Source organism: Carassius auratus, chromosome 25, assembly GCF_003368295.1.
Source record: "Carassius auratus strain Wakin chromosome 25, ASM336829v1, whole genome shotgun sequence".
NCBI classification, from domain to species: Eukaryota; Metazoa; Chordata; class Actinopteri; order Cypriniformes; family Cyprinidae; genus Carassius; species Carassius auratus.
Window position 1 is genome coordinate 12,627,154 of NC_039267.1, and position 288,358 is coordinate 12,915,511.

General features: G+C 38.6%; 7 protein-coding genes across 19 annotated transcripts in view; 3 read left to right on the forward strand and 4 right to left on the reverse strand.

Moving 5' to 3' along the window:
* LOC113043379 (neuropeptide Y receptor type 1-like) overlaps nt 1-7,361 on the reverse strand; it is a 12,932-nt gene extending 5,571 nt beyond the window's left edge. The window contains exon 1 of the mRNA XM_026202712.1: nt 7,151-7,361. The gene's annotated coding sequence lies outside the window, so the exon portion shown is untranslated. The remainder of the gene's footprint in view (nt 1-7,150) is intronic.
* A 47,616-nt stretch (nt 7,362-54,977) lies between these two features.
* On the reverse strand, nt 54,978-59,203 carry LOC113043380 (T-box-containing protein TBX6L-like). 2 transcript variants are annotated; one of them, XM_026202714.1, is made up of 9 exons: nt 58,548-59,203; nt 58,230-58,386; nt 57,963-58,065; nt 57,346-57,510; nt 57,117-57,263; nt 56,854-56,924; nt 56,454-56,539; nt 56,079-56,292; nt 54,978-56,002 (listed from the first exon to the last, which is right to left on the reverse strand). In XM_026202714.1, the coding sequence occupies exons 1-9, from the start codon at nt 58,561-58,563 to the stop codon at nt 55,546-55,548; spliced, it is 1,416 nt and encodes a 471-aa protein (XP_026058499.1). In that variant the 5' UTR covers nt 58,564-59,203; the 3' UTR covers nt 54,978-55,545. The 2 variants fall into 2 exon arrangements, with proteins under 2 accessions (XP_026058499.1, XP_026058500.1); XM_026202715.1 differs by having other exon boundaries at nt 54,978-55,999; nt 58,548-59,191.
* Nucleotides 59,204-68,772: 9,569 nt separating this feature from the next.
* LOC113043381 (calcineurin-binding protein cabin-1) lies at nt 68,773-159,798 on the reverse strand. Of its 9 annotated transcripts, none has more exons than XM_026202723.1 (39): nt 159,747-159,798; nt 158,569-158,613; nt 158,348-158,443; nt 158,093-158,206; nt 157,853-157,987; nt 157,529-157,709; nt 157,203-157,332; nt 156,928-157,077; nt 154,442-154,857; nt 154,151-154,322; nt 153,757-153,887; nt 152,898-153,115; nt 150,412-150,484; nt 150,107-150,294; nt 149,769-149,900; nt 148,299-148,496; nt 146,000-146,242; nt 145,690-145,843; nt 145,488-145,600; nt 144,663-144,815; nt 139,379-139,585; nt 139,147-139,292; nt 138,813-139,074; nt 138,518-138,682; nt 135,316-135,405; nt 134,520-134,704; nt 133,798-133,934; nt 127,982-128,047; nt 125,353-125,529; nt 122,379-122,797; nt 114,798-114,911; nt 103,948-104,111; nt 103,605-103,701; nt 101,751-102,464; nt 88,767-88,841; nt 73,766-74,051; nt 72,164-72,307; nt 71,333-71,517; nt 68,773-71,126 (listed from the first exon to the last, which is right to left on the reverse strand). In XM_026202723.1, exons 2-39 carry the CDS (start codon nt 158,569-158,571, stop codon nt 70,983-70,985), a joined length of 6,777 nt encoding a protein of 2,258 aa, XP_026058508.1. In that variant the 5' UTR covers nt 158,572-158,613; nt 159,747-159,798; the 3' UTR covers nt 68,773-70,982. The 9 variants fall into 9 exon arrangements, with proteins under 9 accessions (XP_026058508.1, XP_026058507.1, XP_026058505.1 ...); XM_026202722.1 differs by having other exon boundaries at nt 127,952-128,047; XM_026202720.1 differs by having other exon boundaries at nt 133,684-133,934.
* A 6,495-nt stretch (nt 159,799-166,293) lies between these two features.
* On the forward strand, nt 166,294-185,774 carry LOC113043384 (guanine nucleotide-binding protein subunit alpha-14-like). The gene is made up of 7 exons (XM_026202729.1): nt 166,294-166,712; nt 171,416-171,600; nt 172,961-173,115; nt 174,094-174,222; nt 175,332-175,461; nt 175,559-175,712; nt 184,520-185,774. The coding sequence occupies exons 1-7, from the start codon at nt 166,592-166,594 to the stop codon at nt 184,708-184,710; spliced, it is 1,065 nt and encodes a 354-aa protein (XP_026058514.1). The 5' UTR covers nt 166,294-166,591; the 3' UTR covers nt 184,711-185,774.
* A 274-nt stretch (nt 185,775-186,048) lies between these two features.
* LOC113043383 (vacuolar protein sorting-associated protein 13A) lies at nt 186,049-235,918 on the reverse strand. 3 transcript variants are annotated; one of them, XM_026202726.1, is made up of 71 exons: nt 235,613-235,712; nt 234,079-234,122; nt 233,898-233,940; nt 233,665-233,760; nt 232,882-232,983; nt 232,685-232,794; nt 232,516-232,575; nt 231,777-231,836; nt 231,605-231,685; nt 231,465-231,522; nt 231,258-231,385; nt 231,056-231,162; nt 230,793-230,964; nt 226,282-226,344; nt 225,958-226,090; nt 225,745-225,839; nt 225,237-225,379; nt 224,774-224,975; nt 224,440-224,554; nt 222,208-222,344; nt 221,041-221,173; nt 220,850-220,967; nt 220,592-220,736; nt 219,948-220,032; nt 219,686-219,855; nt 219,422-219,578; nt 218,815-218,894; nt 218,190-218,249; nt 217,922-218,108; nt 217,726-217,842; nt 217,541-217,644; nt 216,888-217,055; nt 215,953-216,260; nt 215,707-215,854; nt 215,477-215,618; nt 215,103-215,224; nt 214,849-215,018; nt 214,385-214,608; nt 212,743-213,074; nt 212,166-212,519; nt 211,181-211,282; nt 210,948-211,100; nt 210,588-210,846; nt 207,861-208,021; nt 207,521-207,624; nt 206,997-207,282; nt 205,468-205,884; nt 205,270-205,374; nt 204,820-204,966; nt 204,608-204,739; nt 204,398-204,531; nt 202,726-202,852; nt 202,374-202,603; nt 201,565-201,718; nt 200,918-201,064; nt 200,690-200,771; nt 200,487-200,556; nt 200,298-200,412; nt 199,741-199,854; nt 199,480-199,625; nt 195,908-195,989; nt 195,705-195,818; nt 195,102-195,177; nt 194,808-194,971; nt 193,424-193,469; nt 193,202-193,325; nt 192,999-193,113; nt 191,033-191,118; nt 190,299-190,422; nt 189,840-189,914; nt 186,680-186,727 (listed from the first exon to the last, which is right to left on the reverse strand). In XM_026202726.1, the coding sequence occupies exons 1-71, from the start codon at nt 235,710-235,712 to the stop codon at nt 186,680-186,682; spliced, it is 9,612 nt and encodes a 3,203-aa protein (XP_026058511.1). The 3 variants fall into 3 exon arrangements, with proteins under 3 accessions (XP_026058513.1, XP_026058511.1, XP_026058510.1); XM_026202728.1 differs by having other exon boundaries at nt 186,049-186,727; nt 212,743-213,071; nt 214,849-215,224; nt 235,613-235,918; XM_026202725.1 differs by having other exon boundaries at nt 214,849-215,224; nt 235,613-235,918.
* A 3,527-nt stretch (nt 235,919-239,445) lies between these two features.
* On the forward strand, nt 239,446-242,400 carry LOC113043385 (uncharacterized). The gene is made up of 2 exons (XM_026202730.1): nt 239,446-239,590; nt 241,322-242,400. The coding sequence occupies exon 2, from the start codon at nt 241,378-241,380 to the stop codon at nt 242,320-242,322; it is 945 nt and encodes a 314-aa protein (XP_026058515.1). The 5' UTR covers nt 239,446-239,590; nt 241,322-241,377; the 3' UTR covers nt 242,323-242,400.
* Nucleotides 242,401-246,703: 4,303 nt separating this feature from the next.
* LOC113043386 (vacuolar protein sorting-associated protein 13A-like) lies at nt 246,704-281,694 on the forward strand. Of its 2 annotated transcripts, none has more exons than XM_026202732.1 (40): nt 246,704-246,904; nt 252,721-252,764; nt 252,903-252,945; nt 253,083-253,178; nt 260,539-260,640; nt 260,728-260,837; nt 260,947-261,006; nt 262,908-262,967; nt 263,057-263,137; nt 263,220-263,277; nt 263,367-263,494; nt 263,590-263,696; nt 263,788-263,959; nt 264,552-264,614; nt 264,806-264,938; nt 265,057-265,151; nt 265,517-265,659; nt 265,932-266,133; nt 266,367-266,481; nt 266,706-266,842; nt 267,325-267,457; nt 267,531-267,648; nt 267,762-267,906; nt 273,379-273,463; nt 273,556-273,725; nt 273,833-273,989; nt 274,517-274,596; nt 276,108-276,167; nt 276,289-276,475; nt 276,555-276,671; nt 276,753-276,856; nt 277,705-277,821; nt 278,440-278,714; nt 278,813-278,960; nt 279,049-279,190; nt 279,426-279,547; nt 279,659-279,828; nt 280,076-280,299; nt 280,577-280,905; nt 281,162-281,694. In XM_026202732.1, the coding sequence occupies exons 1-40, from the start codon at nt 246,805-246,807 to the stop codon at nt 281,621-281,623; spliced, it is 5,394 nt and encodes a 1,797-aa protein (XP_026058517.1). In that variant the 5' UTR covers nt 246,704-246,804; the 3' UTR covers nt 281,624-281,694. The 2 variants fall into 2 exon arrangements, with proteins under 2 accessions (XP_026058517.1, XP_026058516.1); XM_026202731.1 differs by having other exon boundaries at nt 280,574-280,905; nt 281,162-281,692.
* Nucleotides 281,695-288,358: the final 6,664 nt, after the last annotated feature.

Sequence of the window (288,358 nt, forward strand, 5' to 3'; positions counted from 1 at the left end):
CAAACTAAGTTTATGGCTTTGTTTAAACCTTAATAATAAAAAAAGGTAATAAGATTGTTTATCATTTTTTGGCTTTGTATTTGTGTCACCTGCAGTAGACATTTAAAAGCGCTTTACATCAACACTCTGATATCAGCCTATTAATATATATATATATTAGTTTATGTTAAAAGCAATTTTTATTTGCCCAAACTGGACAAAACAGCTTTAAAGGGGTCACATTATGTGGTTTAAAATTGTCCTTTCTCTATGGAGTGTTACAAGCTCTTGGTGCATAAATAAGATCTGTAAAGTTGCAAAGACTAAATTCTCAAATCCAAAGAGATATTCTTTATCAAAGTTAAGACTGTGCAACTCCCTCCTAAAACACCTTGTTCTAACGCCCCTACATGCCTATGTCACTATGTGGGAGGATAAAAGCCACTGGCCATTCCTCACTCTTTGCAAGGACAGTCTGGCACTTCTGACACATGGCATGTAGGTTTAGATATGTAAAAGATTTGCCACTGATGATATTCAGAGCGACGAGCATTGTCAAAATCGACGCGTTTCAGAAGGGGGGTCATAGAGGAGATGTCACATAAACACATTTCATTACGCCAAATACACCAAATAACATTCTTTTTAGCAACATAATATGACCCCTTTAAAATGGAAACCATAATTTTCCATTAGACCAATAAACATAAGAATTGACTTTTAGTAAATGCCACGGTTGTTTCACTTCAGAGCATCCAATTGTGTATATATTTCTGTATATATAATATATGTTTTGGGCCAATTCTAACTATTAACTAGTATGCATATTACTAGCATATTGACTGTTTATTAGTACTTATGACATGTTAATGCCTTATTATAGATGACTATATATTAAATCCCTTAATCCTCAACTTAACTACCTACTTATTAATAAGCAGCAAAGTAGTTTATTAAGGCAAAATAATTAAACCTTAAAATAAGGTGTGATAAATAGAATAAATATTGATATTAGAATAATAATAGTAGCTTTATAATATCAGCCTTTGCATCCGTTATTAGCCAGAACATAGAAATAACCAACTAAATAATAATAATAACTGGTATTGTATAAAATATCTTAACCCAGTAAACTGACACAGAACTGGAGCAGACTTGCATGAGGTTATACAATGTTGTTATGAAACTGTTAAGGAACTGCAGGCTAAAGTGGCTAAAGCTCAGTGCTGCTTGTACCTCGAAGGCTTCTGGTTTGAACTCCACATCACCATTGTGCCACTGAGTGACACACTTGTTGCACCAAAGGTCTTGTCACTGTATTTGCATAAAAGGCATATATCCATCTCAGGGAAACTCATACTTCTCTGTCAAACAATTTGAGCAGAGAACCTGATAATTAAAGCAGCACTCGCTTGCCCTCCTTCTCTCCATCTGTCTCACAGATTTTCTTCTTCAACTGATGCTTCTTGATTTCTTAAAGCACTCTGACTTTGCAGTAATAGCTACTGAGCCTGCATTTAAACACAGTGGCAGGTGATGAATAACCCAGTAAGGTTTAACAATGGGTGAGAAGCTAATAATGAGCAGAATCCTGCTGCTTTTAACCCATCTCATTTCCTCAAACCCACGTGAGACTTACAGCTCAAATACATTCAGCTACATATAAGAATAAATATATTTGTCCTCTGCCCGTCTCTCTTTTGGCTGAGAAAATAATGAGCCAATCATAGTAAATACATTGCAGTTCATTATTGCATAAGCAATATGAATATTCAAAGCAATTAATAACCTAACCTGTAATTCTGCATTCAAACAGCCAAATGACATTTAACAGCAGACGCCAGATGTAATTATTGCACAAAGCCTGAGAGATTACATAATCACCATGACAATAATGGCTGTGATTGCCATCAATGAATAATTCATTAGATTATGTGCATTTATTTATGTGCAAAATCATTTATAATTGTAAACTGTCATTTTGAAATGGTTGGAGGGTTGTTGTGTTTTTCTTTCTTTTTTAATTGAATCCAGACAAGTAAGGCCGTGTTATGCAAGATTCCTCTCCCTCTGTCGAGTCATGTACCGTTTGGACCCCAAAGCAACTTTTTTGTTGGCTGAGACTATTTATGTGTCCTCTATTCATTGCCTGATTAGAAATGATAGATTACAGTGTGTTTATTCTTAATCACAAAATGAACTATTGAATTATTGTGTTTTAAATTATATGTCACAAAAAATAAGGCAGAACTTAAAAAAGGTCTTCGGTTCCCTTGTATGAAGAAACGACAGTTCTGCATAAAAATAAAAAGGGTACTTATAATGGACATAATATACTTTAAAAAGAATATACTTAAGTGCAGACTGAAAGTAAAGTTTTCAGACACTTTATCACGTTTTTTATAATAAATTTATCCTAAGTTACATTTAAATTAAAATTCAGTTAGATGAACTTTGGAGTGTTATTTTGGATTTAAACACATATTATATGTGATTTCATAATGGTTAAAATGTACTGTGAAATGTACCGATAGTCATTTATGACATATGACATTTTATAAACTAAAATTTAGATTTGTCATTACTTTTGAGACTTATATGTCGTGTTTTTTAAATGTAATTGTGAATACATATTTGTAATTTAGTAAAATTGAAAGTGCTTAAACTTGAAATGTAATATTTAATAACAAACTACAGTTTATATGTGCTTTAGTCTGTTAGTCAACACATCCAAATTAATGTACTTCTTTAAATACGATAAAAGATAATTTATCATAACGATTTGAAATGTACTTTAAAGTAAAATGTTTAATTTGACATTATAACAAAGTGTGCTTTTTTTTTAAAGTGTACTTAAGTGTGTTAAGAAACAGTCATTAAAGTATTTATCTTTAAATTCATTGAATTTTGCATGGTAATATACATGACAGAGATATAACATATACATAAATGAAATAACCTCCATATATAACAATCACCCTGTAGCAGATCTGTACAGGTGGAGCTGGGGAAGGTGAAGGGTTTCTGAAGCCAAGTATTTAAATGTCGAGCCCCGAGCATATTGGCTGCTGATGTAAAAGAAACCAATCAGCTGCACCATGTGAATAATGATGTGATTTAATCAGACTGTGATTACACCAGACAGTGAGGTTTTAGCTCTGACATGGTCACTATAGTCTCTTGTTGCATGGAAATGAGCAGCTTAAAGATTCTTCAAAAATTCACCTTTTGGGTTCCACAGGAATATAACACAAAATAGGGTTGAAACAACATGAGGGTGAATGAATGATTCAGTTTTCATCATTCCCTTTAATAAAAACAACATCAGCACCTTTATGGAGACATTCATCTAAATAGAAACAACTTGCATCAGTGTAATTAATATATATACCAGAAAGTTATTGCAGTTAACTTACAAGTGACAGTAAATCAGTCCCAGAGTCTCAGCCCAGATGTGCCTCATGTACAGCTGATAAATTGTAATGAAACTCATGATTGCCTCCTCAATCCCACATTTCTAACCAGCCCTCTCTAAAGGACACTGATTGTTTTCAATTGGACGCTAGACTCTGCCGATTAATCTCTTAATGGATGAGAGTGTGTTGCAATGAAGCTGAGATGCTCTTTGTCTCAGAGATCTCTGAGACAAAGAGCACACGATGCACCGCTGGTTGCACACAGAGTTTAAAATCTCAGCAACATCCCCACAGAGCTCTCATTTCAGTCTCCATGACTCCTCCATCCTCAAATAGACAACATGGCAGGAAAGATAGTTCTGACCAGCCCAGACGTGCTGATGCCTTCATTCAGGCACCTGTTACATGGAAATAATGTGAGCTTATAATGTTGGCTTTCTACAAAAATATTAAGTAGCACAACTGTTTTCAATATTGATAATAATCAGAATGTTTCTTGAGAAGCAAATCAGCTGAATTTTTAAGAGGTGCTTTGTGAGTTCATGGCAAAATGAAGTAATACTGAAACTCGATGTAGTTGTAATAAGTTACCATAAACAATTGCTTTCTTTCTGAAATGAGATAATATAGTACCTGGAATGTGTTTGGAGACAAAGTGACATTGCCTATTCATTCAGCACTGGAAAACAAGGAGGTTTTGCCATCACTCTGTGACACTTGAGCTTCAGAAACCTGTGCATTAGCATGCATAACGCAAAGCATGCCTATATTTATAACAGAGCTCGCCACGGGCGAACACACCCTGTGATAGCAGGGGGTTTCAAGATGAGCGTTTGCTTTGATAGCTGTCAGATGTGGCACATCCTGCAGTGCTGCAGTCAAATGATGACATCCCATAAACATGCATGTTTTATTAAAGTTAGTGAACAGTGGCATGGTGCGGAGTTTGGCCAGACATTCATTAGTGGTTTTAAAATAAATGATTTGCATTCAAATACAGCGAGCTTTAAACATCTCTCTGTGCATGCTGAGCATTTATTTAGAAGAAAAACAGCAGGAGATTTACTAAACAGTGGGGTTCGAAAACCTTACACCGCTTTAAACATCTGGGATTTTGTCCTTTAGATCCTGGATTAGGTTTAAGACCAATTTGACACAAAGAGAAGTTAACGTGATGAAGAAATATTCTTTTAAAATAATAATAAATAGAACATATATTAAATAATTTCATTGAATACTTAAGTTACATAAGTAAAATGAATAACAAATTGATAAAACATCATAAATACAAAATATATTTATTAAATTAATGCAATATTAAATATTATGTACAACTTTTTAAATTGTATCAGTTTAATCAAATTAATTTAAATGTAATTTATGTATGTATTAATGAATTGTATTTTTTTTTCAAATATCAAATATTATGATCCTCATTAATACAGTGATTTTTTTAAAATTATAAATATGTTTAAAATGTACATAATATTTAATCTGATTACGTTATTGAATTTGTTTCCACTAAAAGTGTTGTGTATTTATTTAAATCAAAATGTATTCATATTTATTTATTTTTATTTATTTTACTTATGTAGTTTTTATTTATTTAATAAAATAATAAAAATATACTAATAAAAAGGTAATAAAAATACTTATTTGCTTTTATACATTTTTTATTTAAAGAAAATTTAACGTAAATGTTATTTATTTCATTTAATCAAATGTTTTTGTTTAATCAAATTTATTTAAATGTACTTTATGCCTTTGTTTATTATAATCAGTTGTTATTATTTAGTGTTTAAATGAGAAGCAAATAAATGTTAAGATTTCTTCTTAAAGACACTTTCTCTCCCGAAGGAAGTTTGTGCTGTGCTCCTTCTCAGATCTTCCTGCGCTATTATAAGGGCAAGAGAAACAAACTAGTTTTAGATCAGAGAGGCAGCCATCAGCTGAATGTGTCAAAGATACTGCGCCTGAACTCTATCAGCCATCTCACTGTCAGACATTTACACCATCTTTAGACATTTTTGCAGAGATAAAGTAGTATAAAAAAGGCTAATAGACCTCATTTTGAGAGTGAAACCCCTACTGCTTCTCCATTCAACCAATACCTATTTTGTCAATCCTCGAGCAATTAATCAGTCAAATTGATGGTAAAATTATCAAAAAGTCAAATTGATGGCTGCATCATATCAAGTCAGACAAACTGTTTAGCAGTAATAAAAAAAACCCTATAAAGAACAGGAAACTAAAACTTAAAATGCAATCAAGAACAAACGCATATGCTATTTTTAGCAATGTTGAGATGACTTATGAATCTGACACTCTGAGACTATAAGATCACAGTAACAGATGTACAACATCAAATGAGAAAATATATCTTGGCATCTGTTTTACTGAAATGTTGTCTGTTAAGGCCTCTAAAAGCAGTATCTGTAGAAATAAGCAAACAATAGAAAATGTTCACTGTGAAACCTTGCTGAAGTTGATCTGACCCCGCTTTCCACACAATCACAACTTACATTTGTTCCTTTTTTGCACTATTTATAACTGCATACCTCTTATGTAACAGGTATCTTTAGTTTTCGTGTCTTTGGCAGGCGATAATGAATAGAATTGAGTGTGAAAATGCAGTGCTTGCTCATTGCCCATTTCTCCAGCGAGTGTAAAGACTGAGTATGAGAATCAAAGCTTTTAATGCATCAGTTATTGCGTCTGTCTTCGATACCTCGGGCTGTTAGGGAGGTGAGAAACAGCTCTGAAGGGAAACACAGCCCAATCATGAAGAGGACAGCTAGCCAGTTATGAATATCAAGCACTCATAAAATTCACATGGTGGAAATGACTTTGAGTATTCACTCGTTGGGGTGTTTTTTTAACAGCCGAGCACTCATGTTAAGAGGCTGGCTCTCACTGAAAGAGCCATTAGCTTGAGATGAAAAGATATTTTCACCATAATAAATGCGAAAGCATGAATAATGGCTATGTGACTGTAGCACATCCTGGTGGATGGAGATTTAGGGTTTCTTTGCTTGCTTGAGTGAAAATGAGGTGAATTAAGCAAATCAAATTCATTTAATCACCACGCTTCGCTAATATCCCTAATATGCATATCTGAAATATGATAAACAAGCATGCATAAATAAATGTTGTGTATTAAAGTTTCAGATTAAATGCTCCAGTACAAGTAACTTCATCTGTCTTGCAACACGCACAAGCACGCACGCACGCACACACTCATGCACGCACACTCATTAAGAAATATCATATGGAACAACACAACAGGGCAATAGAATAGAATAGAATAGAATAGAATAGAATAGAATAGAATAAGAAAACAGCATAACATTTGAATTTTTCTATAGGAATAAAAGAAAAACAACAGAAGAATAGAATTGAACAGAATAGAACAGAACAAAGAAGAATGTATCAGAACGTATAATAGAATAGAATAGAATAGAATAGAATAGAATAGAATAGAATAGCGATGCTTTTTTTAACCATAAGATCACGGACAGAACTGACCAGGGAACAGATTTGATCTGATCTAACCTGAACATCATCGGATTCTCCAACGTCATGTCGATTAATAAAAGTATGTAAGACCTTTTAGCGGCTCTGCATCAGTTAATGAGCGAGGCTGAATTCATAATGACAGGATATATAGATGATTTCATGAAACGAAGACGCGAAGTGTCTCGGTAAATTCCCTTCATTGACACGCATCTGTGAAACTCTGCTCAGGCGCATCTTACCGTGTGTGACAGGCGCGGATCCCGTCTCCGTGACTGTAGCTCGACACGACGCTCTCAGATGTGCTGTTCTCCCCTGGTCAGGAGTAACTGGTGGTTTGAGGAGCTGAGGTTTATCAACCAAACCTGCGGCGCAAGAAGGAGGTCCTTCAGAAACAGAGCGCGCGAGGGTCGCTCGCACATGGTCTCGCGGCTGTCTGACTTCACTCCCTTAATGTTTGGGGTTCCAGAGACCGACATGCAATAAATAATAATAGGTATTAAAAATTACCCTATTGCATTCTTTTCAAGACCTTCTTTTTACACTGCAGCCTTCAGTCACAAATCAAACAGTGTGTAATCCCAGTAAGGAAACTTAAATAAAATAAAATAAAATATTTTGGTCCATATTGACATGATAGCATCACGGAGTCGCTGCAGATTTGTGGGATGCACATCCATGATGTGAATCTCTCGTTCTACCACATCCCAAAGCTGCTCTACTGGATTGAGATCTGGTGACTGTGGAGGCCATTTGAGTAAAGTGAACTTGTTGTCATGTTCAAGAAACCAGTCTGAGATGATTTGAGCTTTGTGGCATGATGCATTATCCTGTGAAAGTAGCCATCAGAAGATGGGTACACTGTAGTCATAAAGGGATGGACATGGACAGAAACAATACTCAGGTAGGCTGTGGCATTTAAACAATGCTCAGTTGTTACTAAGAGGCCCAAAGTATGCAAAGAAAATACTCCCCACACCATTACACCACCATCAGCAGCCTGAACAGTTGAGACAAGGCAGGATGGATCCATGCTCTCATGTTCTTTATGCCAAATTCTGACCCTACCCTCTGAATGTCGCAGCAGAAGCCGAGACTCATCAGACCAGGCAACGTTTTTCCAATCTTCTATTGTCCAATTTTGGTGATCCTGTGTGAATTGTAGCCTTCTGTATTGAAATTTTTTCTGCTGCTGTAGCCCATCTGCTTCAGGGTTCGATGTGTTGTAATGTCTCTGACCTCTGACATTAACCAGGCATTTTTCTCCACACAACTGCTGCTCACTGGATATTTGCTCTTTTTCGGACCATTCTCTGTAAACCCTAGAGATGGTTGTGTGTGAAAATCCCAGTAGATCAGCAGTTTTTGAGACACTCAGACTAGCCCGTCTGGCGCCAACAACCATTCCACGTTCAAAGTCACTTAAATCCCGTTTCTTCCCCATTCGGATGCTCAGTTTTAACTTCAGAAAGTCGTCTTCACCACATCTATATGCCTAAATGCATTGAGTTGCTGCCATGTGATTGGCTGATTATCAATTTGTGTTACCAAGCATTTCAACAGGTGTATCTAATATAAGTGGCCGGTGAGTGTTTGTGTATGTGTGTGTGTGTGTGTGTGTGTGTGTATATATATATATATATATATATATATATATATATATATATATATATATATACATATATATAAATATATATATGTGTATATATATATATATATATATATATATATATATATATATATATATGCATAGATAATTTAGATAATCAACCAAAAAATATAAATTCTGTCTTTTTATACTTCCCTCAAGTTGTTGCAAACCTATATCCATTTCGTTCTTTTGAGAAGCTTGAACAATACTGTATATTTTGAAGAATGTTGGTAACCAATTTTGGTTTGAAACAACATTATGTTGCGTAAATAACTAAAGAATTGAAATTTTGGGTTAACCCCTTTAAAGGGGGCTGAGGTCTCTCAGACAAAAAGGTCAGAATCATAATAACTCTGATACTAATGTTGTTTGAAAGACTGCATCTTGCTCTCCAAATGTTTCAGAAATTTCAAAACCTATTAGTAGTATAAATAAAAATAATAATAAAATAAAAGAATGCATGTATAAATGCTCACAATAATGTAAAACCAATGGCAATATAGTTTGTTTTTGTTTTTGTTTTTGTTTTTGTTTTTGTTTGGGGAAGTCGTGACCCAATGGTTAGAGAGTCGGACTCCCGATTGAAAGGTTGTGAGTTCGAGTCCCGGACCGGCAGGAATTGTGGGTGGGGGGAGTGCATGTTGTCACGGTTTTACGCTGCCTGAAGGAATACGGAGTCGAGGATAAACAGAATAAGGCTTTTAATATATCCAACACAGGGGATATCCGACATGGAGCACAGAGGTAGACACACGTAAGTAGCAAGAGATCACAAGTGAGGAATAGAATAGACACACCTGGGAACTAATTAAACTAAACACGAAAGACAGAAACTGGGTCACTGGGGCAAAAACACTAAATGAGTCCAGGTGTGTGACAGTACTCCCCCCTCCCGGTAGGTGCGTCCTCGCACCGTAGAAACAACAGGGGGGGGCGTGGGTGGGAACTTGGGAGGAGGTTCCGGTGGAGGACGGACTCCCAGGAGGGGGCCAGCAGACAGGGACCACAGAAGGAGGAGCCAGGGAGGAGACGGAGGAAGAAGCCAGGGAGGAGACAGGAGCAGGAGGAGCCAGATGGTCCACCAGAGACCAGCCAGGACGGAGATCCAAGGTGGAGTCGACGGCGGGAGGAGCCATGGTGAAGGAAGGGTCGATGACACCAGGGGGCCGACAGGCGGAGACTGCACCGGTGGGTGAGGAGCCCAAGATGGAGCAGCACAGCCGCAGAGCCAGGGGGACGTCGAGGTTCCGGAGGGCCTAGGTGGAGCAGAAGGCTCAGGCGACCAAGGCGGAGGCGGGGTCCTGGCAGACCGCTGTGGAGCCGGAGCGATCGAGGATGGAGGTGGAACCGGAGGGAAGGAGGAGCCTGACAGAGCCGGAGGGATGGAGTGACGAGGTGGAACCAGAGGAGAGGAGTCCCGAGGCGGCGGATGGTCGACGACTGACCAAGGTGGAGCCGGAGGGACGAGGGAGCCCGGTGGAGCAGGTGGGATGACAGGCCACGGTGGAGACGAGGGAGCTAAGAGCCAAGGCGGAGCCGCTGGGTCGAAGGACCGAGGAGGAGTCCAGGGCTCGGAGGCTGGAGGCGGAGACAGGGCCTTAACACGCCAAGGCGGAGCTGGAGACTGGCAGTCCAGCGGCGAACCACCGCGCCCCGATGGCGCGGACTGAGGGTGAGCTGCGGGACTGACTGGCACCAGCAGGGATGGCGAGGAACTGGCTGGTCTAGGAGGAGGAGAGAGGAGAAGGATGGGAGGAAGGACAGGAGGATCAGGACTGGATGGAACCAGCGAAGGAGTAGAGGGACCAGCAGGTTTGGGAGGAGGCGGGAGAGGGAGGCTGGGAGGGAATACAGGAGACACAGAAGGTTCAGGGCTGGGCGGAACCAGCGGAGACACAGAAGATTCATGGCTGGGCAGAACCAGCGGAGACACAGAAGATTCAGAGCTGGGCGGAACCAGCGGAGACACAGAAGATTCAGAGCTGGGCGGAACCAGCGGAGACACAGAAGATTCAGAGCTGGGCGGAACCAGCGGAGAAACAGAAGATTCAGAGCTGGGCGGAACCAGCGGAGAAACAGAAAATTCAGGGCTGGGCGGAACCAGCGGAGAAACAGAAGATTCAGAGCTGGGCGGAACCAGCGGAGAAACAGAAGATTCAGAGCTGGGCGGAACCAGCGGAGAAACAGAAGATTCAGAGCTGGGCGGAACCAGCGGAGAAACAGAAAATTCAGGGCTGGGCGGAACCAGCGGAGAAACAGAAGATTCAGAGCTGGGCGGAACCAGCGGAGAAACAGAAGATTCAGAGCTGGGCGGAACCAGCGGAGAAACAGAAAATTCAGAGCTGGGCGGAACCAGCGGAGAAACAGGAAACTCAGGGCTGGGCGGAACCAGCGGAGAAACAGGAAACTCAGGGCTGGGCGGAACCAGCGGAGACACAGGAAACTCAGGGCTGGGCGGAACCAGCGGAGAAACAGAAAACTCAGGGCTGGGCGGAACCAGCGGAGAAACAGAAAACTCAGGGCTGGGCGGAACCAGCGGAGAAACAGAAAACTCAGGGCTGGGTGGAACCAGCGGAGAAACAGAAAACTCAGGGCTGGGCGGAACCAGCGGAAATGGAGCAGAGGTAATGACTGGAGGAGGTAGGAGTGGGAGACTGAGAGGGTATACAGGGGAATCAGGGCTGGACGGAACCAGCGGGGAAACAGGAAAATTAGGGATTACCTCCATAGACCAGTCCATCAGATCCAGAACTTGCTCCATATGATCTTCAGAGACTGCATACAGCTCACCCTCAGTCGCAGGAGTGTGGGCAGGGCTTTCCTCCACGCCCTCGATCTCCACGAGGACTCCCACGATGCACGGTGTTGCCGGCTCACACACCTGGTCAGTCGCGCTCTCGAGATCCTGTTCCCTGTCAATGGATTGCTCGGGCTCTGCGGCTGCGGTGGGCTCTGGCTCCGTGTAGCGAGTTGGTGGCTGGCTGGTCTCTGGGTAGGGAGTGGGACTGGCGAGATCCTCTATGGGGCTGAAGGTGAAAGATGAGCCATTTCTCGCCAGAGTCCACTCCACGTATGCGGCGAAATCCTCCCGAGGACCATCTTCGGACGACAACGCTCTGCATTTGGAGTTCAGGCTGGTGTTGTAGAAGGTGCAGAGCGCGCCGTCCGGGTAGCTGGTGGCATTAGCTAATAGGAAAAACTGTCTGGTATGGTCCTCGAGAGAACGTCCTTCCTGCTTCAGCAGGAGGATGAGGAATTCGGGACGATAGAGGGGATCCATAGAACACTACGAAACAAAAAGACTTTGAAAACACAAAAACAAAACGGAGGGAAAAAACACACAGCTTTCTATTTTCTTTTTCTGGTCGGGTCTTCTGTCACGGTTTTACGCTGCCTGAAGGAATACGGAGTCGAGGATAAACAGAATAAGGCTTTTAATATATCCAACACAGGGGATATCCGACATGGAGCACAGAGGTAGACACACGTAAGTAGCAAGAGATCACAAGTGAGGAATAGAATAGACACACCTGGGAACTAATTAAACTAAACACGGAAGACAGAAACTGGGTCACTGGGGCAAAAACACTAAATGAGTCCAGGTGTGTGACACATGTACAGTTCTCTCTCCACCTTCAATACCACGACTTAGGTGCCCTTGAGCAAGGCATCGAACCCCCAACTGCTCCCCGGGCGCCACAGCATAAATGGCTGCCCACTGCTCCGGGTGTGTGTTCACAGTGTGTGTGTGTGTTCACTGCTCTGTGTGTGTGCTCTTCGCATGGGTTAAATGCAGAGCACAAATTCTGAGTATGGGTCAGCATACTTGGCTGAATGTCACATAACCAATAATTATCAATTTTTCAATAATTATTTGATTTGAATTAAATGCTTTGAAAAGTATGTTGATTGAGAGGATTAATCAAACTGACAGTTATGTAACAGATATCAATAATGGGTTCAGTGAAGTGTACTTTAAAAGCACTGTGTGCAAACACAATTTATTTTTTTAATGGGTTGGCTTTAATGGTTGATTTTATGACAGCTAGTCATTTATACTAAGAATAATGGATGGCTTCATACCTGACAAAATGTTTTGCATTTTTCACCACTCAGCCTTGGTGTTTTACAAATTAAAAACACACGATTCCACAACAAGCATATAATGTATAACTGACACCATTCTGGTAAAATACCCAAAGTCCTATAAAGAACCACAATAAGACACAATTAATCTTAAAACATCAAGAAGATGTAACGTTTCTAGAGCCAGTGGCACACTCCCATTAGAGCAGTGTCATTAAGCACACACTGTGTTTTCTGGAACAATCCATACTCTCATAGTGCCTCTTCTTGTTCAAATGTTTAATCTGTTCTGCAGGTTTTATCTGGACCTACCCGGGGCTTCCTGGTGCTCTTGTAATTGACATTTCCAAGTGATCTTGTTTTTCCATTCACAGCACGACTAAGTACTCACACACTGCTCTCTTCAAATCTGTATGCTTCTGTTTTCAGCTCTACCAATGTGAGAGACAGTGACGTTGGTTTGAATGAGTTTGAGGCTGCAGTGTGGATTCATAGGATTCTGAGGTATGTTATCCCTCGATAACAACCAGTAAAAGCTGATAACACTGGCTCATCCGGGTAACCGAAGTTGGCGCTATATGCTTGTTAGGAAATTTTTCTTTGTGGAAGCTTTGCTTTTGGTTAGCTAATAAACTATTGATACTCAAATCATTATTATGTATGCAGTTTTTTAATTATGTCATCCTGGTATAGTGAACTTGCTCTCTCTTGTATCATACAAATGCAGCTGCTGCCATTTTGCACCAAATGTTTTGTATACACTGTAATTGATTACAAACTGGTTTCATCTTAAATCAATATCTTTTATTGTCATAATTATTAATGTTTGGATATGCCATGTATGAATAGTGTCAGGGTTGTTACTTTGGTCTCATTTTCTTGTGTTTTTGTGACAGAGCCCTGACATGTTGTCTGTGTGCCTTGTTTCTTGTTGGAGCATGGTGTTCGGATCATGACACTCACGTCTTGAGTTTCGGTTGTATGTGTCAGGGTTCAAATACTTATGCTCCATGTTCTGTCTTGTTGTGGGAGCATGTCATGAGTTCGCTCTGTCCATACGCTCTTCTGTCCAACACAAAGAAGTTTTTAAGATTTAGACAGATTTGTGAACGATATTTGAGAGAAATACGCCTTTTGTGTACAAAATAGTTCAGCTCATGCAAAAACAAAAGTGTTGCGTTTATAATTTTGTCTAGTGTATGTAAAAGGAATACTGCTGTAAAAAAGCACCTTATTAGTTTAAAGTGTTTGCAAACTAAATGTTATTGAACTTTTGTTCATATAGCAGTACTTTTAAATGAAAAAAGTGCACCATACACTATTTTTGAATGCATTATTAGTGTTGTGCATAACAATGTGATTAATTGCGATTAATCGCAGACAATTATCAATCAAACACGTGAGCTATAAAGTACTGAATTGTGCGGTTAAACTGTTAAATAGCTTTTCACCATTTTCGTGTTCAGGATTTTTCTCAGTGGGTCTGAAATGATGTCTCAATCAATGACACGCTGGAGCCACTAAGCATAGCCCCTCCCCTAACACTATAAGAGGCGTGTTTGACTCGAAGCGGTTCTTAAATGTATGGTTTTGCTCTCTTTTGATAGGTGACACTCCGAGGTTTCTTCTGTTTAGGAACAAACCTCAGAGTGTCATTACTGGTATTGAGTAATAAAACTTTGAACACACTGGAAAAGGACTGTTTCTTAAAATCTTAAAATGGTTTGCATCATTCGAAATAAAAGAATCTCAGCTTTCCAAATATGTGACATTTATTTTATTTGTTTTTGTATTTTGTTTTTTGTTTGTTTGTTTTTTTTTTTAGTTAGGATGTCAAGTTAAACTTCAGAAGCATGCAGTGGAACACTAACATTTACTTAAGTTAACTAAGGAAGTTTATTGTCTGAAACACTGGGGTATTGTGGATGATTTCATAATCAAGGTTCTCTGTCAGTTCATGTTCGAAGGAGAGAAAACATTGAGGACTGTAGAAATGTAGAAGAGTATCTAGCTCAATGTTTGTGTGTTTCTTTCCACAAAGGACTCATCTGTCTAGCAGATCAAACACTGTATCTATGCTAATATGATGCTTAAAAAAAAACATATGGCTCAGAAGTTTGCAATCTATAAATCTGGGCCCACCAGAAGCTTTGCCACTGGTCATTACCCTTAGTTACTACACACTGTCACAGTGTCTGGGTTGTGTTCCCTGGGGTTCCACTAGATGTCCTCCTTTCTCACGGTGTCTGTCACCATATCACTTCCTGTTCCCTTATTTGGTCACCTTCCTCCTTGTTTGAGTAATTGATTGTTCCCCACCTGTCTCCTGTTCCCTCATTATCCTTCTGTGTATTTATACCCGGTCTGTCTGTGTTTCGGAGTCCTTGTATAATGTTACAGTTATTTTATGTCCGTCATCCTTGCCTTGCCTAGTGTTCATGTCTTGTTCATGTTATGTTTTGGATCTTCAGGTTTTGACCCTGCCTGGACTGTTTACCCCTTTGGATTTGCCCTCAAATAAACACCATACCTGCAATTGGATCTCTCTCTCTCTCTGTGTTTCCAGTACACCGATCGTGACACACACAGTCAAGCTGCAACAAGAGCATCCATTCAGGTTGTAGCAATATTTTACAGTTAAGAGAGACAGCAGCTTTTCCATGAGTGGGCGTGGCTTCAGCACAGACAGCAGACACGCACCCAGCATTTGAGAGAAGTGAATACTGCTTTTATTTTTTCTAAATTTTGATGACTTATTTTTTTACTTGCCGGGGTTACTGTGCGATAACAACCAGCTGTATGTGCATTATCCCTTACATAATGCTCTTCTGGGTCAAAGCACAAAGGTTTATTTTGCCAGGAACATGATCCTAGATTAACATCTTTTGTTGTTAAAAAAAAAGTCCTAACCCCAACTTCAACTATCCAAATCAAAGGGAATGATGGCTGATAAGTTGTGAAGTCTCCATAACCCCAGACCAAACCTTGTTATGTAACAGGATTGTTGTTTATGGAACAAAAATAAGTAGATTCTGCTTGGTGAAATCAAGTAATGCCCGGGATGCTCACAGTTCTGGTATCAGTTAATTATCATCAATAAAGATACTGTCACATTAGGCAAAAAAAAAAAAAAAAAAATCCATTACCCGTCAATATAGGGTAGCAGTCTATGAGGCACAGCACAAAAGAAGATACTTTAAAATAGTATTTCCTTGTAATGTGTACTACGTCACAAATAATTGCAAAGAAATTACTTACAAGACATAGAAAAAAAACGTAACAACCTAAAAGTAGATAGTCTGAAGCTGTATTTTCTTGTAAAATATACTATAATAATGTAATAAAACTATTTTTTTTTTATTTATCATTTTTTGTTTTGCAGTGTAATAAATGACTGGATTTTGCCCACAAAAATTTGCATCTTAAAAGTATAATTCACCCAAAAATTCCTATTCCTTTCAGAGGAATACAATCAGTTATATTAAATAATGTCCATCCTAATTCATGCTTGATAATGGGAGTGGATGGATCTGTTATATGCCACTCTCTCATGAACATGTGTATGTCACGGAAGCTAGCGATTCATTTTTATAAAGTTGTAAATATGAATATTTTTCTTACACAAACGCATCACTTTGCTTCAGAAGGCCTTTATTAACACCCCCGAGCCATGTGGACTACTTTTATAATAGATGGGTGCAATTTTTTGGACTTTTGGGCTATGTACCATCCACTTCCATTATGAAGCAATCCATGCTTGGACATGATCTAATATAACTCCAGTTGTATTCATCTGAAAGAAGACTGTCATATACACCTAGGATGGCTTGAGGGTAAGTGTATCATGGGCTATTTTTCGTTTTTGGGTGAACTATCCCTTTAAGACAGTAAGCCATTCCCTTCCTTAATCTTCAATCAATTGAACAGTTATTTTCTGGAACATTCTGAATACTACCGAATACTCTGAAATGAACATATTTTGTTGCTAGGAAGTGTCTGAGATTCATGATTTTGTGATTATTTTTCAAATATTTATCATCTCTTCATTCTGTAGAAACTGATAGTTAATCTTTAAAAAATAGTGGAATTAATTCTTTCTGCCAAAATATTATAAATTTGACTGCTCAGTCAAGGACACTGTATTCTTTTCCCCTGATAACTTATCATTCAGAAGGTGAGCAATTAATGAACTATTTCATTATATACCTTGATGCATGTAACATTTGTCAAAAATAGGTCATTTAGAGCACTTTACGTATAGACACTACAAACAAACTTCCACATTTATCCCTCACAGACATTTGCTGCTTCATTAATGGGGGCTATGTATGAGATGAGGTTTATCCAGAGCTGTCTGCGTGGTGCTGTGGGGGAGTATTCACATGGTCTCCACACTCATCCCACGAAAACGGGATGTTAACATGTGCAACACCTAACACGCATTCTCTCTGTGAGTCAGGCTGGAGCGAGACCATAAGAGCAGCTACAATCTACCTCTCAGGCCAGGACCAAAACTATTGAATATTCTTTTGAAGTGTGTCATATATTTAAATATATTTGTAATTAGTTACACATTTTAATAGTGAAGTTGCAATGTATTATGTTAAAATATAATAACTAACAAAATAAATTTAATATCAAATACCAAAAAACAGGTAAACTGTAATCAAGTACACATGTGCTTTAGAATGTACATCACATCAACACATCAAAATAAGAATACTTCTTTAAAACATGACTAAAGAATATTAAAACAATTATTTGAAATTTAATTTGACTATTACGAAGTGCATTTTTTAAAGTGCATTAAGAAACATGTCATGAAAGACATGAAAAGCCATGAAAGTGTGCTCTTTTATTATTATTATTATTATGAATAATAATAATATTTTATCTGCAAATACTTAATTTATTTTCTTTTTTTAAACTGCTGATAACTTGTAGATGCTGAAAATTGGACCTAGAGAACCTTGTGCCTGTAAAAAAATAAAATGGCAGGCATCCACTCAGAACATCCTAGCAACCACAGAATAACACCCTGGCAACACAATGGCAACAGCTTTTGCTCAGACAGGCACCACTCACATTTTCTTCTGAAAAAAAAAACACCCCAGAGGAAAAAATAGAAGTATAAATTGTGACTGAGTTTTTAGTTATAGTTGTATACAACATTATCTGTCTCCGCTTCTGTCAATTCCAAACTTGAAATGGGAGTTGTATTGGATTATTGGATGAGTTATTTCACCGTTAAGCCATAATTGCAAGCTTCAATTCAATCTGCTCATTCTGCACATAATCAGACAGAGAGAAATGAGAAGAAGCGAGTGTGAGAATGTGTTTGACAGTGTGAGTGTGAGTGTGTGTGGATGTGTGAACGAGAGCAAGTGTGTGTCACTGCGAGGTTTCCTGAAGGTGAGAGGCATGGGTAACACTTTATAATAACTTTCATTAATAAATTATTAACAAACAATATTTAATGCATAATGGATCATTAGTTCATATATATATATATATATATATATATATATATATATATATATATATATATATATATATATATATATATATATATATATATATATATATATATTCACATATCTAGAAACATGAAATAATGTCCTTGTTAATATAATCATGCAAATATTGAAAATCTACAAATAATTGTTTACAGATGTTATACAATGATTAAAAGCTTTTGTTAATGCACAACACCTTTGCTGCTTTTGAGGTGTGATATGAGTAGGGTTAGGCTCAGGTTTGTGGTATGGCTAGGTTTAAGGTTGGGTAAGGGGTCAACAAGTGCACAGGTGTTTGATTACTATAAGGGAACTATATGAGATACAAAGTTGCCAAGATAAGAAGTCATAATTGCACAAAAAATACATTGAAATTGTGAAATATAATGTCAAAATTACAATAAATAGATGATTAAAATAAAGTTTCAGTTTTGAGATACGAAGCATTTATGAGAAATTAAGTTGCAGATACAAAATATAAAATCGCAGTTTTGAGATAGGAATTATGGAAAATAAAGATGCAATAAAGTCGTCAAATAATTTATTGCACTTTTCAAAATACACATTGTTTCAATTGTCGGTGGGGGGTTAAGTGGACTAAATGATTGGCAAAGTCAGAGAGAATAAAGTGAAATAAAGTCCAAGATATTCAGACACAACTTGAGGTATAAAGTCACACATACCAGACACATAGTCATTACTCTGAAATATAAAGTTGCAATTTTGAGATATACAGTGGCAATCAAGAGAAATAAGGTTTCGGTATATGAAGTCATATTTAACTTTATTTATAATGTGTAAAGTATACCTTATTTATATAACCTTGCACTTTAGCCCTGTGAACACAAACACACACATGTGTCTTAAAAACATAATTCTCTGCTTTGGGCAATGAACTCTGTGTGGGATATTTCTTATAATAACAGTTATTACCAGATGCAACCACAAAGAGGGTGGATTGATTCAAAAACAAGTGTTGTGTGGACTAATGCAACCTTCAAATTTATTCAGTAATTTGTACACATCTCACAATATCATAACTTCTATAATCTTGATCAGTGATGTCATGGTTATTTACTCAAAATAAGTTACTTAAAAAAGTGACTATCCAATTTCCAAGTTGAACACACAGACTCGGGAACAGAAGGTTAGATAAAATTTATTAAACAGTTATATATGCAAGTGGGGAAGTAATGCAGGTAGTAATGCACGCAGTGCTCCGGGAGTATCTCAACCGGTTTGTCATTGTGTACATTGTGTACAGCCTTGCAGAAAATCGCATACATGGCAGAACCATCCTAGCCAGGTTAAGACAATTCCAACTCTTCCTGAAGGCCGAAAAAAGCACCTTCTACCAATCCTCAGTGCACTTCCTAGGTTATGTAATAGATAATACGAGAATCCACATGGACGAGGGGAAGATTGAAGCAATCACTTCCTGACCTTTACCATCCATGATCAATGATGCTTCCTAGGCTTCACCAATTTCAACCGTTTCAACCGTCGATTCATCAAAAATTACAATACCATCACCAGTCCCATCACCAAACTCCTACGTGACGAACCCAAGTCTCTGTCCTGGAATCCAGCTGCCACTGAAGCCTTCGCCACTCTGAAGCAAGACTTCACAAAGGCTCCCTTCCTAGTTCACCCAGGCTCAGAACTCCCCTTTGTAGTGGAAGTGGATGCCTCTACAACTGGAGTTGTAGGGGTTCTTTCCAAGCGGCAAAGTTTCCCCTCCTCGACTCCATCCATGCGCCTTCTTCTTCCGGAAGCTCAGCCCAGCGGAAAAGAACTACGACACTGGGAACCGAGAACTGCTGCCAATCAAATTGGCACTAGAAGAATGGTGACACTGGCTAGAGGGCGTGGCTCATCCGTTCATGGTATTTACTGATCATAAAAACCTGCAATACCTTAGAGAAGCAAAATGCCTAATCCCCCGCCAAGCTAGAAGCTAGGGCACTCTTCTTCACAAGGTTCAATTTCAAAATTTCATATAGACCCGCTCCTCGAAACATCAAAGCCGATGCCTTATCCCGAATCCATGCCTCCAAAGAATGTACGGATGAGCCTGAGACCATCATTTCCACTAATTTCTACCCCTATTCAGTTTACTTCCCCGCCAGTCGCCACGGAAGTCCCTCCTGCTGCTCTGCCGGGCTGCCCCCCACAATGTTGGTATGTTCCACTTACACAACGCATTCCACTCATTCAGACCACACATACATCCTTAGACACTGACCACCCTGGGGCTGACTCAACTCTCTTGCTGCTGAAAGACCGCTTCTGGTGGCCCAACATGTCAGGAGAGGTCAGGAGATTCGTTAGAGGGTTTACAGAGTGTTCCATTTCCAAGAGTCCTTGTCGTCTTCCAGTTGACAAAGTACACCCAACTACCCATTCCCAACCATCCCTGGTCACACCTAGGAGTGGACTTTATCACTGACCTACCTCCCACTGATGGTAACACCTGTATCCTGGTAATAGTCGATAGGTTCTCTAAATTCTGCCCCTGATTCCCCTACAGGGTTTACCCACTGCCTTGGAGACAGCAGAGCCACTATTTAACTGGGTGTTTCATCAGTTTGGCCTCCCCGAGGACATTGTGTCGGACCATGGACCCCAATTCATTTACCGGGTATGGAAGGCCTTTTTCTCGCTCCTAGGTGTGACTGTAAGCCTTTCCTCTGGATACCACTCTCAATCCAATGGCCAAACTTGAACGAAAGATACAGGAGGTGGGTCGGTTCCACCAGGACTCCTGGAACCAGTTCCACGGGTCTTACACCATTCCAATGCATACTCTGGTACAAGGCCCCTCTCTTCCCTTGGTCAGGAGACCCTTCCGACGTTCCTGCAGTGGATTACTGGTTCCGGGGAAGGAGAGAGAGTCTGGGACGAGGCTTGCCATCATCTCCAATGGGCAGTGCAAAAACATTAGATGACAGCCGACCTTTGCAGAGCACCCACTCCTACCTTCCAACCCGGACAAAAGGTCTGGCTGTCCACTTGAGACATCAGACTGTGCCTGCCCTGCCAGAAACTCATCAGCCCCTTCACTATCCTGGAACAGATCAATCCAGTCACCTACAAAACTCCAACTCCCTCCTCAGTATATAATTCTTCCCACATTCCATGTTTCATTGTTAAAACTTTTCACCCTCCTGTCTCCACAGAGCCTGACCAGAAAGAGGAACCCCCTCTCCCATTTGTTCTGGATGAAGAATCTATCTACAAGGTCAAGGAGATTCTGGAATCTTGGCTGCATGGTGGCAGACTGGAATATCTGGTTGACTGGAAAGGATATGGCCCCTAGGAGCGCTCATGGGTCCCTATAGATTATAGACAGTTTCATCAAGTGCACGCGCCTAAGTTAACTTCCGGTCTGTGTTGTGTATATCAGGCTGCCTGTGTGCCTTTCAAATGCAGACTGAAGTTGGGCACAGGTGTTTGTGATGTGGGATGTTTTCCATACATTTATTTATTTATTTGTGGAGACTCGCCACGATTTTAAAACTGATCGCTTTTCCAAAAAAGCTTTGTTGAATAAACATGAGCACTTACTGCACATTTAATAATAATTCCTTACATTTATATGTTTAAATTTCAAAGCGAGGCACAGGTGTTTTTATATCGCTGTATTTCAGAAGGAAGACTTGCATGTTATATGTCTGATAAAGCAGCGTGTGAGCGTACCAGTTTTGCTTTGTTTACAGCTATTACTGGGGAAACCTCTATTTATCGTGCTTTATGTATATGCTTTTAATACATCTCCTGCTGGCAAAGAAGAAAGACATTAAGTTTGCTGGATCCACAGAGCACACATTTCTTCTTTGTTATCAAAAAATATCAACTCGGGACTTGGCTGTGGTTATTGATTCTATTTGGAAGGCTACCAGAAGTTAAGTTAGGTCCACAAAAGCGCGCACGCACAGTAACGTTTGTTTATGTTGTTGCCGTTGAAACCGTCTATATTCTTGATCCCACACTCCAAGAGGAATTCCATACAGCACACCTGGATCGTCCAGCTCCTCGGGGCAGAGGAAGACTACCATGTCCTCGGGGTGTTCGGCCCTCGGGAGTGGGCGCTGGAGGAGGGAGTAATGTCACAAGTTGATCATGCTCATCACTCAGCCAATCAGAGCGCACTCTCTCACCTGAGTATGAATCACCAGCACCTGATCACAATTATGTCATCAACTCACCACCACATAAGGAACACACCTCAGTCTACACCTTTGTCCGATCTCGTAGCTTCACAGCTGAACTTTCTCTATCACAAGTTACCTGCTACCATAATCAACTCCTCATACGGATTTACTCAAGGTACATACATTTGCATGTCATCAGCATAAAAATGAAACAACACATTGTACTTATTAAAAATGGAACCCAACAGCAGCATATACAATTAAAATAATATTGGAGCAAGGACAGAGCCTTGAGGAACTCCACAAGTCAACACTGATTTAGAGGATGAGTACCCATCCACACAAACTGTGAAAGTTCTATTATTCAAGTAAGATTTGAAACATTCCAGGACAGAACCACTAATACCCACACAGTGTTCAAGACGGAAAATAAGAATACTGTGTTCTACAGTGTCAATTGCTGCACTTAGGTCCAAAAGCAAAAGTACCACAGAGTTTACAGTATCAACTGATAGCAAGATATCATTTAATACTCTTAAAAGGGCAGACTCAGTACTGTGATGTTTCCTAAAACCCGACTGAAAAGTTTCAAACAAACTATTTGAAACTCAATAACTTATCAATTAATTAAAAACAACTTTCTCCAAAATTGTAGAAATAAAAAGTAGATTATAAACGGGCCTAAAATTTGATAAGTCACATCCAAATTGTGTTTTTTTAAGAGTTGTTTGATTGTTGCACATTTGAAATATTCAGGGACAGTCCCTTCAGAGATACTTGCACTTATTCTAGAAAGGATACACTTTCAAACAGCATCTAAAATCTTAATAAATAAGCGTGTTGGAATAATATCAGTAGAAGATGTAGTTTTAATTGCTTAGTAAGTTCTCGAAGAGAATCTATAGTGATTGGTTTAAATTCACTAAAAGATGAACTACAAGCTATAGTGACTGAGGGTCATAATCTGCAGGAATAATAAACTGTCTGATATCACTTATTTTATTAGAAAAATCTAAGAAAGCTTTCCTAAGCTATAGCAGGTTCGAAGTAAAAATCAACAGATGGATTTATAACAGAATTTATAGTGGAAAAAAGAATCCTGGGTCTATGGCAATTTCTTGATATAATGTCTGAAAAATATTTAGATATATGGACGATTGGGGAAGCATGATGGGAAGCACTGGTCAGCCCACGGGAGGATTTCGCCACACAACCAGGAAATGATTGGGTTGTGCAGCACCAGCCAGGGATGACCCAGAATGATATCCGCCATAGATCATTCCAGGGCTAGGAAATTGATGGACTCAGTATGTAACAGGCCGAGAGTCAGTTGGACTGGTCCAAAACAGACATGCTGCTGATTCAATGGTCTTTCTGTGATTGAGACTATTTGGTAGAAGGTTTCAGTGGTGGCGGTCGGTAGGTGGATCTGGGGGCAGAGGTCCCCCAAGATGAAATTCCCGGCTGACCCAGAGACGATGAGGGCGGTAACTGGAAGAGTGATGTGTGCAGCAGTAAGTTGGGCACTAGTGGTAAGCGGAAAAAGATGTAGACTGAGGTGTGTGCTTATATGTGGTGGTGAGTTGATGACATAACTGTGATCAGGTGCTGGTGATTAATACTCAGGTGAGGGATTGCGCTGTGATTGGCTGAGTGATGACCCTGACCAACTTGTGACACAAAGCCATATGACTTTCATCTGATGAACACAAAAGGAGATCTTTTAATGAATATCCAGTTGGTGAATTCAACTAAAAATAGCTGTAAACAGTGCCTCACTTTAAAGTTTTATATAGCAGGCAAGTGTCGGCAAAAAGTGCATGCGGCCATACTATGAGTACAGTTCAGATCAGTTCGGTTTTATTTAATAATTTTTTTGTGAAGGGAACCTACCAGGATCTGTGAGGGAGGGCCAAACATGAAACAAAGACAACACTATTGACTATTAATCACTATTAACTAGCATGCACATTACTAACATATTGGCTGTTTATTAGTACTTATAAAGCACATATTTGCTTATTCTCCATGACTATATTTTAGATGCCTCAATCCTACCCCATACCTAAACTTAACAACCTCACTATTAATAAGCAGCAAATTAGGAGTTTATTGCCAAAACTCATAGTTAATTGTTAGTTAATAGTGAAAATTGGACTTTAAATAACCAAATGGGTAAACGTTACAACTATTTTTGCTACAAATCAATGTGTTTATGATTATCATATTAAATTGATAGCAAATATACCACTTTGCCTTAACAAGCAGTATAACAGAAGTAACTTAAAATAATTGCTTAAATAACTAGCAGTTGACAATTGAAGATTTCAAATTGAGTTTTACATGGCCACATCTGCTCTGATGTCAAAAGTAAGGTGGATAAGACAGTATTTTAACAAAGAGTAAATTACTTCCTTCACATCTACCCAGACAATGATCTCTCTAAACCCCTTTTTTGGAATTAGGCCATTTAAAAGGGATTTTTCACAGAAACTCTGTGCAAATAGCCAATATAACAAAATAATTAAAAACTGGAAGAAGGGCTTGACGATATGTGACTCAATTTTCTGTATCTTGATTCTGTCGAAGCAATCCCATCCCTGTAAGTACAACTCATTGCATTGGGAAATAGAATGTCACAGTGGGTCATGAACTAGAAGAAGAAGAGGTATGTAAGAAAAAGACTGCAGGAAAAGACAGAAGTGCTAATCCGTTAACCCAACCTTAAAACAAGGATCAATATGGCCCAAATGAAAAGCTGAGGAAATCATTTGAAACTTTTGCACCTACCTTCCACACACATGTACAGTACATGTAATGACATGCATATATTCACACAGTAATGCCCCTCAAACCATTTGATTAGCAATGCAACGGTTTTGAAGGAAGCTGATAATCTGCAGAGCAATATTCCAGACAGACAACATAGAAAACTGCAACCTGAAGCTTTTTTCAGTATATGATGGGAATGTCATTTTACGTGTACAGAAATATTATATTGATATTGTACCTGTAGCAACCCAATAAGCCTAGTTTAAACACATTACACCTCAAAGACCTCTGATCGTGTCATTCAGACTGTTGAACTGAACCCGTTCCCTGTCGGCAAATGAATTGTGACAAGAGCAAGCTGGCTGGTTTCAAAGCCTTCAGGTCACGACATTTCAAGATGTCACACAGAACTGAAGGGTTCATTAAGATTCGTCACTGTGCCCCCGTGGAGGAGGTTTGGGGAAATAATATGACAGCATGTAGTAACTAGTTTTCAAACCGTGATTTCAGGCACATTAATAAGACATGTGTTGCACTTTACAAGAAAGATATGCCAGCTTCACACTGGTGGCACTGACTACCATAAATTAACACAGTGGCTCTGGTTCAAATCCTAGTGAGCTTTATTGCACGATTTCCCTACACAATTACCCTCAAATCTAAGGCAACATACTTAGTGAAATACCTCAGGTTCTACATCAGCACAAAAGTAAGTTACACATGCAGATTCAAAATTAATTCCAATAGTGTTAGATTAACTATATGCTAAGCACTTAACTGCATGTTGCAATAAAATGCAAATATATTATAGTTCAAAATTATACTAAATGTATTTAACTGAACCTAAGAATATTTTTTTACTCACTTAAGCAGGTACATTTTCATATGTAATTTCATAATTACGATACTTCTATTATCTTTGAAATACAGTTTAAGCGTCATTAAGCATTTACGCAAAACTAAAATATACTTTAAATTTATTTCTATTCAAACTTGTCTTGTATTTAAATGCATTAGTATTTAAACACTTGTAGTGATGAAGCTGCATTTTAGTACATTTAAAATATATTATAGCTTTATAATAATTTTACCTCCTGAACAACACCAACAACTAATCAAGTACTCATGTTAGTCAACATATCAGAATAAATTTTTCTTTAAAGCATGACAATAAAAAAATAAAATAATATATAGTATATTTTCTTTAAATATACTTCAGTGGTTTTATTTCAGTAATATAATATCTGCAAGTACAGTTTCTTATATACTTTTAAGATTTGAAGTACACTATAAGTGCACATTCAATACAATTAAGCACACTCCTTTTTCAGAGAGCTGTTATACTGCATTAAGTGATTGTCCTCTCTGCAAAGGATACATGTAATGCCATTTAAGATTTTCGACAAAAGAACGTATCCCACATTTTCAGACAACCTTCATATTTAAAGCACAGCTATAAAGCCTTAAAACGCTGTACAAGTAGACAGATAAGTAGGTTTTGGGACAGAGCTAGGGTTCTTAATGTCTATATCAGGAAAAGGTGGTAGTGAACTCTAGACATTTAGTTAATATAGTTTGCCGATATTACAATGTCCTAGCATTTGCACAAGTATTCTGAAATACACATGATTTATGAGCAGTACTCTGAAATTTAGCACTTTTCCATCTTCCTCTTGTCTTGTCTATAAAATAGGTACAAAAATGGCTCTGCCATCCAATTAGTACAGTACTTATACATAATGAAGTGGGGATCATGGGTAAGAGATCAACAGTGTGAAATGAATACTTCCCTTTTTAAACCCTATTCAGTCTCCTGAAAAGCAAAACTAATAATTACAAGACATAATTACAAGTCTACATATGCCTTTTAACTATAGCCCAGCTAATGAACCTCTATGTTTAGCTTTTGTGTAGAGTTAAATAGATAGCATGGGCGACATTGATTTCATTGTGCACCGGTGACATGGTTAAAACCAGAAGCCTAGCAACCATTATGTTGAAAAAAACAATGTGGTTGCTACTTGCTTCACCTTAGCATCACTATTAGCCTACTATTTAATTTCACTGTCTGATTCAACCCTCACCCTGTGTGCGATTAATATCATCAATCATGTCAGCTTGATCAGCAGATGTGCACCATTACTTTTCTAAGTGATTGGACGTCCAGTTTTCTGACGATGAGAATATTTCAAAACGATGTCAAAGCAGAATCTACCAACCCAGGTTCAATGAAAATATGTGCTTGTGTCGAAGTTTCTACAACAACAATATACGTGCCATATTGCATGTTTTGTGGAGGTTTCATAGTTAAATGTTGACTCACTGATTCAATCTGTGACTGTGGACACTTTGTTATTACATTGTTACAGGCACATATTGCTGCATTTTTGTTACGTTGCTCCAGGTACGTATTGCGGCAGTTAAGAATACAAAACCCAACCCTAAACCTAACTGATATTGTTAACGAAATGAAAAAGTGATATAAAAACACACTCACTGATGCAACCGCGCTATTTTAAGTTATATGCGGTTTGAGTTGTTTCATGATCTACTGGGCTAGGAAAACATGAAGCTGTATATGTGGGGCTAACATTCAAAAGAATCAGTTTTCAAATCTTGCAGCATGTTAAAATTGTTTTGAAGTCATAACTTAGAAATTAGGCTTTCTTAATCAAAACTATACATTATTATAGTGAAAGTTTTTCTGCCTCTAGTGTTCATTTCAGTTTTGCAAAATCAAAGGTAGAAGCATGTACAGTGTTTCCAATAAGCCTGAGTGTTAATCTACTGTCATGTCTCAAGAATCATGCAATATCCATAATTTGTTCCTGAATGAATCAGCGATAAGCCAAGTGCACACTGTATGAAATTTGGCCATCTGGCAGCAAACATGTTCATGCATGAGCTAATGATTTATTAATGTAGTAGAATGAAGCAGGGTGAGGCTGAAAGCGTAGAAGCGAAAATAGGCTGCTGAACGAGCAATGACACATGGCTCGAAAGCAGCAGAGTTTTCATTATGCCACAGTCGACCACTTCCTCTGCTTGGTGGGGAAGGGGTCAGCACTGTTTCATCATACTAGATACATTTGAGTTCTGTTATAATGCTACTCTGTGCGGTCGTCACCTGTCTAATAAAACGCTTAATATATTAAAGCATCTTTGGTGTTTCCATATTTTCTATACAACAACAAAAATCAAGGGGAAATCAAGGGGTTATGACATCATTGGCAGGCGACACAATGACACTATGGACGCAGTCCGTGTCACAAATTAAAAATGCTTATTTCTCTGGATTTAAACATTCTTCGAAACATTTGGGATAATGGATTGTAGCAGGTTGATTGGTCACAATGGTTTTAATCCCACTCACTCTCTCTCCACCAATCAGGACATAACTGCATGCTGTATATGCAGGGGGTTTGCCCTTTTGACATTCCTTAATCTTTTTTTTTTGCCAGAGGCACATTTCTGCTCTGGACTCTTTCGAGGCCATGGTGCAGTCACGGTAATTCGACAGGTAATGCTTTGTGGCTCATTTGTTTGTTATCTATAGGCCTCGTTTGTGTTAGGATGGGCATTACATCGTGAAGTGTCTCACGGTCATAAATCCGATCCTTCCTGCACCGGAACCGGGTTGAGTTTTGTCACTGGTAGGATGGTCAAATCTTTCTCCTCTTTGGATATTTTCCTGACTGAGTGTTTACGTAATTGGACATTTTATTGTAGGCTCAGTGTAGCTGTACTATCGACACTATTGGTGTATTTTTGTGTGTGTGTGTGTGTACGTCAGGATTGTAAATTGCTTCGCTTGCTAAGTTTTGTTGTTGTTTTTTTGAGAAAGTAAAAATGCACAAAGTTCCCTGTGAGGGTTAGGGTTAGGTTTAGGGTTGGTGTAGGGCCATAGAATATACAGTTTGTACAGTATAAAACCATTACGCCTATGGGATGTTCCACAAAAACAAACGTGTGTGTGTGTGTGTGTGTGTGTGTGTGTGTGTATGAGTGTTCACGTGTAACCGAGGAATCCTTCCCTGAGATCCCACACCCCTTTACCCTGTCCCTCCACTGTTAAGGCACCCTATTTTAGGGTGTATGGTTTTTTATACTTGATGTTTTTTTTGTAATTGTATGAATAAAATTGACTTTTATTGAGCTAGTCAAATCCTATTCTCGGGGTGAAATTCCCCGGGTGAAAGTCTTACTAACCACAGTAAGTACGCAAGTTAGCAAAATATATAACACTGTTTTTGTGGTTTTGTGATATTTTAATAAAAAAAAAATGTGCACAGTGTGCTTTTAAATAAATGACATGTTTGTTTCATTTATTTCTAGCTACCCTTATCACCTCGCAATGATTCATCAGACGAGTGAAAGAGAGTGATATTATGTGTGTTTGTACTTGAGTATGATTGGCGTCTGCCTGGGCAGCAGATGTTGAGTGGATGCCGATGCAGAAAACTCATTACACTAGCGGGGAGTGGAGAATATTGTAATTTCCTAACATTCATCCAACTGCAATTACTTACCACATGACTTGTGAGGTTTCTGACTTTTAGATGACACACTGTCAAGCCATGTGTCTTCTTGAAAGACTGTCATTTGTCTGGCCAAGCATAGGGGTAATATAATTGCTGTCACTGTTGGTTTTATACCTGGTTAATTGTAAACTGAATGTCTAATGCAATTTTAAAGAGGGGCTTTAAAAAAAACTTAATTTCCAAAATAAACTCCCTAAACCAGACCAGGGCTGTGTTTCTCGATAACGATTGATCTTATCATTTAAGAGCGTTTTCAACAAGTCATTTTATGAATGTTTGCTATTGTTTCACGTGCGTTTCCCAAAAATAGGAGTTGCTATCCGTTTGTCAAGTGCTCAAATGTCACTTTATAGAAAGGTTCGTAATGGTAGTACACGATCGTTTATCAAAATGTTAACCTAATCCATTCCAGACAATTCAGATATAATAACTATTATATTATATTATATTATATTATATTATATTATATTATATTATATTATATTATATTATATTATTATATTATATTATATTATATTATATTATATTATATTATATTATATTATATTATATTATATTATATTATATTATATTATATTATATTATATTATATTATATTATATTATATTATATTATATTATATTATATTATTATATTATATTATATTATATTATATTATATTATATTATATTATATTATATTATAAAGTATTCCAGAGCATCCGTAGATTTACGATGATTTTCAAGTGCTAAGTTACGATGCTTTTGGGAAACAGAACGTAATATTAAGATCGGTCGTACGATCATTTTTGTGGACTTCTTACAAAGCTTTTGGGAAACGCAGCCAGAGTGGTTTCTGTCACACTGAATCAATGGCAATCCTAATAATAAGCAAAAGCCGAAAAGGCACAGTGAGTATGATGAGCACATTTATGCTTGTTTCAGTCAGAATGAGAGGTCAGGACAGAGATGGCATCATTTGTCAGCTTCATTCACATGTTGTTGGTATTTTTTTTTTTTTTTTTTTTTTTTTTTGATGTGCTCAACAGAATACAGAACATTCTGGAAGTCCTCTAATGACTTGAGCCTGACTTGAGGAGAGAACGGTCCTCGACTCCTTCCCCTCCACACATCAGTTTCCTGAGAGTCTGAATCACTGCAGGACATAAAGGCCACGGCACATTCAGACATGATGGATTCTCTCTCTCTCGTCAGAGTGACGAATGGAGCCAAAAATACCTAATGATTCCACAAAGAATTGCATAAAGCTAACTATTTTTTAAGGCACACAAAAATATGTGTGGTTGGGGCTCGTTTGTCAGTTTTTTTTTTGTCAGCATTATTTAATAGATGCTAAATTACTTTGTTAAATTAAATACATGTTGCATGAAAATGCATATTTGTTTAAAATTGCATTATTTAAAAGCAAAAACAAACATTGCCAAACTATATTATATTATATTATATTATATTATATTATATTATATTATATTATATTATATTATATTATATTATATTATATTATATTATATTATATTATATTATTTATGCTTGACAGATCAGTAGTTCATTAATATGGGCCAATGATGTAATACTGAGATCTATTAAAAATATATATTATAATAATAAATAAACAGATTTCTTTTAAACAAAAATATGATTCATATATATATATATATATATATATATATATATATATATATATATATATATATATATATATATGTATGGATGAATTTATGTAACTATAAAGAGAGAGTTTAGACAGAAATTTTATATTTGTATTTTTATATTTATTTTATTATTATTCTGTTATGTAAATAAATGTTTAATGACTTATTAAATCTTTACCAAAGAAACAGAATGGGACTTTTTCATGGCATAAAATTGATTGACCTATTATGCTCATATTGTAAATAATTGTTTAATATTATCATCCATATTTACTACATAAGCTACATAAACAAAATTCTGTCCAAAAGCACCATCCACAGTTCAGTCCTTTTTGAATAAATCTGCATCCACTGTGATGAATGGATACGCTCCAAAACCACAAGAGCAAGACCTGCATGGGCTAAGAGAGAACAATACTTTATCAAATCACATTTCATTAGGAGAGTGAAAAGTACATCGACTGTCCCATAATTGGCAAGGCAAGGCAAGTTTATTTATATAGCACATTTTGTACACAATGCTAATTCAAAGTGCTTTACATCAAAGAAAGTAAAATAATCATGAAGAAAAAAAAATAATAATAAAACAACAATTTTAAAACTTTTAAAATGATTAAAACGTTTACTTAAAATCAATTTAAAAACAGTTTGAAAATGATTTCATATATAAAAAAAAAAACAGTGAAAATATAGTGCAATCAGTTCGGACATAGCACAGTGCTCATTCAATAAATGCACAACTAAACAGATGAGTTTTGAGTCTAGATTTAAATGTGACTAGTGTTTTAGCACATCTGATTTCTTCTGGAAGCTGATTCCAGCTGCGGGCAGCATAGTAACTAAAGGCAGACTCCCCTTGTTTTGTGTGAACCCTTGGTATTTCTAACTGACTCGATCCTAATGATCTGAGTGCTCTGTTAGGTTTATATTCAGTGAGCATATCTGAAATATATTTCAGTCCTAGGTCATTTAGTGACTTATATACGAGTAAAAGTACTTTAAAATCAATCCTAAATGTAACTGGAAGCCAGTGTAAGGACCTGAGGACTGGTGTGATATGCTCAGATTTTCTGGTTCTAGTCAGAATCCTGGCAGCAGCATTCTGGATGAGCTGCAGCTGTCTAATTGTCTTTTTGGGAAGGCCGGTGAGGAGCCCATTACAATAGTCCACCCTGCTGGTGATAAAGGCATGAACAAGTTTCTCCAAGTCTTGACTGGAAATAAAACATCTAATTCTTGCAATGTTTTTTAAATGATAGTATGCTGATTTAGTTACTGCTTTGACATGAATACTGAAACTCAGACAGGTCTCCAGAATCACACCAAGATTCCTGACTTGATTTTTAGTTGTTTGACCCCTAGAGTCAAGGTATGCATTCACCCTGAACACTTCATCTTTGTTTCCAAATGCAATGACTTCAGTTTTTTCCTTGTTTAACTGAAGAAAGTTCTGGCACATCCAGCTATTAATTTCATCAATGCATTGGCAGAGGGAGTCAATGGGGCTGTAGTCATTTGGAGATACGGCTAGGTAAATCTGGGTATCATCAGCATAGCTGTGTAAGGCAATTTGGTTCTTTCTCATTATTTGACTTAGTGGGAGCATGTACAGGCTAAACAAGAGCGGTGCAAGAATTGACCCTTGTGGGACTCCGCATGTCATGGACGTCCACTTAGACTTATGCTCTCCTAGACTCACATAATAGCCTCTTCCTTCTAAGTATGACCTGAACCATTTGAGTACCATCCCAGAAAGCCCGACCCAGTTTTCCAGTCTCTCTAGTAGTATGTTATGGTCGACAGTCTCAAACGCAGCACTGAGATCTAGCAATACCAGCACCGATATTTTGACAGAGTCACAATTTAAGTTAATATAATTTATTATCTTAATGAGTGCTGTCTCTGTGCTGTGATGCGGTCGAAAGCCAGATTGAAAATTGTCCAGGTATCCATTTGAGTTTAAGTATTTGTTCAGCTGATTAAAAACTAACTTTTCTATAATTTTGCCAATAAAAGGAAGATTAGATATTGGTCTGAAATTGCGTTATCAAGATTGGTCTTTTTCAGGAGGGCCTTAACAACTGATCTCTCTCTCTCTCTCTCTCTCTTTTTCCTCCTGTATTAATCCTTTTTCTTCCTCTCAGAGTCACTTAGTAATGCATGCACATGTTTGCTGAATGTTAAAACGTCTTTGCCCTTCATCATATCCGTACCTTTCTAATGTCCAGACCGCCTCCATTTAAGCACATCAGAGCTGGAGCCAAATTCATTATAGGCATAACTTGATTTACAGCTTAAATGGATGAAATGAAAATCCTGTCATTGATTACTCAACCCCATGTCGTTCCAAACCTGTGCTTGTATTATATAGAAAGAGCAGCATGAACATTCTGTTAAATTTCTCCTTGTGTTTTCCACAGGGGAAAGAAATTCACAGAAGTTTGGAATGATGTGAAAGTGAGTAAATGATGGCAGAACTGCGATTTCTGAAGATCTTCTTCTTGCAGATGTGTTTGGACTGGAATGTGTCTTTACTCTCATAACAACAGGCATGAGAGGACAGAATATAGTGAATGAGTGAATCACTGAATCACTGTTACCAGCACAGTTTTGTGTTTAATATTTATCTTCAATTGTGTCAGTGTGTGTGTATGTGTGTGTGTGTGTGTGTGTGCGTGTGTGTGTGTGTGTGTACATATGTAATTGATCAATACACTTTGTTACCTAGAAATTGGACTGTGGACCTTCTCACCAGGCACAATAAAAAGTTCAACATGGATCTTAAAAAAAAAATAAATAAATAAAAAAAAAAAGGTACTCTTTACCATCACTAAAAGCAATCATTTAGAAATACATCTGGATAGCTTGACTTAATCAGTTGCCCCCAAACTAACTGAATCAAAGATAAATGCAAATCAATGACATAATGAATGAAATATTGACGCTGTAAACATAGAAGGTATATATTGTATATATTAGACTCAGATCTGTTTTTTGTTAAACCTTGTACACACAGATCCATACATACAAATATATGAGAAATTCAGTTCCACAAGCACCATGTAATCATTGCTTTCAGGATGCCATTGTACTGTATGTACACTGAAAAAACAAATAAGTAAAAGCATAAGTATACAGTACATACAGATAAAGTGGACCTACAGTATGTATTCAACTTGATATAAAAGAACTAAGCATAATTACATATAATTACTTTTTATTTTTATTATTATTATTATTATTATTATTATTATTATTGTATCCAATATGTTAAAGGTTCAGTATTGACAGCTACCGGTAATGGTTGAAATTTGTACTGCAGTCCAAATTCAAAATACTAGAAAGAGTTTTTTCTCCCACTTTTTCTTTTTTTTCTTTTTTTTTGCAAGTATGTGAACTTACCTAAAGTATTTTTATGCTTTAGCACAACACCTTTAAGCCAAATAAGATGGAGACGTGTACAGTATAGTAAGAAAGACTCACAGACTGTTAAGCTCACCTTCTCATCTTCAATTAAACTGAGAGACAAAGCCATTTGCCCCTGACCTCACTGTTGAACAGGTCACCCCTGCACTCCATTACTGTGTTTCACAGAAAGGCATCCAACAAGCACTGGGCGAGATGGGCAAAGGACACAATAGCTGGAACAAAATACAGTAAACAACAGTGGAACAAGACCAGAACTAAGTAATGGCCAGAGAAGCAGCTGCTCTGGTACATTATCAGCTACTGACCACATGTTTCCACCAACACTTCACCTCATGAAAGACCAGAACCACGTCAGCTCCACTGTTCATGGTTGAGAAACAGATGCTTTCTTTGCTGTGAGCCAAATTAATAATGAGTGGAATTTACCTCTGCCCTTCTGCTTACCTTGTGTCTCCTAATATAGCTTCTGAAATGCCCTGGCCTTTCTGAAAGAAGGACCACAAAATGTTCTACCTACCCTCAAGTCCAAACTTTCAGCTGGTGAGGGAACGATTGAAAGAGACTGAAAAGACATGACATGACATGACCTGACCAGCAAAACAAAGCCCAAACCACCAGCGCTAGAAGACTGTGATGCATAAACATGACAGATGGATGCTCATGTCTTATTCAGAAGATCCCATTGCATTACAGGAACAAAAAGATGAAATAGTCCATGTACATGTAATTTATGTTTCAATGTTTGTCTTTTTATCTACTCTTCTACTACATCAGCCTATGTTGTGTTTTTGGATGCTGGTGTCCATACTTATCGAAGTCAACATGAAATCAAAATTAACTATGGCCTATTGATTTTATTTCATCAGCACAGTAAGATTAATTTTCCTCTGGACCAGATGTCACTACGTCTCATTTAGGACTAGGTATTATTCATATTAATCTTGTTTTATATTCATATTAATCTCCATTTGAGAGTTCTATTACAAATAATATATACATATTATTATTTTATTTATTTTTTTTTCATAGTGATAGCAATTTATGTCATATAAAGATTTAATTTTATCACCTTTTGTGTATTTTATGTATGTATTTGTTTGTTTGATTTATTGTTTTGTTTACTATTTATTTATTTATCCTGGATATTAAAAGTGCTCATGCATATTTATAAATGGGGAATTTGGACACAGATTCATTTAGATTTGTGTTTTTATTTTAAGAAAAAGGGCAGAAGGCCTACAGTAGGAAGTTATTTTTATTATTTAATAATAATAATTTAATATTTCAGGTATTTTCTAATATAATGTTTCTATTAATTAGTAAATTGATCATATAATAATCCATGTATTAACATTGAATATTGTACATGTAATGACACATTAAAAACAATAACTACAAATAATACTGTTAAATTGAAAGCAAAACTATTAACTTGATATAATGGATTTCAGTGTATTAAGAAATAAAGTGTACTCTCTTTAAGCACACTTCGTTTCATGAATTATTATATTATCTGCAAGTACAGTTTTATTTTAAAAATACACTTTTAATATTTGAAGTGCACTGTGAATGGACATAACAGTAAATGGACATAACATAAATGGCAATAACAGTAAGCAAGCTTCATTTTCACAAGGCCATTGTCAAGCCAGCATTAATTATCATAAAGCAGCATGGAAGTCCTGGTCTAAACTAATCTTTTTGGTATGTCCTGGGGGATGCAGGTTGAACAGGGAGTCAAAGGCCCAGAATCGAGATATTGATTAAATCTTTTGACATTATTCCAATTTAATTAAGAGATTTTCCTGATTCCCCATCAAAGCTCACTCTTGAAAGATGACAACAGTCTTTGTTCCGGTTCAGATGTAGCTTTTCCTGCAAGTAGAGGACAAGTGGAAAATGGCAATTCAGTCCTGTAATATACACAGCCAGTGACTTATCATGGCAGTTTTTGTGGTCGGCACAACTGTCTCTTCATGACTCATTCAGAAGGTCGGGGGAGGAGAAAAAGAGCATAGCATCTTCAATTTATTATTGTGAATGGTGAGAGTTATGGCTCTCTATGAAAGTGCCCAGGGAGACAGAGCGTTAAGCTCTGACAAGTGTTGCTTGTAGCCTTATAGGATTATTCTCTGTGGCTGAGAATTGATCACGCGGCAGTGTATGGTGAGAGGCAAAGACAGAATTGCTCTTGTCAGGGTCAGCCAGCTGTCAAGACCCCATCCAGACCTGATTAATAGAGTCCAGCAGTAAGCCGGCCCGCAGGAGTACCCAGACAACCAGGACCGAGCACCGCAAGGCTACGGCTAAATTCAATAGCGTCTGAGCCACAGGTAAATTGGATCTGCCAACATCTCTGTGCAGTTACAACATGCTAAATTAGACGCTTTTTCTGTGAGAACACGATCCATAGCTCCCAGTGAAATATTTGATCAGACGAGCTTCTGTAAGGAACGGGCTAATTCAGTTCTCAGGGCTGCAAACTCAAGCAGATTGATGAAAACGTTAACCATTTTGAACACTAAGAGCTGAAGATATGTTTATGATGACACACTATGAGATAATAATCTCTGGTGGACTAGAAAAGCTTTAGAATATGTCATGATCCTGGTTCCCTTTCCCCTTTTCCCCTCCCCTCTCTGATGCTTTTTCTTCTCTTCTCTTTGCACTAATCTTTCTTCTCTCGTTAATCTCCTTCAGCTGCTCCTCATTGCGCTACTCTTCGCGCTTGGCTTCCCGCACCTGTTTCCTCTTCTCCTCTGATTAACACTCCTACTTCTTTCCCTTTCCTCCCTACCTGCCTTGCCAGATTATTCCCCTAAATACGCTTAACTGGTATGTCTTGTTCCCTGTCGTTTTGTCCCAGTCTTAGTCCTGTTTGTTCGGGGTGCTGTGTGTGTGAGCCTGGAAGTTTAGCCGCTGCTCGTCTCCTGACCTGCTGATCTCTCCCTCTCTACTGCGAGGTTGCGGAGCTGTCCACCGTACTCAATCCGCCGGGGCGGCCGGTGGCTTTTGCTTTCTCCTTTTGAACAAAGACGAGTTTTGGTTCCAGTTTTGCCCTTTGGGCTTTTTTTCTGTTTGCATTCCCTAATAATCTGAAGCTCCTGAGTTTGAACATTAAAGACAATATTTGCTCCGCGAATTGCTCTCTCTGGTCCTCTTTCCACATGACAGAATAATCTGGCCACTATGGACCCAGCAGGAGAGCATCCGATACAGACGGCCGTCGAGATCCAGGGAGTTATGCTGGGTAAACACGAGGAGGAATTATCGGCCGCCAGACAGGCCGTGGAGACGCTGGCGGCTCAGGTGACGGATCTGGCTAGACAACTCCACCAGTGTAGTCTCAATCCGCCAGCCCTGTCCGGATCCGTTCACTCCACGGAGCCTCGCATTAACAACCCGCCGTGCTATTCCGGTGAGCCCACCCAGTGCCGTTCATTTTTAATCCAATGCGAGGTTGTGTTTTCCCTCCAGCCGTCAACCTATTCTGGGGACAGGGCCAGGATCGCCTACGTTATCTCTCTCCTCTCCGGACGGGCTCGCCAGTGGGGAACGGCAGTCTGGGAGTCAAGGGCTGTGTGTGTCGAGCGTTTTTCCCTCTTCAAGGAGGAGATGATCCGTGTCTTCGACCGGTCTGTCTACGGGGAGGAGGCCTCCCGCCTCTTGTCTTCTCTGCGCCAGGGTAAGCGCTCAGTTACAGACTTTTCTATCGAGTTCCGCACTCTGGCAACCTCCTGTGGCTGGAATGAACCGGCGCTGCTCGCTCGTTTTCTGGAGGGGCTCCACGGGGGTATAAGGGATGAGATATTGTCCAGGGAGGTCCCTACTCGCCTGGATGCACTGATCGACTTGGCCTTACGCATCGAGAAGCGTTTTGACCAGCGCCGCCGCGCTCGGGGTCTGGAGTCCGCCCTACTGGCCCCTCCGCCCGCCGATCCCCTGGCACTTCCCTCCTCTGAACCTGAGGCCATGCAACTGGGCGGCATCCGCATTTCCGCTGCAGAGCGAGAACGAAGAGTGGTCAATCGACTCTGCATGTATTGCGCTTCACCTGCGCATTTTGTCGCCGTGTGTCCGTTAAAAGACAGAGCTCGTCAGTGAGGGGAGGGCTTCTGGCGAGCGCAACCACTCTAGTCTCTCCTCCTAACTCCTGCACCACCTTCTCGATCCATCTTCGCTGGCCTGGCTCCTCTGCCTCCTGCAGGGCTCTGATTGACTCCGGGGCCGAGGGCAATTTCGTGGATGAGTCATGGGCTCGTGCGCAAGGTATTCCCCTGATGGAGTTAGATGCACCCTCTCCCCTATTTGCTCTAGATGGAAGCTCTCTCCCGAGGGTTAACCATGAGACTCCACCCTTAACACTCACTATCTCCGGTAACCACCGTGAGACCATATCCTTTTTAACTTTTCATTCTCCTTATTTCCCGGTAGTTTTAGGGCATCCCTGGCTAGTACTTCATAATCCCCAGATTAACTGGATAAGGGGTACCATCCTCTCTTGGAATGTGTCTTGTCATGTCAACTGTTTAACCTCTGCTATTCCTCCTGTATCCTCTGTCTCTGTGTTTCAGGAAGATCCAGGGGATTTGTCTGGGGTGCCGGAGGAGTATCACGATCTGCGGATGGTTTTCAGTCGTTCGCGGGCCGCTTCTCTCCCCCCTCACCGCCCTTATGACTGTAGCATCGACCTTCTCCCGGGCACTACGCCACCTCGTGGTAGACTGTATTCCCTGTCGAGGCTAGAACGCGAAGCTCTTGAAAAATATCTATCGGAGTCCCTGGACGCAGGTACCATAGTTCCCTCATCCTCTCCCGCGGGCGCCGGGTTCTTCTTCGTTAAGAAGAAGGATGGTTCCTTGCGCCCCTGTATAGACTATCGGGGCCTTAACGAGATAACTATTAAGAACCGTTATCCATTACCCCTCATGTCATCGGCCTTTGAGGTCTTGCAGGGCGCCAAATTCTTCACGAAGTTGGACCTTCGCAACGCCTATCACTTAATTCGCATAAAGGAGGGGGATGAATGGAAGACCGCGTTTAACACGCCCCTTGGGCACTTTGAGTATCGCGTTCTCCCGTTCGGCCTCGTAAACGCCCCCGCGGTTTTTCAGGCGTTGGTAAATGATGTTCTTAGAGACATGCTAAATATATTTGTTTTCGTCTATCTAGATGACATTCTTATCTTCTCGCCCTCCCTCCAGGTGCACGTCCAGCAGGTTCGCCGCGTTCTTCAAAGGCTTCTCGAGAATAGGCTGTTCGTCAAAGCGGAGAAATGCTGCTTTCACGCGCGCTCGGTCACCTTTTTGGGATCGGTTATTTCAGGGGAGGGCATTAGCATGGACCCCGCTAAGGTTAAGGCGGTAATTGACTGGCCAGTTCCTGATTCTCGCGTCGCCTTGCAGCGTTTCTTGGGGTTCGCCAATTTTTACCGCCGCTTCATTTGCAACTACAGTCAGGTCGCCGCGCCCCTAACCGCCCTTACCTCTGTCAAGTCCAGTTTTGAATGGACCGAGTCCGCCCAGCGCGCTTTTGACCGCCTGAAGACCCTTTTCACGTCCGCTCCCATCCTAATGACCCCTGACCCCTCCAAACAGTTCATAGTCGAGGTTGACGCGTCCGAAGTAGGCGTTGGAGCTATACTCTCCCAGCGGTCTGCCTCCGTGGGTCAGATCCACCCCTGCGCTTTTTTCTCGCACCGACTAACTCCCTCCGAGCGTAATTACGACGTGGGTAATCGTGAACTACTCGCTATCCGCCTCGCGCTAAGTGAATGGCGTCAGTGGCTAGAAGGTTCCTGCGTTCCTTTCTTGGTATGGACGGATCACAGGAATCTCGAATATATTCGTTCAGCGAGGAGGTTGAGTGCCCGTCAGGCTCGTTGGGCATTATTTTTCACCCGTTTCGACTTTTCTATTTCCTACCGACCCGGCTCGAAGAACGTCAAGCCTGATGCTCTGTCCCGCCTCTTCGATTCCTCAGAGTGCTCCGAGTCACGCGTTCCCGTTATCCCCGAGGGGCGTGTGATTGGTGCGGCCATCTGGGGAATCGAGAGACTAGTCAAACGAGCTCTTTCTCACTCCGCCACTCCCCGTCGATGCCCCTCTAATCTTCTTTTCGTCCCTGCATCCGTCCGTCCGGCTGTCCTCCAGTGGGCTCATACGTCCAAATTAGCTGCCCATCCCGGCGTTAGGGGCACCCTGGCTTCCATAGGCCAACGGTTCTGGTGGCCCTCCCGCGAACGGGACACTCGTAGTTTTGTAGCCGCCTGCGCGGTGTGCGCACAGACGAAATCTGGTAACTCCCCTCCGGCCGGCCTTCTTAGACCCCTCCCCATTCCCTCACGCCCGTGGTCCCATATCGCCCTTGATTTCATTTCGGGTCTTCCCCCGTCGGCTGGAAATACCGTTATCCTCACTGTCATCGACCGCTTCTCTAAAGCAGCGCATTTTATTCCTTTACCCAAACTCCCCTCCGCCAAGGAGACCGCCCAGACTGTCGTTGAGAATGTTTTTAAGCTACATGGTCTACCTTCTGATGTCGTCTCTGATAGAGGTCCACAATTCGCTTCGCAGTTCTGGAAGGAGTTCTGCCGTTTAATCGGTGCATCCGCTAGCCTCTCGTCCGGTTTCCATCCTCAGACTAATGGTCAGGCCGAACGAGCCAATCAGACCATCGGCCGCATATTACGTAGTCTTGCGTTTCGCAACCCAGCATCATGGTCTGAACAGCTCCCTTGGGCTGAATATGCTCATAATTCGCTCCCGTCCTCGGCCACTGGGCTATCCCCTTTTCAAGCTAGTCTCGGTTATCAGCCACCCCTGTTCTCGTGCAAGGACTCGGAGTCCAACGTCCCGTCGGCTCAGGCGTTCGTTCAGCGCTGTAAGCGTACCTGGAGGAGGGTCAGATCCGCTCTTTGCCGTTTTAGAGACCGGACCCTACGTATCGCTAATCGCCGCCGAGTCAAGAGCCCTAGATATATTTGCGGTCAAAGGGTTTGGCTGTCTACTCTTAACCTGCCCCTCCAGTCGATCTCACGCAAATTGACCCCTCGTTTCGTTGGGCCGTTTCGAGTTTCTAAGATTATTAGTCCTGTCGCGGTCCGCCTCCAACTCCCTCCCAATCTCCGTCGTGTCCATCCTGTTTTTCATGTGTCTTGCATTAAACCGGTTATCCGCGCCCCACCCCGGTCTTCCACCCCCCCCGTTCAGGTTGAGGGATCCCCTGTCTACAGGGTTCGTAGATTATTGGACGTCCGCCGCCGGGGGCGGGGTCGACAGTACCTAGTGGACTGGGAGGGTTATGGTCCCGAGGAGAGAAGTTGGATCCCCTCCCGGGACGTTCTGGACCATTCGCTTATTGATGATTTCCTCCGCTCCCGCCAGGCTTCCCCCTTGGGAGCGCCAGGAGGCGCTCGTTGAGGCGGGGGCACTGTCATGATCCTGGTTCCCTTTCCCCTTTTCCCCTCCCCTCTCTGATGCTTTTTCTTCTCTTCTCTTTGCACTAATCTTTCTTCTCTCGTTAATCTCCTTCAGCTGCTCCTCATTGCGCTACTCTTCGCGCTTGGCTTCCCGCACCTGTTTCCTCTTCTCCTCTGATTAACACTCCTACTTCTTTCCCTTTCCTCCCTACCTGCCTTGCCAGATTATTCCCCTAAATACGCTTAACTGGTATGTCTTGTTCCCTGTCGTTTTGTCCCAGTCTTAGTCCTGTTTGTTCGGGGTGCTGTGTGTGTGAGCCTGGAAGTTTAGCCGCTGCTCGTCTCCTGACCTGCTGATCTCTCCCTCTCTACTGCGAGGTTGCGGAGCTGTCCACCGTACTCAATCCGCCGGGGCGGCCGGTGGCTTTTGCTTTCTCCTTTTGAACAAAGACGAGTTTTGGTTCCAGTTTTGCCCTTTGGGCTTTTTTTCTGTTTGCATTCCCTAATAATCTGAAGCTCCTGAGTTTGAACATTAAAGACAATATTTGCTCCGCGAATTGCTCTCTCTGGTCCTCTTTCCACATGACAGAATAGGGATGAATAGCTTATACTGGAAGTTATGAACAATAATTCTACCCAAATAACTGAAAAATTGTTATGTTTGATGTGTGGTGATCAATGTTTATATATGAATAAAAATATTTAGTTCATCACTGTTACACGTGTGGAGTGCAAAACAAAGCACACGACGAAAGAGTTTAATCAAAGAGCTCTTTAAATAATCCACAGGAGAGAATGGGCACAACCAAACGATAGCAGACTGAAGTAATAGAAACTTAACTGGGACAACTGAAACAGCTGTGGAGCAAATTAGATCAAAAACCATGCAAACAATCAAGGCAGGAGAACGGAAACACAGAAAACTAAACTAAAACAGATCATAACCATAATAATCATATGTTCATCATAAAAAGCAATTGTGTCTTCACATTAGACGTGCATTAAACCATTACTTTTATGATGACTTTATGCACTTTTATAAGCATCAAAGTTTTCATTGTGTGGACTTTTAATGTCAAAGCAATTAAAGTAAACGTATTAAGGAGTAGTTCACCAAAAATGAAACTGTGATGAAGATTAACTCACCCTCATCCATGATGTAGATGAGTTTGCTTCTTCGTCAGAACAGATTTGGAGAAATTATATAACATTACATCACTTGCTCAGCAACGGATCCTCTGCAGTGAATGGGTGCCGTCAGAATGAGAGTCCAAACAGCTGATAAAATGTTGAGTGTTAAAAACACACATTTATTGAAAACATTGAAAGTTTAATGCACAAATGCATAATTCAGGAAGTAACACTAAAAACAGAAAAAGGGATAATCTATGGGATAATCTTTAACACTCTGTGAATATGGGATGCATTAATCAGCAGTGAATTAGGATGCAAGCAGAGAGGAGCTCAGACTGACCTCTAGCAGACCAGGCGGTGGGGATGGAAACACACCAGCTCAGCTGAGAGCTAACTAGAGTCATGGTGTGCAGATCAGCGACTCCCTGGCACACGCTTCCTCTCCGGAGAACACCACGTGACACCGCTCTCCGCTCACACACCTGCTGGACTTATTAGCAAAAGCACAATATTTACTGAGTGAATACCTCATACTCACGTTCACAGCAATAAAACACCAGACATCCCGAAGAGCAAGGGTGAGGGACTCGCTGGCTCGCTAAATGCAATCTTTGAAAACGTCTCTGAACCAAAGAACAAACTTTCCTTAAATGTCCAATTAAAGAGTCGTTCAATGGCTGTTCCAGGTTTTGTAACAATGGTCTCTGTCAGGGACCGAAACATATTCAACCTCACAATGTGATGTATTACTCTGGCAGGTGGCTCAAGGGACAGAGAGCAATGAACCGACAACAATCTGGAAGAAACATTGATCACACAATGGGTGACGGGGAACAACTATTCTTCATTTCCTAGCTGCCATGCCAAGTCACATGCAGACGTTTGTTGGTGGTGGTGGAGGGAAAGCACACACTTTTAAGCATGTCTAGTATCACAGTAACAGTATGGCAATATTGAGACATATATTTCAATTTTTTTTATTTAATAATAAAAAAATGTTGTGGACATCTTTCTTTCCTGGATATTTTAAAACATCACAAACTCTGCGTTGTGGGCAATGTTAAGCCTTCCATTGTGAGAAACAAGTACAGTTTAGCATGCTTTAAAAAAAGATTATTTATTATGGAATAATATGCATTATAAGAATATAGGCTACTATATTATAGTTCAAATTTATATTAAGTGCAATTTGACCCACTTAAAGCTGCGGTAGGGAACTTTTGACGCTCTAGCGGTTAATAAACAGAACTGCTTGCGTCTTGCGGAAGAACATCGTAGCCGGAACTACTTCTCTCTGTTTATGTCTATGAAGAATCACAAAGGTACTGGGTTACTCCGCCGCGGTACCCCAGAAGCAATCTAAAATAGTCTGAATATAAACACTTATTATAGGTGCACCCTAGTGATTCAGGACAAGCTAAAAACACGGTTTGGAAAATGGATTCATGGTGTACTCGCTTATTATATACATTTTTCTACATTTTGAACACAAACAAAGTTACGGACCGCAGCTCTGATTGGTTGTTTCTTACCGGGAGCGATGTATTTCTGCAATGGCAATAGGACCACTGGGAGGAGCCAGAGGAGCTTGATTTGTTCACAGATTATCTGTCTAATATTCTACTGTCAGGACATAATGACAGGTTTCACAAATGTGTAAAAATATATATATTTACAAAAGTTACCTACTGCAGCTTCAAGTAGGATTTCTTTGTATTTTTTTCTTAATAATATCAAAATTACATAATTACTCTTTGAAATATGGTTAAAGTGTAACTGCTGAATGAACTGATAAGCATTTATAGTAAACTAAAATATACTTCAGTGTAATTTCTATTAAACTTCACGTCATACAAATACATTTGTAATAATGACGTTGCAATTTAGTCCATTTTAAATATTCTAACTTTAAACATAATATTGAATAATATAATCGAGATAAAATTATATCTCAAATCCCAGACAAACACTGATTCAACATTGAAGTAATGCTGAAATCAACACTGAATCAATGCTGAAATCTAACATTGGTTTTCATCCCGTTTGCACCCAGAAATAATGTTATTCCAACGATGAAAAATAGATCAAGGCGGACATAAAAATCAATATCTGTTCAACTTAAATCACTTACATGATCTCTGATTAAAAGAGGTCAAAACAGACTCACTCTCAGAGAATCCTGCTGTTCATTAAAGCAAAACTGTTTTAATTCGGTTTTAATGTTGATTCAGTGTCAAATAAATGTACAGCTGTGCTCTATTTTTCATAATTGAAGTAACATTATTTCAGGATGCAAACATGATAAATAAATCAATGTTAAATTTCAGCATTGATTCAGTGTTGATCTGCTATCTGTACTTTAGTCAACACATCAAAATAAGTGTACTTCTTTAAAGCATGGCAGAAGATAATTATTTCTACTTTAAAGTATAACTTTTAATGTAACATGATGAACTGCACTTAAAAATGTAATTAAGTGTTTTTCAAAATTTAGTCATGAATGTATGTTGTTAATTGACTTAGACTTTCACACTAAGATAGCATTTTATATTGGATGAAAATGAGTCCAAATGTAAAGTCTGGCAGGCACATAGATGTATGTAATTGCTGTGGAAATCTATTAGTGCACCTGCATTTACATAACATGTTTGTCTCTTAATCACTTCCCATAAGGCCCTCGGGAAATCCTGGGAAATCCAGAAGCAGTCAAACTTTATTTTGTTTATGAAATAAAACAAAAAGTGATGACCTATGATGTAAGTAGCCAGTGCACAATGAACATGAACAGAGATTCATGAATACTAGATTGTCTCATCCTGTGTTTGTTTAACTCAAGTCTTAAGGTTTTAAAAAGCATTTCACATTAAGTGCTTTTTGAATGGATAAGTAATGCTGTCTCTCTTAATGTTGGGACACTCGAGTGTCTGCACCTCGATCTGTTCCCGTCCTATACCAGACAGTGACGTAACTGCATCTTATCTGCATCACCGCTCCGGCCAAGAGGTCCTGAGACATTAACTGAAGGAGACAGGACGCTGCTCAGCGCAAGTCTCACTCCTCAGAACTGCACACGTACTCAAACAAGAAACAAAAAATACAGTTGTTCGGCAAACCTAGAGAATCATTTCATTCAGTACTGTGACAAGAATTAGTCAAGTAAACATGTAAAACAATGCCAGTTAACTACATGGGATATTTCACTGCAAGATAAACTAAATGGCTTTTCGATTAGTCTATTATTATTACCTTTTCAGAACAAAAATTATTATTTTATTTTATTTTGGTGGAAAGAAAATGTCAATGTTTTTTTTTTATATCAAACTGTGTTAATATCATAATGAAGAAAAACTATTAAAATAACTAAATCTTTAACAAAAGAAGGTATAAAACGGCTTCACTGCTAATTACAAAAAAAAGTTTACAAATAAATAAATAAAAATTGTGTCCACCAAAGCAATGTCAAGTGATGCAACAAATAGATAAATAAATAAATAAATAAATAAATAATCTAACCCATGAACCATATGTCAAGACCAATATATCTTTTGAAATATAAATAAATTGACTTATTTATAACCGTTGTCATAAATAAGTCAAATTATTTTAATTTTTTTCTATATATTGCATATTTATTTTTAGAATCATTAAATGTAAAAGTTTATAAAAATTTATTCATCCAATATTTATACATTTTTTAAACCAACATGAATACACTGAACTAAAAAAACACATTTTTATCATTTAATTTAAAATGATTTTTTTATGATTTTTTTTCTTATTTGTCAAAAGCCCATTTTTACTAAAACCCTTTTGAAATACTTGTTTACTTGAAATAAACAAATTGTAAACTGATTTTTAGATTTCATTCAGTTTTGATCTACAAAAATAAATAAAACTAAAACTAAAATAAAAACAATATATGCAAACAATTACAAAATAAACGACAAAAACTAATAAAATGGTGAACACACAAAAAAAACTAAATTACTAACTTAAAAAAAAAGAAAATATAAAAACTACATCAGAATATGAATAAAAGCTATGAGTCTCTCAGTAATACTAAAATGCTGGTAAGTCTGCATGACACGACTGACCCGTTTAAGTCTTTCTTATCCAGCCACCATCAATAGAAAAGTGATGCATCTATTGTTCTGTTACAGAAATGTGCTCAAAAGGAAAATCTGTGATAAGCAGCCCTTAAAAACAACATTATGCATGATCTGAGAGGTGCTATGAGGGCCAAGAGCAACAACAAAACAACTTCTGCATATAAATCTTTCACCACCACGATTAGCCATGAATAATTAGCATGTGAAAGCAGTTAAGCGACATGCGCTACGTGCTCGAGTCTCCTGCTCCTGCTAAATCCACTCGCAGGATGCATCATCATTTGTTTCTATGAACCTCGCTGCACGGTCTCTACAGGCAAAGCTAATTCAATGAACCAGCAGGTCATTAGCGCAGAGCAGAATAGCACGCTTATCTTAGTAAAAACTCATTACAGCATCTATGTGCAACATGTTGACATCGTTTCCATTTAAAAAGGGCAATTTGACAGATAGAGATGTATGAAATGATTGCATTTTGCAGGTGGTTTGCAATTGTTTGCTGTCATTGCTAATGAAAACAACAGTTGCAGGCATGCTCCACTTGCTAATCTGTGTCCCCCGGTCAACGCCTCATATATTACACCACACTGATACAAGCGCAGGTTTATGAAATGCAGATAAGCCTTATGTGAAAGTGGGGATGTTTAAAGATGATTAACAGCCTAATTAATCATGTGTGGACAAGACATCCTACATGCAGGCTGAACGCTTTCACTAGCGTTTGACAGGCTAGTGTGTGTGAGCTCTGGATATTTGAAGGTAGTATAGTGTTTTTAAATGAGCACACTGAAAAGAAGCCATGTTTGAAGCGAAATGTGTGCGATTCTAGCACAGAGGTCTCCTGAGAGTAAGAAACAGAGGTGCTGCGTTAGCTTCCCCAATTCCTCTTGCACAGGAATAAAAACAGAGTTTGATAGTCAGTGTGAACTGGCATAAATAAGCTGCTGTTTTGTGCTCTGCGCTCATATTCAGTGGATGTACTGGCAGTCAGTGTGATTACAGATTTCACTGGCCTTGCATTTGGCTTCTGTGTTTGATTCTTATTGATTTCAGACCTATGACAAGTGGACATGGGTCATTACAAATGAGCCGGCTGGGGTTTGGGTGATATGAGCAACATGCTACGTTAGATATGAGATGGAAAAAGCACTGAATAATAACATCAGATGCTTGACAGGATTGTCAAAATGCTGCAAGTACACTGTGAAAAGATTTCCTTAAGTTATAAATAAAGAATATTTGGAGTGTATTTTAGAGGAAAGTTCTATTTTCTGCTTCAGAATGTCACGTTTGATTCAGTGTGTTATTACAGTTTCTCTGTCGTCATTTGTGAGATTTAAAGCAATTTCTGAGTGAAAATCATTTCAAAGCAAATCCCATGTCATATTTTTTTTCTTTGAGTTTATTATAAAAGAAAACCGAACAAAACTTCGCTCGGTAACTTTTCTTTTTTATTATTATTTGTCCAGACGGTGACCTTTCCAAAAACACAAAAAACAGAAGTGTTTGAAAAGCCTGGCTGTTCATTGTATTAAGGTCAAAAGGTTTATATTTATTAATTCATACATGTATATACATGTCACTGGGGTGGTACCTTTTTGAAAAGTACTGACACTTCAATTTTAAATATTAATTTGTACCTTTAAGGTACTAATATGCACCATTTGAGGGTAAACAAGTTACAAATGCGAACCTTTTGAAAGAGTTCTGCCCCAGTTAACTTTTTTATGTATGTATTTTGTGCATTGTGTGTATAATGTATTAATTATTTCACTTAAATTAATATTATGTTGGAATATAATTTTAAAAAGCATGGAGGGTAGCTTTAGATATTAGTTTGTTTACTTATAATAAAACCTTTACGAAAACACTTCCCAGCATGCCTGTTGTACGTGTGTTTGTTTAATATTATTGATAAGTAATATCCATAGTATGTCAGGTTTGGTGTACTTTAGCAGACTTCATGACTTCATGAGACTTCAGGTTGAAAAATATCTTACTCGTAGTGAGATGCAGCAAGAAAAAGAGCAATAGCGTCCTCTGCTGGTCATGAGAGATGAAAGCACCATTTATGATATGCTGACCTCTCTGAGATCTTTATAATAAAATAATAGAAAATATATATTTAAAAAAAAAATGCTTTTTATTTGCATTTGTTTCCTTAATCTGAGCGATACATAACTTGTTTACATTCCAAAGTTTGCCACCTGATCACACACACACACACACACACACACACATTTAGATTTGATTCGATTTGAATTGGTCCTCCCTGGACAAAGGTTGTGCAGTTATATTAAATGAATAGGTGAGACTATAATTATTTTTTATTTTTATTTTTTGGTCCCAATAAAAGTCAATAAGTCCTACACAATGCAGATGAATATACACAAATGAAGGGGTCAGATTACAACATTCTCAAAGTGGTTCACTCTCTGTCTGTCTCACACACGCACACGCACACGCACACACACACACGCACACACACACACATACAGGTGCTGGTCATGTAACTAGAATATCATCAAAAAGATGATTTATTTCACTAAATCCATTCAAAAAGTGAAATTTGTATATTATATTCATTCATTACACAAAGACTGATATATTTCAAATGTTTATTTCTTTTAATTTTGATGTGAACTGACAACTAAGGAAAATTAGTACTGTCCAAATTCATTATCTCAGAAAATTAGAATATTGTGAAAAGGTTCAATATTGAAGACACCTGCCACACTTTAAGCAGCTAAATAACACAAAACACCTGCAAAGGCCTTTAAATGGTCTCTCAGTCTAGTTCTGTAGGCTACACAATCATGGGGAAGACTGCTGACTTGACAGATGTCCAAAAGACGGCTATTGACACCTTGCACAAGGAGGACAAAACACAAAAGGTCATTGCAAAAGAGGCGGGCTGTTCACAGAGCTCTGTGTCCAAGCACATTAATAGAGAGGTGAAGGGAAGGAAAGGATATGGTAGAAAAAAGTGTACAAGCAATAGGGAAAACCACACACTGGAGAGGATTGTGAAACAAAACCATTTAAAAATGTGGGGGAGATTCACAAAGAGTGGACTGCAGCTGGAGCCAGTGCTTCAAGAACCACTACACACAGACGCATGCAAGACATGGGTTTCAGCTTCGCAATCCTTGTGTCAAGCCACTCTTGAATGACAGACAGAACCAGAAGTGTCTCGCTTAAAAAAGAACTGGACTGCTGCTGAGTGGTCCACAGTCAGTGATGGTTTGGGGGTGCCATGTCATCTGCTGGTGTTGGTCCACTGTGTTTTCTGAGGTCCAAGTTCAACGCAGCCATAAACCAGGAAGTTTTAGAGCACTTCATGCTTCCTGCTGCTGACCAACTTTATGGAGATGCAGATTTCATTTTCCAACAGGACATGCACCTGGACACGGTGGCAAAGCTACCAGTACCTGACTTAAGGACCATGGTATCCCTGTTCTTAATTGTGTCATTAATAACTTACCCTCATGTCATCCAAACCCGTGAGACCTCTGTTCATCTTCAGAACACAGTTTAAGATATTTTAGATTTAGTCCGAGAGCTTTCAGTCCCTCCATTGAAGCTGTGTGTACGGTATACTGTCCATGTCCAGAAAGGTAAGAAAAACATCATCAAAGTAGTCCATGTGACATCAGAGGGTCAGCTAGAATATTTTGAAACATCGAAAATACATTTCGGTCCAAAAATAGCAAAAACTACGACTTTATTCAGCATTGTCTTCTCTTTCGTGTCTGTTGTGAGAGAGAGTTCAAAACAAAGTAGTTTAGTGATATCCGGTTTGCGAACGAATCATTCGATGTAACCGGATATTTTTGAATTAGTTCACCAAAGCGAATTGAATCATTTTAAACGGTTCGCTTCTCCAATAATCATTAATCCACAGATGACTTAAGATGTTAACTTTTTTAATGTGGCTGACACTTCCTCTGAGTTCAAACAAACCAATATCCCGGAGTAATTCATGCACTCAAACAGTACACTGACTGAACTGCTGTGAAGAGAGAACTGAAGATGAACACCGAGCTGAGCCAGATAACAGACAACAGACTGACTCGTTCACGAGTGAAGAACCATTTCTGTCATAGTTTTTGCTATTTTTGGACCAAAATGTATTTTCGATGCTTCAAACTATTCTAACGGACCCTCTGATGTCACATGGACTACTTTGATGATGTTTTTCTTACCTTTCTGGGCATGGACACCAACTGCACTGTGGTAGTGTGGCAGAAATGTGGGATATCCATATCAAAGTTTATTATATTATTAGTGTAGACATGTAAGTGCAATGGAATAATCACATTTCACCATATAAAACTGAAGTTGTTAAAATTTTTTATACAGATGTTTTTGATAATGAACATAAATGTACATCTCAAGCTACCCTCAAGTGTGCACTAAAAATTAATAAATATTATTATTATTATTGCAGTCTAATCTACAAACTATTGAAGATAGTTCATCAAAGTCAGGTGACACAAACCTGATTCATTAGAACAAGCAGGAACAAGCAGGAACTAAGATTTTATTAAAATTAAGATATTAGTTTATTTTTATAAGTGTTTGTCATGTTCTGACCATAAAGAGTCATTTAAACCCCTTTAGACTTAAAGATTTGAAATGTATCGTGACAATTATCGATATCGACTGCTATGAAAACATTTGTTGTGATGATTTTTTTGTTGTTATTATTATTATTATTATTATTATTATTATTATCATTATTATTATTTTACTGTATTTCTGATCAAATAAAGGCGGCTTTGGTGACCAAAATAGGCTTCTTTAAAAAACATTTTATAAATCTTACCAACATCTCAACTTTTGAAGACTATGTTAGTCAAGTCAGCTGTCAAGTTACTCCAAAGAGAAAAAATTAAATAAATAAAATTACAAAAGTTAGATGAGCTAGTTTAATGTGAACTGTTATTCAAGAGTTCCTCTGGTGTCTTTTGCAATGGAAAAGAAGTTATTCTGTTCAGAATTCCTTTATGTACTCCTTTTTACTGTTTTCTTTTAGTTTTATTTATTTTCTGTCTTTGATATATCAGACGTATCGCTTCTTTAAACCATCAGCTATACATTTCTGATGTGTTTGACCCGTTTGAATTTCATAACAAGGATAACATGAAATCTGAAAATCACTGATTTTCTTATTTTTAATAAAAATTGCCTAGACTAATTATATTTCTTCTAACATTTTGTAAATGCATTACATAATTTTAACTGAATTGTTCCCAGTTTGCAATGTCATGTTCATGAATAATCACACTGACAGTAAAGATCAACAGATTATACTACAGTTGTTAGGGTGACTTTAAAGATTTTGAACATTAACAACAATCAATACAATGAGTCCCCCAAGGAGAGGGACATATTTTTAAAGAAGCAGGAGATTGTGTTTTATATTTGGTATTTGGTAAAAGGTGACGACTGATTTAGTGACAGTACAGAAGCTGTTTTAACTGCCTCTACAGCAGTAACGTGCTTGTCTTTTAAAGTCACCCAGAGGAGCTTTTAAAGCCTCGCTGCAGAGTTAAAATGGAGTTTAAAGGGTTTTTACAACATGAACATTTATGTTCTCTCTCTTTCTCTCGCTCATGCATTCACTTCACTCAGTCAGAAAAACCCTTTCAGCATGTTGTTTGTTTCATTTCCCCTCTCTGATTATAATCATGCATTTCCAGCACATAACAGTCGGGTTTGTATGATGTCAGCCATGCAATATTATTGTAACATTGTAAGTGTAACATTGTGAAGTTATATCATAAAGCAAAAAAAAAAAAAACTATTTTAAAAAGAGTAATTATTATAGAAATAGTAGCTTTACTCTAAAATAATATATTTTAATACAAACTTAATTGCATGATATTTACAATTAAAATTAAAATGTATTAATTCAATACACTATACTATACTATACACAATATACTATACACAATATACTACAGCAATACACTATACTATTAATTTATACATTTTTTAATTATCTTCAAATGTTCATTAAAATTTATCAAATTAGAATTTTGTATATTTAACAAGAAATAAATGCAAAATATGTGATCTAATAAATAAACCTAAATAATCCTACATTTTTTGACATCTTAGATTTAAGACTTTGGATAACCACTATCTAACAGAAATCATGTATGAATGTGAATATTTTCTCAGAAACAAACAGCGAAAACATAACTTTACTATCAATCACAGGGAATTTATGATTCGATTTGCACCCTTTTCAGGCCTAAGACAATTTTTCATACTTAATGAGAGAGAGAGAGAGAGAAAGAGAGAGAGAGAGAGAGAGAGTACCAAACAGCTGCTAAGCTTGCCCAAATGATGCTAAAGAGCTCTGTAATGAATTGAGCTTGGCTAATTCTCCCACTCAGGAAATACAAACACACAAATCCACCTCCCTTTCCCTCTTTACGGCATTCATTAGCCCCTGACATCCGCGACGGCAGCAATCTGTCCGTCTGCATCTGAGTGGTGAAAAGTGCTCTGACATCCCCCAGTTTCACGCCTCTTAAGACTCTTTCATGGGCACAGAGGGGCTATGACATGCTTTGTTATGTAAGATATTACTTTAAGTGTCCCCGATGCAAAATCAAGTACTGTGTGTGTAGACAGACAGAGATGGGTGGGGTTCCAATTAGAGCCAACAAAAAGAGGAAAAAGTGAAAGAAAAACAAAAAGGCAGCCATAGATCTTTTTTTTTTTAAGAATCATTTAAGTGATAGTTGACAGAAATGAACAAACAAAAAGCAAATATATTCATAATTCTACATGAGAAAATACACTAATTTGAATTATTTGTAAGAGAAAATATTGAACATCAAATAACTGCTTGATATTGGTTCAACTGATTTTCACACACACATATATATGGGTCAAAGACGTTAAGATGTCCGCATCAAAAGAAATGTACAAAAGTGATTTTGTGTCCACAGAAAGCACATTAAATGTAAGTAAAATGTCTACTTTTAAGGTTTCAAATAAGTTTTTGGAGGATAAAATGTCAACTTTTGGTTGAAAGAATGTTACATTGTCATTCTGTGTAACATAATATTTATGCAAAAATTCTAAACAACATGCTTATTCTGACATGTACATATTAAAACATCTAAAAGAATAATGGAGCTTACTAAATTTTATTGTGTTTTAAATTAGTACAAACTTCTTACTGACAAATGGGCAAAACCTAGCAGAGTGGCAAATGTTGAAAATGTTAAATTACAACTCATTAATATTTGGGGTGAAAGTAATTCGTTTTTGAATATGTCATAAATTGATTTTTGTTATAAATATGCCTGACAAGATTGTTACACGGAATGACATTTTACTGGGTGTCTACTGTAAATCAGGGGAAAATGTATGATATTTATTTTTTGCTCAGAAAAACAAAAACAAAATTGCAATTAAATCAAACAGAAAACTTTTAGCATTTTTTTGGGGGGGGGGGGGGGACTACAACAGTTTAAAGCAGTATTACACTTTTTTATGCTTAAACACTTTTTTGTCTTTGAACCACATACATGTTTATTAGCTGTTTTTTTCCTTCTTTAGAAAAAAAAAGACCATAACCACATCTTTTTCATGATATTTACTGACCATTCTGAATTTCAGACATACAACATTGCCATTTCCAAAGAGCATTTTACACCACACAATTATTTCTTTCTCCTTTTTTTAACAAAAAAATAATATTAAGTAGCAGCAAAAGCGAACACATAATAAATAGACATTTTAACAACAAAGCCGAGAAAAACAGTTCATTCCTGGTCCCCACACGCAGACATGAGTTTTCAAGTCAAAATATATCAAAAGTCTAAAGAACAGCATTTCCAGATGCGTTTAATGTGGCACAAGTGACAAGCACGTTGTCTTTTCTCACAACGGAAAGAAAACAAAGACCCTCAGATCAGCAGACAGACTTTTCTTCAGTTAAACTGAAGCAGGTTTTTTTTATTTTGTATTTGCATCAAGTTGACTCACAAACAACATCCTAGTTAGAGCCACTTGATTATTACATTGGCTCAGTGTTCTAGTGTGTTCTGGTGCTCGCAGGTACAGGGCGACGTGTGTCATCATCTGGCTCCGGGCGTGAAGATCCAGATCTCATCGTGCAAGACTTTAGAAAGCGTCCCGTCTCGCACTCACCAGCACGAGTAAGAGAACAGAGGGTATTGGCTCCAGTCCCCTACATTTCCGTGGTGATAGCCGTGATGGACGGCCTGGGCGCTGTATTCGGTGGGGAGGTGGTGATGGGGAGGTGGAGGAGGGGGGTATTGTGTGGACGCTGCCCCGCTCCACTGTCCCAGAGACTGTTCTGTGCTGTAGGGCGTGTAGAGAGGATGGTGGCCCAGCACACCTGGCTTGGCCTGGGCTATGGCCATGTTCAGCACCCCGGTGTAGTCCTGGTGCCCCGCGGAGGGATGTGGTGGGCAGGGAGGCAGAGCCAACTCAGGGGCGGAGGGCTTGCTGGAGGCGTCTTGATCGGGCACGGTGGCAACATCCGGCACACGGGACTCAAAGCTGGAGCGGCTCCCACATCCACTGCTGCCAACACTGGACGAGGCCGGCGAGGGGGACTTACCGTACTCGTGAAATCTGCTGAAAGATTCAGAATTTAACACTGGGACATTGACAAGTGGCTTAATAAGTCGTGTTTGAGGTCAGTAGCCTGTACCTGTAAGGCTGGTATGTGTTCTGTCCCGGCACCAGCTGTTCGGAGCTGTACAAGTCTCGAGGGTCCGAGCTTAGAGGGGACTCGGCACGGACAGCACGGCCATTGTCCCGGTCGCCTGCACCCTCCCATGGGGAGTAGCGCTCGGCCTTCATCTCTGACTCCTTACGGCCCAGATGTTCATCGTCCAGACCCTCGCATGAGGACCGCTGGATATCTGAGGAGATCAATTACAAATACAACAACTATTTGAGATGAGTTTTTATAAACCATCAGTCCTCGCCGCTAGTCCTCGCCGCTAGTCCTCGCCGCTAGTTAATGGCTCAAAAGCCAACAAAACCTAAACATACAGAAACGTGTAAAATTAAAGACCATTACCTTGTGGGCTTTCATGATCTGAGTCTTTGGACAAGTTGATCTTCTTTACAACTCTCTCAGGATCAGCAAGACTTCTGTTTGCTCGTCTGGAAAAAAAAAACCTTGTTAAGCCGATTAACAAATGTACACAAATTTACTAAACTTATTGGAAATTTTAAATAATAAAAAGTAATTTTGTGTATTTTCTTTAAATTTTTTCTAGAAGTTATAAAAGTCTCTTAGCAACTGTTCATTATTTTATATATATATTAATATATAGTGTATAATTATAGTGTTCCTGTAGTTCAATTGGTAGAGCACTGCGTTATCAAGCGCAATGTTGGGGTTTCGATTCCCCGGGAGCGATTCCAACTGGTAATGAAAATAATAATAAAAAATAAAAAAGTCAAGAAAATCTTACCTTTTAGAGTTTGTGCACTCATCTCTGAATCCTTTGGCAAAGGGGTTGTGGTCGATTTTCAGCTTTGTGATCTGTGTGAAATAATGTAACCAGTCTCAGTTCTAATTGATGCTCATAAAAACATTCCACCATCTGATTAACCTTAAAATATGTGCATAAGAACACATTATAAGAACCGACAACCATATAGAACAAGGGATTTTCAGAACAGTGGCCAATCTTTGTCCTTTTTTTCCCTTCCGCTGATTGTATTATTCTCTAACCTTTGTGTTCTGGTATGCAGTGACAGCAGTGAATGAGGTCTCGGGGAAGGTAAAGGTTTGGAAGACGCTCCAGCGCACACTGTACAGATCATCAGCCTGAACGATATGGAAACGCGGATGGTAGCGGTGCATGGAGTGAAGGATTATCTGAATCGCATGGAGACACATACATTAAAATCACAGTCAAATTACTGGTAAACAAATGTAAGAATCAGATTTGGGTGCTTACATGTCCATGCTGGTCCAGGGCATTGTTGGTAAGCTTGAGTTTGAGGAAAGACACAGACTGTTTCATCCAGTGGCTGCCGGGCGCTGGAGAATCAGGGTGAAGGTACGTCCTGTAGGGCAACTGAGGTTCAGCCTTACCAGCCACCTCCCACTTGTCCTTGTTCCACTACAGAAAAAGAAGCATTTCATTAAATACCTGAAGACAAAATAGTGAACTGGAGCTTCTAGAGTGGCCATGACATAAGGTGCTGGGGTGTGAGAGTGTGTGTGAACGAGAGTGTGTGTTGGGGTAAAACCCCCCATTGGGATCTGTAAAAACAGGAAGAGTTGGGGCTCTTTGAAGTTGAGGAGCGCAGCCAGTGGTGAGAACGTTCTGGGGGAGACATGTGACAACGTCCCCCCAACGCTTCGACCATTCATGACTGATTCCCAATTCAACAGCTCTTCGTTTCAATAGGACACTAACGGTCTCGACCAGACTGGTCTAATCCTGCGACCAGAGCATTCAAATGGATAAGACTTTAATGTTTGCAATCACTGCACTGAGAGTCAGTTTGTGATCTATAGACATTTTAGTGGTTAACTGCATTAAAGACCAGATGAGTTTTAGGTTCTAACCTTATATCGGAGACCATCCTCTGGCACCATGTCCACCAGTAAGATGTACTTTGCATATGGCACCAATCCAGACAAGCTGATTTTGCAGTGTGGAAACATCCTCCTGTAACATATGCATACAAAAGTCAAGTTTAGCTCTATGTCTTTTTTGTAAGAATTGAGGTATTTGGACATACGTTAAGGTCAGTTCTCTAAGAGTTTAGTTGATCTAAAACTTGAGTCAACAGTTTAGGCTTAAGTTTTAGTCAAAGGGCTCCTGAGACAGACCTGCCAGGTTTGGTTATGATCATCTCGGTGCCGATCTCATGGAAGGATCTCCACAGCTCGGGATCCTCCAGAGTCATTCGGATGTTGCCGTGGTGATAGGAATCCCCGGCTCCGGCCATGGAAGGTGGAGGAGGGAGACTGAAATTGTGCTTGAGGTCTGAGGAAAGATGGAATATTTCAGATTTCCTGTCAATGGCGTCCAATGGGAGACTCTTGGAATTTCATTCAGTTGTGCATAAAGAGTTAAGCCTGTGTGTAATTGGTGCACAAGAAGAGTAAGAGCTCTTCAGGTGCATTAGGGTCAAATCAAGTACTCACCTCTGATAGCCTGCATTATTTAGGCTTCTCATAAGATGCCCTCCAAGAGAAAATGAGATGAACAAAAAGAAAAGATCAGAACGGGTAATATCTAGATGTTTCGTTTAAAAACACAAGTTCTCCAGAAGAACTCAACGGGCTTGAGTTAATTCCAATGTTAAGTCCAAGGATGAAGGAGTTCAGTGTGTTGTGTCTGTGTGTTGCTTCTGCCACAGATACAGAGGGGGTGTCCCACACCTTTAAGTGGGCTCTAGATGTGGGGCGGGGCTTGGACCCCCATTCCCAGCCTTTGAAGTGACACAGTGATGAGTCAATGTCATGATCTCATTGGCCGATGGGCAGAATCAAAGAGAGTTAGCAGAGCCTTGATAGAGTCCCAACAGGAAGGGGACAAGCAGAGGAAACATGTCTTTATGAACTGCTAAAGGACTTTAAAACAAATACGTACAGACCCAGAGAATACAGGACGGCAAATCAAGCACAAGATTCAATTCATTAATCCAGTTAATGTGAGGGAGAGCAAAGACTTCACCTAATTGACAGCATTGACCCCTTCCCACAAACATAATCTGACACACTCAGCGCTCATGTCTGCTAATTCACACACACATATCCACTAATTCTCACTGATGCTACAGACACCAGGTCCTGATTTTTACAACCAGGTCAGACCATGGCAAATAATTTGAAATGCAACTGGCTTTGTCACTAGAGTATGAGTTTCTTCTGAACTTTTCCTTTTCATATGTTCTAATCACATTGAATTTCAATGGATATGCTTACACAACTTTAGACCGTGGGTTGAACGCATCTGCAGTGTAAATCTAAATCTTAAATCATGAAGAAACTAAAAAAGTTTCACACAGATCCATCTTAACCTTCATTGCCTTTAGGTTTGGTTATGGTGGTCTTTAGTCAACAGTTGTTTAACAGGCGTTTTGAGGAAAATATTGACATACAGTCTTAAAAACTAAAGCTTATTAATGGTTGTTTGAAGCCTTAAGGAACACTCTTCTTATCAAGAATTAGTATTTGCGGTTCAAAGTGGCTATAAGGTTCTTTAGAGATAAAAACTTTCTTGGTTTAGTATGGAAAAGACCAGATCAGGCTTTTGGTTCTAGAAATAATCGATCAGAAGACAGAAAATAAAAAGGGTCTCAAGTATAGATGTTTATGGTTTGAATATGATTTGAATGTTTGTTTTCAAGGGATTGATTTTACACTATTAAAACTGAACTTTACAAAATGTTTTTGCAGCAGCAGTTTTTTGGTTCCCCAAAGAAGCTTTTAGTCAACAGTTTTTTTCTTAGTGTGAAGAACATTTTAACATTCTAAAGGAACTTTATTCGAATGGAAAGGTTCCATGGATTTTAAAGGTTATTTTTGGAACCACAGATGGAATCTTTATAGAGAACGTCCCAGGACATTTTAATGCTTCAAAAACAAACTGAATTGAGTGAACCGATGTCCAAAATAAATGATTGGAATATTAAATACATGATTTTGACTGAATGATCTCACTGATTATCTGAATGAAAGTGCATCACATAAAGTCATTATAGAGTTGTAGCAGAAAGCAAACCCTGGGGCAGCTCTACAGGTGAGGTCTACCTGAGAAGAGGAGGGAGGGTTGTGTATTCAGGGTGTCTAGACTGATCACTCCTCGATGGTTAATCTCATTAGTAAGAAATGCTCTCTGAAGGCAGCAGGCTTTCTATTCATGCAGAGAGATACAGGCAGAGATACATAAAGAGGGACAGATAGATAGGGAACAGAAAACAGAGAGATGGATCCTAAAGAAATGGGAATGTTTTAGTGGTTCACAGCCTGTTAGCACCACTCACTGCAGTCTTCATGTTTTTTCACAGTACACATGAATAGGGGGAGTTTACTTGTGTGAATGTCAGTCATTGTTATGTATCTGTGACTATAAGCTGAAATGAGCGCTTGACTGACTGTTCACAGATGAGGAATGTGAAGCTGATCTGCAAGCAGACGCGTCTTTATTTATGGGTGTATCTTTGGTAAAGTTGAAGAAACAAAGGCTATATATATATTTGGGGCAAACATGGACTATCCCAACTTTTGGGTTAAAAATTTAATGTAAAACTTTAACCCAATGGTTGGGTTAGTCCATATTTGACCCAAAATTGGGTTGAAACAACCTAGAATTTTTTTGAGTGCATTTAAAAATTATAAGAAAGTTGTAAAAAAAATGTGTTTAATGAATGACAAATAAGATTTTTTTATTAAATAAAAAATATTAAAATACTGCAATATTTCTAGGTAACTACGTGACATTGATCATGTGAAGTATTTCAAGTGCTACTGCCTTTACAGTGAAAGGGGCACAAACCAAATGCTTAAATATGTTTGGAATATGAATGTTTGGAAATTAATTCAAACTATTTCCAAGTAGGATCTTGTACAATTCTTAGTGGATTTCAAAAGAAACTGGGCTTGCTTTAGGGTGTTTTTAAAACTGGAATTGAATGAGACAGAAGCAGAAAGGGTGACTATTGACTGGTTCTGCTGTTTTAGTCATCAGAAAACACAATCACAGTTGGTTCTGTTTCTCCACCCTGGCATAGAGCACTGTTAGCACAACTCTTTCTTATGCTAAACGCTAACTCCACCGAAACAGACTCTTAATCACCACCATTTCCTACATATGCAAGAACTGAAGGGACTGATGTATTTGAGAACAAATACTGCCATACATACAAAGACCCCAAAAATGATTGCTACAACCATTCGCTTGATGACATAATGTTGAATTGTTGATACATACTGTGAATATGTAGGCACTGGAAGAGATAGATGTCAATGGACAATATGTATAAGCAATGATGACTTACAATACCCTACAGTACCATGAAATTCATTGCAATATCTTGGAGTAGCGTGAAAATCTCATGCTATGTTATTTGCTGTATTATCATGCTATCTGTCATGCTAAGTACCACAGTACTTTATTACGAGGGCTATGTTATTTTACATTATATGGAATTTAAAGCAAAACGCATGATAATTACATTTCTTCCCATTCATGGAAACATTTATATATTAGCTATTAATGTATAATAAACGTGTTATAACACCTTTTAGCAGCCCTCTTAACACAAATGCAGTCTTGAGTGCATTTCTCCCTATATATTGACCAATGGCAAATTAACCTAAAGCTTGTTTTGACGGTTACTTTGAGTGGATGCAATAAAGAAGATTAAAACACTAGCAGTTAAATCAGTTGTCTGTTTTACAAGCTAAAAGCCCCCAAAAGCTGTGATTGTATTGATTGAGAGCATACGGCAGTCTGGGAGGATCCGTGTTAGTCTTATACTCAAATTCATCTATACAATGGAAAGAAGAACATTAACAAAATCCCCCACACCTCACAGTCACTCTGGAGGTTAACAGAGAGGCCTAAACCTGGAGAAAACGGCAGAAGACATTAGCCAAACACACGTTTAGCTATCTTTCCATCATGAAGGTGTGATGGCCAGGTTTCATTTCCTTCACCTGAGACTGGTCAGTATGATTCACACATGGCGCGTGGCTCTCCTCACTCCTCTGAGATCACACACACACATTGCTGCAGGACTAGCATGTAGTTTTCCTAAACCTAACCCAGCGGTAGCACACTTATAATAGCCCCAGTGCTGAGGACTATCATATATTTTCAGAGCGAGATTTCATGCTAGAGTAGATGGCTGGTAGTTGGGGAAAATTACACGAGTAACCTCAATACTTATTATAGTAATAACATTCAATTACATATAATTTTTCTGGATTGGATTTTTGATTGCAGGTACCCAGTCTGATGCAGTTCTTGTTGAACATCTAGCGTTTGGCATTGAGAAAATTGTGCTTAAGTAGTTCATTTAATTACCCAATGTATTTATATTGCTTTTAAATACAATAAACATTTTGAGTTTTATTTGAAACTGTGCAAAAGTTTAGCTCGGGAAAGCCAAGCTCATGAGTTTGATTTGCAGAGAACACACATTAATGAAATGTACAGCTTGAATACGGCACTTTGGATAAAATTGTCTGCCAACAGTGCATAAATATAAAATGGGTAGCACTTTATTTTACAGTCCTGTTCCTCGTGTACATACTATGTACTTATTATAGTAATTACAATAACTATGTAATAACTAGGTACTAAACCTAAACCTAACCCTAACCCATGTAGTTACCTTGTGTTACCAGAACTTTCTTAGATAAATACACTGTAAGTACACTATAAGTACATGTTAGTACACATACTGTAAAATAAAGTGCAACCATGAAATGACTTCAGCACAATTGTTTCTGTCTGTTTAACCTCATAGTGTAATAAGCAATGACTGCGGATGACATGAGAAAAACATCTCACGCTAACACAGTGCAGCACTCTGAAGTGGAGGAAGGTGTGTTCTGTACATATGTTTGATATGGGAAATGAATGCATTTACATCAGCAGCAGTAGAGTCATAGGCATTATTCAAGATGAACATTAAACACAAAACACACAAACTATCCACTGAAGTCTAAAAGTGAGAGAAATATGGTAGAGAGAAAAAAATAGATATAAGGAAGAAACAACACAATCCCACAGCAATTTTACATTTTGCTGAAATGTAACTTATTTGAATGTTGTACAATTACATCTGTAGATTTTTACAGGATCTGCCTGCGGCCCACTGATTGTTAGGTTTAGGGTTCAGACCTTCCTGCTTTTTTTCCTAAAAATCATTCGTTTTTGTGCAAATCATACAAGATCATACAAAAACGGCACCTTAAATAGTTGTTTTCTCATGTGATCATGTTGGCAGAAACGAGCTTAACGTAAGATCTGTTATGCTGTCATTTGAAACAAGTCAGTTGTTGAAACGGACACCAGCCTACATTTTAAAGCCAGACATGTGAGCCGTGGACTTGCTGGCTTATTAACACCTGCGAGGTGCTTACACGCTTGAAAATCAGACACATTAGATGAGTTTAATTAAGGTGAGAAGTGCTGACTGTTTGGTTCATTCCCTAAAGATGTTTCTCAAAGGTTATGCTAGGAGCCATATCACTTAAATTTTTCTTATGACAATAAAAAACAGCCCTGTGAGACTAAATATTCTTTCGTTTCAAGAAACCAATGCTATGGTATAGCGGCGTGGCAAACTTGAGTCGCAAAAGGTCAAACTTCACCTCACTGACTTTTCCTTAACCTTCTGAATCTGTGAAGTGCATCATAAAATGATCCGTATCCTCTTTGATCAGGTTAAAACATCATTAATGTGTAACTGAAAACACGTGGCTGCTCTTTAGAGGAAATGTATGGTTACGTGGAGTGTCGTATCTAAACGTTACAGGAGGTTTCCTTCTGTAGATCCCACAGGGATCAAGAGAGTCCCGCTGGGACGCCCCACACTCACGCTGGGCTTCATGTGTTTGCTCTGGGACTCCAGCAGCTCATCTCAAAGCAGTTTGGCTGCTGGTTTTTAGTAAAGGGTGACAGTTTGGGCAAGAGAGAGAGAGAGAAAATGATGGAAAGGTCAGAAAGGACGAACTGGAGGAAGTGGCAATGTCACGGCCAAGACCACCTCACATGCTCTTTCCACTTTTTGCTGGATTTTGGCTCACAAGAAATTTCTTATTATGCAAAGTTAATCGAATTTAATCCCTGGGGTGTTTCTTTATGTGAGAGTCGACGTGTTTCAATTTGCAGGACATTAAAATACAGGAAACAGGACACAGGAAACGCTGGTATGAATCAAACATTGTCACTCGGTCAGATATTTAACATGTCTTAAAATCTCTTCTTCCTCCAGCTCATCTCTGCATCCATCCCGTATCGCAGACGCTCAAGTCAGGAGGTGTTAGGCACCTCTGCCATTTGGTGCGCCTTGTGTGGACGTATCATCACTCAAAAGCTTAACAGCTGCCAATACACAGGCGCTCTGGACTGGGATCAGACGGCTGTGGGGTCTATAAAGAGCCCCCCCGCTATGGGCCGACGAGAAATCTCACACCTTTTCCTGCATTAGCCATGCAATCATCCCTTTTGATGCTCTAACGGGCCACTTTAAGTGCTCAGGTACGGCCGTCGGGGGGACCATGATATGTGTCAGCTCAAATGGTGAAAAACTGTACCAAGAGATTCAAAAAAGTGCAGAAATGCAATGCAGTAAAGCTGGAGTAAATGAACGCCACAACCATACTAAGCTGGCTTTGGATACAGTGCATGCATTTAACAGGATTCCTCCACCGTTTTTTTTTTTTTTTTCATGAATTTTTTATACTAGCCAATCCATTTGCTTTTTTTTTTTTTTTTTTTTTTTTACACAATTAAACAATTAGGAATAGGTATATTCAGAGCTTGTAAGGATTTTAATTTAAAAACGTCACATTTTTACTCATTCATTTTTATCATACTTTAATTTTTAAAATAATCATTTTAAAATTCCTTCATATTTCTAGATGTTTCCATGATGGTGTGAACACAATATAAAAATAAAAAAATGATTTATTTTCTTATGATTTGTAGCTAAAACAGTAGAGCATAACGCTAGCCACAACAAAGGTCATCGATTCCAAAGGAAAATCATGAGAAAATTTATGCCTGAAATGCAATGTAACATAAACAAAAATAAACAAACATTTTTTTAAACATTTTATTTTTTGATAATTTTTTACAATTCTTTAAAAAGGAAAGTTGTTTTAATATCAATAGTTTCAAAGGCCTATATGTCTGACCAAATTCAAAACTGTAATGTTATCAAAACTGTAATGTTATTTTAGTATTATTTAAATAACTTACTTATAGTATGTATTGTAATAATTCAAATTTTTTACATCTTCAGTTTTAGCTATTTTTAGTACTATTCATATAAATAGTAGTAAAAAGTAAAGCAAAATAGTAGCATTTTATTGTAGTTTAGTAATAGTAGTTTATTTTTAATTCCAGTTTTATTATTTTAGTACTTAGTTCAAGTTTTAATTTAAGGATATTTAAGTTTCATTTCAGTTTTCAAGATTCAGTTTCTAAGCTTAATATGTAAGTTAAGAAAAAAGTTTTTTCTTAAGTTAAGTGTAAAGTTTTATATATGTTTCCAATTTATTTACCAAATGATTAAAATGCCATCAATAGGTCAGAACGTGTTGTCATTGATTGCATTTGAGCATTTACTACAAGAAATAGCCCGAGGCTGCTTATGATTGGCTCATTCACCTGAACTAAAGGTCAGTTTTCTTGCAGTACTCGCCCAAACTGCCTCTAATAATGACCCAACATAACAACATATCGGCTTTAATATAGATCAAATCCAAATATACATTATGACTCATGAGTATTCAGACGGATGGAGGCCAGCAGATGCACACAGGAGACAAACAATCACCACCTACCCCCATATCCCCTAAAATAAAGATCTGACACACATTTGGTCCAGTATGTAAGAAAACAAACTCTCAGTGTAGTGTGCCTGACAAAGGGGCTATATGACACATTGGCAGCACTTCATAAGAAACCTCTGGGAGCTGCTAATGGGTCTTAATGGCCTTCCTCAAGTCTGAGAGCTTCACACCAGCCTGGACTCTGTCTTTGACAAGGCCTGGCTAAAAGAGACAGGGTGGTCTATAGCCCAAGAGGATTACAGGAAGACTTTGAGGACATGATGTCATAATTTCCCATAACACCTGTCATGGAAGCTAATGTCAAAAAGTGGAGAGATTTTATAGAAAGAGCATGCATGCGTATGAAGAACTACAAATGGGAACCCAGCAAACAGTGTCGGCCCACATCTGCCCCGTGTGAAATCCATGCGGGGATATCCGAATGGGTCTGGATCAAGCACTAACTAGCTATAAATATAAATATATTAACACTGAAAAGACTGATATGACAAATGATGACATGACAAATGTGTGTATGCATATTAAATGGAAGACTTTTTTGAGAATGAGAAATTTTAATGAGAATTTTATTCAGAAGTAAGCTGAGCAAAATATGCAGTTTGTTCAAGGTATGTATATATACCAAAATGCATATAAATATATTTGCATTACATTAACATTTAATCAGTTTGCAGATGCTTTTATCCAAAGTGACTTACAAATGAGGAGAACTATAGAAGCATTCGAAAACAAGTGATGTAACAAGTCTCAGTTAGTTTAGCACAGTACACACAAGTGTTTTTTTCTTTTTTTTCTTAGACAAAAAAAGTAAAGAATAAAATAGGTACGGCTAGTATTAGTTGGTCAGGTACTGACGAAAAATATTTCTTTAAACATTTTCTAATGTTCCTAATGTTGTTTATATGGTCTGTGAATCTTAACTGATCATTAATCACAACTCCAGGGTTCCTGGCTGTCCTGGAAAGAGTTGTGGTTGATGAGCTTAGCTGTATAGAGAAGTTGTGATGAAGTGCTGGGTTGGCTGAGACAATGAGCAGTTCTGTCTCAGAAAGGCAATGGTCCTTCATCCAGTCCGAAATGTCTGTTAGACAGGCTGCAATGTGAACAGCTACCATCAGATCATCTAGTTGGAATGAGAAGTAGAGAGGAGTGTCATCAGCATAGCAGTGATACGAAAAGCAATGTTTCTGAATGACAGATCCTAATGAGGACATGTAGATGGAGAAGTGGTCCAAGGACTGAGCCCTGAGGAACCCCAGCAGCAAGAAGTTGTTACTTAGAAACCTCACACCTCCAAGACAACCTGAAGGACCTACCTGAGAGGGAAGACTTGAACCGCTATAGTGCTGTTCCTGAGATGCCCATCTTCATGAGGGTGGACAGGACGATCTGGTGGTTATCTGTGTCAAAAGCAGCAGACAGATCCAGCCAGATGAGTACTGAGGATTTGGAAGCGGCTCTTGCCAGTTGCAGGGCTTCAGTAACCAAGAGCAGGGCAGTCTCAGTTGAGTGGTTGCTTTTGAAGCCAGATTGTCTGACGTAAGGGGGTTGTTCTGTGCAAGTAACATAGAGAGTTAGTTGAACACAATTCACTGCAAATGTCTTTGCAGTGAATGGAAGAAGGGATACTTGTCTGTAGTTTTCTAAAAGTATTGGATTTAGAGAGGGTTTCTTAATCAGTGGGGTTACCCAAGCCTGCTTAAATGCTTTGGGAAATGTACCAGTGTGAAGAGATGAGTTGATAATGTGAATGAGTGCAGATATGAAGGCCTGTAGGAGGTAAACCCTGCTAGGGGATCCCAATAGGATCAAGCGGACAGGTAGTAGGATGATTGGAAAAGATACGTTTGGAGATGTTTGCCTCCAAGAGGGGAGGAGAGGAGGAGACAGTGTGTGTACTTCTTATGATGTGTTTGTCAGTTTGTGGTGTGTAGAATTGCCTGCTGATGGTTTTTGTTATATTTATGCAGAATATGTATTTATATATTGCATGGCATGTGTGCTTTCAGTTGTTCCTACATTTTTTTCTAACAAAATTATTATAGGTGTTTGTATGAAAGTTACTGATGAAGCAAGATTATTTAAAAAAAAAAAAAAAAAAAAAACTCTGAAAAAAACTGATGTTACGCAAAATTTGTTGAAATTCACATGCTTAATGAATGAGACCCATTCTCCTTCTAGAGAGCATCTGGGGCCAGTTGCAAACACATTAGACTGAACTATTCTGACTAAAGGGTACAGCCTCATTTTCAATATAGTTTATGTAACCGTCTTTAGAAAGTTACAACCAACTCTAGACTAAGTCTAGTCTAAGTGGTTTATGTATCCAGCCACTGGTTGGACACAAATCTGTGTAGTGCAGGATGAATCATCAATGCTCTTTTTTACATTAAAGTAAATTTTGACTATGTTTAAAGTCACTGTAATAGAAGAAACACAAGTGTTGAAAAACATTTTTTCCAGTTTGTGACGTACTTCTAAAAGAGATCACGGAAAAATAAAGAAACGAAGATCAGGACTTGGTTCAGTCCACTGGATGTTGTTTGGATGGAAGCAGATCTGAATATGAGCTTGCAGTGGAAAAGGATGGGGTTTCAACTGATTAAATGACTGGAAAAGTCCTGGACTGTCATTTCACCAGAAGATTCCCTTATTACATTTTGATTAAAAGTGTAAAAATTAAATTGATTTTATAAATGTATACTTGAATTGTTCAGAATATCTACAATAATTCATGAAATAGAGTGAACTGGCATTTCATGTTCATGGGTAGTTAAAACTCTAATTGTGATTTCATAGGCTCTTTGTAATCTCACAAAACAAACAACAAAGATCAGGTAAAAATGTGTAAGTGTATTTTTGGTTTTGTGATATCATCAATGCAGCAAGTCAGAAATATCAAACTTCTCAGAAAAAGAAAAAAAAAGCTTGAGGACAGTAATACCTCATAAATTTCCAAATAGCACAAAAATCCTCACATCTGTAGAGACCAGAGGATGTATCCATCTCTGCCGGCGTCTTACATTCTTAACAAGCATAGGAGACCGCATACAAAAGACAACAACAAACTAAATATTATTTTACAAAGAGCAAAAAATAGAAACATCTCTTTATCAGTTTACAGGTAGTTTGGTCGCACATGCTCATTGCATCGATTCATTTCATCCCTTCAAAGTCTTTTCGTCTTATATTGAAAAATTCTGCACTCCAAAAAATACTGGTAACTATTTATCCATCTACAAATAGAAAACGTTCAGTAAAAAACATTCCTCCGTCTAAGTTTATTAAATAACAGAACTGGAAATGATCTGGTGGGGAAACATGACCAGCACCATGACCAGAAAAAAATCACCAATGTCCGGTCAGACATGCTCTTAATGCTCCAAGATAAAGCAGTGCTACTACAAACTGAAACACAATGCCACATGTCAAGAACATAACCTCAGTATAACTAATGTCTGGGCACTTTACTTTGGTTAAAGGGACAGTTTAGCCATAAAGTAAGTTTCTGTCTTCATTTTCTTACAATCTTATTATTATAAACTCCAAAAGGAGATGTTTTGCAAGATATTCATGCTTCTATTTCCCATACACTGAATGTGAAGTGACCAAAGGCTAGAGTAAAAAACATACCAAAATGCAATATTATAACAAATGTCAATGAGCGAAAATAACTACGTACATTTGAGTCTGTTCCTCTCGCAAAAGTATCTAATGACTTGGAATACAGCGTACAATGCCATACGCATTATTATTTTGGTGCTTTTTTCCATTTTTGGATCCTGGCAGCCTCTGGTCTCCATCCACTATCATTGTAAGGAAAAGAGCAGCATGAACGTTCTGCGAAATTTCTCCTTTTGTGTTAAAATAAAATGGAAGTAAATGTTTAAAGAACAGCCAAATTTGGGGTGAACGTCTTTCCCAAAAATAAGAGACCAGCACCATTTTTAAGCCTTTTCACATTTTTTCATATTGACGTAATCCTTGAAAAAAAGAACAAAAACAAACATCAGGTCAATTCTTCTGTAGCTAGATAGATCACATTCACATTTCAATTGTGATGTGAATAATTATCACATCTCCTCAGCGCTGGTGACGAGGCTGACATGCTTCACCCTTTCAGCTGCTGCCGTTTATAATCCTCAGATGGAAATGTAATAAAGCTACAAATGAAAACATGAAATCAGGTCAAAAATGATCTGAACTGAAATGGAACTTGGCGGCTTAAATACTCAAAATAAAGTTTGCTATTTTCACAACCAACAGATTACCGATAAAATAAGTATTTAAATAGAAATTGTGTGGTGCTGTGAAGAATCATACGTTTGTAGAACTTCCCTTTAAAACGCCATTAGTTAAAGCATGGACAGCTGATCAAGCATGATGCTCCATGTGCACTGTTCGTGTAAGCAGCAGAGCTCGAAGCACACGCAGGAAAACAGAGACACAGGTCCACACGGCTGTTAAAGAACGGGCACGTTTGCATGCTGACGTCTCGAGGTGATATTCCACGTTTGGTTGCAATGCCACTGAAACCGGGTGTTGATATGACTCAAGTTTATTTTACACTGCTTGAACTGACCAAACGTCAAGCGCAATTCATTTCCTCGTAGATCTGTAAACAAAGTCGTGGTGGATTTAATGCCCAGGAAACTCTTGAGGGAGTAAATTGCATTACACAAACTGTCGATATTACATAATCCATCCTTAGGGAAATGATTTTGTACCGACTTTGCATGACTCCACTGTGGTTTAGCCGTGAGAACTGCAGGAGTAAAAATGGCACTTTGCAGGATTGCGCACAACGACAACAAAAAACAGCAGAACGACATCATAACCCAGTCCATGCTTAGCAGCAGAGGAGCATAACCAACAGGACACAAGTGGCAGGGTAGGAAAAAGCCCTTTCGCTGAAAATCGTGCATTCAGCGGATAAATCGCGCTATTCAAAAAAACTGGACGAAGACAAAAAAAAACGTCAACAATTAGCTGCAGCTACAAGATTACAAAAGAAGATTTAGCTTCAGAGCTCAGCTTGAGAGTTCAAATGTCCATGTAGTCATCTTCTTCATCCGACTCGCTTTCAAAAGAGGACTCCTGACTCGATGTCTCTTGCACCTCTAAAGCGGGCTGAGCGAGAGTGTCTTTCTTCACGTTAGCTGCCGACTGAGAGGACAGGATCACATTCTGATGGGAAAACCAGACAAAGAGGACATTTTAAAAGAGCATCTGATGGATCCACATTGGCTCCCCAAAAATATTTTAAATCTCACATTTCAAAAGTGTTCAAATATGTTTCGAGTCGCTGTATCTGTTGATGCCTCAAGATTGCAAAGAGCTTATCTGCTTTACTCTGAAATAGGAATGAATATCGGTGACGTAAAAATACCAACCTTGAGTTTTTGTTTGGTTTCTTCAGAGATGCTACCTTTCGGGGAGAGCAGGGTGGGCGTGGGGGGCGTGACCGTTATCTCCGGCGGGAATTTAGTGACTGTGGAGGGGATCACCAGTTTGGGCATGTTGGGAGGAATTCTGGACCGGATGCGACTCGCATCTCCCTGCTTTGACTGGTCACTTTCTGTAAACAATCATCGAAACACACACACACACAAAGTAATTTCTTAGTTTAGATGGCTTTATTATTATTCTAAAAATGTGAAACATTTAAATAGAGAATAAGTAGGTGTTATATAATTATTGCATTATTTATATTTAAATATCAAATATGTATATTCACAATAATATATTTGTGTCCCTGGAGCACAAAAGCAGTCTTAAGTCGCTGGGGTAAATTTGTAGCAATAGCCAAAAAATACACTGTATGGGTCAAAATTATCGATTTTTCTTTTATGCCAAATACCATTAGGATATTAAATAAAGATCATGTTTCATGAAGATATTTTGTAAATTTTCTGCTGTAAATATATAAAAAATGTATTTTTGATTAGTAATATGCATTGCTAATGAATCATTCTGACAACTTTAAAGGCGAATTTCTCAGTATTTAGATTTATTTGTACCCTCAGTTTCCATATTTTCAAATAGTTGTATCTCTGCCAAATATTGTCTGATCCTAACAAACTACACATCAATGGAAAAATCATTCAGTGCAGCATTTTGTAACACTATGAATGTCTTTACTGCAACCTTTGCATCCAAGTTAAGGCATCCTTGCTGAATTAAAGTGCTCATTGCATCACGTCTCAAATGTGAGCAGACGTTACCTGTTGAGCAGGACGGGGGCTCGTGAGCGGCCCACTCCTGTGTGCTGGGAATCTGAGAGACGGTGGTCATCTTCATCTGCTGGCACAGATGGGACTCCTGCTGACGGTACAGCAGACCCTCAGTGACCGGCTCCTCTCGGTCCTCTACACACACACACACACACACATCAGAGACACGTGCCATTAGTGAGTGAACACAGAGTTTAGGCCGTCAAATCTGAATGCAAGGCCACATTCAAACCAGGTTTAATGCATCAATTATATTATGCATATCAGTGTTATTTTATAGTTATTCACAGTACAAACTATTATAGCACAGATTAATATTTTAAGATAACTACAAAATACCAACATTGATGCATATCAACACTAATACATATAATGAAAGACAATTATAATATCTGCATCTATTTTTCAGATTTCACTCAAGTGTCAGAATAAAAAGTGAGGTTTATATGATATAAACTGTGACTGCATGTTACACAAATGTGATTATGTAGTAGTAGTGCATGCACTTTCATTTGGCCTCAAGGACACACACACACACACACACACACACAGGGCCTTTCAGCCGTATACATGCACACTTAACACAATCATGTACTTGGGCACTTCATCCTTGTTTCCTTAGCAACTGAGCATGAAGCATGAGCATGAACACATCAGCTTAAACTAGACACAGCGAACACACTCGTTTAACACCAGAGTGTGTATCTTAGATAAAGTCAGGACAGACACAACATGCTCTAATAGTAAGGAAAATTAGTTTGTTGAAGTTATAAGCTGCATGTTGATTCCCAGCATGCAGTGGTTACATAAAGTTTAAATTATAAACAGAATGTACAATTTCATGAACAAACACGCCCTCTGCTGGACACATGCGGAGTTTCAACTAAACCAGCATCTACTAAAAAGTGTGTGTATAAAATAATAAACAGGTACTACCAAACTACTTTCATTTAGTATGCAGTGTACTGTGCATAGCCCGCAATTTTTCAGTATGCATACAACACCCACATGACCTACTAGCTTTGCCAAAATGTGTAGTATGCTACTAGCTTTGCCAAAATGTGTAGTATACGGAGCACTTCATGGAATAATACCACAATGCAATGCTCTCGACAATAATATTATTGCAATTTAAAAGAACTGTTTTCTAGTTGAACATATTCTAAAATGTAATCTTTTCCTGAATTTCCAGCATCATTACTCCAGTCTTCAGTGTCACATGATCAATCTAATACGATGATTTACTGCTCGAGAAACATTTCTTACTATCATCATCCATGCTGCAAACAGTTATTATTTTTGTGGAAACATTTTAAATGTGTTTGTCACTGTTGATCAATTTCATGCATCCTTGCTGAATAAAATAGATCAATTCTTTCCAAACTTTTGAATAGTAGTGTATTTCGGAAATCATAATTGGAGAGCTGACATGTGCACTAATTTAAGCTGGACTAAATCATGGTGTACTAGAAATTGCACAGTATGCAGTGTATAGTACACCATGAAGTATGACAAGTGTTATGCAAAGTATATTCATGTGTAAAAATCATTTTAATCATTTAAAGGCAATAATAAAGCCTATAGATGCTGTACCTGTGTGAGGCACGAAGGCCATGCTTGCTATTGGCTGGCTGGGTGTTTTCTGCTGCTGTGATTGGTCGGGTTGGCTGGAGGGCGGGCAGTAGATCTGTGTTGGAGTGCTGTGTGTCTGTGTCTGTATGAGAAGCGCTCGAGGGCTCTTGCTCAGCTTGGCCTCCCCGTCCTGCATCGGTGCTGGGTACGTGTGCGTGTGGAGGCACGGCGTGGAGAAAGATGCGGGGAAGAAGAAGTCTCGCTGGTCTTTACTAAACTTGGGAGTGCTGGGTGCATCACTGGAGCTCTGAGAGACAGATGGGACAGAAAACTGAGCCATGAGTTGACGTCATCGCTTTCAATACTTTAAATTGACAGAAGCAAAGATTGAAATAAGTTCTGCTCTTTACTTCTATTATGGTCAATAAGACACAACTCATTATAAATAACCCTTAAAAATCAAACAAATATAACTGTTTTCTGTTTGAATAAAGTGTCATGTATTCCTGTGATAAATGTCATTACTCCAGTCTTCAGTGTCACATGATCCTTCAGAATTCAGTATAATGTGCAGATTTGCTGTTCAAGAAACACATTTTTTTTATAATGATCAATGCTTTTTTCAGTTTTTTTTCAGTTTTTGCTGCTTAATATATTTGTGGAAACCATGATACATTATTATTTTTCAAGATTCTGTTCAAAGCTCCATAAAACAGCATTTATTTAAAAATAAAGATCTTTAAAAATATCATTCAAGTTTATTTTTTTTATTTTTTTTTTTTTTTTTACTGTGACCTTGATTGCATTTATTGACACAAATGAATGCATCCTTGTTGAATTAACACATTTCCTTCAATTAGTTTCATTTTTAAATGAGGTCATGCTTTTGCATACTAGTTAAAAAAAACACACATTATAAACCAATCCAGCATTTTAACTCTTAGAACTGGTATAGCAGCAAATACACTAAAACACCCAATAAACAAGCAGGAAACACACTTGTTGAGCAAATATCCAATCAAAAGCTCATGCTACAGATCTGAGCATCCAATCAGCTGCTTCCGTGAGACCTACCTGTGAACTAGGGTTTGGTTTTGCCCTGCCCAGTGCCCTCTATCAAGACGGACGATTCAGAAGACGCTCAGCAGAAAAGCAAGTGAGCAGGTGAACAAAACTGAACGGCTCTGGGTCCTGTGTGTGTGTGTGTGTGTGTGTGTGTGTGTGTGTCTTGAGAGAAGCACTCCGAGACACACACACAAACAAACTACACCACAACAGAACCAGCTGCCATAGCAACAAAACCAAAGCGCAGCCAATCGCTGATCAAACGACCACGCACTGTCTCTTCGTCTCTCTCTCAGAGGTGTTGGACTGGATCACATCTTGGTTTGGTGCACTAATGTTCAGAAGCTGCCAGTAGGAAGGATGGAAACTTTCATGAAGCTGCAAGCAATGAACTCAAGTTTTCTTCAGAAGAAAAACATGAGTGGAGCTTGTATGTGTGATACTAGAACAAAATAATGTTGCTAAGATGATTTGGGTGGTTGATGGGTGCTGTTAGATGTCTGCTGAGCAGCCCGAGTCAAGAGTCATCACCCCAGGTGCTTCTATGAAGTTCTGAAGGGCTCTCCTTTAATGTATCTGAGATTTGTTTTGCACAATTTATCATGTGACAGGTCAAATAATGATTCGCAATATAGCAATGATATTTTTTAACATTCTGTAAAAATAAGTGTGAGTAAGTTTCTCAACCCAGAAAGCTGTAGCAATACAGGTGGTTACTATGAGGTTTCTACACGTTTAAAAATAAAGGTTATTTATCATTAATTGTTCCATGAAGAACCTTTAACAACTATGGAGTCTTTCCTCTCCACTAAAGGCTCTTTATAGACGGTTTCATCGGGCGCACGCGCCTGGACCTAAGTTAACTTCCGGTCTGTGTTGTGTATATCGGTCTGGCTGCGGTGCCATCTACAAACGCAGTTAAAGGCAAGGTGATGAGTAGATTGAAGTTGGGCTCAGGTGGCTGTGCTGCGGGATGTGTTTCCCATACATTTATTTATTTTTGGAGACTCGCCACAATTTTAAAACTGATCGATTTTCAAAAAGGCTTCATTAAATAAACATGAGTAACGTAACGTTACGTAAGGTATTGCACGTTTAATAATAATAATTCCTTACATTTATGTTTAAATATCAAAACGAGGCACGGGTGTTTTTATATGGCTGTATTTCTGAAAGAAGACGTGCATGTTATATGCGTGATAAAGCAGCGTGTGAGCGTACCAGCTCTGCTTTGTTTACAGCTGTTACTGGGGAAACCTCTATTTCTCGCACTTTATGTCTATGCTTTAAAACATCTCCTGCTGGCAAAGAATGAATTAGCATTTTCATTAAGTCCGCCTGATCCACGCAGCAAACATATTTTGTTTGTTATCAAAAAATATCCACTCTAGAGGGACTTGGCTGTTGTTATTGATTCTATTTGGAGTCTACCGGAAGTTAAGTTAGGTCCACAAATGCGCTCACGCGCATTAACGTTTGTTTATGTTGATGCCGTTGAAACAGTCTATAGTGGAGAAAGGTTTTTTTTTTTTTTTTACAATAAAGAAAATAAAAGGTAATTTTAAGAACTGTTCACTGAAGGGTTCTTTGAGGAACCAACTATGGTTCTTCTATGACATCACTGCAAAAAATAAAAATAAAAAACATTACTATAAACCAGGCCTATTCAATTACAGTTCCAAGAGGTCCGGTCTCTACATTTCAGATGTCCGAACAATAAATATATATATATATATATATATATACAAATATATACACATATATAGGGGCATCAGAGCCAAAGGGCAATGGCATCTTAGAATTATATATATATATATATATATATATATATATATATATATATATATATATATATATAAACATTTTTTCTTTTAAATAAAATATTTCATTAGTTGAGCCCAATTAGATACGAATATCAAAAGGTAAAATCAGATGTTTTATCAAGATATATTTATTTTTACATTTAGATACATACGTAAGGTAGAAGGTACAGAAAAAGGAGGTTCAGAGTTTTCCTCCTGAGGCCTGGACCATTGTTATATTTTGCTTAAAATAAGTATCTACTAAAAAAAAAAATCAAGCACATATTGGTCAAAATCGTCTCATCAGGAGCAGAATAATAACTATTTGAATCATTGTTTCTGTGAAAGTATCGATGTATTTTGCCGCTCGCAGTGTTTCTGCTTCTGTTGTAACAAATATCTGCATTATCTGCAGTTAAAAATGACACTTTAGTGTCTTTATAGAGAAGCAACGCACACTCAACGGGAATGGCTTGCGTGAAGCACACTTGGCTCCATATAAACATATTAGAGGATATAACTCTGAAAGATCATTAGTCACATGTTTTGAGGAATCATTAATGTCTGCAATACAAACAGTGTGGAAGTTAAATTCTGAAGTTCAATTTACCATACCAGTTCACCAGTAAATCTTATACACACCAAGAACAATACCTTTAATAATAACCGTATTAGCATCACAATAATGTTCTGTTTATTATAATCTAAGCTGTAATTACATCTTCTACTGCCTTAAATGCTGAGCTCTTGAAAGCCAGCTGGATTCTGATTGGCCTCTATTGTTCATCAGCTGGAATAAAACATCCTGTAAGTGATTTCAATGATCTTGTCCCTCTGAGTTGTTATTGTTATAACCATGGTTTAGATTTTCAATATATTAGAACGATAATTAAAACTTTATTGTTAAAGTTGTCCTTGGTGTGAATGGGCATTAACTCTTAAGGTATAACAACACTCAGAAAGTAGTTTAATCCATTATTAGTTATCTAGATGCATAGTGTTATGCCAAAAAATACGTTTTTGAGGCTTGACAGAGATTGTGTGAGGGAAAATCATTTCCCAAATGAGGTGTCTGGTCTAGCACAACTCTGACCTGACTAAAATTCATCTCAGAGCCACAATATCTGGTCCTGTGTCAACACGGCAACAAGAATCTGCTCTGAACCGGCACATTTTGACCACAAGGGGGACAAATGGTCACACTGAAGCAGAAGCTAGTCTTCAAACAGTGTTAATGGAGGAGGCATAGAAATGAAGGAATTCAATTTCATTTAATGGTAGGCTTCAGTCACACGTGTAGAGTTATGCTCTATGGAGCACAGGTGGTGCGCTGTTACTATGGAAACACTCCTGCTAGGTACAGCATGCTTTAACATACAAGCAGCACAACCACGTGTTCGGCCGTGTGCTTATATGCACATGAGTGTGTGCGCTTAAATATGGATCAGCCGCTTAACATATCGAACACAAATGTGTATTAAACACCATAAATGATATAGCAATGAGGCTTTGTTTCAGTTTTGATTTCAGTACACAGAAATGTGACTGTGACCTGCAATTTTCATAAGAGGTGGAATTTTGTAATGGCAAATAAACAGACTATTGGGGATCCAAACAAGCAAGTGGCTGATCATCTGATACAGTAATTGTGTAATCTTATGAAAACACAGCAAATATAAAATTAACTGCACTTAAATTATTAATTAACCACAAATCATCTGAAAATATTGAAGGGAAGTCACTTAACTTCAGTAGCTGACTTTTTTTAATACTGCAATCACTTTGTAGTGTATTTTCGTTTACTGTTGTGAAATGGAAAATCAATAATCTCTAATCGAGAATCGTTAATAATCGAAAATCGACTGTAATCGAATCGGGACTTCAATAATCGTAATCGAATCGGGAAATCAGACAGATTAACCACCCCTAGTCTCTATATCGTCGTGGCACTTGCTCCCGTTGTTCATGAGGAAGATGTTGGCTGTGTGCTAAACCTCCGAATTCTGAAATTCAGAAGAACATCGACACACAGTTAAACTATTTGTCTGTAGATCTTCGTGATGACATGAAGTTAAGTGACTTCCCTTCAATATTTTCAGATGATTTGTGGTTAATTAATAATTTAAGTGCAGTTAATTTTATATTTGCTGTGTTTTCATAAGATTACACAATTACTGTATCAGATGATCAGCCACTTGCTTGTTTGGATCCCCAATAGTCTGTTTATTTGCCATTACAAAATTCCACCTCTTATGAAAATTGCAGGTCACAGTCACATGTCTGTGTACTGAAATCAAAACTGAAACAAAGCCTCATTGCTATATCATTTATGGTGTTTAATACACATTTGTGTTCGGTATGTTAAGCGGCTGATCCATATTTAAGCGCACACACACTCATGTGTATATAAGCACACGGCCGAACACGTGGTTGTGCTGCTTGTATGTTAAAGCATGCTGTACCTAGCAGGAGTGTTTCCATAGTAACAGCGCACCACCTGTGCTCCATAGAGCATAACTCTACACGTGTGACTGAAGCCTACCATTAAATGAAAATTAATTCCTTCATTTCTATGCCTTCTCCATTAACACTGTTTGAAGACTAGCTTCTGCTTCAGTGTGACCATTTGTCCCCCTTGTGGTCAAAATGTGCCGGTTCAGAGCAGATTCTTGTTGCCGTGTTGACACAGGACCAGATATTGTGGCTCTGAGATGAATTTTAGTCAGGTCAGAGTTGTGCTAGACCAGACACCTCATTTGGGAAATGATTTTCCCTCACACAATCTCTGTCAAGCCTCAAAAACGTATTTTTTGGCATAACACTATGCATCTAGATAACTAATAATGGATTAAACTACTTTCTGAGTGTTGTTATACCTTAAGAGTTAATGCCCATTCACACCAAGGACAACTTTAACAATAAAGTTTTAATTATCGTTCTAATATATTGAAAATCTAAACCATGGTTATAACAATAACAACTCAGAGGGACAAGATCATTGAAATCACTTACAGGATGTTTTATTCCAGCTGATGAACAATAGAGGCCAATCAGAATCCAGCTGGCTTTCAAGAGCTCAGCATTTAAGGCAGTAGAAGATGTAATTACAGCTTAGATTATAATAAACAGAACATTATTGTGATGCTAATATGGTTATTATTAAAGGTATTGTTCTTGGTGTGTATAGGATTTACTGGTGAACTGGTATGGTAAATTGAACTTCAGAATTTAACTTCCACACTGTTTGTATTGCAGACATTAATGATTCCTCAAAACATGTGACTAATGATCTTTCAGAGTTATATCCTCTAATATGTTTATATGGAGCCAAGTGTGCTTCACGCAAGCCATTCCCGTTGAGTGTGCGTTGCTTCTCTATAAAGACACTAAAGTGCCATTTTTAACTGCAGATAATGCAGATATTTGTTACAACAGAAGCAGAAACACTGCGAGCGGCAAAATACATCGATACTTTCACAGAAACAATGATTCAAATAGTTATTATTCTGCTCCTGATGAGACGATTTTGACCAATATGTGCTTGATTTTTTTTTTAGTAGATACTTATTTTAAGCAAAATATAACAATGGTCCAGGCCTCAGGAGGAAAACTCTGAACCTCCTTTTTCTGTACCTTCTACCTTACGTATGTATCTAAATGTAAAAATAAATATATCTTGATAAAACATCTGATTTTACCTTTTGATATTCGTATCTAATTGGGCTCAACTAATGAAATATTTTATTTAAAAGAAAAAATGTTTATATATATATATATATATATATATATATATATATATATATATATAATTCTAAGATGCCATTGCCCTTTGGCTCTGATGCCCCTATATATGTGTATATATTTGTATATATATATATATATATATATATATTTATTGTTCGGACATCTGAAATGTAGAGACCGGACCTCTTGGAACTGTAATTGAATAGGCCTGGTTTATAGTAATGTTTTTTATTTTTATTTTTTGCAGTGATGTCATAGAAGAACCATAGTTGGTTCCTCAAAGAACCCTTCAGTGAACAGTTCTTAAAATTACCTTTTATTTTCTTTATTGTAAAAAAAAAAAAAAAACCTTTCTCCACTATAGACTGTTTCAACGGCATCAACATAAACAAACGTTAATGCGCGTGAGCGCATTTGTGGACCTAACTTAACTTCCGGTAGACTCCAAATAGAATCAATAACAACAGCCAAGTCCCTCTAGAGTGGATATTTTTTGATAACAAACAAAATATGTTTGCTGCGTGGATCAGGCGGACTTAATGAAAATGCTAATTCATTCTTTGCCAGCAGGAGATGTTTTAAAGCATAGACATAAAGTGCGAGAAATAGAGGTTTCCCCAGTAACAGCTGTAAACAAAGCAGAGCTGGTACGCTCACACGCTGCTTTATCACGCATATAACATGCACGTCTTCTTTCAGAAATACAGCCATATAAAAACACCCGTGCCTCGTTTTGATATTTAAACATAAATGTAAGGAATTATTATTATTAAACGTGCAATACAAGGTTTAGCACACAGCCAACATCTTCCTCATGAACAACGGGAGCAAGTGCCACGACGATATAGAGACTAGGGGTGGTTAATCTGTCTGATTTCCCGATTCGATTACGATTATTGAAGTCCCGATTCGATTACAGTCGATTTTCGATTATTAACGATTCTCGATTAGAGATTATTGATTTTCCATTTCACAACAGTAAACGAAAATACACTACAAAGTGATTGCAGTATTAAAAAAAGTCAGCTACTGAATTATGTAACTCTTTTATTGAGTAACAACAACTCAAAGCACTTTCTGTGTCATGTAGTTATAACTTCAGAATTAATTGTATGTAGCTTATGTTCTGTAGAACACAGAAATGAATACATCACTATTCCACCTTGTTGGAGTATCTGTATTAAGTTTGTGTTTAAGCAGTTCTGGTAAAATTAAAAAAGAAGAATAAAAGCTAATTACTAGCAGCCTATATAAGGAATTATATTTTTAAATAGCCTACTAGTAATTTAGAAACTAATAAAAAGCTTGCTATGAATGCAACCGTTAAAATAGATTCACTTCTATTACAAAGGTAAATAATTTATTCTTTTAATTAACCTTAAGCCTTTTGCTTACCGAGTAGGGGCTGCTTTTGTTCCAGCACATGATTGGCTGTTGTGCTGCGGTGGAAGAAGGCGGTGATCCGTCTGACTCGACCCAACAGTCGGGCTACAGCGGGCAACTTCAGCGCTTGTTGGCAGGCGAGGGTGTGAGGCCGGCGACACACTGGATGCGTGGCGTGTCTGTTTTTAAATCGGCTCCCATGTTAACAGGTCAGGCGCAGCTCGAGCCGCGCGGAAAACGCGTGCATGCTAGAAATAGAACCGACGCCTATTTTTCACGCTACACGCGTGTCGGAAGCGTTTCAAGGGCAAAATATACTAGGAAAATATGTTTATATGTCATTTTGTACACAAATACATATTAATTCATGACATTTTGATATTTGAAAGTCTATAGGTTGGCATAAATTAAGATATAAATGTAATTAAAAAAAAATATTATAGATTTTCAAATATTGCACCTGTCAAACATACTCTATTTGCCGTCAATACTGTTGACGGTGTCCTATCAGTAGGTGTGTAAAAAAAAAAAAAAGTTTATATTGTTGCCATGAAGACAAGAGCCTGGTTTTTCGGCGGCCTCCCTCTATGTCACCTACAGCAGCAGCAGCGTGCCAGCGCCGCGTGAAGGCACGCTTCTGGTGTGTAAAGACACAGAAAACGCGAAGCAGCCACCACGCTTCTGGCTTCAGTTTAGTGTTGCAATGTCGAAAGACGGCATGCGTTTTATTAACATGTTTAGAGCTCCTGTCATGAAAACCAAAATGAATCCACACGCTTGCTTTGAGCCCAGATGGAGCTGGGTGGATCGGTTGGTTGCTCGTTCCTGGTTTTTCCATTTTACACACCTGCTCTGGCTGCCGTTACACGCGCTTGTTAACTGGAACTGGGCGCGTGCATGACGTTCAACTCCCGGTATAAAATTTTTTACAAAATAAAATAATGCAAAAAAAAAAATCGATTTTTGAAAATTTTATAATCGATTCATACTCGTCCATAACATACTCGCGATTAATCAATAATTAATTTTTTTCACCACCCCTAAAAGAGACAGGCATGGCCTCTCTACACACATACAGCTTTATCATATTCACGATTCATAAACTCTAAAAACCAATGCCCTTCCTGTAGCCTGAAATCACAACTAATTTCAAAGCACCTGCAGATGGAGAGAGCGAACGAGTGACTCTTTATATAGTCAGTGAGCAACAGACAGCACAAAGAGACAGCAACCCACTGACAGCAAGTTAATGAATTCCAAACATGTTAATGGACCTTCAGCAATTACATCAATTGAGGAATTACAGAGATGTAAAAGCGGCTGGATGCTGCACAAGTGCTTCAGGAGCAATGGGCTTTATGATGAGGGGGTGTTGGAGCCTAGCAGTTAAAACTGTGGCTAACCATAGGTTTAAGCATTGACTTTTACTCACCCTCATATCATTTTAAACCTGTATGAGACTCCCCATTAAAAAGTGTCAGCATATTTTAAAGGGGTCATATGATGTGATTTTAATTGTTCCTTTCTCTTTGGAGTGTTACAAGCTCTTGGTGCATGAAGAGGATCTGTAAAGTTTCAAACCCAAAGAGATGCTCTTTATCAAAGTTAAGACTGCCTCTGATATATATACACAGGTGCTGGTCATATAATTAGAATATCATCAAAAAGTTCATTTGACTAATTCCATTCAAAAAGTGAAACTTGTATATTATATTCATTCATTACACACAGACTGATATATTTAAAATGTTTATTTCTTTTAATTTTGATGATTATAACTGACAACTAAGGAAAATCCCAAATTCAGTATCCTACAGAACTAGACTGATAGAGCATTGAAAGGCTTTGCAGGTGTTTTGAGTTAATTAGCTGATTAGAGGTGTCTTCAATATTGAACCTTTTCACAATATTCTAATTTTCTGAGATACTGAATTTGGGATTTTCCTTAGTTGTCAGTTATAATCATCAAAATTAAAAGAAAAAAAACGAGTGGTGGGCCGTTATCGCCGTTAACGTGCTGCGTTCACGCGAGACTCTTAAGGGGTGATAAAAAAAATATCGCCGTTAATCTATTCTCAAAGTTGGGTTGGGAGCTGGGTCTATACTAAGCAAGCTATGATGACTTTCACCTTGATATTTTATATAACCGCCTGGCAGAGGCCAGCCTAAAAAAGATTCTCAGGACAGTTGACGGGCCACTGCTGCGCATCGTCACGAAAGCTTATCTTATTCACGTGTTTTTAAGCCTTACCGCTTGTCGATTTAAACATTGAAGCATCCAAACAGAAGACGCGGAAAAGCTGAACAGAGTAGCTGGTTACTCTCTTGTGTGTTAGGTGCGCACGAGAGAGAGAGAGCTGCGTATCACGGACAGCGACACTGAACCGAGCTCTCTTCTGCGAAGTTCACCTCGAAGTTCCTCCTGCACCCGAATGAACAAATGCAAATCGCAAACAAAAATATGTGAAAGAGCCCAATTCAACCCCACGGTGTTTTGGTGTTCAGGACTCACGCAGAGAAAGGCGTCTCAAAACACTTGAACATCGAATTTGCTTATTTTTGCTCTTGTGCCGACAAATACATACAAAATATGTCAAAATATCCACCTTGGAAATTATGCTAAAAAAAACTGTCAGTTATTTCTGAAGTGAAAGTAAACAGTTGAGGAAAAAAATGGGATGTGTGTTATATTGGATGCGTTCATCCTCTCTTAAAGTGAACGCGCCTAATTTAGCTACTGGCTGCTGTAATGTTAATCCAAGAAAATGAAAAAGAAAATCACTCACTGCTCTTGACTGAATTTCTTTGTAGTTTTAACAGTCAAACTAAAAATTATTCAGAAACCAGATATAATTTTTTATATATATAGCAAAACTGTAATAATGTGAGAAATGTTGAAGGTGTCTGAATAAATGTAGGTTTGATTGTATATTTCATTTTTACATTGAAGACTATCCAGTGCTATTATTTGGTTTCTGTACCTTGACACCTACAAACTTGAAAAAAACTTAAACATTGGTGTGAAACAGGAGTAATGTTGTTTGCACCTTGTGCGATGTGGAATTAGTTTACAGCTTTTTCAAGCACTTTGTGATGCATTTTGGAAACAGGAGATGAGCCCCTTTTCTAATGCACCACATATCTTGATAAACCCCTTCTCAAAGACTTACTGTTTGTCTATTTTATTTGGGTAACACACATATTCTGAATGCCGTCGGCAGAATTCGAATGAGCCATTTTAACCTAGATTAATTTCAAGATCACAGTGAGATTAATCTAGATTAAAAAAAATAATCTATGCCCACCTCTAAAAAACATTTGTAATATATCAGTCTGTGTGTAATGAATAAATATAATATACAAGTTTCACTTTTTGAATGGAATTAGTGAAATAAATCAACTTTTTGATGATATTCTAATTCTATGACCAGCACCTGTACAGTCATGCCCAAAAATATGGACACCCTTGGTAAATATGATTAAAGAAGACTAAGAAAATTCTTCAGTGTGTATTAGAGAAAAAAAATATTTCATAATGATATTTCCCCCCTTTTTAAATACTTATTATCCAATGAGAGTTTAGAATTTTGTGAATTTTTGTTAAATGTTAGCTTTAATGAACAATAACAGCCATTATAAAAGTATAAGTATAAAGTATGAAAGGCCTATATAATAGGAAATAAAGACAAAAGCAATCAATTCTGTCAAGCTTATTCTAAAATGTAAGCACTGTACAATGGTAAAGTTTAAAAAATATATAAAGTTATGAAACAGAATTATGAAAAATAACAGAATGATTTTTGTCTTTTCTGGAGCTCAATTAGCTTTAATTGCATAAATATGTGTTTTGTTTTCCAGAAAAAAGATACATGTGTTTAGATCAACACAAGGTTGAGTAAATAATTCAATCTTGCGCTCCAGGGGAATATGCCTGTAAGAAATGTGCTGCAAGTCACTTAGGATAAAAACGCCAGTCAGATGACTAATGAGTAATTAATAAAGAAAAAAAGAAAAAGAGCTGTCCCAAATCGGATACCTCAGGGAAAACCTCTGAAAATACACAAGCGTGCTATGATTGTGCAATTACTGTTTGTGTGACAGTGACTGGGGTGTTTGAGCAGGTTTGTTAGCGCTCTGCAGTAGATCACATACACTGAAGCATTTGAGATGAACACCCACCGCCCACTCGCTCTCTCTCAAACCAATGCATGAACCCACGCTTCCCACCAACAGCATTTCCTGTTTGACTGCTTGCTTCAGAGCGAGACAACAAAGAAGGGAGACCTGATGAATAAACAAACCGCCTCAGTCTGAGGACAGTTCAATTTTAGGGACTCTTTACTAATGCTGTGAGCAGCTCACAGAGGAAAGAGCAGCAGAGAGTAATGTCCTGTATGCATGTTCTAATACTGAACCAAACTTTGTTTTTTAACTGAGAAAACATTTTGTGAAACATCATAAAAAAACTAAAAGTAAATAAAACTTTTTTTTTTGTAATTTGTCAACTAAAATAAGCAATACATTTAATTAGTACATTATTAGTATTATATTGGTACAATAGTAATTTTGCTGTTGTGGTGATATTTAGTTCAGTTCAGTTCCAAACACAATCGCTAATCTCAAAACACAGCACAATATGCAGGAAAGACCGTAAAACTGTTTTGTACCTATTATTCAAATTGGGTTAAATAGCTCTGATATTATCTTATAACACCGGTCTAATCATATAGACGCAGATGAAAAATAGCAGCGTTCTACAGTGCATCCATAGTTGCAGTGGTGTTTTACTTACTAATGGTGGACCAACATGGTCGACCTGTCAGTTATCAGACAGAAAACATTGTAGTAATGGCGCATTAGAGCAAAGCACGCAGCAGAGGAGATGAACAGATAGAATGAGTGACAGTGATGGGAAATGAAAGCGATTGAATCGGGGGAAGAGGTGGGGGCCAGCTGAGTGGGTGAGACATGGAGAGAGAGAGACATGGAGAGAGAGAGAGAGAGAGAGAGAGAGAGAGAGAGAGAGAGAGAGAGAGAGAGAGAGAGAGATGAGACGCACAACAGGGCTCTTATATGTTTTGCCCAGACTAGTTTCAGCACACTAATGAATGACAGATGAAAAGAGCGAGCGCACTCATACAGGAGTGAATGAGAGCTGAACATCAGGCACACCTGTATGAGTGTCTCTCTGAAGAAACCCCAGTCAACACACTCTGGGGATGTTTGGAGTGCCATATGTCCATGTAAAGCATTTAAATATACAAACAGATTAATATTTTAAAATAATAATATTTAATATGACCAGAAAATATATATACATAAAAGAACATTTTAATATATATTAATAAACATAGATATATCATATCATATTAACTTAACTTATTAGCATTAAATAAAAACAAAGGCTAATATAATTTGTCACATGTGCCAAGAATTTCCATGTCACACACCATATGTGTTTTAATATTTGACTATTTAATTTGAATAGTGCATACAGTTGTTCAAGCCATTTTTGTTAAAGGGGGGGTGAAATGCTATTTCATGCATACTGAGTTTTTTACACTGTTAAAGAGTTGGATTCCCATGCTAAACATGGACAAAGTTTCAAAAATTAAGTTGTACGTTTGAAGGAGTATTTCTGTTCCAAAAATACTCCTTCCGGTTTGTCACGATTTGAAAGTTTTTTTCGAGTATGGCTCTGTGTGACGTTAGGTGGAGCGGAATTTCCTTATATGGGTCCTGAGGCACTTCTACCGGAAGAGCACGCGCTCCCGTATAGCAGAGCAGAGAGAGGCTGTGAACAGACATTCACTGATCAGAGCGAGAGCGTCGCTAAATGTCACAGAAGTGTGTTTTTGGTTGCCAGGGCAAGACAACCCTGCACAGATTACCAAAGAAAAAACAGCATTAAGGGACCAGTGGATGGAGTTTATTTTTACAGAGCATCAACGGATTTGTGCAAGTGTTTTTGTTTGTTCCCTGCATTTCGAAGATGCTTGTTTTACAAGGCCCAGTTTGACGCCGGATTTGCACATCGTTTATTTCTTAAGGATAATGCAATCCCAACGAAAAAGGGTCACGATCGTGTGTTGGAACAGCAGGCGGTGGGTAAAACTGCTTCAAATATCTCTGTTTTGTTAACTTAGCTATCGGCGCAAACAACAATCAAGTAAACAACATGCGATGTTGTCATCAAACTGCACTTTCCACATGTACAGCTTAAAAAAAAAAAAGACGACAAAGTGGAACTTAGTCATTTTCCAAAACCGCTAAGCAAATATATACAGTTTCAGTTCATACCACATATAGATGTCGTTGCTGATGCTGCTCTTGTTAAATTACAGCCTCTGGATCTGATTCTGGATCATAAATATACGCTGAATCTGACTGTTAGCCATGGTTTGTTATGGATGTTTTTTTCCTCAAGGTAATGTCACAGCTCCCACACGCTCTCAACGCAAAAGCCTACTGGCGCTCGTGATTCTTTAGCTCCGCCCACACGTCATGCCTCCAGCCGGTCGTGTTTTTCCGGGAAAAATCGGTACAGACCATCTTTCTTTTATGAATATAATACAACTAAAGACTTTTTGGAGATATGAAGGATGCAGTACTACTCTATAGGTACTCAAGATTAACAGGATATTGAGTGAAAACGAGCATTTCACCCCCCCTTTAATAGTAGTTTGTATTCCTTACCAAAGAAAGCCTCCGTTTCTCTCTTTGAGCTGCTCAACAGAAGTTTTTATTATTTGAACAGTGAGAGAGATGGAAGGATACTGGCAAAAGGTGCATAATTAACGCTTCTCATAAACGGCACAGCTGAGACAAGTGTGTGCGTGTGGGAGGGGAGAGAGAAACCTAAAATGAGTGAGAAAGGGAGCAGCGCCACAGCCGAAAGTGAAAACATCCAGAGCGTCTGCTGTGTTTCCAACAGAGTGAGCAGAGGAGAGAATATTGGATTTGCATTCCCGAGGGAAAAGCAGCCCGTGTTATTTCCCGGTGTGAGACAGAGAGAGTCTGTGTCCTACCTGTCTTTGTGCCGACGTCGCCATCTGAAACTGGCAGAACTTAACAGCTTGATCCAATGCTACGTCCTCATCCACCTACAGAGAGACAGAAAGTATGAGAAATAACATTAAGAGTTAGATATCATAATCAGAGACAACTATATAAAAACAGCCTCTTGAGCTGTATCCATCACATATTAGGTGTTTTAATGCGGTTTCTTGTCATGTTTACAATAACTTACAACCACTCACACTATAATTCAGAAAGTCTGAATCATATAAAAGGCCCGTTGTCCTCTCCTGGGCTGTTGTTATGTCATGTAAAGGAAGTCCATTTCTGTCAATTGATTAGTCAGTGTTAACTTTATTTGTTCGTAATGAATTTGCAAAAGAATAATTAGTGAATTAATGTACAGATTTGATACTCGACAGTAGGGTTGGGTGGTACATCGAGTTTGTACGATATATCAATATATATATATATTTTTATAAGCGATATGGTATGAGGCTATACTGCCTTGACAGAGAGGCTACGTGTGCTATGTAATGTGTTATTTTCCACAGTGCAAAACTTACATTTCACAGGTATATTCTCTAATTGTAAGTCATGGAAATATTTCAGGAGTATACGAGTCTATTGTACGCGATTCTTCACTAAACTTCACAGACTTCAGTGAACGAGTGCCGCCTAAAATATACATTTTACTAAAATATTTTTAGTTGAATAATAAATGTGCCATGCGTAGAATTTTAAACCCAAAAGTAGGCAAAGTGTGTTTTATGATAGCAGTAACTATCAAGTGACTATTGTAATGGGGTAATCAAAATATAATACAATTCATCTGTGCTTTTGTTTTTTATTTTCTATTAATTTTTAGTTTAGTGAACTTAACTTCTGGTTTAAATAGCACTGCTTTGGTTTTTAGATTATAATGTTACAATGTAATGTGATTTTAGCCTTAGATCTTAGCGAGAGGTTTTTTGGCTATAACGACATATATATATGACCCTTCTCTACTGTCATATAAACAACAAAAGGCCCACAGGGATCCATTTTTGGACATTATAAGCCTTGGAATATAAATAAATCATTTCGGAGTCTGATGATGTAGTTCAGAGCAGAATCACCTTGTCATCTCGTAATTATAGTAATTCCAAAATAATATAAGAAAATCCAGAAATTTAATGCGAAAATTCAATTAAAAAAAAGAGCTTGATATAGACATACTCATTCACAACACAAATCTCTCACTCCAGCCCACCCAGACCCATGAGCACTTTAATGTCACTGCCCACGTTCACATATAACTGTCCATTCAGTAACACGACAGAGGCGTTGTTACTCATTTCATGTGCAAAGAGGTCAGTGAATCATTCACCGACATATAAAAGGTACAGTTCACGTACAACTAAATTATGACTATTTTAGTGCAAGCAACATTCAATTATAAGTCAACTTCAGATAGTTTTTCTTCAGGATCCTTTGATGCGTAAGTTCAAAAGAACAGTGTTTATGTATGAAAATGCTGTCATCATTCTGTCTCGCATCTAAACATTGATCAATGCACATACATAAAGCACATCAAATATGGTCAACAGAAACTCGACCATATTTGATGAGAACTGACTTCATTTGTTATCAAATGTAGAGCAAGCATGTTTGAACTTCCTTTTACCAAACTGGATGTGCTTTGAAGACCAACTGAAGTCTTATGGGTTTAGAACAACATAAGAATGATTATACTACGGGCCGTTGAATGCTTGAATCTGATTGGCTGATGAACGTTCTTAGGTGTGCAATTATTTTCAGGGAAAGCACGCGAATGTAGTTCCAGACAGGTCTTGACCTCATTACAGTTCCATATCACTTAACGTTCATGCAGTTTGCACAAAAATGTGTTATCAGCACGATTTTACCAGTTATCCTATATAGTGTAGAAACGTAAAGGCTACACATGACATTTCTCACTAGCGAGGAAATAACATCACTGTTTAGAGACACAAAGAGTTAGCCTAATTCACACAAGCTCTCTCTCTCTCTCTCTGTGTGTGTGTGTCTATCTGTCTCTCTCAATCTCTTTCTAATAACTTCAATAATAACCAGTGTTTGTAATAACGCCGTTTAAAAGAACGGCGTTAGGTAACGACATTACTTTTTCAGTAAAGGGGTAATTACTTTTCCCGTCATTACAACGCCGTTAACGTTACTGAACATTAAATGCGGTGCGTTACTATGCATTGATTTAATAAACTATGCAATCCGAACGCACCCCTGGCTCACACAGCGAGTGAGCAGGTGGGTTAATGACGATAAGCGATTATGATTGGCTAAGGCAGAGTCATGTGTTTCATGGTAGCCAATCACAGCCAGTGTTTGTACACACATGCCGGCACACGCGGCTGCGCCAGCGGCGCCGAACACACACACACACACACACACACACACACACGCAACAGCTACAAAGAGATTCGCAGCATAGATGGCGAGTCAGTAGCTATCCGATGTAAAGTTGGCATTTTCAAGTTGGAGATATAAGCACTACTTCAAATTCATTGTGGTCAAAGGCAAGAACGTGCATGTAATGTGTACATGTAATGTGTGACACGCATCTAGAAAGCTAGTGGCCAAAAACACTTTTCTTACAAAGATAATACTTGAAGTGCAGGATAAAACTCTTGCTGTCTGTTGACGTGCAATAAATATTGAAAGTTGTGTACGAACACCTGTCTGTTCTACTCATTTCAACTGACTTGTGAAAACTGCAACAACAAAAAAATTATCTGATATATAGCAACTTTTTTTTTTTTACATTAACGCAAATAGTTATTTTCCCTGGTAACTAGTTATTTTTATTATAGAGTAATTCAGTTACTAACGCAGTTACTTTTTGGAACAAGTAGTGAGTAACTATAACTAATTACTTTTTTAAAGTAACGTTCCCAGCAGTAATAATAACTGCATTAGAATATCAATGGCTCAAGCCTCCGTTACCAAATTTAAAATGACGTTTTGGCATTGGATGAGATGCAGAAGAAATAATCCTACTCTCAATAGCATAAGTGCACAAACCGGACCAATCCATTTAAATACATCATCTGATCGATGTCTTTAGGTGTGTTAACTGTAGTACAAGTGGGATAATTGACTCTGGGACACTGAATTATTAGAAAAATAATGCACACCAGATGTGTAACGGCCACTCCGCTTCATGAACATGAAGTCTACTCCAAAAAAATGAACCCCATAAACAGTCCTATCACTCGTTAGCCAGTGTGCGTGCGAAAGCCAAGTAACCGGCCAGAAAAGCTCTCAGAAATCAGTTGTTGATGATTTCTGGAAGAAGAGACCCACACTAATGAAGGACCTTAATCCGATCATCTACAAATATGGCATAAAAAGCAGTAAACACACACATACACAAAGACAGGCAGATGTCCCGAGAGGATGCAGAAGGTACAAAGAATCGCTACCAGCGCTATGATAAGCCAAAATGTGCAGATGGTGTTATGATGAAGTCCTGAAAATGAACAAGCCAAAACAAAGTTCTGGCCGTACAAAACACCAATAACTTACACAAATAAAGAAAATATGCTAGCTTAAAGCAGTATAAACAAAACCAACCATAATTTTGCTTCAGAAACGCAGTAAATTATGTCAAGTGTTTCCTTTTCTGGTGAACTAGCCCTTTAAAATATGGCTGATTAGACAAGTTCTGAAGCTCTTATTGATTTTTTTTTAGATCCTCTCAATTTTGACTCACGGAGGATGACGGGTAACAGAACAAAATGACCTAAATAGACCTCTACTGGAGTGCTTGTGGTCATGGCAACCGGAGGAGCCGGCTGAGATTGGGCATCCCTGGTGTCTGTTTTAGGTCAGATAGTTAGAGCATGGTGCTCTCTTTTTTAATAGTGTGTGGGAGAGAGAAGAAAAAAGTGAGAGAGATGACAATGCCTTTGCTAATGCTTAATGTTTATATATATAATGTTAATAACTGTGGAAATGTTTCATCATATAGTCTGTGAAAATGGTTCACAGTTTATCCCATCATCAGGAATTAGCATTACCAAGATCAAGTTGTTAATGCTAATTCTCCACTGTGACAGACAGCTGATTAGTTTGAGAGTGACTTCTGTCTGAGCTGTGCCTCATGCATCATAGACCTACATAGACCTTTCAGCCGCCAAAACTTTGCTGATGTGACTGCACCTTTAGACTTCCTGTCTGTTTGCTTATGGGCATTGGCATTTAGCTATATTCAGCTATATTAAATTATTTCTACAACTGAAAAGGTCAGAGGAGAACGATCACAAATCCGTCCTTTTCTTTAGCATAAGGGGTTGTGGTTAGTACCAGTCCTAAAGCGTGAACAGATGCATATTTCTGTAGATTCTGTTGGAAACGCTGCTTGGAATAATACTTTGAATGCACAATGATTGCATACTACCCCGTACTGAACATGCAAATCACGATGCAGGTTTATTCCTTCTATACGATAAGCATAGAATAAGCCCATGCAACAGCTTTATGATGACTGCATCGCAGCAGCACACATTACTAGAGAAATCAGTGGTGGAGCTGGAGTGATGTTCATGGTGTTTAATCTCAGGGTCTGCAGCTACTGCAAAAGCCTTAATCCAGGACTTCCTGGAGCTTAAATGTATGTTTGTGACGTGGATTTAGTATGGAAAAACCTTTATGGAACACGATCACATTACATGAATTAACCAAGTTCAGATACGTTGATGAGACAAATGAACTAAAAGATTTCCTGATACAAGTTACTGCTGCTGTAGGTTTACAACACACAAACTCATTCAGTGTTTCTGGTGACTTTGATGTCCAATGAAGTAATTTGGTACTGTTTACATCCATTTTCTACAAACTTAGACTTAAAAAGTATAATGTGTCAATGTATAGCACTATTAAACAACCATGGGGTGACCAACGTGCAGCACAATTAAAACACTTCAATAAGACATTACAAAATAATCACTATTTAAAAAATAAATTAAAATAAATAAATTAAAAAAGTGCCGTATTTTTCGGACTATAAGTTGCACCTGAGTATAGGTCGCATCAGTCCAAAAATACGTCATGATGAGGAAAAAAACATGGACTGGACTATAAGTCGCTTATAGAACCAAGAACCAAGAGAAAACATTACCGTCTACAGCCGCAAGAGGGCGCTTTATTCTGCCCAGTGTAGACTACAGGAGCACTGAGCAGCACTAGAGCGCCCTCTCGCGGCTGTAGACGGTAATGTTTTCTCTTGGTTCATTTCTCTCGGTTCATGTCAAATTAATTTTGATAAATAAGTCACAACTAACTAAAGTCGCAGGACCAGCCAAACTATAAAAAAAAGTGTGACTTATAGTCCGGAAAATACAGTACAGTAGAAAATTCTCTTTTATATAAAAAAAAAAGTTTTCAACACTTAAAAAAAGATAGTAAAGTAGCAGATCTAATACAGAGGGGCAGATTATTCCACAATATATGGGCAGCTAAGGAGAATGTGCGGTTACCGCTGCATTTCAGCCTTGACTTTGGGACGCATAATAATTTCTGGTTGGACGACCAGAGAGACAAGAGTGACCGATGTTCAGTCAATAAATCTGAGAGATAAGTAGGGGCCAGACTGTTTAATGATTAAGCATTAAAAGAGGAATTTAAGTTAACCCGATAGCGCACAGGCATCCAGTGTTTTTTTGGTGCACGTTAAAAACCTTGCAGCTGCATTTTGAACTATCTGCAAGCGGAATAGGGTGGACTGACTAATGTCAACATGAGTTGCAGTAGTCCAATATAGATTTAATAAAATCATTAATTACTTTACTAGACAGAATATGTTTTTTTTTTTCAATACAACTGATAAAATAATGGAATGACAGACCATGCTTCCTAAAAATAACACCCAATAGGAGCATATACAATAAAAACAGAATAGTAGCTAGAAAGGAACCCTGGGGAACACCACACGACAAAGAAGCTATCTCAGATGAGTGTTCACCAATGTTAACTCTGAAACTTCGATTGAAGAAATATGACAAACCATTCAATAGCATTTCCTTTTATGGCTACACAGCATGGTCCACAGTGTCACAAACATAACTCAAGTCTAGAAGCACTAGCACAGCATGATCCCCAGCGTTACCAGTTAATAGAATATCATTTAAAGCTTTCAGAAGTGCAGTCTCAGTCGCGTGGTGTTTTCTAAAATCTGACTGAAAGACCTCTGGTCTTATTTTCATCCACATCAAAAACTTTTTTGAGGAAATGCAATTTAATACATTTTAATACATGTTATTAAAGGCGGGCGTACACGGCACGAATTCGGATGGTCGGAAGATGGTATGTCCACCAGAGTATGTGAGAGGAGTGGAGTGGCAACAATTTCCCCTCCGCGCTCAGAGCATTTAATAATCACACCGCTCCAGCTCGGCTCCGGGTTCACAATTTCCCGCTCCCGCTCCACTCCGCGCTCGTTGATACCAGAAACACCGCTCCGCCTTCGCTCCGTGGCTAAATTATTTCAGTATGTTTAAAATGTTATGTTCATAACGTAGTCTATATTAAAATAAAATAAAAAATAACAGGAGTTTCAAAGTGGTTTAGGCTATTGTGTGCAAACTTTTTTTTCCTACCACATGCCAAACTAATAACATGGATGTCAGCATTAATATTATTACTGTATTCTTCTGTGCAAATTTTGTTTGTGATGAAAATAACAGTACATTTTTATTTTATCTACAGACCAATGCATTTCTTACAGATTTCTGCTCATTCAAAATCAGATACAGATGAAGTAACACTGTAAGATTACATTTGTTTGAATGCATTATTGCGAAAGCGATTGTGTGTGAATGTGCTGTAACTGTTTAAATCATGCTTCGACCCGAAAATATTCAGTAAAAGGAACAGACAAACTCCTTGAGAACTAACCTATAACTTCCCGCTCGGCTATTGTCGTCATTGTAACCTTCTGATTTGAGAGATCCATCTGTAACAAGCTATAGTTAAATATGTTTAATGTGAATACTTGCTAAATATGCAGTTATATTACGGGCCGTTGGCATGAATTGTACTCGTGATGGAGCGGTGGTGGAGCGCTCTTGGAGCGAGTGAAAACCACAACGCTCCGACTTTTAAAAAATCCGCTCCTCGCTCCTGTCAAAATCACACCGCTCCACTCCACGCTCCGCTCCCACTCCGCTCCGCTCACATACTCTGATGTCCACGCACACGGCACGAGTGAGTGTATCTGAAAATCGTACAGACGAGATGATATACGACACGATTTTACAACCTGCGAATTCCAGAAGCAATCGCATGAAATTGATAGACGCGTTCGACTTGAGGCAGTGCTGCACGCACAGAAGGATCACTGTATGACATTAAAGTACCGCGAGAGCGATAAGAGAGCACTCATCTAATGCATTCGAATCGCTCTCGCTGTACTTTGATGTCATACAGGTGATCATTCTGTGCAGCGCTGCTTCAAATGGAACGCCCCTAATATAACTGCTCTCCCTCTCTCATAACTGCATATAAAATATTGATACGAGCCGTGACTGTTTCCTACACGTACAGGTTATTTTTCAGCAATAGGAAACCAGGATGTTTTGTTACTCTGTGTAGGTGTTCTTGTATATGGTTTATAAATATCTTAAATAGGTATTACAATGTAAACATGGTTTGTGAGGACAATTCCTGTGCCTTCGTAAACCAAATGGCCTTTCAGACTTCAGCGAGTTTATCCTCCTGGTCAATAGTCCACATTCGCTGTGGCGCTGCCGTCTTCTTCTTACTTCTTCTGTGGTTTTCCTAGTTCGTGATTGGTCAACTTCAGATAATCAACAAATCGGCTCGTTCAACCGCACAAATGGCACAAATTCAAACCGATAGCTCACAAACTTTTTAGACATGTTTAAAAACGATCGGGAGGTCGGGAAGTGCTCGTAAGCCACTCTGCTCGGCTCGTAATTCATCGTGTATGCCCGCCTTAAGACTCAATATTTGTTTAACCAGCAGACATTGGTTAGTTACTATACTGTTGGTTGATATTAGGCGTTCCTACTCAACTGCATTATCCAGTAAATCCTGTCAACTCATGAGGGACTTCCAGGGTGCTGTCTAGTATACCATTTATGGTTCAAATTTTTTTTTTTTCGCAAGTTTTTAAAATATTTAGACATTTAAGTATTTATAACTTTTTTTGAACAAAACTTATTCACTGCTATAAAAAATAAACATTTTTTTTTATCAACCCTTTTCACATTTCCAGGGTTCTTAGAAGTAGAAGTCACCATAAATTTCTATAGTGGTAAACAGAGACTAAAACGAATATAATGTTTGCTTCAATAGCCAAAGGAAAAAAAATCCACAATATGAAAAACAATATTTCAACAAATATTTCATTAAAAACATTGATTGGATGATTACATTAGTCAGAAGAGAGGGAAATTTCAAATCTTGTCACTCCCTTAGTATGTATCTGTGTGTGTACACATTATATACACACACACACACACACACACACACACACACACACACACACACACACATATGCATAGAGAGCAGTTACACTTCAGTTATACTTTTTAGTTACACTTTCATCATATTCATTAAATCAAAACAGAGAAGATGCATGGTATGCGAGTGTATTCCAGATCTATTAAATTAACAGATGGAGGGAAAAGGTAAAAATAGTATGTTCTATTTAAATTAACCATTTTTACACATACATTTAATTAATATGGAATATTTACTATAAGTCTTTTTGTGTGTGTGTGTGTGTTTTGTAGAACTGAATCATCACTGAAGCTCAATAAGTGAAATAGCACCAATAACACCATTCATAAATGCTAATGACTGTTGCAAGCCAGTGATAAAAACATCTGCCTACATAATTACGTGAATAAATCATGAGAATGCTATTTCTATTTCAATCACTGCCAATTTGGACTGAGTTTACTGTTCACATTTCCTGTGCATTTATAACTGTGGTAACCCTCATTAACAATACTGAATATAACTGCTTTATTACAAAATCTAGAGTGTGGTCTATGGAGCACTTTATCATAGCCCTTCAAAACACTCCCAGTGTGAAACCGGTTCAAAATGTAGGCAACTCAATTATGCTGCCTACCAAGATACCACATTTTAGCCAAATTCTTAGTGCCACACATATCTTCTGCAGAGGAGGAAATTCAAGAACGCACTGCAATGAGTTCATGAAAAAGCTTCAATCTTGTTAATGCATTATGTAAGTAGGCCCCACATAAAGCCGATTGTTAAATTCTTCACGTACAACCTTTCCTCTATCAGTGAGGTAAAGATGGGCCAATTTGACCAGTGAGTCAGTGTCCAGGGGCCACATTAAAATCTCTCTCCTTTCCACTGTCATCTCAATCAGAGATTTGTTCTTCACTGGGAAACTAGATGGTTCATATAACAAAACAACTGCAGGATACACACATATAAAAACATTCATAAACACACATGCAGAGACAAGCACTACAATTAGACTCAGGTACTGAGACAAACACACACACACACACACTCACAGAGAGCAGATGCAATTACACAGGCAGAGGAAATGAGAGGTGATACACTGTTAGAGAGGTAGAAGCTGATAATGGACTAGATGAGTGTTGTGTTTGCGTGTGTGTGTACTCCACACTAGAGCCATTAACCTCTCATACTAATAACACACTTTAATGGCAACTTTGTTTTTTACCTTGACATAATTAAATACAGAGCCCAACACTTGATGATGGTGATGGGGGAAAAGGCATAACGAGGCATAGCATTATTTTTTATTATTATTATTAAACAAAGACACATTTCTAGTGTGAGTTGTCAGGCTTTCTCTGCTTAAAGACACTATGAAGGTGGCACAGAAGGTTTTTCAGCACACTGGTATGTGGTTCACAGAGTCTTGATGGGTACTAGATGACTATCTACTGGCCCAAGTCAAAAGAATCCATGTTAATTAAATTTTATTAATGTATAACTTTTTACTTTTAAAACAGTAAAAACTGCACCAATGTAAAATTGTTGTATTATTTATTTAAATTATTGCTATATAATATAATTAATAAAAAAATATGTAATTAACATATTTGCATTAAAAATATTATTTACATATAAGATTTCTATTAAAGGTTGAATTGAATTCATAGTTACCGTATTTTCCAGACTATAAGTCGCACTTTCTTTCATAGTTTGGCTGGTCCTGCAACTTATAGTCAGGTAAGACTTATTTATCAAAATTAATTTGACATGAACCGAGAGAAATGAACCAAGAGAAAACATTACCGTCTACAGCCGCCAGAGGGCGCTCTATGCTGCTCAGTGCTCCTGTAGTCTATACTGAAAACATAGAGCGCCCTCTCGCGGCTGGAGACGGTAATGTTTCTCTTGGTTCTTGGTTCTAAATAAATGCGACTTATAGTCCAGTGCGACTTTTACATTTTTCCTCATCATGACGTATTTTTGGACTGATGCGACTTATACTCAGGTGCGACTTATACTCCGAAAAATACGGTAGCTACTTTCACGTGACAAAAACTTTTACATTGTTTCAAATGTGTTACTCTATTTTAGAAAAGAAAACTTTAAATGACTAAAAATAAGAACAAGGGAGAATCAATGAATTATAAAAAAGTAGCCGTAGCCTGATTACGAGTATTTTGAAACGTAATATAATCTAATTACAAGTATGGAATCCAGATTACATGTAATCAGTTACTACGCAGCACTGTGTCCAATATACTAATATATTCATTTATTCAAAGTCATTTGAGGTTCAGTGTGAAATAAAAAGCCAAAAGCTGGTCCTTTAAGGCCTCATTGGCTCTTGGTGAATTCTTATACAATAGCACACTTGACTCAGCAGCACTATGATGACAAATGTTATGGAGCTCGTGTGCTACACTATCATTAGCTACACCAGTAATTTTCCACAGTTCCATTTGTATTCAATTGGCTCCTGCTCGCTCTCCCCAGGGATGCCTTAATGTCTGTATAATAACATAGTATAGCTCTATCTCACTCGCAATAGGCATCTCTCTTTACAGCCTGCTTTGTGACTAAAACAATCACTTACTACTTGTTTTTGCTAAGGCAAGCATTAGTATTACTATTGGTCATATTGAGGGTTAGGGAGTTTTGTTCAAATCCTTAAGTACTAAACGGCAGGTAATTCAGCCTGCACCATTTATGCTACTTGTAAATAAGTCTAATAGATTTACATCCGAAGGAGGACCTGAGTCATATGTAGAGATTAGAATATCAGAGACTTGAGCGTGGGCCACACACACAGACACACAAAAAACAAAATTACCCAGAACACCTTAGTAACCGCAGATTGGAAAAGCACAAGCCATATCCTAGCACTGTGGTGGCACATTTAATATGTAAAAACAACACTTATGTTTTATTTTCTAAGTTATCTTGCTTGACTGACACAGAGGAAATATTGCCCGAGATGTTTGACTGACAACAAGACAGATGTTTCGTCCTATGGCGTATCAGCCTTTTCGGACTTCCCCTCATAAATCCTCTCCGTGCTTTTATCACTGTTTTGTTCAACAAAAGTTGTGGGGTTTCCCTGTCACTGTCATTGTATATTAACCTTCTGTCATGCTAAACACGTTATGTTTAAATGAGAACTGCCAAAGTAACAACCAGTCCTAATAGAGATGTGTGATATGCATCGTCTACGATAACAGTAAAACTGTTGTTTCAACAATGTTGCATGGAAGTTATTTTGCATTTTTTGTCAACAAAAATAGTTTCAAACAAAGACAAGCGACAAACAGAAGTGTTTCTTTCCTGAATAATATATTTTTTAAAGAATCGATGTTTCAGTGATCTATTCATAAAGATAGTCACTTGATTCGTTCCTGAATGAATCAGCTGTTGAAATGAAGCCAGTGAATGAATGATTCAATGACTCACTCACTAAACCCCCTTTCACACTGCATGTTGGACCCGGAACATTGCCGGAACATTGCCGGGTCGCCTTCTGTGTGAATGCAAACACAGTAGTATTTGCGTCTTGGGGACCTAGTGACATTGCCGGGTTCAGTCCTGGAACAAGCGCTGTGTGAACAAAAGACAGATCTAATGTCGTAAAGGCTGTGTCGTAGTGATGACGCACGTTATCGCGCGACTCTTTTACCAGGTGTTTTGAAGGCAGATCAACATTTGCAAGGAAAAAATACATGCAAACTGTAACGAAGCAGAGATCAGTTAGTTCCTCACTTTGCATGCTGAAGCTGAGATCGTTCGCTTGCTTCAGTGAAAGTTAACGTGCCTAGCATTTTCGACTCGTACATTACACGTCACACCCTGATGTCACGCTTCATTACGGGATCTTTACGGGAAATGTATGAATGCACGCACATTCCGGGAAATCACTGGCAGTGTGAAAGGGGCCAAATCTAGCGACCCGGGAACAATTGACGGGTCACATTACCCGTGTATTTTCCACGTAAGTTAAGTGGCTTAAGACAATGATTTGCAGCCACCTACTGGCGGTTTTAGATTCATGCTTAAAGTATCCTTTCATTTAAAAATTGATATACTTTTTTTTCATATATTTTTAAAAATGAATCCCAAATCATTTATGCGATTGTAATTGAAGTGTCAATACCTCTATATGGCTCTAGATGCAGCTTTTGCACCACTTCAACACTGCAAAAATGTGTTTTGTTGATAATTTAATTTTATTAGTACCAGCCTATAGTGTCTTATGATTCAAAGTTAATTTTTTGACTAAATGTAAGAATTTGACAAAAGATGATACATCTAGGCTAGGCTAGAAATGCATATATCTAATCTAGAAAAACGGTCATCATAAAAGTAAAAAAGCTCCTGGAGGTGGCAAATGTCAAATAATTTTGTCAAATTATCAACAAAATTCCAGAACAAAAAAATTGTATTTCATTTTTTGTCAATATCACACAGCCCAAAGTCCCTCTTGCTTCTTTTCTCACCTGTTTAATCAGCATGTAGGTCTCGGACATGATCTTCTCGATGCGCTTCAGGTCATAGCTCATGCCCTTCTGACCTTGAAGCCACACCCTGTACGCATCCAAAAGCAGCGTCTTGCCCAACTCCACGTCATCCAGCAGCTTCCTCTTCCTGCTGGGCCTCTGCTGTAGTCCCAGCTCAGGAGTGCTGGCGAGAGGTGTCGTGACCATACTAAGTGCTCCTTTAGCTGCGTTCATCTGATTCTGTAGCTGCTGCTGTTTCGAGCTAATGCTTAACTCCTCCAGCGATAGCTCAGACGCCCGACTGCTCTCTGGGACCTTATCGGCCTCCTCTGCTGCCGATTTAACCACCCCCTGCTCCTGTGGTCCAGTTTCAAGAGGTGTTTGAGGGTCTCTGAATTTTGAGGCACCTGGCCATGATCCCGGGCCAAGCTCCATAGGCTCTACAAGTGCTGAAGTACCTTCTCTGGGGTGAACTGCGGACCCTGTCGCCTGATTTAAAGGCTCCAGGGAGAGCTGAAGAGTGGCTGAACATTGCTGAGGCATACAAGGAGGTCCGGTCTCATTTCCTGAAGCCTTATGGGTGTCGGGGAGTCCTGCTTTAGGCTGGGTGGTGTGGGAGCATTTGGGGTCCTCCACAGCAGGGGGCCGGTTGGACACATCCGCACTTGTCATTTCACCCATAGAAGTGGTAGACAGTTTACAGGGATCACTTACCTGAGAAAGAGAATGACACATATATAAAAATGGCTAATCTTGATTCTGCTGACAGAAAACAAGACGTATGCTAATATATTGTGATTAGTGAAACTTTAAAGAGGCTGTGACACTAGGAGTGAGGAAGGAACATTTTTGCACTAAATGTTTAATTCCCAATGTAAAATGTCTACAGAAAGAAGCACAGACACTCTGTACTTCGAGCAGTTGGGATGGCATTAACCAATGTGTTAGCACAAACAGAAGCGTATCCTTGGCTGTCAGATCTGGCTTGACTGTTCGTTCCCAAACATGGCAATGTCTCCATAGGAAAGACATGCTACCAAGGCCACTGATCAGTTTCTAATTCTAAAAAATACAACAACAACGAAATAAATAATAATAATAATAATAATAATAATAATAAAAAATAATAAAAAAAGGAAACAAATAATAATAATAATAAAAAATACTTCTAAAACAATAAAGCAAAATAAGTTACATTGAAGAGTTGTATACACACAGAAAAGTATAATCCTATAAAAACAAAAAAACAAAAAGAAAAGAAAAAAAGAAAAACAAAATAAGCAAAAATAAAATCTTCAAAAACAAACAAAACCCCCCCCACAAAAACAAATCCTTATAAAAACACAGACAAAACAAAAAGTGGAAAATGGAAGTGAGCATCCTCGTGCCTTACTCTCGCTGAAGGGCAGAGCCCCTGAAGTGTGTTCTTTGAACTGTGCAGGAAATTACAGTCTTATAAAAGCTTCTGGAAGTCCCTTGACGAAGGGAATGACTGATCAAAAGTTACCTTGACAACGATGTGTGTGCGTGCAGCATTCGGCACTCCACCAGTTGTCGCAAATAAATATCTTTATTTTTACCGTCTAACTGTGTTTTGTTTAGTATTAAACTTTTTCAAACTAAACTTAGCTTAGCTTACACTACCGCCTTAAATAATATTTCTACCAATGATGACAAATATTTTTTATTACATTAAAATAAAAACACATTTAATAAGCCTATTCTACTTACAGTATATTTGTATGTGAAGTGGAAATCAACCCCAACTTTGCTTTAGAAAAAATCACATCCGTGAAGTGAGCATCGCATGTTCCCTTCGCTAAAAAAAAAAAAAAGAGAATGTAGTTTTCATACCCCTGTGAGGTTATCCAGATTGTCTTCCAGCACTTTTACAGTGAAGAAAAATGCTTGCTTGGCCAAAATTTGTCGGTCCACATCTCGCAAGTACTTCCTATAACACAAAATAAAAAGATATATGTCCTTGCATTTAAATGCTTCATGCCATATGTTTCATATTTACAAAAAAGGAAAACAAACTCGGACAATAACTGTACGAGGTGCTATACATTTTCAAAGAGAAGACAACATTCACAAGAAACATGCAAGACAAGCGTAACCGGACAGTTCACAAGCATGTAGCATCACTAAATTACAATGCACATTCAATCAGATGAACCAAATATTTGCAATCTCTTACTTTCCCTGATCAGGGGTTCTCTGAAGCATGAGGGAGATTTTAAATAAAGTGTGGTGATCCTTCAGTTGAGACAGAACATCCAGCAACAACACGATGGATCGGTTCATATGAGATGCAAAACTGCCAGGACGATCGATCTCATCTACTGGAATACGCCAGATGCCCTGAGGAAGAGAAGGAGAGAGCCATTAGCAGAGAGAAGAGGAGTTCGTCTGCATGAACGGCATCAGGACAGCTTTCAGCAGTCAGATCTGGCTCCTTCTGCCAAACAAGCCAGCATCTCCACAGAAAAACTGATGTTACCGAGGCCACTGCTGAGGTACTCCAAAAAATACATAAGGGCCAATCACACACAATTCTTGAACATCTCTGATTGAACAAAACAAACCTCCAGGCAAGTCTATTAACATTCACAAAGGTAAACATGCAGAAAATAATGAGTGGATGACTTCGGACAGTCTAGAGCTCATAGGAGAAGGTAAAAATGAGAGAGGTGGTAGAGACGAGGAGAAAATGGTGGAGAAATGTTATTGTTGTAAGGCCATCTGCTCTTGGCTCTTGATGTGTTGGTCTCCGGCCATGAAGAAAATCTGCCCACTGATGAGAAATCTGCCTTAACCCACTCTCTCTGGAGATTGGATGCTTCATCTCGAGCTGTTCGTCTTACCCTCCGGTCGGCTTGTTTAATGTGAAGTGTATCTGGCTGGAGAACAGCAGACTAAACGGAGCTATTGACAGTCAATAGAGATGGCAAACTAATGAAGACGGCAAGAGAACATACTCTATGCAGACACTTCTAGTTACGCAAGCTCGATTTCACGTGGCATAGCAGTGTGAAAGAATTGATAGCACAGGACGACTGCATGCGTGCGAGAGCAGACATTTTCCCGTCTTCTCTGTAAGATCAACTACCGCACTGCCGTCATGGTGGAGCAACAGTTTGAAGAGAATCTTACCAGAAAATATCACTTTATATCACAGTAACTCAAGAGTACATGTTAAAGCCAATGTGAAATGGTGTTTGAAACACATTTTACTTCTATAATCTGAATCTTTAAAAAGAAATGTTGGGCAGGGCTTGATTTAATTTTTAAGAATTGGTTTAATTACCAGAATAAAGTCAGAGAGTTCATGACATCAGCCAAAAAGATAATCATCGTTTATACACTGACAGTCAAGTCTGGAATAATAAAAAAAAAATTAATGTGTGAAAGAAGTTTTCTATGCTCACCAAGGCTGCATTTATTTGATAAAAACAGAGTAAAAATGTAATATTGGGAAACATAATTACCATTTTTAAAAAAAATGTTTTATTTTTTAATGAATTTATTCTCCAGAGGTGAATTGTCAGCATCATTACTCCAGTCTTCAGTGACTACGTTTACAAGCTGTTAAAATTCGGGTTATGGTCGGGTTAAGGTCACTATTTGGGTTTCTGAAACATTCGGGATAACCCGTTTACATGCGTGAGCAGAGAGAGTTACTCATGTATACATGGAATGTGTAATGAGTCGCCAATATCCCGATGTAACCAGCAACGCACGGTTAGCGTATGGACGTAATACGCAATATGCGTCATTTCTGATTCTTCTTCCTGTATCCAAAGACTCAAAAGACCAAGATTCCTTGCAAATAGAACATGCGCAGAACACACATTTTGATGGGGATATGCCGAAACGCGTTTACAAGACCAAATATTCGGATTAGAAAAGGGGTACCCCAGGTATAATATCCCGGTTTTTAAAAACCGGGATATGAGCATATCCGGGTTTTTGCCGGTGTTTACATGGACGGGTTATTGCTAATATCCCAGTTTTGAACGGGTTATTGGCTGCATGTAAACGTAGTCACTGTAACATGATCCTTCAGAAATAAATTTAAATACATGCTGATTTGCTGCTTAAATATTGTCAATTATTATTTGTGCTCAGTTATTAATAATTAATAAATATTCATTTATACAAATTCTAATTATTATCATTATTGAAAATAGTTTTTGCTTCTTAATATTTTTGGAAACAAAAAAACCTACTATTCAAAAGTTTGGGAAAGAAAAAAAGAAAGAAAGAAAGAAGATACCTGACACAAAAAAATGTATTAAAAAGGACAGTAAAGAAAAGTATAATTTAAAAAAAGTTATATTTCAAATAAACGCTGTTCTTTTGAACTTTCTATTCATCAAAGAATCATGAAAAGAAATGTATAATATTTTTAACATTGATACCATTATATATATATCATATATCATACAAAGAATATCATTTTGTCATATATGGATGAACAAGACTGGCCAAGCATTTGCATCTGTACTCTAGTCATGAGCGCTTCATCCTTCAGTGCTGTGGCCGTGTCTCCAGAACTTCTGAGTAAACAAAAATGTTGGGGCCAATAGTCTGTTTTCAAACAGAAAGCTATAACCATGCAGACCTGTAAGTTGTGTACCCGTTTCTCTAGCAAATATTCAATTTTAAATCTTTCTCACTGCCCTAAAAAAGGGCACTGCTTCAGTTTGGCCAGGCAGACACCCATGTATGGACATTGGGACATTCCAGAAAATGAAGATAATGTTACTGCTGCATGTGGAAACTGTGGAAGTGGATGTAAGGGAGAACTAAAATATGCAGGAGCGAGAAAAGAGAGAATGTGAAACAGAAAGAAATGCTAATCAGTATGTTGGATGTTTCCGGAAACCTGGATGTTTACTTGCATGCAGAACGATCTGCAGCTGCTAGTCATCAAATTAAGAGCAGAGTGAATGAACCAATCCAGAAGGAATAAGAGAAGAAGATGATAGGCTAATGAAAAACAAATAGCTGGAGGATGGATTGAACAAAATGAACAAAGCTCATTTTTTGGAAGTTGTTTTTGATTATGTTTTACAAGAAAATACTATTTTAGTCTTTTTACTTGAAATTTTCACTTTAACTCTACAGATTGTAATTATTTGTGAAATGTGCTTTCAATTTTTTTCATTTTCAAAACATTTTAACATATGAAATGTAATATATTAAAGTTACATGGAAATCCTGTGAATGTTTATGGGGGTTTAACACAAATCGTAATTCGATTAAAAACAAATAATTGTAAGACAAATCATTCGAACACTGTTTTGAATAAAGGTTTTAAATAAGAGTTTCATGTTATGCAAACTGCACTTCTTAATGGCCAAATAAATAGCATTTGAACATAATAATAAACATGAATAATAAACATCAGAATAATAAACATCAGACTCTCACAGGTCACCATCAGTGGCTAATGCCATAACATAAAGTTTTAGATATGAAACAGCAGTCAATAGAGAGAAGCTGCCAAGAATGAGTCTCTCTGTGTTTGTGTGTGTGTGTGTGTATGGGAGAGAGAGAGAGAGAGAGAGAGAATGCTTTTGCCCTTTCACTGCAGGGATTACCCAAAGCCCCTTCAGCAGCACACAGTAGATGGATGGATACAGGAAAGAGAAAGGAGGGAGTGTATCCTGATGGATAGATATGGGAAGGAGGCGTGTCCAGAAGGATAAGTGGGTGGAATGCTATTATACAGGTCTCTGGCACAGGACCCTCGAACCGCTGTGCTACAGACCAAATAACACAGCTTTACAGTCAGATTACACACACGAGCTCAGTCATTCCTGCACTGCAGCAACTGTACTTCTCATCAGCATCTTTACAAGATGTGGCTTTGTCTCATAACTGTGGGGTTTACCTCAATAATAATATTGTCCAGTCAAGTAATGTTCATAGTTTTTCCCTTTTTTTTTTTTTTTTATAAAAAATTTTTATGTTTTATAGACTAAATACACTTTTTTATAAACTAAAATAAAATAGTTTACAAATCAAATATCATGATTTCTCTGTAAATAAACTCAGAATTTAAATATGCCTGTATTTGCAAATTAGACGTCCTTTAAAAATGTATTGTGCTTAGTTTTATGAGAAGAAAACATGCATCAAAGTAGTCCTCTGGTGAACTATTTGTTCAGCTTCAATGCTAACTAACACTAGCAAGCAAATTATCTGACTTCTGTTCAGCTGATACTATTCTGAGCAGTGTTTTAGAAGGTGCATGCATTAACAGTGTAAACGTAACGTGAATAGTGGTCAACCCATATATTGCCAAGGACGATATATCGGCCGATAAGTTTTTCTGCTTGGCTGATGTGTTCGAGGACTTTTATTTTGACAGCGCTGAGAAAGGCACCCCTGAGCGCACACAGTGCTCACACTCTCTCTCGTTTACTATCGTTGTTAACAGTTCAGTCTAATACAAATAGAAGTCTGTCTAATAATAAAATAGAATGGTTAACAAAGGAATTAATGTATACAAAATGTATTGTAACGATTGCTTTTATATTATTAGTAATAGAAAGGCAAACATTATAATACTTTCTCGTTTGCCATCAGCATTATGCATATTCGCATTTATTTTCATTTAAACAAATCTGTGAATGACCAATATTTAATTTCACCAACCTTGCAAACTTGGTCGGATCCAGCTGTGAGATCTTGTGAAGTGTGTATCGAGCATGATCACGTGTGAATTGAATGCTTTAAACTTTAAATGTGATTTCAATTATGCTGCGCTTTATGCATTTACCCACTGTCATATTTATGTCATTTTCACCGTGTGCTGTATGTGAAATGAATGTTACCTTGGCTTTATTTAAATGTTTATTTAAATTTAATTTAAATTTATCTAAATGTGATTCCCAATTCACACAAACTTCCCAGATGTATTTTTGTAAATATGTGGGCATGTTTATGTGACATATCAGGACACAACTCTGTATAATGACATGGGTATGACACAGGTAAAGGAGAGGGAGGACATAACCCATGTCCCAATTTTTCAAAACGCTTATAAATCATACAGAATGAGTTTTTTTGAGAAAGTAAAAATGCACAAAGTTTCGTGTGAGGGTTAGGGTTAGGTGTAGGGTTGGTGTAGGGCCATAGAATATACAGTTTTTACAGTATAAAAACCATAACGCCTATGGGATGTCCCCACTTTCCACAAAAATTGGTATCAGTGTGGCTTTCTGTGTCAGTGAGAACCTGCGCCACAGGCTGACAAGACCGTTTGCAAAAAGAGGAGACATTATGGGAGTGAATGGTATGTGCCTTTCGAAAGGTTATGTATTATAGGTAAGTACTCAGGAATTTGATACACAAAGAGCCTCGTTCATTCTCCATTTCTTTTTACTCCAAATGTCAAGAAATAAATAATAGCCATAATCAAATGAGTTTAGCCATTAAAAACAGAGGGAAACGATAAAAACAATGCTTACATAGAAACCAAAAAAACTTCCTGATGACTATCAAGAATGAATCCAGCCAACCATCTGCTTCTGATCAGCACATTATGAGAAAAACAACTTTTTGACTTCAACTAAATAAGCTCCTGAAGTTTTCAGATGATGTACAATGACACAAATTACGTAAATGACTACTCATAAAAGAGGTCCCAAAGCATACAAATTTACCATGAGCAGTCTAAACTCGCTGACCAGTGAAAGAAGAGCAAGCTGTCATGTCTGTTTCAGGCCTACAGCTGCTCCTAATGCGATCAATATAATCTGACAGCAAAATCATTGAATTGAGCCCAGCAGACTCAGGGCTTCCCTCACCATGTGAAGCACGTACAGATGCTTCAAAAAATAAAAAAAAGCATACACACACACACACTTTCTCAGCTGCCTTCAATATGAGCAGTGGAAACCAACAGAAGAAGCTGCACTGTGGAGATTTCAAGAACGCTGCAAGATTTTTCTGGTACGCAGTTTAGATTCAACATGTTTGACTAAGCGAAACAAGAACACATCAAATACGTGTGTAACTTAACCTCAGGGATTCCCCCTAGACACCCAACTTCACCTGCTTTAAAAGTGTCAAGCATGAATTAGAGCATCTTACAGAAGCATCTGTACTCCAGAACTGCTAGCCAAAGTGGAACAAGGAGGAAGGAGGTTCACAGTTTTCAGACACATCCACTGCATCATCATTCCACCTCTGGTCATAACTGCTGTTAGCACTGACGAAACGCAGGACTCCGGCGAGAGCACTAGCTAACTATTACCTGCGTCACGCGTGACAAGAGTCAACGCTCTCAAACGCTCACTTTCTTCCTCTTGCTCTACTCCTTGAACTCTCACACACTGCTCTCCCACCTACCGCAGGCTCTTTCCACCAAATCCTAATCTCAAATACGAGCAAACGGACACTTTTACCTTCACACTTTTTATTCAGAAGGAAAGGAATCCAAACGGGAAAAGCAGAAGGAAGAAACTCACCATCACCGAGGAGAGCTACTCCGCGCTCTGCCTGTATGAAGTGTGAGAGTAAATGGGATGTTTTGATATTCTTAAATGTTCCAGCGAGAGAAGACGAACTGAAGTCCAGGCTCGAGGGAGTGGGCTGCACGTGTGCGGGAGGGAGGAGATAAGGAGAGACGGCTGAACGAGTGTGCCTCAAACAGACGAGTGCTTGCGATCCTCTCTTTCCAACCCTGCCATCACAAAACAAAACGCCCACGCTTCTCTTCTCTGCTCTGACCCCAGCGCGCTCGCTCGTGCTCTCTCTCCCTCCCTCCCCGTGCTCTTGCTCCTTCTCTGTACACAGACTGAGAGACGGCCCCTTCAGAACCCAGCCAGCCAATCAGAGACGGACTCTGTTTCTCAGCCCAACAGTGCACACCCACAGAAACACACAGAGAGAGAGAGAGTGGGGTGAACGACAGGAGACGGAAAACATGCAACAGGATGTTAGTGTGGGGCAGAGGGAGAATGAGGTGTATATGAACACAAACACAAAGATTAGAGGAGACGAGGTGAGGGATTAGAAGACAGAAGAGATACGAAAAGATGAGAAGAGAACAGAACAAACAAGAAATGAGATGCTTTAAGAAGAGACTAAGAAAAGAGAGGAGGTGAGGAGAGCGAGACAAGAATAGAGAAACAAGAAAGATAAGTGATGAATCAGAGTCCAATACAGGGGACAGTGGGACACTAAAAGAGAAGAGGAGAGACGAGAAGAGGAGAGACTGGATACAAGAAGAAAAGAAGGTGAGGGAAGACGAGATGAGGAGAAACAAGAGTAAAAGCATGAGACAACATGAGACAAAACGAGAAGATATGAGACAGCATGAGAGTAAAAAAGAAGCGAAGACAAAAGAAGAGACAGAGGGAGAAGAGTCAAAAAATAGAAATTATATAAGATGACAGACATCAAGATTTAGACAAATAAAAGAGAAGAAAAGAAAAGAGACAAACTGAGACCAGAAGAAAAGAAGTGAGACAGTAGAGGAGGGAAGAAAAGAGACGAGACAGTAAGAGGGCAAGAGAAGAGGTCAAAAAAAGAGACAAGGACGGATAAGAAAAGATGAGACTAGTTGAGGCAAGGTGCCACGAGAAAAGAATAAGGGAGGGGGACGAGAGGAAAATAGGAAAGAGAAGACAGACAGACGAGAACAAGAGAGACAGCGAGATTAGAGAATAAAAAAGACAAGATCTGAGACAAGTAGAAGACCTGGTGAGACATGAGAAGAGAAAATAAGAAAAAGAACGATGACAAGATGAGACAAAAAAAACAAGAGGCGACAGGAGAAACTACGTGAGAAGAGAAGAGTTTAGAGAAAAGAGGAGACGAGAAGAGAAAAGAGGAGCAAGAAAAAGTGAAAAGAGATGAGACAAGAAGAGAGGAAACGAGACAAGATGAGCCACGAGAAGCTGGAGAAATGTTAATGTTGCAGTCACTCAGACACAGAGAGTGCAGAGGTGTTTCTCTCTCACACAGCTCTCATTTCCCCTTTTCCCTCTGTCAGCCTTTGTGCTTTTCCACCGCGACAACACACACACACACACACACACAGCATTTCCAGCCTCATGCTGCTAAAAGGAAAGTCAAGATGCAAATCGTGCTGACCGTATCTCTACATGTGAACCACAGGAGCTTGCTACGACTGAAATGTCAAAAATTGTAGACATCTAAAGAAAGCTAGACAGGAAGTGAAGTTAAATTAAAATAAATAAATTAGTAAAAGGTTTCTTAGTTATAAGTGTGATGCTGCAAGCACTGAAGACAACTGAACATGATCCAGACAGCTAGTCTGTGGCTCGGGCCGGTGGTCCAGTGAGAACAGGAGAGTGGGCGTCTACATATGCAAGCACATATGCTTGAGTGTGTGTGGACATGGGAGAGAAACTGTTTGTGTTTTTGTGATGCGTTTAAGGCTTAGGCCAACAAATACTGCCAGAACCCAGAGCAAACTAGAGCAGCCTGACCCATATCACTCAGTCACACACAAACAAAGGCAAAGATTCCCCCTCTACCGTTCTCAAAGAGGAACAACAGGAAATGACAACATGATTCATGATGCAACAAAATATGCAGCATATCCTGTGTTTCCTCTCCATTTCACAATCCTTCTACAATGGTGCAAATAAAAATTACTTGCATGCAACAACTGATCAATAGTGAAAATAGTCAATTGACTGGATGGGTGTTCTGAGTGATGCCAGTCCACAGTCTGATTTGTGTTACAGCCTCAAACTTAAGCACACCATGCTGGTTCGTCTGGCCAGAGGAGAACTGGCCTCTTCGACTGAGTCTGGTTTCTCCCAAAGTTTTTTTTTTTCTTCATTTCGGTCACCGATGGAGTTTGGGTACCTAGCCTTTTGTCTTGCTCAATTGTGGGACCTTAATATTTGGCAATAATATCAACTTGACTGCACAGACACGTTGGATGAGAACTGAACTGAGCTGGACGATGAAGAACTGACTTTAAATTAAAAATGTACTACTACTAAAAGTTAATTTGGTTGTCAAAAGCACTTTGACAGTGTGATTGGAGTTTTTTCAGCAAGACATCATTTACATTTCACGGTTATATTCGTATAATTCAAGCATTCCCATTTGCCAATGCAGCTTGTCATAACAGTGAACGATTAAATATGGCTGTTGTCATTAAACCTCGATAGCTTCATAGAGCATGTACATTAAAGTCAATCAAATGGAACACAACCGAGAAAATTTATTAATACATTTCTCATTTAAATAATATTATTTTTTGAACATAGGACTAAGGTTTTAACCTAACCACAATTCATAAAAACATATAGAAACACTTTATAAAAAATAAAAAAAAGTGACTATTGCAGCTATGGTTCTTGAAACTGAAACTCTCATAATATAGCTTAATCTTGGAACTGTGGCTTTGCATAAACTTTTTTATCAATTAAATGTATAATTATACATTTTTATTATGAATTGTTATTATTTAGCTTTACTCCCAATGTATTTTTATTGGTATTATTATTATTATTAGTAGTAGTAGTAGTAGTAGTATAATAAAATAAAATATATATATATTTTTATTATTATTTGATGTACAACCCTATTCCAAAAAAGTTGGGACACTTTCTTTAATATTATTTACACTTCTTAAATACTTCCCAGAGACACTTTTAAGGTTTTATTTATTTATATTTTAATTTGCACTTTATTTCATAACATTAATTCTACACTTAAAGGAGTAGTTTACCCAAAAATGAAAATTCTGTCACTCTCACTCTCAATTTGTTCCATACCTGAAGATATTTTGAAGAATGTTGGTAATCAAGCAGCTCATGACAGCCACTGACTTCCATAGTATTGGAAAGATACTATGGAAGTCAATGGCTACCGTTAACTTTTTGGTTACCAGCATTCTTCAAAAAAAATCTCACTTCTTCTTTAAATCTGCAATTCGTTTGAAGGATACCACTGGGAAAATGGAATTGCTTTTGGATTAAAGGGACAGTTCACCAAAAAAAAAAAAGAAAAGAAAATTATCTCATGATTTACTCACACTCAAGACATCTTAGATTTTTATGACTTACGTTTTCAGATGAATATAGTCAAGAAGTCCAAAAAAAAGTCCATCCATAAAAAGTGCTCCACACAGCTCTGGGGGATTAATAAAGGCCTTCTGAAGTGAATCGATGTGTTTGTGTAAGAAAAATATCCATATTTAAAGCTATATATAAATCATATTTATCTCTAGTTTCCGCTAACCGTTGTACACGCATTCACGATGACGTAGGAAGTAGGCATGAGCGTAAGCTCCTGTGAAAATATGCTAGTCTTATAAGAACCAAGTTTTGTTTAGAGCAAAGGAAACCAGCCTCCTCCATTCTCATTTTGCACTTCTAATTCGTGACCAGTGTTTTGTTTCGCTCTTTCCTCTGCGCTTCTGTGTTCGTCACTTCTCACCGGAGCGTACGCTCCAATGAGCCCTGGACCGGATGTTGCTTGTGTATGTGTGGATTTTCCCATAAGCTGAGAACAGGTGGGTACGAGGTTGGTGTACCCTAGTGGGCAGAGCTCTGAAGCCCAGCGAGACGTGACGCCCGAGTGTTTTTATACCACCGTGTGCCAAAACTGACGAAGCCACAGGCTGCTTCCTCACAGCGACCGCACCCACAGCCAAAGGTAGACACGCTAACACAACACTAATGTTACGGCCTCAGCTCGGTGAAGACTGTACCAATGTGCCAAAAGGCCACTGGGCAAAACAGCAATAACTCATGTACACACACCATAGTGATGCCATCTGTCTGCCTCATGGTGTGTAGTGAGGACAGTACATCCAGCCAGTTCAGGGCATTTTCAGTGAGGAGTCGTAATCTCTCTGGATTTGTGTGTGTGTGTGGAGGGATTTTACTGCACTATATTGGAGGAAACTCATGTGAATGAACAACAGACTCGCTCTAACAGATAAACACACATTGCTAAGATCTCCATACTGGATCAAACTAAATTTTCTGTGATATGGTGAACTTTGACATATAAGTGCGTCTGCATGCATGTGTGACTTACGTTGAACAGATTGGTCTTATTCCTCTCGCAGAAAAGTCCTTGTGCCGGCATGTGCTTCAGCTGTTGCCATGGGACACTGCTCCCTAGCAACACGTCTCGTGCCCATTGCAGGTTCTGTGAAAACACAAACATATTCAGTCCGCTCTGTATGCAGCTGGAGAGAGTGTGTGGTGACTTGAGCTGAGTGAAGTCACTCGCACACACACACACACACCTGATGGAACACTAGAGTCCTGCTTAACTGCGCAGTATATACTATTTAATGATAAGGTAGGCAGTATGCGAAAGAGTGTGCAGTAGGTGAGGATAAACATTTCAATTAAACACAGTGTAGCATGCAGTGATAGTATATACTTCATACTGTTAAGTTTGCAGTGATAGTACAACATATTACAGTTTAAAACTGAAAGATAATCCAAACTCTAGTGACACTCCAATATAATCACACTGTATCAACCCATCAAATCCATTTCCACACTGCTAATTCACCATTAATGAACACATAACATCAGAGCGCTGCAGTCTTACTTCATTAGAAAACAGACACACACTTATCTCTCACTGCATCTCACACACTGTACAAATGAGAGCTCAAACGCTGTTTGGGGCCATTTATTAAATCCGAGAGCTAAATTTCAATGATTTCGCCTTGGGAATGAGTCGGTGTGATTATATTGTGACAGTTAAAAAAAAAAAATCATGGTGAGGTGATTCAATTTCAATGCTAAACAATCTCTGCTCAAAGATCAGACAGATTTCTCAGTGTGAAGGGATTGAGATGACATACATGAATCCGTTTAAGTAAGAAAGGGTCTGAAAAGAGCACAAACACACATGCAATGGAAAGAGAGAGAGAGATAGAGATAGAGAGAGAGAGAGAGAATTACATGATATAGTGTCCCAAGTACAGGTCGACTGATATATTTGTCTTTTTTTTTTAATATATATATCGGCCGATATGCCTGTTAAGTAGCACCGATTTAAAATCAGGCACGTCAGCAGGCAGCCCCGTGTTATTGGTGCAGTGGAAAGTGCTGCTGCCACATGTGAAGGACCCCAAGCCAAAACTTTTGGAAGATTCAACAACAGTCCTGGGAGATAAAGATAGTCAGAGAATTTCACTCTGTAAATGGGGTGGAGAAGTTGGCAGCTCTCACAAACAGCAGCGTGCTCGGAGGGACAGGTGTCCTGGAGCTGCCCAGAATGGTGAATCACTTTTGTTCCGAAGCATGGTTTGATGCAGACAATAGCCAGGTTTCCATCCAACTTATTTGTATTTAGGGATGTCAATATTCGATCATTTCCATGATCAAACGACGTTTAAATTGATGATCAATTAATAACCTTAATACTGCAAAAAGCGTCTGCAGCGGTATTACTATTATGTGCAAAGCCACTTGGAAAAAAAGCTTTCTCAGCTGAATTAAAGGGGTTTTAGTCTGAATAAAACCCAATTGCAATGTTATCAAACATTTTTTGCGCTTTTTTTTGTTTGATCCTGTTCTGCAAAATATTTTGCATTTTTGCGTTCCGCTAGACCTATTTGTTTTAAAAAATCCTGCATTTACAGAGCATTAGTTCGAGACACATGTGCAGACAAGGACGGGCGAGCGCGAGTTTGACTAGATGTATTTGGAGGTTATTGCTCACGTCTCGTTCTGCACATATCCAAATATTACCATGTTCGCAATGTATCTAAATGTTAAACTATAAGATTTTTTTTTTCATTTATTTTTTTTTAATGTAAACTAGATGGAAAAGATCATCATCTTCACGTGAGCAAAAATGTCCTTGACGTAACAGCAGAGTGGACCGGTATAGTATGGTCTATTTAAACTGACCAGTGTAACCTTTTAAATGTTTGGTTGACTGTACTTTATTTTAATAATGAACAGACTGTGATGTAAGTTTGAAATTAGAATGCACTTTAGATGTTCTGTGTCATTTATACCAAACACAAATGTTGCTGGTTGCTAGTGTGTTTGCAGCACTACTGTTATTTATTTTTTATATATATATTATTATTTTTATTTTTTAGTTTAATTGATTTTTATTTATAAAAATGTACTTAAATGTATACAAGTTTACATTTATGTTCCAACAAAATTCTGCTTGATAAATGCTCTAAAACTTTTTTGTAAATGATTGACTTTCTGATTGACTTCTGTCTATGCTCAATAAATGATGATAAGTTTAGAAATGTTGTGCATCCACTTATTATTAGTGTGACATTTTAGCATGCAAATGAAAGGGAAAACTTCAAGATATCGGCCCTAAAAATCGGCAGCACATATCGGCCATCGGCTGACCCTGAACTCTAAACATCGGCATCGGCTATAGAAAAACCCATATCGGTCGATCTCTAGTCCCAAGTCTTGCATGTAATAAATTTTTTTAATAAAGTGTTGGCTCCTTGTGCATGCACTCATAATGAATAGGGACTGAAACTTCCAAGCTTCAAAATAAAAAAGCATGCACCATAACAGTAGTTCATCTGCTTTATCTCAGGTCTTCTCTTATAATAGACTGAAATTTTAAGTCATTATTCAGCGATAATCATCACTGCAAGGGCTCTATCCTACAACTAAATGGTTGCATTCTGTGATCCTGTTTCTTGCCAGAGTAGCTGATTTTTTTTAGAGGTTGCACTGGTGCCACGACCAGTTGGATTAACTTATAAACACTCCTTTTCTTGTAGCGTTTGAGAATCATTCAACAGCAAATGGAGCAGAAGCGTAACAAAACCAAACCACACTGGCCAATTATCAGACTAACAAAACCTTTGTTAGTCTGGAGCCCTGTAGATTGAAATTTAAACCAGTAGTCAATTACCGCGTTTCCACCGCAGGAACTTCTCCCAGGAACTAGGGACTTTGGCCTGGTACTCGGTGTGTTTCCACCGCAGGAACCAGGAACTAAATAAAGTTCTGTGTAAAAAAATGCCCCTCAGAAAGTCCCTGCTGGCGACGTGGTACTTTTTCAAAGGTCCAGAACTTTCGGGGACAGGACTTGGGCACTCAGTGGCTACGTTAACATGAACCCAAATAATCCATTTGTAATCGGATTGTTGATCAATTGGACTGAAAAAGTTTTTTTTCTGTTTACAATGTGCAAACAGTGAGAAACTCTATATTATCTATGTGACTTTGGCTTTCACTATTTGAGCAGTGTGCACGTCAAAAAAATCTATTCCAATTGTAGCTTGTGACATATGAACCCGCACATCAACCCGATCACTTTATTTAGCGTTCATGTAAACACTACAATCAGATTCATCAATCGTAATGAATTCAGTCCCGTTGAACCAAAAAGTGTGCATGTAAACATAGCCAGTGAGAGAAAGAACAAAACAGAAATGTCAAAGTGTTCACACAGAGTTGAAATGTTGGTTCTAATAAAAACAAATGCTGCAACATGCTTTTAGGCAGGGCTTAAAATTACTGCCATGTCACACTAGCCAGTGGTGAATGAACTGAGAAACTGAATGTTGTATTATTATAGTAAAAATGTCATTATGACAATGACAATTTTTCTTGTATATCAGTGACAAACGGTCTAGGAGGAGTTCGAAAAAGTAGATTTTGACTGAAAATCAAGATGGCGGACAGGAAGTTCAGCCAAATAAGGAAAACTTCATATCTATGTTCTCGGCTTGACCCACGGAATCTATTAAAACCAGCAGCATTTCAATAGCCAGATTTATTCAAAAGTTATTAGCCTTTATGTAAATTGAGTTATAACTTTTGACCACTATTTTGAAATATTTTGAGTAACTTCAGGGGATGTGTTGTTGGCACATTGCGAGTTTCGTAATATTAAGTCAATGCATTTGTTTAGTATAGCATTTTATTTCACAAAACTGTATTTAAGTCAATGGGAATTTCATGTTTTGTTCTATTATAGCGCCACCAAGAGGCTCAGTCCCACCATTTTTTTATGTGTCATCAGAGTGAGCCCATACATGTGTGTGTCAATTTGTTTATTCTTTGAAAAGCAAGACAAAATGGTAAAAAGCGCATTTTGGCTATTTAATTTATGCAATAGTGAAAAAAAATTGGCAAAAGACATGAGGTAAAAAAAAATGTGTTTGGTTATGAGTCTCCAGCCCAGGGCTTCATTTTGTTCGGCTTCAGCCGATCATTTTTATTTCAGGGCATTCCTAATAATAATGTGACATCTGAAGGCCTTGCCAGCTTGCTGTGACTAACAAAGACCATCAGCCCAATTGAGCAGGAAGTTGATTTATTTTGCATGGGTTTTTACATGACTTGACCACATACTGTATGTAAAGTCAGCATGGGGAATCCCCACTGACCCCACGTTATCAAATTTGCATATCAACCACAAGTAAAAAACAAACTGCAGCAGATACATTAGACTTCAGGCAAGTTTAAGTGGTTTGATAAATGGCCAGGGGTGTTACAAAACATGTAATTACACTTAACTTGTCACAACTGCTTTTTTTATACCCATAAGGTGAGTTTCAACGCCCAGTCTTACTTTCTGTAGGATGTGGCATCCAACGTCCATGGGCTTTAAACACACACAAGGTTGAATATGATATCATCCTCTTGGCTAAACTGGCATTAGAGATACACAAACGGTAAATCTAGAGCTGATTCTGGCGTTCTTGTGCAGCAAGTGGTCATTGTATCTTTTTTATGTCAAAATACTTTCCAGTGTTATGTGCAGTGACTCCTATAAGTACACTTACAAGCCAGCTGCAGTATGATTTCCTAAAATGATAAAACACAGTTAAGATTACAAAACACTGTTTGAGTGGCCTAACACTGACTCGATTAATGGGGTGGGACTAAACAAGGTGAATCTCATTAACACTGTCAAGAAATATCATGGTTATACTTCACCCGCAAATCAAGTAAGGAATAATTGAAAATGGGATTGCATTACACCTTGGGTGTGCATTATTTTATAATGATTTAATGGACCGGAGTCAATTATTCCACTTATACTATGGTTCTCAAACCTAAAAACATTGTTCATATGATAGATTTCAAAACATTGGTCTGGTTTTGCCCTTAAAAGATTCTTGTGAGAAGGATTAATTTCTTACGCATTTCATCCAGTGCCTCAGTTTGAGAATTCCAAAACGTCATTTTAGACCTAGTAATAAAGGCTTGAGCTTTTGATAGTAATGCAGTTATGAGAGAGAGGGAGAGAGAGAGAGAGAGAGAGATTAAGCATGCGTCGATAGTGTGTGTGTGTCTCTCAACAATTTTCTGCAGCAGCGAGTCTACTAACAGCGAAATATCTGCTTCAAGAAGAGTGTCGTTATTAACTCGCTAGTGAGAAATGACATGTAGCTTTTAAAGTTGATAAAACTTAAAAATTAAGATAAAAACATCAGTGCACCGCTGACAACAAGTTTCTGTGTGCATGTATGTTTCTGTGTGTGTGCGTGTCATTACTGTACGACTGTGCGTTTGTAAGGGAGAGAGAGTGGGAGAAATAGTTGTTGTAAAGGACTGTGATAACAAACAATGGACAGCGAATGCTATTGGTGGGCTTTTTAATTGACAGTTGAAACTACGAATCAGTACAGCTTTAGCGTCATCTGAAAGTAGTTCCGCCAAAGGAAATAGAAGGTTGTTGCATCAGAAAGTTTAGTGCGGAGCTAATCCGTGTTCTCCAAAAGTTTATTTCAAGTGTGTGCGTGCAGCTAGAAGTAAGTTCAAATGTTCTTATCTTTGTTATTAATACATTTGTGTATTGTTGTGGTTTAAGATAATCCCAGACTTCAGATATTAATGGCAATACTGTATGCGTGTGTACAAAGATTCAGCAATTGCCATTCCTTTGTGTGAATTAATGTGAGTTTATGACAGCTGTTTATATGGTTATCAGACCCGTTATGTGGATTATATGCTTATTTGCATGCGTACCTATAAATGCCTCAAGATTAACGTTCTAAAATTGCACCGTCATTTGTTTACATAAGACCGCCAGAATGGCGCTAATAATGTTACGGCCGCGGGTTCGAGTCCTGCTCAGAGCAGTCTGTACATAATGTTGATTTATTGTAATTATACATTGAATACAGTTAATCCTATTTAATGCCTTTTGTAACTATATAATATTGTTGTAAATGTTTATTGTTGTTATACTTATTATTGTGTACCTTTTATTTACCATTATTGTGTGTATACTTTCAGAACCACACATACCCACATATCTACAGTGGAGAATAAAAATTAAAGAAGAAACATCAGAGTCATTGCATTCTAACCGAATGTGCCATAGTGATTGCAAACCTTTACTAACCAGCCCCAAATAAATACCTCAAAACAATAGTATTTGCTTTACATACATGAAACATCATTTTGTGGCAAAAACATGGTGGTTATTTGTTGTTTATTTATTATTTACTTTATTTATTAGCTTGTTCAACCAATAGCAAAATTTAGGAAGCAGCATTATTCAGTATAAATTGATAAACAACTATAGTTTTTGTTAATGTTTCGAATGGGATTTTATTTTTATACGGTCTTGTCATATAAATTAATTTAAATGTACAAATGCATTTATTAAGTCTGTATAGTTTTATTAAGTTGTAGCTTTTAGCTTAAATAAAGTAAATTTAGTTAAATAAAATAGGAGAGATATGATGACTGTTCGTAGCACCCACTAGCAGCCTAGCTGCTGCATTCTGGACTAATTGCAAGCGTGAAATAGTGGTCTGGCAGGACTCAACGTACAACAAATTGAATAGTCCAGATGAGACAAAACAAAGGCATTAATAACCTTCTAAAAGTAATTTCTTGACAGAACATACTTTTTTATTGAGCCCAGGGGCAACATATACAAGGAAAATAAAATGGGGCCAATAACAGAACCCTGGGGGACCCCACAAGTAACAGGCACTACCTTTGAAACAAAGTTACCATACTTTACAGAAAATTATCTATTTTACAGGTAAGATCTGAGCCACTATAAAACTGTCCCACTTATTCCAATTAAATGGGATAAACGCTTTATAAGAATCACGTGATCTATTGTTTCAAAAGCTGCACAAAAATCAGAACTGCCGCATTACCTGCATCTCTAATTACACGGAGGTCATTATCAACTCTTAAAAGTGAAGACTCAGTGCTGTGACCTGCCATAAAACTGGACTGAAATTCATCTAAGATCTCATACTTACTAAAAAATGACATTAACTGGGAAAAAAACCTTCTCTAAAATATTTTACAGTTTTGATGTACTTTAAAATATGATGTTATAACATTATAATTTTATTTGAATGTTTTTATTATAACGTATTATATGTTTATGCTGGGATGTTGTGGCTAGGCAACACAAATCTTACTTTTTCATGCAAATTTCATGGATGTACAGAAAACATAACTAGTAATCAGTAATTTAATTACATTACCAGAGTAACTTAAACACCAATTTTTTTTTTAAACCGTTCAAACAACAACAAAAAAGATCTCTACTTCATTTGTCTCAGATCACAAGCCAGTTTGCATTCCTGTATTTCAGTGGTGCAGAAATGATACACTGTGACGTGTGTGTACAAGGTGTGTGTGTGTGCACGTGTGTCTGTGTGTTTATGCGCACCTTGTGTGTCCTGCTGTAGGAGTACAGGTGAGCCAGACGATAGAGACTCTTGTAGTGTTGCGGGTAGCGACCCAGACACAGGAAGAGAGACCTCACACACACATCCACTAGTGTTTTCCTCTGCTCTCTCCATCCCGGCGGCAGACACTTAGGCAACTCTATCACTTCCAGAGGAGGCGGCGGCTCTGGCCTACGCTTTCCCTCACTGGAGGAGCTGGTCTGGGGTTGAGGTCTGTGTGGTTGGGAGGTGTGCAGTGGCAGAGGTGGAGCTTGGGTCGGGGTGTCTGTGGTAGGGGTTTTGGGGACGGAGGCCTCAGGGGAGGTGATGGATAAGGTGGTATCTGAAGACTCTTGTGTGACTGAAGATTCTTGAGATAGTGTGGCAGAGCTGATATCCATGTTCTTGTCCTCCAAGGGGCCTGTGGGATTTTAAGATGCCAGAGATATTGATTGTAAAAAGCAACAGAGTAAATGATAATCAACTGTGTTTTGTGATTCTGGCAAGACAGATATTGGCTGAATTTCAATATTTCAATCCAATATCAAAAGAAAATGCTTTGAAATGCTTTTGACACTTTATTTTAAGGACCAGTTCTAACTTTAAACTAGTTGCATACTATCAATCAAATTACACTGAACAAAATGATAAATGCAACACTTTTGTTTTTGCCCCCATTTTTCATGAGCTGAACTCTTTTCTACACAAAAGGCCTATTTCTCTCAAATATTGTTCACAAATCTATCTAAATCTGTGCAAAGCCAGATCACACTAAAGGAGTTGTAAAATCATAACCAATTTTGAAATCTGGTTGCAGCACATACATAAGGAGAATCTTTGCAGAATATCTTCCCTCACATGTTAAACATGCACACACTACAAGATTTGAACATCATGGCGCATCACACACTACAAGATATCATTAAGATTATCATGTCAGAGGGAGAGCCTCACTTGATCTCACGCAGCAGATCATCACTGATATTCATGTTTACGTATGTTAGCTAGCGTGCTAGTAGCTTTCTGTACTCAACCGATGCATTCTAAACAGGCCATTTCACTCCAGCGTTTCTCTTTCTCCTTACGGTTGTGATGCTTTTTTGACATATTATACAGACAGTTGTGCTATTTTAAAATGCCAAGAAACAGTTTCCTCTGTCTCCACTATCTAACAGAGCCACTCATCAGCTGTTTTGTGGTTTTGCGCATTGGCTGTGAAATACTGATGTGATCATATAGATATCATCATCCCGATTTAAATCCTAAATATCAAACATGTTTGATTTTAATCGGGGCTGCCCCGATTTGTGTGTGAGCAGATCTGGAGTTGCAAGATTCTTCCAGTGTACGCTTCACATTACCAGATAATCTGCGCCAAACATCGGGACAGATCGAGGTGCTCGACAAGATGTTTGCTCAGATTCTCAGGAGGGTGAAATCGGGGCTAAAAATCCTGTAGTGTGAGCCAGGCTTTAGTGAACACTTCTCCTTTGCGGAGATAATCCATCCACCTCACAGGTGTGTGTCATATCAAGATGCTGATTAGACAGTATGATTATTGCACAGGTGTGCCTTAAACTGGTGACAATAAAAGGCCACTCTAAAATGTGCAGTTTTGTGACACAGCACAATGTCACAGATGTTGCAAGTTTTGAGGGAGCGTGCAATTGGCATGCTGACTGCAGGAATGTCCACCTGAGCTGTTGGCCATGACTCTCTTCCAAAGGCGTCATTTCAGAGAATCTGGCAGTACATCCAACCAGCCAAATAACTGCAGACCACGTGTAACCAATACCAGCCCAGGACCTCCACATCCAGCATCGTCACCTCCAAGATTATCTGAGCCCAGACACCCAGACAGCTGCCGCAACAATCGGCTTGCATAACCAAATAATTTCTCCACAAACTGTCAGAAACTGTATCAGGGAAGACTTGAGAGGGAAAATGCTCACATTCGATGGCATCTGTCACTTTGGAGAGGTGTTCTCTTCACAGATGAATCCCAGTTTTCACTGTACAGGGCAGATGGCAGACAGCGTGCATGGCATCGTATGGGTGAGCGGTTTGCTGATGTCAATGTTGTGGATCAAGTGGCCCATGGTGGCGGTGGGGAATGGACAGAGATACAGTGACGAGATCCTGAGGCTCATTGTTGTGCCATTCATCATGTTGCAGCATGATAATGCACGGCCCCATGTTGCAAGAATCTCTACACAAGTCCTGGAAGCTGAAAACATCCCAGTTCTGGGAGTGGACCAACATTCCACAGACCACAATCAATGTCCTGATCAACTGTGTTGCACTGTAAAAGTTAAATGGTGGTCACACCAGATACTGACTGGTTTTCAGAGCCCAACCCATACACCCCACCAACACCCCCACCCCCGGACCCCCAATACAGTAAAACTGCACAGTTTAGAGTGGCCTTTTATTGTGATTCAACAACAATAACCTTACTTACTGTTAATAAGCCGAAATAATTTGGAGCAGTAGTAAATAGTTAGTGAGAATTGGTGTTTTTCAAGACAAATAAGATAATTTTACATTAATTTATTTTTAGAGTTATTCAATAATTTCGCACAAAAAACTAATTAAAACATTTTTATACTACTGTACAAAAGTGGGGTTGGTGAGTGTTTACGAAATATGTTAAATATCAATACTAAATGCTATATACATTTTACCACAATTAAGCAAATATCATTTGATTTTTTAACCATAATGAGAAAATGATGGGAGATGTGCTGGATAACCATTAAGTATTTCCTGGTTAATCCGTTGTCAGCCACCTTTATCATTATTATAATTATTATGATTGTAACCATGTGTTAACCAGTTGGAGAGTCACTCCTGAGCTCCACAGACACAAGAACAATAATTCAAAGTATTTGCTCCCGCAAATACAGTAAATACTGTTATTGTAGCTGGGTTAGAAATTAATAAAAAAATCGCGTTTAGAAGAACTGGCATCAATACCTGCATCCTCTGCTGTGGCCGGTTTCTCTTTTCCAGTGGCACTTGATTCTTCCGGAAAGATACTACACTTCCCAGGATCCACCTTGTGGCTGCTGTCCTGTGAGCTGGTGGCATCCATGAAGACGTCCTGCAAGGAGCTGGAGTCCGACATACCAGCAACGCTGTCCTGACTTTGCTCTGATTTAGGGGAAAAAATATACCACACAATTACACTCATTCGACAAGAGTGTCCTCCTCTGTCCTTTGTAAATAATCACGTAATTAAAAAAGACCTTTTATTCATTTATTGTTTCAGAGTAGCCCAATTTGCACAATCCACAAATCAACACAGATCCCCAGATGAATTGTGTGATAACTTCTAACGGAAACAAGGCTGGAAACAACTGCTGGATTGACAGATTTACAAATGCAGCTATTCCTGAAGAGCAGGCAGGCTTGTTTTGGATTTTAACATGGAGAAAGAGAAATCTGAATTATTTACCTGAGAACTTTTGCTATCATTTTCTAAAAATTAAAGAAACAGCATTAAAGTGCTGCAAGAGTCCTAAGTCACGGAAACCAGTCAGAAAGTCAGTGAATTTTTGGTTAAATGCCTGAAATAAGGTCTGTATTTAACACAAAACCCACGATATGTCCATGTTTTTCAATTACATAAAATACATCAGTAACATCCCACTTGTGATTTTATTTTTAAAGATATTACGTGTCTTGAAATAAGTGGGACTACAAATGCTTTCTTTAACATTAAATCGAACAGGTAAACATCTATTCATCAGTCTGCTTTAACTGCCATGTTCTGTTTATTATCACAATCTTGCAAACTATTTGAACTCACACTTTCCAACTTGTACATTTCAACTTTCCCCACCTCTGACCGGATTTTCTGTTATTAAGGAGATGACGCTTCCTCGCCATTGATGTAATTTTCCATTTTTTGTGAACAAAAGGTGTAAGAATCAAACTTTTGTTGGTCTCTGAGCTTATTTTCTGAAATAATCCAAAAGCCAATTGAAAAATCCTATTCGGGTTTGCAAAGAAAAAAAACCATCTCATCACTGCAGCACTCTATTAAGCCACAAAACAAAAAATCGGTCAATATTACTCACCCTCACCCAAACCCATAGGCTCTTAAATGTTTTGCTTCTACCTACACTGAAATTGTGACTTATGACTCATATTCCAACTCTTCTGATTTGTGTGAGGAAAATACTAAAATGTAACTAGTTTTTCATTGCTGATATTTCCTTTGACCGTAATTCTCATACCTGATTTGCACTTATGCATATTCAGGTTTGAAAGGTCATTAAGGCGAGTAATTAATGAAAGAAGATAATTCTTTTGAGTTAACTATTTCTTTAACAGGTGCATTGGTTTTGATCCAGGTCTGAGGTCAGAGGTTACAGAGCGCATGTTTCAATGCGGTGTCGAACCAGCCTGCTCCTGAGGTAGAGCAAAGCACTTGAAAATATAAGCCCAGAAAAGAAAGTTGATGTAATTCTTCTTGTGCTGCCCACAAACAAGCAAAAAGGCCCCTGAGCATGCTGGGAGTGTCAGCATTTGGCACAGAGGGTAGAAATTCATTAGCACACACCATCACCTCCATGACACAACAGAGTGCGGTGGAACACCCCCTCCCCTCCACCACACCCGCACACTCAGTGTGAAGGAAGGGGAAAATGGCACGGTGTCAGCGCAAAATTGCAGCCTCCTGCAGAGCGCATTAGCAGCTATAGGCCAACACTTCTAGGAGGCCCATTAGTTGGTCTGCTACAGATTTCAACAGGAGCTCAAGAGTATGTTTAAAGACACAAAGAAGGTCTAGACGGGACCGGGTGCAGAAAAGACTGATCCGACTGAGGGGAGAAATCATCAACAGAGTAAGAGTGAGAAGAAAATGGCTTTTGTTGTGCAAAGGTCAAGTGTTACTGCATAATAATCTTTGATGTGACCCACAGCAAATATTAGAACAGTGAATATTGGGGTCACTTTCCTCAAAAGCAGAGCATACAACCAAACTATAATTCCATTACAGTTATTGTTATTCCAATGTAGTGTCCGTTATAAAGGCTGAGAATTGAAATAATCAACAGAATGAAGACCAATAATAGAGCTCAACAATAAGATCATTAAAGAAAAAAAGAAGAAACAAAAATCTTCATTATGAAACCGCTTTTAAGCAATAAATGTTTTTCTAATGTAGACAAACTAAAATGTAAAAAGTGTTTAATTGCACGTTCTCGGTGAAATTCATCGAACGTGCCATATTTCAGCAGGTTAGCTACATAACCTAAGCTAAAGGGTGAAGTTGCTCTCACTTTAGCAAAATTTTGCTGGATAAAATGGTTGTTTATAGTCTACCGATGAATATAGCATGCTAAATTGCCATTTTCGTGGATTTCTACTGAATTTACTGGATTTAGCTCGCAAAAAAAATTGCAAATAAAAACCGAATAATGGTAACTGTGACCTCAACTTTACAATTGAAAGGAAAATAATGAAATAAAAGTTTGTAATTTGGGTAACTTAACTCTTTATCTAATGAATTGGGGAAGTTACGCTCTGCTTTTGAGGAATGACAGGCGAGCCAGTAGTTTCGTACTATCGGTTGTGCGAGGAAGGGCGTCTGTACCATACACAGATCCTGGCCGCAAAGCAGAGAAACACAGGCAGTAGTCATGGTCACGTGAGAAGTCAGCTGTAGAGGAAAGTCAGTTTAGAACATGTTTCAGAACCTGGAGAGAAGTCATACAGTTATATATTCTGTGAACCGCTGTAGTGTGAATAGAGGAGATCTTTCATTATCTGTTGTGCTGAGAAATAGGCAGCTTTTAGAGGTTATTTCTGAGTCATATTTCACCACATTTTGGGAGAAAATTGTCCTTAATTGTGTTGAAAATGATGCCTCGAAGCAAAACCAGGCATCATCTTCTATGTTTAGAATATCTTTTCTTTTGATTCTGAGGTGAAATAAGACCTGCATGTGTTTGTGACATTGACACATTAAGGCCCCGATATACTTCAAGTGAAATCAAAGACTGTTGTTAACAGCAATTTAAACAAAATTAAGCCAAAGCCAATTTCATTGGTCAGTTCATTTTGGGAGTTTGCAAGCTCCGCCTTCACTGACATGCAAATCTCCAATTAATTGTCTATTTTTGTATCCAACAGGAAAATGCACATATTAACATATTCATTTATATGGCATTCTCAGCAGAGTTGAGATCGAAATACCAAAAAGAACTTCACTGTGAGTATATTGGGGCCTTTAAAAATCATCAATCATACAGGAGAGTGAATTCATCACGTCTTGAACTGCTGTATCAGCTGATAAAGAAACTAAACTCATCCACTCACCAACATTTGCGGAAAAAGCTGTCTTTACCAACCCACATTATTCAGAACAACCCACAAGAACAATCTCCCTTGCACATGTGAGCCACGGCAGACACGTTGGTCAGAAGTGGGTTTGCACACAGAGCAGTGCAGAGTGCATTGTGGGAAGTCTTTGTTGAATCAGGGAGCTGACCCATCATGCATCCATTAAGAAGCAGCAGGTGGGAAGCAGGTCAGAGGCAGGCAGAGAGGGAGCAGGCAGGAGGCAGCAGGGAGACAGGGAGACCAAAGCAGGCCATGGGAGCAACTGAGGAACATGGGCAACATGTCACAATGTTCACCTTTAAAAATCAGACTTCAAATCTGCAGGAAGCTGTCGTGGTTTCAGTGAGGCAATGACATGAGGCCAGCCACAAAAAATTATTAACTAAACAAAAAACATGAAAGCAATCAGAGCTGCACTGTATATTATTAGTAATATATTATTTAGTGGGATATATTATTCACAGATAACTGGAAAACTGAAAAAAAAAAAAAAAAAGTCGCTCATACATGAAGTGTGTTCTTGCACGGTTTCATTGTTTTTTTGTCTCTATCTTAAATAGAGCATCCAGGACCATTACCACTTCAATCCATTAGCAAGTCATATGCTGCACTTTACAGATAACTGAGAAAATAAAAATTGATTATTGACACAGAGAAAGTAAATACCGCTAATAAATTAAACAAAAAAAAAGAAAGAAAAGAAAAACAGTAGATCTCTTTGAGAGAGCTGCTCACACATGAAGCGTGTTCTTGTTTCGGTTTAAAATAAACAATATTATATTTCATTAGCAATTAAAGATCGCACCATGTTTGAAAGCCCGCATATATTTTTTTCAAATTCTACTGACTGAGACCTTTTCTACTATATACAACACATCTATACGATTTTTATGTTTTGAATAAATAATCATATTTCATAAATTGTGAATTAAATAAAAAAATTCACAGTTAAAGAGTTGGTCACACTGTCTATGCAGATAAAAAAAATTTCAAAGCAATACTCATTTCATGTGGCTGTTTTTAATCAAATTACCTTTTTACATCGTCACTTTAATTAAAAGTGGTAAACTACTAAAGTAAAATTATTGATATCTCTCAAAACAAACAATTATTGTTACTGACCCAGAAATATTGGTGACTCCCAAATAAGATAAAGTAACTTTAAATGAAACAGGATATTTTTGTGTGTGTGTGTGTGTATGTGTGTGTAATAAAACATTTCTTGTGATTTAAATTAATGCGAAATTTGAGTCTCTTTTTTTATTTCTGTTTCTTCAAGCTGGGTAATCCTGTTTACAGCCAAATCTGTTGGGTGAGTTGATGAGTCTCCATTGCTTATTTTTTACTTTAAAAAGCATAATGAAATATCCTTTAAATACATGACTTGCATAGCTACATTATACATATAAAAAACAAAACAATGCCCATTGATAGTCATGTAAGACATGCTACATTTAGCCTAAACTGTGATGAACACAACATAAGAGCTGAGCAGAAGTTTAACCCCTGACAATCCACCTAAAGACTGAAGTGACGTAATCTAAGAACTGTATGAAATGAACACACCAAGCTGAGACTGACTCCAGCAACTAGGCCAACAGCACCATCTGACACGGTTTCATCAAAACAGGCCACAGCCATGCCTCCTTTCAAACTACTACAAATAACACAAGTTACCACAGTATAGGAAGGCTGAAAGCTGACAAAGTACACTACGAAAGTCCAAAGAGGCCATGGATTTTTTTTTTCCCATGATCATGACTTGATCTCGTCATAAATTATTTTGTGTTCACGACTTACATTTTCTTGTGTTTTTTTCTCATCACAACTTAATTATTTCGTTAACTTGACGTAAAAGTTGTTCTCCAAGTTGCACAACTATGCAAACAGGTGGCAGTATAACTGAATATAACTGATGGGGTGTTGTATATTGTGTGTCCACTGTAATGTACACGTTAGGGATGGAATTAAAGGGTTAGTTCACCCAGATAGCAAATGTCATTAATGACTCACCCTCATGTTGTTTCAAACCCATAAGACCTCTTTTTATTTTCATAACAGAGTTTAAGATATATTAGATTTAGTCCGAGAGCTCTCAGTCCCTCCATTGAAGCTGTGTGTACGGTCTACTGTCCATGTCCAGAAAGGTAAGAAAAACATCATCAAAGTAGTCCATGTGACATCAGAGGGTCAGTTAGAATTTTTTGAAGCATCGAAAATACATTTTGGTCCAAAAATGGCAAAAACGACGACTTTATTCAGCATTGTCTTCTCTTCCGTGTCTGTTGTCAGAGAGAGTTCAAAACAAAGCAGTTTGTGATATCCAGTTCGCGATATGAATACTGAATCGTTTTAAACTGTTCGCATCTCTAATACGCATTAATCCACAAATGACTTAAGATGTTAACTTTTAAAAAATGTGGCTGACACTTCCTCTGAGTTCAAACAAACCAATATCCCGGAGTAATTCATTTACTCAAACAGTACACTGACTGAACTGCTGTGAAGAGAGAACTGAAGATGAACACCAAGCCGAGCCAGATAATTAACAACAGATTGACTCGTTCACGAGTGAAGAACCATTTCTGTCAGACGCGTCTGATTCGAGAACCGAGGAGCCGATGATGCTGCGCATGTGTGATTCAGCGTGAAGCAGACGGACACACAGAGCGTCTGAACTCTGAACTGAACTGAACTGTCATCTTGCTATTTTTGGACCAAAATGTATTTTCGATGCTTCAAAAAATTCTAACGGCCCCTCTGATGTCACATGGACTACTTTGATGATGTTTTTCTTACCTCTCTGGACATGGGCAGTAGACCGTACACACAGTTTCAATGGAGGGACTGAGAGCTCTCGGACTAAATCTAAAATATCTTAAACTGTGTTCCTAAGATAAACGGAGGTCTTGCGGGTTTGAAACAACATGAGGGTGAGTCATTAATTACATAAATTTGCTATCTGGGTGAACGAACCCTTTAAGACCTGCTTCATGATCACTATAATTTGTGCAGTGTTGTTCATTACTGACATTTAATCAACTTAAATGTTAAATGTTTGCATCAATATTAATATTTTATGTTGAAATAAGACACTGTCAACTTCCTAAGAAAACTAGCACAACACTAAGTTGAGACAGCAATGTACCAAGTCTAGAAAAATATCAAGTTGTCTTACTAACTTGAATTAATGAGATATTAAGACTGTAAGATTAATTTACAAAAAGATGGGAAGAGATATAGAGCACTGAGAAGCTTTAAGCCATCATTACAGCCAAAAAATGTATATGTATTATTCTAATAAAGCCAAACAAACCTGCAGAAGCTTCTACTACACTCTTGCTCCACTTCTGACCTAATTCATTTAAAATGTAACAAATGGCCAAGCAGGTTACCTACACCACAAGATCAACACAGAATACATGATTTATTGGGTGAACAAGTGCAAAGCACATTCATAATTCGTGCAGGAATGGCAAGCGCACATAAAATGATGGTAATTTGGTGGATGTGAAGGCAATTCAGCAGCAGAAACAATGTAAAGAATGAATGTAAACCATTCTGATTGAAAATCTGATTTCATTACCTGTAGGGGTGACCCCGAATAGTAGATGATTCGATGCTTCGATTTGAGGAGCCAGATTCAACTACCAATCTCAGCTGAATATTCGCAGAGGTGTCATGATCATGCCATATTGGCTATATGGGGGAGCTCAAATGTCTGATTTCACATAGAACTAGCAGTTTTCTCCCAAGAAGTTAATATACAGCCTATAAGATAATGCTGTAAAAATAAGAATCTGAAAAAAAAGAAGCTTTAAATATATTTTTTTACATGCTTGAATAAATCCAACCACCCCTACAGATTTAAGTTTCACTTTCCAGAACCCGTGACAGACAGAGAACTACCTTGGAGGCAGGGGTTTATATCTTAACCAAGACTCAAACAAAAGACACAGACTCGATTTTTTCGATCAGGTAGGGTTCAAGTGATTTCAAAAAATTTCAGCCGGTTTATATATATAGCCTCTATTATTTATCTTGTTAAAGCACTGCATCATCAGGACAAACAAAGAAGCATAATATTAATAACTAAGATGAGACCGGAGAACACCATTATAATAAAATGCTTTGAATTTTTAGAGTTTAGTTGCTGTTTCTGCACGTTGTTCATGAAGAACACATGCACAAAAGGAGTTCATTTAGAGCCTCGCAGACACATTCATGCATTTGGGGCATTTTGCGCAGATAGCCTCTAAGTCGTAATATTAACTTTAGGTTGCATAAATAAAGTGTATTCTATATGAGATAAATGAGTTAAATCCCACTGATTAAAATCCTGCTATCAAATACTTCATTCTACTGGTCATCTTCAGCGCGTGCAGCTCAAAACAAAAATACAGAACATTAATAACTTCTTTTATAGACATAATGTTATAATGAAAGCACTATTCAATTTTGCTGATGTTTAATGTTAACTAAATTTTAATCAAAACATTATTTTTGTATCTGCGAGGCGTCGGTCACACATTTTCCCTGTGCGTCGGTAATTATGGTTGTCGCATGTCTGACTTGAGTCTTGTTGATGTATTTTGCCCCGCCCCCAAACATATGATTCGACTATCAGTCGTACATCGGCAAGATTTGAAAATTCCGATTCGACTATGAAAATCCTTAGTCGGGGACACCCCTAATTACGTGAAGGCAAGAAATGACAAAGTGTAACTAAAGCAGAGCGAAAAATGCTGAGACACTGTAAGCAATGTTGCCCATTTTCCCATGATCCTCTAAGGCCTGGTGCAGATGGTAAGAAGAGGGGTGGGAGGAGATGTTATTATACACCAGAGCCCATAATTCAAATTCATAGTGGTGAATACTGTAAGCGTCATCATCCTCATTCCCCGTGCGTGAGTGAGTGAGTGAGTGAGTTATTCTCTGGCCCTGGTACTGTACCGTCCTGCTGCTGCTGCTGGAGCTCCTGCCCCTGCCTGTGCCTCTGCTGCAGGCTTTTACGTTTGATGTAATCGTGGTCGACCGGAGTGACCGCGTACGGGGGAGAACTCGCACCTGCCGCACCGTCGCCAGGCAAAGAAGCTGGAGGAGCCACCACAGATGTGACAGATGAGCTGGCCAACGCTGCCGGACAGGTACTCACGCCAGCCGAGGAGCGCGAGTCTTCATCGTTAACGGACGGAAGCTTTTCCCTGTTGGGAGGAGAGAATTATGTTAACAAAACAGAAACACGAAAAGAATGTAGGGTTTCTTTTAACATCGTTAAAGAACGTCTGCTCTCACGTCAACACAGCTTTTGTGAAAGTGCATCTGAGATCAACGTGGAAGGGAAGAAACTGTTGAATAAAGGAGTTATTTTTGTGCACAGAAAGCTTTGCCATCAACTCATAAAACAACCTCTGGAGTCATGTGGACTACTTGAACGATTTATTTACTGCATTTCTGGGCATTGACTAGTAGCTGTGTAGGATGTAATGGAGGGACAGAAACCTCATTACAAATAACTTCTTCAAAACTCTGCACTTAAGCAAATCAAGTGAGGAAACAGCCTCAAAGTCTGTCTAATATGAGTGCTGGGTTAACTTTTAGCTTGCTACTAATTTCTACATGATCTTGTGCAAGACTACAGTGTGTAATATCAGCAATGGCAGTGCAGCCTCCTCTTTTTAAAGGTTTGCTGACATACAACTGTAATCAATTTGAAATCAGAATCTTAGTCTATGTTTGACAAAGTGAGGCCCCTCCAAGCCTAAAGCTTAAAAGGTTTGTGGTCATACTTGTCACTGCTGGTTTTGGACGTGGTCTTCTCCTCCCCGCGTGCAAAGGGCCCAACAGCAGCTTCGGCGAGCATGTTGAAGAACACCTCATAATTCAGAAGCTTCATCTGCTGCTCAGACTGTTCACCATCATCTTCCTCATTCTCCAGCAACTTCAGAATGGTGGCGCTCAGGCGGAAAAACAGCTGACCAGTCGGAAGTAAGAGAGGAGATATATTTACAGAAGAATTTAAATGTAACTTGTGCTCAGTTGTTTATTCGTGTGCTCAATAGTTTATTGTTTAAAATGTAGAATTTCATACTTTTATTCAGCAAGGATTAATTAAACTGATCAATGTAAAGATTTTTACATGGATAATTTATTTTTCAAATAAATGCTGTTCATTTGAACTTCCTATTCAAAGAATCGTAAAAAAAAAAAAAAAAAAAAAAAAAAATCCAGAAAAATTTTAAGCAACACGGTTTTCAATATTGGAAATAATAAGAAATGTTTCTTAATCAGCAATTCAGCATATTAGAATGATTTCTGAAGGATCATGTGACACTGAAGACTGGAGTAATGATGATGAAAATTCTGCTTTGATCACAGGAAGTACATTTTAAAATAGATTAAAAAAGAAAATTTCCAATTGTGGTAATATTTGACATTATTAATGTTTTAATGTATTTTTGATCAAATAAATGCAACCTTTTTGAGCATAAGGCTCTTCTTTTAAAAACATAAAAAATGCAGCAACCCCATCTTTTGAATGGAAGCATACACAACAGTTTAAATGAGCCCTATTCCACTACATACCTCTAAGGCCTCCATGGCGAGGTCAGGGGGGTTGTGGTAGTGGATTTTGCGAGGGTATCTGGCTGCCTCCTCATGCAGGTAGTGTGCAGACTGGAGAGAGAAGGACACAAAGGCTGTAATGAGATGCGTGTCTGACTGTTGTGCGGTCAGTTTTATCCACAAGGAACTATCTGAACGATGAATAAAGTAGGCATTTCATACCAGAACAGAGTCAGACCTGAAGGTGAGTTTGCAGTGAAGTGACTAAAAGTACACTTATGTCAGTGTGTCCTAATCTTTCTCAAACTGTAACACTGAACTGCTGGCGTGTTCGGTTCACAAGTTTTCACACCTGGCTGATTTAGAGCATTTGTTCAGGAACCTTGCTAGTTTTTTCTTTAGTTCAGATCATTTAAGCATATATAAACAAGGCAATCGTGCTCGGATCCACGTCAAACAATCAGTCTGACATTGCCTGCAGAAGTTTCTGGCAGCCTAACTGACAAAGAAATCTGGAGCGGTTCGGATGAAGCAAGTACATAAAGAGATGCACTCTGACCAATGAGAGGACAGTTTTACTCCGGGTACATTTACTTAATAACAATGCACTAAAAATGAAAAAAAAAAAAATTTTCCTTAGCATTTTTGAAAAGTTTCATTTACATACGACAAACAATCCTAATTCACACGAATCCACGAAAAACAGCTAAAATGTTGTATAATGTATGCCAGACCACTAGATGGCAATATCACTTTGTAGAGACACTCACGCATGCCTGTAGATTGAACAGGTAATACACACGTGCATGACGTTTTTGTGTTAACATGGAGATGATAGTATCATTTTCAAAAATGTGCACTTTGAAACCATTTCCAAAAGTCTGCACTACAGGGCAGTTTTAAGTTGAAAGCAATGTCATGTAAACAAACCCTTTACATGTGACACATTATGGTATGCTTTGAACCAAACGGACATAAACTTACTCAACTAAACAGGCATTATTGTCTTTAAGAGATGCTTTACAGCAGAATTTGAATTATCTTCATAAAGAAAGCCCCTTTCACACTGCCATTCTGTCAAATACTTGGGTAAGGTTTTCCGACAATTGTTCCCGGGTCGCTAGATTTTGCATTTTCAAACCGCCAGTGATTACCCCGGGATATGTGCGTGTTTTCACACACAACCCGTAAAGATCCCGTAATGACACGTGACATCAGGGCGTGATGTGTAATGTATGAGTCGAGAACGTTAGGCACGTTATACTTTCACTGAAGCTGGGGAACGATCTCGGCGTCAGCGCGGAAAGTGTGGAACAAAACTGATCTCTGCTTCATTACAGTTTGCACATATTTTTTTGTCCCGAATGTTGATTACATTTACATTTATTCATTTAGCTGATGCTTTTATCCAAAGCGACTTACAATTGCTATGTTGGAGGTCGTATGCCTCTCGAGCAACAAGGGGTTAAGTTGTCTTGCTCAGGGACACATTGGTGTCTCACAGTGAATTCGAACCCAGGTCTCTCACACCAAAGGCATGTGTCTTATGCACTGAGCCAACACCACCCATCTTGATCTTCCTTCAAAACAGCCGGTAAAAGAGTCGTGCGATAACGTGCGTCATCTCTTCACAGCATTATATCTGGCTTATGTTCACACAGCCTCGTCCTGGGAATGAACCCTGCAATGTTACGATATATAATGCAACGATATATATCTCGATATCTTTACAGGAAAAATAACCCCCCAAAAACTACTGCAAAAACAAATATGCCAAATATTACGTTTAGGGCCATATGAAACGTTTTATTTTTTTTTCACCATATGCTTTATTGTTACATAATTCTGTGTTTTAGCATGTGTAATTAATTAAATGCATAAAACAACTTAATTAGTTTAAAAAATTCTTAAAATAGCCTTACGTGAAATTTTTTCCCTTCAGAAATTGTGTATTTACATTTTTCTGGTTGTCAAATGAAGGCATAAAACATTTATTTTATTTATCTTTTAATTATTTAAAATTAAGCAAACTTTATTTTTTGGTAAACAAAGGCGATTTACTATTAAAAATAAAACATGGAAGAAATGTTGTGTGATTATTCCTTAAAAAATATGTTCATTTCATTTTAATAGTAGTAGTAGTGGGCTATGTACATTCTGCTGAACAATAGTAATAGATTTCGGCCAAATACTTTTATTTTGACGGGTTTACCTTTACAGTTCTGTGTATGTGATACTACAGTCTATGATGTGATGAGCTAGTTTTACTCAAATCAAATGGTTAGATGCTCATGAAGTGACTCTCGGTGCAGTTCTGGAGATGTTCCTCATTTGTTCACATCTTTATCAGTGAGAGGAAAGACGCTGAAATCAGCGTGAGCGTCACGCACGCTTCCGTGTGTTTAATGAATGAAGACGCGCTTCTGCGCCATTCATTAACACAGACACGCAGAACATGCAGGATTCATATTTATATAGACTTTTCCGGGTTAATATTTGCAGATATTAGTCTATATCGCGATTTGATTTAAGTGCATGACCTACTTTTGATAATTCATTCAAAATTTGACAAATTCCGTGACATTCCGCATTAAACTGTAAATTCCGTTTTTATGACTGGATTCCGTCCGCGTTTTCTGCATCGCGGAAATCATTGGGCCCTACGTTAGACATCTGCCTTCTGTTCGTCCTACACCTTAAAACGAAGTATCTCCATATAATGGAGCCAGTTGTCCTTTTGTTTTTTAGACTTGTTCTGTACACGCGAGGGGAGGGGGAAAAAAGCAAGGAGGCGGGGGGCGAGCGAGCGGGGGCGAGCACAGCACAGAGAAGGCAAAGAAAAAAAGTGGAGGAATCAGAATTAAACATAAACAATATATATATATATATATATATATATATATATATATATATATATATATATATATACACACACACACACACACACACACACACACACAATGTGTCAAAATCCATATCGTGTTTAAAAAATATCTCGATATATTTTAAATATCGAGATATCGCCCACCCCTATATAGAAGTGACCTGAATTAACATGAAGCTAAACAAACCAAAAATAAAAGGCGATTTGTAACCAATAAAGCTCTGGTTTTAGAACAAAGCAAACCACCTACAGGTCTGAAAACAACCCTAGTGATGGATGTCACACATTCTCAATAGCCAATCAGATTATCCAGCAGGCCAGCTGTAGCCAACTCATCACCATTTTGTACAGCTGCAGGTAGTCTTTGGGCGGCAGTTTGCGCTTCTCAGCAATCTTCCCCATCATGTAGTGAATGAGCCACTCTTCCTCATCACCGCCACAGCGAGAGGCGCTCTGAAAACACTGCGACGCCATCTCTAACATCGAGTCTCTGCGCTCTTCCATCTTTAAACACAAACAAACAGTAGCTGACACAAATCCTGAAACACAGTCACCTGAAACTTATTTCTAGTTTAATACACACTCCTGTCTCGCTCACTCTCAGATGAGTCTTCATCTTTACAAAGTGAAGTACCTGTTTGATCAATTCAGGAGGAAGTTCGTGTTTCCATTGTTTGAGCTGTCTGGAAGCGAAAGAGTGCAAGGCATAGGACATGGTACCATACTCAATCCACAGGGAGAGGTTGGAGCCGTCTATCTCCAGAGCCCGTTTGAAACAGGTCAGCACAGCCAGAGAGTTTTTCCAGATGGGTCCGTCACTCCTGAGCTCATTGGAGTTCAGCTTGTCCTGGATGCGACTGGCACGTGCCAATGCCATGCCTGCCCACGAGTCAAACCTGGAGAGACAACAGTCACCTACAGCTGAATGCATTGATGATAGAAACCTCAAATGTAAAACGGTAACAGACCTGTTGGGACACAAGCAGATGTCGTGCACGTAGAACTTGATGGCTTTGGACGGCTCTTTGTTTTTGAAGTGGTAGTCCGCTAGCAGGTAGTACAGCTCGTTAACCACAGGGGGCGCCGGGGACGCTCCTTCCGGAAGCGCTGGCACCTTGGAGAAGAAGAAATGCTTTTAACTGACAGATGAACGGATAAAAAAAGATCTAGATGAAGGGATAAAAGTCAATGAGCTCAAACCTTGAGAGCACCTCCTTCGATATAGGCAGACACGTCATCTACAGACAGCGTTGGGCCATTGTTACGTGGGATTATTCCAGAAAGCCTTTTAAGCAGGTTGGCAAGGTCAGCAGAGACAGTGCTGGTCTTATAGCTGTCAAACTCTGGCAAGGTCTTGGGTTTAAAGTATTCGAACATAAAGACGGCATCATCCCAATGAAGCTCCACCTACATCAGAGATAGAGAGAGAAAGATGTAACAATACCATGAAATCAGATTCCAAAACAGTTTTATTTGAGTGTTATTTATAAAATTATTATAGTATTGATTCACATTTTGAGCTAGCATTTATTTCAATACTTTCCGTTTTCATTAAAATTTTAGATATATTGTTATGTGCTTTTGTCATTATTAGTTTTTAGTTTAATATTTCTATTTAACTTACATTTTTATTTTAGTTTTAGTAATTATAGTACTTCAAGCATATTTTATTTTAGCTAGTTGCCAATGCAATATTTCTAATTCAAATTAATTTATGTTTTTTTGGGGTTTAAATATTTTTACTAGGAATTCCGTTAGAAATGCAAACAAATAGAACCCAAAAGTGCTGTCCAACAATAAAAGCAGGTAATGTAGGCATCAATAATCTCATTTTTGCAGAAAAGAAATAAACAATCACATTTTTTGTCCATGTGCTAGATGTTAATTATTTTCGCACGTTTTTATTTCTAACCTTTTACAGCAATGCAGTGTGAACGCTCTGATCCGTTAACATGGGCTCAGACAAAAGGCGCATCACAGACAGTGTGTGAACCTGGAGTTAGGCATATGCCCAGTCTCTTCTGTTCTCGCGCCTGGCGCAATGCATTCTGATTGGATCGGAAAGCATACTACGGGAGGTCAGGTTTAGAAATCGCGCACGCTCAAATCGTGATTTTATGACGATTTCTTTTCATCGCACAGCCATAGAATGGACTGGAAATGAACAGAAAACCATTGGCGGCCCACCTGCAATACCACCGCGACCCACTAGCGGACCACAGGTTGAAAACCACTGTTTTACGGTATACCTAATTCTTGTGTACCCATCAGCTCTGTCAGACATATTTTAAACGTTGGAACAAAATATTAAGTTTCAAGCAGAGATTAGCCCAAAGACGTCGTTCCCAAATTTCAATAGGAAATTCCATTGCAAGTTCCTCTTACCCCGCAAGATTACATTTCTTTATAGACTCTATAGACTTTCCAGATACATAGGTTTAGGTGTGGTATAATTAGGAATGTTACATTCGTGCTTTAAGTAGAAATTTTTCATCTTATAATAAAATTTTACTTAATTTCAGAATTATGTAAACATTTTTTTTTTGTTTGTCAACAATGATCACACTGGTTCAACATTTTGCCACTAAATTAACATATTAATCACCCTGCAAATTGACAAGATTTCACCAGCCATAAATATTTCTTACAAACCACAAAACTGTACTTTTTATAATTAAAAAAAAAATAATTATCCCACTGTTTAACATTATCAGTTATTTTAATTGTATCTAATTATATCCTTTTGTTTATGATAATGGGATTTAAATTTTTTTTTTTTACGATTTATCATCAGATATTACCATGCTAATTTTGGTCAAGGATATTTTACCAAACATACATAAATGTAAAGTTTTAACTGGGGATTCCTGTCAAGCTATTAATGAGAACGGACTCTTTTGTTCCCCTCAGGAGTAACGGAGTAATGCCTGTGAGTAAAGGAGTAATGCCTGTTTCACACTGCTAGCATAATATTTTTATTACGCTGAATAATGAAGATGTCAATATGTTTTATGTGTATTTATTGTGTCTATAGCTCTGTTTCTGTAACTGTGGAACTGAAAATAAATAAAAGGCATACGTTTTACATGTCAATCATAAATGAACACATGTGCAATATTTACAGAATACAATATTTACAGAAGCTGTCAATGTATGAATAATGAATTTCTTATGTGTACACCATTGTAACTTAAGATCCTGAGCAAGATGAATTGTTCGTTGTGAGTTTGATTAATTGTTTTAAGTTATAATTTGTTTATATGGCATTTAAACAAGTTAAAATGGGTAAATCTTCCAAACATACTTTTTATTCTTCGTTTTCTTTCCCTACTCCAATTTGTGTTAAAACATGCTAGACATGCTTATTCTGTGCATGTTTTGTGTGAAATCATGTTTATTTTGTCCATCAAAAATAGACGCTGTGCCGAAACCCTCACTTCACTGCTGCACACGCGATGCTCCTGCTTCCGGTCTGAATCAACTCTTTGCTTGACATTGACACTTATCCATCGGAACAAAAAGCAATTTCCCTACTTGCATTATGACAATTTGTTTGGGTAGAAATGAGCTGAATGTTTATGACAGGGCCAGAAAAATTTTGCTGATTAGTTTTGATTTATAACACTAACAAATGCAGCATCAGATAAGTGAAAGAAACCTACAAAGAATATAAAACCAGATTATACTGTTGGTTAATGCATTCAGAGAAGAGAAAGTGGCTGGAATTCAGGATGAGTTATGGATTGAACCTAACTAATTTGTTCAGGAAGCCAGGATCAAGTAAATTGTCCTGATACTGATTCGAAAAAAGTAGGATGACAGCGTTTGTAATTATGCTCCCTTTTAAAATCACATGCATCCTTTGTGGATTCCACACTAAATTTACCAGAGATTAAAGAACGAAGAAATGTTGATTTTAAACCTATAAAATGTATTTTATTCTCTACTGTGAAGTACTGATTAAAAAAAAAAAAAAGGAAAAAAAAAGCTGATTATTCAGCTGAGAAGCATGCACATTTTCATAACCAAAACAAAAAACCAAAATCACCACCAACACTGACTTTTTACTCTTTCCTCCATTGGTGCTGTTCCTCAAAGCTCCACAGAATAAGCACAGTTCAATATTTGCTAAATGCCTGCAAAAATCTACACCGCATGGTCTGTTTCCTCCAGAGACGCTGAAATAGATGCAGAACGCCTCGGTTTTGTACTTTGGTGGTGTGTACAGCATTTCTTGTGTGAGCAGTGCTGCATAATGGGTGTGTGTGGGTGTTTAAATGATCAATATGCCTCTTGCTGCCAAAAGGTAATAAATCAGTGGATTATTGCTGAATCAGACAACCAGCTCATCCTATCCAACATCCACCTACCTTCATTAGCGCAGGGACAGTTCTCCTTCTCTCTTTTAAGAAGCTTTAGATCTTCGACACATTAAATACGAATGTACACAGGAGACTTTGGAGTCATGTTTGGAAGTAACTAAAGTTAGCACTGCTGACTTAACTACGCTTTTTGGTAGCCAAGCTAAAATATTACAGCTTTATTTCAGCATGTAATGGGTTAGTGTGACAGTCATTTATGACATTATTTTGCATCTTTCAGTGGGCAGAAAACATTGAGTGACCACACTAAGTGTATTGAGGGAGAAGAGGTTGTTTAAATGTTTCTGTTAGTAGTTTATACAAGCTAATTTATTACATGGGCAGCTTAAACCATAGCTTAAAGGAGAAATCGGATGCCCATTTTCAACAAGCTGGTGTGATTCTTTAGTGTCTTCATGAAATATCTAATATAATTTAGTTAAAATTCCTCTATTGTCATGTAAAACAACACTTTTTCCCCTTGTCAACAGCTCTGTTCACAGCAACCCATTTCAGTGCATATCTCTTTAAATGCTAATGAGCTCTGCTGAACCCGCCTCTCTCTTAAGGCGATTTCCAAATAATAATAATAATAATAAATATAAAGTGTGAGACTTACTTCTAGTGGTGCAGCTGGATCACAAACAGTGGGTACTGATCCGTCCTTGAGTTTTAACATTTTAGAAAACCTGCCTTAAATTGTCCCTCATTTAGAAAGCAGTCTGGAGTAAAATGATTTGGGTAGAACATAAACTAATTTAGGAGCATAACCATCAAAAACAGAATTAAACCACTGCGTCCCCAGTGGCTCTAACGTCGGGAGAAAATGAAGAATCTTATGTTGGCTTCTTACATCAAACTACAAAACACCTGCATTGCTTACGAGAAAATGGCAGACAGTGTACAATGGGTTAAGGGCGATATGCTGACGATATGCTAATGCAGGACAGTCCGTCAGCGGTCGTGGGCGGAGCCTGAGCAATATGATGTAATTCTGCTCAGAAACTCAAAATGGCTAGATAATTTAGACTTTTTAGGTTTTTGGGTCGAGATTAAAAGAAGAGTAGATTTTTATCATTGTAGAATGGTTGTGTTCAGACACTGCTGAGACACAATGTATGCAAACACAACGTAAAAGTGAGCTTTGCATATGATGCCCCCATTTAATGGGTTATTTCACCCAAAAATCATGTCATCATTTACCATACTTGCTTTCTAAACACTTATTGGTTCTTGCATGATGAAGCATGAAATTTTCAGTTTGCGTAGACTTTCAATGGTTGGACAAGAAATATGAGAGAACATTACAAATATAATCATTTAAGTTCTGTCAAAAAAATAAAGGCATTTGGGCAAGTAAATCATAATTTTCATTTCGGTGTCAGCCATTGCTCTAAAGAGACTGCACTAGCTACAGGTTGCTGCTAACATTAAGCTCAAGATATCAATGCTTGCATACAGAATGAACACATGCTACATCGCCTCCAGAAGCCAAAGGTCTGTGAATGAGAGGTACTATGTCATACTAAATTATTTTCCAGAACCTTCTCATTCATTGTTCCTTGTTGGTGCAATGATCTTCCTAACACAATCCAGATAGTGGAAATCCCTGACAATATTCAAGAAACAGCGTAAGACTCTTCAGACTCTTCCATGAGCACTTCATGACATCCTGCTGAATCTTAAAAAACCCTCTATGCTGTCACTATTTCTCATATTCTTCCCTGTCCCATCTTGTACTATTCTAGACATTGGTGAAACTTTGTATTGCCAGCACTTCTCATGTTATTGCCTCGTTAAGATGCATCGGTTGTTGTGTTCCTCATTTGAAAGTCGCTTTGGATTAGAGTCTGCTAAATGAATGAAATGTAAAACAACATTCAGAATCACTTTGTTATGTGACAGATTTGTACCCAGACAGGGTTGTATTAGTGCTGAATACTATTTTAATTTGTCTGCATTGCCTTGGTTATTTGAACAGAAATGTTTTCAGATGCAGAGTAGGCTATTTTGATGAAACATTTTTTGTCTTGTATATCCTGATGAATTGTGCACACCAGTGTCATTCAGAAAGTTACTTGTGTAAAATATGCTTCTATCATTGGGCACAGTGAGTGTGTTACCTGTGGGGCAGAATGCTCCTCCAGGTATCGGGCTCTGCTCTTCTTGCTCGGGTAAGCATACAGGCAGAAGAAACACTGCTCAAGTGCCGTCTCCAGATCCTCTTTATATGGCAGTTTCTCAGGTCCTGCGAGCTTCTCCCGCAATACACGCACCTGAAAACAGATACATGATCATTAGACAGTACAAAGCCTTCATCATTAAAGCAAAATACTGTTAAATGGTGCTGTGCATTACTGTTTCAACTACTGTTCAAAAGTTTGGGGTCAGTAAAAAAATAAAAATAAAAAATATATATATTATATATATTTCTAATATTTCTATTTCAAATTAATTATGTGCCTTTGAACTTGCTATTCATCAAACAACCACAAAAATATTAAGCGGCACTATTTTCAACATTGATAATAATAAGAAATGTTTCTTGAGCAGCAAATCAGCGTATTATGATTTCTGAAGGATCGTGTGACACTGAAGACTTGAGTAATGATGTTGAAAATACAACTTTGGTCAATTATTGATGAATTAAAATGTATTCAAACAGAAAACATTTTAATAATCTTTCAGAATATTACAGTTTTCCTGTATTTCTGATTAAATAAATGCAGTGTTGGTGCATATAACATACTTTATTAAAAACATATCAAAACTCTTACCCACAAACCTTTGTTTAAATGGTTGTTTAAATAACCGTTTTTAGGTATATTACTTGTATTCAGAATAAATGAGGAATTAGATAATACCATTAGTGTTGAAAAAGTTCATGTAAAATATTAAGGAATGATTAAAATGATACATGTGTCGGAATGATATTGCATGAGACTCACAAAAAACTTGAGTAAAGTGCCATCAGAGTTGCAGCACCAGGAGCGACGGCCCAGGTATTCATGCGCTGTGTTCAGAAGCATGAGGGAGGAGGGCAACAACGGAGTATCATCCTCTACAGAACACAAGCACACACAGCTGTGTCAACAACACTGTGCAAGATTATCACTACACTGAAACGCTGTTATCTTTCTGTATTCATACCATCATCGTCCTCATCTGCGATGTGCTGCCGGAGCATGCAGTCAAAGGCGGCCTCTTCCTGTTTGATGAGGCGGTACAGCAGAATCCACGGCAGCAGCGATGAGAAATGAGCCTCTTTGGGGTCATCAGGTAAGACCATGCTGTTGGCTATCAACTAGAGAATGAACACAGAAACAGCAGTTTTTAGCCATTACTCCAGTCTTTAGTGTCACACGATTCTTCGGAAATCATGCTGATTAGCTGCTCAATAAACATTTCTTATTACTATGATGGTACAGCAAGAAACCCGCTTCCATGAATCCACACAGACCTGTATGAGGTTGTTGGCGAGGCGCGGTAGGTTTGCAGGTCGTGGGGTTTGACTGAGCAGCTCAGGTTTCTCAGTGATGCAGCTCTCGACGCCCTTCAGCAGGGCCGTGACGGTGGACACCCACTCCTCCTTGGCGGAGGGGCTGCTGGGTAATCCAGAGTTCAAGTGTTGGATGGCCTCATTGAGAGACACTTCAGATGTCTCGAGGCAGGAGCTGTAGTCTCTCAGCCGCAGCAGGGAGCTCTGGGGAGAAAGAAAAACAAAGACCGATGTGGAGTCAACAGGTTAAGTGTCTGAAAACATCACACTTTCGTAGAATTGAGGGTTTGAGGAAATGAACGGTCACATTTAAGATGAATGGGATATTGCACACTTTGAGCAAAGCGACTCATTATTCCCATAATAACTAGCTTTTAACATGCTTTCTCTATAATTTTCTCGTGGTATTACACACTTCCTTTCAAAAGTATGGAGTTGGTTAGAGACTTCTTTCAAAAACGATTTTTACATTTATTCTCTTTAAAGCACAGATTGTCATTTTTCAAACTAGACTTTTATGTAATATAATATCTGACCTTTGTTTGCAATGTACCACATTACACTGTCAAATTTAAAACTTTTATTAACAACATAATGTAACAATAACTTATATCTTTAGTCAATTGAAAACTTAAAATAAACTGCCATCCAGTTTCTCTTTTGTAAGTGCAGTCACAAAAGATGACATTCAAGTTCATAACAAAACAAACAAAAACAATAAAAAATGACTAAACTAACCTTCAAATATTACGATGTATCTATTTAAAAGATTAAAGATAAAACGCTTGTATATATATATATATATATTATGTATTTATGTACAGTATGTGTGTGTGTGTATCATTACAGTCTGTAAAATATGTGTATCTCTTATTACAAGACTGCAATCACTAGCAATCAGAAGAATTCCGGTTAATCGAGTAGCTACAAAAGATCTACTCTATAAACAATGCATTAAATTACATTAAAGACAAAAATAAATTAAACAAGCAAAAGAAATGATTACTCGCATGTATCTGGTCCACTGATGAAGTCATGGCTCAAGTCAAGTGAATTATTACTCATTTTCTAACAGGCGTTGAATACTGACTTTAGGAAAAGGGGAATAACCAATGACATTTGAGATAACAACTAAAACAGCAAGCCCCGCCCCACGACTGACAAAAATAAAATTATTCGCGCGAGCAGAGGTGAGATGATCGAGCGCGAGGATGTGGGGAATGAGCATGTGCGCGCGAGGGCTTTTATTGCGCACAGAGTACATGTCGCGTGCGAGAGTTTGAAATGAGCTCGCGGGCTCCCGTTTCTTCGCATCCGATTCAGTTTTCCTCTCGCGGAAGCCATATAGCGCGCGCGCCAGCATCAGTTGAATGCTCGGTTATTTTTGTCATTGATTTGCCGTCATACAACATGGGGGCGTGGCAGCATCGACGATTCCATTTTTTATTCTGTTTAATTCGAAGTTCGAGACTGTGACTTAATTTCGATCGATTTCGATTTAAAATCGAAATCGTGACACCCCTAATTTATTAGATCAAAAATAAACTAAAATCTGTAACATTGTAGAATATTGTTATAATATAAAATAACTTTTCTATTTTAAAATGTAATTTATTTCTGCAATGGCAAAGCTGAATTTTCAGCATCATTCCTCCAGTCTCGAGCGTCACATGATCCTTCAGAAATCATTATAATATGCTGATTTGACAGTGTATCAACAGATACATTTTGGATTTTTTGATTAATAAAGTCCAAAAGAAAAACATATGCAAAATTATAATTTTTATAAATGTCACATGTATTATTATTTTTTTAATTTCCTGAAATGTTTAGTGCATATTTTCAAAAATAACTGTAAACAAACAGTTATAAAACATAATAAAACTTTACATACTCATGGTTATATTATTAAGTAAAATTGTTCACACCAAAATGTTAATTGTTCTGCTTGCATATTTCATTTATGTTTATGTTCCATTAAATAACTACTCCTTTAAAGAGCATATCACTTCATAACACATAAAACAAAACATCATGTTTTTAATTTATTATACTGTTCACTAGACGTAAGCCAAGGACTCTTGAATCATCGTGAAGGGGCTTATTTTGCATTAATGACTGTACATTATGCTGCTTATTACAAAGCTACATAATAAATAAATAAATATTAGGTCACATGAATGATTTATAATGCATAAATGATAACTTTGTGGTACATTATACATCCAGGCTTCGCAGAAAGTGTTGATGTGTGATCTACCTGCAGCAGTAAGAGCTGTGCTGGTCTCTCAGGAGCAGAGCTGATGTAATCTAGAGGTTTCAGTCGTGCCGAGCCGGGGCCAAAGCTCAGTGTGGGCTGCAGCAGACGGACCACAGACTGGTAGTCTCCAGTGTCGAACAGTCTCTGGATCTCCTCTAGAGACTGACAGCGCTCTAGAGACTTCAACTTCTTCTCAATCTAAATGACACATAGAGAGAGAGAAAGAGAGAGAGAACTAGTCAAACTACTTCTTAAATTAAAACTTAATTACTTTATTAAAACTGTCGTTCAGGTGCCATCAATACCACAACCATTAACAAGATGTAAGTGTTTCATGATAAAATGTGTGGAAACACTATGTCTCTGTTTCTACTCAACTGACTGATGAATAGATATCTGAACAGCCCTCAAGACTCTTGACTTCTCTTACATATGAGTAATTTTAACAAACACTTATTTGGCCGATTCTGATATCAAAACCGATATTTGCCACTTCCTCTCTTATTTGAAATTTTGGCATCAAAATAGAGAAGTATTATGATCATGTTTTAAATGAGTAAAGTTAGCAAAAGAAAAACCTGCATTAAATTATACTAGCAGTTTTATTAGTGTATCATCAAATAATTTCTAATGAACATAGATTGGAGCCATTTAACATTCAGCAGGCCTACATAAATACAACAGAATAAAGATTTTTTAGGTAGGTTTAACAGTTTACACGTAGAGAAATAAAGTGAACAAATGTAAAATAACACTTCACTGTATAAATTAAATACATAGTAATACTTTTTTATTTAAATACAAACTTTAATAGATTAATTTTCTAATTTGTGTATGCATTTTAATATTTTTATAAAGTTTAAATATGTAAGAGATCTCCTTTACTAAGGCAGCGCTCTTATTTTGATGGGTTTTCTAGTCTAAAGATATATATGGGTAATGAAAGCACACAGTTCTTCAGATTTAAAGTTTGCCCCCGAAAAGTAATGAGATCTGTATATATTTGTTTACGGTTAGTTGTAATAAGTGTTTTGAGAGAGTTTTGAGTTTAATGTGCACTTCTCGTGCTGTGTTTGGAGTGAAAAGTTATGCAATAAATATGTTAAGAAAACATCAGCAAATTTTTGGTCATCATTCAGATGAGGTCAGCTACTCTTATGAAAGTTACAAAAGTTATTTAGTCAAGAAATAATAGTGTGCGATCTGTTGTCTTTTGTTATTTGATTAACATTAAAGTGCAGACAGCAGCACTAGGATTATGCTACAGACATTATACAGCTCAGCGCCTTTATACAATTAATAAACCATTGGTTTGTTATATCAGCTTTTTCCTTTTATAGCCGATATGCCGATGGTTGTAAATTGAGGAAAAAATCGGCCGATAAATATCGGCAGCCGATACATCGGGGCATCCCTACTATGAAACAGAGGTGACAGTGTCTTGAGAGATCAGTTTCTTTTGTACTGTACCTCCTCTAAAGAGACGGCATTGTCCACACTGAGGTTGGGCAGGAGAATGGTGATTTTTTCCATCTCACTTGTCTGACCCTTCAGGAGACCGACACACATGTCGTAACACTCCAGTGCCTCCTCCATGTCACCCTAAAGCATTTAACATTAACATTAACATTCATGCACACTGGGCAAAAACTTCACACAAGTAATAATTATTTAAATGTAAACTGTAATTTCTGTAAATATACTAATCTATAAACATGTCTGCACCAGTCAAAATAATCAAGTGTTTTAATATGATGCAATTGGTGTTTTAATTGGCAATTCTGTGTCTAGAAACTGAGCTCCATTACCTGAAAGGCAAGGTATCGCGCTTTGAGCCAGTGAACTCTGACAGCAAAAGAGAGCCAGTCGTCTTCAAACAGATCTCGCTGAGAGGAGGCCATGGTCAGAAGGAACAGATCGGTCTGAAAACGGGCCTCTAGACCATCAGCGTCCCCACAATCCCTTCCTGAACCAGACATGGTCTTCCTCTGAGACACTGTAAATACAGGCATGACATTGGTGTGATTGCTTTCACGATTTGTGAATTATTACTGCATACAAATTCCTGATGTCAAACACAACACAGATGTCTGACTGTTTGAGACGATCTTACTGTTCTTGCCCTTCATCATGGACTTCTGCTCCAACTGCAGCTCCAGACAGCAGAGACACATCAGCATCATTTCCTGTTACATAACAGACAGTATAATATGTCTTAGATGCACTGCATATAAAAACACACTGTGGTCAGTCCTGCAAACATCTATAACGTGACTGATGTGTACATGCAATCGAATTGTTGAAAAATATTCTGTTTTCAATCTGATAGTAGCATGTAAACTAGAAACCCTCAACCACAACTGTATATTTTACTTTGTTTTAGAGTCACACCTAAGAAATAACCGGTATTCATTTACAGTTAGACAAAGTGAAATTATTTAAGTAAAAAAAAAAAAAAAAAAAAGTACGGTTGACTAGGATAAAATATATGAATCAGGCACATCTACTACAATTTAATCAAATATTAGCAATATGCATTACAAAAACAAAAAGCTTGAGGTCAATAAGATTTATTTTTGTTTTTTTGAAAACATAAATACTTCACCAAAGATACTTTACATTAAATTGACACCAAACATCAAAAGTTTGGGGTCTGTAAAATATTTGATTTATTTATTATTTTTAAAGAAATTAATCAAGAACACTTCAAATTGACAGCAAAAACTTTAACATTGTCACAAAAGATTTAGATTTTAAATAAATGCTTTTTGAATATATGTTGTAAATAAAAAAAAATAAAAAGGCTGATATCAATATATCGGCCGATATTCTTTGTGCATATTATAGTACAGTACCAGTCAAAAGTTTGGACACTTTCCCATTCGTGAGTCTAAACATTTGACTGGTACTATATATAGAATACAGTATATAAACAGAGCACATATACATGAAAACATTTTTAGCAATGATCACACAAATGTGGTTATGAAACACTTATAATGACGTGACAGAGTAATGGAGGCAGGATATTTAACAATTTAACAATACAATTTATTATCCAAAATGGGGTTGACATCAGCGCAATGAACAGCAAAGTTGAAATTTATTCAGATTGAATTAAATTAAATTGGATTCAACTTTATTCCATTTCAGTTTATTTCATTTCGGAACATTCATTCACAGATTTGCGATACTGTCTTCATACAGAGACAAAACTTACTAGAGAAGTTTGAAGTGTGAGATAAATACAATATATTAAAACAATATAAATTCACGTCTCTTGAACTTTAATCAGCTCGAGGAGCCCTCTCGAACACCATTCTCGACGCGTCGATAGCCCCACGGAACCGCTAGATCAGTCGGCACAAAACCACGAATTTAACCACTCGTAACTCCCGAACCCCTTGGGCTGCCGATGCGGGGTGGTCTCATTCAAAAGAGGGCATCTAGATGTTCACTTAATTGTGTTCGAGAGGGTTCCTCGAGCTGAAGGGATCCCCAGAATTTGGTGCAGATTCGCCACGCCATTACGGAGATATGGCAATTCAATGTTTCAATGGTTTTCCATAGACTTAAGCTTTAAAGCATTTAATCCAGGTCGCCATTAGCAAACAATGGAGCACGCTCTGCTGGAGAAACTAATAATTACACCATTTCATGCATTTTATCTGCATTATATGTTCTGTAAAAGAAATTAATTTCGGCGCATATTTGCAGACACCGATATATCGGTGACAGGCTCATATCTGCCAATAATATTGGCAAAATTATATATCATTCAATCTATTGATAATGAGAAGAATTGTGTTATGAACAGCAAATAAGCATATTAGAAAGATTTCTGAAGGATCATGTGACACTGAAGACTGGAGGAATGATGCTGAAAATTCAGATTTTTTTATTACACTTAAAACACTTTGAAGTGTAATAATCCTGTTAGCTCAAGATAAACGTTTTTCTTCATTCAGTTTGTTTCATTTCTGGTCCTGTATGTTAATTGCATAGGTTCATTTAAATAACAGAGAGTGTCTGTGACCTAGTTTTTGCTAAAAGCACTCATTAAGTTATCGGTCTCGGTCTGATTTTCAGTAGACCCACTGGGAGAAATACAGCAAGTTCAGGTGGCATGATGAATAGAGTTTTGTTTCTAGGCAGGTGCGAGCAGTATATGTGCCAAATGATCTTCTCTTAAGGAAAAAAAAACTTATTTAAGTGAACACCTGTAGCTATTTCCTTCAATGTGCTGATGAATAAACACACTTCAGAGTCATTCTTCTGTTCCTACAACAGTTTTCTTTCAGTCAGTCCCACTTATGCTGACTACTGGAATAATAATGTGTTTAGTATTGGGCAAAACATTTTCAGCATCTCAAATTGTAAGTATTTACTGAAGTGCATTGAAGAATTATAATTCCAAAAGATTTCTAAATAAGAAAATACATTAGAATGCACTTTTTTTCACTCTCAATCTGACAGTAGCCAAAACTAAACATACAGGTGTACACCTGGAAATCTCTTTTACTTGCTACGAAGTGCCTCAAACAAAACCATGAATATCTTTCAGTTGTACTGGCATGAACCTCTCATGAACAGGCTCACCTTTATGTGCTGGTTGCTGGAATCTCGGAGCAGTGGGTTGGGTAGCCCGGCGCTGTGTTTCCTCCAGCAGTTGAACAGATCCAGCACCACTGTGCCGAGGCCCGCTGGCCACTCCTCCAGAAACTTCTGCCCCACCACCTTCAGATACCGCATCATCAGCTCCAGGATGCCTCCATTCTGGATGTTTGCCAACAGGAACGCATGAACCTCCTTCCGCTCTGAGGAACCATGAAGGACAGAGAGAACATTAAAGGTCCACTGTAGTGCCTTGAAACACACAACGTTATGCTACGTGGTGACGTAATTTCAACTGAAACAGGAAGACAGGACTGGACATCATCAAGCAGCCCCACCCCTTTTTTAAATATCCAAAAGCTATAGACCTTTGGGCTCTGTAAAGCCGCATTTGACAGCTTATGACAGCCACAGTCTAATAGATTAGCTCTTTAGATTAAATATGAAACTGTTGTGTCATTTGTCTAACTGTTTCTCGCCCTAATCTGATCCAAATCGCTATACAATACAGCATTCTGTGTCGAAATCAAATGGGTCCGATACATTTTGTGGTATGCGCGACTCATGCATATGATCTGCTCCGTGATATCGATATCGTGTGTCTGGACCAGAGCAGACTGTGTGCACGCTGCGGCAGTGAATCCAGACTTCCTTCGACCCTTCGATCTTCCAAATGCTCATTTTGTCTCTTTTGGTTTGGAGCGCGTTAACCAATGGGTAACCTTAAGGCTAACATATTCATACTAAAAACCAAAAAACTTCAATTTGGATTTCATGAGGACTTTAAAAAAAGAAGTACAAAGAAATAAAACAGTGACTAATAGGAAAACCTCAGTTTCTGTACCTGTTTCCAAAGAGACGGTGTACTCGGAGGACTTGAATCCGCGGTTTGACTGGGACTCAAGTTTGCTGTCACACTGTGAGTCCATGTTACTGAGACTCTCCTCATCTTCATCATCTTCAAACTTTTTCAGTCTGGAAATAAAACTCAAGTCAATGTGACATAAAGGAAGACTTTTTGAAAAGATACTGACTTTCTAAGGACATGATTGATGTCTAAAATACAACTATGTGCAGCAAGACTTCAGTCTAATGTGTTTTCACCGCTAGGATTCACTCAGCTTGACAAAACAAAAATAGAACCCACATGACCAACGAAATGTCTTATAGCATTGCTTGATATGATCAGAGCAGGTTAGAAAAAAAAGCCCTGAATAAATAAATATTACAATGAACACCTAGAGGGGAGGAATTTGAGCAGGAGCTCTTGGAAGTCAATCTTCTCTTCTTTCTTGCATCTGGTGTTGCGGACACGTGCTGAGCGCCTCTTCGCTGTCTCTACGGTGTCCTCTACCACACGTTTTCTCTTAGTGCCTTTTTTCACTTTGTCATTCAAGGCAGCGTCCAGAGCTGTAGGGAGAATAACATTGACATCATCAGTTTTATGTGTGCCAAAACTACTGAAAACTAATTCTGAAGTGACTTGCATATGGACTATGTGCAAGCGTCATGTCTACAGTCACACTGACCAGCAGAAGTAACTGTGGTACCAGCAGCATCCTCAGCTCCACTGGCAGCAGTAGAGGTGACTGTGGGTGTAGTGGTGATCTCAATGACGTTCTGGTTCTGCAGTGCTCCTGCATCAGTGCTGTGCGGGGCCTGCAGCTGGACAAAGAACTCGGTGGATGGGTGCTGAGTGGCACTCGGGCTACTGGGACCTGGGGGAGGGGCGGGGGGGGCCTGAGGTACACTGACGGGTATGGGGGGCTGAGGGGGGTCTGAAGCAGCAGTGGTGGGGGCTGGAGTGCTGGTGGGCGTTTGCGCGAGGCAGTCCGGGTCACGGTACATTGACAGGTCGATGCGACGGCCAAAGTCAGGCCGTGGGACCAGGCAAGCGTTCTGGTGTTTGTACATGGCCAAGAAACTCTCCCCAACGCTCTTCCACCTACACGGATAAAATACATCAGATGGATATTCAGCTAAATAATACTTAAACACATTTTCACAATACAATACATATAAATAAATAAAATATATAATTTAAAAGAAAACATTAAATTATATTAGGGCTGCATGATTAATCGCATGTGATTGTCATGCTTGTCTCATCAGTAAAGCTGGTTCTGTGATTTTTACTAAATGCCCATCACCTGCTTTCAAATAGCGCTACACTTAATACACAGAATCGTAGTTCACTGACAAGCTACGCAATATCGCGTTCATAATCGCAGATGAATCACATGTGGTTATGAGCGCGACATTGCATAGCTTGTCAGCGAACTACAGCTCTGTATATTAAGTGAGGCTCCATTTGAAAGCAGGTGATGGATATTTACCAGCACTATTAATCACAGAACCGGCTTTACTGATGAGACACGCATGACAATCACATGCAATTAATCGTGCAGCCCTACATTTTTTGTGTATATATATATATATATATATATATATATATATATATATATATATATATATATATTCTGCAAGTGAACGTTGCTTGACTGTGCCATCCCAAAAAAGCACAAAGTCACTTTTACAGACTTTTAAATTAAGGCCATGTCCACACTAATACGTTTTTGTTTGAAAACGTATATTTTTCTCTCTGTTTTGGCCCTCCGTCCACACTGAGACAGCGTTTAAAGTCAACGAAAATAATAGCTTTTGGAAAACACTCTCCAAAGCGGATAAAACATCACATCACAGTCCTGCAATGATTTACTCGTGATCGCTATTTGCGGCAAAACATGAGGGCAGTTGTGTTATAGATCAGAAACACAATCGTGAGTGTGACCTGGACGCGTGTGTGTATGGTGAGTTTTTTCCGTAAATCTAATAAATCAAATTTCCTGTCAGAAAAGCTGCATGAAACTGTCTCATGTCTGTTTCGTGTGTATCATATGCAGTTAACTTTTTTGAGGATTTACGCATAATGTAGACCTAGCCAAAATGTTCCCTCCTGGTGGAATGACCTCCCCAACTCAATCCGAGCAGCTGAGTCCTTAGCCATCTTCAAGAATCGGCTTAAAGCACATCTCTTCCATCTTTACTTGATCCTCTAACTTTAGCACTCACTATTTTAATTCAATTCTTTAAAAAAAACAAATCTAACTACCTTTATAATCTTTTTGTATTCTATCCATTTTCTTTCATTTATTATACAATTCTAATAAAATACCTCTAACACTAGCCAGCCCATGCTACGTGTTCTGCATTTAAGCTAACTGAGACTTGTTACATCACTTGTATATCATTGCTCTTTTGTTGTTTTTGATTGCGTCCATTGTCCTCATTTGTAAGTCGCTTTGGATAAAAGCATCTGCTCGAAAATATTTCGAAAAGTTCGAAAATATTTATTTTTCAAATAAATGCTGTTTTTAATCGTTCGATTCATTAAATATTCCTCAAAAGAAAATCTACAAAAAAAAGTTTCCACAAAAGTATTATGCAGCAAAACTAATTTAAACAGTGATAAGAAGAAGAAATGTTTCCTGAGCAGCAAATCAGCATATTACCTTTGCATCGCACAAATAAATTACATTTTTAATACATTAAAAGACAAAACAGATCTTTTGAACTGCAGTAATATTTTACAATATTACTATTTTTACTGTATTTTTTTTATTTAATAAATGCAGCTTTGATGAGCTTCAGAGACTTATTTAAAGAACGTTTAAAAAAAAGAATTACTGACCCCACATTTCTTAACAGCAGACAGTAAAAATCTATCATTCAGTATAAATGTGTTTTGATGAATAATCTATAAAAAATATAAAAAAGAGGCTATTTCTTTTATACCGTTGATGATGAAACGTCTAAACCTTCAATTGCTTTTTACGTTTTTTTGTCAGAGAAGCATTCCATAGAAATAAATAAATCACATAAATGGTATTAAATGTTTAATTAATTATTCCTTTTATTAAGCATTTTGATAAATGTTACTGAAAATCACCCATCATATTCCTTCAAACAAAACATAGCACTAATTCTCTGTGGACTAAGGGTGGCATGGACTCACGTGAAGTATTTGATGGGCTGAACCAGCTGCAGGTCAGCTACAGGATGCCGTGTGAGTTTAGCCTGTCTCTGTCGCCTCAGTTCCAGCGCTTCTTCTACAATGCTGTGGGCTTCCTCCTCATCTACATCCACGTACTGCACTGACACATCACTGCAGCCAAAACACACGCAGACACAAACTCAGGTGGATTAACATTACAAAGTTTCTACTTCAACAGGATAAACGGTGGATGCCACATTACGAGCTCATCTGAATGAGTAGGAGAAGGTACACACAGTTTGGAGAACATCTTCATAGAGTCTCGTCTGAGGCAGGGCTGCTCTTCAAAGATCTTCTCCTTGAGCACTCGGCCCTTACTGTAGCCTGTGTCCTTCTCCAGAGCCTTACAGATGTTGTACAGGCAACCTACGGAGCAAAAAATATTATTAACATAATGCTGTGACATCTGCTCGGTGTGGCACGCTTCAAATGTGAAGCACTGATTCATTCCAACATATGAAGGAAACATTATAAATAAGCATTATATTGAAGATTTATCGAACAATACTGTCGCTATAATTATTGTTATGCTTGTATGTTGCACAGAGGTTTTCTGACTCACAGCTGTAGTCACTGAGAGCGTAGAGGACCGTGATGAGGCTGTCCAGGCAGGGCCAGTGGTCCGGGTTACAGCGTAAGCCCACCTCAAAGGCATGGCGGGCCAACGGCATGCTGGCCTTCCTCAAAGCCAGCTTTCCCAACTTATACCACATATTGACATCTGTGGAGTCCAGCATGACAGCCTGCAAGACACACAGACATTCATAGACTCAGCTGTGTCCAAACTGTCTGTCCTCTGGCTTCATATCAAATTCATTATTAAATGCAGGACAAGTGATGCACCTTAAACTTCACGTTTTGTGATTTGTTCAAAGTAGGCATTTACCTGCACATAGAAGTCCATGGCAGTGTCTAAATCATCTCTGAGCACAGCAAGACTGGCCAGGTTTTTATAGGTGGAGTACTTCAGCATCAGTCCAGGATGCTTGAGTCCAACTTTCTCATCTTCAGATGCCACTGCCTGGGGCAAGACAAGAAAAAGCACTCGTCGTTGAAAAACAGAAAGCAATAGTAAAGCTAAATAAAACGAAATATATTCTTATTATAGTGAAGGAGTGTGCTGTACCTCTTTGAGCAGTGGGGTCTTGAGGAGCTCATGGTAAGCTTTGGCCGACTCGTCAAACTTGTCATGTTTCTGCAGATCAAGGGCTTTATGATACAGAGCAAACGCTTCTGCCTCCTGAAATACAAATGAGAAGGAAACGGTTACATTGGATTGAACAATTGTATTAACCATATAAAGCCTACTGTATCGTATTTCACACAAGATCAAAAGTAAAAAGTTACTTTGTGAGAATCTGTTTGAAAGCATCAGACTCACCTGGGCTTCCTTCGTTTGACCAGGTTTAGTGCTTCTGAAGGCATCTTCATGCTCATCCGCAGCCTGAGACGCCGCATTCAGAGCAGCGATCCGGATCTGGGACGTGTAGAAGATACATGAATACAGTCAACAGATGAACAATATGACAGAGGCCGGTCAAATGCTCGTGTGAGGTCAATCAGGACAATCTAACAAAGGATAAAACATATAAAGTGACTTACCATGTTTCTTATTTATTGAGGATCATTCATTCAGATCATCAGCATCTGTTGTGGTAAAAAATAGAATAAAGAAAATAATATTTAATTTAAAAAAAAAATAAACAAATAAAACATGAAAACTACCTGGATCATACCGACCCTGAATTATTACATGACTATTTTTTTTTTATATATAAATTGACAGTAAATTGAAAAAGCAGTGCTAGTTTATTATATTTTATAAATCTCTCTTCTCATGTAATATTTTTACATAGACTTGACCCCACAATGGGGCATGAAATTATATTAAATTGACACCATAAATCATTAAACCTCTACATATTTATTGATAATCCTAATTTATAAAAGGGGGATTTTGAAAGATCTTCAGTAAATGCAATAAATTGATAGTGGCATCAACAAGTGCACATGGAATTGGTTTATATCTTTGCATCCAGCTGGTTTTTACGTGAACACTTTATGTGACAGTCGACAGAATCTGCACAGAATAAATCACAATCTAAACTTTGCATTTACCATAAACAGGATGCTATTTGATGAAATGAATGTTTCAAGCAAATAGCAACCACCACTATTTACACTAAGCATTAATTTAATCTAACCTTTTTGTTTTTTCATGTCATAATTCACTTCATGTCTTTGTACAGGGAAAGTTAGTTAAGCCACAAAAATGGGACAAGATTACCCCCTTTAAGATTTACAATGCTGTGCAATAACAATCAAATTGGCCTGTTGTTTCCATTACTTCAGACAGTATGTTGCAGATTCTAAACTCGCAATAACAGGCCAATAAAAGAGCATTGTTCTTGAGAAACCATTTCCCCCAAATACGACACACCGTGCACTGATGGGAATCATGGCAGATTCCATTACTAGCTTGATAAAGAAATGCAAAATAATTCATCAGATACTTCGCAAACATCAAAACGACGGTGATGTTGCACACATTGACTGGTTATTGTTAGCAGCGCTATGTTTATCAACCATATTCAATAACAACAACAGGCTAACAATGCTAGCAGCAGACGCCCAGCTGACCTTACAAAGATATAGCGGTTCCATGCAACACTCAATTTCCTAATACTTTATAAAAGTGAAATACTTTCTTCATGGGTCCGGCTGCAAAGCTGTGTTTTGTGTTTGCGTGTTTGTTGTTTTGATGGAGAGCTGCTACTTACCAGCATGATCTTCTGCTCGGAGGAGAGTCGCTGAGGTGAAGTCAGTGTCGAGCGCTCCGATTGGACGAAAGATCACGCGCGCGGCCGCGAACAGCCAATCACGTGTCTATATATATTACAGTTTAAAATAGTAATGAATGACTTTTAAATTTACAAGAAATATCTGTTTCTTTTCTTTTTTTTCAAACAAGTACATAAAATGTTTTCCCATTTATTCACTGACAGCTCTCCTTGTGAAGAGAGAAATCAGGAGATACACAGCTCGAGTCTGATGCTTTTGATGGAAAATATGGCCTTTACAGCTGCCAAAAAAATGTTATTGGGTATGTTATTGGAAAATGAATAAGCAAGCCCAGCTCAGGTGACAAAACGTAACACAAAAGTAACGTAATGCATTACTTTCCATAAATATTTATTTACTTTTTATGGAGTAACGCAATATTACTTTTAAAAGTTCCTTTCCCCAACACTGCTTATTAATAGATGACTGCCTCATGTCTGATTGAATATTTACTTAAAACTATTTTCAAGAACTTATTACAATATTACTCGTTTAAAATGGTTTATATTACATTTGATCAGTTTTATCAATAGAAAGGAATGTATTAATTTTCTTTTAATAGTAATTTCTAATGTGCATGACATTTTTTCAAAAGCCATTAAAAAAAGTAAATTATAATAATAAAGTGTGAGTAGTATTTCTTAATCTAATAGCACATAGCAAATTCAAAGACTACATTTAACATTTAATGTCATTCTGAAGAAATCAAGTAACATCAGACAGGTGCAAAAACTGGTTTATTTTCAAATGAAAACTTATTTACAGAAAAATCGGGTCAACAATTAGCAGATGGCAAATTTTATTTCACTGTATTTCATCACAAATATAAATAAATTTAGCAATCACACAAAAAATAAATAAACTAAAAGTCTTATATAACACGCTTAGTGTCACTGAACTGCAAACATCCTATAATTAAAACATCATAGTCTATAGATCTAAACAGCATTAATATCCACGAATAAATCACATATTATACCTGGAATGACATCAATACTAAAACTTTTCAAACAAACATATAATAGCATTATAACAGGGTGAAGGGAGCAACTGCATCATTTATCCTAATTTTTATACACAGTGGCACCAAACCATTTAAAGGCCATAGACAGTAAAAGGCGCGGTATGTAGGATCGTTGAACTAGGTTGAACTAGGTATTGCAGTCCAAATTCACAATATTTGAGAGCTTTTTTTCATCCTTCCCCTCCTGTTGACACATGCATAGGTTGCCAGATTGATGATACAAACAGAAAATAGCACACTTGACAATTAATGAAATGATATAGGCTGTGTTTTCCAACAAGTGCTGAAATACAATTGCATAAACTGGCAGTGGGTGGGTTACACAAACCAAAACAAAGATTGACATTTCAGCCCAGAATACACATTTTCAGAAGAGAATAACTGACTGTAGCTTTGTGTTTCAGGTAAACAAACGTGTTAACTTAGCATGTTTCTTACATATCTGCAAACATTTATGGTATTTTTATGCTTTAGTAGAGTCAAAACAGCACCTTAAACATCTTGTAAAATTTATGCCACGCTATTAAAATAATAATAATAATATATTTTTGCATGTCATTAATTACATTAGATTACAAAACATCAAAGTGCCGTTGTATGTATAGTACTTCAACTTTGGCCCTTTTTTGTTGTTGTTGTTGTTGTAGTTTGTGTTATAATCACCAAAAAATTTAACTTTTTAAAATATAACTTTTTGTCATGACATAATTTAAACTATTCATAAATTATTTTATTTATTTTTATTAATTAATTTATTTTTCTGATGTCGTAGACTTTCAGTGTAACTGAACGTAGTTATAAAATGAGCATTATTACTTGATTATTACATATTTCACTATAATAATCCAAACAGAAGGAAATAAAAATAAGCCATTACCATATTTATTGTATGAAAATTAAATTATTTAAACATTTTTCAAAACACTTGATCCAAACATTTTCTTAGTTAGTATACTTGTTTACAGCAGTGAGAACTAGATGACGTATCTTATTAACTGCTAATTTTGACTAATTATACAAAGTGTTTTTCATTATTTTATTGTGTGCATTTAAATATACCACTAACTGTAAATTAACCATTTATGTTACAAATGTCGTTTAACCCACCATAACTTCCTTTATGAAACTGTTTTAACCTACACAAATCATATGAGAAGTGCTGGAAATGTTCATGATTCAAAATCGAGGGAAAGAAACAGTCATGTGACACATGGTGGAAGATGTTAGTGAACAAATGAAATAAGCCGTTTGAAAAGTATGTTTTAAAGGGACAGTTCACCTAAAAATGTAAATTTGCTGTTAATTTACTGAAGCCATACAAGATGTGAGGGACTTTTTTCTTGAGTAGAACACTAAAGAAAATCTTTATGAAACCGTAGTCCTTGATGATTACAAAAATGCAAGGCAATGTCTACTTGCACTTTGAGAGTCATATACGCGCAACACAAAAATGTTCAGTTCACAAACTAGTTCACTTCTTTTTAGTGAACTAGTTAATATTACTGAACTGTTTGAAACAGTTTGCAGCTCTCACAGCACGAATTCACAAGTTACTCAATCAAAACCCACCTTCAGACGTTCCTGAGTCCTGACAGTCACTCCGACTCAAAATGAGACTAAACATTAGTGATCGTATGATGCTGGTTTTTGCCAATCCTCCAACAGTCATTGAACTGAGAAGTGATGAGCTGCTGATGATGTTATAAATAATGTTCAGCTTCTTGCACAGACTGATCGGTTTGCTTCATGAGGCTTCGATATACCATCAGGAACCACGAGCATTCATTTTGTGTTGCCTTGATATGCTTTTTTGACTCTTAAAGCGACAGCAGCTGTTGACTTGCATTTTATGAATCACCAGTGACCACGGATACAGCTAAAAATCTTTCTTGTGCTACTGAATCCATGTGACCTCTCTAAATAGTCTCTCATAACTAAAGTGAACACTGTTTTCTAGCTCTCTTAATATAAACACATGACAGACAACTGTTAGTGTGGCTCCTGTAATCGATTATTCCCTCCCTGTACTCGTCTGAACTGGTAGCTGGTGGTTTTCTCCTGGACTCGGTACATCTGCAGCATCCACCTCCTCTGACTCTGATGAAGAAAACCACCATGACATCCTCAACACATTCTACAATAACAATACTTAACAAGTTTAATCTACTAAATATCAATGCAAAACTATTTCCATGAAGGAATGTAGCACTGAAATCTATGCTAAGCTCATTTGTTCAGGATCTTCCTCAAAACTCTGCCAATGACAGGTTTAACGTTATGCTGTGCATCTGTAATAAAAATCACGAATGTGGTGCCGTCTGAGCTTCAGCAATTTGAAAGACAAGCAGCGCCCCCTGCCGGCGGGATAAAGATAGTTCACCCAAAAAATGAAAAATGTGATGTTTATCTGCTTATTCCCAGAGCAGATAAACAACAAATTTTCATTTTTGGGTGAACTATCCCTTTAAAGTAATTATTTACAAATACTTGGAACAACAACACAGGAAGACCATCATTCTTAACAGAGATATACATATCAAGACTGAGATTACATTCAATTTTCATATTATACTCTATTCTATATACAAAATACATTTAAGATGTAAAATAAAATAAGATGCTGGGAAAAGAGAGAGAAAAAAAAACATACCAAGAAAAAGAAAATGTAGGAGACTAGGAGACTTTTACATTATAAAACCGAAATCCTTTAATAAGGAATACAAAATATATCTTGCTTTGTGACATTTCATCCCTTTTAATGTCTCCAAATATATTACAATTTTCTCTTTGAAAACCACTTGTGGTGGAGGAATTAAAAAAAATGTACAATTATGAATATAAAATTTCAGCTTGAATTTTAACTTGCATATTTGGCATGTATTTGAGCCCACAATATCAAATCTTGTTCTTAAAAATTATTTTCATCAGATTGTGGAAAGCTGAATGCAAATATGTAATATTATGACTGTTTTATGACTGAATTATGACTGTTTGTGGTGCAGTAAACCTTGATTAACATTATTAGCTCTTAATGTGAGTGAATCATGCAATCAGAAATGAAAGTAAGTAATTGGAAAGTAATAAGATAGTTTCTTTCTTTCTTTCTTTCTTTCTTTCTTAAGGGAACAATGCTGATTTAAAACCCCAGACCTTCTCTGTGTATTCTGAGTCCCTTCATTTTTACTTGGAAAGTAGTTGCAAATATTTTCCTTGCTTGCTTTGAATGCAGCCAGCAAAAAGGAAAAAGTTTTGCCTAAATCCAGATCTTTTTGCGCAGAAACCTCTCTTAATTGTGTCCAGCATGGTTTGACCTTTTAGTCTTTTCAAGCAAAGAGGAATTTTTTCATTTTAAATACTCTAACAATCTCAGAATCAGAAACATTTCTTCCCTCTGTGCTCCTGGGAAACTCATGTAATGCTCACTCATATTACAATATGCTGTGAGTAGGGTCAGTTTACATTTAAATATAATCTACAATAGAAATTAGGTTCCATCATAAAATCTATAACTGGATTAGGTCTCTCACTAATGCAAACTGAACTGATCTTAACGTCAAAAATCAATGAGAAACATACATGATGAGTAGAATAATATTGAAAAAGATATTAGACGCCATTCTAGATAAGAAAGAAAAAAAATTCAGCATTGAGAACAAACACTCGAAGAATTATAGTATAAAATTATTTATTTAACATACAACCTATAATGACTAGCTTAATTTCTTCATCCAAGTTTCGTTTCATCATACACACACACACACAGACACACACACACACACACACACACACACACACACACACACACACACACACACACACACATATATATATATATATATATATATATATATATATATGTATGTATGTATGTATGATGAAATGAAATTTTTTGGATATATTGGAATATATTGGAATATATTCACAGTCTGTTAAAGTACATGTAAAGTAAAAGGCTGAAGTGTGTTCTCAGGTGTTTTTCATAAATGTCACGTCAGGGCTTGACCTGAGTTGTTATATTAGTAATGGGGCAAGTTGTCACAAATGTTTTAATGTGCAAGTCATGTTTAAATTTTTATAGATCATACATTTTCAGTGCTAAATCATTTTTACTTGCTGAAAAGTACACCCGTAATTTTGTGAGAGAAAGTTTGGGGTCAGTAATTTTGTGACCCCAAAATGGTATAATGAGCATACTCGCACCCTAAAGAGAGCAGCACAAAAAATGGAGCGCATCTGAAGGAAGACAAAACTAGAGGTATTTCATATTGCTTGGCGGGAAAGTAACCTATCCTACAGAAAAGCATTACAAATTGCTAGATTGCTACATAACCCCAGGTATTTATTTAATACAGTGGCTAAATTAACGAAAAATAGAGCCTCAACAAGTGTTGACATTTCCCAACATCACAGCAGTAATGACTTTATGAACTACTTTACCTGGAAAACTGGATGACGAGTAATTTCTTACTGCTAAATTCTGAAAAAAATAAACAGAGGTGTTAATTGTAGGACCTAAAGACTCTGCTTGTAATAACCTAGAACACTGTCTAAGACTTGATGGTTGCTCTGTCAATTCCTCATCATCGGTTAGGAACCTAGGTGTGCTATTTGATGGCAATCTTTCCTTAGAAAGCCACGTTTCTAGCATTTGTAAAACTGCATTTTTCCATCTGGTCAGAGGAGAACTGGCCCCCCAACGGAGTCTGGTTTCTCCCATGTTTTTTTTTTCTCCATTCTGTCACCGATGGAGTTTCGGTTCCTTGCCGCCGTCGCCTCTGGCTTGCTTAGTTGGGGTCACTTCATCTATTCTACAGCGATATCATTGACTTGATTGCAAATGATTGCACAGACACTATTTAAACTGAACAGAGATGACATCACTGAATTCAATGATGAACTGAATTTAACTATCATTTAACATTATTGACACACTGTTTTCCTAATGAATGTTGTTCAGTTGCTTTGACGCAATGTATTTTGTTTAAAGCGCTATATAAATAAAGGTGACTTGACTTGACTCAGTAAGATCAAATAAATACTGTTTTTTTGAGCTTTGTTCATCAAAGAATCCTTAGAATTATTTCTGTGTCATGTTACACCCAGCTTTGCATTACACAAATTATTTACTCTTAAAATATATTAAATATATTGACTTAAAATTGTTACTTTTAATTGTAGCCCAATAATATTTCACAATATTACTGTTTTACTTTATTTGAGAATAAAGGACGTTAAAAAATCAAAGACCCTAAATATAATATGATATAATATATTAAATTGAATATTACATGTATAAATCTTTATATGATTTTTATGCACTAAACATAATGAAGTGGTGAAGTAGTTATACCCGGAAAAATATGCGGACATCCTACTTCCTTATTGGTGCAGGTGTGGTCCGCCCGGCCCGGCCCCGCCCCTCCCCGCCTAGCCCCGCCCCCTTGGCGACTGACAGCAGCACAGATGCACTTCACTGACACGAGGATGATCTTCTGCTGTCTCGACGCATGAGAGTCCAGCTCTGCTTCTCCTGCCGCTGGACATCCAGACTGAAGTTCTGCTCAACCGCTGGAGATTATGTTCAGAGGACTTTTAAAGGAGGAGCCCCTTCATGAACTCTCAGACTGTGGTGTGGAGCAGAAGCTGTTCTAGCGTGCTGAAGATTGTGCTCTTTTAAAATTGACAGGACTCTGAGAGAGAGAGAGAGAGAGAGAGAGAGAGAGAGAGAGAGAGAGAGAGAGAGAGAGATAAAGAGAGATCATGGCTGGATGTTGCATGTCTGCCGAGGAGAAGGAACGGCAGAGGATAAATCAGGAGATAGAGAAACAACTGAGAAAAGACAAGAAAGACTCGCGTAGGGAACTCAAACTACTGCTGCTGGGTAAGACGTGTGCTTCATAAACTTCATAGTTATTAACTTGTGAAAAAAAGATTTAGCCTACTAATAGATACAGATGTTTAATATACAGTATATGCTTGATTAGTTAGGGATATATATATATATTGACATCTTTATATTGTGATAAACTAAACTTGTTCTTTTAAACATCTGTAGGCTGCTTGCAGGTAATGTAGATGATAGGACTGCTAAATGAAAGGCCACTTAAGTGTACTTAAAGAAACAAAAAAGATGCTTTTTATAGTGATGTTAAAGTAAAAGTTTTAATCTTTTGTCATGATTTGAGGATGTACACATATTTTGAGGCGCCAACTAAAGCACATGTAATGTACTTTTATTATTTATTTTTTATTATTATATTTAAAGTTAACATATATAAATGTACTAAATTCATAACAAATGTGTAATTACACATATATTTAAATACATCAAATACATGGTTCAATAGAAATCACAATAAAGTATTAGTTTACCATAACTGCAACAATAAAAATGATTATGAAATTACATATAAAGATGTACTTATGTCCTACTTAAGTGGGTCAAAAAACAACTAACTGCGTTTCATGTGAATATAAACTATTATACATTTTCATTTGATTGCAGATAGCATTCACTTCAGTATCTGAAATCATTACATCCAGATCACACTTAAGTATATTATTTTAAAGTACGTCATTTCCGTACTAAGTATTTTAAAATTATCCTAATGTGTGCTTTATTTTATAAGGGGAACGGATATAATACATCTACTGAAATAACTGTAAAAAAAATAATAAAAATGGCTGAAGTTAGAAAAGCTCTAGCCGTATTTGTTGACTAATGTTTTGGGGGTCTGTGTGCATGTGTGGATTTTTAGAAAGAAATGCCTGTGTGGTTTCGCTGCTGTGGCACCGTTTTATACAGCCGTTGCTGGCCACAGGGCCACTGTCTCTGTTCTTATTATGCAAAAGCATGCAAAGCAGGACCTGCAGTGAACTCTAAACAAACTTTCCTCAACAGCACTGCCTCCCTCAACAACACGCTAACACAACACGCAGGAGAAAAGGCTTTGTCGGATGTGCATGTGTGGTTTGAGTTACCTGTAACAGTCTGGTGGACTCATACACACACGTGTGCAGAGTGTGTGAACTGAAGCAGACTCCCAGTAGAGTCATTATTGACTGAGCACATTAAGAGCTCGGCCCTCGAGAAAGGTCACGTTTACATCACCTTTACAATACACCTTTTATTTATAAATGTCAAACATGAGAATGTTGTATAATGACGTGCTTTACAATATGTAAAACTAAACATTTGCATTGTGCTTTCGTTGTGTGTGTGGGTGGGTGTGTGTAAATGGGATATTTTTGTGTCTTTAAAAAGTGACATAATTTCAGGTGTGACCAGTGCCAAACAATTACAGTCTTTATCAACATATTATATCAAAAATGATTTGTTCTTAGTTATATAAAACACATTCTGTTCATCTGTTTGTGACAAAATACACACTGCTTTTTTTTTTATGTTTGGAAACGTAAAAATTTAGATTTAATATCATACATTTCTAGTCAAAGGTTTGGAATAATTATGTTTTTTTAAAGTGACTTATTCTTAAGTCTGAAGTTAATTTATGTGATCAAAAATATGAAATAATAATAATAAATGGAGCATTTCCAATAGGGTCCTCGCACTGCAGTGCTCGGGCCCTAATTACTTGATACTCAATTATTATTGGTACACAATTATTAATGATGGCCTCTTACTATTATTATCAATGTTATAATATATAATAATAAGAAATGTAATCTGCATATTAGAATGATTTCTGAATGATCAGACTGGAGTAATAATGCTACAAATTCAGCTTTGCATCACAGAAATAAATTACTTTTTACAGTATTTTACAATAGAAAACTGTTACACAATATTACTGTATTATTTACCAAATAAATGCAGCCTTGGTGAGCAAAAGAGACTTCTTTCAAAAACAATAGAATCTTATTATTCCAAATGTTTGACCATTAGTATATTTAGTCTATAATTAATAAATATATTTTTGGACGTCTCCATAATTATGTGTTATTCATTATATTTTCCGCATGTGAATGTGACTACAACTCACTGTGGCTTTTAACAGATGTATACTTAAAAATAATACAAATAATAATAACAATAATAATATATTTTTTTATCATAATCTGTGGTCACCCACATTGTACACTTCCCAGCTGAATAAACATCATGGTGAAATGCATTTCTGGGACTTTCAGTTAAAGCTGATGACTCTTGGTTTTGGATTGAACTCATTCAAATCTGGTCATTTTCATTTGTGTAAAGCATCGCAATGTCGCTAGGACATTCTCAAGATGTTAATTCATGCAAAGTGGAGAGTTGTTGAATGGAAAATGGCCCACAGAAGAAATTTTCATTTCAAATTTGAAATCCCACAAGTTTTTTTTTTTTTTTTGTCCACACCTTCTGATGACAAACTCAGAAAATGTAGTTTTACCGAAACAATTCCTGCACTCGGCAGGGACAATTTCACTCGCATTTGGCACTTACAGAGTTTTTGTTTTGAAACCTGCCCTAGCTTTTCTGTTAACTGGCTGATAAATAATTCAAGCTCAAATTTTTTTTGATCATCTTTAAAGAAAAACATGTACTGAAGCTGACGACACTGAAGGAAATATGAACTATGAATGAGCCATATAACAGATTATGTAATGTGTCTAAGCACTTTCTGACTGATGTACTCACTATACACTACAGCAGTGCACACTAACAAACAGTGAGCCATCCAGAAAGTGCACTTCTCTCAGACAGCTGTAAAAGTGTCAACCAAAATGGGCCATTCACTTCCAGCAGAAAACACACTTTATATATTTATATCATGCCTCATTGTCCGACTGCAGAGAGCATTATTGTGAAATCTTATGTTCCAGAAACATGTGGCTATAAGGCATTCCCTCGAGAGTTAATGCTCTGCCAAAGTCAGTAAATCAGCCTCTGAAGTCTCAATTTATCCTAAATCTGAATTTAATTTATATATACTGTACATACAAAGTCTGTATTCGGTTAAATCATAATGCCACTGCTCTGAAAAGAAAGAAATATGATTAGTAAGTGAGTGTCTAGTGAAGCTGAGGGTTTGCTTTAACACATGAAGTAGGCTTGAATAATGGCTTTAGTGTGGAGACTCTCACTCCACTCAGGGACTGTTTATTGGCCAAGACTAAGACAGATATTCTGCCACGCGGCACTTTAAACAAAAACAGTGAAACACACACCCCTCCTCAAACTCTTTCTCCTCTCGGCTCTATCCTTCACTCCTTTATCTTCTCTGATTTTTTACTATCTCTGACGGAGGAAACGACTGCAGTTATTGGTGTTATTTTTCTCAAATATACATTTTTTTCTTTTCTTTTTTTGACTCTGTGCAGCTCAGTTCAGGCATTGTCCTTGTTTATATATATATATATTTACATAGACTGTTCAAAGTTGACATGAATGCATTTACACTGCAGTGTGTGTGTATTTGGGATGTGCAATTAACATTTGTAATCTAACCACCAAAAAGATCATTTAAAGTCTTTATCGGGTAAAATGGGATTAGCATTGAGTAGACATTGCAAGAAAAAATTTCTTTATAAAAATATTTTGACAACTTATAAGTATAATGTTTTTTTCAATTCTTTTCAACATTTTTCAGAAGCTGCACCTGAAGTTGCATTTAGGTATAACTGTAAAGACTGATTAAAGGTGGCATGAATGCATTTACACTGCAATTAGAATTGCATAAATGATGCCACTTTTTCAATGTAGGCATAAATGTAGATACATAAACACCTTTTTGCAATTAATTTAAATCTAGAGTTTTACCAAACAGAATTGCAGAACATGCTCACATCTTCCATTGGTCAGAAAATCAAATAGCCACGCCCTAAACTCATGTCATTGGTTGAGCCAGTGTTGCTGTGTCTGGCTGATTTGGGTGATCAAGCAAACAGCAATGTTTCGTTAGTGCCTCCTAGTTACAGTAATTATGCTTTTCAGTTGATCAGCCGTTAATATATGGAATATGAGATATGAAAAAATCCATGCATACTAATAGACTGAGAAAATACAGTAGTTCAGAATGGTGTAAGATGGAGTGTAGCATGCTCATATATTCCCCACTCCTCTGTATATTCTCTGTGACTTTCGACCTTTTGAAATGATCCATCTTCCAGCTGTCCTGAGTAAAGACACAGCAGCTGGAGAATATAAACACAACTCTGGCAAGCCGCACGTTCAGCCTGCCGAACAGAATCATTTCAGGCTTGTCTTGCTACAGCAGCCCAACACTAAACAGATTTACTTTTTGTTCATCTCTGGGGAAAAAATATACAAATGAGAAGTGGACAGATTCACCCTACCGTTTGAGTTATTTAATCAAAGCCACAAAACCAGAGACCAAGCCATTACAGTTTCTCATGCATTTAAAAAAAAAAACATTTTGAAGCATAAAGGTAAATAATTCCTGGTTTTTGGAGTTGGCATTATTTTCCTTTAAAAAAAAAAGATAGGACTTGCAGTGCTATATTGATATACAAACGTACATGGCATTGTATTTATTCATAAACCCTGGTAATCTGTCCAAAAAACATGGTACTGTTTTGTTAGTGCAGATGCTGAAGGATGCATTTGTCTTTTCTCTCTTGTAGGCACAGGTGAGAGTGGCAAGAGTACGTTCATTAAACAGATGAGGATCATTCATGGCTCGGGTTATACTGATGAAGATAAGAAGGGCTTCATTAAGCTCGTCCACCAGAACGTGATCAGCGCCATGCAGTCCATGGTCAGAGCTATGGACATGCTGAAGATCGCATATGCTAACGCAGAAAACCAGGTACCACACACACACATGCAAATTTGGAAACCGTAGATAAATTTCTTGATCACACCTTAGCAGTTTTTTCCATGCATTTTCAGCCTGAACAGTTTTGAGGTTACAAAAGTACAAATGCACCTATTATAGCGTCAGCTATTGTTGAATGAATGGGCGTGTGTGTGTGCCTAAATAGTGGGTTGAATTTGACACCACCCTACCACGTTTTTCTGGTTTTCAGAAAAGTAAATCAGAAAAATAATGTTCCTAGGGCTGTGCAAAAAATCGAATGCGATTTTATGCACATCTCATCAGTAAAGATGCTCCTGTGATTAGAAGTATATCTCCAGTACGTGCGTTCAGATCAGGGTTGCCAGGTTTTCATAACAAATCCTGCACAGTTGCTTCTCAAAACTAGTCCAAAACTAGCCTAATCTCGCTTCCAGAAGGTTCCCCGATAAAAATTGCTTCCCGGGGTTAAAATATACGTTTTTTAGCATGGTTGCCATGGTAAAATTCGCATTTTAGGGGCTAAATATCACGTTATTTGTATTGGGGTCGCTTTGACCTGCGGACACTAAAACAACCACAGACTTGGTAAGCATTTACTACACCGAGCCGAGTAACAATCTACACAAAAACGATTTTGTGTTAGTTGTCGGTAGACTAAGGCTCTGTGTAGTAATGCCGCTCCACCTGAACCAATGTTGCCAAGTCTGCGATTGTTTTTCATGTCCGCGATTTGAAGCAACACCAATACCAATAACGTGATATTTAGCCCCTAAAATACAAATTTTACAAGGGCAGCCCTTCCAAAAAATGTTATTTTAACCCCGGGAAGCAATTTTTATCGGCGAACCTCCCGGAAATGCGATTGGGCTAGTTTTGGACTTGTTTTAAGAAGAAACTGGGCAGGATTTGTTGTGAAAACCTGGCAACCCTGATCTGAATGCACATGCTGGAGATATACTTCTAATTACAGGAGCATCATTACTGATGAGATGCGCATGAAAATCGCATTCGATTTTTTACACAGCCCTAAATGTTCCCATTCTTTGCTGCCAGGAACCCTAAAAATCTGCCATTGAAACAAGACTAAATACACTTTTATATTCAAGATAACATACATATTCTTATATATTCATTTTGGTCTTTGCATATTTGATAATAAATTGGTCAAAAATGTCAAAATTATAGTTTTGTTAAACTTCACAATGGTGTTTTTTAATGTTCACCTGTTTATTTCCTTCTAGAAGTTTTTACGCTCTGTTTATACGCTCTGCTCCACTTTCATTAACTGGCTGTGCTCTTGACCGCACACTCTCATTGGTCCCTTGGGGAGATGCTGGTCAATCCTGATTGGCTGTGCTTGTCTCTGCAGGCTAATGGTACACTGGTGAATGATATTGAGGTGGATAAGATCATGAGTTTGGACGAGGCCCAATTCAGCGCCATCCGGAGTCTATGGAACGACACTGGGATTCAGGAATGCTACGACCGCCGGCGAGAGTACCAGCTAACTGACTCTGCCAAATAGTCAGTCTTGTCATTTTCAACCACTTAAAATGCTATAATCACTGCATTTTGACTGGGAGCTTTGTAGCTGGGAATTCTGCAGACTGTTGTTGAAAAAAAGTAGCATACTTTTTAAAAGAGTACTTAGAATATACTTTAAAAGAATATACTTAAGTGTGAATATAATGTTTTCAATTATATGTAATTGTAAATGGAATTATAGTAAAGATTTATAATAAAAGTACTTAGTTGAGTGTTTTGACCCTCTTAAGCAGGATATAAATACATTTATATGTAATTTCATAATTACTTCTTTTATCTTTGAAACATGGTTGAAATGTTACCGAATGTGCTAGCAAAAATATGCTAAATTAAAATATACTTCTGGTATGCCATGTATTAAAATGTATTTTTAATTACACATTTATAATGATTAAGTTGCAATTTAGTGCATTTAAAAAAAATCTATATTAACTTTAAATGTCATATCAAATAATACAACAGTTAAAATTATAATTAAGTACGTTACATGTGTTTTAGTATGTTAGGCGACACATCAAAATAAGTGTGCTTCTTTAAAACACGACAAGAGATTATTAAAACAATGATTTCAAATGTAATTTATAGTAACATTTTTAAGTATGAAATTATTTGAAAAAGTGAACTTAAGTGTGTTAAAAAAAACATTGATGAAAGCGAACTCTTTTTAATATACACTTAAGTGGCATTTTATTTTAATAATATTATATTATCAGAAAGAGTCTTTTTAAAAATATATATACTTTTTGGATTTTAAGTACACAAGTGCACACTGAATGCAATTAAGTGCACTTATTCATTCACAAGTGGAGGTCCAGTATTAGAAAGTGTGCTTTCTCTAATCATTTTCATTTCTTTAAATATCCAGCATATCTGTTCATGTGTGGTATTATGGTGTAAAACCGGTTTGATCAGCTCAGCCCGTGACTTGACCACAGTATTTGTTTCCCCCTGTGACAGCTACCTGAGTGATCTGGATCGGATTTCAGACGCTGCATACGTCCCCACAGAGCAGGACATTCTGAGAGTCAGGGTTCCCACCACAGGTATCATCGAGTATCCCTTCGACCTGGAGAACGTCATCTTCAGGTGCGTCCACACTTGGGTTTCGTCACAGGCAAAAATACATTGAGCTGGACGAGTTTTCAAGAGAGACCATTTTTTTTTAAATGCCTGCGCCAAATTCTTAGAAATGTCCTCTTTGCACTTAAGTTGGTTTCATGATTTTGAGCAAGTTTTGACAAATTTTTAACCATAGTTTAAGTGTAATGAAAAAATCATGTTTTCAAGTTTTTGGGGAGTCACAATACACCATTTCACACCTTGCCTTGTCCTACAAAGGTAAAATTATCAGACTTATTGACCGTTAGTTAAAGTAAGTGATTTTAATTTGGTGGAAAAGTATTAAAAATCTTTTCAACAATTTTATTTTTTAAGAGGCCTTTGTTTTTCATTATATTATCAGGACAGTTGTACCAATGTATTTATTATCAATTTATTACATTTAAGAAATATTAAACCTTTTGATTTGAATGAATTGTCACTATTAACTAGGACTTTTTGCTCAATAAATTCCTAATTGGCTGCTTATGAATAGAAAGGCAGTTGTTAAGTTTAGGTATGGGGTAATTAAGAGATATTTTAGATTAAGGGATCTAAAATATGGTCACACAGAATAAAACATTAATATGTGCTTTATAAGTACTAATATACATTCAATATGCTAGTAATAATATGTTTTCTAGTTAATGGAGAAAATTGGTCCTTAAAATAAAGTCTTACCTAAAAAATTAACAAAGGATTTCATGGACTCCTGATGTGTGATTTCTTCACTAAAATGATAAGAAATAAGGCTTACACTTTATTTTCTTGTACTTGCTACAGTGTAATTATACAATTAAGTACTGAGTAATAATAATTAATCATGTGAACTTACTATATGGTTTGAATTCGGATTAGGGATAGTTGCATGTAATTATGCATATATTTCATTTTTATTACTATAGTAAGGACATGCAAAATGTCTAACAAGGATGCTGTAAAAAAGTGTTACCAAACTAAGATATGCGTCAAAACTTGTGGACTAACTTTAAGACAATCGCTTGTCCCATGCAAGTAACATGTTGCTGTATATTGATTGCTCTAGTTTATCTCCATTAAATCACTATGTATCTTTCATGTTTATCTGATGTCATCAGGATGGTGGACGTCGGGGGTCAGCGATCCGAGCGCAGGAAGTGGATCCACTGCTTTGAGAACGTCACCTCCATCATATTCCTGGTGGCTCTGAGCGAGTACGACCAGGTCCTGGCTGAATGTGACAATGAGGTCAGTGCACTTTGAGTTCATCCTCGTGCAGGCTGTTCCTCTGTGACTTCATGCTCATGTCTGCTGAGTGGATTTGAAATGGTCTCATGTGTTTCAGAACCGGATGGAGGAGAGTAAAGCTTTGTTTAAAACCATCATCACATATCCTTGGTTCCAGCAGTCGTCTGTGATTCTCTTTCTTAATAAGACAGACATCCTGAAGGAGAAGATCGTGCACTCTCACCTGGCCACCTACTTCCCAGAATTCACAGGTGAGTCATTCATAAGCAGTTCACTTGGGACACAAGGTACTTCTTTAGGTAATGCTTGCAAGGCAGGAATTAATCATTTTTAATTAGTCATTCTGGTGAAAATAAACCGCAATATTATTTTATAGGAATGAGTTTAATTTAGGATTGCTGTGAAAAAAAAACTTTTTAAATACCATTTAAATAGGAGTAACCATCAAGGGACACTTGGATTATGTGTGTGTACACAGTATTAACTTTTTTTTTTATATAAAAGTTTTTAAATATGTATATATGTGTATTATTAATATATAATATGTATGTATACATAGGTATATGATAAATGTGTATATTATAATATTATTTTTTAACAAATATCATAAATTGATTAATTCCTAAAATGTTAAGTTTTAAAAAAGTTGCACTACATGAGATTTTACAGCCTGAACCAAACTCTAATAATCTGCTCTTTAAAATATATTTATTGACTTGTGACTTGTCTTTGTGATATTAGTTCTGTGGTATTGATTAGATTTCAAATTGTTTAATTCACCTCTATATGTAATTCAATTAAAATATCAATGATTAAAAGATCTGATATTTATTGTTCCCTTTAGTCGGTCACTTTTGGCGTCACGTCGGTAATGACTGATGAACTGAGATCTCGCTTAGAGAAACCAATCCACTTCAAGTGTAACAGAAAAAGCCATTGCACAATGGCATGCAATGATTGCATCCACAGCGTGGACATAAAAAGGCAGCAGGTGCAATGCACACCAGCTTTTAGCTTCGGAGCCAATCGATCACATAGTTTTGCTCTTAACTACTCTACTGAAAGAAGGAGACTGAACAAGTTGGTGGTACGGCACTTCAGCGGTGGTGGCCACACATCAGGCTGCACTACCCCCTGTTTGTGCTGCAGGCGGTCATCTCCCCTGTGCTCTTGACCAAGTTAAAATAGCTTTGTTCTTTTTGTAAAGGCGATATCACCCGTGCATTTCTGAATGCAGTCGTTACCTGGCGTCGGGTGATAGTCACGATTGCTGCCTCACATGTCTAGGCATTAAGCACATTGGGGTGGCGTTCATGGATGAGTCATGTTCTCATTGCGGGACGTGCATCATGTCACTTTGCGAGATCGGGGAGTACGAGGAGCAGGTCCTGATTGTGGTGCCTTACTGGCCCACTCGAAACTGGTTCTCAGGAACTAATGAGCCCCTCAGGAACTAAACAGCCCCTCCCTGAAAGATTCCTCAGAGGAAGGATCTACTGACTAAGAGACGGGGCACCCTGTGGCACCTGCGTCCAAACCTCTGGAAACTTCATGAATGGTCCCTGGACGGGATGCAGAGGTTCTAAGTGACCTACCCCAGGGGGTACTTGACTCCATCACTTCGGCGAGAGCACCATCTAGACTATCTTACGTCTTGAAGTGGAACCTGTTCGTCGAGTGGTGCTATTCTCAAGAAGACCCCCAAAGATGCCCTATCAGAGTCAAGCTGTCCTGGTTTTCAGGTTCCTTAGGGTGACCTGAAGGATAAATCCACCCCGGCCCACCTCTGTACCCTCTTGGGACCTGTCTCTCGTGCTCAAAGCACAACAGCAGGGCCCATTAGAGCCTTCAGTTGAAGTTTCTATTAATGAAGGTTCTGCTCCTGCTTGCCTCCATCAAGAAAATAGGGGACCTGCATGCATTCTTGGCTGACGAATCATGCCTAGAGTTTGGGCTGGCTGACTCTCAAGTAATCCTGAGGCCCCAGCCCGGCTATGTGCCCATGTTCCCACTACTCCGTTCAGGGATCAGGTGGAGAGCCAGTAAGCGCTTCCCCTCAGAGGATGCAGATCCAGCCCTAGCTTTGCTTTGTCCCGTCCATGCCTTAAGATGATACCTAGACTGGACACAAAGCTTCAGGACCTCAGATCAGGACCTTTGTCTGTTACAGAGGTGGAAGGGGAATGTGTTTTTCCAAGCAGAGGATGACCCACTGGATAGTAGATGCCATCATCCTGGCCTATCAGGCACAGCACTCAGGATGCAAGCACACTCTAATAAAAGTGTTACATCCGCCTAGACACTGGCTCGTGGTGCCTCACTGATAGATATTTGTAGGACTGTGGGCTGGTTGACCTCAAAAGTTCTGTACATTTTATAACCTTCGTGTGGAGCCAGTATCCACCTATGTTCTCACCTCAAACGGGCAGAAGCACTGAGAAGCCCAGGTTTAGTGTTGGCTTGCTAAAAACCACTCCAGAGAGTCCGTAATGTAGACCTTGTCGAGTTCCTCCATCCTCGGCAGACAGACATAGCGGAACGTTCTGCACCAGTCCCTCACACAGTGAAAATGTAAGAACCAGTAAAGGGCTGGGTTCCAGATGTAGAGACCTTAGTGGATCCCATATGAGTAAAGTCCACAGTATAGTCACAAGTGGAACAGGTACTTTTTCCCAGTGTTATCCAATCTCACTGAGTGGGTAGTTCTATAACAACCGTGACTGGCCTTCTTGTTACGATCCCGGCCTATGCCAAAAAGGGGGCACGGCTTGGCTCCTCAGCATCTGCATCTGCTACCTACAGCTGGATGCTGTGGTGCATTGTAAGAAGTAATAATACTTCGTCACAGTACTTAAATATTTTTTGGGAGTATCTGTACTTTACTTGAGTTTTTATATATCAGCCAACCTTTACTCCACTACATTTCCTAATTAAAATGTATACTTTTACTCTGATACATTTCCCTGAAGCATGTTCATTGCTTACTACAAAATAGTCAGAAGTCAGAAGAACACAGACTGCAGGAAAGCAAGTTTGATGATTCAGTGGTCTGGCGTTTGCTAGTTAGACTCCTAAAAACACCTTTGCTCATGTGCAAACAAGTGTGCGCACAACCGCGAATGATTCATCAATGATTCATGATTCAAAAATCAGCATGAACACATTTAATAATAATTTTATACAATTTCAGTAAAGCGATAAATTACTTATGTTTTAGACATAAAATTGCTTATTTTTGCTCCATTTTGCCAACGAAAATAGTTCCAAACAAAGATCACAGCATTGCTTTGCATCTCTAAGCAATGGATGATGTCACTTATTGAATTTTTGAATGATTCGGTTGAATAAATTATTTAGTGATTCACTCATTAACACAGTCAAATGCTTTGTTTCTGAATTAGTCTCTATATGCCACTCATTAACAGGCAATTATTGTCACCTACTGGCGGTTTTAATTTCACATTTCGACTTCTGTTCATGTATTAAATTATTTCAGATATCAGTATTCAATGTTTTATGTTAAAAACAAAACACTATTTATACATCTTTAGTTGCAGGTTAAATGCATCAATGTCCCTTCTGAGATACATAAACTGTAAATACACCTACAAAAGCTTTTTCAGATGCAGATTCCAGAAATGTTTTCTTGTGTTGGAATGAAAGACACTAAGTACAGATGAAGTGCTTCTTATTCTTATCCCAAAATACTAAATGGATAAAGTGAGTTAAAACTGAACAAAATCTTGCTACTAAAGCTGTGTATGATTTTTTTATATATATGTGACCCTGGAGCGCAAAACCAGCTTTTAAGTCGCTGGGGTATATTTTTAGCAATAATCAAAAATACATTGTATTGGTCCAAAATTATATTTTTCTTTTATGCCAAAAGTCATCAGGATATTAAGTAAAGTAAATTAAGTTAATTTACTTCTGTAAATATATCAAAACTTAATCTTTGATTAGTAATATGCATTGCAAAGAATTCAATTGAAAAACTTCAAAGGTGATTTTTTTGCACCCTCAGATTCCAAATTTTCAAATAGTTGTATCTCAAACAAATATTGTCAGATCCTAATTAACCATACATCAATGGAAGGCTTATTTATTCAGGTTTCAGATGAATCTATCTAAATCTAAATTTTGAAAAATTTACACTTAACTTGGTTTTGTGGTCCAGGGTCACATATATTTATTTGCTTCTTTTCCATTTTGCATTTATTTGTACTTTTACTCTAAATACTTAATTACTATTAAGATTAAAAAAATACTTTAGTGAACAAGGGTTACATACGTATGTAACAGAGACTATATATATATATATATATATATATATATATATATATATATATATATATATATATATATAGTCTATTACATTTAATAATATACTGTAATATAATCACATTTTAGATTGCACATTACAAACAAGTAGCATGTCTATGTATTGATTAACAGGTTTAATTAATCAATATTAAATTTTAAATGTAAAATTTGATAATTTTAATTTAAATGTAAATATTGATAAACAAAAGATCGAGTTTCACTCGTTCATTCTGGTTAGTGTCTACATTCCTCCGCAAGTGCACATGAGCTCAGCTTTACAGAAACTCGCTGATCAGATCACAGAGACAGAACAACAACACCCAGACTCTGTTTTAATCATTCTTGGGGGCTTTAATAAAGCCAGTCTCTCTCGTGAACTGCCTAAATACAGACAGCATGTTACATGTCCCACAAGAGACAGTAATATATTGGATCACTGTTACACCACAATAAAGGATGCATATCACTCTGTTCCACTATCAGCTTTGGGATGTTCTGATCATTGCCTGGTTCATCTTATACCAACCTACAAGCAGAAACTTAAATCTGCTGTAGTAAAGACTGTGAAGAGATGAGCCAGCGAAACAGAGCAGGATTTACAATCTTGTTTTGACCACACTGATTGGAGTGTTTTTGAAGTTGTTACCACTGATCTGGATGAACTCACAGAGACTGTAACATCCTATATTAGTTTTTGTGAGGATATATGCATTCCTACCAGGACTTATTTAACATTCAACAATGATAAGCCATGGTTTACATCAAAACTCAGACACCTTCGTCAGGCTAAAGAGGATGCCTACAGAAATGGGGACAGGGTCTTGTACAATCAGGCCAGGAACACACTGAACAAAGAGATTAGAGCTAAAAAGTTGGAAGACCAGTTATCTTCGAACGACTCAACTTCAGTTTGGAGAGGACTGAGAGCCATCACTAACTACAAGACACCACCCCCCTGCACTGAGGCTAATAAACGACTTGCTAACTACCTGAATGAGTTTTATTGTAGATTTGAAACCCCCAACACCCATTCTGACCATCTCCCTACACAACCATTTACACCTCCTGCAATCCCCCTCTCCACACCTACTGCTCTTCAAATCTGTGAAGATGATGTGTGCCAGGTCTTCAAGAAGAATTAAAGAAGAAAGGCACCAGGCCCAGATTGCGTTTTACCAGCCTGTCTGAAAATCTGTGCTGACCAGCTGGCCCCCATCTTTTCACAGATCTTCAACAGATCCCTGGAGTTGTGTGAAGTGCCTTCCTGCTTCAAACGCTCCACCATAATCCCCATTCCAAAGAAGCCCAAGATAACAGGACTTAACGACTACAGACCTGTGGCTCTAACGTCTGTCGTCATGAAGTCATTTGAAAAACTGGTTCTGGCTGATCTGAAGGACATCACTGGACCCTTATTGGACCCTCTGCAGTTTGCTTACCGAGCAAACAGGTCTGTGGATGATGCAATCAATATGAGATTGCACTTCATCCTGCAACATCTGGACAAAACAGGGACTTATCTGGGGATTCTGTTTGTGGACTTTAGTTCGGCTTTCAACACCATCATCCCATTAGCCCTCTAGACCAAACTGACCCAGCTCTCTGTTCCTAGCTCTATCTGTCAGTGGATCGCCAGCTTTCTGACAGATAGGCAACAGTTAGTGAGACTGGAGAAATTCATGTCAAACAGCTGTTCCACCAACACTGGTGCCCCTCAGGGATGTGTTCTCTCCCCTCTGCTCTTCTCCCTGTACACCAACGACTGCACCTCTAAAGACCCCTCTGTCAAGCTCCTGAAGTTTGCAGATGACACTACAGTCATCGGCCTCATCCAGGACGGTGACGAGTCTGCTTAAAGACAAGAGGTTGAGCAGCTGGCTGTCTGGTGCAGTCTCAACAACCTGGAGCTGAACACGCTCAAAAGAGTGGAGATGATAGTAGACTTCAGGAGAAAGCCCCCTGCACTCCCCCCACTCACCATCATAAAACAGCAGTGTGACTGCAGTGGAGTCATTCAGATTCCTGGGAGCCACCATCACTCAGGACCTGAAATGGGACAATCACATTGACTCCATTGTGAAAAAGGCCCAACAAAGGTTGTAGGTTCCCTTCGCCAGCTGAGGAAGTTAAACCTGCCACAGGAGCTGCTGAAACAGTTCTACTTAGCCGTCATTGAGTCTGTCCTGTGTACTTCAATAACTGTCTGGTTTGGTTCAGCAACAAATCAGACATCAGAAGACTACAGACAACTGTTCGGACTGCTGAAATGATTATTGGTGCAGTTTTCTTCACAAAACCATCAGTGACCAATTCTCCACACCACAGACTGAGGACAACTTCACAATGACTGACACACACTGTTTCTCCTCCTTCTCCCCACTCTCAGAGATGGACGTTTTCAAACTTCTCCTGTCCAATCATCCTACTACTTGTCCACTTGATTCGATCCCCACTCACCTCCTTCAAGCGATCTCTTCTTCAGCCATACCTTCGCTTACTCACATTATCAACTCCTCTCTTCACTCTGGAACATTTCCCTCAGCATTCAAGCAGGATCGGGTAAGCCCACTGCTCAAGAAACCATTTCTAAATCCAGCTCGAAAACTAAAGACTAGTATCCCTTCTTCCATTCATTGCAAAGACACTTGAGTGAGCTGTGTTCAACCAGCTTTCTATGTCCCTTGTAAAGAACAACCTCCTGGACAGCAACCAATCTGGCTTCAAAAGTGGCCACTCAGCTGAGACTGCTCTACTCTCAGTTACTGAAGCCCTGCGACTAGCAACTTCAAAATCCTCAGTATTCATCTTACTGGACCTCTCTGCTGCTTTTGACACTGTTAATCACCAGATTCTCCTGTCCACCCTCAGAAAGATGGGCATCTCTGGAACCGCACTCCTGTAGGTTAAGTCCTACCTCTCTGACAGATCCTTCAGTGTGTCTTGGAGGGGTGATGTTTCAAAGTCACAACACCTTGTTACTGGGGTTCCTCAAGGCTCAGTACTTGGACCACTTCTCTTCTCCATTTAAATGACGTCATCTGGATCTGTCATTCAGAAGCATGGCTTTTCTTATCACTGCTAGGCTGATTACACCCAACTCTACTTCTCATTCCAGCCAGATGACCCGACGGTAGCTGCTCACATTTCAGCCTGTCTGAGTAACATTTCTAGCTGGATGAATGACCATCACCTTCACCTTAACCTTACGAAGACAGAACTCCTGGTGATTCCAGCTAACCCATTGCTTCATCACAACTTCTCTAAACAGCTGGGTTCATCAACCATTACTCCTTCGAGGACAGCCAGAAACCTAGGAGTTGTGATGGATCATCAATTAAGCTTCACTGACCACATTCCTACAACGACCCGGTCCTGCAGGTTTGCCTTATACAACATTAGGAAGATTAGACCCTTCCTGTCAGAGCAAGCAACCCAACTTCTTGTCCAAGCTCTTGTTCTCTCCAGACTGGACTATTGTAATGCTCTCCTGGCGGGCCTTCCTGAATGTACTGTCAAGCTTCTGCAATTGATTCAGAATGCAGCAGTGAGGGTTGTCTTCAATGAGCAAAAAAAAGCTCACGTTACTCCTCTTCTCATCAGGTTACACTGGCTACCAGTAGCCGCTCGCATCAAATTTAAGGTACTGATGCTAGCCTACAAGACGACCACTGGCACGGCACCAACATACCTAAACTCACTGGTTAAATCTTATGTGCCCTCCAGAAGTTTGGGCTGTGCAAGTGAACAACGCCTTGTGGTGCCATCCCAAAGGAGTTCAAAATCACTCTCACGGACCTTTTCCTGGACTGTGGCCAGCTGGTGGAATGATCTCCCAATCTCAATTTGTACAGCGGAGTCTTTACTCATTTTCAAGAAAAATCTAAAGACTCATCTTTTTCGCCTGCACTAAACCAACTAATACTAGCACTTTTCCTTTTGTTGTCTTTTCATTTATAAAAAAAATTATAAAATAAAACTTGGCTATGCGTTCTATACTAGACTAACTGAGACTTGTCGTGGCGCTTGTATGCTGTTGTTGTTCTCTTGTTGACCTGACTGCTTCTATTGTTCTCATTTGTAAGTCGCTTTGGATAAAAGCGACTGCTAAATGATAAAATGTAAATGTAATGTAAATGGTGCTCCCCTGCCAACCCTTCAAGAACTGTATACATCCAGAGTGAGGAAAAGGGCTCAGAAAATCACTCTGGATCCTTCACATCCAAGTCACCCCATCTTTGAACTTTTGTCATCTGGCCGGGGCCTCAGAGCTGCAAATACCAGAACAGTCAGGAACAAGAACAGTTTCTTCCCCCAGGCAATCTATCTCATGAACAGTTTAATGTTCCCCACTTAATGCTTATGCAATAAAAATGTGCAATATCCATATATATATTTTTTACCCCTCCATCCTAGTACATCCCTGCATCTTACTCAATCATATTCCATTATCATTTATAGCACAATTGTTTATACACTTATTTATTTGCCAATTATTATAAAAAAAAATTTTTGTCTGTGTGTTGTTGTCTCTGTGTACTGGAAGCTTTTGTCACTAAAACAAATTCCTTGTATGCGCAAGCATACTTGGCAATAAAGTTCTTTCTGATTCTGATTGAGATATATATATATATATATATATATATATATATATATATATATATATATATATATATATATATATCAAAATACATATTTCAATACATTACATTGATCCATTTATTACTGTAATTTTCAGGCCCCCAAAATGATCCAAAGTCAGCCCAGGAGTTTATTCTTAAGATGTACCAGGATGAAAACGAAGACAAAGACAAAACCATCTACTCTCACTTCACTTGTGCCACAGACACGGAGAACATCCGCTTGATCTTCGCAGCTGTGAAAGACACCATCCTCAGACACAACCTTAAAGAGTTCAACCTGGTTTAAAGTCAACAACTAGTCCTCATCCTGGAGGACAATCCTGGTCCTGCTCTCTTCTGTTGATCTGTTGAGTAGATTTAGCTCTCACATTAGCTTAACATTGTTCTATTGTTGACTAAGGACTTATATAAGGAAGTATCTAGGAGAATGCCCTAATGGATTAGATGTCAAGCCTTGATCTACCATTACAAGGACAAACCTTCTTTTCAGTTGTGTTTAGGTCCTCTGATAGATGGGTAGGTTTCATTGACAACAGATGTTGCCATTTTGCTCTTAATGTGAGTCGAGTTTACAAGGGATGCTACTTAGGAGGGGTTAAGGCACATGTAAAAAATGTTTTCCTGATGTAATAGATCAAACTCTTGAAGACTCCTTGAAGCATTTAAAGGCAAAAAAGATGGAGAAGTTTACATTTTAATTTAAAAACATGGATTTTTTTTTTTTAAAGATGCTGTGAAGTTGCCTTATGCAGTTGTAACGCAAGCCTGAATCATGATTATGCATTTGTAGAAATTAGTTATACATTTAATTCACATATTTTTTATGTAATTATGTTATTTGATTATCTCAATGTAAAAAATAATTTAATAGCCATTTTAAACTGGCGTTTTAGTGTCAAATTGTACATTGTAAATGATATTTATCATTCAAAACATGCATATTCCTTTAAAAAAAAAAAAAAAGGTTTCTCACAGAAAATTCAGTCACAGGGCAAATTCAGAAAGTTTTCACATTTACGCAGCCGCTGATTTCGGTTTCATTACTTTACCTTGGTTTCGTAGCAGGTATATGCTGTAGTGAATACCTGAAGTGCCTTTAAACTGTAATGTCTGTATCTGCTTTGATAATATTTATTAAACAAGGATATACAAGGATATGTTGTTACTCATTCAAATTTAACAAAATTCTAAATACGTTTATTAAATGTGCATAATTAGAAACTACAAGAAAATGATGCAATAAATGTTCATGCTTTTCTTTGCTTTTATAGTCACCATTTAATGACATTCACAGTTCTCAATTTTAACACACTACCATGATGCATTTCCAATTGAAAATAAATATATGATAAAAACCTTAGAATGAGAGAATGGAGTTGCATGTGGGAAAAAAATAATTTTGTCACGTCAATCATATTAATTTGATACCTGGGAACTTGATGCAAGACATCGCTATTTGCTTTTATTGCTATAACATTTATGAATGTTAAAAGAGCAGTTCATACATAAGTAAAATTTAGCTTGAAATGTCCTTACTCTCATGGCCATCCAAGATGTAGATTCATTTTTTACTTAATCCGAACAGATTTGGAGTGAATGGGATCCATCAGAATGAGACTTGATACCTTTAAATGACTTTATTAACTATTGGCAAGATTTTTGAAAGGCTACAGCCTAAAACTATGACTAAACAGCTTTTTTATTGGTTTACAACATTTACAAGTTTCCCAAGACACCTTGGTGACATCAGGATCAATAAATAGGATCAGGTTTGAGCTATAGAATTACTTCCACACTGAGAAACAAAAATATAATTTCATGCAAAGCCACATATTAAAAAAATATCCCTGCTCTCCTTTCCATACAGTAAGAGATTCTCATTTTCAAACATTCCTGGTCATTTCCATTTAAACGCAACACACATTTACAACACACGTAAAGACAAACAAAATACATACAGAGTATTGGTCTTTATTAATGTGTATTAAATAACATAATTTACACTTTAGTGTGGCTTCAGTTGAGAGACATGTATCCAGTGGCTGAACTGAGTAGAGGCAGATTGTAAAAACTTCATATGTAAATGAGTTGAGCTCCGACAGTGAGAGGGAAAGAAAGTTACAATATAATGTAAACTCAACACACAAACACACAGTCTAACAGTCATTATCAATGTGGTATTCAGTGTTTAGTGAATGACTGTTGCATTGTGGGTATAATGAGCACAGGATCATCGCACGTGGCTTTAACTGTCCTTACTTGGGTAGAGTTTCCCTGGCGTCCTCAAGCTTGGCAAGAACCCACTGAGAACGACAGAAACAGCTCATCAAAACCAATGCTTGGCTACAAACAGTCACGGGATATTTCATATATGTGGTAAACAAATCTTTTGTGATAAAATATGGCTCTTAAAACTCTTGTGCATGAGCTTCTTTCTTCTTCTGAACACAAAGAAAATATATTTTGAAGAAGTTTCTTAACCGAAATGTTGGATCCCATTGGCTTCCATAGAATGGAAATAAATACTGGGGACCAGCAACTTTTTTTTTTTTTAAACATTCTTTAAAATATATTATTTTGCGTTCAGGAGAAGAAAGAAACTATAAATACAGGTTTGGACCAAATTGAAGGTTAGTAAATGATGACAGAATTAGCATTTTTGGGTGAACTATCCCATTGAAATGTTAAGAATATATACAAAAAAATGTTAAGTGCACTGCAAACACACACACACACACACACACACACACGTGGTTCTTTTTTTCTGAATTTTAAAAGTTTAACATTTACTTAGATCAAATTTACCTGTGCACTATATTAAACCATGCCATTTAACTACAGATAGTGTAAGAGTTTTAGGTGAACCAGTGGTTAAATATAGCCACATATCTATGAAATTATGGATAGAGAAACTCGAAAGAATGAACTCAGAAACACAAACATGCGCCCTCTGCACTCTGGGCACTCTTGTTTTTGGGAGGTGTTCATTTGCTCTGCCACAATACTTTAGGATCGATATTTTCACGTTCTGAAGGCTTCAAGTGCCAGTAAAACCAAGTAAAAATGCATATGCTTTTCCAAACAGCTGTAATTTTCGCTGCATTGCATGTATGCGTTCTGCGCATGGGCAGTGTGAAACACAGGACGCTATAACAGGAAGAAGCTCCAGCGTATCAACTACCAAAGTCGTCTCTGTTTATCGAGCTTGGCATGAATGTATTTGAGAGTAACTGGGGTAAAACCTTAAGCTTCTTCGGTGTTATCGTTGCGGTGCTCGCCGCTGTTTTTTGCTATCTTGAGAATTCAGAGATCGAGGAGACTTTCCTGACCTGAATAATGTCACACTGCGCATGCGGGAAATGCGTTAAAAATTTGAGGTAATTAACGACAAACAACTAATTAACGTTGTTAATGCGCTATTTTTGACAGCCCTAATATATATATATATATATATATATATATATATATATACACATATATATATATACACATATATATATATATATATATATATATATATATATATATATATATATATATATATATATATATATATATATATATATATATAAGTGGTGGGCATAGATAATTTTTTTTAATCTAGATCAATCTCACTGTGTTCTTGAAATTAATCTAGATTAGTCTAGATTAAAATGGCTCATTCGAATTCTGCCGAAGGCATTCAGAATATGTGTGTTACCCAAATAAAATTGACAAACAGTAAGTCTTTGAGAAGGGCTTTATCAAGGTAGGTGGTGCATTAGAAAAGGGGCTCATCTCCTGTTTCCAAAATGCATCACAAAGTGCTTGAAAAAGCTGTAAACTAATTCCACATCGCACAAGGTGCAAACAACATTACTCCTGTTTCACACCAATGTTTAAGTTTTTTTCAAGTTTGTAGGTGTCAAGGTACAGAAACCAAATAATAGCACTGGATAGTCTTCAATGTAAAAATTAAATGTACGATCAAACCTACATTTATTCAGACACCTTTCAACATTTCTCACATTATTACAGTTTTGCTATATATATAAAAAATTATATCTGGTTTCTGAATAATTTTTGGTTTGACTGTTAAAACTACAAAGTAATTCAGTCAAGAGCAGTGAGTGATTTTCTTTTTCTTGGATTAACATTACAGCAGCCAGTAGCTAAATTAGGCGCGTTCACTTTAAGAAACGATGAATGCATCCAATATAATACACATCCCATTTTTTTCCTCAACTGTTTACTTTCACTTAAGAAGTAACTGACAGTTTTTTCGAGCATAATTTCCAAGGTGGATATTTTGACATATTTTGTATGTATGTCGGCACAAGAGCAAAAATAAGCAAATTTGATGTTCAAGTGTTTTGAGACGCCTTTCTCTGCGTGAGCCCTGAACACCAAAACACCGTGGGGTTGAATTGGGCTCTTTCACATCTTTTTGTTTGTTCAAACTGCGATTTGTATTTATTCGTTCAGGTGCAGGAGGAACTTCGAGGTGAACTTCGCAGAAGAGAGCTTGGTTCAGTGTCGCTGTCCGTGATACGCGTCTCTCTCTCTCTCTCTCTCTCTCCGCACCGAACACTTCGCGCAAGTAACGTTACTCTGTTCAGCTTTTCCGCGTCTTGTGTTTGGATGCTTCAATGTTTAAATCGACAAGTGGTAAGTCTTAACAACACGTGAATAAAATAAGTTTTCATGACGATGCGCAGCAGTAGCCCGTCAACTGTCCTGAGAATCTTTTTTAGTCTGGTCTCAGCGAGTCGGTTATATAAAATCTCAAGGTGAAAGTCATCATAGCTTGCTTAGTATAGACCCAGCTCCCAACACAACTTTGAGAATAGATTAACGGCGATATTTTTTTTTAATCGCCTGATAAGAGTCTCGCGTTAATGCCCGATAACGGCCCACCACACATACATACATACACACATACACGCATACACATCATTTATTTTTATTTAGTTTCATTTAAAGAATGTCAATTTTGTTTATATCCTTGTGTTAGATTCAGGTCAAATTTGACCCGTGGGTAATTCTGCTGGAGGTCAGTGGAGATTTGTGTTTTGTTGAAACCATTTTTTGAAAGTTTAAAGATCACATGAACCATATTGCAACTCTTGTTTTTCTGTGCCCAAATTTAAAACCTCTTGAAAGACTTTCCTTGTATCATTTGTAATAATTAAGACTCAAGGAGCCGCTGGAACCCTGTTTATGATCCTGACAGGTGCATACTAGTGATCCTCACTATGACTGGACTTCGCTCTCATTTTACAACAACCTTACAAGCATTATCCCACTCGGTGCACAAATGACAAAAAGTCATCCAATTTCTGCCTAAACACTCATTGTGCTCCTTGTTACAAAAGGTTAAGATTACAGTTCATGATCCAACTTACAATGTTTGTTCAAAAATGTTTGCGACTGTACCTTTGCCAATTCTGGAGTTTTGAAATTGATGATCTTCCCAAACTCTTTGGCGTGAAACACTGATTTGACTCGTTCCTGTGAAAATCAAAATAAGATGTTTTCACCACAATAAATAACTTCTTGCTCAGTTTTAAACATGTCAGGCCATGATATTATTAGTTTTAGTATTTCGTGGTTTTAATACTTTGTCCTCACCAATACAGCTTTACTTAGGAAAATAAAAGTCCTTTCAGAATTGGAGAAACTGTTAATCAAGATTTAGGGTTTGGTTTAGGGTTAGTACCTAGTTATTATAGTGTAAATACATACTATACACATGTACAACTGGACTATTAAATAAATGCTAAACATAAACATTTAGAATAACATTCTTGGACAATAAGACCAGTGACAAGTAAAACAAGCATTCAGTTCAGATTACATACAGTACACCTCAAACTCTCATGAATGATGCTGTACCTTTGCTTCTATCCGCAGTCTCCTGCCCTCCATGACTATGGGCGCTTTGGTAAACTCATCAAACAGATACTGCCACTCGCACGTCAGCTGCCCGAACGTGCCCTTAGTCACAAAAAATATCCCCCTGCAGGAGGAAAATCACACACACACCAGCTGAAAAGATGAAAATCCAATAAAAAGGGCAGTAAATACTATAGCACATAAATAATCAATCACACACAATATTATTTAGTTCTTAGAAATGACATGCCTTTTTTAAAGGATTTAAAAAAAAAAACAAACTCAGCATTTGGTGCAATATGGGAAAAACATTATGTTCTGAAGGCTGCAGTACCCACATTTACAGTCTGGATGAGTTCGACAGATTTCCAGCTTAACCATATTTTGATTCGATTTTAAAACACATTTTGTTTTCATTCGTCTCGTCTCTTAGCAACAAGGTGCATGTGTCTGTGAGTTTGTTGTGCTCAGAACGACTTGAAAGTCTGTTACAGTTAATAACAAGATATAAGATATACACCACCCCTTTAATTGGACATTCACATAATGGCTATATAAGCAGATTGTAAAGATGCATGTAAACAAATTCATCACCTAAAAGGTTTGAAGCAAAACAGTCGTGACATGTTTAATGCTACTGTACTAGTGTATGGTTAAAACCAAATGCCCCTTCATCTAAATGTGCTCATGTGACACTGCCCATGCAAAATAAGGGGTTTATATAATTCACCTACTTTTTAGTGATCATCAGGAAATCTGATTCGTTCACCTTAGCATGAGCAAAGTATCTGTACTTGGCAAACCGTCCGTTTTCAATACTCTACAAACCAAATGGAGAAACCAATTAATACAAGAAAACACAATCAAGTGATCTTATACGATCAAATCTTTTCTGGCCATCACATTCCTAAAATAGAAAAACAGTGATGGAGTGAGTGTTAATACACAAGGACTGATGAAAAGACCAACAGAGGAAGCAAAATGTCAAAATCATCTACTCATCTTCATATACGCAGCACTAGTTTCTTAAAATTAAATTTAGATAATTGTGTAAGACTTTAATTCTAAAGCACTTTCACAATGCCTGTAGTTCTGACTGGTGTGTTTGAACCAGATCTGGATGCAAGAATGCAAATTTCCAAAATTTCCCTAGTAAAGACACTGGGGAAGAAAAGAATTGAATGCAAAACTTAAGCAAAGGTTTAGTCACGACGTTTCCTAAAGAGACTAAAGTCACAGTACACACCCCTGCGCTGCGTACCTTGTGTCTATAAATCAATGAAATGTGATGTCATTTGCAATGCATTGTGGGATTGAAGGGTGTGGAATAGGATAATGATGAAAAAAAAAAGCATTTGGAAACAGACTTTATTCGGGAAAAATGACATGATGAGATGGGAAAACAAATCAGAAGGAATAAAAGCAAAACAATTGGCAATCATAAAACAGCAATATTTACATTTAAAATAGATTAACCACTCTCTAACTGAGCACACAGTAAATGATTCTGCTTTAAGATGCAAGTTACACAATCAGACTGAACATTTAATGGGAAGCCCTTAAAAGGACACGTGTTCCTCATCCTCATCAGTGTCAGTGCTATTCCTCTGAGAGAGGGCCGTTCTGCTCTGTGAACATGACAAGAGAAGAGAGCTGCGGTCAGTGAGTCAGGGCCAGTGCACTACTCCAGAAATACTAATACTACCACATCTTACACTACTGAGCTAATGTCCACAACTCCTGAAGTCTCATGATGCACAACACATCACAAAACCGTGTGGTTCTTAGAACAATGACTGGTGGAAATGACAAAATTGGTAGTTTTACTTAATGAATTACATAGTGGACAACATACTGAACTGATCCGATTTAAACTGAAGATCTAATTTGAAACCCTTGTTGGTCTATTTGGTCCCTGTTGTGTTTTGGATGCTGGGTTGTGATGCTACTCATCTAGTTTCACCAGTAAGACTCTCTTGGGTTGACCAGCTTCACCAGCTATGGTTTACTGGTCTGCAATCTAGACTAACATGAAACCAGCATAAACCAGCCTGGACAAGCATGAAGATTCATGTTGGTCTAAACTGGTTGTTTAATGAAAACCGTGAGTGTTTAAGATAATGGCATAAAATTCTGGAGCAAGAAACAAGTCAATCAGAAATATGTGTGTAATATGTAGTGTATGTTATGTATATACATGTTTCTGGGTAGCTGACAAGATTTCATTTTATATTTCCATCAAAGTTTTTTTATGATTTAATCAACAACAATGCATTAAATCAATCGAAATGGTCAAAAGTGAGAGTAAAGACGTTTCTGAAGGCTCATGTGACACTGAAGCCTGGAGTAATGATGCTGGAAATTCATTTAATTTTCGTCACAGGAATAAACGACATCTTAAAATATCTTTAAATACAAAACAGCTCTGTAATAATTTGACAATATTGCCGTTTTTACTGTATTGTGATCACATAAATGCAGTGTTGGTGAGTCTCGTGACCACAAACATGTGAATGGTTGAGTATCTGTGTATTTTAAAGTGTACTGTAAGAGACTGTTGTCCCTGCTCAGGATGTCATGTCAACTGCTCCATTCCCTATTATCATGGCCATTCCTGTTATTTTTGTCTTTAAACCTGTTTACCGCCATTATCTTGAACACCAGGAGTGTGACGGCAGGAAGTGAAGTGTCATGCGTCACCTGCAGCATCTGGCTGCCAATGCCCTCCCTCTCTTTGTACGGCCGGATGACTCCATCCTCATGGATGAAACGAGGAGGACGTAAACTCTCCACATCCTGAGACGTCCCTGCAGCTCTGCATTCAAATCAGGCCAGAAAATCATCACAATCAGGGATTAACAAAGCCTCTTTCCCAAACAATGTACACAGACATATTCAGAGACCTTTTGATGCCTTGGAAGGTGCTGCTGGCCATGTCTATGATGCCCCCTGTTGGTCTGGTCAGAGCTCCCACCAAACCTTTGCCCACACCCTTAAAGAAACCCGCCGCTCCTTCCTTCTGAGCTCCTACAGCGCACACACACACACACACACACACAACACACTGAACACACAGGTTCAACACTGAAACGTCAGACAGAAGTGCAGATGACCGGTGGTTGTACCTTTAATGGGTTTAGTCACAATGCCTGTGATGCCGCTCACAAACCCCTGTGTGATACGGAGAAAAGGTCATATTTACAAACTGACTTCCCACGAAAATTCAATAAATATCTACTCTACTAAGTGCAAAACATAGACTGTTGACTTAGGGCCGTTTCATAGTCAACGCATCTGTACGTATACGCGTCCCCGAGGCTACGCATCGTTACGCTTCGGCCGCCATTATGCGTCGGTGCGTAGCCAAATGTGTCGTCCTAGTTTTTGATACGCGACGCGCCGATTCACGCAATACTATGCGTTGTCGGTGGGGGCGACATTGCAAGTATTGTACATTAATTCAAGTATATTGTGTTTACAGAAGAAGAAGGTTTGAATACAATGGCGGGCGAAGAGGAAAAATTATGCGAAATACGTATTCATCCACATTTATACGATAGTTCATCAGCAACAGAATACACTCCTCTTCAGTTGCCATTGTGATATGAAGATCACGCGACCCGTCTCTACTACCCCCTGTTGCGTGAGCGGTGTATTGCATACACGCATCAAACGTGACGCTTGCGTTCACGGTTTAGACTATGAAAGAGTGCGTCGCTCGCGTTGCTTGCTCGCGTTTCTTGCATTGACTATGAAACGGCCCTTATTGTATAACAGTCAATTAAACCTTTGTATTTTTTTTAGTAATTATATATATATATATATATATATATTTTTTTTTTTTTTTTTTGGTAGCGTTGCGTCAATGGTTGGAAAATATATGTAAGCATGATATTTTTTTTCTGTTGTCAAATAAATTTTTTTTAAATAAAGAAAATAGTTTTCATTTAAACAAAAAAATATATATATATGACTTAAAAAGACTTATTTTGTAGCTGCGTGTTGCAGTATGTGACCATTGACTGACACCAGAGAACCATGAACATGCAAATGTGTTGCTAACTTACTCAAATCTCAACTATAGAACAGTTCTGGAACAATTCTGTCATCATTTCCTCCATTTCGTGTCTTCTCAAATCAGAATTACATCTTTTCTTCTGTGCATTATAAAGAAGATATTCTGAAGAATGTCAGGAATCCAACAGTTTCGGTTGCCATTTACTTATGGGAACTTATGACCTCCTTATGACTCCCAAATACAGTGGAGGTCAACAGGAATCCGTAATGCTTTTAGTTAGTAAAACTCTTTCAAACATCTTCATTTATGATGCACAGGAAACAGACAGTCAGACAGATTTGGAACAACAAGAGACCGAGTAGATGATGACAGAATTGTTATTTTTGGATGGGACTATCCTTTTAAAATATACTTTAAAAAATACTTTATGTCAAAGGGGTTCAGCTGACAAAAAAGGGAATCATTGATTTGGGATCTAGTTGTAAACTCACAGAGATGAGTCCCTTCCCTCCTCGTGTCAGGCCTTCTCTCACTCCGCTGGGCTGCTTGTTCATGGCCTCGCGCCTCTTCTGCTGATACTCCTCATCCATGGTCATGACCGCTACACCTTTAGCCATGGCTCCCGTGATCCGAGACGCCGCTCCGGCCAGACCGCCTGAAACGGAACAAGACTGCTGTTTATACTTGATATAAGCCTCATGTGACATCTTATGACTGGATTTTGAGGGAAGAATTCATAACTGCATAGATCTCTCACAAACATTAGTGTAGTACAGAGTACATACCCACAGCACCTCCAACCAGAGCCTTCACACCGAGCGTCATGCCCTCCATAAACTCCTCTGGTCCCTGTATGGCACCCTGACAAACAAACATTCAGAGTTATTTTAAGATACTATTACGTTTTTTTTCAATTGCACTTTAAAAATGAAAAATTATTTCAAAATCATATTTGAATTTGTGTATATTTTCAGTTTCAGTACAGATTTCAGTATTTTTTGGTGGGTTTTTGTTATTTTAATAAGTTGTACAGTTTTTTTAAAAAGCCTTTTTTTATTATTATTAATCTTTATTTAAATTGTATTTTTACGTAACTAAATGAAATTGAGAAATCATGCTTTGGCAGCTAGCTAAAATAAATAAATAAATAAATAAATAAATAATTTTTTTCACTTTATTACTTTTATTTTATTTCAAGCAGCTAAAAATTTAATATTTTGATGTTTTAAATTTTTGTAAACTTTAATGACATTAAAATGACAGTAAATGATAGTAAACAATAATAAAGTGTTCAATAAACTTGTTTGTGACTGTTTTAACTGAGTGTCAGTTTAGAAGACCACACATTTAGCATCTTATCCATCCTATCAAAAGAGCTGCAGTTTCACCTGATAAGGCTCATAAAAGAAGGCCTCGACGCCTTCAGACAGACCACGGATCAGTCCGAAAGGATTCCCGAGGACATCCAAACCCAAAACCAGAACATACATCTGCTTGATAGCCTGAAACAGACAACACACGAGCACAGACACATTCAAGTTGTCACACAGAAATCAGCAGTAGTTGGGGAATAATAAAGGTGAAAGGTCACCTGTTTGGAATAATGTCCGATGACCTCCGACTGCAGCTGCTGAGTGGTGCGGAACTGGTACTTCAGCTCACAAAACCCAAGTCTGGAGAAAGACAGGACACAAGTGTAAATATACAATTCATCAAATATGAGACCTTGTATGTACTCATAATAATAAGTGCATTATGTATACGGTTTATAACTCTGTATGCACCGAATATCCACTAACTAAACTTAATATGTTAAAATATGCAGTATGGAGACAAACCACACTACCCTTTGATCTTGCCTTTCTAATTTTACGAAAGTTAACATTAATTTCTGAGAAGATAACTGTATGACAATTTGACAAGCCATTCATTATTAAACCTCTACATATTGTACACTGTTTCACATGTCAACTTTAAAACATTAAGTAGCTCAGCGTTATTATCATTAAAACTAAAACTAAATACATTGACAAAAATTTTTTAATATATGATATGAAAAACTGCCTTGGCAATTAAGTGGAATTACTGAAAGCATTAAAATTACTAGTTGAAAATAAATAAAAACTATAACTAAAACGACAAAGCAATACTAGATAGAAATAAAAAAAATTTAACTTGAAAAAAATGATAAAAGCACCAAAATTCGCTAAAAAACTAAAATGCAAACTGAAAATATAAAAATAATTAAATACATCTCTCGTATGTTGATGTGGGCAGTGTTTTTATTTATTTAATTTGCGGCTTCATTATTATTATTTTTTTATATTATTTGTGAAAACAATGAAAAGTTATTGTATAAAAATAAAAAACTATTCAAAAAAAGATATAAATAATACATATAATAATAATATTATATATATATATTAGGGCTGTCAAAAATAGCGCGTTAACGGCGTTAATTAGTTGTTTGTCGTTAATTACGTCAAAATTTTTAACGCATTTCACACATATTAAGTTAATTGCCTGCGAGCTTCTCCTCCTGTCTGTACGGTAATGCGACAGAGAGACGAGTGGTTATGACGCAATCGTTACCCTATTTTTTACAAAAACTGTTTATACGGGGCCATAATGTAACATAGCAGGTAATGGAGCCCTTTATACATTGTCGTGTATCTTTAGAAATAAATAATGGACAAACGGAGTCTTTAAACGCTGGACAAACGGACAAACGGAGTCTTTAGTTATTCGCTGTCAAAGTGACGCCAAAATGAATGGGAGTCAATGGGAATGCTAACTCAAGTGAAGTTCTGCTAAAAGATGGCAGCCCCCACCCGACTTCAACTTCCGGTCGAGTTCCTTGCCCCCTGTAGTGATGGCCGATTCGTGAACGAATCGTTCAATTTAACCGGTTCTTCTTAGTGAACCGGTGGAACCAGTTCACCAAATCGAACTGAATCGTTTGAAACGGTTCACGTCTCCAATAAGCATAAATCCACAAATTACTTAAGCTGTTAACTTTTTTAACGTGACTGACACTCCCTCCGAGTCAGAATAAACCAATATCCCGGGGTAATCCATTTACTCAAACAGTACACTGAATGAAATGCTGTGAAGACCGAACTGAAGATGAACACCGAGCCGAGCCAGATAATCAACAAACACGCCCACTGCTGGAGCAGTTCTCGGTCTCGAGTCAAGAACCGGTTGCTTCGGTTTTCGGATCACCAGTACACTCAACCGAGAATCGTTTCTGTCGGACGCGTCCGATTTGAGAACCGATGAACTGATGATATTGCGCATGCGTGTAATTTTGTAAGTATTTTGTTAAACATCAGAAAGTGTGATAAAATAACTATATTTTATTTTGATTTTTTTATTATTATTTTTTTAGATTAATGTTTCCGATCTGTATATTGTATACAATGTATAGGCCAAAGGGGTTTTCAGGGAAGTTGGACAATAATTAAGACTCTAAAGACTCTTATGTTTAATAGGAATAAGGGATGATTTATGAGATATCTGTACTGTATTTATAGTTAATGATGACATTCACAAATTGAGTTTGTATTAAACAGAACATGAACACGAGTAGAGCAGCTGATGACACTGAACTGCAGCACGTGCCGGTTAGAGTGATTCTCGTTCTCGAGTCAAGAACCGGTTGCATCGGTTTTCGGATCATCAGTACACTCAACCGAGAATCGTTTCTGTCGGACGCGTCCGAATTGAGAACCGATGAACTGATGATACTGCGCATGCGCGATTCAGCGTGAAGCCAACTGACTCACAGCATGTCTGAACCGAAGGGATTATTTTGGTGATTGATTCTGATTCTGTACTAGTAATGTTATGAGAGCGGGTATTTCGAGGGCTTGGATGAAGGGCAATCTGGCGAAACGTAAGTTCATTTAATAACAAATACATCGCAATGGATTATGTTTAGTAAGTGGATCATGGTTTCTGCGCTGATGACACCTAATTTATTTACTTTATATCTTCAAGACTTAAATCCTCATATGCACATTATTGCTGTTACTGTATTTAGGTGTTGTTGCAAAACTCAAATGTAAACTTTTCATGATTATGAGGTTTTAACTGACTAAAGTTATGATTACTGACTTTATATATTTGAATGATTGATAGACGTGACGCCATTACGTCATCACCAATGACGTCATTACGTCGAGCGTGAAAGAACCGATGAACCGGTTTTTTCAACCGGTTTATTGAATCTAACCGTCCGAAAGAACCGGTTCGCGGAAAAGAACCGAACTTCCCATCACTAGCCCCCTGATCTCGCGAGCCAGATTTGAGGATCACTGTGTTATAGCGTCCTGTGTTTCACACTGCGCATGCGCAAAACGCCTACATGCAATGCAGCGAAAATTACAGCTGTTTGGAAAAGCATATGCATTTTTACTTGGTTTTACTGCCACTTGAAGCCTTCAGAACGTGAAAATATCGATCCTAAAGCATTGTGGCAGAGCAAATGAACACCTCCCAAAAACAAGAGTGCCCAGAGTGCTGCTTATGTGATTGTGGCACATGTTTGTGTTTCTGAGTTCATTCTTTCGAGTTTCTCTATCCATAATTTCATAGATATGTGGCTATATTTAACCACTGGTTCACCTAAAACTCTTACACTATCTGTAGTTAAATGGCATGGTTTGATATAGTGCTCAGGTAAATTTGATCTAAGTAAATGTTAAACTTTTGAAATTCAGAAAAAAAGAACCACATGATGAAACAATACATGAAAATTATGTATCTGTGTCCTGTTATTTATCTTTTGGTATGCATTTCAGAAAAAAAATGGTTAGGATTCAGGTGTAGTTGCAAATAGTGATTAATCCTGATTAATCCACTGAAAATTCTGATTAATTTGATTAAAAATTTTAATCATTTGACAGCCCTAATATATATATAAAATTGCATATGCTAGTTTTGCTCCCTTGACATGCATTTCTAGCGTGTTTTGGTTTCTCCACTAGTGGGCAGTGTGAAAGCAGAAAAACTGAAGTGAAGCGTGTGTTTTGTGGAGTTGACATCATCTAACCACATGTGAGATCCAGAAACACCCAGAGTGTGAAGTGAGGGTTTGTCTGAGGCGGGCTGGAAAGAGGAACTACAGGGATTTACTGCAGTGAGAGTGAGAGCAAGTACTTGAAGAGGACGTCCTGAGCGTCAGTGAGTGTAGCTCCAATACTCTTCAGCAGGACGCTGAGCAAATGAACCGGAATGACCTCTGACCCGCGCTCTTTCTTATTCCCGTCTTCACCACCGGTGCTCAGAGAGAAACTCAAGTGAAGCTGCCCAACACAAACAGTTCAACTCAACACCGTACACTCAAAATGAATGTGTTTTTCTGTCCACTGTGTGGTCTGTGGTCAGAGTGAATTAGCACAGCAGGTTTCAGTAACTGACCTTTATGGGAGAGATGTGGAAGTATTCGTAAAGGCTGATGGGGGACGTGTCTGTAGCTGAACTATGATAGAGCTCGGTCTTCAGATACTCAATGTCCTTCTCAAACAACACCACCTACAATACACCACCACACACATCCAGCAACAGATCAAACACACTACTATCAGTCTCTAGTGCTCACGCAGGTTGCATTTATTTGATCCAAAACAGGAACATTGTGAAATATTATATTTTTAGATTAATTATTGTTTTTTCTTTTTAGCTAAATATCATTAGGATATTCATGTTCCATGAAGGTATTTTGTAAATTTCCTACTGTTAATATATCAAAACTTAAATTCTGATTAGTAATATGCATTACTTTCATTTGGATCAATTTAAAGGCAGTTTCTCAGTATTTAGATTTTTTTGCACCCTCAGATTCCAGATGTTCAAATAGATGCATCTCGGCCAAATATTGTCCAATCCTCACAAACCATACATCAATGGAAAGCCACAGGATCTAACAGGATCTAACAGGATCTAACAGGTGTGTGTGCTGTAGAGTGTGACTGTACCTGCTGTTCAGACGTGACCACACTGACGTGCTCAGCAGTGAGGAGCTCAAGTATGGCATACAGGAACCCAAGATCTATCCGCAGGTCCATCTCCTGAATCAACACTTTAAAATACCTGGGAAGCAGAAATCAAGCCTGTTTTGCAGTTTGAGAGCAAGAGATTGAAAGAAATTGTATGAGGAAACGTACTTGATGCGCAGAATGTCAGAGTGTCCGGCTGCTCTGGTAATGATGCTGACGTCAGCGAGCGGTTTCGGCTCTTTAATAAAAATAACAAAAACAAATGCAATAAACGTTACCATAACAATGCCAAATCTGTTAGATACAAAGAAACGAGCAGGAAATAAAACCCATAAATGATTCTACATTGGCCTTTGAGTGAATCGACTGACCTGAGTCCATGCTGACTGATCTGGGCGGTTTGACGGGGTAGAAGACGAATGGGAAGATGGCTCCAGGCAACTGATTTTGGATCTGAGAAGTAAACGGGAGAATAATACATGTGTGAATTAGTGCGTCAGACTTGATAAACAGGCTTTGTGGTTGTACTCATCCCATTTATAACTCATATTTTTATAATGCGTCTAAAGCTGGATTGCTTTATCAGGAGTGAAACAGACCTGAATCCTGTTGATCTGGACTCTGTAGGTTTTCTGGCGGGTGGAGACACTGTACTCCACCTTTAATGCTGGCAGGAAGTTCCTCCTGAGCGGAGCGTCAAAGGGCTGCAGTATCCTCATGTCCACCCCGTTAGCAGCAAACAACACCTGATGAACATTCAGTACAGCCAGAGATGGATTCAAACAAGAATGACCTTCTGTCCTTCATGCAGCCCAAGTTATCCAATAACTTAGCAGTGGGATACACAGTAATGTCGTTATATAACAAGATTTGATTTAAAGATAGTAAATAACACATGTATAACAACATTGTACTGTAGGTAAAATGTATTTTTCTTTACGGTTGAACCACTGATGGCAGATGGACTATTCTGACGATGTCTTTCACACTTTTCTGGACCTTGACAATGTATTTTACTTTGCAATCTATGGGACAGTCACAAGCCTCCCGGCTTTCATTCAAAATATCTTAAATTGTGTTCTGAAGATGAACAAAGCTTTAACGGGTTTGGAACGACATGAGGGTAAGCGATTAATGACAAAATGTTCATTTTGGGGTGGAATATCCATTTAATTCTGATGGTGACTATTTAAAACAAGGCATCTTGACTTTTAAGGGCAGTGAATTTGTTGCCATGAGCACTAACCTGGTATTCGTTCTCAAGGTCAATGATGATGCTGTCCACTGGCCCGCTCTCCATATATTCTCTGTAGCACTGCTCCAACATCGCAGCCTCTTTAACCCTTAAAACCTTCCATCGGCTGCGCTTCTTCGGCTTGGTTTCCCACACCACATCAGAACTGACAGCCACAAATAAATTATATTAATTTGATCCATTTCAATAAGCAAAATATCTCCTGGGTTGATGTGGATGCTAATATAGTTATCTTTATAGTCATCATTGTCGGGAAAGGGCCTTAAAGGTGCTAAAGGGGACACCGGATACCCATTTTCCACAAGCTAATATGTTTTTTTAGTGTTCTCATGAAATGTCTGTAACATTCTTTGGTTAAAAACCTCAACAACACATTTTTACTTTGTCAAAAACAGCTCTGTTCAGAACGATGTTTCTTTAAACGATAATGAGCTCTGCACACTCCGCCCCTCTCTTATCTCTTTTTGTGTATTTGGTGGCACATTACCATTAAAAAACAAAGCAAACTGGTTGAGATATGCTAATATGGGACAGTCCCATAAGTGTTAGTGGGCGGGGCCTGAGCAGTATGATGTCATACAGCTCAGAAAATCAAAATGGCTTGATGATTGAGATGGTTTAGGTTTTTTGGGGATTAAACAGTGAATGGATTTTTATCATTGTAGGGTGGTTGTGTCCACAGACTGCTTAGACACATTCATATGCAAACACCACGTACTTTGCATACGATTCCCCTTTAACAATAGACACAGCTAACTACCAACACTTCAGTCGTATGCCAACATGACACCCAGCAGTACCTGGTGATGCCAATGAAGGCCACTTCCTGGCTGCTGGTGTTGTTGACCAGTGAGACGCCCATGTTCTGTAACAAAATGCAGGTTTCCTGTTCAGCCAGCTCTATTTTCTCATTATCGCAAATCTTCTTGAAGACACCGTGCTCGGTGGTGAAAAGCGCCACACGTTGGAGGCCTTCATAAAAAGAGATGACAAAGAATTTTCCCTCCTTGTTCACATCCAACAACTGGTCCTACAGAACAAATGAAAACAGGCAACCAGACAGGAATTCAGTTTCACATCTTCAATGAAGAGTGAGGTTAAATCACAATTAAATATTGCAATCAATTATCAAACCTGGTTTTTATTTCTCACCTTCTCGCTCTTGAGCTCTCCTTTGTACTTGCCCCACTTCCAGCTCAGTATTCTTGAGCCGGTCGGTTCGGCCCAGGTGTAGTACACCGCCTGACCTGGAGCCAGCTCATCCATTTCTTCCTGAGAGCTGCCAGAATCAAACCATTAGTTGACCTGATTATTTAATGTTTGTTCAGACTATATAAGTGAGACACTTAACAAGTTTCACTTTATAGTATGAGAGAAAGTTGAAATCATGACATCAATGCAGCCGCAGCAGGCGTAAAACACATCATATAGAAACAGAAATATCAGGCACATAGTATTAACTAAACAATATCAAAGTATAATTTAAACTTGATATAAAGCTCAGGCACTTAATTTCAATTTAACAGCAGCCAAAGTCACAATAACCAAGAGTCCAATGAAATGAAAGAAAATAGTTCATGCTCTGTATCTTATCAGAAGCCGGAGCTCCAGTGACACACAAGAGAATACAGTTCATTTGTTAGGAAACGGAAACTAAAGCAGCTGTAAGCACAGAATCATTAAGCAAGTTAAGTTAATTTCGGTTTTCTTGTCCACTAGGCGCAAAAACACCAGACGGGATGTAAAATCATCATCAGGAAGAGAGTAATTCACTTCAGACTGCAACCTTTTATGCTGTGGAAGGAAAAAGAGTTAAAGAAGACAACTCTACTGTGCTCCCTTCTGTGTTAAATCCCATGTTGCAAGGAAAAGAAAAAAATACTGTTTCATGCATCTCAACCAACATCACTTTGTCTGTCAGAGTGCAACAGAGTGAAAGAGTGCACCAGAAGGATTCAGTCTCTCCACAAACAGATGAAGAGACATCCACTCTTTCATCCTGAAGCCAAGTCCAAGATTTCCACTTACTGGTGCTACAAAGGAAAGAAGACCACAACAAAAAATGCAGAAAAAAAAAAAAAAAAATTCAAGCAACATAAATACCAAAAAGCATACCAAAAAATGCTACAAGAGCAAGAGCAAAGATTCTTTCATTTTTCACTGCATTAACAATACATTCAAAAAATAGGCAAAAAAAAAAAAGAAGAAAAAACCTTGAAAGTTGTTTAAAATTCTGGTTTCCCAGCCACTCCCATCTATGAACTACTTGATTTTCAGATGAACAAAAAATAAAACGAGAAATGTTACATTTATAAATTACTTATTTTTTATGTTATATTTACTGCAAGAGCAGTATATTTTAAAACACAAACTACATAAATGTTTACCTATTTGTCAATTTCCAAATTATATTATATTTTTTAATTTTGATTTTCTCTTTAGGGCTCAATTATAAGGACTTCTGATAAAGACTTTTTGTTTGATGTGAACATTTATTTTTTACTAAAAATTTTCACTTACCCTACCACAAAAAAAAGAAAAAAAAAAAATATATTTTTTGAGAAAAGTATTTTCTTTTCAACACAAAATTTTACCTACCTAGAAATGATTACACAGCTAGATAACGACAGATTCAGAAAATACAGTTATGATGTTCAGCTCATCGATCAAAACCAAATGTTTGGCAGGCGTACAAACACGTCTAGCTCATGATTAACAGACTCAAAGACCTGTCCTTACTGCTGTCTCTCATTGTGTCCTTTAAACTCTGGAATACTTTGACCTTTGACCTTGCACGATCACGTCATGCGTCTGTCCGTCTCACCTCTGGTGGAACTGGAGCGTCTCGTCTTTAGTGTGGTTGATGAGGAGGAATGGAGCGGCGCCGTCGTGGTAATCAGAGAACCGGATGACGGAAGAATGTTCCGTCAGATTCACATCCACAATAATACCACCCAGCTACACACAAGAGGAAACAAGAAAAGGGATAAACCGAGGGAGAGCGTGCTGGTGTACCGCTCAGTCGGTCACTCACGGTTCTGTCCAGGTGCAGCAGGAGGCAGTTCTCCGTCTGGTGGAAATCAAACGGCTGTGGCGACGATTGGCAGCCCTCCACTATGACTCGGAGTTTCCTTGAGTCTCTTTCTGGCCAGAATGGAACCGCAACCTGAGAAGCAGATGGTAAATCTCCAAACACTGAGAATCATATTAACATTTCATCTGGTACAGCGGGTTATATCTCCTGACCTGTCCGGGTCGGGCCTCGGTCCACTGATCCAGACCTTCCTCACAGACTCGGATTACGTGCTTGGTTCTGTTCAACAGCGTGTAGAAGGGCAGGAACGTCACCAACCGAGTCAAACTGAAGCTGGTGGTGTCGATCTTCACTCCCACCTAACATCAAACCAAACATGACAACACAAATATTCAATCAAAGTCAACGTGGCATCTGAACCACATTTTAATTATGCAATGACATATTTCTGAGTGAGTATACTTAATGCAAAAATTTTTTATTTGATTGAATTATGATTATGGTTAATACAAGCACATTTTAGAATTGAAAGAATATATACTGTCTTTGTGGAAAACGTGTAGCAGAAATAGGAAAAGCTACAATTAACGGTATTAAGAAAGAAAATAAAGTAAACATATTGATATATTAAATTCTGAATGTTGTAATGAAAGAACTGTGACCATGTAATCCTTCTGTTCCCCTTTGCATTTGACGTCACCGTAACTCCCAACAGTGTCGATGGAGAAATCTTCTGATAATTCACTTTCTGAGATCATCAGGCGAATCTGTAAACAATACAGTGACAGACGGAGAAGTCAGACACTTGATTGATAAAACAGCTGAATGTTTCCTGCACGCTTGATGACATTAATCCAAACCTTGTTGTTCTGCAGAAAGTTGCGTGGCTTGAAAGAGAAGAGGAGGGGCATGTCGTAATCCTTCAGGTGTTTGCGATGAATATCGTCTGCCTTGTACTGCAGCAGTCTGCCCGTCTTATTCACCATCCAGTACGGGGAGTGGATGGCCACCACCAGCTGACCCTCCTCCTTCTTAACATGCACCGCGATGTGGAGCTCCGTCTCGGTCTCCATCTCCGTCTCCTCGTCCACTGCCAGCGAGTGGAAGGTGATGAAGCTGAGCTCGTCACCATCGCTGCACAGACTGTACTTGGACTCCCAGTCCTGCTGCAGGTATCCCAGCAGCTTCAGCTCCAGAGTGGAGAAATCCATGATAGCGGTGTGGATCTGGGTGGAGTGGCCCGCTTTCAGTAAGGAAGAGGGGAAATCTCCATTGCCCTGGAAAATATGCAACTATAAATGTAATACCCGTTACTTGCCTAAAAGTAATCTTTTTATATATAAAGAAATTCCAATCTATTCTACAAAAGACTCCAAGCAGGCTTTGACTTGAGTGGAATTTCCAAAAGCAGCTCTTTCATAATAAAAGACAGCTGTAAAATGTATCCCCTGTCCACAGATTACAGGATCTAATACAGTTTTTTTTTAAAGTAAATACTATCAACCATCATTCTTTTTTGATAATTAGCTGTCATACTTGAAACTCAGATAAAAAAAATAAAAAAATTATCAATTTCATTATTTTAGTGTGCATACGTCATGTTTATATTTAAACAACGTTGATTCATTTTTATGTTTCTTAGTTAAGTGGCTTTCAAAATAATCTTTAATTAAAAAAAATAATGATTTGTTGAATATTCAGGTGATTATAATTATTTGGGATGCACTTATATTACAATTTATGTTCGATACCAATTAGCCGATTTTATGGATTCAAGTTATGGCTGATGACCAATAAATCTCCATTATTACAATTCTCAATTACCATTTTGTATTAATCAATAAAAAAACAAGAATACTTGAATAAAAGATTAAATACTTAATTTTTTGTTCATTTTTTAAATTAAAACAATGTCCAGATGTGCTCCAGATGTGCATTTTATGTGCGTGTGAGTTAAGTTTATAATAATAATCTTATTTAAAAAAAAAAAAAGTTTAATTAGTTAAATAATCATTAAAATTATCAGATGACTTTAATGTCCAGTAGTGATGCATACATACATATATATATAAATATACATATATACATACATGTGTGCATTACTGCTGACAACTAGCAAATATAGACATCACAACATAATGCACAGTATTAGAAATCGATTTTTCTTTTTCTTTTAAAGATGAACTTCCATGAGATGATTGGAAAATTAATATAAAATGTTAAATTAGGGGAAATGAGCATGCATAGATAATAAATATCCAATATCTGCCAATTTGTAGAAAATAGTACAAACCAAGACTGATAAATGAAACATCACCATAATTATTATAAAAGACCACAAGCACAACATATCTGACGCAGTGGAGAGGGACTGTAAGGCCACTTATACCTTTATCTTGAAGGTGATGGGGTACGGCAGGAGGTTGCGGAGGAGAACGGTGGGCCACAGGTGCAGAATGATGGGCTTGTCATACTCCTCCTCAGGGCTGTGTGTCATCAGAGCGTCTGGGACAGGAACCATGTTGACCTTCAGCATCTGGGTGCTGTCTCCCTGATGATGGCAGGTTTTCTCCAGACACTCTCCGGGCTTCTGATTCACCTCAGTGTAAGTGAAACACTCGGAGCGGTCGTACTGCTCCTCGTCTTCGGTTACAGGCTGCAGGCTCAGTTCAGCTCTGAAAAATGTTTTTTTAAAGTACCAAAATGGTTTAACAGAGTTTAAAATATTATTCATATTTTAGCATTTCAAGGACTTTTCATCCTCTATTTCATCCTATTTTAGAATGTGACCAGTGAAACGTTCTCTAGAAAAGCTCATAAAGTGTTTGCTTCCTGAACAACCAGACAAAACACAGAGTATGTTTGTGAAAGTGGACAGTTGGACAGAGCTGCCCGTCCTGTGCTGTAACTGACCTGTAGGAGCCCAGAGGCACACAGAACTCCTCTGAAGGCAGAGAGACGCCCAGACACTCAGATCCCTCATAAACACGGAACGCCACCGAAAAGTGATTGATGATCTAGAAAAAACAAATAAATAACCGCATCAACAACAAATCTGTAAACAATAAAATATGCAAACTTCCATATATTAAGTGCTGCAAATATTTTTGTATATATTTACTTCTATTAATGCAAGTATATTACAGAATCCTCTCTCGAAATCAGTGTAAAAATGTGTGTAGGCTTAATGAGGAGTAATTTTCTAAAGCAGGGTCTGCTGAATATGGTGTGTGTAGGTTTTCAATACATCCACCTGGAAAGGAGAGCGGATCTTGACATATTTGCCTCCCTCGACAGTGTAAATCTGACAGACAAAGAAGCGGGTGACACCAGAGTCACGGTGCATGACGCTGTGCATGTCCCGTCCTGTTTTGATTAGTGGGATTACACTTGCGCTAGTGTGGCCAACTGGAGCTGGAGGAGAAAAATAAACAAATTTAGTTTGTGTCTAGCAATTTTGCAGAACGCAACTATAACATTTTGGATATTCATTCCATATCATTTTAAAACCACTATTTTGATTCAAATTTTATTTTTGGTGTTAATTTGAAATGTTGCGCTGATCTAATTCTCATTATCGGTATCGGCTCCGATACTGCCATTTTCTGCAGGTTAAAAAAATAAATAATAATAATAATAATTTACGGTAAATTAAATAATTCAAACCACATTACTTTTGTTATCTACGGAGCCCCGCACATGACATGCAAGAAAAAAGAAATAAATTGTGCGCACGATTTACTAATTTGTTCCCTTAATGTACTAAAACTATTACTATTGCGTTCCCTCGATTTGCTCAATCGTGCGCACGTTTTAACAAATCGAGGGAACGAATTAGTAAATAGGGCACACAATTTATAAATCGAGAGAACGAATTAGTAAATCGAGGGAACGCAGTAGTAATAGTGCACAAATTTTAGTACATTAAGTAAATCGTGCATTTATTTATTTTTTCTTGCATGTCATGTTCGGGGCTCCATAGACAAAATTACAATTAGAAAGCCACGTTTCTAGCATTTGTAAAACTGCATTTTTCCATCTCAAAAATATATCTAAATTACGGCCTATGCTCTCAATGTCAAATGCAGAAATGTTAATCCATGCATTTATGACTTCAAGGTTAGACTACTGTAATGCTTTATTGGGTGGTTGTTCTGCACGCTTGGTAAACAAACTACAGCTAGTCCAAAATGCAGCAGCAAGAGTTCTTACTAGAACCAGGAAGTATGACCATATTAGCCCGGTCCTGTCCACACTGCACTGGCTCCCTATCAAACATCGTATAGATTTTAAAATATTGCTTATTACTTATAAAGCCCTGAATGGTTTAGCACCTCAGTATTTGAATGAGCTCCTTTTACATTATACTCCTCTACGTCCGCTACGTTCTCAAAACTCAGGCAATTTGATAATACCTAGAATATCAAAATCAACTGCGGGCGGCAGATCCTTTTCCTATTTGGCGCCTAAACTCTGGAATAACCTACCTAACATTGTTCGGGAGGCAGACACACTCTTGCAGTTTAAATCTAGATTAAAAACCCATCTCTTTAACCTGGCATACACATAACATACTAATATGCTTTTAATATCCAAATCCGTTAAAGGATTTTTAGGCTGCATTAATTAGGTAAACTGGAACCGGAACACTTCACATAACACCGTACTTTCTACATCATTAGAAGAATGGCATCTACGCTAATATTAGTCTGTTTCTCTCTTGTTCCGAGGTCACTGTAGCCACCAGATCCAGTCTGTGTCCAGATCAGAGGGTCACTGCAGTCACCCGGATCCAGTACGTATCCAGACCAGATGGTGGATCAGCACCTAGAAAGGACCTCTACATCCCTGAAAGACAGCGGAGACCAGGACAACTAGAGCCCAGATACAGATCCCCTGTAAAGACCTTGTCTCAGAGGAGCACCAGGACAAGACCACAGGAAACAGATGATTCTTCTGCACAATCTGACTTTGCTGCAGTCTGGAATTGAACTACTGGTTTCGTCTGGTCAGAGGAGAACTGGCCCCCCAACTGAGCCTGGTTTCTCCCAAGGTTTTTTTCTCCATTCTGTCACCGATGGAGTTTCGGTTCCTTGCCGCTGTCGCCTCTGGCTTGCTTAGTTGGGGTCACTTCATCTACAGCGATATCGTTGACTTGATTGCAAATTAAAACAGACACTATTTCAACTGAACAGAGATGACATCAATGAATTCAATGATGAACTGCCTTTAACTATCATTTTGCATTATTGAGACACTGTTTTCCAAATGAATGTTGTTCAGTGCTTTGGCGCAATGTATTTTGTTTAAAGCACTATATAAATAAAGGTGATTGATTGATTGAAAGGTGACAAAAGTAATGTGGTTTTAATTATTTAATTTACCTTAAATTATTATTATTTATTTATTTATTTATTTTACAACCTGCAGAAAATGGCAGTATCGGAGCCGATATCGATACTAAGAATTAGATCTGCGCATCACTACTAGTAATACTGATATATATATATATATATATATATATATATATATATATATATATATATATATATATATATATATATATATATATATATATATATATATCGTATTTTTCGGACTATAAGTCGCACCTGAGTATAAGTCGCATCAGTCCAAAAAAACGGCATGAGGAAAAAAACATATGTAAGTCGCACTAGACTATAAGTCGCATTTATTTAGAATCAAGAGAAAACATTACCATCTACAGCCACGAGAGGGCGCTCTATGTCTTCAGTGTAGACTACAGGAGCACTGAGCAACATAGAGCACCCTCTGGCGGCTGGAGACGGTAATGTTTTCTCGGTTCATTTCTCTTGGTTCATGTCAAATTATTTTTGATAAATAAGTCGCACCTGACTATAAGTCGCAGGACCAGCCAAAATATGAAAAAAAGTGTGACTTGTAGTCCGGAAAATACGGTATTCATAAAGTACGGTATTCATTGGTTATGCAGTCTTACTGGGCTGTATGTAGTTTTTGGCACTGAGGCTGGTCATGGCTGAGAATTGGTCACTGGATTCCGAAGTGTGGGTGTAGTCCAAATTCAGATTCTCTCCATCCTGGAGCTCCACCACACGATTTTTAGACTCTTTACCGATGGGTCTAAACACTTCGCTGTGCATTACTGCCAATGGCAAACCCAAACGATTCTTCACCACAAACGGTGCCTGGTCCTTCTGAAAGCATTCAGCGGTCTGCTTAGTGGCCTCTGCAAATGCCTGCAAACCAAACAGAAGAAACCACTCATCCCTAACATCTGTAAGAGAAAGACAGCACTTTTTAACCATCTCAACACACTGCAATCATCTCAATCTCTTACCGTTCCTAGATTGCTCAGCATGTGGAGGCCACACTTGGAGAGGGTGATGTTAAGCTGGTCTTTACTCGTGAAGCTGATGACTGTTTTATAATCAGGCACACTGCCGTCCACCTCGTCAGATACTTCAGAATATGATACTGGCTTCTTCTTCATCTGTAGACACAACATAATTTATTTCTTAACCTCATGAAAAGTTTGGTCAGTATCGGTTCAGGCATGAAATAACAGGTAACCTTCATCGCTAGAGTCCATGGTCTGAAGCCATCTTTCTCCTCATCATCAAGCGGCTCCAGCAGTGGTTCCCATACGCCCATCATCTCATTATAATAATTTACCTACAGGAAACAAACAACTTGATATAGGACATGAAAAAAAAAAAACTTGCTGTTTTTTCAGCATCTCACACCATGAGAGCATGTTAAAATGGTGTGCAGGTTAAACTGCAAGACTAGCAAAGTAGTTCAAATGGTTCTGCCACTATTTAAAACACTGGGAGTCTGCTAACTTGATAAATTAATGTAGAAACTATGTAAAACTTGTCTTTAAATATAAAACAGGCAAAACTATTTGCAATTAACTGAAAGCCACGTCTATTAGCAGATCCCTAATATATCATAGCTCATATATAATATATATAATAGCTCATAGATGGATAAACTGATAGATCCCTGGTTTCAAATGCTCCCGTGTGTATCTGTTTAATCGCTCAGTAAAGAGCATGAAAAATGTGTATTTACAACATGTTTTTGAAGTAATTATCACTGTATTTGTGCGCGCGATGTTAAAGAATCTGCTCAAAAGTGCTCAAAATGCTAAGGGGGAAATGCTAGTATTGTTAAATTTTTTAATTTTTCAGTACCGACTTGGTAATGACCTTGTTATTTTTGACAACCCTACTGCCAATAGATCCACAGACGCACTGCTGTGATCATGTAATATATGCTGCTACTTCATGAATATGCATACATAAATCTAGTAGCAGATCTAGACAGGTGGTGCTGGAGGAGGTGGAGGGATTCAGATGAACTCAAATAGTGCTGAAGGACAAGTTTACAGTAACACAGAATCAGATTATTATTTAAATGTTGAGCAAGTAATCTGCCCATGCCCGTGATGTGATTGCCAGCATACTGCATTTAATGGGCTCATCAGCCTGTGTCATCTAGAGTATCATGACTGAACTAGATACATGTACAATGTATGTAAATGTCCTCTGACCTCGAGGTCCAGGTGACAGTGCAGGTTAATGAGAGTACTCCAGTTTTTCACGTCTCCCTGGAACGAGGCTTTGGCCAGCAGCATGGGCACAGTGCGATGGCCCACGCCGGCCTCCAGCGTCAGACAGATGGAGTGGATGTTCATTTTGAGAGACTCTCCATGAGGAACGAGTCGAATGACAGACCGGGTGACATTCTCTTCTTCCTCCTCCAGGAACCAGAGCTTTAGGTCTCGCAGGTTGCGACGTTCCCACAGATCCTGTGGCACAGGACTCTCCAGTTCCTCAGGGGTCTCAGCTGCAGGGCTCAGCGCTGACTGAATGGTGATAACTGTGTTTATGATGATGGGAGACACCTTAGGAAACAGGAAGGGAATGGACAGGACAGGAGAGGGGTCATTTTCAATATTTTTGCAGCCTTTTTTCCCTTTAAGTTCCCATATAATGCATTTCATTATTTTATAATTTTTTCTTGTTTATTTAATCAGTTTTGGTATTATACATTTAAGACACTAATAATTTCAAAATATGAAATAATCAAATTTTCACATGATCACAGAATCACATGTTGAGCCTCACCTTGAGCGTGAGGGAGCTGATGGACAGCTCGATGGACTGTGGCTGGGAAGGAGACTGGCTGCTCTGGAAGAACACCTGACAGGGTTGAAGCACAGTCGTCACATTGTGCTCCCGCTTCTCTCGCAGGAGCGGACATGACACCACCTTCAGGTCTGAAATGGCTGCAGTCATCGACTGACCACTGGGCTCGTTCTTCATCACCAGCTCACACTGCGTCGTCATAACAAGAGCCGGAGCTTCAGCGCGTGTGAGGTCAGCAACAAAAACGATCTCAGGATTCTTTACCACAATGTTCATCTCAGTTTTGGCAACCACTGGTGCAGCAGGAACTGCTAGCAAAAGAGAGATGCAAATAAACATTAATTCCAGGCCCCTGAAATTTTCCATGTTTTCCCTGGTATCCAGTACAGGGGTGCTATTATTCGTCATTTGTATTTGAATCTCGGGTTCAAAATGTCGCTTTTTTTAAAAGAAACTTACCCACATTCAAGTGTTGATAAAAAAAATTTTTTTTCTGTTCTTTCTTTTAAAATATTGTATGTTCAGATATTCAAACAACAAAATGATCAAAAAATACTATGTTTACCTTAAGGGTAACACTTTATAATAACTGCGCACTATTAATCATTAATTAAGCATTAGTAAACGGACAATTCATAATTTATAAAGCATTAATAGACAGTAATAAGCAGTTTATAAATACAGATATAAATGCTTTATTCTTGATTTAAAAGCGTATCTATAATGTGTTTAATAATTGTATTTTCATACTTTATTCATGATCAATTTATCATTTCTCAATGAAGTATAGCATTATTTACAAACCAGTTATTTAGGAGCTGCCAATGATTCATAAGAAATGTAGTAAATTCAGGTAGTTATAAAGCATTTAGTAGTGGTCAGTTAACTATTTATGTGAGCTCATCTAAAGTGAGTCTAGTTATGCCTTGTAAAGCATTTATAAAGGATTTTTAAAGGCTGAGTTATCTTCTAAACAAAAAACAGAAAAACAAACACCACACAGTGATACAGAACATAGAAATATTAACAGCCTTTAAATCTCATTTGTAAAAGCTTTACAAGGCATAAATAGTCCTCACTTTAGATGAGCTCACAAAAATAGTTAACTACCAACTACATATGTTTTATAACTACCTGAATTACAGTAGAAAATACATGTTAATAAACCATTTATTAACACTATAAGTAACTATTACTATATGTCTGAATAAAAAGATGTATGAATGCACATTTAAATAGTTTATTAATCATTTACTTACAATTTCTAAGTGATCTTATGAACCATTGACAACTCCTTAATAACTGGTGTGTAAATAATGCTATACTTAATTTAGAAATGATAAATTGATCATTAATAAAGTATGAAAAAACAATTATTAAATACATTATAGATATGCTTTTAAATCAGGTATAAAGAATTTATATCTGTATTTATAAACTGCTTATAAATGTCTATTAATGCTTTATAAATGATGAATTAACTGTTTCCTAATGCTTAACTAATTATTAATAGCATGCAGTTATTATAAAGTGTTACCGACTTAAGACTATCTTAGGTTAATAAGACTATATTGAAGAAAACCTGACTTCATCAGGGTGGTGCTGAAGCACAATCACTAACCAGTGTCTTTAGAGGAACTGGCGAGTTGTTTGTTTTTAGGGGGACCAGAGAAGCCATCTGCCAAAGCTTTAAGAAAGACATCAGCTACTGTGAGCAGGAACTCCATACTGGCACACAGATAGAGGTCCTGAACCAGGGTGTCCAGCACGGTGCCGTCCCGGCCTTGTCTATAACTCACGTCCACCATCACATCACTTTCCCTGCCCTGACGCATCGCCATCATCCTAAAGCAGCATGAAGTTATAGAAGAAACCCCAGTTACTGACATTTAATGACTGAATGAATAACTTTATTTACTGTAAGGTCACAACAAACAATTTGTATTCATCTTTGATCAATAGATTAATTGTATATTTTGTTAAAAAGTGGTTTAAATATAATTGTTATACAAATGTTACATTTGTACATTTAAACATGATTCAACACAAACATCTTCAGTGGCTCATGATCTGTGTGTGATCTACCTGGATGTGATCATTTTCACCCTCTGTCTCTTGTCATCCAGCAGACAGTTTGTGAGTTTGAGCGAGGCTTTCATTGAGCTGTCAGAGAACATGTGCACAGCGGTGGAGATGGTGCCCAACATGAACTCTGCCAACTTCAAACTCTCATCACGGGAGTCTGATAACTGGATCTGTACGTAAACACAAAATTTAAACCTGGCTTCACATGCAATCATTACACTCTTGTCTAAGGTGAATTGAGTGTATTTTGTCACCTCATTGTTATGGCTGTACAGGACTATTGTCATGGAGTCAAACTTAAAGTCCAGTTTCAGAGTGTTCTTTAGTTTGCCTGTTTTCTGGCCTTCCACCACTGCTGCGGTCACAACTGTGTTTCCTACAACACAAATGAGATATTTATCTGAATACAATCTGAATTAAAAAAAGAATAATAATAATTTAAACCAGGAACAAGACATCCAACTAATGAATTGGAAAATAATTATACATTAGTATATACTTAGATAAATATGTGCTAATTATATATATATAAAACAAAAAAAAAAAACACACACTAAGTATGCTTGATATAACGTATGCATTAGTAATCGATAAAGCGTCACAATATGTGTTTGTGTATGTTTCATACCTCCAGAACTCTGAGAATCCTTGGTAGAAACTGTGTCTCCTTTATCAGAGCTGGATGGAGCTGGAGGAGCATCAGAATTCTCAGACAGATTCTCACTCAGAGTCTTCAGCACTATTGTAAGGTCCTCCTGACTCAGGATTAGCTGCAATAAATGCACATTGACATCAGCTGCAATATCCCCTGCAGCTACAAGATTAGATACAGAAACAAACACAAATACATGCACTTACGCTCATGGGTTTGAGGTGTGCATTGATCTGGATGTCAGGTATGCTGCGATACCAGGAGGCAGAGAGATTGCGTTTGATTGACAGGTCCATGTTGACTGGTTTGAGTAACTGAAGTTCACTCTTAAACTGTCCATCAGTGAATGTGGTCCTATATGAATAATAATTTAAACAATGGAAATGTAATTTCAGGAATGTTAAATCACATTAATTAAAATCCGTAAATTTATTTAAAATTACCGAACTAACCTGTACATTTTAAGGTCCCTCAGTCCCACGGCCATGATGTCCACGACCGGGGGGATCTTGGTGTGTGGTGGAGAGGAGACAATTTCAAAGTGGTTCTTTATGGTCACTAAACCCAAATCTGCCACAATGACATTGTGGGAAACAGAGGATTGTGGGAGGAAGACAACAGGAGCTTTAATGTCTACGTCCAGGGAGATACGTGTGCTTCTCTCTGCCAGCTCCAAAACCCCAGTGGCTGCTTTCTCTGCTGCCTGGGCCGTAACCTCTGCCAATGCATTTTTAGCCTCCTGGAAATTATTTATAAATGCCTGAAAAAGAAAAAATGGTAACACTTTAGAATAATGGTCCATTAGTTAATTCATTTATTAACATGAACAATACATTTATTATTGTATTTATTAATCTTTGTTGATGAAAATACAGTTATTCATTGTTAGTTCATGCCAATTCACAGTGCATTAACTAAAGTTAACAAGCACAACTTTTGATTTGAAGAATGCATTAGTAAATGCTGAAATTAACAAACTAAGATTAATAAATACTATAGAAGGATTGTTCTTGCTTAGATCATGTTAACTAAAGTAGTTAACTAGCATTAACTAATGGACCATTATTCTAAAGTGTTACCGAAAAAATAAAGAGAAGGAGAGAGACCATTAGATAACAGACAAATATATATGTAAAAATAAATGCAAGCAGAGGCTAATAAAATTTAATATTTGCTGTGACACTTAAGAATAAAGAAAAACAATATTTATTGAGAAATCAGGTAAAAAAAAACAAAACAAAAAAAACCCACAACAACAAGTGGTTTGTTTCTATTAAGAAACTATAAGGTGTCCCCCAAGGTTAAATTGTAGGCCCTCTCCACTTTTTAAATGTATAATAAATAGATATTAAATATAAAAATATTATTATATATTATATACACTTACCAGTATTGAGGACATAAACTTGTTGAGGAAAACAACCTGAATGCAGCCCACAGTCAAAGTTACACTGGTGTCCACAATATGCATGTCTGTGTAGGCATCACCCTCCGTTGCATCCACATGGTTCACCATGCGGAAATCAAACACCTCCTTACCCGCGATGGACACTGCCTATACATCATGACCATCATTAGCTTGAATCAATTCCATCTTACACACTCACCTTTTTATGCATGATAAAAATTAATTAATTAAATAATTTTATAACAATTTGATAGTTACATTTTTTTTTAGCCCAAAGCCAATAAGTTACTAATGTTTCAGCATTTCCACCATTATTCTTTCATTGATTTTTTTTAGCAAAGATTTTTTGTAATTAATCTTTTTAAATGTCACAAAAAATTCTATATACTTACAGATTTTTTTAAGAATTGTATAATTTAATAAACAATACTGTTACACTTTGCCCCAATAAAACTGAAAAAATGTTAATCAAACAAGAAATTGTTTGTTTTGTGGTTAAAAGCCTTTTTTTATTCTAAACATTTTATAACAAAAATAATGTAATGTAACAAAAATGTGAACTAGTTCTCCATTGTTCCAAATTAGCTACCATTCTATGATTTATTTATTGTTAAAAGTACAGCACTTTCTACCTTTTTATATAGTGCCTCTTTGTCACAATCCAGAATTACAATGTTCTTCAGGTTAGCGAGAATCTCTACGCACTTCTTCTTCATCTGTACTTCAGAAACCAGCCCTGGTGTAAGAGAGAACATGCATTATTGGAACATATCCTAACTTTAGGGTGTTTATGTGCATTTACAGAAATGTGTATTACCCTCGATGCTGATCTCAGAGATCCTGGCTTTCTCTCCTCTTATGAAGACCTTCAGACAGCTGAGGTCTGCTCGGATATGCAAATTCACCACATCCTCAAACTTTGACTTCTTACAGGCTGAAGAACAAGCCAATAATATGAGATTACAATTATATCATGACAAAACAAAAGAACAATACAAAAGTAATTGTCCTACAAGATTTCTTGGTTACAGAAGAATCCTCTATTTTTGCCTCCTCTTCCTCCTCTTCTTCCTCCTTGGGTAGGACGGGCTGCTCCTCTTGTGCCTCTTTCTTTAGTGGTGGGAGGAGGTTATTGAGGAAATTTATGGAGTTGAGGAGCGCCTCAGTGTGCAGATGAACGTCTAGTGAGGAGAAATTCACCTGGTGCAAAGACCATAAATTACGTGTTTTAACACATTTTTACAGTTAGTATGCATTTTTAAATCTTTGTTTAAAGCTTACCTTGATTAGTTGCTCTGTATTTTTATGCATCGTTTTGAAATCCGGTGCATTTTTGTCTGCCTGAAAAAGATGAGAGTATTAGTATTAGTATTACAGAATAGTCCTATGCATAAAACTGTACTGACAGAATCATATCAGTGTTATTTTGTATCATTGATATACTTTTATAGTTATTTATCTTTTCTTTATTAGATTTAGCCTTCGAAAATAGCTGATTTACTTCCACTTTAAATTGTCCTTCATAAAGAATGTACAGAAATTAATAGTAAATGGATATTTTAAATTAATAGGCTTTTTAAATCTGTGCTTTCAGAGCTTGACAGAGAGCAGGACTGTAATTAACATGAGTCATACATAATGAGTCACAAAATTAGATCTAATTTTTTGTTAATGTCGGCTTATCAAAGCTAAAATTATAAAATGGCCTTCAGAAAGCTGGAATCCAACTAGGATTTGAACACCCACAAAGCTGAGACATCGCCAAGAACAAGAAAACGGTGCCAGAGAAATTCGGTTTGATCACAATGTTCAGAATCATGCCACAAGTTGATGATAAATAACGCTTGACATATACATGGACACATAGAAATATGACACATTATAATTATGATAAAGCAAATTTTACCTTGACATATTCCAAAGTGAGCAGATCTTCCTCAGAATTGTCCAGAGTGGTGATAAGGTGAACTTTCTTGTCCTCAGAATCTTCACACAAACAAACAAATAACTTCTATTTGGAATTCAGAAATCATTTTAATATGCAGATTTGGCACTCAAAAACATTCCTTATTATTATGCATAGTTGTAATTTTTTTATATTTTGTGGAAACCCAGATACATTTTTTCAGGATTCTTTGATGAATAGAAAATTCAGAAGAACAACACTGAGACACTTTCATGTCTCAATAAGTTCCTCATACGCTACTTATTAATATTAAATGTAAGGTAGTTATCTGGGGTAGGATTAAGGAATCAAGTTACACTTCATTTTAAAGGTCCAATTCTCACTTATTAACTAGTTGCTCATACGAATGCCGTATTCTGTATGACCATATTTTAGATTCCTCCAACCATTTTTTTTTTAAATAGAAATCTTTTGTAACATTATAAATGTCTTTACAGTCACTTTTACACTTAATGCACCCTAGTATCCATTTCTGTCAAAACGTAGTGTAAACAGCAGACATCAAGGCAGATCACTAGGTTTAAAAGCCAGAGTTGAATGCACTTACCCAAGTACTCTGAACACTCGAGGCAGATCTCACGCAGGAAGGTGTACGAAGACATGTCAAAGGTGCGAAGTTTGAGTTCTGTCCCTAATCCATCAATGAACAGATGCAGAACGCTCACCTCCTCGCTGTCTGACAAGCGGCACAGCTGAATAGAAAGCTAGAGGGGAACAAAGGAGGGAAAGTGTCACTGGGTGAAAAGATGACTGGAGGAGCCTGGAAAATAAAATCTGATATAATCTCTATAAGGAACGTCTATTATCAGACCTTGTTGATCTCAAATCTCAAGAGGAGCTCGGTCATGTTCTTCTTGGGGTCTCTGAGCACCATGGACAGACGTTTATCAGAGGCTGAACCCTGCAGAGAGTCAGTGGAAGCCTCAAAGAACGGCAGATCCTCGATCGGTGAACTAGGGGCATCAAAGAACAGCTCCTCGTCTGGAAAAGACAAAGACAGCGTTTTCTGATATTAGGCAATAGAGTAGAGCTCTCTCTGTGAATCTGTTCGTGTGGAGGTGTGTGTGTCGGACCTGGGCCGTATATGATGGATGCACGCAGGTCGTCTACGGCTGGTCTTCGAGGGATGAGCTGAGGTGTGTTCCCACGTTTGGAGGTCTAATAAAAAAAAATTATAATAATTCACACAGATGCAAGAGAAAAACAACTCTCAACATCATTCGTAGATAAATGCAAGCAAAATGGGAATATGTCCAAACATATCAGGTCTAAACTGATTTGAATCAAAAGCTTGTGAATTTATTTGGGAAATCTGTCTTGATACTCTATCAAATGATGCAAATATCTGCTTTATCTTTATATTAATAAAACAACCAACAACAACATGAGCCAAACCATTTACTTTCTATTTATCCATAGTTTTTGTGTCTTAAAAAAAAAAAAAAAAATCACTAAAAGAAACACTGGAAACTAAATTGGCCCTGGGATTTTAAGAATTGAAAGAATATTGTAATTTTTCAAATGAAGACCTGCGATATTTACTAATGTATCATTCAAATCAAAAGTTGTGCTTGTAACTACCATTAACAAAGATTAATAAATAGTGAAATAAATGTATTGTTCATTGTTTGTTCAGGTGAATAAATCCATTAACTAACATTAGTAACTAATGGAACCTTGTTCTAAAGTGTCAGGGAAAACACACTCTTTTAATTACCTTGGGTGTGACTTGTGGCGCTCTAGTCTGGGGCACCGGGCGACTCTCAGGAAGGGGAATGCTGCTGAGCAACGCCAGGACGCCACGCACTTTATCATCAGAGATACGCAGAGACAGAAGAGGGAGCTCACCGTAAATCTTAAACCTGAATGGAAAAAATACAAAAACATTAGGTACAAATATGTCAGTGCATGCATAATGTGTGATGCACATAACGGTTCAATCACATGCACACCAGACAGGGATATTCCTGCTTACTTGGGCATCCGTGAGTCTGTCACCACCATGGCTCTGCTGAAGACCACCTTCAGGTCCACAGGCTCCAGGATGTGAAACGTAGACTGTCTGAGCAGACGAGCCTGCTTCCAGTCACCACCTGATAACAGACGCAGCATGTGTAAAGCCCTGTAAACTCTGCATCGTGTCAATCACTGTGCAAGGCTGCGCACCTGCTTTGGTGTAGAGGAACTGTAAACTGCTGAGCTGGACATCGAAGCTGTCGTAAGCTCGAGACATGATGTCCTCTATAGTGCTGCTGCCCGCGGACAGCTGAGGCAGGTCAGCTCTGCTCTGACTGGACATCTACACACAACAAACACACACTTTTAGTCAGTTAAGTATTATCATCCCCTCATTAGAATATAAAGACAGCCATATATTTTCAGCAGTCAGAACCTCAGACTTCCCACTGAGGTGCCTTGATACAGCACTCTGGGAACAGCCTATTAGTTAAGAAATTTCTTTCTGTGTCTTACCCTCTCGCTTGAGGGTGTCAATGATGGCCTTCTGGACAGCAGTCAGGTCGGCAGTCTTACCCATGATTGCGGTTTTGAGTAATGAACGAACCAGGCTGGGAGTTTTTAAAAGCCTCAGGAATCTTTTGCAGGTGTTTAGAGTTAATTAGTTGATTCAGATGATTAGGTTAATAGCTCGTTTAGAGAACCTTTTCATGATATGCTAATTTTTTGAGATAGGAATTTTGGGTTTTCATGAGCTGTATGCCAAAATCATCAGTATTAAAACAATAAAAGACCTGAAATATTTCAGTTGGTGTGCAATGAATCTAAAATATATGAAAGTTTAATTTTTATCATTACATTATGGAAAATAATGAACTTTTAGCACAATATGCAAATGTTTTGAGAAGGACCTGCACAAAACATTTATAGGCTGCAAGAAATATGTATTTAACGTGATACTATCAATGAAATAATGTAAAGAATAAACTATATGTAGATATGCTATTTTTGATAATGAGCTAACTTTGAAAGTTCCTATAAAAGAAAGAATTTGTCACCTCATAGGGTGCTGGACCAAGTTTGAAAACCTCTTTTTTGCCAACTTTGAACACCAAGCTTTGGTAGTTTGCAGGATTTTATTTAATTTTTTCTTAAATGGTTTAAAAATAAGTATGACTCATTAGGGAGTAAATTCCCAAGGAACAAAGAAATTCACATTTCTTTCGATAACTCTGTTTGTTTTTTTGCCTGATATAAATTATATGAAGTACTTCACTGAAACCTGCCTTACTAAAACTTCCATGTCAAAAATTATGATTATGATCTAAAAAATATATATACAAAGCAGCATGTGCACTGACAGTGAGATGTTTTTACCTGGAAATGACCCAAATCCAGAATGGCAAGGTTGTGTTTGGGGTCATAAAAGCCGTTTTCTGGTACAATGACATATGAAGCCATGAGGTTTATCTTCAGATCCAGAACCTTCTGAGTCTCAATGACATACATAAGTCCTGTGGATAATGAATAATACTGTTTTAGTACAAGCTACTATTCTAGAACCACACAATTCCCATACAAAATATTGTAAAATTACATTATTTTATTATAAAAGGTGTAGGAAATCTGCAGCTATACGCAGGGCTCCAAACAAAAAAAACGAGTAAGGAGCCATTGGCTCTTATAAGAAAAAAACTTAGGCGCCAAATGATTTTTTTAGGTGCCACAGAATAAACAAGTTTTATGCGTTTTATTTAAATTATTTATTTTACATTTTAACTTTTTAATCATACTGACGTGTTTATGTCTCATCTTTTCCTGACTTTATCAGCATTTTAATCCATCTTGTAGATTACCTGGGAATGAAGGTTCACTTAAAGTGGGAGCTAAATGTCTTTTCCAACTTGAAATATACAGCCATGCGATGTTTATTACACAAAATCTGTCCCAATATCATGGACCATAAGCATCAATTGGCCCCTGAGTATAGTTTGGGGTCCTCCTCAATGCATCCTGTAAATGTTGTCATACTCTCTTAAAAATAAAGATGCTTCATGATACCATCATTAAGAAAGAGAATCAGAAAGAGATTGTTCTTCAAAGAGCCTTTGACTGAATGGTTCATTGTGGAACCAAAATTGTTCTGTGAAGAACCTTTTAAGCTCTTTTATTTTTAATAAGAGTGCATGTCTTTCACACTTTCAGTCTGTTTTTCTTAATTAGTAATTTATAGTATAATATAATAATATAATATTTATAATATAATAGTCATTTTATAGGAGGATTTGAATCATGTAGACATCAGATTAAGTAAAAATATTAAAATTCAATAGCTCATAAATATAGCAAAATGCTCCTTTATATTTATTTTTCTAGCTGACTGATGAGCTTATTGACACCGAAAGGTTACTGAGGTTAATATTACGTTGCAATGTTTACAAGCTTTACACGTTTTCAAATGTAGGTGCGCAGTAATGCGTGCGTGCTCATAATGGAAGTGACGCGCTCGTTTTTTCCAGGCGCATCTGCACCGCATCGAGGTAAAAACATCTCAACTTTTCAGAATCCTGCAAGCGCAACACAAATCATGTGACAAGAACCAACCAATCAGCTTCATCCTTTCCAGTACCAACGAAAGCTCAGCCAAGATGAAGGAACAGCTGATCATAGCTGTATATGGATAGCCATTTTTAAACAAATTTAGTAACAGAGCTACTGCAAGCGATTTTAGTGCTGCAAATCCATTTATCCTTTGCTGAAATGTACGCGTCTTCATGGAGAGCAGGTCATGGTTGCTTAGCAACAGCAGACGCCTCAGGAGCGCAAGAGCCCGAAGGCTTTTGGAAAAAAATCAGAAAGCAGTGCACCTAGCGTTTTCCACGCGTTTCTAGGCGCGATATGTGAACGGCCCCTTAAAGAGCACCAAAACTGTATTTATTGTTTGAATTTTGTTATGAATTTGGAATAATTTTAAAGCTGATACTTTGTAAATTAAAATGTAACAAAGCACAAAGCTTTTTGCGATTACTGGACGGCAAGTGCACTTCAAATAATGAAGTTCATGCATTAACAGAACACAGCATGGACTAAGATCTTGTTAAGAAGAAGCCTTATGATTATAAACGAGAATGGTTAACGATATTGCCAATATCCACACAGATGACAGCTTTACCTGTTGTAGTTTGTTCAAGTTATGAACGAAATAGACACTGTTTTTCTGCACTTTCTCTTCAAGTCTCCATCATTTCTCTCTCTCGCGCGTTAATCAGGTGTGTGTCAGCGCTGCTGCGCGGCAGATGAGGACTGTTTAACTCTTTCTCCCACTAAAACTTCAATGCGCATTCACTCAATGCGCGAACATAACAAAAGATGTGAATGCAAAACAATCAGGAAAAAAAGGCATAACGTGCAAATACATAGGCCTAGTCGCCAGTGGCGACCTCAGCAAAAACTTCACTCACATTTTAATATTTATGGTCGCAAATGTGACCATTTTAGTCGCAGTTTGGAGCCCTGTATACGTTATACTTTTTTTTTTTTTCAAGTCTGATGTTGCGCCGCCAACTTTGGAAGGAAAGGAAAGCATGTATCAAACGAATCCTCACAAACCTGTGGAGGTCTTGTCTCTGAACTGCTCCAGCTTCATGAGGGTGGCGTTGGTCAGTTCATCCAGCTGCAGGTCCTTTGGAGGCATGAAGAAAGCTGACATACTGTTCACGGTCATCTACAAAAAGAACAAACCATTCCTAACTTACTGAATACATTATATATACACATTTAAAAAAAAATGTGTATTTTTTTTTTTTATTTTACATGCATGTTATGTACCAACACCAGATTGCATCACATGCAAATGTATTGTTAAATTATTGAAATATTAATATATTATACAAAAAATTTTGTTTGTTTTTTCCCTGTCAGAGAGATGCTCCCTCGCACTCACAGCGTCATAGATGATCTCCAGCGCCTGGGACTCGATGCGGAGTCTCTGGTCTGCTTTCGCATCCAGTGGGTTCGTCTCAAACATGAGGTCCAGTAAAGCCAAATCTTTCATCCCGACCACGTGACGTGGAGACAGCAGGATGGGGGCCGACTTGCCTCGTGGGAGACCCGACACTTCAAACGATGACAGCTGAGCAGAGATCCTGACGAGTAAAACATTATGTCACACAACAGCATGCTCTGGCTTACAGTTCAATGATCATTACACTAATGTCCTTACAGAGGAGGTCAATGTGGCAATACATTCTGGTGGGTTAAAAAGCCAAAGGTGCAAATGTGTTTTCTGCTTGTTCCACAATTGAGGAACAAGTTAAAAGTATTTATCAACAGCTAGTGTGACACTGAGATGTATCGAACACAGAAAATCCCTTCAAATTAGTGGACTTGAGAAGAGAACGCAGTACTTTATAGCTTGGGCCGCAGGTCTCTGAGTCAGCATGGCTTTCAGATCAATGACGGACAGTTTGATAATCTCCGGCTTCTCTCGGCTCTCTTTGATTGACAGACAAAGGCGATTAAGCTGGAAGTGTATCTTCATATTTTCAAACTGCAAACAAAAATATTAGTCAGGGGCGTGATGCTTTACATGAGCTTAAGATGTGTTTCAGTGGACTGGAACCTCCTGCTTGTACAAGAAAGATAAAATTAGTTATACTGTTCATAAATTTGGGATCAGTAAGGGGATCAATAATTGATTATTAGTGACAGTAACAACATTTATGATGCCACAGATGATTTTTATTTGAAATAAATGCTGCTGTTCTTAACTTTCTATTCATCAAGAATCCAAGAATTTTGATGCAAGTCAAGTTGGGGAATATATCTTGCATAAACACTTATGAAAAATCTATGAAAGAAACTATAAACTTTTAAAAACTGGATTTCTATATGTGATGATTGTTGGTCACTAACATTTTTTGGCAGGTTAGGATTGACGCCTGTCTCGCTGTATCCAATGGCAGCGTATAGTTTGGCTTTCTCCGCTGGAGTCATTAGCTCATCAAAACCTGAGAGAAACAGATGAAGTGGAATATTTAAATATTACAATGAGCTGAAAGATCTTTCCGCAGAATTCTAGAGCTCAGATTCTCTGTAGGAATAAACAGATCCAGAGCGCAGACAAACCTCCCGTTTTTACATCTTTGGTTGGTGTGTCACTTTCTCCAGACCAGCCCCACATCCAGCCGAACCAGCCCTGTGACTGTTCCTCCTCCACCTTCACCCCAGGACGGTATATCCTGAACCCCGCCTTTGAAGCCTACAACACCAGCGACAGAATACACAAGAGTCAAAACCAACACCTTTATGTTGCTAGCTTCATACTCCACCAGCTGAGCTACAGGAACACATTTCTTGTGATATGAGCCATAGGCCACATTGTATTGAGGGTTCAAATGATCTATAAAATGTTGTACAAGCCAAATGTGACTGTGAGAGAGAGTACATCACCTCCATCTCAGCCTGCTGTCTCGCCATTGTGATGTTGAATATATCCAGGGTTCTTTCAGTCTCCTAAAGAGTGAAGAAAATACATCATTCAGTAGAGGCTCAGTCTTTTTTCAGAACAGCAGTGTTATGTTCATCTTGAAGGGGTTCCCTCTCGAGGCGGTAACTCAACATTACGTCAGCTAAGACGTATATGGGAACTCTTCCCTTCTCCACTTTCACTGAAATCTAATTGGTTAACGCCATCTGGGGACAGCTGGCCAATTGACACGAAAGCATGCAAATACTGACAGGTCAGCGGGCAGTATAAAAGTATAAAATTAGATTCGGACCTTCACCAGTTCTGTGTGACCTGCCTGGGATTCTCACACGGACCACACGTGCGCCCACTGTGCTGAGCTGCCAGTGCGCACCCTCAGAGCCAGAGTGGCTCGGAAAACAGCGGGAATGAGGCCCCACTTGCAACGCACCTGACTAGCCTGTGAAAGGTAACTGGACTCGTGGCTCCTCCAGTCGAGCTGCCAGCAGACGGCATTGAGGCATGCAAGAGCTCGTGGTGAAGTCGTGGGCTGCACCCCAATCAGCGTGCACCCACTCTGCTACGCAGGCCATGTTCACGCACGTGGATGGGGCGGAAACCCTCCCCCCCTCAAGGAGACTGTTCCGCACACCTGTGCCCGTCTCCCTCTGCATTTGGTTCGGACCACAGCCTGCCTTCCAAGCCGTGCGATTCACGGCCCTTAGACGGACAAAGCATATACTTCTGAGGGAAGACAGCTTCTGCTCACATGCCAGGGCAATACTCAAGGTGTTTCAGGCAGACGGCGGCACAGTAGCGCTGACGTCATCAGGGATCTGCGCACGGCAACTGATCTCGCACTGATGGCTACTAGGCTCTGCTCAGCCGTTTCATGGGGCTCATGGTCGTCCTTACAGGCACCTATGGCTTACCCTAGCTGTCCTGGAAGACGCGGACCGTAGGACGCTCCTAAACGTTCCTTTTGCTCCCTCCGGCCTCTTTGGTGACGTCATGGAGCTTTTCTCAGAGATACAGAAAACGCGACAAGGCGATGAGCCACGTGATGCCCCGTTGCTCACTCCAGTCTTCATCTGCGAGGTTCTGCTCTTATGCACCTCGTCAGGCTCTAAGACCAGCTAAAGTAGCCCGCCGTGGCACCCCGCTCTGAACCGGACACTCGTTTCGGCAAAAACCAGCAGTGGTAAGAGCCTGGGAGGAAACGTCAGGGTCAGTTGAGGAAGTTCTCAGTCTGCTCGAGAGGGAGCGATAGAGCGAAATTTCCCCTCAGATCGAGCGGAATGTGCTAGTTGAATTATCTGGACGATTGGCTGATTTTAGCCCACTCAAGAGATGTGCTATCAGTCAAGTGGAAACAATGCTTCGCCCTTTGGATACGCTGGGACTGCATGTGAATATGCAGAAGAGCGTGTTTTTACGAGTTGGACTGTAACATATCTGGGAATATGTTTGGACAATGGTGATGCGAGACCATCTCTCTCTAGAGCATTTCATCGACTCTGCGCTGTTTCAGACTGGGCAGGTCGTTTTCACTGAGGGAATTTCAGAGGCTTCTGGGACTGATGGTGGCGGCTTCTTCAGTGTGCCATCTGGGTCTGCTACATTGCGGCTGCTACAGTTTTGGCTGTAACTCGAGTTCCGCCGAGGGCGTGGTCTTCGAACCACAAGCACTTACGGTCATTCACAGTTGCGTCAGCACTCTGAGACCGTGGAACAGCCCAGATATGTTCAGCCCAGGAGTTCTTTTCTCTACGAACGCGTCTACTTCAGGCTGGGGAGCAGTGCGTCTGGGCGTACCTGCCTCAGGCCTGTGGTTGGAGCCACAGAGAAGGTGGCACATAAACCATTTGGAATTGGAAGCGGTGTCCTTATCCCTCAAGCCTTTCGGTCGAAATTGGAGTGGCAACATGTACTGATTCAAACCGACAACACATCTGTGGTCTCGTACATAAATCGCCAGGGCGGCGTGCGCTCCAGAGCACTATTCAAACAGGCAGAGAGTCTCCTGTTGTGGGCGGACCGACACTTAATCTCCATAAGAGCGTCGCACATCCCCGGTACTTTGAACCGTGGAATGAGCATGCTTTCGAGGAACGGGATTCCTCAAGGAGATGGAGATGGAGGCTTCACCCAGGATCAGATCTAATGATTTGGGAGGGAGGAAGTGGATTTGTTTGCCACGAGCGAGAACACAAACTGTAAGACGTTCTTCTCGCTATCTCACTCCCCCCTGCCTGGAGATGCTCTGCCATCGCGTTGGCCGGAAGCCAGGCTTACACGTTCCCTCCGGTTAAGATTCTGCCTGTATTGTGCAAAATCAGGGAAAAGAGAGTTATACTCGTGGCCCCGAACTGGCCGAATCAGTCCTGGTTCGCAGACCTGAGAGAGTTAGTGATGGCTCCCCAATGGCGAATCCCCCTCGAGCAGGACCTGCTGTCTCAGGCGAACGGCACAATATAGCACCCCAGCCCCGAGCTGTGGAACCTTCATGTGCGGCTGATGTTGGATGTTTTGCGCTTTCTACAGCACAGTATGGATAGCGGGAATTTGAAACTATCCACGCTGAAGTTGTATGTGACCGCTATTGCCGCTTTCGTTCCCCGGTTGATGAGCAAACGATCGGTAAGCACGCTCTGGTAATCAGTTTTCTCAGGGGAACAAGGAGATTGTGTACTTCATGGATGCCCTCCGTGCCGCCGTGGGATTTAGCTCAAGTTTTGAGGGCTCTATCTCTACCGTTCGAGCCATTAGCTTCGATTGCGGTTAAGGAGCTTTCCTGAAGACTGCCTTGCTTCCTGCTCTCGCCTCGGCGAAGCGCCTTGGAGACTTTCATGAGTTTTTGGTGAACGATATTGCATTGGTTTCGGGCCTGGCGACTGTAATGTCACTCTCCGGCCGAGACCGGGTTTCGTTCCGAAGTCACTCAATGCACCGTTTTGTTTCCCCGCCCGCCTTATCTGTTGAGCCGTCAGCCTCGCGTGACGCTGATGCTCAGAGCGCCGGGACCCTGTTAGGGTTTTACGGATGTATATGAATCGCTCGGCCGCCTTTCGTCAGTCGGACCAGCTGTTCGTGTGCTTGGTGGATGTAATAAGGGACGTGCTGTTTCTAAACAGAGACGTTCTCACTGGATCGTGGACGCTATCGAATGCCAGGGGAAGGATTATCCCCTCAACATCAGAGCTCATTCTGCGAGGACAATATAAATGCTTCCTGATGGGCCTCTAGAGGTATGTCTGTCCAGTATTTATGTTTTGCTGCTGGCTGGTCTTCCCAAAACACAATCGCCAGGTTTTACAAGCTGGATGTACCCTCTGTAGCGTCACATGTACTTTCGGTGAGTTAAGTTTTATTCATTCTGTTATAACTAGATATACAGTAGTTACCATGGCTGCTAACTCTGTGTTATGGATTATATGGTTTATGCAGTAGTCACCGAAAACACCGTAGACTCTGTGAGTGCTTATTGCGTTGTGTCTGCCCTGGTTAGTGCAGATTTTGATTTATTGCTTGAAGTTATGCAAATTTTGTTAGTGTTGGAGCAGATGTCTCATTGGCCTAGTTGCGCCTATCAGATGCAAGCACTCTTAGCGACACGGCCATTGGCTAGAACTGTCCTGCTTATGTGTGGGGGTGATTGTCTCCGTTCAGGGCTTATCTTCTCTGCTCTCACGGCGGGATTTTATACAGTTCCCATATACGTCTTAGCTGACGTAATGTTGAGTTACCGCCTCAAGAGGGAACGTCTCCGGTCTCCGTCGTTATTCTGACGTAATTTTCGCACCCATGCATTTTATACTGCCCGCTGACCTGTCAGTATTTGCATGCTTCGCGTCAATTGGCCAGCTGTCCCCAGCTGGCGTTAGCCAATAAGATTTCAGTGAAAGTGGAAAAGGGAAGAGTTCCCATATACTTCTTAGCTGACGTAATGTCTCTTTCCCGCCTCTCAGGGAACCGAGGTTACGATTGTAACCGGAGACGTTTTGTTTTAAGTATAGTACACTCCCATGTCATCCCAAACCCACATGCTGTTATTTCTTCAATACCAAAGGAAAATTATTTGTAAAGTCTTTATGCAACTCTTGCCATTTCAAAAAGACATGGTTCACAGTAACCACAGCTGACAAACTCCAAAACAACAGATAAACAAAACAAAAACAGCCGTTTGCCAGTTCACAAAGACTCAAACTCCAAAACAACAGACAAACAAAACAAAAACAGACGTTTGCTGGTTCACAAAGACTCAAACTCCAAAACAAACCAAAAAAAAAAAGAAAAAAAGCCACATTTGCCGGTTCACAAAGACTCAAACTCCAAAAATAAAAAATAAAACCACAGTCATCTTTGCCAGTTCATAGTGACCACGGCTGTAAAACTCCAAAAAAACACAACATATAGGTTTGGATCGACATGAGAGTGAGTAAATCACAACCTGATTGTGTGAACGGTGCCTTTACTGAGCATGCTCAGTGCTCACCTCAAGCTCCTTCAGCAGACTCTCTGCAGGCTTCTTACTGGTGATTTTGTTCTTATAGAGCTCTCTGTACTTTTTCACATGTTGCCGATGGTGACGGATGCGTTGCCATGACCACATGTGAAGGCGGGGCTTTACACTGACCTCCAAAACGCCCGTGATCACATATCGCCACCTATGACAACCACAAAAAAGTAAGAACAGAGCCTCGTGAAAATAAACAACAAAGGGAATCAGTCAAGAGCTCAATCTGGAAATGCACTTACCACTGACGCGCATTAGTGTGAACTGCCACATCTGGACGATATTTCCTGTATGGGAGGTTACGGGTCATCATATCCACCGACCCCAACAGCTCCAGGATGCTGATGTACTAGAAAACAACAAAAAGACAACTCACATTCAAGCAAATACTACAATTAAAATGCGTCAATGAACTGCACAAAACTCAATGGATGTCTTCCTCACCTGTGGATGGCTGAGTTCAACCGCCACCTCCGGGAGGTTGACCACTAGATCCACTTTTGGTGAGGAGAAGTCCACATCGGAGCGAGGATTCATGCGCAGCTTGGCGTTTGCAGATATTGGACGAAAGACTAAAGCAAAAACCAAGTTGGTTTGCGTTTCATAGAGAAAACACATGAAGTTTGTGAATGAATTAAAGCTGGAACTCACTGAAATGATAATCTTGAGGGATAGCGCTCTGGATGGCTACACTGTGCTTCAAGTATCGCTATAAAAAAGAAACACAAACAATGAAAATGTGCAATTTCTTTTCCTTAGATTAAAAGTTTAATAAAAGCTGAAGACCCTACCAGAGCCTCCTCGGGGTTGTGGTTGGAGTAGAGCTCTGAATTCACATTCCAGTACGCAAACAGATTGTCCAGACGTACAAGCTAAATGACGCAACAAGCAGAATTAACTAGTGAATAACAGCGGTTCAGTTGGCTACTCGTAATGGTGAAAGTGAAAAAGACGTGTTTAGACCTTGAAAAACAGCTTGGCTGTCTCATCCAGAAGACATGGCTTCCAATTCTCATCAGCTGTCTAGAAAATTGAAATAAAAATGTTATGGAAAAAAAAAAAAAAAAGGTTGCATTGATTAGCCAGTCTTCGTATCAGCAACATTTTACTGTGCTCAAATCACTATAATGAAATCTCTGTACAGATTTTCATGCCATATATATATATATATATATATATATATATATATATATATATATATATATATATATAATTAACAATAAGCCTTGAGAATCTGTACAGAGATTTCATTTCTATCAGGGCGAATCACACAAAAACACAGCTAGGTCATACTTCACCCCAAAATCAAAAGGACAAAACAAAACAAAAATAATATTTTGTTTTCATAGAATAACATATTAAATGTAAATACATTTTATGATTATATAAAAAAAAATCATAAGTTTACATGGTAAAACAATAGTCAAGAAAAATACACTTAGAGAATTGTTAATTTATAACACATTTTAAAGTAATATTATATACATATATTTTCTTGACACTTTTATTGTTTATTATATGTTTTATAATATTAAATATATTACATTTATATTAATATTGTTTATTTTAAATTATATTTAAAAAAAAAAATGATTTTTTTAAATGCAAAATATAAATTTTGACTTGATTTTAGTGTGATAAATGCCTAAGATGTTCTCATGAGATTCAACTAACAAAGGTTTGCATGATATTACTGGCACACCTGGAGGCTGAGGTTCTGCAGGGACACTCCGAAGGAGAGCGGAGCATCGGGATTGGTGACCTGAATGTGTGTAATATTCATGGTTAACATGGAAGAAAATTAACATCTATAGCAGGTTTCAGTACATAAAAGCTGTAAGCTCAAGAACATCAATGCGCAAAGTACTCACATCATCCTCATAGCGGACGTGTATGTTGGAGATCTTCACCTGCAGGTTTTTGATCACCTGTGTAACCAGTTTCTCCACAAATGTGTCCTGCTTCTCTGCCTTTGGATTCTCTGATTACAAGAACACGAATGCAAATTCACAAACTATGTTACCTTTCTCTATGTAAAACCGAAGTGATCTCAAATGATTTACTGCACCTTTTTCTGCTGCTTTCTGCTTGGTCTCCTCGATCCGCTGCAGCTCCTTCTGCTGAGCTTCCTGCAGCTGTCTCTCCTCCTTCTCTGCGTCATACTTTATACCTGCGTTAACAGAGACGCAAGGAGTCAAATCTGGCAAAACCACATGCATGCAGTGATACTGCATTAACATGTGTGTCACACTTCATGCAATACTCACTATACCTGATACTGATGATACAATACAAATGCTAATAATACGTCATATCATGAGGATATATGATTGTGCTCGCCACTCTGACTCTAACCGGAGGTCTGGAAGGCATTATGTTTCTTGCTTTGGAACGATATTAACTTAAAATGAACTTAATTCAACTAAACTATAATCTAATAAGGATTGATTTTTATAATCCTAAACCCAAGAAGAACCAACCATAAGAATAAAATATGGTTAAGTCTGTGTTATTCAGGCACCATGCAATGCAGGCTCTGTTCAAAAATACAGTAATATTGTGAAATATTATCATTTATTTTTATATATCTTAAAATGTTATTTATTCCTAATAAGAACAAACATTATAAATATTTGAATACCAATAATAATTGAGTAGAAAATCAGCATATTAGAATGATTTCTGAAGGATCATGTGACACTGAAGACTGGAGAGATGATGCTGAAAATACAGCTTTGCATAAAATTATTGTACTAATATTTCACAAAATTACTGTTCACTGGATTTCTGTAGCATTATTCCAAATGCTAAACTGGGATTGTTCGTATGTCTTTCAAGCATCAGCTCTTACTAGCAGTGGGCACGATGAGCAGGAAAACTTCATCCAGCGTGGCCTCCACAGACTGAGTATACAGGTTCTTCCAAGGGATCTTCAACTCCAAACGTCCTGACAAAAGACAGACATATTCACTGAAGGAGCTCAAGTTATAATTAATGCTGTGAAAGTGCAGACTGGTTTTAAAAAGCACCACGAAGATAGTCAAACTGAAGTCAACAGCCGTGATAGAGCAGTTGAACACTTACCTATGTGTCCCGCTCGGACTTTGAAAGGGATGTCCAGTTGACTCTGTTTCAGAAATAAACCTCACATTAGAGCACAACACAAGGAAGCACAACTTCACAGCGAATTAAAAGTAGTCATGACTCGATTTACTGATCAACCAAAAGACAGTACATGTCTAACATGAAACGTAAAGCAACATACCAAGGCATTTTCTTTTATCTCAAGGTTTCTTAATATGGCATCACCTGCAAAAGAAACGTTGACACATATTACATAGCGCTGAATATTGTCTAAAATAATTCATATCTTCCTTTTTCCTTGTGTAGTTGATAAATTTAGCATTGACTACAATGAATGAATGAAGTGAGACTACAGCAGTAATTCTCATCAGCCTTTTTTCTTACTTCTTTTTAAACTTTTTTTGCATTAACAGAAACTGCAAGTGTCTTAAATAGTTAAATAAACGACCTAAATTAAATAGTGCTTGATTGGGGGAAAAAATATCTTCTTGATTAAGCATTTTAAGTGAGATAAATTAAAGAGTCAATATAACTACTATATTATAATATTTCCCCCTAAATTTGCTGAGCCACTGGACTACAGAATGGTTTCAAAATGATTTTCACATCCATTTATTGATTTTTATCAAAGTCTGAACATTTCACGATAGTGTTGACATATTACATCATTAAAAATGAGGTGTTTTTACTAATCAGACCTACTTAAAGAGAGAAATTTTGGCAAATTGTGTAACTTAGTTTTCATAAAGATCTAATGGTATTAACAAAAAGTAGTTATGCGGCAGTGACAACTTCATCAATGAGGAATATTTTATTTTAACCTCTTCATTTTGGGAGAATATAGGCTAGTAGTTTGCTAACAGTTTGCAATAAGGTTTCATATTTTAACATCAGGTAACAACAACTAATACTTAATAAATAATGTATTCAATTCAGTTCATGTTAGTTTTTAATATTTACAAATACATGATTAAAATCAAAATTACCTGTTAATATTATTTAAGATCCATGTTTCATAATGGATTTAAAATAAAGAGAAATTTTATGAAATGGTATCGCGTAACAAAATACTGTTGCTCTTATCTCTAATCAGTGTCAAAATATTGATCCTTTTGTTTTAAAAAACTAAAGACTGGTGTCTCGTGTCAAGAAGCAGTGAAATGCAGTAGTTGTCTTCAGGGTCTCAGAGTGAAAGTGAAGCCCTCTTCAATCTTACACAGCAAGCTGTTCACCCGAAAGTGAAAACTGTCTCACCAGGTACTTTTATGGGAGTTTCTGGATTATTTATTTTGTTAGCTATTATAGTAAAGAAGCAGCTGTAAGTTACACATGGGACTGAACAGATGACATGTGGGATTGAACTCTTCTAGTCAATGTAATAAACTAATTCAGAGTAACAGACAACTAACTAGTATAGCTCACCAATTTCATTGTGCTATATTCAATATCAATCGATTTAAACCACCACATTATTCATGTAGTTTTGAGTTGGCTTTTAGTTAATGTTTACTGTAAACGCATGTTCAAATCTGTAACCGTTACTCAACGTCAAAACATGACTCTCTGACAGCAGCCTAAGGTCAAGCGAACTCTTTCAGTGTAAGCAACACACACACACACACACACACACACACACACACGCACACACACACACACACACACACACACACAGCACAGAGGCATCTGTGATTTGACACCTGGCACGTTTAACTTACCTCCCCAAATGCCGAGGCTGAGCTGCGAGCTGTCGAGGTTCACCACATAGTCCCCCAGAAACCGGTTCAAGACATCGACCACCACCGACTCAAACACCATCTTCGCGTCCTGCTCACACAACCGACAGCATGCTTTCCTTCGCCTTCGGTTCGTGTGCCACCTGAGGAAAGTGGTTGTATTGTACTGACTGTCCCGTTTCCTGAAATAAACAGCGCTTGAGGGACTGCGAGGTCCCTCGCTACACCGCCCTCTACTGCTGAACACCCTGCGTGACGCTGCGTCACGGTGGATCACGTGCGCCTCGCCAGCCAATCGCGTAACGGCTCGCCGAGTTTTCCACAGTCCGCGTGGGAAGAGGTGATCGTTTGGATGATTCGGCTCAGTTCAGCAAAAGAAGCGGCTCTTTCGACCATAGACATATAAATAGCTAGACGCTCATTGGCCGCTCGACCGCACGTCAACGTCGCCGCCATATTGGAGCGGGCAACTCTCATAACTCTCACATCAGGACAGAAGAAAATATACCTGACTCATCGACAGATTGGACACCTACAAACCGTCACACGATAATAAAAACAGATCTCGGGGTGTTATCTTTCACAGGTAAGACTCAGCTGTTCTTTCTCGGTGTTTATTGGTCATTTTTAACATTATGTTGACAGCTTAATTATCCACCAGTGTCAGACGATTAATAATAGCTAGCGATATCTCTAACGTAGTTAGCAGTGCAAGCTGAGACTTTATAAGAATTCAAAGTTAAATGAATTCTTATTACTTTTTAACTTATAATTCCGTATATATAATAAACTAAATGGTGTTATGAGCACAATATACAGGGTGAGTGCATTAACTAATGTTAACAAGCACAACTTTTGATTTAAATAATGCATTAGTAAATGTTGTAATTAACATCAACTAAGATTAATAAATGCTGTAGAAGGATTGTTCTTGCTTAGATCATGTTAACTAACTAATGGACCGTTATTCAAAAGTGTTACCGATTAAGTTTATCATCACTTGATTACTTGATCACTTGAAGGATTTCATTGCTTTTCATAAAACTGTGAACTGATTCTATGTATTCTTTTTTCTTCACCTTTTAGCCATTTGCAAACAGGACAAGGACAGCCTTAAAGGGACACTAAGCAGGAATTACTCCCATCTAGTGGGGAAATTGTGTTTTGCATTCAAACTAAATTTGCTCGCCAGCGCCTCGCTTTTTCAAATGCGCGTTGCATCTACGGTAGGCGATATGTACCAAAAAGCTTTGACAGGATGTCTTCTAATAGCACTTCGTCGAGTTTTCCTTCAGGTGAACAGGTGTGTTATTTCAAACAAACTGCAACATGACAACTAACAAACGAATGTTACAGTATGAATTACTGACTGTGGAAAACATGAAATATTGTAATTAGTAGTTATGTCTAATTTATTCGTTATATTTTCTGAATTCTATGCATTGTTAGATATAAAAAAAATATTATAATATAGACTGTAACACTGACTTACCTGTCGAGAAGAAAACTGGCCACTTCAGCGTCTCTTTTGAAATCTTTATCAAGCATTAGCTCTTTCCACCTAGAAAAAGCTTCCCCGACATTAACTCTTGTTTTCTGTAATCTACGGTCACGTTTCCTTTTACGTTCTATTTTTTACTGTTTTGGCGACGATGTTTTCTTCTCCTGTGGCGCGGCATATGTATGGTCCATAATAAGAATGCAATCCAGACTTTTAAACTTGCCGGTGCAGTTTCAAGCGCCTCTCACTGCTCTGCACCTGCGTTTCTGGCTCTGACCGAAAACGCGCTGTGGAAACGCGTTGGCTTAGTACTTTTTGTCCCTCTCTGCTATTATAGTTTTGCAAGATGGCGGAACTACATGGAAGCCTCCGTCGACCTACCCGTCCCATGTATATAAAGATAATAAATTCTTCATTTACAAGGATTAGTTTAAACATTGGCATAGGTATTTGTACACCATTGAGGGCATATTTATGAATAAAAATATTGATTTTAGATAATAAAATACCTAAAAAGTTACTTATTGTCCCTTTAAAGAAAGCTGAGGAAAGCTGTTCTCTGAATTTCCAAGAGACAAGACTATACCTCCCTAGACTAGTGTTGTGTTTGTACTAAACCCAGAGCAGCCCTGAATGAATCGACAGAGAGACCCAGCTCATATTCTAATACTATAGACTGCATTTAAAAAGATTTGCACAGGCTGTTTAATGCTGATAATGTACTGCGTGTGTCTTTACACAAAAACTACATGATGTAAATAGCCTAGAAATTAAAAACACAGGAACTCATAGTGAGTCCAGCTGCAATATCATGATAAACTCATTGTGATGTTGTTATAATGATTATTAATTTTGATTAATATAAAGTTTTTTGAGGGAAGCATCTCATATTCTGGTCTGTGATAAACATAACTATACTTTGAGATTTTGTTGTGCAAGGTAAACCTCACACACTCACACCCAAACATTCAAATGTGTTAACATGGAAAAATAAAAAACTGTTTCAAAATGTGTTTGTTTTCTGCATGATTGTGTGTAATGTGTATTATAGAACATATATATATATATATATATATATATATATATATATATATATATATATATATATATATATATATATATATATATATGTGTGTGTGTGTGTGTGTGTACATGTATATATTATACTTAAGGAGCTCATTAATTAAACACAATTTGGAGCTCATGTCCACAATCTTTTTGTATTGTGTCTTAATTTGATTAATAATTATTAGACAAATAGTATTTTAAAATTACATTTCAAAAAAATTTATTTTACTATTTAATTTACTATTAATTTATTCTTCATTTTTGTCTATTCTGTATTATTCCACACTTGATATTACATATTCTTATTGCTATTGTTAACCTATTGTTGTTCAGTTATTTATTATGGTATTATTCATATTATACATATCATTTTATGCTATTATAAATCTATTATATCACATATGTAATTGTACCGTTGTACTCGCTTTTCCTATTATTCACTTTACTTTAAGTTGTACTACATATACTTTTTAACATAACATATCACTTTTACTATATTTCTACTGTGCACTGTATCAGTGCATATTTTCATTTTCACTGGATCCATAGCCTCATCAGTTGCATGTTATTTGTTGTGGAGTTCATCTGTAGGCTATAGTGTGTCACTTTTTGATTTGTATTTACTTGTTTTATTAAATTTTCTCAACAATAGTAAATTATTAGTGTTTAAAAATGTATTACTTAGATTTTATCACAGAATTTCAAAGGGAATGAGCTGTGTTCTGACCTGAGACACAAGAAAGAGAGAAAAAATAAAGAAAAATGTTGGGATTGAAAGTAAAAGTGAAAGTGACGTGACATTCAGCCAATTATGGTGACCCATACTCAGAATTTGTGCTCTGCATTTAACCCATCCGAAGTGCACACACACAGAGCAGTGAACACACACACACACTGTGACCACACACCCGGAGAAGTGGGCAGCCATTTATGCTGCGGCGCCCGGGGAGCAGTTGGGGGTTCGATGCCTTGCTCAAGGGCACCTAAGTTGTGGTATTGAAGGTGGAGAGAGAACTGTACATGCACTCCCCCCACCCACAATTCCTGTCGGCCTAGGACTCGAACTCACAACCTTTTGATTGGGAGTCCGACTCTCTAACCACGACTTCCCTAAACACAGGGAACACTCTTGAACACAGAGAAAGCAATAAAACAACTACATTTCATTTAATGTATATTCAAATTACATTACATGCATATGTCACAGTTATACTAAATTAACATTAGAATTGTAAACCGAAAATAATAAACAAAATCAACAAGTGAGACAAATGTGAGCTTGGGCGCCGCGTTGCATTCTGGGACGTGGCGGTCCTGCTGGCAGCCTCTCGAATGTAAACATGCAGCAATTCGAACGAGAAGAAGCAGAGTTGGGAGAAAGATAAAATATGGTAAAATCGCGAAAAGGTTGTGGGATTTAAAGGAATACACAAAATAGGGATGTCAGGGACCGGTATGTGCACAAAATCGGGAACATTAACGGTTTGGATCCATATGAAATTCCCCACAAATAGTGGAGTACCGACGGAGACTTGTTGCCGCACATTTGCATTACAGATACTGTATCTTCGGCTACCTTGTTTGTTTTGTGAGCGCCTACACTTCAGAACAGTTCCGAAGCTACAAGTCATTGGAGTCTCATGTGCAGTTCACAAATGGATATGTTCAGGAGTTGCAGATCATAAAACCGGCAAACAGTATACGTTACAGTTAGAAGCTGTCAACCCTCCCGTTTTTACCGATATAAAGTTGGTTCGACGTTGGATGTTAGACATATATTAAGCCGAGAAAAAAATCAATAAATTCTTAGTGGATGAGTGTAATTGTATAAAAATGGATTACCTGAAAAGCAATAGAACGTCGAACTGAACACACACGTAGTTTAATTGTTTTAATTCTCCACGATTTGTTGCAACACATAAAGTCTTAAGCAGCAGCGCCCTAGCGCTTAGGCCAGCCAGGGACCGTCTACAAAGTACATGATAATGAAAAAATGGATTGGAATGTTTTTTTCATAATTAACAAAACGAGCAATTAGCCTTTTTCACACTTCCGGGTTTTGTGTTTCCGGCGTTCGCCAACGCAGGGTAAAGTTACTTCCGGTAACAATGGCGGAGTCGAGGAGTAAGTGTTGCTGTAGCGTCCCTCAGTGCACTAATTCTAAACAAAAACAACCATATTTGAGTTTTCACGGGTTTCCTTTAAACGAAGACCACAAAAAGAAATGGATCGTTGCTATTAGACGAGAGGAAGGGTGTACTTTCGTAATTCGGAGAGGTAGCACATATGTCTGTAGTCAGCATTTTACCGCTGCCGATTACGTTCCAGGAAGTTCGCGGCTGAAAATTGGTTCCATTCCCAGTCGTTTTCCGTGGAACAATTTCCATGTACCCCCTCAAAGGCTGTCAGCTTTTGAGAGAACTGCCTTGCGACTTGGAGTGGACGTTCGTGTTCAGTAGCAGCAGGTGGTAGAAACTGCACCTAATGAATCCATTCAAGTTGAGGAACATGATTACGCGGCACAACCACCTCTAGGTAAACATTTTTTTTTTGCTTATTCTATAATTGCAGGTACATTTGTTGTCCAAAGTTTCAAGCCTTTTCAAATAATATTAATCATTTTATAATTTTCTCATTGTCGTTGATCACAGGATGTATAAAGCCATAAAAATATAATATTTTTTGTAAATAGTGTCTTGTATAGCTGGAAATAATAATCTTGTTGAAATGACAGTGATGTATGTGTGTGTCTGTGTATGACTCAATTCTTAAATACTATTAATATTCTCACTCTATTTTAATAATATAATTTCATGGTGGCAGAATTTACACATCAGACAACTAGAAATAAATAAAAAACAATTATATCACAAGATGTTGCAGGTTTTATGTGTGTGTGACGTATATGTATATATGTATAGTCTGTAACATCTTGTGATTCATGACACTGAGTAACAAATAGAATTATTGAAAGAAATGTAAAAGCAGGGACAAAACATATTTTGGACACCAAATGTACCTGCAATTATAGAATGACCCTTTTGTCTTTGGTGCAAACAGTGTACTGTGATGTGAAATTTACAAATAGTATGACTAACTATATATATTTTAAATTTTTATAGGTGCATTAGATGAGGCTCTGCAGTACATCGAAGAGCTGGAGGCAAGGTTGCAGAAAATGTCACTAGGAAAACAAACAGTACTGAACAGATTTTGTGTTTCTGATCAAACTCTCAGATACTACACAAAGTTTCCGTCACAGGAAGTTTTCCAGGTGTTCTGGGAGTCTATATGTCCATCTGCTAGCAATCTGGTGTACTGGACCAAGGCACAGAGGATGGGTCAGGAAGCATCCCCAAGCCCTAGCCCTGCACGGAAAATCCAGCTCATAGATGAACTGTTCATGTACTGCTGTCGGGTAGCTGCTGGACTGAGGGAACAAGTTATTGCAGACATTTTTGGAGTTAGTGTGGCTACGGTGAGTAGGACCATTATCACCTGGGCTAATTACCTGTTCTTTGTGTTGGGTTCAGTACCCATTTGGATGTCAAAGCAACAAATATGCTCCTCCATGCCAGAGAATTACCGTTTGTTCAGTCCACACCTGCGAGTCATCCTGGACTGTACAGAAATCCGCTGTGAAAGCCCTACATCGCTGACACTCCACTCTGAGATCTTCTCCAGTTACAAGAGCACTACCACTTTCAAAGGTCTGGTTGGGGTAGCTCCGTGTGGTGCAGTGACTTTTATCTCTCAGCTTTATACAGGTTCAATCTCTGACAAAGAAATCACAAAGAAATCTGGGATTTTGGACCTGCTTGAGCCTGGAGATGTGGTCATGGCAGACAAGGGTTTCACGATTGAAGACATGCTCTCCAGTGTTGGTGCTAGACTGATAATTCCTCCTTTCAAATGTGCCAAGCAGTTCAGCAAACAGGAATGTGAAAAAACACAGGCCATTGCACGCCTCAGAATTCTGGTGGAAAGGGTGATTCGAAGGGTCAAGGAAAACCACATCTGGGATTCTGTTGTGCCACTGACATTGTCAGGAAGTGTTAATCAGATCTGGCATAATTGCTGTTTTATGGTTAATTATCAGGGACCAATGTTTCTTAAAGAGTGATTGTGTATTAGCCTGTTAGATTTTATTAGAATGACCGATTATTATAATAGTAATGTTAACTTGTGACAGTTCTTTTAATTTTTTCAGTTAGTTGCAATGCATACCTTTAATACTTACCATCAATAAATGTGCTTTTACTTTTTATTGTAAATTAAAAGTTAATCTGTGTATATTGAAACAATTTATATTAATTAACTGGACAGACACAATGAAATAGCTGATAATGAATAATAGTACATGTCTAGCTTGTCTTTCATTGATGCTATGAACGCATCATCTCGCCAGATCCTCTGTAATGTGCAATCTGATTTCGTGTCAGTCACAAAGTCACACCAATGAAGACCGGTAATTGCAAGCTGACCTTGTACCTGCCAGTAGTACTTATGGGTCTCTTTAAGTTTGGCTATTCCTCTCTGAATTTTCACAAACGGAACCTGAGCAATATTGTAAGCAGAGGTGCTTTTTACCTCCACTAGTCCAAACTGGAATTTTTCAGATGGATCGTGGACTCGTCCGTCTGGACTAGCTCCCAGATGTGGTACTTCTGGGTTGATAATAAAGCCACATGGTAGGACACTAACACTGGCTGTCTCAGAATATTTTCTCAAAATATCTGGCTCAAGTTCAAGGCCACGTTTCATAGCACTTGCCTGCCTTGTGCCCTTAAAGATTCTTGTGGCCAATGACTGACTAGCTGAATCCCCAACCACATGACAAACCTCCCGGAACCTGCTCGCAGTAACCCTTGATTTCCGAATTTGTCCCCAAGCAGTGCATTTTGACTGTAGTCTTGTGGCCTCTTCAATCTGAGCTATGGGTAACCTTTATAGACTCCAGATGAAGTGCTTGATGGTGTGTGGGCACAAATTTAAAATTACAGCTAAACTCATAACCAAGCACAGGTAGTGGGGGAAAATTAACATCAGGAACACCTGCAGCTATAGGGGGACATTGGTAAGACAGTGGACTGCCACGAGGTACAGGACCAAATTGTGAGGGGACCAACTCTACTTTTGACATACCCTCAAGTATGTGTGCCAGCATAGGCTTGGGATTTATCCGATTTAGTTTTGCACCAGAAGCCAAGACATCAGCATCTGGAAGGGGACCTAAAGAAATCAACACAAATTATGAGTCGTGAAGACATTAAGCTGTAGCTGTGCGCACACACACACACACACAAACAAACAGAAACAAAACAAACAAACACACACATATAAACAAAGTTGTGAATTACCCGTGTAAGCCTTGTATAGGGTAGACTTGATTCCAGTCTTCCCAACTGATTTTGGTTTCACTACACAAAGTTCAATCACTGCCTCTGCATGTACTCCCTTTATATAAAACATGTACAGTAATAGTTAAAAATTGTTTATTGATCTTTGGTGATTTTCATTTTTGTTACTTAATCTGAACTCTTGTTCATTATTAATCTATGTTTTAATGTTAACATATACTTTCTTTGAGATAATAGTGTTATTACCAAGTGCAGAAAAGAAAAATACATGCCTGTGTTCTTGGACGATGCCATCTCTGTGGCTCACTCGTGCAGGCCAGTGGTGGTGGGACGGTTTGTAAATTAAGCTGCACGTAGTGGGCTGTCTGATACAAAAGTGCTGTCAGATGGTTGCACAATCCTTTACCAGCTGCACAGCTGCAAATATAGTCAGCAACACTAACGACCCCCTCCGATTCCAATGCGATCTGTTTGAGAAGACAATTGTTTAGCTAATGAATTGTAATTTTTATTAGTAATATACATTACGTGCTTTTAATTGAAAGCTGCAAACAGCAGCAAAGGCAAGAAATATAGAAAAAGTCTGCAACCATAAGATTTAAGAGACGTAACGTTAACTTAGAGAGAGAGAGAGAGAGAACGTTACGACAGGTGAAAGTAAAAGAAAGGGAATTGAAAATCTGCAACCGCAGTTATTTTAACTAAAATGGAGTGACCTGCAGTCAGAACAGTAATAGCTGATCTGATGAACTCATAAGCCAACAGGTGCTCTCACTACCACCTTCCGTTCAACAACATTCGAGACTGAACACATACGAAATGGTTAGCATTCATAATGTTGCAGATGCTAGCGTCAGCTAGTTGTCCACTTACCTTGATAATTGTGAATAAACTCCTCAACAAAGAATTTATAGCCCTTGCTCAGCCTTGCTTCTTTAGTTGTTGAATGTCGTCCAACTATTCTTTCAACATCCTCGATTCCGAGTCGCGGCAGCGTTGAGAGAGAAGCAGTGAAATAACGATCCATGTTGTCAAAACGCCAGTGCTGCAGCTGTGGCGGAAATAAGTTTACCCTGCGTGACGTAGTTTCCGGTTGCGTGTGAAAAAGGCTAATTTATGCACCCAAGGTCTTTGAATGATATAAAGACAAACACTTATAGTGCTCACTTGAATTTATATAAGAAATATTGTAAACATAATATTTGATTGTGGTTATTATTAGGTCTATATTATTACTATTACAGTTTTTCTCAATTGCTAAAACCAAATTTCTGAAACCTTGCTCCATTTTCTGAAAACAGTGACAACAAAACCTCATCTTCAAGCACTATTTACAAAACCTCGGATTCCTCTTGCAAAATGTAACTTTCGCCTCAAAACAGTTTTACCGTGTTCAAAATCAAACACTGCTCTCAAATCATAAACAAAGTGTTCAAAATGATATACACTATCAAGCAATCAGTAAACAATACAGCAACAAATAGAAAATACATTGTCTAGATTAAAAACGCATCTCTTTCGCCAAGCATTCAAATAATGTTTCTCTTAAATTGTGAGTGTAGTTGTATCTGATCAAATGCGCGTTCTTATTCTTTAGCTTGGGTTAAACTAATTTTACTTTGTTGGATCAGCAGCTATGCTAATGACGTCTCTATTTGTTTCTCTGTTTTGGTAACTAGGATTTACACAAGCTCCAGTCTGGATCCAGAATACCTGAGAAGAGATGATGCTGACCCCTCAGAGGACCCCAGATGATGCTAACCCTGAATCAACAACAGAACTAACAAATATTGCTACAAGTGTGACTGCATCATATAATAACTGCTGTTAATAATGTTCATCGTCTGGCTGATTACGTCTTGTATACATTTTTTCTGAAAAATCCTGTCAAACATAGTTCTCAGGGAGAAGTACATTTTTAATCTCAAAACAAAAGTTCATATTTTTCTGTCATTTGTCTTTTAATGTTGCTGTTTCTTGTGGCAGACTAAAGAGTAATGACAGACGGTTGATCTTTGAATAAAAATGTGTTTTGTTAAGGTTTGAAATTCATTATCTTTTATTATAGGCTACGAAGTCTAATATCATAAGCCCCCCATCCCGTCACCCAAGACCACAGACACCCCCAACACCCCCCCCCCCCTCCCCACATATATATTTATTTTTTTTTATTTTTTTTAATGGTTGAATTTAATTACTTTGAATAATTGATTTAAATGCGTGCACACATACCAGACATATTAAAAAACTGACAAAGTAGGCTGAATTATAAAAGCCAGAAGTGGTATTGAATGAAGAGCCGTTTGGGTGTCGAAAGAGCCGCTTCTTTTGCTGAACTGAGCCGAATCATCCAAACGATCACCTCTTCCCACCAAGGGGCAAGGAACTCGACCGGAAGTTGAAGTCGGGTGGGGGCTGCCATCTTTTAGCAGAACTTCACTTGCGTTAGCATTCCCATTGACTCCCATTCATTTTGGCGTCACTTTGACAGCGAATAAGTTTACATCTGAGGCGTTTAAAGACTCTGTTTGCCCATTATTTATTTCTAAAGATACAAGAAAATGTATAAAGGGCTCCATTACCTTCTATGTTACATTATGGCCCCGTATAAACAGTTTTTGTAAAAAATAGGCTAACGATTGCGTCATAACCACTCGGCTCTCTGTCGCATTACCGTACAGACAGGAGGAGAAGCTCGCAGGCAATTAACTTAGTATGGCGTACTGGCGTTACATTTTAAAATACTATACAAAATAATTAATCAGAATACTTACTCCTGCTCACTCACGACAAAGAACTCCCCGCTCAAGCTCGCCGTCTCTGCAAGATTAACGATGGCAGTTTGCACGCACAGCCACTTAGAAGATTTACATCTGTCAGACAGGTTGCTGACATCGTCAAGCTTCGTTTGAGTCTGCGTGAAGTGAAGTGCTGCGAGAAGTGCTAAAAAACGCTAAAACTGGGCTTCATTTGTCTCAATTGAGTTCCAATGGGGTCGCTGTGTCCATTTCTTTTACTGTCTATGCTTCCCACGCGGACTGTGGAAAACTCGGCGAGCCGTTACGCGATTGGCTGGCGAGGCGCACGTGATCCACCGTGACGCAGCGTCACGCAGGGTGTTCAACAGTAGAGGGCGGTGTAGCGAGGAAACGGGACAGTGATTAAATACAACCACTTTCCTCAGGTGGCACACGAACCGCAGGCGAAGGAAAGCATGCTGTCGGTTGTGTGAGCAGGACGCGAAGATGGTGTTTGAGTCGGTGGTGGTCGATGTCTTGAACCGGTTTCTGGGGGACTATGTGGTGAACCTCGACAGCTCGCAGCTCAGCCTCGGCATGTGGGGAGGTAAACGAGCCAGGTGTCAAATCACAAATGCCTCTGTGCTGTTTACAGGGTTCCCACGCGTCCTTGAAAACCTGCAAATCCTGGAATATTAATGACCAATTTTCCAGTCCTGGAAAACACATGGAAAATGAGGGAAAACATAGATTGTCCTGGGAAAAAAAACTTGTTGTCCTGGAAAATTATTATTTTTACATTTTCTTGATCATTAAAAAATTGGCCGAAAACTGGTTGAAACAATTAACGTAACAGAAAGCGCTGTGTTCAGGGATGGTGAGTTTTGACACGTGAGCTCACGCTGTTTAAGCTCCCTGTGACGTATGACGCTGTCTCGTGTTGGCGGTATTCAGGTGCTAGAAATAAAGTGTTGCAGCAAATGTTCACTGGTATGCAGGTAATATTTAATTACATGTTAATATTATTGTAAAGTAATTATTTTGATACGCATGTGCAAGGGGTCTGCACGGCGAATTACAGCATGCGTGACGGCATTTACCTGAGAAAAGGTTATCGATTTGTTAAGTCTATTTTATTTAGAATCGTTGGAACGTCTTGCATTCCCATGACAAATCAGACCCAAACTTCCCAAACCTGTTTTATGAACGATATAGGAAGTGAAAATGAAATGCTGACGCGATGCACAGCGATAATTGCATGTTAGCTCCCAACTCTCACGCATTCAGCGTGAGACTCACGCAATTGACCCAATTCTCACTCTCTCACGCCACACCCCCATATTCTCACGCAGAGTGACTCGTGCAGCAGTGAGGAAAAAAAAGTTGCGCCGCATGATTTCGCAAAGCAAATCGCAGAGAGACCAGACAAACAGTTTAGTTAGTTTTTTTTTTGTGACAATTGTGAAAAATACACAATTTATTCCCATAAAGGGTGGGAATAATGCTATGTAATGTATACTTCACATTCCAAACTTTCCAAAGGCGGATGAGCTCGACACGCAGTTCCACTTCTGTGCTGTCCCCGAGCCCTCTTGATGATGAAAATGACATATTGCAGACGGTGCGTGGATGCGGATGGCCCAAGTATATTTTGGCCTTTATCAGTGCAGCTCGAGATGCGATGACAATGTAAGTTTCAATGCATTATAATTTTTTTGTAAGCCTTTCCAGTTAAAGCCACTAGATGCAGTGCTGCAGCGATGTTCTTTCAAAATATTGCGGAAAAAAAGAACAACAATGTGGAGAAGACATTGTTTACATCAAAACCTTAATCAAGCTGTTCACATAGAATGCATTTCGCGCACTCGCGTCTCTCACAAGAGAGCCGGATGTTTAGAAAGCCATGTAAAATTAACTTTTTAAAAACTTATCTCGAGAATTTATGGTGGGTTTTTCCCATCCCACTGCATCTCATGTTTTTAAATGTAAAAAGGACTCTGTGATTGGCTTTCCGCGCTCTGTATTAAACTATGCATGTATACATGATGCTGTTTTGTTGATAGTTGTTTAAGCAACTTAATTATAATTAGTTTATAAACATTTAAAGAAATATATTATTCACTTAATAGTCATGTATTCTAATGCATTTTATTAAACATGCATTAGTAATATTTTGCTCGATGCGCCCTCTTGTGGCATCAGGATAGAAGCTAAAAGCTTCTCTTCACCCTAACTGAAATTATGCATTTTAAATTCGAATATAATTAGATTTTTTTATAATATACAAGTAAAAAAATTCGAATTTAGCTTTTCAGCCATTTTGACAGCCCTAATGTAGTAAATGTTAATAATTTTTTTCTAAAAACAGAATGTCAAGTCAACGACATCCCATATTAAAATCATTTTATTTATATCAATCACAACTCAATCATGTCCAGATATTTGATGGTGTCAGAATGGATACATTTGAATGTTCTGTTATAGGATGTTATCTAAAGTGTCAGGGACAGGCAAGAAAGAGTGCTTGTATCAGCCGTCCACACTTCTGCTAATGCAAGGATTTTGTATTTGTATTGTATTTTTTTCCATACCAAGCCACGCCCCTTGATAAGCCCCTCCCCCATAACAAAGCCACGCCCCCAGAATCTCACTCTAAGCTGAACTCAAAAGTTGGCAGCCCTGTTATAGTGCAGCAGACTTGTGAACATGAGGCCGGAGGTATATAATAGTACTTATATAAACGTAATAACGGCACGTTTGCTATTGTACTATTGTCTGTTTGCTCTGTTTCACCAACCTAGTAGTTCCAAACAGACGTTTCTCTTAGCAACATACAGTACAGTGATGTTTCTTTGCCGAAACGATTCATGAAGACCGTCATTTTTTAAAACCTAAATAAGCGTTTTGAATGAATCATTTGATAGAGTGACTCCAATGATTCACTCATAAAGACTGTTATTTTCTGCCATCTGCTGGTGGTAATAGTTTAATTTTTAAAGCATCTTACCTTTCCTCTTTCTATTCTAAATTGTATTTATTTTAAAACATTACATATGTTGCGTTATTTATACAATTGTGATATACTGTTCATTGATATTTTATTAAAACACTAGATTATTACTAGTGATTTTTTTATTAAATAAGGAACATTAACGCAAGGAACATCCTGTAAAAATTTAGCTGTTCAAAAAAGAATGTGTCTCCTTCCTTTCCATGACTTGCAAGAAAATAATGGAGAGAAGTCCCCAAATGTACCCAGCTGTGCAGCACTTGAGCTCCCTTGACCCTGTGATCATGGTTGCAAACAGAGATAATTCAAGAGAAATGTTTCAAAAACTGTTGCAAGTTTTGCTCAATGCTGGTTGCTACACTGCACTTCAGTGTGATGAGGTTCTCGCACAGTACAAAATGTTTTTAATACACGTCTACACACACCATAAAGCAAATTCCAAAATTTAGCTTACACTTCCAGGCTTGACAAGTTTCGAAACCAAGCATTGAAACCATGCAGATGAAATGGCCGTCAGGGCTAGGGATGGGTATCGTTAAGGTTTTAACGGTATTACTACTCTTACCGATACTGCTTAACGGTCCGGTACTTTAACGCTATTCTTATCGGTACTTTGTGTTGTGTGTGTGTGTGTGTGTGTGGTTTTTTTTTTAAGAACAAGTTGAGAACAGAATCAAAATTTCTTTATTTTTTTTATGTAAAATTAATAATGGGCTTGTCTTGGAGCAGAGGTGTTAGGAGGAGTTGGTTGGTTCATAGTAGCTGCAGCTTAAAAAATAAATAAATTAATAATAATTATATATATATATATATATATATATATATATATATATATATATATATATATATATATATATATATATATATATATATATATATATCTATCTATCTATCTATCTATATATATCTAATAAAAAGGTTGCAAAATGTGGCTATTTTGTAAACTAACTTGAAGTGCTGTGCATTTAAGTTAGCCAAATAAATGTTTACATTTACATACTGATTTTTCCTTATTTGGAATTTTAAAAACAAGTAGAAAATATGTTGATTTCATTCTCATTTTTACCAAAAGAAATCAACAGAATTTCTACGTAAGGTTAGCAAACCAGGGAGATTTTACATTTATTTTAAATGACGTTAACAACGTGATTCGACATGATTTTAGAATACATACCTGACGTAGATGGGGCAACTACCAGAGACGAGCTAGCTAGGCAGTCGATACACATAATGCACTTTTGAAAGATGCTTTGACAGATTGCTTGTGTTTCCGCCCTTACATGCAAATATTGTTTTGCACTTATGACAACGAGGGTTGTCAGCATTAACTCTAGTGAAGTATAACCACACTTTGGAACGTTTTGCTCTCTCCGCCATCGTCACTCTTTGTATTAAGCGGGAGTTTTCGTACTGTTATGCATGTACCGCGCTCGTTCTCGTTGTGTGTGTGTGTGTGTGTGTGTGTGTGTGTGACTGACAGAAGGCCTCTGCAGCGTGCATGAGAGTTCACGCAGATCTCACAGACAAACGTCTTAATATGATCACACATTAGAAATGTTTGGCGAGATTAAATATCCACGACAAAATTATTAAGCAAAAATACATAGTACATTATTTTTTTTCCCCTCCAGTACCGAAAGCAGAACCGATACCGTCAGATCTTACTGATACTACGGTCTTTCATTATTTAGCCCCGGGGCCAGTTCAATACCGGGTTTCGGTACCCATCCCTAGTCGGGGAAGAGAGAAAGCATGACTTCACCTTACTGTCAAAATCAAATGCGAAAAAGTGTCGCGGACAAAAGTGAGGAGTTAACAGCTCTAAAACAAAGCTTGGAAAAGTTGCAAGAGAGTTTGAGCCAACTCAAACTGTAAAAAAAATTAACAAGGTTACTGTGGAGCTTAATGCAGTAAATGTTTTGGACAGACATTTATTTGTTGTTTAGTCTGTTTGGGACAGATGCTTTTTGCAAATAATTTTTTTTATAATGCCTCTTATTTTTTTTGTAGACTGCAGTTGGGGAAAGAGGGAAGGGGAAGCAGTCGTTTAAATGTGTTTATTAAAATAAAGTGTATAGTTTACCTTCAGAAGCTGTGTGTGTGTGTGACCAAATGGTCCCCACAAGGATAGTATAACCTGAGATCATCTACATTGAATGTTTTTTTGAAAATGTAAAAATGTCTTGATTGATATTGAATATAGCACAATGAAATTGGTGAGCTATACTAGTTAGTTGTCTGTTACTCTGAATTAGTTTATTACATTGACTAGAAGAGTTCAATCCCACATGTCATCTGTTCAGTCCCACGTGTAATTTACAGCTGCTTCTTTACTATAATAGTTAACAAAATAAATAATCCAGAAACTACCATAAAAGTACCTGGTGAGACAGTTTTCACTTTCGGGTGAACAGCTTGCTGTGTAAGATTGAAGAGGGCTTCACTTTCACTCTGAGACCCTGAAGACAACTACTGCATTTCACTGCTTCTTGACACGAGACACCAGTCTTTAGTTTTTTAAAACAAAAGGATCAATATTTTGACACTGATTAGAGATAAGAGCAACAGTATTTTGTTACGCAATACCATTTCATAAAATTTCTCTTTATTTTAAATCTATTATGAAACATGGATCTTAAATAATATTAACAGGTAATTTTGTTTTTAATCATGTATTAGTAAATATTAAAAACTAACATGAACTGAATTGAATACATTATTTATTAAGTATTATTTGTTGTTACCTGATGTTAAAATATGAAACCTTATTGCAAACTGTTAGCAAACTACTAGCCTATATTCTCCCAAAATGAAGAGGTTAAAATAAAATATTCCTCATTGATGAAGTTGTCACTGCCGCATAACTACTTTTTGTTAATACCATTAGATCTTTATGAAAACTAAGTTACACAATTTGCCAAAATTTCTCTCTTTAAGTAGGTCTGGTTATTAAAAACAGCTCATTTTTAATGATGTAATATGTCAACACTATCGTGAAATGTTCAGACTTTGATAAAAATCAATAAATGGATGTGAAAATCATTTTGAAACCATTCTGTAGTCCAGTGGCTCAGCAAATTTAGGGGGAAATATTATAATATAGTAGTTATATTGACTCTTTAATTTATCTCACTTAAAATGCTTAATCAAGAAGATATTTTTTCCCCCAATCAAGCACTATTTAATTTAGGTTGTTTATGTAACTATTTAAGACGCTTGCAGTTTCTGTTAATGCAAAAAAAGTTTAAAAAGAAGTAAGAAAAAAGGCTGATGAGAATTACTGCTGTAGTCTCACTTCATTCATTCATTGTAGTCAATGCTAAATTCATCAACTACACAAGGAAAAAGGAAGATATGAATTATTTTAGACAATATTCAGCGCTATGTAATATGTGTCAACATTTCTTTTGCAGGTGATGCCATATTAAGAAACCTTGAGATAAAAGAAAATGCCTTGGTATGTTGCTTTACGTTTCATGTTAGACATGTACTGTCTTTTGGTTGATCAGTAAATCGAGTCATGACTACTTTTAATTCTCTGTGAAGTTGTGCTTCCTTGTGTTGTGCTCTAATGTGAGGTTTATTTCTGAAACAGAGTCAACTGGACATCCCTTTCAAAGTCAGAGCGGGACACATAGGTAAGTGTTCAACTGCTCTATCACGGCTGTTGACTTCAGTTTGACTATCTTCGTGGTGCTTTTTAAAACCAGTCTGCACTTTCACAGCATTAATTATAACTTGAGCTCCTTCAGTGAATATGTCTGTCTTTTGTCAGGACGTTTGGAGTTGAAGATCCCTTGGAAGAACCTGTACACTCAGTCTGTGGAGGCCACGCTGGATGAAGTTTTCCTGCTCATCGTGCCCACTGCTAGTAAGAGCTGATACTTGAAAGACATACAAACAATCCCAGTTTAGCATTTGGAATAATGCTACACAAATCCAGTGAACAGTAATTCTGTGAAATATTAGTACAATAATTTTATGCAAAGCTGTATTTTCATCATCATATCTCCAGTCTTCAGTGTCACATGATCCTTCAGAAATCATTCTAATATGCTGATTTTCTACTCAATTATTATTGGTACTCAAATATTTATAATGTTTGTTCTTATTAGTAATAAATAACATTTAAAGATATATAAAAATAAATGATAATATTTCACAATATTACTGTATTTTTGAACAGAGCCTGCATTACATGGTGCCTGAATAACACAGACTTAACCATATTTTATTCTTACGGATGGTTCTTTCTTGGGTTTAGTTTATAAAAATCAATCCTTATTGGATTATAGTTTAGTTGAATTTAGTTAAGTTCATTTTAAGTTAAAATCGTTCCAAAGCAAGAAACATAATGCCTTCCAGACCTCCGGTGAGAGTCAGAGTGGCGAGCACAATCATATATCCTCATGATATGACCAGGGCTTAAAGTATTCCGGCACCGTGACGGATCTCCGGCGTGTGGCCGTGAGGGGAAAAAAAAATATTTGAGAGCCTGCAGATGCGGTTTAATATTTTAGAGCCAATTTATTTCACCTACCAATCATATGAGAGGAACGCAGTTTTAACTAACGTTACAAGCCTATCAGAAGCAGAGAAGGGCGGGTCCTTGCAACACAGTATGATTGACACTCATACGTCAATGTCACGTTCGCGTTGTCGGAGAAAAAAAATGGAGCGCAACTTTATGAAGCCTGGGGATGATGTCCTAGCAATAGATAAAGGACTCAAAAATAAATGGCGCTGGTCATAGAGCCGCTGCCCGTGCACTCAAACTTACCACTACGTTGCCGGGAGGAACTGTTATAGCTGACACACTGTTGTCTATAGCCGCGTTTCCACCGCAGGAACTTTACCCAGGAACTAGGGACTTTGGCCTGGTACTTGGTGTGTTTCCACCGCAGGAACCAGGAACTAAATAAAGTTCCGGGTAAAAAAATGCCCCTCAGAAAGTCCCTGCTGGCGAGGTGGTACTTTTTCAAAGTTCCGGAACTTTCGGGGGCGGGACTTTGGCGCTAAACATTCTGATTGGTTGAGTTCACGCAGCATTGGTTGAGTTCAACCACCATTTATTCTAATCAACATTTTCAAAATATTACTGTTATTGTGTCATGAAATGTAATTTAAAAAGTATTTCAGGCGAGAATGTAGTTGTTTAAAACTCAAATCTGTGGTTTATTTATAAAGACAGTGCCTATTTAAAAATTTGTTTCGCCGATCTCAGAGACGGTGAGCTCCACTCGATCAGCGGGAGCTCAGTCCTCATGTATCCGCAGAGAGCAGCCTCATCTCGCATAGATCTTCTGATATGTGCCGCTGGCTCGGATGTCTCTTCAGTGGTTAAACATAAAATATAATTCAGGTGCGGGGTAAATCTAACAGGTTTTCTTTGGTCTGTATTCAATTTATCTATATGTTAAAATGAAAATAAAAAAGGCAAGTCTATATAATATTTCGTTTCATTGCAATGGCTGTATATAACATTACACATATCCCTGAACTAAGTACATTTCTGCAGCTGTTATTATGTTTAAATGAAAACGAAAGGAGGCAGTGGTATTTTATATCCTATTTAGTTTTATTGTAAATATACTGAGGGGAAAATAACAGTAGCCAAAGCGATCTGAGTTCACGCAGCATTGGTTGAGTTCAAACACCATTTATTTGGATCATTTTCAAATATTACTGTTATTGTGTCATGAAATGTAATTTTAAAAGTATTTCAGGCGAGAATGTAGTTGTTTAAAACTCAAATATATGGTTTATTTATAAAGACAGCGCCTATTTAAAAATGTATTTCGCCGATCTCGTAGACGGTGAGCTCCACTCGATCAGCGGAAGCTCAGTCCTCATGTATCCGCAGAGAGCAGCCTCATCTCGGACAGATCTTCTGATATGTGCCGCTGGCTCTGATGTCTCTTTAGTGGTTAAACATAACATAAAACAGGTTTTCTTTGGTCTGTATTCAATTTATCTATATGTTAAAATGAAAATAAAATATTATAATATAATATTATAAATATAATATTTCGTTTCATTGTAATGGCTGCATATACACATATCCCTGAACTAAGTACATTTCTGCAGCTGTTATTATGCTTAAATGAAACCAAAGGAGGCAGTGTTATTTTATATCCTATTTCGTTTTATTGTAAATATACAGAGAGGAAATTACAGGATTCGCGTAGTCGCTGACATCACACTCCCCAGTCAAATGCACAAAGTCAGAACTAACTACCGATGATGCACGTCCAAAATCAGTGTACCTTTTTTTTTTTTTTTTTTTTTTTTTTTTTAATCAGCGGTACTTTGTATTGAGAAACGCGCAGACCTACGTCACCAGTCTATTTGCCTAATCTACCCGGTACTTTACACCGCGGTGGAAACGCGGAAAGCAACGGGTCTGGGGGGAAAAAAGTTCCTGGGAAAAAAAGTTCCTGGTACAAATGTTCCGGGTAATTTCGGTGGAAACGCGGCACATGACTGACCATGTCTGCGATTTAAAAATACGTTTGTGCACATTTATAGCAGAACATGATTTGTCATTTAGAATTTCCCAGCCACTCGTCACCCCGTGCAAAAAACTGGCAGAAGACAAAAAAGCGTTAACTAGTCTGTCGGTTTCAAATCAACATGCGAGTTACATGAACACTCATGCCATTGCACTACAGTTAAAAACATTTTTGTCTGAAAAGCTAAAAAAATGCATGTTCTCACTCAATGTTGATGAAGCAACAACCTTGAATATGGATAAAATACTCAATGTGCTTGTTCGCTTTTTTGATAATGAAAGCAACAGAGTAATAACACAACATCTGGCAAGCAGAAAAGTCAACATTGCCAATGCCCCAAACCTTATGCTGGAATTTAAAGATGTCATGCAGACTTATGGTCTTGAGTGGAGACAAGTTACCAGCATCCTCCTTGACAACTGTGCAGTCATGAGAGGAAGAAAGTCTGGCTATGAAACTCAAGCAAGGAAAGAGAACCCATACCTCCTTGACGTATCTGGAGACACTGTGCACATGGTTTCCAATGCTGCCAAGGCCCTCATGAGTCCGTTAAGCTCAAAAGTGGAAAATTTCTGCTCCGATGTCTATTATGATATTGAGAAGTCACCAAAACAGAAGGAGATTTTCTCCGAGTTTCAGAGTCCAGAGTTGCTCCATCTTCCTTCCAAGAGCTTGATAAGACCAATTAGCAACAGATTTCTTCAGATGCTGGAGGTGTGCAACAGGCTGAATGAACTCATAGATGTACTGCCGGTGCATTACTACTATGTGCTGGATCCAAATGAGGAACACAAATATAGGTAATGCTAATCATTTTGTAGTATAAATTAAGTATTTTTTTGATGTGCTGCTAACCATTTTTATTGTAATATATTGCATGTAGAGTGATGTGCTAGTTTAGGGTGTGGTTAGGTTTTATGTAGGAATAAGCGATGAAAATAGCCACAGTGGTGTGTGTGTGTGCGTAAGGGTATATATGTGTTTGTGTGATACACAAGGCTTCTTAACGAAGTGCTGACGAGATATGCACTAACAGTTGAGGAAAAGACCAGAGTAGAAATACTTCAACAAGAACAAGCCACAGTTTCCCGAATGGAAACACAAGTCAACCTTAACCGGAAAGCACAAATCTCTGTGCTCTTTACAGAGTTTGACCGATTCAAGGTCATGGTCGACATGTTCAGAGGTATCTTGTAGTAGGCTAACTTGTGTAGGCAAAAAATTTAGGCTAAATGTAATGAAAGTTAATAACAGTTGTTGTTTTTTTTACAAAGGGAACAGCCAGGTCTCTACTACAGCAATCATAACCAGCTTTAGAAGTTATACAAAGTTAAATAGAAGGGTTTAAATAAATAGCAGTTTATTATTAAAAAGAAAGTGAATTAAGTGAAATAATTTTTAATCCGTATGTTATTTCCATGCTTCAAATGTAATGGCAAGATTAGACATTCAATTCCAAGGAAAAATATTTAAAAAATTTAAGTCTGCATTTTTTAGCAGGAAATGAAGAAAAGGAATATTTATCTTAAGAAAAAAATGGCAGTGTTGAGAATTTTCTGTTTTCTCTTCTCTTCAATCCAGAGAGAGGTGTGAGATTTCTTATTCTTGGTCAGCTGGTCAAAGCACTACTTAGCATTTTCACAGACCCCCTGGTTGAGGGATCATTTAATCTCATGGATGATATTCTTGAAGCAGACAGATGCTCCATGAATGTGGAAACTTATGAGATCCTTGCAATTGTAAAATCTACAATTAAAGCAAGGGAGTGGACCGCATCGACAATGACAATAGACCAACCATTAAGGTGATCTTACCTGTCATCGTATCAAACATATCAAAAACAACCTCAGAAAAAGAAAGAGGCACAACAGGCACAAAAGAAGAAAAGGGTATGTGAGGCAGCAAGGATTCGACCATCAGAGATATCAAACAAACTCATACGGCAGGCCAGGAATATCGCTGGATCAGTCAAAGCCTCCTCTAGACTAGCCAAACACTCATCCTCCGCTAGACCATCCAGACCTTCTTCAACATCCTGTGGACCAGCCAGACCCTCATCCTCCTCCTCTGGACCATCCAGACCCTCTTCAACCTCCTCTGGACCAGCCAGACCCTTAGCTTCCTCCTCTGGACCATCCAGACCCTCTTCAACCTCCTCTGGACCATCCAGACCCTCTTTAACCTCCTCTGGACCAGCCAGACCCGTAGCTTCCTCCTCTGGACCAGCCAGACCCGTAGCTTCCTCCTCTGGACCAGCCAGACCCGTAGCTTCCTCCTCTGGACCAGCCAGACCCGTAGCTTCCTCCTCTGGACCAGCCAGACCCGTAGCTTCCTCCTCTGGAACATCCAGACCCTCTTTAACCTCCTCTGGACCATCCAGACACTCTTCAACCTCCTCTGGACCATCCAGACCCTCATCCTGCTCCTCTGGACCATCCAGACCCTCTTTAACCTCCTCTGCCAGCCAGACCCTTAGCTTCCTCCTCTGGACCAGCCAGACCCTTAGCTTCCTCCTCTGGACCATCCAGACCCTCTTCAACCTCCTCTGGACCAGCCAGACCCTTAGCTTCCTCCTCTGGACAATCCAGACCCTCTTTAACCTCCTCTGGACCAGCCAGACCCTTAGCTTTCTCTTCTGGACCAGCCAGACCCGTAGCTTCCTCCTCTGGACCAGCCAGACCCGTAGCTTCCTCCTCTGGACCAGCCAGACCCGTAGCTTCCTCCTCTGGACCAGCCAGACCCTCTTCAACCTCCTCTGGACCATCCAGACCCTCCTCAACCTCCTCTGGACCATCCAGACCCTCATCCTGCTCCTCTGGACCATCCAGACCCTCTTTAACCTCCTCTGCCAGCCAGACCCTTAGCTTCCTCCTCTGGACCAGCCAGACCCTTAGCTTCCTCCTCTGGACCAGCCAGACCCTCAGCTTCCTCCTCTGGACCAGCCAGACCCTCAGCCTCCTCCTCTGGATCATTCAGACCCTTTTCAACCTCCTATGGACCAGACAAAACCTCTTCTGGACTAGCCAAACTCTTTCTCCCTCCCTCTGGACCAGCCAAAGCTTCATCCTTATCTTCTAGACCAGACAAAACCTCTTCTGGACTAGCCAAACTCTTTCTCCCTCCCTCTGGACCAGCCAAAGCTTCATCCTTATCTTCTAGACCAGACAAAACCTCTTCTGGACTGGCCAAACTCTTTCTCCCTCCCTCTGGACTAACCATAGCTTCATCCTTATCTTCTAGACCAGAAAAAACCTCTTCTGGACCAGCCAGACCCTTAGCTTCCTCCTCTGGACCAGACAAAACCTCTTCTGGACTAGCCAAACTCTTTCTCCCTCCCTCTGGACCAGCCAAAGCTTCATCCTTATCTTCTAGACCAGACAAAACCTCTTATGGACTGGCCAAACTCTTTCTCTCTCCCTCTGGATCAGCCAAAGCTTCATCCTTATCTTCTAGACCAGACAAAACCTCTTATGGACTGGCCAAACTCTTTCTCTCTCCCTCTGGATCAGCCAAAGCTTCATCCTTATCTTCTAGACCAGACAAAACCTCTTCTGGACTGGCCAAACTCTTTCTCTCTCCCTCTGGATCAGCCAAAGTTTCATCCTTCTCTTCTAGACCAGACAAAACCTCTTCTTGACTAGCCAAACTCTTTCTCCCTCCCTCTGGACCAGCCAAAGCTACATCCTTCTCTTCTAGACCAGAAAAAAACCTCTTCTGGACCAGCCAAACTCTTTCTCCCTCCCTCTGGATCAGCCAAAGCTTCATCCTTATCTTCTAGACCAGACAAAACCTCTTCTGGACTAGCCAAACTCTTTCTCCCTCCCTCTGGACCAGCCAAAGCTTCATCCTTATCTTCTAGACCAGACAAAACCTCTTCTGGACTAGCCAAACTCTTTCTCTCTCCCTCTGGACCAGCCAAAGCTTCATCCTTATCTTCTAGACCAGACAAAACCTCTTCTGGACTAGCCAAACTCTTTCTCCCTCCCTCTGGACCAGCCAAAGCTTCATCCTTATCTTCTAGACCAGACAAAACCTCTTCTGGACTAGCCAAACTCTCTCTCCCTCCCTATGGACCAGCCAAAGTTTCATCCTTCTCTTCTAGACCAGACAAAACCTCTTCTTGACTAGCCAAACTCTTTCTCCCTCCCTCTGGACCAGCCAAAGCTTCATCCTTATCTTCTAGACCAGAAAAAAACCTCTTCTGGACCAGCCAGACCCTCATCCTGCTCCTCTGGACCAGCCAAAGTTTCATCCTTCTTTTCTAGACCAGACAAAACCTCTTCTGGACTAGCCAAACTCTTTCTCCCTCCCTCTGGACCAGCCAAAGCCTCATCTTTATCCTCTGAACCAGCCAGAACCTCAGCCTCCACTGTACCAGCTCCATCTTCTGGTCCAAATGTCTTAAGAAAGAGTATGCCGTACTTTGCTTACAACCCAGAAAAAAAGAAAAAAAAATAGTGATAATGGCCTTGATTTCAATTCTAATCTTTAGTTAAGCAGTTCAGTTTTTTAGCTCGTTGAGCACTTGTTATTTAAGCACTTTTTTCAGGCTCAGGATTTTTTTCCACTTTAACCCCTGTATGACGTATTATTAGCATTTGTATTGTATCATCAGTATCAGGTATAGTGAGTATTGCATGAAGTGTGACACACGTTAATGCAGTATCACTGCATGCATTTGGTTCTGCCAGATTTGACTCCTTGCGTCTGTGAACGCAGGTATAAAGTATTACGCAGAGAAGGAGGAGAGACAGCTGCAGGAAGCTCAGCAGAAGGAGCTGCAGCGGATCGAGGAGACCAAGCAGAAAGCAGCAGAAAAAGGTGCAGTAAATCATTTGAGATCACTTTGGTTTTACATAGAGAAAGGTAACATAGTTTGTGAATTTGCATTCGTGTTCTTGTATTCAGAGAATCCAAAGGCAGAGAAGCAGGACACATTTGTGGAGAAACTGGTTACACAGGTGATCAAAAACCTGCAGGTGAAGATCTCCAACATACACGTCCGCTATGAGGATGATGTGAGTACTTTGCGCATTGATGTTCTTGAGCTTACAGCTTTTATGTACTGAAACCTGCTATAGATGTTAATTTTCTTCCATGTTAACCATGAATATTACACACATTCAGGTCACCAATCCCGATGCTCCGCTCTCCTTCGGAGTGTCCCTGCAGAACCTCAGCCTCCAGGTGTGCCAGTAATATCATGCAAACCTTTGTTAGTTGAATCTCATGAGAAAATCTTAGGCATTTATCACACTAAAATCAAGTCACAAAATTATATTTTGCATAAAAAAAAAATCATCTTTTTAAAATATAATTTATTATAAACAATATTAATATAAATTTAATATATTTAATAATATAAAACTTATAATAAACAATAAAAAAAGTGTCGAAAACATATGTATATAATATTAATTTAAAATGTGTTGTAAATTAACAATTCTCTAAGTGTATTTTTCTTGATTGTTTTATATGTAAACTTATGATTTAAAAAAAAATATATAATCATAAAATGTATTTACATTTAATATGTTATTCTATGAAAACAAAATATTGTTTTTGTTTTGTTTTTGGGGTGAAGTATGACCTAGCTGTGTTTTTGTGTGATTCGCCCTGATAGAAATGAAATCTCTGTACAGATTCTCAAGGCTTATTGTTAATTATTTATATATATATATTAGTGCTGGGCAACGATTAAATATTTTAATCGTGATTAATCGCATGATTTTCTGCGATTAATCACGATTAATCGCAGCATGCGCAAAATTCAATAATGAAATCAAAAGTAGTGTATTGTGTAATTTTATTCTTTCAAAGTTCTGCTGTATGAATAAAAGTGCAATAAAATGTTGTTTGTCAAAACTTTAAACAAAATAAAGTGCTTTTTTACAGCAGTTAAATGTTAGTAGCAGTTAACATTTCCTGTAAATCTTAACTTAAACATTAATGTAATCAAATTAAATATCACATTAACATATAAATAAAACATTAAAACATTAATGTTTTATTAATTAAAACATTAATGTTTTATTAAATAAAACATTAAAGTTTTGTTTAGTTTGTAAAAAATAAAAAATAAAAATTGTCCAGAACCTCGATCATTACATTTTAACTAGCCCCTTCCGAGCAACAACATCAATCTCCTTTAAGAGACTAAGAATCTCAGTCCAAAAAAAAAAAATCTTTCAGTGATGCAGGTTGAGTGGACAAAATTAACTTCATTTATCCATTCTTCCAACTTTACATTTACTTACTCATCTGCACCTAGCCAGTTGCTAAGACACACAAGGTTATTCACATTTTCAGATGATAAAGAGAGACATTTTGCTGAAACGTGCGCTAAACATTTTATTCATGTTGCACAGCAGTGGGACATTTCAAATAAAGTCAGCACACTTAGCACAGATAGTGCAAGAAATATGATCGCTGCTGCAAGACATCTGCCTTTTGAACACGTCCCCTGCGTCGCGCGCAGTCTCCAGCGTTCTGTCACAGTATCTCTGCACAACAGCGCGTTTGACAACGTCCTGGCCAAATGCAGAAAGGTTGTGGGCCATTTTAAGCACAGTGCAGCGAGAGCTGCAGAATTAGAACAAAAACAAATTGAACTTGGACAAAAGGAGGAGTCGCTTATACAAGACATTCCAACCAGATGGAATTCGACTCTGGACATGATTTTCTGTTTTGCGCGCTAACTCATCCCAAGCAGCCAGCAGCCTACTGATAAACATCCCACCCCTCCTGTGACCCATGGTTTGTGTTGTATTCGGTTGTTTTATTACAGTCTAGCTATGTGTATTGAAACGCAGTGAGTAACGGACTTTCAAAATAAAAAGTACGTTAACGCGCGATAAACTAATTGTCGGCGTTAATTAATTAATGCGTTAACGCGATAAAAACGCGTTAACTTGCCCTGCCCTTATATATATATATATATATATATATATATATATATATATGCCATGAAAATCTGTACAGAGATTTCATTATAGTGATTTGAGCACAGTAAAATGTTGCTGATACGAAGAGTGGCTAAGCAATGCAACCTTTTTTTTTTCCATAACATTTTTATTTCAATTTTCTAGACAGCTGATGAGAATTGGAAGCCATGTCTTCTGGATGAGACAGCCAAGCTGTTTTTCAAGGTCTAAACACGTCTTTTTCACTTTCACCATTACGAGTAGCAAAATGAACCGCTGTTATTCACTAGTTCTGCTTTTGTTGCGTCATTTAGCTTGTACGTCTGGACAATCTGTTTGCGTACTGGAATGTGAATTCAGAGCTCTACTCCAACCACAACCCCGAGGAGGCTCTGGTAGGGTCTTCAGGTTTTATTAAACTTTTAGTCTAAGGAAAAGAAATTGCACATTTTCATTGTTTGTGTTTCTTTTTTATAGCGATACTTGAAGCACAGTGTAGCCATCCAGAGCGCTATCCCTCAAGATTATCATTTCAGTGAGTTCCAGCTTTAATTCATTCACAAACTTCATGTGTTTTCTCTATGAAACGCAAACCAACTTGGTTTTTGTGTGTTTTTGCTTTAGTCTTTCGTCCAATATCTGCAAACGCCAAGCTGCGCATGAATCCTCGCTCCGATGTGGACTTCTCCTCACCAAAAGTGGATCTAGTGGTCAACCTCCCGGAGGTGGCTGTTGAACTCAGCCATCCACAGGTGAGGAAGACATCCATTGAGTTTTGTGCAGTTCATTGACGCATTTTAAATGTAATAATTGCTTGAATGTGAGTTGACTTTTTGTTGTTTTCTAGTACATCAGCATCCTGGAGCTGTTGGGGTCGGTGGATATGATGACCCGTAACCTCCCATACAGGAAATATCGTCCAGATGTGGCAGTTCACACTAATGCGCGTCAGTGGTAAGTGCATTTCCAGATTGAGCTCTTGACTGATTCCCTTTGTTGTTTATTTTCAGGAGGCTCTGTTCTGACTTTTTTGTGGTTGTCATAGGTGGCGATATGTGATCACGGGCGTTTTGGAGGTCAGTGTAAAGCCCCGCCTTCACATGTGGTCATGGCAACGCATCCGTCACCATCGGCAACATGTGAAAAAGTACAGAGAGCTCTATAAGAACAAAATCACCAGTAAGAAGCCTGCAGAGAGTCTGCTGAAGGAGCTTGAGGTGAGCACTGAGCATGCTCAGTAAAGGCACCGTTCACACAATCAGGTTGTGATTTACTCACTCTCATGTCGATCCAAACCTATATGTTGTGTTTTTTTGGAGTTTTACAGCCGGGGTCATTATGAACTGGCAAAGATGACTTTTATTTTGGATTATTTTTGTTTTTGTTTTTTTTGGTTTGTTTGTTTGTTATTTGGTTGGTTTTGGAGTTTGAGTCTTTGTGAACCGGCAAATGTGGCTTTTTTTCTTCTATATTTTTGGTTTGTTTTGGAGTTTGAGTCTTTGTGAACCAGCAAACGGCTGTTTTTGTTTTGTTTGTCTGTTGTTTTGGAGTTTGAGTCTTTGTGAACTGGCAAACGGCTGTTTTTGTTTTGTTTGTCTGTGTTGTTTGGAGTTTGTCAGCTGTGGTTACTGTGAACCATGTCTTTGTGAACTGGCAAGAGTTGCATAAAGACTTTACAAATAATTTTCCTTTTGTATTATAGAAATAACAGCATGTGGGTTTGGTATGACGTGAGAGTGTGCAATACATAAATAAAACCCCTTTAAGATGAGACTCTGTTGAATGATGCAAATTTTCTTCACTCTTTAGGAGACTGAAAGAACCCTGGATATATTCAACATCACAATGGCGAGACAGCAGGCTGAGATGGAGGTGATGTACTCTCTCTCACAGTCACATTTGACTTGTACAACATTATATAGATCATTTGAACCCTCAATACAATGTGGCCTATGGCTCATATCACAAGAAATGTGTTCCTGTAGCTCAGCTGGTGGAGTATGAAGCTAGCAACATAAAGGTGTTGGTTTTGACTCTTGTGTATTCTGTCGCTGGTGTTGTAGGCCTCAAAGGCGGGGTTCAGGATATACCGTCCTGGGGTGAAGGTGGAGGAGGAACAGTCACAGGGCTGGTTCGGCTGGATGTGGGGCTGGTCTGGAGAAAGTGACACACCAACCAAAGATGTAAAAACGGGAGGTTTGTCTGCGCTCTGGATCTGTTTATTCCTACAGAGAATCTGAGCTCTAGAATTCTGCGGAAAGATCTTTCAGCTCATTGTAATATTTAAATATTCCACTTCATCTGTTTCTCTCAGGTTTTGATGAGCTAATGACTCCAGCGGAGAAAGCCAAACTATACGCTGCCATTGGATACAGCGAGACAGGCGTCAATCCTAACCTGCCAAAAAATGTTAGTGACAAACAATCATCATATATAGAAATCCAGTTTTTAAAAGTTTATAGTTTCTTTCATAGATTTTTCATAAGTGTTTATGCAAAATAAATTCCCCAACTTGACTTGCATCAAAATTCTTGGATTCTTGATGAATAGAAAGTTAAGAACAGCAGCATTTATTTCAAATAAAAATCATCTGTGGCATCATAAATGTTGTTACTTTCACTAATAATCAATTATTGATCCCCTTACTGATCCCAAATTTATGAACAGTATAACTAATTTTATCTTTCTTGTACAAGCAGGAGGTTCCAGTCCACTGAAACACATCTTAAGCTCATGTAAAGCATCACGCCCCTGACTAATATTTTTGTTTGCAGTTTGAAAATATGAAGATACACTTCCAGCTTAATCGCCTTTGTCTGTCAATCAAAGAGAGCCGAGAGAAGCCGGAGATCATCAAACTGTCCGTCATTGATCTGAAAGCCATGCTGACTCAGAGACCTGCGGCCCAAGCTATAAAGTACTGCGTTCTCTTCTCAAGTCCACTAATTTGAAGGGATTTTCTGTGTTCGATACATCTCAGTGTCACACTAGCTGTTGATAAATACTTTTAACTTGTTCCTCAATTGTGGAACAAGCAGAAAACACATTTGCACCTTTGGCTTTTTAACCCACCAGAATGTATTGCCACATTGACCTCCTCTGTAAGGACATTAGTGTAATGATCATTTGTGTTCGGCAGAACTGTAAGCCAGAGCATGCTGTTGTGTGACATAATGTTTTACTCGTCAGGATCTCTGCTCAGCTGTCATCGTTTGAAGTGTCGGGTCTCCCACGAGGCAAGTCGACCCCCATCCTGCTGTCTCCACGTCACGTGGTCGGGATGAAAGATTTGGCTTTACTGGACCTCATGTTTGAGACGAACCCACTGGATGCGAAAGCAGACCAGAGACTCCGCATCGAGTCCCAGGCGCTGGAGATCATCTATGACGCTGTGAGTGCGAGGGAGCATCTCTCTGACAGGGAAAAAACAAAAAAAAACATTTTTTGTATAATATATTAATATTTCAATAATTTAACAATACATTTGCATGTAATGCAATCTGGTGTTGGTTAATGAGGACATAACATGCATGTAAAATATATTTAAAGTATTTTTTTTAAAAATGTGTATATATATATATATAATGTATTCAGTATGTTAAGTGTGGTTTGTTCTTTTTGTAGATGACCGTGAACAGTATGTCAGCTTTCTTCATGCCTCCAAAGGACCTGCAGCTGGATGAACTGACCAACGCCACCCTCATGAAGCTGGAGCAGTTCAGAGACAAGACCTCCACAGGTTTGTGAGGATTCACAAGACTTGTATTTGTTTGATAGGTGCTTTCCTTTCCAAAGTTGGCGGCGCAACGTGAATCAGACTTGAAAAAAAAAAGTATAATGTATAACTGCAGATTTCCTACACCTTTTATAATAAAATAATGTAATTTTAAAATATTTTGTATGGGAATTGTGTGGTTCTAGAATGGTAGCTTGTACCAAAACAGTATTATTCATTATCCACAGGACTTATGTATGTCATTGAGACTCAGAAGGTTCTGGATCTGAAGATAAACCTCATGGCTTCATATATCATTGTACCAGAAAACGGCTTTTATGACCCCAAACACAACCTTGCCATTCTGGATTTGGGTCATTTCCAGGTAAAAACATCTCACTGTCAGTGCACATGCTGCTTTATATATATATATATATTTTTTAGATCATAATCATAATTTTTGACATGGAAGTTTTAGTAAGGCAGGTTTCTGTGAAGTACTTCATATAATTTATATCAGGCAAAACAACAAACAGAGTGATCGAAAGAAATGTGAATTCCTTGTTCCTTGGGAATTTACTCCCTAATGAGTCATACTTATTTTTAAACCATTTAAGAAAAAAAAAAAATCCTGCAAACTACCAAAGCGTGGTGTTCAAAGTTGGCAAAAAAAGCTTTTAAAAATACAAAAATAGCATATCTACATATAGTTTATTTTTTACATTATTTCATTTATAGTATCACGTTAAATACATATTTATTGCAGCCTATAAATGTTTTATATATGAAAATATATGGCTGCCTTTATATTCTAATGAGGGGATGATAATACTTAACTGACTAAAAGTGTGTGTTTGTTGTGTGTAGATGTCCAGTCAGAGCAGAGCTGACCTGCCTCAGCTGTCCGTGGGCAGCAGCACTATAGAGGACATCATGTCTCGAGCTTACGACAGCTTCGATGTCCAGCTCAGCAGTTTACAGTTCCTCTACACTAAAGCAGGTGCGCAGCCTTGCACAGTGATTGACACGATGCAGAGTTTACAGGGCTTTACACACGCTGCGTCTGTTATCAGGTGGTGACTGGAAGCAGGCTCGTCTGCTCAGACAGTCTGCGTTTCACATCCTGGAGCCTGTGGACCTGAAGGTGGTCTTCAGCAGAGCCATGGTGGTGACAGACTCACGGATGCCCAAGTAAGCAGGAATATCCCTGTCTGGTGTGCACGTGATTGAACCGTTATGTGCATCACACATTATGCATGCACTGACATATTTGTACCTAATGTTTTTGTATTTTTTCCATTCAGGTTTAAGATTTACGGTGAGCTCCCTCTTCTGTCTCTGCGTATCTCTGATGATAAAGTGCGTGGCGTCCTGGCGTTGCTCAGCAGCATTCCCCTTCCTGAGAGTCGCCCGGTGCCCCAGACTAGAGCGCCACAAGTCACACCCAAGGTAATTAAATTAAGGCTTACGAGTGTGTCTTCCCAGACAAATATAGTTAACACTTTAGAATAAGGTTCCATTGGTTACTAATGTTAGTTTATTTATTTGTTTATTTGTTTATTTATTTGTTTATTTGTTCGGGACAATGCACATTAATGAACAATCTAACATTTCTGTACAGACTGTAAATGAGCCAGGTTATGGCATAAATGCTAATTTTCACCTGTAGTCCCGAGGCAGGAAAACAACAACATACAAATAATACAACATAAAAGAACAGACAATATACAGTATCAAGCAAGAAACACATTAGCACACATTCAGGCAGATTGCATCAATAAAATTAGTCAAAATGAGGACATATCTGGGACCTTTTAAGTAACTGTTTAAGGTGCATTTTAAATGTGCTGTAAGTAGGACAGTAAGTAATGGATTAATTGACATGAACAAACAATGAACAATACATTTATTTCAGTATTTATTAATCTTTGTTAATGGTAGTTAATAAAAATACAGTTATTCAGGTAATTCACAGTGCATTAACTAACGTTAACAAGCACAGCTTTTGATTTGAATGATACATTAGTAAATGTTGAAATTAACATTAACTAAGATTAATAAATGCTGTAGAAGGATTGTTCATGCTTAGTTCATGTTAACTAATTAACCGCTAGTTGCGCATGTAACTGTGGTTCTGTGAATTCTGGATGACCGCCAGAGGCAGTGTAAACACTGGATTATCGCAGCGCCAGCTAGATAGGTCGAGAGAATATACCAACAAAGTCACGTGGCGTGACGTATGCTGAGCCCTGGGGGTTATAGGCTACAGTAGCTCAGCAGTCTTCCTTGGTACGCCTTTCTCGCGCATTCTGAGTGACTGAGAACTCTGGCGGTCATCCAGAATTCACAGAACCACAGTTACATGCGTAACTAGCGTTCGGTTTCATTTTTACTGACCGCCAGAGGCAGTGTAGACACTATGTATGACACATACCAACATAGTCATGAGGAATGCCACCCACCTGAAAAAATTAAGGCCGCTCCAGAAGAACCGCAGAACTAACGGCGTGATGAGCAGAAACGTTGACCTTATAAAACCGTGCAAACGTGCATGGAGAAGCCCAGGTAGCAGCCGTGCAGATATCCACCAGGGAAACTCCTCTAAAAACAGCCCATGAAGATGAGATGGCCCTAGTGGAATGACAAGTAACCCCCCAGGGCAATGGTCTCCCTGCTGCCTTGTAAGCCAGCATAATGGTCTCTACTAACCAGTTCGACAACCTCTGCTTCGATATTGGAGTTCCTTTCTTCACACCACCATAGCAGACAAATAACTGGTCTGACTGTTTAAACTGAACAGTAGATTTCACATAACACCTCAAGGCACGAATAGGACACAAAAGTTGGGCACTTGAGTCAGACTCTGAAGAAGTCTGAAAAGAGGCCAGTTCAGTGTGCTGATTTATGAACTGAGGAAGAAGGACCTTCGGAAGAAAAGAAGGATTGGGTCGTAGAACCACCCCAGAGTCATCTGGTCACCAGCGCAAGCAACGTTCGCTAACAGACAGCACATGCAACTCACTGACTCGTTTCGCAGTAGCAATAGCTAACAAAAAAAGTCTTCAAGGACACCCATTTAATGTCAATGCTTTGCAAGGGCTCAAATTGGGGTGAGCAGAGGAATGCAAGCACGAGTGACAAATCCCACACAGGGAAATGAGGATTCCAAGCAGTGTTCAGATGGTGCGCTCCCTTCAGAGAACTGCAGACAAGACTGTGAGAGCCAAGGGAAGAGCAGCCAACTGGAACATGATATGCAGAAATCACAGCAACGTACACTTTCAACGTGAAAGCTGCTTTTCCTTCCTCCAGTAAACGTTGAAGAAAGCTTAAGACACTCGGAACATCACATGTTGCAGGATCAAACCCCTGATCTTCACACTATGCAGGAAAAAGCTTCCAACGGGAGGCATAAATCTGTCGTGTGGAAGAAGCCCTAGCATTAGAGATGGTGTGCATAACAGCCGGATCACAATGCTCCAGGGAAGGATTTAGCCCAATGGCCAGACCCAAAGCTGCAGATGAGCTGGGTCCGGGTGCCAAACACTGCCCTCCAGCTGGGAGAGGAGGTCCTTCCTGGGAGAAAGCTTCCATGGATTTCCTGTCAGAAGTCTCAGCAACAAAGGAGACCATGGCCTGGCTGGCCACCGTGGTGCCACAAGTAACACTCTGTGCTTGCACAGGGAGATCCTGTGCAACGTCTCCCATAACAGAGGGATAGGTGGAAACGCATATAGCAGGCAGTCCGGCCATTCGTGAGACAGCGCATCCTGGCCCAGTGGACTGGACACCTCTGTCCTTGTGAACCATAATCGGCAGTGGGTGGTCCTCTCTGAAGCGAAAAGATCCACCTCTGCTCTCCCAAATCGTAGCCAGATCTCCTGCACTACAACTGGATGAAGCCTCCATTCTCCTGGATGTACTTGATCCCGGGAAAGAGCATCCGCTGTCTGGTTGCACACTCCTGGTATATGAGCTGCCCTCAGTGAAGCAAGTCGTGGCTGACACCATGTCAGGATCTCGTGAGTCGGAAACGTAGCTCTGGTGTGGCATAGTGATGTTGGATCTGAACCGCTGGCTTCCTAAAAGCAGGATTGCGCTGCCCCTGTGTCAGTTGACGAGTTGCTTCAGACAGCTTTACCCTCTTTTCCAACAGTTCCGGGACATTTGGACCAAAAAGATGCCCGGGAACAAATGGAGGATCTCTCAAGGTCTTCTTACAGTCCTCCGGGAGTCGTGCTTGGGGAAACCACACTTGACGTCGGGCTGCCAGAAGTGTGGCTGTAAGACTACCCAGCTCGCGGGTCACAAGGCCTGTTGACAGCAAAGCAGTTGGCAGAAATTGTGAAACAGAGGGATCCGCATTTGCAGGTTCCAGCATACTGGTGGCCGGCAGAAGTAACTGGCAGATTGTGTTTTCTGCTCGAGTAATGTAGGCAACAGACTCATATGCGTTTTTTAGCAAGGAATCCGTACGACCGCATTGCGCACTGGGACATCGCACATTTCCTCGTAGGGCCTCATCAAGGGACACCACCAAAGCTGCCACGGGCTGCTCTATTTCCGGCGCACGACCCACCCCGATATCATCTGCTTTAGCCATAGATGCTAGCGTTCAAGCAATCTTTGAGCGCTGCTTAGGCAGACCAGAACCAGTGAGAGCATTAGAGAATTCAGTCACAAAATCCTTACATGGTGGCATGGCAAAAGAAGTTGCAGCTGTGGCCCGTCTGAAAAACACATTAGTTTGGGCAGATTGTACAGGTGACTCATCAAGTCCTAGGCGAGCAACCGCCATTCGAAGCACAGCCAAAGTATCATCGGAGGAGGTGATGGTTGTGCAGAAACATCCATAGTATCCACATGATTGTGAAAACAGGAATCTGAAGCACTTGTAGAAAGCACATCAAACTCTGAATGATGAGAAAAATAAGGGGAATCAAAAGTCTGTTCCCTGGCTCCTTGATTCTGAACATTCTCATCCTTCTGCGTCATATTAACAGGTGTAGCAGATGTGTCAGGCTGAAGCGAGTGAAGCAGGTGTTTCAGTTCTGCAATCTCTGAAGAAAGCGACGATACCGTCATAGACAGCGAACCTTCCTCAACAGGTGACTGTACATCACCTCGCGGTTTGGCCTTCTTAGACGGGGGTGGAGCACCAGCTGCTGCCGACGCCCTGTGTTTCCGAGTGCGTGAAGCGTCTACATCTAACTGCCCCAGTTTCACCGTTTATTTAGTGTCTAACTTGGCAAGATGGAGCTGCCGTTCCGACATAGGCAAAAGGCTGCAGTGCATGCACGGGTCCATGAGAGCCTCTCGCAGATGTTGAATACCCAAACACGACGGGCAAATGTCATGACCGTCGTCAGGGAGAAGATGATTAGGGCAAAGCTTGCAAGCCAGTGGGAAACCAGTGGCGTTCGAGCTGTGAGCCTTAATTACTCGCTAATAACACCCTTGGATAGCACCATAAGGTTAAGTTTAGCGGGAAGAAAAAAATATAAAAATAAAATAAACAATTACCTCTGATGAACCGACAGGTAATACCACAAATATCTCACGAAAACAGGTAAAAGTGTCTAAAATGTCCGGCGGATTGAACAGAGAAACATTCGAGGAAATAAAAAAACTCCAAATAGATCAACTGAGACCGTTAACTAACGTTAGGTGCGGGAAAAAACCCCTAGCCACCGGATTGCACCGAGAGGCACAAGTATTATCGACGAAGTAATAACTCACCAAGCGCTGTAATTAAATACAAATCCTTGTAATGTCGTAGACGCGCGCTGTCACAGCTTGTGAGGACGAGTCTCGCTGCTTAGTAAGCTGCACTTGACAGGGCAAATAATCAACCTATCTCAAACAGGCGAGAAGGAGGAAGATTGCTGAGCTACTCTAGCCTATAACCTCCAGGGCTCAGCATACGTCACGCCACGTGACTTTGTTGGTATATTCTCTCGACCTATCTAGCTGGCGCTGCAATAATCCATAGTGATTACACTGCCTCTGCCGGTCAGTAAGAATGAAACAGAACTTATTGTAAAGTGTTACCCAAATATAGATATTATTGTTGTTGTGGTTCTTAATTGTTTATCTGTAAATAATGCAATTTAATGCAGCAAATGATGGGTACCGATAATAAATATAATTATATTGCGGAAATAAACCCCAAGAAGACAAGAAGACTTTGAAAATGTTGCTGTTTGTAAGTAAAACTTAATTTGCTCTCATTGTTCATTTAGTATTATTAATGTAATAATATACTATTTATTAATGTTTTGAGTTGGCTTTTTATTTATATTTCCTGGTTTAGTAGTTTCATTGTTTTTATTTATTTTATATTTCTGTTTAGCTGTAAATTTGTTTCAATTGTAATTTTATTCTCTTCAGTTCATTTGATTTTTTTTTATCTTATATTTGTACTTATTTTTATTTCAATTATGGGAATTATGTTTAATAGTTTATTAACAATAACTATCCTGTCTGACATAGGGTTGCAGTTATAATCCGATGCCTATAATCTCAAATAATAAAGCTAATATAAAAATGTATCGCAGGTCTTCATTTGAAAAATTACAATATTCTTTCAATTCTTAAAATCCCAGAGCCAATTTAGTTTCCAGTCTTTCTTTTAGTGATTTTTTTTTTTAAAGACACAAAAACTATGGATAAATAGAAGTGAATGGTTTGGCTCATGTTGTTGTTGGTTGTTTTATTAATATAAAGATAAAGCAGATATTTGCATCATTTGATAGAGTATCAAGACAGATTTCCCAAATAAATTCACAAGCTTTTGATTCAAATCAGTTTAGACCTGATATGTTTGGACATATTTCCATTTTGCTTGCATTTATCTATGAATGATGTTGAGAGTTGTTTTTCTCTTGCATCTGTGTGAATTATTATAATTTTTTTTATTAGACCTCCAAAAGTTGGAACACACCTCAGCTCATCCCTCGAAGACCAGCCGTAGACGACCTGCGTGCATCCATAATATACGGCCCAGGTCCGACACACACACCTCCACACGAACAGATTCACAGAGAGAGCTCTACTCTATTGCCTAATATCAGAAAACGCTGTCTTTGTCTTTTCCAGACGAGGAGCTGTTCTTTGATGCCCCTAGTTCACCGATCGAGGATCTGCCGTTCTTTGAGGCTTCCACTGACTCTCTGCAGGGTTCAGCCTCTGATAAACGTCTGTCCATGGTGCTCAGAGACCCCAAGAAGAACATGACCGAGCTCCTCTTGAGATTTGAGATCAACAAGGTCTGATAATAGACGTTCCTCATAGAGATTATATCAGATTTTATTTTCCAGGCTCCTCCAGTCATCTTTTCACCCAGTGACACTTTCCCTCCTTTGTTCCCCTCTAGCTTTCTATTCAGCTGTGCCGCTTGTCAGACAGCGAGGAGGTGAGCGTTCTGCATCTGTTCATTAATGGATTAGGGACAGAACTCAAACTTCGTACCTTTGACATGTCTTCGTACACCTTCCTGCGTGAGATCTGCCTCGAGTGTTCAGAGTACTTGGGTAAGTGCATTCAACTCTGGCTTTTAACCCTAGTGATCTGCCTTGATGTCTGCTGTTTACACTACGTTTTGACAGAAATGGATACTAGGATGCATTAAGTGCAAAAGTGACAGTAAAGACATTTATAATGTTACAAAAGATTTCTATTTTTAAAAAAAATGGTTTGAGGAATCTAAAATATGGTCATACAGAATAAGGCATTCATATGAGCAACTAGTTAATAAGTGAGAATTGGATCTTTAAAATAAAGTGTAACTCGATTCCTTAATCCTACCCCAGATAACTACCTTGCATTTAATATTAATAAGTAGCGTATGAGGAACTTATTGAGACATGAAAGTGTCTCAGTGTTGTTCTTCTGAATTTTCTATTCATCAAAGAATCCTGAAAAAATGTATCTGGGTTTCCACAAAATATAAAAAAATTACAACTATGCATAATAATAAGGAATGTTTTTGAGCGCCAAATCTGCATATTAAAATGATTTCTGAATTACAAATAGAAGTTATTTGTTTGTTTGTGTGAAGATTCTGAGGACAAGAAAGTTCACCTTATCACCACTCTGGACAATTCTGAGGAAGATCTGCTCACTTTGGAATATGTCAAGGTAAAATTTGCTTTATCATAATTATCATGTCATATTTCTATGGGTCCATGTATATGTCAAGCGTTATTTATCATCAACTTGTGGCATGATTCTGAACATTGTGATCAAACCGAATTTCTCTGGCACAGTTTTCTTGTTCTTGGCGATGTCTCAGCTTTGTGGGTATTAAAATCCTTGTTGGATTCCGGCTTTCTGAAGGCCATTTTATAATTTTAGCTTTGATAAGCCAAACATAAACAAAAAATTTGATCTAATTTTGTGACTCGTTATGCATGACTCATGTTAATTACAGTCCTGCTTTCTGTCAAGCTCTGAAAGCACAGATTTAAAAAGCCTATTAATTTAAAATATCCATTTACTATTAATTTCTGTACATTCTTTATGAAGGACAATTTAAAGTGGAAGTAAATCAGCTATTTTATTGCTTGATTGGAGTGCATGTGTTCATGCTTTTAAAAACATTACTTTTCCCATATTTTACCTTTTATTCTACACTGCTTTTTTGGTTCTGTTGACCCCCTGGTTCTCTGGAAGCCCTTCCTCTGGAAATACGCAGTCAAGCTCAGATTGGTTTGCTGGCCCAGTTTGTTGTAGGGCTGTTACTTTTGTGAAAAAATAATTTTCGATTTTTAAGACATAAGTGTTCATTGAATCGATTGTAAAAATTGATTTTCCATGTCTAAAAAAAAAAAAGACGTTTCCTTTTTAAACGTCAAATAACAGACGAACATAAAGAGAGGGCAGGAAATGCACAAGTCAGCAATATTTCTTAATTATTGGCATGAAGTTTCGTGCAGAATAACAAATAGCAACAGGAGTGCAACATTCTCTAAAATGAGAATGAGGCGAATTCGAGTCTACCGCGCCGCGAGACCTCCAGACGTGCGTAAATGCATCTTTACATTGACTTAATATTGAAATCATTCGCGCCAGACGCTCTATTCACGTTTGGTGTGAACGCAGCATAAGAGGACGCTTTCGACGTCACTGGGTCTTATAGGCACGTAAAATTGCTGGTATTTTCTGTCTAGCTTTCGCAAGGCATACTGCACTTTCGGAATTCTTTTTTCTTTTTCTGCTTGTTTTCTGAGTTTTGTTACGTTTATATTTTTTAATTGTTACATTTTTTTAAAATTAATAGTGTACATGTTTGGTTAAAATCGATTCCCTATTTTCATTTTCGAAACTTTTTTTGGTTGGTCCGATCGATTGTGCAATTGATTTTCGAACTAAAAGTGACCGCCCTAGTTTGTTGTGATTCGCATAAATAAGCCTATTTATTTCATCAATTTGCCAAGGCAACATTTATTTTTGTTTAGTTTAAATAATAAAATAACAAAGTAAAGACATGTTTAAAAAGAATAAACTTAATTACTTTCAGTAAAGTTAACATGAAAAAAAGATAACTATAATAGTATATCAATGATACAAAATAACACTGATTCTGTCAGTACAGTCTTATGCATAGGACTATTCTGTAATACTAATAATAATACTCTCATCTTTTTCAGGCAGACAAAAATGCACCGGATTTCAAAACGATGCATAAAAATACAGAGCAACTAATCAAGGTAAGCTTGATCACAAGTGAGGGTTTGGAATTTCTCTACAGCTAGCGTGAGCCACAAAGATTTAAAAATGCATACTAACTGTAAAAATGTTAAAACACGTAATTTATGGTCTTTGCACCAGGTGAATTTCTCCTCACTAGACGTTCATCTGCACACTGAGGCGCTCCTCAACTCCATAAATTTCCTCAATAACCTCCTCCCACCACTGAAGAAAGAGGCACAAGAGGAGCAGCCCGTCCTACCCAAGGAGGAAGAGGAGGAAGAAGAGGAGTCAAAAATAGAGGATTCTGCTGTTACCAAGAAATCTTGTAGGACAATTAATTTTCTATGGTTCTTTTGTTTTGTCATGATATAATTGTAATCTCATATTATTGGCTTGTTCTTCAGCCTGTAAGAATTCAAAGTTTGAGGATGTGGTGAATTTGCATATCCGAGCAGACCTCAGCTGTCTGAAGGTCTTCATAAGAGGAGATAAAGCCAGGATCTCTGAGATCAGCATCGAGGGTAATACACATTTCTGTAAATGCACATAAACACCCTAAAGTTAGGATATGTTCCAATACTGCATGTTCTCTCTTACACCAGGGCTGGTTTCTGAAGTACAGATGAAGAAGAAGTGCGTAGAGATTCTCGCTAACCTGAAGAACATTGTAATTCTGGATTGTGACAAAGAGGCACTATATAAAAAGGTAGAAAGTGCTGTACTTTTAACAATAAATAAATCATAGAATGGTAGCTAATTTGGAACAATGGAGAACTATTCGCATTTGTACAATGTTCACATTTTTGTTACATTACCGTATTTTCCGGACTATAAGTCACACTTTTTTTCATAGTTTGGCTGGTCCTGCGACTTATAGTCAGGTGTGACTTATTTATCAAAATTAATTTGACATGAACCAAGAGAAATGAACTAAGAGACATAAACATAGAGAAAACATTACTGTCTACAGCCGCGAGAGGGCGCAGGGGGAAAACATAGAGCGCCCTCTCGTGTCTGTAGACGGTAATGTTTTCTCTTGGTTCTAAATAAATGCGACTTATAGTCCAGTGCGACTTATGTTTTTTCCCTCATCATGATGTATTTTTGGACTGATGCGACTTATACTCAGGTGTGACTTATAGTCCGAAAAATACGATACATTATTTTTATTTAGTGTTTAGAATTAAAAAAAAGGCTTTTAACCACAAAACAAACAATTTCTTGTTTGATTAACATTTTTCTGTTTTATTGGGCCAAAGTAACAGTATTGTTTATTAAATTATACAATTCTTAAAAAAATCTGTAAGTATATAGAATTTTTTTGTGACATTTTAAAAAGATTAATTACAAAAAATCTTTGCTAAAAAAAATAAATAAATGAAAAAATAATGGTGTAAATGCTAAAACATTAACTTGTTGGCTTTGGGCTAAAAAAAATTTAACTGTCAAATTGTTATTAAATTATTTATTATTTATTTTTTTATCATGCATAAAAAGGTGAGTGTGTAAGATGGAATTGATTCAAGCTAATGATGGAATGGTCATGATGTATAGGCAGTGTCCATCGCGGATAAGGAGGTGTTTGACATGCATATTGTGGACACCAGTGTAACTTTGACTGTGGGCTGCATTCAGGTTATTTTCCTCAACAAGTTTATGTCCTCAATAATGGTAAGTGTTTATATTATATATAATAATATTTTTTTATATATTTAATATCTATTTATTATACATTTAAAAAGTGGAGAGGGCCTACAATTTAACCTTGGGGGACACCTTATAGTTTCTTAATAGAAATTTGTTGTTTTTTTTTACCTGATTTCTCAATAAATATTGTTTTTCTTTATTCTTAAGTGTCACAGCAAATATTAAATTTTATTAGCCTCTGCTTGCATTTATTTTTACATATATATTTGTCTGTTATCTAATGGTCTCTCTCCTTCTCTTTATTTTTTCGGTAACACTTTAGAATAATGGTCCATTAGTTAATGCTAGTTAACTACTTTAGTTAACATGATCTAAGCAAGAACAATCCTTCTATAGTATTTATTAATCTTAGTTTGTTAATTTCAGCATTTACTAATGCATTCTTCAAATCAAAGTTGTGCTTGTTAACGTTAGTTAATGCACTGTGAATAAGCATTAACTAACAATGAATAACTGTGTTCTCATTAACTAACAAAGATTAATAAATACAGTAATAAATGTATTGTTCATGTTAATTAATGAATTAACTAACATTAACTAATGGACCATTATTCTAAAGTGTTACCATTTTTTCTTTTTCAGGCATTTATTAATAATTTCCAGGAGACAGCAGAGAAAGCAGCCATTGGGGTTTTGGAGCTGGCAGAGAGAATCCCACATATCTCCCTGGACGTAGACATTAAAGCTCCTGTTGTCTTCCTCCCACAATCCTCTGTTTCCCACAATGTCATTGTGGCAGATCTGGGTTTAGTGACCATAAAGCAACACTTTGAAATTGTCTCCTCTCCACTACACACCAAGATCCCCCCGGTCGTGGACATCATGGCCGTGGGACTGAGGGATCTTAAAATGTACAGGTTAGTTCTGTAATTTTAAATAAATTTACGGATTTGAATTAATGTGATTTAACATTCCTGAAATTACATTTCCATTGTTTAAATTATTATTCATATAGGACCACATTCACTGATGGACAGTTTAAGAGTGAACTTCAGTTACTCAAACCAGTCAACATGGACCTGTCAATCAAACGCAATCTCTCTGCATCCTGGTATCACAGCATACCTGACATCCAGATCAATGCACACCTCAAACCCATGAGCGTAAGTGCATGTATTTGTGTTTGTTTCTGTATCTAATCTTGTAGCTGCAGGGGATATTGCAGCTGATGTCAGTGTGCATTTATTGCAGCTAATCCTGAGTCAGGAGGACCTTACAATAGTGCTGAAGACTCTGAGTGAGAATCTGTCTGAGAATTCTGATGCTCCTCCAGCTCCATACAGCTCTGATAAAGGAGACACAGTTTCTACCAAGGATTCTCAGAGTTCTGGAGGTATGAAACATACACAAACACATATTGACGCTTTATCGATTACTAATGCATACGTTATATCAAGCATACTTAGTGTGTTTTTTTTTTTTATAATTAGCACAGATTTATCTAAGTGTATACTAATGTATAATTATTTTATAATTTAGAAGTTTGTTGTCATTGTCCTGGTTTAAATTATTATTATTCTTTTTTTAATTCAGATTGTGTTCAGATAAATATCTCATTTGTGTTGTAGGAAACACAGTTGTGACCGCAGCAGTGGTGGAAGGCCAGAAAACAGGCAAACTAAAGAACACTCTGAAACTGGACTTTAAGTTTGACTCCATGACAATAGTCCTGTACAGCCCTAACAATGAGGTGACAAAATACACTCAATTCACCTTAGACAAGAGTGTAATGATTGCATGTGAAGCCAGGTTTAAATATTGTGTTCTAGTTTTTAGAATCGGTTTATGTGTTTACGTACAGATCCAGTTATCAGACTCCCGTGATGAGAGTTTGATGTTGGCAGAGTTCATGTTGGGCACCATCTCCACCGCTGTGCACATGTTCTCTGACAGCTCCATGAAAGCCTCGCTCAAACTCACAAACTGTCTGCTGGATGATAAGAGACAGAGGGTGAAAATGATCACATCCAGGTAGATCACACACAGATCATGAGCCACTGAAGATGCTCCAGTTTGTGTTAAATCATGTTCTATATGTACAAATGTAACATTTGTATAACAATTGTATTTAAACCACTTTTACACAAAATATACAAATAATCGATTGATCAAAGATGAATACAAATTGTTTGTTGTGACCTTACGGTAAATAAAGTTATTCATTCAGTCATTAAATGTCAGTAACTGGGGTTTCTTCTATAACTTCATGCTGCTTTAGGATGATGGCGATGCGTCAGGGCAGAGAAGGTGATGTGATGGTGGACGTGAGTTATAGACAAGGACGGGACGGCACCGTGCTGGACACCCTGGTTCAGGACCTCTATCTGTGTGTCAGTATGGAGTTCCTGCTCACAGTAGCTGATGTCTTTCTTAAAGCTTTGGCAGATGGCTTTTCTGGTCCCCCTAAAAACAAACAACTCGCCAGTTCCTCTAAAGACACAGGTTCGTGATTGTGCTTCAGGGCAACCTTGATTAAGTCAGGTTTTCTTCAAGATAGTCTTATTAACTTAAGATAGTCTTAAGTCAAAAGTTGTATTTTTTGATCATTTCATCACAAATGTGGGTAAGTTTCTTTTTAAGAAAAGCTACATTTTGAACTCTAGATTCAAATCCGAAAGACGAATAATAGCGCCCCCGTACTGTATAAAATTTCAGGGGCATGGAGGCATTGTTCCATAAATGGAATTAATGTTTATTTGCATCTTTCTTTTGCTAGCAGTTCCTGCTGCACCAGTGGTTGCCAAAACTGAGATGAACATTGTGGTAAAGAATCCTGAGATTGTTTTTGTGGCCGACCTCACACGCGCTGAAGCTCCGGCTCTTGTTATGACGACGCAGTGTGAGCTGGTGATGAAGAACGAGCCCAGCGGTCAGTCGATGACTGCCACCATTTCAGACCTGAAGGTGGTGGTGTGTCCGCTCCTGCGAGAGAAGCGGGAGCACAATGTGACGACGGTGCTTCAACCCTGTCAGGTGTTCTTCCAGAGCAGCCATTCTCCTTCCCAGCCACAGTCCATCGAGCTGTCCATCAGCTCCCTCACGCTCAAGGTGAGGCTCAACATTTGGTTCTGTGATCATGTGAAAATGTGATTATTTTTTATTTAGAAATTATTAGTGTATTAAATGTATAATACCAAAACTGATTAAATGATCAAGAAAAAAATGATGAAATAAAACTTAATTCCAAAATAATTTTTTGGTTCCTTGAAACGCATTATATGGGAACTACAGGGGAAAAAAAGGCTGCAAAAATATTGAAAATGACCCCTCTCCTGTCCTGTCCATTCCCTTCCTGTTTCCTAAGGTGTCTCCCATCATCATAAACACAGTTATCACCATTCAGTCAGCGCTGAGCCCTGCAGCTGAGACCCCTGAGGAACTGGAGAGTCCTGTGCCACAGGATCTGTGGGAACGTCGCAACCTGCGAGACCTAAAGCTCTGGTTCCTGGAGGAGGAAGAAGAGAATGTCACCCGGTCTGTCATTCAACTCGTTCCTCATGGAGAGTCTCTCAAAATGAACATCCACTCCATCTGTCTGACGCTGGAGGCCGGGGTGGGCCATCGCACTGTGCCCATGCTGCTGGCCAAAGCCTCGTTCCAGGGAGACGTGAAAAACTGGAGTACTCTCATTAACCTACACTGTCACCTGGACCTGGAGGTCAGAGGATATTTACATACATTGTACATTGTAGCAAGGTTCAACACAGTCTTAATAAAAAGGAAGAAGGCAGGGGTCGGCTGGTTGCTGGGACGCTCGTTTATTTAACAAACAAATCACGATGAATAAACGGCAAACTGTTGCTCAAACATAGGCAATGACTTCAATAAAGCTTGTGCAGCTTCCCAGCGCACAACGAGGTCCCAGCGTGTCTCTCCCTCTCTCTCTCTGCGGTGACTCGGCTTATATCCGGTCTCTCCACGGCAATTACTGCAATCAAACACACGTGTTCGTTATTTGCACTTGACCTACTTACGCCTCGCTCTGCTCCCCCGTCTCTCTCCCGTTGTAGATTCCGCTAAACCACGCCCCCCCCGCCACATACCCCCACCGCCCGACTCAGGCCAGGGAGCCGTCCGGCCTGCAGCCTCCACCCCCCCCACACCCCCCCCCCCCCTCTCCTGGAGAGGAAGTCAGCCACAGCCATCTGTACACCCGGCCTGTGGATCACCTGAAATTTAAAAGGTTGTAAAGCGAGATACCACCAGGAGATCTGCACGTTGGTATCTTTCATGCGGTGGAGCCACTGCAGGGGAGCGTGGTCCGAACAGAGGGTGAACTCCCGCCCCAGGAGGTAATATCGGAGGGTAAGAACAGCCCATCTGATCGCCAGACATTCTTTTTCTATGGTGCTGTACATAGTCTCTCTCTTAGAGAGCTTCCGACTGATGTACAGCACCGGCCGTTCTCCCCCATCCACCTCCTGGGACAGGAATGCGCCCAACCCTCTGTTCGACGCGTCTGTCTGCAAGATAAAGGGGAGAGAAAAGTTAGGTGCATTCAGGAGCGGTCCGCCACACAGAGCAGCCTTTAACTGGGTGAAAGCTTGCTGGCACTGCTCCGTCCACTGGACTGTATCTGGTGCCTCCTTTTTAGTTAAATCAGTCAGCGGGCTAGCAGTATCCGAAAAATTAGGTACAAACCTTCTATAATACCCTGCCAGCCCCAGGAACTGTCTAACCTCCTTTTTGGTCTTAGGCCTTGGACACGTTGCAACTGCTGCAGTCTTATCAATTTGGGGCCGCACCTGTCCATGACCCAAGTGGAAGCCCAGATATCTTACTTCCACCCGCCCAATTGCACACTTCGGATTAGCCGTGAGCCCAGCCCTCCTCAGCGTCTCTAGGACCGCTCGCAAATGCTGCATATGTCGCTGCCAATCCCCACTGTAGATGATGATGATGTCATCCAGGTAGGCGGCGGCATATGCAGCATGCGGACGGAGGATTTTGTCCATCAGACGCTGAAAAGTGGCTGGAGCCCTGAATAGCCCGAACGGAAGAGTAACGAATTGGTGTAAACCGAACGGCGTGGTGAAAGCTGTTTTTTCTTTGGTCATGGGAGACAAGGGGATCTGCCAATAACCCTTAGTTAAGTCCAGCGTCGAGTAAAAGCGAGCAGTGCCTAGTCGATCAAGCAATTCGTCCATCCTGGGCATTGGATATGCGTCGAATTTCAACACAGCATTCACCTTCCTATAATCCACACAGAACCGCACGGAGCCGTCTGTTTTAGGTACTGAGACTATTGGGCTCGCCCAGTCACTGTTGGACTCTTCTATTACTCCCATTTCTAGCATGGCCTCTAACTCCCCCTGAACCACCTTTTTTTTATGCTCAGGTAATCTATACGGCCGGCTGCGAACTACCACGCCCGGCTCGGTCTCAACATGGTGCTGAATGAGATCCGTTCGACCAGGCAGGGGCGAGAACACATCAGCAAAGGCTGCTTGGAGGGACTTTATCAGTGAGCTGCGAGGGTGAGAGGTGGTCTCCTCCAGGGGCCAGAGCGAGAGATTGGGATTTTGAACTCACTTCTGGACCGAGATCCTCCTCCCCACTCACTACCGTCACCAGCATCACTGATTCCGCCTCAGACCATTTTTTTAACAGGTTGAGGTGGTATATTTGATGTGCCCCGCCCCTATCCGTTCGAGCTACCTCATAGTTAAGATCCCCAACCCGCCGTGTGACCTCAAAGGGTCCTTGCCACTTCGCGAGTAACTTTGAACTAGATGTAGGGAGTGATACAAGCATAGTACGTGACATAAACACCGTGCCCTGATCAGTGAGGATCTCCTTTGGGATCCCGACCCGGGAGATTAATTGAAACAGTGCGCTCGCCACACTCTTAGCGGAAATAGAGCGGAGAGGCACTGCTTCAGGATATCGCGTTGCATAGTCCACCAGAACTAATGCAAAGTGATGTCCCCGTGCTGACCGCTCTAATGGCCCGATGAGGTCCATGCCAATTCGTTCGAAGGGGACCTGCATTAATGGAAGGGGGCACAATGGTGCTCTTGGGGTGGCCGGTGGATTCACCAACTGACATTCACGACAAGCCGCGCACCACCTGCGCACATTCTCGTGAATGCCCGGCCAAAAGAAGCGGGCCATGAGACGGTTTAGTGTAGCCGCTTGCCCTAAATGCCCGGCCATTGGATTACAATGAGCCGCCTGGAAAAGCATTTCCCGACGGCTTCTAGGTATCAATAACTGGGTTGTATCTTGCTTTGTCTGGGCGTCTTGGGTCACCCGATACAACCTATCTTTTAAAATTGAAAAATAAGGATAGGAGAGCGGTTGGTCAGGGTGGAGAAGCTGCCCGTCGATCGAATGAACTTGGTCAAAGGCATTTTTCAGCGTTTTCAGGACTGTTCCAGGGGAAAATCATCGCGATCAGGGAGGATGTTCCACTCGAGAGCACTCGGTTCCCCTGCAACAGGTCCCGGAGGTTCCGGTTCAGCCTCTCCCACCTGCGCAACTGCTACTCCAGCCCTCCCTTGTTTCCCCCAAGAGACATCCGAACACAAATACCCCAATAATTTATTAAACGCAGGCCAATTCGTACCCAAAATTATCGGATGCCTGAGGTGCGGATTAACGGCCACCTCTACTCTGTTTTTCTCCCCGAAATTTAATATCCACATGCAAAATAGGATAATTCACCACTTCCCCGTGTACACACCGAACCCTAACCATGCGGCTACTATCCAATGCCCTCGGATGAATCAGGCTTTGATGGATGGAGGATTGGTTACATCTAGAGCCCGACCGATATATCGGCCAGCCAATATTATCGGCCGATATGAGCTAATTGCATTTAAATCGGCATCTGCGTTTATAACGGCCGATGAAACATGAAAAAACAGAGTCTCATGCTTCACTCATGTTATGAGTGTTGCATACTTTGTCCACCAGAGGGCTGTCTGCAACTCCAGAGTTGACAACAGCGCCAGAAATTCACTACAGAAGAAAGCGATCAGCCGCCACCCAGGTGAGTCGGTCGTTCGTCATGTGAAATGATTGTAGATTTAGTTCATACACTGTATATAAAAACGGTGTGGTAGTTCTAGCTAACGGTCCTATCATTATCACTTCTAAATATTCTGCAACATCACTTACAGCCTCTCATGCATTGCTATATTAGATTAGCCACAAAGCTAATACAATGTTTATCAGTGGAAGAGCGCGAACGTTAATAAGGTCAAACTATAACGTTAGCATTTAAATTATTCTTATTCTATTGCGGTGTGTTTCCCACATAATGACCGCGTAATGGTCCTTTCACACAGGACGCGGTATGCTGGGTTCAGCGTTGCCCTTCAGATACAATGCGTTTTGCGCTGCGCTATGGCGTTGGCGGAGTTTTAAAAACTTTAATCGGGAGCTCTTTCATAGTCTGTTGTTCCTCCTTTCGGTCAGCAGCAAACATGTATCTGTCCCGTTGTAAGAAGCGAGCGATAGCGCTAGTCCAGCTTATGATAATTAAGAGAGAAGCAAGGAAGGAGAACAATTTGGTGAATTCAGGGTGGTTACGTTACTCTAACGCTAATATAGCTTCCTTTTTAGCAGGCCCCTTAAAGTGAAGTGACATTCAGCCAAGTATGGTGACCCATACTCAGAATTTGTGCTCTGCATTTAACCCATCCGAAATGCACACACACAGAGCAGTGAACACACACACACACACTGTGAGCACACACCCAGAGCAGTGGGCAGCCATTTATGCTGCGGCGCCCGGGGGTTCGATGCCTTGCTCAAGGGCACCTAAGTCATGGTATTGAAGGTGGAGAGAGAACTGTACATGCACTCCCCCCACCCACAATTCCGTCCGGCCCGAGACTAGAACTCACAACCCTTCGATTGGGAGTCCAACCCTCTAACCATTATGCCACGACTTCCCATGTTTGCCATGTTGAATGCTTGCTATTAAATTGTTTGAAGGTGGTTCCTCTCAAAATTGACAGCGGTGTGTTCATGACACTAACGTTAACCATTCAACTTCGAATTGATTCCGTAATCTTCCGGTAACAGTAGGCTAACTTTACGTTCGCCAGCGCATGACGATGTTTTGATTCAGACTGCACAAAGAGAAGAGGAGAAGATATACGGGTCCGTTGTGAAATGTGTCTGTGAGAGTAAATGTAGTGTAGTTACAGTAACTACAGTAGGTGCGTCAGAAATTATTAAACCAGAGGGGACATGTAAATAAATGTGAGCTGAACACGCGCTTTTTTCTTTTTTTCTTTTTTTTTTTTACATATTGTTTCAAAGCAGCTTTACAGACATAACAGGAAAATATTGAAATAATATAGTTAAATATAAGTAGGTAATACCTATTGCTTGACAAATAAAAAAAATATATAAATTTCTCATTTTTGCCTATGTAGGAGATCCCTGTTTATTATAATTCTAATTCTAATGATGACATGAGTAATGATACATGGTGATATTATTAATACACATGCTTATTCTTTCTGTCTCTCTTTCTGCCCTACAGATACCTGAAAAAGGTGAATGCTGTAGCAGCAAAGTGTGGGACTACTTCTGCAAATACTTGCACTTTAGTATTATAATTTATTTACAGTACACACACAGACTGTTAAAACCAGCTTCAACTGGAAGAAAGTAGAAGTGTTAAATGTTTAAAACCAGACTGTTTTTTGATCATTAAAAAATATATACTTTTGATGTGCAATTGTTTAGTCATTGAGACCGTAATCTAAGGCTTTTTTTTTTTTTTTTTACATCCCTTCTGGAAAATGGTTTATACAGCCCACATACATAGAACAGGCAGATATTTTGCTATTGAATGTTGTGTAAGTGCAGTTTATAGGAAATGGGTCTAATATCCAGTTTATTTTCAAAATCAAAATATCGGCTTATAAATCGGCTATTTTCGAGTTAATATCGGCATCGGCCCCCAAAAATCCATATCGGTCGGGCTCTAGTTACATCCCGAATCCACCAAAGCCTGATATGTACCCCCCTGATACTCACTGGTATTTGGTATAAGCCAGCCTGATCGAGGGCAGCCTTTGGCGCGTCGGGGACTCGGATCAACGTCCCCACTTCCATCAACGGACACCTATCAATAAAATGCCCTGGTTCCCCGCAACGCCAACAGGCCGGCCCAGACTTTACCGCCACCCTGGCGGCAGGAAGTAGGTCAAGCGATTGGCGAGGAGAGAGCGGAGAGGCCGTGGCCTGGGGAACGGATCCCGTGGGCGAACTCCCACCCCTGGGAGGAGCCCTGGGCCCCGCTGCTGGTTCAGCCCCGTAACTCGTCCTCCACCTCGGGGCTAGCTTTGGCAGAAGCCCTCCACGGGACCTGGGGAGAGGGACAGATTTAGGGAGAGAGGAGGGAGGGGAGGAGAGAGAAGGAGAGAGAGAAGCAGATGGTAAGGGGTCGCCGACCCCTGGACACTCCACCGGCCGGACTCTTCCAGGGTTAGAGTCCTGAACCTCTGGCGATGTTGCTCCGGGGTCCGACCGACCCGCTGGAGGATGGCACGCTTGAGGTCCTGGTAGGCCAGGAGGTTTTGGACTGGCAACTGGTGAGCAGCTACCTGCGCCTCACCGGACAGCTTGGGAATGAGCCGCAGAGGCCAGTCCGCGAGGGGCCACCCTCGAGCCTCTGCCGACTTTTCGAACAGGTCCAGGAAGGCCTCCGGATCATCCTGAGGCCCCATCTTGTTGAGCGGCAGAGGAGATGTATTGTCCTTAAAAGAAGGGGTGGCCCGGACCTCCCGGTCTACCCAGCTCCGGAACAGCTCGCGGTCTTCATGCTGGGCCCGGAGGAGCGCCTCAAAGCTTTGTCCTGCTCCTCCTTGATCGCCAGCATGTGTTGGTGTTGTTCCTGATGAAGACCGGTGAGCGACTGGATGATATCCGCAAATGGCGTACCTGATGGAGATTGCATGGCGGCGATGCTCTTCTTCCTTCCCGGGTTTCGGCACCACTGTAGCAAGGTTCAACACAGTCTTAATAGGAAGGAAGAAGGCAGGGGTCGGCTGGTTGCTGGGACGGTCGTTTATTTAACAAACAAATCACGATGCCCTCTGGGCATAAACAGCAAACTATTTAGACCGGCAGCCATATCACCCTGGAGCCCAAGACCGGTTGCCCACTGAAGCTAAGTAGGGCTGAGCCTGGTCAGTACCTGGATGGGAGACCTCCTGAGAAAACTAGGTTGCTGCTGGAAGAGGTGCTAGTGAGGCCAGCAGGGGGTGCTCACCCTGTGGTCTGTGTGGGTCCTAGCACCCTAGTGTAGTGATGGGGACACTATACTGTCAACAAGCACCGTCCTTCGGATGAGACGTTAAACCGAGGTCCTGACTCTCTGTGGTCATTAAAAATCCCAGGATGTCTTTCGGAAAGAGTAGAGGTGTGACCTCGGCATCCTGGCTAAATTCGCCCATTGGTCTCTGACCATCATGGCCTCCTAACAATCCCCATATCCGCTGATTGGCTTCATCACTCCGTCTCCTCTCCACCAGTA

What these genes read in the sequence shown, in the direction of transcription:
- LOC113043386 (XM_026202731.1), top strand. Translation starts at nt 246,805, where the DNA reads ATGGTGTTTGAGTCGGTGGTGGTCGATGTCTTGAACCGGTTTCTGGGG. An exon ending in GACAGCAGGCTGAGATGGAG is followed by an intron (nt 264,615 to 264,805) that starts GTGATGTACTCT and finishes CTGGTGTTGTAG; the next exon opens with GCCTCAAAGGCGGGGTTCAG. An exon ending in AGTTTATGTCCTCAATAATG is followed by an intron (nt 277,822 to 278,439) that starts GTAAGTGTTTAT and finishes TTTCTTTTTCAG; the next exon opens with GCATTTATTAATAATTTCCA.
- LOC113043381 (XM_026202716.1), bottom strand. An exon ending in ATGAAGATGTTCTCCAAACT is followed by an intron (nt 157,078 to 157,202) that starts GTGTGTACCTTC and finishes TTTTGGCTGCAG; the next exon opens with TGATGTGTCAGTGCAGTACG. An exon ending in CGCGATACCTTGCCTTTCAG is followed by an intron (nt 149,901 to 150,106) that starts GTAATGGAGCTC and finishes TAAATGCTTTAG; the next exon opens with GGTGACATGGAGGAGGCACT.
- LOC113043380 (XM_026202714.1), bottom strand. An exon ending in AGGATGGTCTCCGATATAAG is followed by an intron (nt 57,511 to 57,962) that starts GTTAGAACCTAA and finishes CTTTTTCTGTAG; the next exon opens with TGGAACAAGGACAAGTGGGA. An exon ending in AACACATACCAGCCTTACAG is followed by an intron (nt 56,003 to 56,078) that starts GTACAGGCTACT and finishes TGAATCTTTCAG; the next exon opens with CAGATTTCACGAGTACGGTA.
- LOC113043384 (XM_026202729.1), top strand. Translation starts at nt 166,592, where the DNA reads ATGGCTGGATGTTGCATGTCTGCCGAGGAGAAGGAACGGCAGAGGATA. An exon ending in ACTCAAACTACTGCTGCTGG is followed by an intron (nt 166,713 to 171,415) that starts GTAAGACGTGTG and finishes TCTCTCTTGTAG; the next exon opens with GCACAGGTGAGAGTGGCAAG. An exon ending in CTGGAGAACGTCATCTTCAG is followed by an intron (nt 174,223 to 175,331) that starts GTGCGTCCACAC and finishes TGATGTCATCAG; the next exon opens with GATGGTGGACGTCGGGGGTC.
- LOC113043385 (XM_026202730.1), top strand. Translation starts at nt 241,378, where the DNA reads ATGTCACTAGGAAAACAAACAGTACTGAACAGATTTTGTGTTTCTGAT.
- LOC113043383 (XM_026202725.1), bottom strand. Translation starts at nt 235,712, where the DNA reads ATGGTGTTTGAGTCGGTGGTGGTCGATGTCTTGAACCGGTTTCTGGGG. An exon ending in GTCTGCTGAAGGAGCTTGAG is followed by an intron (nt 226,345 to 230,792) that starts GTGAGCACTGAG and finishes TTCACTCTTTAG; the next exon opens with GAGACTGAAAGAACCCTGGA. An exon ending in CATGGACTCTAGCGATGAAG is followed by an intron (nt 211,101 to 211,180) that starts GTTACCTGTTAT and finishes TTGTGTCTACAG; the next exon opens with ATGAAGAAGAAGCCAGTATC.